This window comes from Aedes aegypti, chromosome 2 (genome assembly GCF_002204515.2).
Source record: "Aedes aegypti strain LVP_AGWG chromosome 2, AaegL5.0 Primary Assembly, whole genome shotgun sequence".
Taxonomy (NCBI): domain Eukaryota; kingdom Metazoa; phylum Arthropoda; class Insecta; order Diptera; family Culicidae; genus Aedes; species Aedes aegypti.
The window spans coordinates 87,537,592-87,802,198 of NC_035108.1; the positions used below are offsets into that span (position 1 = coordinate 87,537,592).

Here is a 264,607-nt window from a genome sequence, read left to right on the forward strand (position 1 = left end):
GTTGCGGCTCTCGCGAACTAGCTCTTAAGATCTTTAAAGCTTGTTCCTAGTTATGGAAAGCCACCAGTACATCTCAAAGCCCCCGACTGGAGGCTTATAACGAAAATAAAATAAAATTTTATCATACTATGATATAATTTTGTTAGGCAACGCTATCCAAGGAAAATATTAAAACAAAGTATAACATAATGTGTTTCATTTCTCTTGAATATATATTTTTATTCACTTTTAACAACTTTTCAGCAAAGTTAAATACAAACTTATGCATTTCAATGATAAAAAATATTTAAAAGTAACAATTATTACAAACCAAAATAAAAAGTAATATTCGCCGACGTAATTTTTGGCTGTGTATTAATGAATGAACGTAATTGAATTCAATCACATCCATTTTACAACAATATTCCGGTCAAAACGTAATCAGCTTCGATCGACGGACATGCTTAGAAACTCATTTTGAGTGCCAACCCTAAACTTGTAGCAAATTGAGCCTATTTCTCTCACCAGGGTCAGATGACCAAGAGGTTTTAGACGCGGCTCTCACTCGCCAGACCAGGGTTCGAGTCCCATGTCTTTTTGCTATACCCCGATTTTTAGCACTTGTCGGTGATTTTATACGTTTAAATGATGTGATTGTACATCATATTTGCGACTAGAATGATGTGCAGTTAAATGTCGTGATATTACAATTAATTTTTTGCCGTGTAGGTATTATGAGTATTACTGAGTTTTCATCAAGTTAATTTTAATCAACATGAGCTTCTGGTTTCTAAAGTGTCCTTGATGTTGGGACGGGCCTGGTGTAGTGGTTCGATCAAATGCCTCTCATGCCGAAGAAAGAGATCGAATTCCATCCCCGAGATACAAAGCAAAAAAATAAATTGTAATATCACGTGATTTTAGCTGCACATTAGTCCCGTCGCAAATATGGTATTCAATCACATAACTAAAACGTATGAAAGGGCTTCAAAACCAACTTGTACCAGTTTTATTCTGATAAGAAACAGCATTAAATTCTAAGCGAGGCTGTTCACTATTTGTTGCTTATCTTTAAGCTATGACATAAAACATTGCAAATACCGTTTTATCTCAAATGCCGAACAGATTCACATTCCAAGAACTCAATGACGTAAGAAATTCTTGAAATATTTCACTGAAATAAGTCAAATTTCTATTAGATGAAGGCCAGTTGCAACTATCGTCTTGAAAGCTATTTTAGATATATATTTACCATATTTTTTATTTGAATGCTAAGTAATGACCGTTCTGATTCAATTTTCAGACAGCTTCAAATTGCGAACACTCCACTTTTTATGGGAGTTTCCACATTAAACATTAAAAGTCCACCAATTCTAATTATTTCAAATTATTTATATTGCGGAAATAAAATCATTACTCACTCTCTAGAAGTTAAGTGTTTATAAAAGTCGATTATGATGAAGAATAATACTTAATTACTTAACATCACTGAGGTCTTATACTTCACAGAGACGTGAACTGTCAGTAATATGAATAAAAACGGTGTTAATGCTGTTCTGGAATTGAATTTAACTAAGTATGAGACAAAATTAGCATGTTCAACATTTGAAGCAAAATCCGCTCCGCTTCAAATTTTGAAAAGACACTCGAGTTTTATTTGGAGGTATCGTTGAGACATTTAGTTGAGGATTGTCATTTAATTTCCAAAAAAGGACAGTCATTTTCATCTCAAGCTTAATGTCTTGAACGATAATTTAGGCATCCGGAATTGTACCGATTACGTAGCTCTAGCTCGTGACAATTAGTTCAGATGAAAATATATGCGTTTGTATATATTTAAATTGTTATTATTCACGATGTACGGAATTCGCATCACGGTGTTCGAAATTTAAGACAGAATCAGCCAAATGTTCGGCATTTGAAGCGAAACGGTAATTCATATTTTTCGGGAAAAATAACAGCAAAACAATAGTTCACAGTTTGATATTGAAAAGAGATACTGATTTGTTTCAAATTCCGAAGATGACTCATATTCCAAATACTCGACTTTTCGAAACGATGTCAATTCTTCTTCGCTTTTAGTTTCTACATACCTTTAAAATTTGCGAAAATATCAATTATTACCCTTGAAATTATCACTGTTTGAAACATGAGTTGCATTCGGAATTTGAGAAAAAAAAACCGTATAAATTTTCACTTTTTCCGGCTTCATGGATATATATTCGCTGTTAACCTTAAGTGTTCGGAAAATGAATCAAACCGGTATCGGTTTGTCTCAAATACCGAATATGAGTCATATCCCGAACAGTGGTGATTTCAAAGGTAAGAATTGATATTTTTGCAGCTTCGAAATAAATGAGGAATTGATTTGTAGAGGAAACTGCTAATCCAGCGATGAGCTTTGGGTAGCTTTCCTGAAAAAATCTTAAGAAAATTAGATTGAACACAATCATAATTTCTGGATAATATTGGATTGTTCATTTGAGAGAAAACGATACATTCAATAGTGTAGAGTTTAGCTTTTCTTATAAGTACCTATCATCCGTTTCGTGCCTATCATATGTGTCTAATCCTTGAGAGTTAGAAATATGAGTTCAAACGGTATTTTAATTTTAAATTTCACATTGTAAGAAAAATAGGGGTGATGGTGTTTTAATTTATTTTAATCGTCTTACATGAACATTAGTGTGGGACAAAATTTAGATTCTCGCTCCAGTCCACTTTTAGGATTGCGTTTAGATGTACAATGGGCAACCTCTGGCATTTTTTTTTACAAAAGTAAGTTTTTCTATAGTGAATTCCATACAAACATTGAACGGCTGGCGCTACAATATAGTTTCACCGATCGAGCTGAAATTTTTCACAGTTATTGTGGGCCCTAAAAGCAATGCAAAAAGAGGACTGCAGCGAGAATCTAAATTTTTCATATTACCGTGTCTCAGGCTAATGAACATACAATGTTATAAAATTCTAGTTACTAAAGAGAGAGCTATTTTAACAATATTAGTTTAAGTTCAAAACTTTGCAATGTTATTATAAGTTTGCATGAGACCTAATGTAATTTACAGCATTGCTTGAAGATACTTACTAAATTCAAATTTCTAAGAGTTAGGCTACAGTTGAAGCTTAAACACAACAATAATTGACCAAATAAAATCCATTTCACCATACGAACTCAAAACGCATTGCAGCACGAACTACAGCCATATCGATGCAATGTTCCCATAATTTCGCGAACACTGCAAAGGAATTTGCTTCTAAATCCAGAATCTTACACTCTGCAGTTATTTGAATGGCGAGCAATCGGGGCCACACGGTGTAGCTACGCGCGATGCAGACAAAGGCGCGCGCGAACAAATCCTCGAAAATCCTCACGCCAAAATCCTACTAGAAACTGCGGGTACTTGGAGTTCTTCGTTGCATCGCTCCAGCACGATTGCATACATTCGTGATAATAGTCGTCAAGTAATACACCATAATGCTAGAGCTATCCCATGCTTTTCCGCGCCACCATTGGCGGCAACTGCAAGTACAGCGAAGTTAAATCCCGAACGATTTACATTATTGTGCGATCTCTTCTTGGCATGTCTTTCTCGAACGGGGTAAATGGACGCCTTCTCGCGATTGCTGGCCACATCGACGACGGCAACGGTCGGTCGTCGCGAATCCTTTTTCCATTGTTTGGTAGCGAAAGAAGAAGTGGGTTTTGCGCAAATAAATTGCATACCATGCACAAAGCGCTTTACCTAGGTGTGGGAGGGTCTGGAGGAGGAATAGTACAATTACATCGGTTCGATTGCAATTGGAATATACTGGCAAAGTTATGCACAGAGTTTCAATAAATCAAAATCATGAACCTAATTCAATACTAAATGTTAGTTGGCAACTTTACCACACACGGCGCTGTATAATTGAAATTTCTAAAAAGACGATCTTCAAACATGGTATCATTGAAAATGTTGTCGATAATTGAAATACAGATAACTTTGTCTACGACACCTTCAAAAGACGGACATATTCTATGGAAGACTTAATCGATATCGGTTCCGAGAATCCTACAGCTGAGATCTTGGTAAATGTTCACCCAATCTCTGTATCGTTTGTCGAGATCTCGGTAACATATCGGTAAAATATGTACCGAGATTCGGTATTGAAAGTTACTGAAATGTTAGCTATTGGATTCTGGGCGTATCGACCTAGTCTGTAAAATATTTCAATTCTGCAAAAATAGTATTTGTCGAAAATTTAAAAAAAAAAACAAAAATAAGTTTCGGGTACAGCTACTTTAGAGTTCCGATTGGCCAAAAATGACACTAATTCACAAGGAAGTTTAAGGAAAGATATTTCTGAAATTTCAATATAACAGCACCGCAAATTGAAACTCTGTGCTGATGGCTAGACCATTGGAGAAATATTTCAGTTCGGATTCTGAATTCAGACATAGCGACCTGTTCGGTAAGCCCCAGCAATGCAACATCAATATCAATTTGGGTGTTCAAATTTGCGTGCACCATGTATGCATGTTTGATCTTTTTCGATTTGACTAAATTCGATGTGTATGATTTATTTGCTTGACTGCTGCTGACGCTGACGTTCTGTTTAGCTCTCGATGGGTTCGCATTTCTAGATTACCAATTATGAGTGATATTTCAGCAATGCTTTGTTTTGGTGCGCCGCCTGCATGGGACATTTGAATGACGAATGGAGATGGAATATGATTGCAATGTAGCAGCAACCATGGTTTTGCAATATTGAATGATTGAGTGGTTTCGTTCGGTTCAATATGAGAAGCTTCAGTACGGCACGGATGAAATCAATGTCATACGGTGGTATTAGAATTTTTGAAACTTGTTGCAATAGAGTGATTCCAAGCAACAGCACCAAAATTTGGTAAATTTTTTAATTCATTTTTTTCTATTGAGCTGAAACTTTGCACAGTTTTCCAGTTCCATCTAAATCGTCATTTTCCGATATCAAATCTTCAAGTTGAGTCACGACTAACTTTTCAAAAGGGTGTATGTGAAAATGGTTCAAAAATATTCAAAAAGCTGCACAGCAAAAACGGTTCGTTCGATTGTTAAACAACTAAAGAAACAAAGTTAGACAACTAAATAAAGATTCCAAAAAAAAATACACACAGTAAAAAAAATTTTTTTTTGCATTAAAAAACATAATTTTTGACACATAAACTCAAATATCTCAAAACCCTATCGGAATACCAACGTATTTTTTTGAGGGAAAACGGTCCATTATATTGGCTATCTACCATTAAAAGTGATGGTAAACCAATAAACAAAAAAGTTATGACATTTCAAACATGTCACAATTTTCACATTTTGTAGAAAAAAAATTTTTTTTTCGGTGTAAATTATTACGGGAACCGCAGTTTGTTGCTGATTTTATTGTTAAGGGCCTTGCGTGAATTAAACAAGTCGTTTTCATGTATTCATTAGTATTATGTATATTATATGTATAAATATTATGTATATGTATAAATATTATATGTATATGTATATATGTATAAATTAAAATGAATTAACAGATTACACGAAAATAATTTTTTTTTTACCAGGATATTTTTTTTAGAGTATGATCGATGAGTTTCTAAATGTTATATATAAACTTTAAAAGTTTTGGATTTGGGTATGCGTTATGAGATCATGAAAACATTTTATTAATACTTATTTATTTATTTAATGTTATTCAATTTTTTTTACAATATCGAACACTTTTGCATCATTATGAGTACAGTTCGAGTATAGTTTTGCTTTAATTTTATTTTCTGACAATGGAATGAAACAGTGAAATTTTTGGGTTCCTTGGATCGTTTTCGCGTTATTATATTGCTCGCTGAGCTCTGATGCCGTTAATTCGTACTCTTCAGTAGTAGTAAAACAAAATGATAATTCTTCTTTTTTGCGATTCGCCCAATCAAATAGTTCTTTTGTAGTTTTAATTGGATGCTCACGTTCTTTGGCTAAACTTGCTCTTGTGGCCATGCGCTTTATGGTTCCTCCAATAGCATCACAAGGACCTTTGCAATGTGACGTAGCAAAGAAATGCCATTCTGCATCAATTCCGTACTTTGATTTAAATTGACATAGGCTCGAAAAATGCTTACGGTTTTTGTACTGCGATGCTGCTCCACCAGACATGAAATATATCTTTCTGATTTCGTTATCCTTATCAACGCGTAAAAAGTTAATCATTTTGGCAATGAACAAATTTACAGATACTGAGTCGTGTCTTAAATCTTCGGAAATTACAATAAAACTAAAATGTTCAATTTGCGTACTTCCATTGAAATAAATAACGAATGGATGAATTGTAGCTTGTTGTACGTTCCAGTGATGGGACTGCACTTCATCTTGCAATACAAAGCTATAGTTTTCAGAAAAATCACAAATGACTAAAAATTCACCATCTTGTAATGTATTTTTCGTATTTTTTAAAAAGCGGGATTGCTCTGTTTTAATAAAGTCGTGAGGAATTAAACTTTCTAGTTTCAAGCAAAAAAATGACACAAACTCATCTACAGGTTTTACAATAGTTTCTAGGTCACACCTATCCGTGGTCACCCATTGCTCAAATGATAACTGATCAATATAATTTTCTTCAAACTCAGCGAATAAAGTATTTTCCAATGATGAAGAATCTGGACAATCCGAACAAGATCGTAGATAGCAATTTGATGTTGTATTTTCACACAAAAGACTACCAGTTAACATTTTAATATCCTTTGATAAATTGATTCTTTTCAAACTATGTAAGATTAGGTTAATATTTTCGTGTGTTGTGCACACACAAACATTATGTGTTCCTGAATTGGATAGAAGCTTGCATTGCCTTGGACGAAGGCTTGCAAATGAGGAAAAACCTACCTTAATATTTTCGTTAATTTCCTTGAAGCGTGTATACGCTTCTTTCAAAGTAGTCATCATTAATCGTTTTTGGATTGCTTGACGCTTTCCATCTTTTTTTACAGATACATAATCTTTTTGGCCAGGCATAGCTCCACTTATTTCATCGTCTTCAAAATATTGAATTATTTTTTCTTTTGTCTCATCTGTTAATGAAGTACTCGACCTAGCATTTTTGGTTGCAAGACAGTTATTTTTGAATTGTTTTGCCTCTTTTGCTGTATTTCTATTGGTTTTGAACTCATCAATGGCGTCTTGAATAGACCACGAGCTTGGCAGCATCGACAAAATCAATAATTTTTCTTTCCTTGTCGTGGCTAGATTCGAGAATCTTTCCTTCATATTCATAATTACCTCGTAGTCTGTATTTTCCACATCCTCAGGTCCTAATTTGAAGAGGTTTCTTCGTACAGCTTCGTTGATTTCATGGTATTTTTTCTCGGGATAATTGACGTAACCCATCTTCGTCCATTTAATCGGAGTCACTTTTATTCCAGCTATCCCTTCGTTGAAGCGTTCGATGTTGACCTTCTGGATGCACTCATCTTCTGATTGATTTATTGAAACAGATGTCGCTGATGGTACCGTGGCAAGACTATCTGCACTTGGTACTTCTGGTAACTCCTCAGTTGTTGTCGGTGCATCTAGTAATTCCTCAGTTGTTGTTGTTTTCGAACTTCCTGCAACCTGATCCACCGATGATGTACAGATTGCCCGTTTGTGAACGTTTAAACAGCAGGACGTACAAATGCGTAAATTTGTATTCAATGTAGACATTGGAGCATAACCAGCCGCTTTCAGTTTATCTATGGTGCTTTCGGTGAGATTTCGTAGCTCTTTCGAACACTTTTTTTCTTCAAACGGCCTGCAACAGTTGAGAAAGCGACTACTCATGTTGCTCGTTAGATTTTAATAAACAAAATCACTTTTAAGTTTTTACTGACTAGTTTGGTGTCGTTTGCTTGACTGAAGAAAAATTTTACAATTAAATCTTTTATAACCATAGTGGTAGTATATTTTTAGCTTTTTCGTGAGTATGTTCATGGTATGTACCTATCATGTTTTTGATGTTGTTGAAGTTACTCGCTTTCTCCCAAATATGATTAACAAAGTCTATTCTCTACCAAGGCGGGTCTATACCCAGATGTAATCAGATTTTAACTTTGTGGCGAAAACCAGCGCCGAGAAAACCGACCTGCTTTACGTATACTAGATCACCTGGGTATAGACCCGCCTTGTTCTCTACGAGATAAACTTTTTGCAGGTAAACTAGTCATATACCTGTATAGAAAGCTTTTTTGTAGCTTTTGTCTTCAATATTAGATTTCTTATAGGTTTCTTTTATCAAAAGGTTTCAACGCTATTGAGAGAATTTTTCTTCAGTTACGTACAATAAAAAATATGACACTATCAAGACTTTAGATCACAACACTGGATCGCGTCTAACTTTCTAATAGATGCTATAATAGTTAATAGTTAAATAATTAAATAAAATATCATGAAAACAACTTTTTAACCTCATGTGGTACCCTTAACAAAAAATTCAGCAACAAACTGCGGTCCTAAAAAAAATTAACAATGAAAAAAAAAAAAAATTTGCACTAAGTGTCAAATTTGTGAAATATTTGAAATGTCATAACTTTTTTGTTTATTGGCTTACCATCACCAAATTTTTATGGTAGATAGCTAATATAATGGACCGTTTTTCCTCAAAAAATTACGTTGGTATTCCGATAGGGTTTTGAGATATTTGAGTTTTGTGACAAAAATGATGTTTTTTAATGCAAAAAAAAATTTTTTTTACTGTGTGTATTTTTTTTGGAATCTTTATTTAGTTGTCTAACTTTGTTTCTTTAGTTGTCTAACAATCGAACGAACCGTTTTTGCTGTGCAGCTTTTTGAATATTTTTGAACCATTTTCACATACACCCTTTTGAAAAGTTAGTCGTGACTCAACTTGAAGATTTGATATCGGAAAATGACGATTTAGATGGAACTGAAAAACTGTGCAAAGTTTCAGATATTTTTGAAATGGTCGATCAGAATCGACTTGCATGCCTCCGTGGAATCCCTCAATATGAACAGCTCTTTCGGTTGAAAGCAAGCATCTTAGCAAGAGAGTTATGATTTAGATGATGATGATGAAACGGGGACTTTGATAAAACATGGAATTCTTTTTCGAGAGCATTACGAGATGCTGTTTTATTTTTATACTAGTTGGCAAAGAACATATTTTCTGATATAATAATTGAAATCAAGATATCCCAGTAGGCCAGAATCCAGAAAATTACTGTTGAGAGGAGGAGAGGAGAGAAGGAGACTTCTGAGAGGATTCTGATGAGAGTCATGAGGGAATTTTGATAAAGATCCAATGAGGATTTTGAAAAGATTCTTTTGGTGATATTTTGTTGGATTGTGATGAGAATTATATGAGGATTTTGAACAGAACCCTCCCAAGAATCTAATATGAATTCAGAAGATTCAAACGAGAGTCCTTAGAGGATTTTGATGAGAATCCTGAGAGGACTCTGATTTGAATCCTGAATATATTCTGCTGATAATCATGAGAAAGTTATGATGAGAATCCAGAAAGTGTTCTGATGAGAATCTTGAGAGGATTCTGATGAGAATCATGTGAAATCTGATGAGAGAAATCTTAGAATCCTGAGAGTATTCTGACGAGTGTATTGAATGGATTGTGATAAGATTCCTGATAAATCCTTCAAAAATTATGTTTAGAGACTCATTAGGGAAATCATGTATGATCTGTGGACGCATTTTGAAAGTTGAAGCATTATTTCAAGCATAAGCTTGCGGTCATCGAAATCATAAAATTCCAGGAATGTTCATGCCGTTGCATTTTGTCATCTCGCATAGTCAACGTGCCTCGTTCCAAAACCAGATATGTCAATTTACAAATATACCTTAACAGTAAACTATTCCGAGAACCAATAAACCAATTGCGCTATCGGTTTTTAACATACCGCACATTCGGCTTCCCCAAATGTGTTGCGTCCGAAATGTTCTCCTTTAGCCAGTCCATTTTTGGAACAAATGTTATCGCCAAAGTCGATAATTGCTATTTCGCGCCATGTGCTCAGCCAGCACAGTCTACCTCGCATCGTTTCAGCCGGCAATCCCAGTCATTGGGACGCAACGTCCGAGACTTCAGCACGGCATTTTCTAGTAGAATCGCACTTTTCCGCTTGGCCGGCATCAAACACTGGGCTGGTAATTGAATGAGTTTTTAACACTTTACCGAACACAATCATAATTTTCGGATAATATTAGACTGGTCTTGAAAATTGTGGGGCTCAAACTGTCTAACAATACATTGATATTATGATCAACCAACTTTTCGAAACTAAACCGGTGGGATTCGAACACATGCCCCTCAGTTTGACCTTGCAGGAAAACCCGGCGTTTTTCGCTATGACCTCACAAACATTAAGTAATTGTGTCCGAGTAACCGTAGACGTAGCCAATTCCATTAGGCCAAAAATTTTAATGATTTAAAGAATCGTCATCATTCGATGTTTTTATGTTTAAGTACAAAAAAAGTTATCGCTGAAGAATCTTTTGACCACAGTCGCAATTTTGGGACCAAATAGGGCGCCAAGAAATCCTCCAGGAGTCCCTCTAGGAAAACCTTCAGAAATTCGTCCAAGATTGCCTCCCGCAAGCATACCTGGAATCACGATATAATCAAACTTGATTAGACCTAAAATTTCCCTTCGCAGGGTTTTAGTTTATTGTCTTACCTTTCGGAAAAGCTTTGACTCAAAGTATTCTATCGGTGAAGAATTGAAATATTCGATTTTGAACATTTTATATGAAAAAGCCCTAGGGTTATGAGGATAACTTTCACGACTCGTAAGCTTGAAATTTCTTTAACAATCTGAAAGAATGTAAATAAGATTTGAAGATAAAAAGAGCAGTCGTTTAGGTGAAGATGCATCACAGTCAAACCTAGGTTTTTTTTTTTAGAGCACAAATCTAGAGAACCTGACAACCGATTGCACTGAAAATTTTGCTCGACTGGTCGCCACCAGCGAGTGGTCTGAAAGTAGAATATTCAGCACAAATGGTTGTCTATTGAAAATTGAAGGTTTGGCTATGAGGAATCTTTGCCTTAACAACGTGATTGATACTTTTATAGCCTACCATAGCTGCATTACCTAGACGAAGTCTCAACTAACGTCACGGTTTCTTCAATACCTGTTCTAAAGAATGTAAAAACTCCCGTAAGCATCCTTCATATTATTATTGTTGCCAGCAAATCAAAATACGTTACCTGTAGGGTTAATTAATTTCAAATTCAAGTTTAATTGAAAATAACTATGAAAGAACTGATTTTATCAAACTTAATACAGGCATACATGCATTTTATCTGTTCTTTAGTTTTGCGACAATGTATGCAACAACACATCCTTATATTGTTTCTGATGAGTTTCGGTATAGTGCTTTGAATTAAAGAGAAAGAGATCCACCTAAGGTTTTGTTACTAAAAGTAATATCAAATATTATGTTAAGATACCATCATGTTTTTCAAATTGTGAAGATGATGTTCATAATTTCATCACATACTGTCAAGAGCTTCGATATCACGAAGTTTGGAACTGCCTAGGAAAGAGAATTAACGGTTCCAATTTGACAGTCTTGAGGCAATATTGAACAATTATTTGATTCTTCAATTTGTAGATTCCACTTATCAAATATTTAAGTCCTTTTAACTTGATAATAGGTTTTGTTTAACAGTGAACATTCGTACATCGCTATTTTTTATTGTGATGCTTTCCATGACAAGCCCATGTTGATATCAAAAAGCAGGTCCATTCCAATTTTTTGTCATACAAAAAGTCGAATGCAATTGAATTTACTTCAGTAAGGTACAGTGGGGGAAGTGTATCAGTGGGGCAAGTGGATCATTTGTCAATATAAAGCATAAATACTTGACTATGTTGAATGTTTTCGCACCATTGCTTCGTTTTAGGTTATATTCTTACGCCTATACTGATACTATTGCAAAACTGGTACTACACGTACACTAACACAAGCAAACTTGTTAGCTGCAAAAAGTAAGTAATTTGAAAATTGTTTTCCATCAATCAAAAATCCATTGTATCTCTGTCTAAAATTGAACTCTATTATTTTTTTTTCGACACTTGGTGAGCATTTCAGTTCTAATTGAATGAATCACAATGAAAAATATGTCATTTTTAAAAATAAATACAAATATATTGGACATGGTACACTTACCCCTACTTTTTAATGGAGTGGGGTAAGTGGATCAGGAATAATTATCATTTATTGGCAGCCTGCTCACGAGAATTTTAATAAGCTTCTATATCCGCAAATGTTGTTTTCCTTTCCCAGCATGAATTTGTCAAATTGACCATAGAAAATTTGAATAAATCCACCTAAATGTTTTTTTTAACCTTTCTGGTATAAAAAATATAAAAAAGAATAATAATTTCAAAATTCACACGAAACTTTTCGTGGTTTTTCTATGCTGAGTTGTAAAAGAGCAAAATATTCTAATTTTCCAATCGAAAGCATAGTATCGTACCTTTTTTGGCCATATAAATTGTTCTAGACAGATGATACACATATATTCATAAATAAAATAGAAGGATTTCAGTTTGTTATTCAAAAGTAAATGTAACTAATATTTTTAAACCATGAGTGTTTTTCGAAAATATCGTTAGGAATAATCCTATAATCCTTCTGCATGACTTATGCGTATAAATGGATGAATTTTCTCCAATTTTTTCTAGTTACAATGTTTGTTTTTTATGTTAAAATTAGTATAATCTAATATAAAGATACTTTTTATTATATTTTGATTAAAGAAAAATACTTTTCAATTTTAAAGTATTAAAATGTAACATAACAAGCACTAATAACAAGAACGAAGGTAATATCATTCTTATTAAACATAATCACACTTCATTTCTTTCGAGCACAGATTTTTCTCAATGGTGATCCACTTACCCCACCATGGTGGGGCAAGTGGATCATTTGGCGCAAATTTTTAAGTCTCTCATACTAAATACATAACAATCAGAAAAATCGAAATAAATGACGATTGGAAGAATAACAGTTCCTCATTTGTTATCCACAGAAAAAAGTTTCAATTATATTATTCACGTTAGCTGTATATAACAATGAAGTTAACTATTGATTTTTCTGTATCCACTTACCCCACGGTACCTTATCACTTTGATATAACATATGCTTTGCAATAAACGAATAGTGTCCATTATTTGTAATATAAATATGTTACAATAAAAACCTGAAAGTTAGAGTTTTTTATATTATGTTCTATTCCTTTATTTATATAATTTCAAACATTACATACATTTCTCATATCTAGGTGTTTCGTGTTAGACAACACAAACATCCTAATTAAGGTATTGTTACAGTTAGCAATTATGTTCACACATGATACAAACACTTTTGTTAGAAAATAAAATTAATAGCTATAGCTGAATATAGCTGAAAGGCATAAGCATAAAAAACTGAGCTTTTTTTCTAGCAGACTGATCCAATAGACAGTTAAGTGGCAAAGACTTAGATAGGAATAATTTCGGCTCCGCAATGCTATATGCTACATGAGCCCCCAGTTTAATATAATAGAATGTTCGATTTAAGACTTCTACAAATATTTTCTATGGAACTTCGAAGATTTGTCCATTGATTTATCAGAAATACCTACAAAAGCATTTCTACAGCGATTTCTCTGGGAATTTCTCTAGAGATTTTACTAGAGATTCCTTCAGGAAGAACTTTTTATCGCTACCAGATTTTTTAACCGGCTCCGATAGCACTGCGGAACACGTTTTTCTCTCAAGCTCCAAAATACCGCTATTTACACAATTAAGGGTTGCTGAATTGCCGCTTTCAGAAATATCATAGCACGTTTAGTTTTTGAGATATTGGCAGTTGAAAATGCAAAATTTGAGTATTTCAGCCAACTTGCATGCAAGTTTGCCATCTTGCATGGCAACATATTTGCATAATTTGCCACAAAAATGAAACTTCATGTGTATAACAATATTTATTAACAAAGTTTATGATCGATGGTTTAGAAAAGTATTGTATTTTGTCATATAAGAGAAACGAAGAACTCAGTATGGAGACTGAAAGCATGTTGAAAAAACCGGTTTAATCTGAATTCAATCATGAATTTTCACCCAAATCTGAAATGAAAGTTTAAGTCATAATTTGCATGCTTGGCGGATTAGATCACAAAAAAAATTTGATAAATCATACTCAAGCATGGGAAACACTCACTCAATTTTTGCGTTTCCCTCACTCGCTTCCACGCACAGTCAGGAGCGAGAAAGCCGTTTCTGTAACCAATCCGATCGTTTCAATTTCCAGTGCCCTTTCTGCTTCTTCGACGAGCGCCAAGCGAAACAAAAAACGGCAACTGATTGAGTCGCTACCGATTCTGAAAGCCGAAGCCAACCGAATGCATACCGAATGATTGTTTACATTCCTGATTCCGTTGGAGTGGCATTCGGGTTTGAGTTCTGATGAGCGTTCACTGAATGGCAATCCACACCACGGAATGACTCAGTGAGTGGGAATCCGCTCAGTCTGTTCAATGCATTCGGCGAATGGATGCTAAATGCGTTCACTCGTGCCTCACAGATATAAGTGTATTTGTGAACACTCTTCGTGTTCCTTCCGATTCTCGCTTTTACACAATCGGTTTCGACGCTTTCATGTTACACTCCACCCAGTACGGTTCAGCTATCACTTTTTTGCTATTTTTCATCGGCGACGTTTGGGTGAGTGAGTGAATTTTCCCATGCTTGATCATACTTAAAATCCATGTAAACATCAATGAAAACCGTGTTTCATACAATTTTGACGACCTGTAGCTGAAAATTGTGACGTGCTGGAATATTTCTGTGAACTGCACTGATGCTGAATCTGAATTCAGCAACCCCAAATCTACTCGAGACACATAATTTGATCCTTGAGACACGCAAAAGTGTCATTTTTGTTACGCTGTGTGGGGCTTCAGAAATACCTCCTGCCAAGAATTCCTACAGGGTTTCTATAAGGGGTTTCTTCAAGAGATTTCTGCAGGGATATTGCTTCAAGGATCCTTCTAGAGACTTTGCAAAGAGTTCCTGCAGGATTGTCTCCAGAGATTCCTTCAGTCAAATTTTTACTGACATTCTTCCACGAACATCTTAAAAGATTTCACCAGAATCTATCGGGTATTTTTTACTGGGATTGTTTCAGGGATTCCTTCAGATTGCTGCAAGGATTCTTTATGCGATTTCCTTTGAAGATTCCTTAAGAATTTATTCCTCCAAGAAAATCTCAACAGAAATTCTTACACAGATCCGTTTTCATTTTTCAGGGGTTATACTAAGACAACGACTCTCCATTGTGAACAACATTCGGTACCGATGCCCTCCACGGTACAACCTGGAACGACTCAAGCTACCCGAAGTCGCAACTGATTACGCGCAAAGCCTTGAAGCCGCGTTGCCGGAAGAGGGAGAGCTCACCGAAGCCCCTCTTGAGGACTGCTGGAGTGGTCTCAAAGCAGCCATTAACAACGCAGCGGAAGGTGCCGTTGGGTTCGTGGAAGGAAATCGACGGAACGGTTGGTTCAACGAGGAGTGTCGGACGGTTTTGGACGAGAAGAATTCAGCGCGGGCGATGATGCTGCAGCAAGGCACCCGTCAAAACGTGGAATGATACAAACAGAAGAGAAGACAGCAAACCCATCTATTCCGGGATAAAAAGCGCCGCCTGGAAGAGTTGGTGTGCGAAGAGATGGAGCAGCTGTATCGTTCTCAAGACACGCGTAAGTTCTACAAGAAACTCAATGCATCCTGCAAAGGCTTTGTGCCGGGATAAGGATGGGGGTATCTTGACGGACGAACGTGAGGTGATTGAAAGGTGGAAGCAGCACTACGATGAACACCTAAACGGCGCAGAGGAGGAAGATCAAGATAGCAGGAGGAATGGCTTCATCAGTACGGCAGATGAAGGAGACGTGCCAACTCCCACAATAGGTGAAGTTAAGGATGCTATTAAACAGCTCAAGAACAACAAAGCAGCTGGAAAGGATGGTATTGGAGCGGAACATATTAAAATGGGCCCGGACAGGTTGGCCACTTGTCTGCACCGATTGATAGCCAGGATCTGGGATACAGAACAGCTACCGGAGGGAATAATAAACCCAATATACAGAAAGGGTGACAAGTTAGAATGTGAGAACTATCGAGCGATCACCATTCTTAACGCAGCCTATAAAGTGCTTTCCCAGATCATCTTCCGCCGTCTATCGCCACTGACAAGCAGATTTGTGGGAAGTTATCATGCCGGTTTTGTGGACGGGCGATCAACGACAGACCAAATTTTTATGTTACAGCAGATCCTCCAAAAGTGTCGCGAATATCAAGTCCCTACGCACCACCTATTCATCGATTTCAAAGCGGCCTATGATACCATCGACCGCGAAGAACTATGCAAGATTATGGACGAGAATGGTTTTCCCGGGAAACTGACTAGACTGATCAAAGCAACGATGGATGGAGTATACAGTACTGTGTGAAAATATCGGGTGCATTATCGGACCCGTTTGAAACACGCAAAGGACATCGACAAGGCGATGGTCTTTCCTGCCTCCTGTTCAATATTGCGCTAGAAGGTGTTATGAAACGAGCGGGCATGTTGAAGCAGGGCACGATCATCAAAAAAACCAGCCAGTTCATTTGTTTCGCTGACGACGTGGACATTGTCGGAAGAACGTTCCAGGTGGTTGCTGAACAGTACACCAAGCTGAAACGTGAAGCAGATCGGGTTGGATTGAAGGTAAATACGTCGAAGACGAAATATCTACTGGCTGGAGGAACCGAGCGCGATAGAGCTCGCATTGGCAGATGCGTGATGATCGACGGGGATGAGTTCGAGGTGGTGGACGAATTCGTCTACCTCTACCTGCCGGAAGTCGTGCTTACTACGGACTCCACAAGACCTTGCGGTCTGGTAAACTTCACTTCCGTACTAAGTGTACCATATACAAGACGCTGATAAGACCGGCAGTCCTCTACGAGCATGAGACGTGGACAATACTCGAAGAAGACCTGCAAGCGCTAGGAGTTTTTAAACGACGTGTGCTTAGGACGATCTTCGGCGGAGTATGTGAGAACGGCGTATGGAGGAGAAGAATGAACCACGAGCTTGCGTACGGTGAACCCAGTATCCAGAAGGTCGCCAAAGCTGGAAGGGTACGATGGGCGGGACACGTTGTGAGAATGCCGGACAACAATCCCGCAAAAATGGTGTTCACCTCAAATCCGGCCGGTACTAGACGGAGGGGAGCGCAACGAGCTAGGTGGTTTGACCAAGTGGAGCAGGATCTTGGAAGTGTGGGGCGATTGAGGAATTGGAGTTAGCAGCCATGGACCGAGTTAATTGGCGTAACATTGTGGCGCAGGTCATGTCTTGAAAGACGTAGAGGCAGCAAAAGTAAAAAAGTAAAGTAACTACTAAGACAATCTTTTCAAGAATTACTGCAGAAATTATTCCAGAAACTCTCCATGGAATTTACCAAAGTATACATGCAACGACATCCCCAGTTAGTACCTCACGAGATTCTCTACGAAATATTCCAGAGATTTATTCAGGGATCGATCGAAGGATCGTTCGAGAGATCGCTACAGTGATTCTCTAGGGATTCTACCAGAAATCATTTCACAAGCCCCTCAATGGATTTTTCAAGAGCTCTCCTAGGTAAACCTCCAAGAAAATTGCTACATGAATTACTCCAGGGATTATTCAGGCCATACATCTAATGTGATTCCCCCATGAATTACTTTCGGTTTTTTTAGAAACTACCATAATCTCTACATGGATTTCTCCAGGAAAATCTCTTCATAAATTCCTCTAAGGATTTCTCCATAAATCTCTCTATCGATTCCTCCAGAGATTCCAGGAATTGGAATTCCTCCTGGATTACTCCAAGAAAATCTCCACAGAGATTTCTCCTTGGGTTTATTTCCTTAAATCCCTTCAGCAATAGCTCCACAGTGATACTTCCAGCCATTTCTCCAAGGATTACTTCAGTTATTTCTCCTGGGATCCCTCCAGATATCCCAGGTAGTCTTTCAGAGACATCTTCAGCAAATTACCCAGATAATCCTTCATCAAATCCTTCCGCATTCTACATAAAGAATTCTTAATATATTCCTGCGGGATTTGCTCCAAATACACCTCAACGAAAATCTTCACAGGGATTCCTCCAGAAATTTCTTCTGGAATCTCGCAGAGAATTACTTCCAAAATGTCTCTTCAGATATTCTTGGGATTTTTTCACTACTTCCTCCACAGTTTTCCTCGGGTATTCCGCCAGAGGTTCCAACATTTTCTCAGTGATTCTTCAGGGGTTTTACAACGGATTCTCCCATGGATTCTCCATGCACTCCTGCAGGGATTTCTCAATCCTCTAGGGACTGCTTAAAGAATTCATATATGAATATTTCCAAAAAAATGGAGAAATTCTCGGAGGAATCTTCAGGTAATTTCTAACAAAGTCCCTGGAGAAATCATGGGAGAATCTCTATAGGAATTTCTGGAGAACCGTAACTAGCTTTAACTAAACTCTAACTAATACTTGAAAAAATCATTAGAGTAGTTCATGTAGCGATTCCCCTAAAGATAATCCTGGGAGAATCCGTAAAGGAAACCTTTGAAAAATGCCTTGAAGAAATCGTAAAGTGATTGCTTGGAGAATCCCTGGAGAAATTCCTGGTGGAACCCCTGAAGAAATTTCTAATAGAATTCTTGGAGCGATCGCTGAAGAAATATCTGAAGAAATCCCCTGAAAATTTTCTGGAGGAATCACGAGAGGACTACCAGGTGACATCCCAGCAAGTATCCATGGAGGAATTTCTGGACAAATCACTGTAGTTATCCTTGAAGAGCTTATTCTTGTGTAACCTCTAGAGGAATTCCTGAGGTAATTCTTGTATACGTCTATCAAACAATCCCTGGAGAGGTTCTCTTTCAGGCAACCTCAGAGGAATCTCTGAAAGAATATCAGGAGTATCCTTGGATGAATCTCTGAGAGAATCCATTGAACAATTTATGGGAATGTATTCGGAAGAATCACAATGAAGATTTACTGGATTAATCTATAGAGGAATCACTGGAGGCATTCTTGCATTCTCATTAAGACAAATTCTACACAAAATCTCTAAAAGACGCCCTGTTTAGATTTTCCTGTCGGAATCCCTCGAACCATCCTGTTCCTGGTGGATTCCCTGGAGAAATTGAGGAGCCAGACAGCCGTAGCGGTAAATGCGCAACTTTTGAACTAGGCCAAGCTGAGGGGCATGGATATGAATCTCACCGGTCGGGGATTCGGATTGTAAATATTCTCGACCTCCCAGAGCATAGAGTATCTTCGTGCCTTGCATACGATAAACATAGCATAACATAGACTGACTGTACATGGTTGCTACTCCGTGATTGATAACTACACTACGATCAAAATGAATAAAGAATGGGGGTTTCCGCTTACTCTCGAAGTGCACATATCTGTAGCTCTCATATTATTGATCAATAACTGCCCTGGCCAAGTCCTGACAGTCAGTTGGGATGGGATGGGGAAGGAATGTTAGGGTGTAATGATTGTTGCTTCTAGAGACTAAGAATACCTCTGAATCTTCACAATCATCACGGGAAAGGTGTTTATTAATGAGGGGGGTAAAGATCTGGGAGTCACCTTTGGTCGGTGATGTGATCCATGGATAAGGAGGAAAAATACGAAGCAACATCGACTCTGACCACTATCTGGTGATGGTTAAACTGCGCCCAAAACTCTTCGTCGTTACCAACGTACGGTACCGACGGCCGTCCCGGTATGACCCAGAGCGGCTTAAGCAACCAGATGTCGCAACTAAATTCGCGCCGCACCCCAAGGTTGCATCAGGGCGGTGATGCTGCAGCGAGGGACCAGGCAGAACGTGGAACGATATAGGAAACGGCAACAGCAGACCCGCCTCTTTCGGGAGAAAAAACGCCGCCTGGAGGAGACGGAGTGCGAGGAGATGAAACAGCTGTGCCGGTCTCAAGAAACACGTAAGTTCTATCAGAAGTTCAACACATCTCGCAACAACTTCGTGCCGCGAGCCGAGATGTGCAAGCATAAGGATGGGAGCATCTTGACGGAAGAGCGTGAGGTGATCGAAAGGTGGAAGCAGCATTTCGCCGAACAACTGATGGGCGCTGAGAGCACAGGCAATGAAGGTCGGAGCAACGGAGAAAATGCCTTTGTCAGTACTGTGAACGATGGAAACCATGGCAGGTTCAGCTCCTCCTAAGGTGATACATTATGCTCACTTTGGGCTGGCCGTTTTGTTTACAAACATCTGAGACAGGTAGTCGGATAATTGACGTCTGATTGGTTGGAGAAACAGTGTTATCATGAATTATAAGAATAATTATTCTAATACGGTCGCACCTGTTCCATGTGTGCTCTATACTTCTTTCTCTCTTTTCTACAATTTTATCTACATTTATGGCAGCACGGTTAGTTTTAGTTTCAGCATCTTGCGGGCCAGGCAGTAATGACTTCTGATTGGTTGGAGAAAAATGGTGTCAGAAATCATTCTAATGCAGTCGCATCTGCGCGTAGCATACTCTACTTTTATCACTCTTTTAAGATATTTCGTTCGCACTATGGGCAGCACGGTTAGTTTCAGTTTGAGCGTTATCAAGGCCAGGCAGTACTGTTTGTAAATAAAACGGCCAGCAAATAAAAGATGGCCTCCAAGCCACTTTCGCCAATTCAGATAACCTTACTCTGGCTACAGAGTACAATGAACCAGCCTTGATGGAAACCAATCAATCCACACATTGAGGGAGGATTAGGATGCCATTTACCATCTCAAGAACAATAAAGCTGCTAGTATGGATGGTATCGGAGCTGAACTCATTAATATGGGCCTAGAGAGGCTGGCCGTTCATCTGCACCGGCTGATAGGCACAATCTGGGAAACAAAACAGTTACCGGAAGGGTGGAAGGAAGGAGTACTATGCTCCATCTACAAGAAGGACGACAAGTTAGATTGTGAAAACTTTCGAGCGATCATCATTCTAAATGCGGCCTACAAGTATTATCCCAGAACATCTTCCGTCGTCTGTCACCTGTAGTGAACGAGTTTGTGGGAAATTATCAAGCCGACTTCGTTGACGACCGATCGACAACGGACCAGATCTTTACTGTACGGCAAATCCTCCAAACATCGTCGTGAATACCAGGTCCCAACGCATAACCTTTTCATCGATTTCAAGGCGGCATACGATAGTATCGACCGCGTAGAGCTATGGGAAAAACATGGACGAGAACTGCGTATTTTTTGTGGTTATACGGAGGCGCATCATCAGTGTAAGTCGGGTCTATTATGGCCTCCACAAGAAGCTGCGGTCAAAAAAGATGCACACCCGTATCAAATGTACCATGTACAAAACGCTCATAAGACCTGTAGTCCTGAAACCTAGACGTTTCTCGTGAAGGACCAGCAAACACTTGGAGTCTTCGAATGCCAGGTGCTTAGAACGATCTATAGTGGTGTGCAGTAAAACGGTGTGTGGTGGCGAAGGATGAACCACGAGCTCGCTCAACTCTACGGCTAACCCAGAATCAGGAAGATTGCCAAAATCGAAAGGATACGATGGACAGAAACAGCAACCCTGCAAAGATGGTGTTCGCTTTAGTTCCTGTTGGCGTGGAGCGCAGCGGGCTGAATGGGCGGATCTAGTGCGCATCAATTTGCCGAGCATGGGGCAGAACCGAGGATAGAGAGATGTGGTCGTTCCTGAGTTATTTCGGTGGTTAAGAAGAGCCAAAGTGGTCATTCATCTATAATTGAGCTAGAAGAACCACAGGATTTCAGGAAGGGTTTCCGAAACTAGACATATGTGCCCTTTTATTTAAGACCAACAGAACTGAAATCTATCTTCACACTGATTTTCGCGAACTGATTGAATTTTCGGGTCGAAAACGACTCTAAGTCACAATTTGTAACTTTTTTCATGGAAGCCCCCTGGGGGTCATTCAAAACCTTTATTTCCGCAAAAACAAAATTTCCCGAAAACAATAAATAATTGTCAGAAAATTTCAAATTACTAGGTTATTTCTATCAAAAGTTACATTGTTTTAAATTTTGAAATGGGTCGAAAAAGATCCAAGTTCCTTACTATGGATAAAACAGTCATGCTCACGACTTCTGATTCGCTGGATAGGCGCGTTACCAACTACGCCACGAGAGGGCCAATCAACGCAGCTTCTGGTTACCTTCTGCATTCATGAATTCATGTCTAGATTTTCTATAATAACTACAGCTGACTCTCCGTAACTCAATATTTAAGGGATATATCGAAACAAAAAATCCTTCAATCAAGGGATCAATTTCCGGCATTTTAAATACTTTTATGATCACTTTTGTAAGGAAACAATATATGCTTTTGCATTTTGATAAAAAAAACTGTATTCGACACCTTTTTCCGAAATGCTCAAAAAATCACTTTTTTTTTACTTTATATAAATATTTTTATTTTCATGCTTTTAGCTTTCATTACAACTTGCTAGTCTTCAATCACTTCCAAACCAAATATGGTCCATTTTTCCTATATGAAAAGGATTTTTGGACAGATATCGAGTTTACCTCACACGTGACATCAAATAGTGTAGACATCGAGTTAAAGAAATAACGACTTATGGAGAACATGATGTATGGGAATACTGAGTACCCAACCCAGTTTAACTAACTGTTGAGAGCTTAGACAGCAGCACAATCAATAAGAAAAAATAGGAAGACTAGCCAACCCATGTCCTTATGCACCAGTCTAGCGTGCGCCCAATATTAGCAGCAAGGTATCTCGTGCTATCGGATACAGCTAGCTGTGTACATGCAACCACGCTCTGGGGACACAGCGACAGCTTGAAAGTGCAATTACTCGCACAATCGAGCGTGAACAAGCCACACCAGGCCGCCATTCAGGCAGAAATAATAAATAGTCGCCTCACCTGACGATAATGATCGCGTCGGATGGAAGCTGGAATAACTCATCTGAAAAGCGGAGCTTTTCGAAGGTTAAAGTGCCAAACTCCACCGCCGCCGCCGCCAGTGTTGCTCATCGATGGGAAATGTTCAATATTATTTTAATGGTGATAATTGATGATAATTTAAATTTCGCGAGTTGTGCCCCGCTGGAGCACCGGTGCAGGGCTGATACCGAGAACAGAGTCGACAAAAAGAGCTCCCGGGGTTCAGCGATAGGTGAGCCGAGATTTTGGGAAGAACCGAATTTTCGACGACGAAATTAAAGTCAAAACTCATTGAGCCGTGCTGCAACGAATGAGAAATAAACAAAAATCATAGGAAATTTCCAATTTGATGATCTGGAAAAGGGAGCTGATGGATGCTCTCTCTCTGTTCGGTCCGTTACATGTTTCAGTGATACTGTTTTTGGTCCAGGGAAACGATAGGGTATTAAATCCAGCAGCCGTGTGCTATATTTCACACGTCGGAAATTATTAGTTCAGCAAATACGAAAGGAAACAAGCAATAATTTAAAAATATCAACATCTTGGGGTTCGACTTATATGCGTGGAAATCAGATATGGCCGAATGTTGGCTGATCGGTGCCATGATGGTTGCTGTCTGGAAACCTAAGTCGGTTTCTGTTGATGATGTCTCAATTTAGAATGGTTCAAGGTCGATTATTTGAGATTGATGAGTGATATCTGTGGAATCTTATGTCACGGCTCATACAAATTTTCAAATTTTGTATGGACAAAAGACCACGAGGGGGAAGAAGTCTGAAAATCTACATAAGTGACCATTTGATTGATGGAGAACCCCTAAACAATCCCAGAGTTTCTCATGCCAGTAAATTAAACATCTACGCCCAATGGTTAATAACACTGCGTAAAACGAAAAATTAAGGGTTGCTGAATCCATTGCCGCTTGCTAAAATATCATAGCATGTCTAGTTTTTCAGATATTGACTGTTGAAAATGAAAAATTTGACTATTTCAGCCAACTTTCATGAAAGTTTGCCAGCTTGTATGGCAATTTATTAGCTTAATTTGCCACAGAATTGCTTCTTTATGTATATAACAGTTATTATCCACAAAGGTCATGATACTTTCGATGTTCAAAAGTTTTTTTTTATGGTTTCGAAAAGTATTGCATTTTGCCATATAAGAGAAACGAAGAATTTTGTATGGAGACTGCAAGCATGTTGGAAAATCGATTCAATCTAAATTTAAACGTGCAACTTCTACCAAATCTGAAATGAAAGCTAAAGTAATATTTTGCATGCTTGGTGGATTAGACCTGCTGTTGTATGGCAGCTAAGCAATCAGTTTGATATTTTAGGACAGTCAACATATGAATGTAATAGAAGACTTATTTACGACATATTCAAATGCTTATTGGTTACCTGGGTATTTGAAATTACGGGAAGTGCGCAAGGATATCTGTTCAAGGTTTTTGGACGACTTTGGACACACTCTAACAGCAAGACTTCAATTGCTTAATGAATCCTAAGAATCCTGAAAAATTGGTTTCGATTACCCACCCTAATGACAATGATCATCATAATGATCATGATCATCATCATTTGTCTAGAATAAAAAAAAACATATCCGTTTCCGTTCAGAAAACATCGTGAATATCACAGCAACTTCACGTACACAAAACTTTCTAAACCGTTCGTTTTCATATCTCGTAAAACTCTCAATCCACCCCCGAAACAGGTAATCCACTTTGGCACACCGTTCTCCACCTTTCCTCTATCCAGATGTATACCCACTTGGCGTCCTCCAGATACAACGGATCCATTCTGAGCCTCTTGAAACAGCTTGTCTATAGCATTTTTCCTGCGCTTGATTGGCAGCATAAGAGAGATTGTTTCACCGTCGTTGACATTGGCAACATCCAGCTTGTCGGTACCATTGAAGCCGTACTCGGAGAAAACCTCTTCGGTAGGTATGTGAGGGACTATGGGGCGTAGAGTTTCAATCCCCATAGCCCATGGCAACGCAAGAGCTAAACAAGACAATGGCGCATCACCGCGTCCTTGCACAGGTTCAGGTGGAGAGCTGGGGAATGGATTTGACAACTTCCCGGTTTCCCAAAGCTCCACAGAATATAAATTTTTCAGAAAATTAATTTCTACTCTCATTTTTATCCACATCTTCTCCCGCAAAACAAAGGGAAAAAACGGCAAAAAAACACATTCCAATAATGGCGATGAGACAATAAAGTGAGATTTCAAGCATGAGCAAGCAAATTGCTTTCTTAGGTGGGCGGTAGCACACAAGTGCTACTACCATACATACTTGCACTGCTGTAGCTAAAACAAACACAACAAAAATGATTTCACTGGTTCAACTCAACAATTTTCAGATTTCAAAATTCTGCCTCTATGGGTGGTGTTAAAACGAAAGGTTTTGACTGCTGTTAACTTTGATAGCGAATGCAACACATAAAATTTGAATTAAATTCAAGCCAAGAATTCATTTTTTAATTTAAAAAATACTTGAGTTTTTCTTTTTTTTTTCGGAAAACTTTCATCGTGTTGTTGTCACAATATAATTAAGACTAGAATAAGATTTTGCAGACATTCGAGTAAAATTATGATTTTGAATAACTCTTTAAAAAAATTTGTTTTTTCAAACCATACTGTGAAATTCAGAAACGAAAAATAATTAACTGTATGCAAATGATTTCTTAGCTTATCCTTAGCCGAGTGGGTAGAGCCCGCGGCTACAAAACAAAGCCATGCTAAAGGTGTCTGGGTTCGATTTCCGATCGCTCCAGGATCTTTTCGAAATAGAATTTCCTTGACTTCCCTGGGCAAAGAATATCATTGTACTTGCCACACGATATACGAATGCAAAAATGGCAATTTTGGCAAAGAAAGCTCTCAGTTAATAACTGTGGAAGTGCTCATACGTACCGAACACTAAGCTGAGAAGCAGGCTCTGTGCCAGTGGGGACGTTAATGCCAAGAAGATGCAAATGAATATGTTATTGAATAATAATATTGTTTTGAAAATTGTGTACAAAAGAAACATGGAAAAAAATACAGACATTTTTTATTGTTATTTGGAGGGCATTCGAGCAATCACCTCAAATCCAGGCTTGCGATTCTGTCTAAAAATTTAAAAAAAAACACTCTCTTCTGGGAAATGGGATATCCAAGAAATGTCTTTCTGGGAAATGCTAGAGTACTCATTTTATTTACTTATGTATGGCAAACTTTGTACTGGTAGATTTTGCAAAAATCACCAAACAAAACGTCCAAATTGTATTGATCTTTCATTCAACTTTTCCAATGAATTTCTAAAAAATATAAACCCCACGAACACGTCGCAGCTTTTGGACAATTCAACAGTAAAAGAATCACTCGATCCGTTCTCAGGGCATTTCGTGATATTATTTATTTATATATTGTATACAGGGTGATTACTATATCCTGTCAGTGAAATGAGTAATCATAGAAAAAAGATGGTTGTATGAATTTTAATTACCAGTGCATATCCAGTTTTGGACATCTATAACATTTGTCTTTGCTATACATAGATAACATATTAATTTTTTTTACCTCAATTTCCAGTCACAAGTGTTGTTTCAGAAGCATTACAGTTAACACGCACGTTATTCAGAAGCATCCATTTTAACCAAAAAAGACATATTTTTTTCGCTAAAATTTGCCATAATCTGTCATATGCTATTCCCTAGTAAGTCTAAAAGATTGTAGTAACATGCTGTTTCAATCAGGCAATTTTTTCAGCGGAGTTTAGTCAAAAATACATATCTGTGGAAAACGTGCGTGCCAAGTGCAATGCCTTTAAAACAACACATATGACTAAAAACTAAGGTAAATGAAAAATGATTTAATCTTTATTTTGTCAAAACAAACTTTATAGATTTGCAAAACAGGATGTACATCGGATATTAAAATTCATACATACATTTTTTATCCACGATCATTTATTTTATTAACAGGAATTAGTAATCACCCTGTAATCAGGTTTTATCCATGTGTACATAGATTTCTGTCCATTTGTCATATTAATAGATCTGGATACTGTTGGGGGTTATCACTTTTTTATCAATATTTTAAGCCTTGGGCTAATTTACATTTCCTAACACTACTTTTGTCTCTTTAAAAGTTTTCCATTAAAGCTTTACAACTGCTTATAAGATATTGATAAGAGTTTTCTCTTCATTCAAATTGGTGTAATTCTTTTCGGTTATGTGCTATATAATATTGTGTTTTCAGACAGGGGCGTATAATTAAAATTTGTCAAGGCTTTCTCATCGGTAATGCTACTTTTCCCCGCATATCGGTTTCCCAAATATGGGTTGCCCCCAACGCCAGTTCTCCGAATGTCACATTTCCGACTACCCCGTTTTCCCGAATAGCTCATTTTTCTGAAAAGTTTTTGATACTTTGGTACTCTAATAATTTGCTAGTTATCATGGGCCAAGATAGCCGTAGCGGTAAACGCGCAGCTATTCAGCAAGACCAAGCTTAGGGTCGTGGGTTCAATTCCCGCTGGTCGAGGTTCTTTTTGTATAGGAAGTCTTCTCGACTTCTTAGTACTTCGTACCTGTCACACGTTGTACACATGCAAAAATAGTCTATTGGCATAAAAAGCTCCCGGACAATAATTGTGGGAGTGCTCATAGGAACACTAAGCTGAGAAGCAGTTGGGACGTAACGACAAAAAGAATAAAAAGAAAAAAAAAAATGGGTTGTTAAAACTTTATACATTTCAAAGTGGTGAACGACTCAGTCATCTGCGCCCTTTTTGTTTTACTGGTGATTCTTTCTTATATTTACCTTCTCAACATTTTTGAAGATATGTATTTAGGCGAGAATAATCCACTGTCTCCTTTTTTTTGATGGATTACCGTTAGTTCTAGTTCATAACCCTGTCAGTGAACTCATCTTTTTTTTAACTGCATCTCTTTTCGGGGAATAGGGTTATTCGAAAAAATGGCGGTTGGGGAAATGATATTCGGTGAAACAACTTTCGGTTAAAAACATCTCAATCTTCAAATCAGCAGAAAATAGCAAGCGAATTTTATTGGCATTTTCAAGAGAGCTATAATACCTCGACCAATATTTGAGATGCTATACTATATATACTAATAAAAATGAAGGGCTGTTTGATCCATTGATCACGACACTTGGAGTAGTGTGTGATCTTTTGATTCTGTGGTATACTCCTGTGGGGCGAGCGATGCACAGTGGTACCAGCTTCATAGGAGGGGAAATAAAAAATACTAAAATTGATAAAATAGTCATAAATTCATGCAATTTGATATGTATTCGTGTTCTACATGCAAAGCAATTTTTCCGATGAAAGGGGGAGATATTAAGGTTTACATCCCTCCACCCTCCTTAAGAGTCGTACACAGACATAGCGTGAAAAGCCTTACAAAATGTGTATGGGACACATACAAAAAGTGTGACAAGTCGAAATTTAGCGAAATTGTTTTGCTTGGTGGGATTTTTTCCTTCTTTGAGAAAAGGTATTCGACCTTTTGTTCTTTTATGTTCTTCGACCTTTTGTCCTTTCGACCTTTTATCATTGATGCCTTATATTAACTTGAGTTACTTTAAAAATATATCAAATTTATTCACATACATTAAAAAGAGTGAACGAAACCGCAGAAGCTGTACAATTAAGGCTTTCGATGTGTATTATTGAGTAAACTGTTAAGATTATATACCGTCAAGCTACCATTCACCGTGCATTTAAGAAAAATTTGCACTTCAAAAAATTATATAACTTTTCCAAATAATTTGAAGGGTACTAGAACACCACTACGTAGCGTGCAATTATATAGTGATTCAGGGAAAATTCCAAAACTATTGATGCATAACAAAAAACTACTCAAAAATTATATTTGAAAATGTCATGTTAAGGTCGCCTTGTACCGTTCTATGTCACCATTTACCGTGCACACTAGTGCACCATTCACCGTGCGTATAGTTTTCGTTATGATTTTTTTTTATTTTGAAGAAACGTTGTTGACGGATAAACTATGTTGCTAGTAGTGTGTGCACTCATGTTTAAGAGTATTCAAATCTTTATTTACAATAAAACCCATAAAAATCCAAAAATGGCTAAATAACTATTTTTTTATTTAAATCCTTATAGGAAGTTTGACTGTATTGTCCAAACCATTCCATATTCACTCAAAAACTAAATATGAAGTAGTTTAATGACGACATAACAATAAATCTAATATTACCGAATAATTTCATGCCTTTCACACTGATGCACGGTAATAGGAACCATATATTAAAAAGGATCCATTCACCGTGCATTTGGGTTTCGACTGAGACACAATAAAAACTCTTATTTGCATAAAATCTCATTGCTCATACGATGAAATACATCTTACTAATAGTATCCACAGTGAAAACTTGTTGAAATTTTGATAAATCCCATACTCTATCGTTAAAATGAAAAATGTGAATTTTTGGCGTTTCTACTAAGCGTGTTAAAAAATCTCATTATCAAACAGAATTCACATGATTTTGACTACATAAACTAGGTTTTTCAAAATGCTTTGTGACAAAAACTACTTCATTTCATCAGTTTTATCTTATTTTATTGACAAAAGGATAATTTGTGAAAATTGTATGAATATTCTGTGGGAATTTGTATATGTGCACGGTGACTGGTGACTTAACGGTATTAAAAATCAAAACGAGACAACTTTGCAGCCTTCATTTGTCATGAATCATGCTATGTTTTAGTTAACTGGACATAAGACACTTAGGCGGATACCTCTAATCTGGTCGCAAACGGCCACAATTACGTTTATATGCAAAATGTAATGTAACATCATAGGGAAGTTTTGTGGAAGAGGGGCATGGAGGAATTTGGAGGAGAAACAACGCTGTCCGTAACGAAACGAAACAAATAATTGAAATATTCCGTAAGAATCGAAACGGAATTCTCACGAAATATTTCGAAGCGAAACGATTTTTTTCCCCGTGGTTTGTAGGGTGACTTCTTATATTTTTGACAGCTTCATTCACACTTTTTTTTTTAAATTCTGAATCGTGGTTTACGGCTAACCAGCCGAGTGGAAGTTCATGAGTCCTCTCATGGCGTAGGGGTAACGAGCCCTAACTAGAGATCAGGGAGTCGTGAGTTCGATTCTCACTGAAAAGACGTGTAACATTTTCGCAAAACTTCACATCAATTTGTCCATTAATCCAGTTGCAAAATATATGTAATGTTTAGCTCTTCAGTAGTTGTTAAGCTTCATTCAATTTGTCAGGAGGGGTGGGAGGACTTTTCTATGATAAATTGGGCTTGAAATATTTATAAATTGAGCATAAGCATGATTGACCGCCCGCAGTTGCTACTCCGTTATTGCAAGAACAGCTGAACTTACACAGGGAACCAACAAATGCTACTCAGGATCACTAGCATCTTCAATGTGTAAGTACTGGTGCTCTCATTATTATAACAAACAATACCGGCGCCGGCTGCTTCCGAATGAAGATCAATTTGGGAATTGAAGGGAAATGTTGACGTGTTACTTGCTTTATGGAAGCCGAGGAGTCCTCTGCACTTCCACTAGGAAACACTGGGAGTTTGGATATGGGAAAGGATTCGTTTTGGTACACGATAAAGATATAATTTGATATGATTACGTGAACATATACACGGACGATCGATACCGATAGTGCGGTTACTATGCGAACCGGACACGATCCGGATTCCGTCGCTAGCCCTCAGAGGAGCATGCAACAGATTCAACGGATCAAACAAAATTTCAAATTTAAATGTTATAGCATATTCAGTATGACAGAACAAACACAAATGGGTGAATAACTTGGTGTGGAGCGAAAGCAGCTCATGTATCAATTACTACAAAAATAAATCTTCAAAAAATATAAAACAAAGGCAGCAACTTATTCAGAGATCAAATGGTCGACGTTAAGTCAGAGTGGACCAAGTCACATTTTTCATTTTTTGAGAAAAATGGGCTTGAAATCTAACACTTTGTAATTTTTCAACTCGTTTAAATTTCGGCTCAATATTTCTACACATCTTTGAGTTACTTTCAAACCATGTAATGTGAAGTTACAATCTTGCAAAAACATAATACAAACCTCTAATAGAACGATTTTTTGATGGACTATGTACACTTGGTCCACTCTGACTGAACTAAAGACCACCGTTCAGTGATTTGGTTCACTCTGACTGAACAATTTCTTGGAAAATAGCAATCATGTAATGCTTGAACTGGGTGCATATCTCTAAGATAAACAGATTATCAACATCCTTCGACATCAGTATAATAAATTATTCAATAATCCATATTATCAATCCCAAAATCAGTGGTCTGAAAAGCGCCTTCAGGTATTATTTATTAATTGATTTTCCATTACTTTCTCTACTGTCCATAAAAGAACGTTTTACCCTTGTTTCCAGCTCCACTATGCTATTCTTTGCAATAATATATAACACATTGTTAACTTGCACCAAATCACTACAATATAAATTAGTTGAAAATCTCTCGTTTTTGCAAGTGTTGTAAAATACTAAGCTAACAAGCAGTAGAGCAGGCCTGCCCAACCTTTTTGAATCGCGGGCCAAATCGCCGAATCATTTTTGTGTGGCGGGCCATTTTCTTCAAATGCCCATATATTCGCATGGAATTTGACAAAAGTCAGTAAATGAAGCAAATTGGTTTTTGAAATCAAAAAACAGATAAATGATGCTTAGCTTTCTGAGGGATAATTGGAGAGTCTCTTTCAAAATTATGCAATAATCTTACACATGATATTTGGTAGAAAATTCAGAAATTTTGCACCTTGTGAAATTGGCAGAATTCTGCCACAATACCACCTAGTATCATTCGAAATCCTACATAAGCAGGATCTTGTGAGATTCGTGACCCTGAATGCTGCAAAAGTTGCGAAAATCTTGGTCAGAATTAAGTGAGAATTATGTCCAGGATTTTACAAGAACAGAATTCCTTCAGAATCGCGTCGCATATTCATTTCGAAATCATGAAATCTGAAGAAATGCTGTCCAGGAATTCATTTCAATATTGGCCAGGATTAGAAAAACAACGTATTGAAATCGATGAAAATCCTGTACAATCCTGTGGAATCCTATTGGACATTTTGTTAGAATCTTGGCCATGTTATCCGTGGAAATTGTGTCTACAATTCATAGCAAATCCTGTCCAATATTTTGTGAAAGGTTGTTTATTTGTTTATAATTCTGCCAAGGATACTGCGTTTTTGCTCCCAGGAGTTGATAAAATTAGTTTATCCAGAATTCTGGGAGAATACAACTCTTTGAATCTGTAAAATTATGTTAGCCTTTCAGCAATAACTTTTGTTTAGGCTTTATTCATCGAATATGGATAGGAGTCCGAACAAGATTAATCTTGTAAATTTGATTTTTTCTCATAATGCACTTCAAATTGATCTCCAGCACAATTTTACCCGTTATTAAAACACCAATCGGAAAGTGTCTGAAATTTAGCTGCAAAATATCCAAGACAAGACGAAGATTTTAAATGATTCCTTAAATCATATATTTGAGAAGATTCAAAAATATTATTTAAATAATCCTACCAAGTTGAAATATTAGTTCCAAGCTAAACAGAGAATTCAAATAGTTAGCCTTAATATTCATATTCAAATTTCAAGTTAATGGAGTTAACGGGCCAAATACTGAAAGAATCTTCAACCCTCCGCGGGCCGCACAAAATGAGCTCGCGGGCCGTACGTGCCTGCAGTAGAGTTTTCAATCCTGGGAACATTTCCCGGGAATTGAGATTTCCCGGGATTCCTGTTTCCCGGGAAATGATTTTCTGTTTCCCGGGATTCCCGTATTTCCCGGGATTTCTGTAGTTCCCGGGAAGCTCTATTTAAATACAGAATGGACCATGTATATTCAGATAAAAACTATCGCAAAATTTACTTTTCATATCATACCAAACAATGTCCTCACTAGAAGAGATACGATGTGTTTGTGAGTTAAAATATTGGTGAAAACCAACCGAAAAAAGGGAAGAAAACGGGATGTATTTCACTGACATTTTATAGGTGATTTCTACATGGCTTACTTCACTGCCTACTGGTTGGCAATATAACGTTTACCGGGACAACTAGTTGGCAATACAATATTAAGAAATTTTCGAATAATCTATTTCATGATTTGAGTAGAATTATAAAGTTTTCAAGGTTTCTACCGTTTTGATTCATATTACGGACACTTAAGGCCTCAGTGAAGTATAAATCATCAGAAAGCATATCAAATAAATCATTCTGCATGATTCCTCAGCGTTATCAAGCCTTCAAACCAATAAACTTTCGAATGGTGGGTGAAGATTTTCATTCCGCTACATAAATAATTTCAAATAAATAGAATGTGGACTTTTGTCTCATAATCCGGACACTTTGATTCGAATTCCGGACAGCTCATGAAAGTCATAAATATAAAAGTCAAATCATCAATTGAAATGGGCAAACCACTCAAGAGGCGTCTAAGGCAGTTAAGAATTATAAATTTTCATAGATATCTATGGATAATATTAACTAAAACGAGCCTCGAAAGTGAGAACTTTCGAGTGGCAAAAATTGAAAAATTTCGTGTGAAATGTTTCCCATACAAAGTAGAGTGTCCGGAATAAGAAGCTGTCCGTAATATGAATCAAAACGGTACGTGTTTGTTTTTTATTTTAGTTTTGTATAGATTTATTAAATGTTGGTAAATATTATTTGAACTTCATACGATACCTCCACATATAATTTTGCTGAATTTTATAAACTTTTTTGTTAAAAAGCCTAGCAAAAAACGAAGCAAATATTTTTGGAGGAACATAAATAAATAACTCATAAAAAGAGAGAACCAATCTGCAAAAGCAATGGGTCAAAATAAAACATACATAAAATAAGACATTATTTCAAAAAACTCCATCAACTTAGCATAACTTTTACGTTTTAGAATTTCCCGGGATCCCGGGAATTCCCGGGAAATTATAATTTTATTTCCCGTTTCCCGGGAAGTCAATTTCCGGGAAAATTGAAAACTCTAACAAGCAGACTTTGATCCGGTTGGGACGTAACGCTTGAAAGAAGTGAATAGATATGAGATGATGTTTATTCACTTATTTGTGAAATATCATGAAATTTAATCAGTCATATGACAAAAGCAAATTAGGTTCCGGAATTGGCCATACTGAGCCTTAGTCCAGGAGAAAAATCCAGAATTTATATATTTTTGTTTCTGTGGACGAAATTTTGGGACCCCTACCGGAATGATGATGTCCCTCAAATGACCACAATCCTCTACAAACTGAAATAGGTGATGAATTCTATGAAATAGATCAATGTTCCATTGATTTTTTAATGTCCATAGTGTGGTTTCTTGCATTTTTCTCATATTTCCCATTTTGAAATACCCTAGGTATCCCAACAAAGTTGGAACTAAATCCAGAATCATCATCAACATTATCAATGCATGCATCAAAAATATAACTCATTTGTGATTTTTCATTGTGATTTGTGAGGATTTTGAAACTTTGATGTCGGTACTCAGTACTGTAAAAGTAGTAAGAACATTGCCTTGAAGTATTTGGCATCCGATACTTGTGATAATAAGGTAGCGTCCTTTTACTACGTAACGCTCAATAGACAATTTTCTACCACCTTCTTCCCTCCGCAACGTTTCTTGTATAAAAAAAAGTTGTATAAGTCGAAACGCTTGAGCCTACTCCCTTTTCCCCCTGGAGCGATACAGTACTGGACAGAATAAAGTACGCATTGGACGTTTTTCCATACAAAATGGTCAAGTTTGGAGGTCTCAATCTCGACTTGTAGTGGTCCGATTGATCTAAAATTTTCACCACAGCTGAAATATAACATAGATTTTACTTACCTGAAATATCACAGTATTTGAAACACAATCTTATGAATTATTAAATATTTATCAATTTACGAAAAATGGCATAATTTTATTTTGGAAATATTTTGAACACAATCAATTTTATCGAAAAATGATATTTTGCAAAATTGTGTGTCTTATCAAATTGCATATTTTTGCAGAAGAGCATATTGGTCTAAAATTTCCATTTAAAAATTATTTGTATTTCAAAATTTTGTCATTTCTATCAAAATTTCAGATTTGCGATAACTCAAAAGTTTGTTAATGAAAAACTATGATTTCATAGACTAGCAAATTTGAAGTTACTTTTAAGCTGCGGTGATAATTTCAGGTCAATCGGACATCTAGAAACCGAGATTGAGGCCTCCAAACTTGACCATTTTGTATGAAAAAACGGCCAATGCGTACTTAATTCTGTCCAGTACTGTACGTAATTTTTGGACGTCGCCTATTTGATCAATATTAAACCATCCAAAAATATGCGTTTTTAATTAGGTGTCGTGCACAAATTATGTCACGCTACAAGCGAGATTAGAGAGGAGTAGGTGGTCAGGCACAGCATCAATATACTAAGATTTGGATTTAGACAATGTGCCCTTATACTTTCAAGAGCATACATCTTAAGAATCAGACAGCGCGTTGCAAGCTGAATACTTGATCGATTGGCCAGCGAGTGAACAATCGAACAAGTTTTCTGCTTGAATGAACGGCTGGTTCCCTGTTGCTATTAAAGATTTGAGGTGTGGCTTTTATTCACTTTCATCTTAACCTCAAAGTGTCCCGATACCACCCCACATACCTTTACAGTCTATAACTAATAATCAATGAAAATGGCCTTATTTAATATTTAAATTATATTATAATAATAATATAATTCGAAAATGGCTATTTCTAGAGAAATTATTTATCTAATCATCATGGCTTAAAATCATTTCAAGATGCTTACTGTATCATCAGAACGTATTTATTTTGACAAAAAATCAAAATTTTGAAAATCGACTGAAAGTTGTTCTTAGAAAAACTTTTTTATTAACAATTTTTCCATCATGAATTTTTGTCCCAAACATCTGTTTACTATCAAGATTCTATGGTGAAAATTTAAAAAATATTAAAAATATAGTTTTTGTGTAATTTAAAATTTAAGTTTTATTTTTGATTTTTTTTATGAAAATAAATAAAATATTTTTTCAGTGTATATTTTTTTCTTATAGTCCAAACAGTTTACTACAACTTCTTCATGGAACATTTTTCTCTAAAATCAACAGTTTCAGAGTTAGAATATTTCAAATAAGTTGCATTCCAAAATTAATAGGCTATTTTCAAAAGTTACACTTGAGTCAAAATGATCAATTTTTCTATTATTATTATTATTTATTAAGGACTCTTTACCACTTTAGTGGCATTCGTGTAATTTTTCTATGGAAAACAGTTATTCTACCATACCAAAAACATGTGCAAAATTTAATCCAAATCAAAGACTATCGAGCAAGATTTTTATTTTTTTTTTTCGACTCATTCTAGATGGAATTCGTCAGCAGTGTTAGCAGTTGTAATTCGCATCTTGAAAGATGCGGACTTTATAATCTGGTATAAGCCACTTCAGCAGCTGAACATCTCAGAAACCAATCAGTGTGAACAGTTTTTGGCCAGACAATAGTCATCTACGTTCTGACAACCATTATCTATTAAAACAACGTTGTTATGGTACACATGCAGTTATTGTAATTTAATCATCTTCGATGTGTTTAGTGGAATACCTGTAAGTAAATTAAATAACCGAATCCAGCACTACTTTCGACTCTACAACTCGATTTCTTTACTTGTGTAGTTAATTTCTCCGATCCTTCAGTTATGTAAATATTTTCTCGACATTTTTTATGTATCGACAATGTCTCTCCTTTTCTCGAAATCTCCTTATTTCGATGCGTGCTTATTGATTTCCATTTACCATTTTCACTCCGTATGCTGATATGCACAATAATGACAGATACAAGACCGATTGTAATTATCTTATGCTCGGGTTGAGTTATTGGGCCATGCTGAAGGGGTCAAGGCAAAATTGATCATTTGGAACAGGAAGCTCTTGGTGAATTACTGTATAAGGCATACATGTAATGGACACCCCCTTATTCTGTGAGAATACGCATATTTCATCAGGGACCTTCCATAACCAGGAAGTTAGAGTCCACGTATACAAAGCAAAGCCATGCTGAAGTATCTGGGTTCGATTCTTAGTCGATTCGTAATGGACATTTTCTCGACTTCCCTGGGCATAGAGTATCAGAGTACCTGCCACACGATATACGAATGCGAAAATGGCAACTTTGACAAAGAAAGTTCTCAGTTAATAACTGTGGAAGTGCTCATTGAACACTGAGCTGAGAAGCAGACCCCGTCCAAGTGAAAATGCAATCCCAAAAAGAAGAAGAAAAAGAAGAAGTTATTTCATCAAAATGTTATGCAGTGTTTGAAAAATATCAGAGTTTATGTTTTTCTTCAATTGTCCTTTTATTTATTTAATAATTCCTTAAATTGATTTCAAGAGCGTAAGTAGCTCGATAAAACTCGAACGAACAAGAATCTTTATATTATAAGACATTATTATTAACACAGCTTGATTTGAGAGCATCCTTAAAACTAATCGCTACGAAATTGCAATTCTCATGATCTCTACCTACCCACCCATCCTCCTGAGTGCATCAAAAATCGCACCTATCCAATTCCACATGTGCTACAGTATCCTCAAATCCCTCCAAATGCTTCACAAAGCACCGCGCAATAAACCATAAAATCTCTTCGACGGGACTTTTATTGCGTGCCCTTATCCTTACGAATAAACGGAATCGATTGCGTCTACCGGGTGGTAAAGGGTGCTCTTTGACGTTCCGCCTTGTAGCTGGCAGCATTCGAAAAGCACCCAACCCAATGCGCACCTGAGCATTCCACCGACACACGTCAAGATCAGCCGTCGTTTCGTTTTTTTTTCGGGATTTTCATCATCGTTTTGATCCTTGCGCCTCGTAGTTGGAAATCTCACCCTATGCATTTTTTGTAAGTTCATTTTGCATCAACTTTTCTAGAGTAGTATTTCCAGCTTAAAACTCAAATAAATATAGTCGAACCCCCGCCAAATAGTAGTTTACGGAACAAGTTGCAAAATGATGATTTTTACAGTACGAGTCGTAAATTTATCCTACGAGTTCTGAAACGAGTTACGTACAACATGTTTTGCAATTTCGTAGAAGATCACTTGAGGATATCAGAAATTATATCGAAATGCATTCACCATTATTATATAAATTCTGAAAAATTGTTGTGTTATGATTCATTACGCAACTCAAAACAGTTGCGTAATGAATCATTACAGCACTGGTTTCAGTTGCGTAATGACTATTCCCGCACTGAATACTTCAGTTCAGGAAAGAAGGCCGTTTCATGACAGATTGGCGTGATGAAAAACAGCCTATTACGATGAGAAATAGCGAAAAATAGTATTACCAAACTTTTTTGCCAATATCCAATATACATTCGAGAAGAGTGCATTTGATTAAAAAGATGTCCTCGAAGAAGTTTCAGTACAGGGTGATTGGAAATACTAATTCAGCAAAGTAAACGATCATAAAAGAAGATATATGTAAGTATATATTTTAGTTTGTGTACAGTGTACATGCTGCTTCGTACATCTACAACGTTTGTCTTAATAAAATAGGGATTGAATTTTTCCTCATTGACTTCATTTTTTTCACACTCGTTGTTCCAAATGTGTTACAGTTGACACGCACATTTTCCACAAATTTGTGTTTTTAACCAAAAGCCGCTCAACAAATTTTATAGATTGAAATAACATGTTACCACAATCTGCTCAGTTTTTCAGCATGAAGTTTTATAATATATATATTTTTAATTATTATATTCGATGTCATTCTTTGTTTTGGTTTTAAAGTTTTGTTATTGTTCTAATTTTTAGTAACTAAAAATTGTTTAGTGCTTCATGTACGAGAACTATAATAATATGAAAATTAAGCATTCATCTTGTTGCGAGCTCGTTTTGATATCAAACCAAAAGATGTATATCACAATCGATGATAGCGGAAACAACTTTCAAATAATTTATTTTATTCATTTTCAATTTTTTGAAAAATTACGAGGGAGTTGACAAATGAAAATTTTCATACGTGTTCAATCTTTTTTAAAAACGTTGTTTAGTAAATATTAAAAAATTTTATTCAATACGAAAGATTCTAAAGTCTAAACGATTTTTATTTTGCGCTGGAAATGCTCAGTATTGAAACGGAATCCAAACCTAAGGAATGTGGAAAGAAGTTTATCCAAATGGTTACAATTCGGTTTCAAGTTGACACGAGTCATCCCAGGAATAAAAATGGCAGCAATCATAATAATTTAGATAGAAGTATTTCAATAAAAAAAGTCGCCAAATCAAGAGCACGTGCCATGGGAATGTAATCAAAAACGGATCTCCCGTGCTCGGGTTTAATTGTGCACCTTTCCTGCTCCTGCTTTGCGTACGCACCGCACACTTTTTCATCGTTCCATTCTGCTGGCTTTGGTGCGTAGGCTCTAGGGTGCCCCATGAAACTGCAAAACATTCAAGCTACTTGAACGATGTAGCTCAGTAGGGAAGAAGCACCGGTTTTGGCCATACGCCAGATATAGCCATAGTGGATTATACACCGTTTTACATAGATAATCAGCATGAAACCTTTTGTGTTCAGTGGATCACATTCACATGGTAGAGCTACATTCATTTACTCATCCGAATCGATTTAAAACATGAGAAAAACAATTGACGTTCCTTATAATTTTAACTCCCATATACCCAATTTCGCCAAGGTGCTCCTGATTGTGATCGAATAATGTGATTCGATCGATGTGATTTACAAATTTAGGAACCAAAGTTAAGTCTCTGGCCGAAACTGGTTATGGTGGCCTATACTGACCAACGTGATTTTCAAAGCGAAACGTTGGTTTAAGTTCAGTTTCAATATTTTACACACATAATATGGATTGAAAGCTTGCGTTTGATATAATTGTAACATAAATACGGTTTCCCATATAATTTTTATTGTACATTTTTTCTTAGGCTGGCCAAAACCGGTGCTTTTTCCTAGCTTAGTTCATTTAATCCTCCAGAACCTATTGTGAAAGATTGAATGGACTCTAAGGGGTGGTCAAATGAGCTTGAACTTTGTATGAAGTAAGTTGATCACCATGGGAGTTTCAGTTTCCCTAAGTATAACTTTTTGGTTTCTTAAGTAAATTACTTCTGGCTTGTTCTTTATTGATAGAAGAATCTTCAAAGTCAAGACGAAAAATTTTTGTTGACTACCACGTACGCGATCAAAAATGAAGTTGCAACAGAATCAACAGGTTGATAGCTTAATGAAGTTATCCAGTACCATACCAGCCAGTAAATTTAATTTGTACTAAAACGTTTTAGTACAGGCAGATATCCAGTACCATACCAGCCAGTGAGTAAACACGGCATGGATAATCAAGTTCCAAAGTTTTCCAGACGTGAAAAACCAATTTTCATATCAATATGTTAAAATCACGTGGCCATTGCACCATCTAGCATGCTTTAACGCGACAATTTTCTATTTTATAAGAATTCTGCGTATTTTATCTCACTGGATGAGAGTTCTATCCGATCCACTGAACTGAAATTTTCACAGCCGCTTTTATGATAGTAGATTACCAGTTTTCCATGGAAAAATTGCATGGCTAACTGTATTCCTATGATGCCGAGATGAAACTTGTAGTTTTCATGAAGAAATATTAATTTATTAGAAATCCACGTACTTAATCTCACTGGATGGGAGTTCTATCCAGTCCAGTGAACTGAAATTTTCACAGTCGCTTTTTCAATAGTGAATTAACAGTTTTCCATGGAAATATTTCATGGCTAACTGTTTTCCTATGATGCCGAGACGAAATTTGTAGTTTTTCTGAAGAAATATTAATTTATTAGAAATCCACGTACATAATCTCACTGGATGAGAGTTCTATCCAGTCCAGTGAACTGAAATTTTTATAGCCGCTTTTCCGATAGTAGTTTAACACTTTTCCATGGAAATATTTCATGGCTAACTGTTTTCCTATAATGCCGAGACGAAACTTGTAATTTTTCTGATGAAATATTAATTTATTAGAAATCCACGTACATAATCTCACTAGATGGGAGTTCACTCCGATCCAGAGAACTGAAATTTTCACAGCCGCTTTTCCGATAGTAGTTTAACAGTTTTCCATGGAAATATTTCATGGCTAACTGTTTTCCTATGATGCCGAGACGAAACTTGTAGTTTTCCTGAAGAAATATTAATTTATTAGAAATCCACGTACATAATCTCACTGGATGAGAGTTCTATCCAGTCCAGTGCACTGAAATTTTTACAGCCGCTTTTCCGATAGTAGTTTAACACTTTTCCATGGAAATATCTCATGGCTAACTGTTTTCCTATGATGCCGAGACGAAACTTGTAATTTTTCTGATGAAATATTAATTTATTAGAAATCCACGTACTTAATCTCACTGGATGGGAGTTCTATCCAGTCCAGTGAACTGAAATTTTCACAGCCGCTTTTCCAATAGTGAATTAACAGTTTTCCATGGAAATATTTCATGGCTAACTGTTTTCCTATGATGCCGAGACGAAACTTGAAAGTTTCCTGAATAAATATTAATTTATTAGATATCCACGTACATAATCTCACTGGATTAGAGTTCTATCCGATCCAGTGAACTGAAATTTTCACAGCCGCTTTTCCGATAGTAGTTTAACAGTTTTCCATGGAAATATTTCATGGCTAACTGTTTTCCTATGATGCCGAGACGAAACTTGTAGTTTTCCTGAAGAAATATTAATTTATTAGAAATCCTCGTACATAATCTCACTGGATGGGAGTTCTATCCAGTCCAGTGAACTGAAATTTTCACAGCCGCTTTTCCAATAGTGAATTAACAGTTTTCCATGGAAATATTTCATGGCTAACTGTTTTCCTATGATGCCGAGACGAAATTTGTAGTTTTGTAAATTAATATTTATTCATGAAACTTTCAAGTTTCGTCTCGGCATCATAGGAAAACAGTTAGCCATGAAATATTTCCATGGAAAACTGTTGATCCACTATTGGAAAAGCGTCTGTGAAAATTTCAGTTCACTGGATCGGATAGAACTCCCATCCAGTGAGATTATGTACGTGGATTTCTGGTAAATTAATATTTATTCAGGAAACTTTCAAGTTTCGTCTCGGCATCATAGGAAAACAGTTAGCCATAAAATATTTCCATGGAAAACTGTTAATCCACTATCGGAAAAGCGGCTGTGAAAATTTCAGCTCACTGGACTGGATAGAATTCCCATCCAGTGAGATTATGTACGTGGATTTGTAATAAATTAATATTTCTTCAGGAAAACTACAAGTTTCGTCTCGGCATCATAGGAAAACAGTTAGCCATGAAATATTTCCATGGAAAACTGTTGATCTACTATTGGAAAAGCGTCTGTGAAAATTTCAGTTCACTGGACTGTGAGATAAAATACGCAGAATTCGTATAAAATAGAAAATTGTCGCGTTAAAGCATGCTAGATGGTGCAATGGCCACGTGATTTAAACATATTGATATGAAAATTGTCTCGGCATCATAGGAAAACAGTTAGCCATAAAATATTTCCATGGAAAACTGTTAATCCACTATCGGAAAAGCGGCTGTGAAAATTTCAGCTCACTGGACTGGATAGAATTCCCATCCAGTGAGATTATGTACGTGGATTTGTAATAAATTAATATTTCTTCAGGAAAACTACAAGTTTCGTCTCGGCATCATAGGAAAACAGTTAGCCATGAAATATTTCCATGGAAAACTGTTGATCTACTATTGGAAAAGCGTCTGTGAAAATTTCAGTTCACTGGACTGTGAGATAAAATACGCAGAATTCGTATAAAATAGAAAATTGTCGCGTTAAAGCATGCTAGATGGTGCAATGGCCACGTGATTTAAACATATTGATATGAAAATTGGTTTTTCACGTCTGGAAAACTTTGGAACTTGATTATCCATGCCGTGTATACTCACTGGCTGGTATGGTACTGGATATCTGCCTGTACTAAAACGTTTTAGTACAAATCAAATTTACTGGCTGGTATGGTACTGGATAACTTCATTAAGCTCAGGTTGATGATCTCGTTTAGTCCTTCCTTAGAGTTGACGGATTCTGCTTAAACTTTTGCAGTAGTCTGTGGAGGTCCAAACGAAAAAAAAAATGGAAACATAACTTAAAATTTATACGGTTTGGTTTTCTCATATAAAAATGGGCCACCCTAGTACGTACCGTACTTGTGGAATACGATGCTTAATCCGAACGCATACCTTTCGGACAGAGTTCCCACGAACCAGCTCTATACCTATCACAGTAATTTCACCTTTCATCAACGGATGGTGGAACGTTTGCTACGCCGGTTGGTATGCTGAAAACATGGACGGGGCATAACATGGATTTCAACATCAAAGCTACCAAACCAAGCTTGAGCCAGCCATTCGGCTTCAGAGAAGAATATTCTGATGGGGTCTGTGGAAAATGAAAATACCATCCGCCTTTTTGGAATGCCTTTTTCGAAATATTATGAGGTGGGTTCCGTGAATAACAGACGATGTATCAGGAGGATTAAAATGTATGTACATTGTATCGTTTTGTCAAACGTTTTGTGCAGTGTATATTTTATAATTGTTATACGTAAGTAATGAAGAATAGCTTTTACTATAATCAAAGGATATTGGTTTCCAAATTCAATTATATCCCTCTCCACACTTCCCTATTCTATATCTTGATTTAAAGGCTCCTACCCCATAAGCCTGAATACCATTAATCGTGTAGCATCCCAAGTAACAACTCCACAGCAATTTGGCATTCGTGTGGATTTATTAATGTTTTATGACAGTAAAGTAAATGCTATGATAGATAGCGGTGACATTAAACGTTGCTAGAAGATGATATTTTGTAAGTCAGCTCTTAGTTGTTTTCTAAACCTTTCAGAGACAAATTATAAACTTCAAATTTTGTGGCTTCAAAACCAGCTTTTTTGCAGCATTTAGTACCTAATTTAAACTGCTAGTGGTGGCTTATTTGTGACGGCTAAGATGAAAGATTGATATAATACATCTTGTTGTCATAAAAGCTGCTTTTAAACTGATTGATTTGCACTTTAATCTTGATAACTTACCTTATATATACATTATATATACAATCAGTATTTGGACTCTGCAAAATCATTGCGAACACTTATTCATGCCGGAAAACGACAAACTTATGTCCGTTTTCATTGTTTTGCATTTATTCTTCATAATAACATACCCAAACTGCAAGCTGTGTTGAATGCTGCTTGGTTACCATAAAAAGCAAAAAAAAAGCTGAATCATCTTCAATCAGCATTTTTAAGGCAATTTTACATCCACAAATGCCGAATCATAGCAGTGTGCCCTTATGTGTGTCGATGGCAATCTATCAAATATGGTTCCGCCATGTAAATTTCACTCCGGTCGCCACAATATTATTTTCATGAATTCGCTCATAAGATGCTATGGTGTGATGATCAAACTGACTGAATATAATTTGAAGCACAATAGGGTTCTTAAGCCCTGTCCCAATGTCAGTGCCAAAACGCTTAAGTTTAGGACAAAAACACATAATTACTCAATTTTTTGATGTTTTTCGTTTGTTGAGGTACAACAACTTTTTTATATATATATATATATATATATATTTTTTTTATTTTGTCACACCCCTTGGCCTAAACTAAAATTTTGGGTGTACTTTGTTTTCCGTGTCCCTTCAGAAATGTCAGATGGGAACAACCCAAGTGTTAAAAATAAAATCCCTGTGGTGTTTTTGTCGTGCAAGCGAACGTCAAACATGATCTCAAGTTTCAAGGTTCATTTACGGATCCAATTTTTAAATTCATGTTAAAATATAATATAGCCATTATTTGAGCGGGAAAAATTGCTAAAGAAGTTTCAGTAACATGCTCTTTCGTGTTATCAAATGAAAACAAGATTTCATTAAACATTTTAGGACACTATTACTGCCCAATCAAATCAATAAATGTTGTATATGTTTTATTCTTTACCTGGAGGCAGTGTTGACCAGACTCATTTCCCCGAAATTAGAATTGTGAAGCCATGAACTGTTATAACTGTGCGTTGTATTCCTGAGATGGAGGGGGAGGTGGTTGGGCTTGAGAGTTGCACATGGGATCCGACAGTTTCGATCTCGGTGGGCCGCAATTCAAGTTTCGGTGAAATGATTCGCACTCACTCACTCACTCATTTCATTTCACCGAAACTTGAATTGTGGCTCTCTAGGATCAAAATTGATCGATTGTGTGTGCAGTACTCAAGCTTAACCATCTGCTTTTCTATCTTAGGAGGATAGAGCATGGTTGTAGTAGTTCGTGGCTTCGTAGTTCGGAAAATGTAATTTTTGGGGAAATGAGTCTGAACAACACTACCTGGAGGTTTATTTTAGCAAATGCTATATAACTATAAATATACCACTATCAGAGGGGGCACCAGAAATTTTACCTCCACAGTAAATCTCTCTCGTCACTAAAGATTTGAGTACTATCTTCTATCTTCTATCTTCTATATAAATAAAAATGGAGTGGTGTTTGTATGTCACGAAATAACTTGAGAACGGATCAACGGATTGAGATAAGTTTTTCACTGTTGCACTCGACAAGGGATGCGACGTGTTCGTGCAAGAAAAAAAGTTTGGGAAAGTCTACGGAACAATCGGGAAAACTGGAGAAGACTCAGGTGTCATTTTGTATGTGGGATTACATGACGTTTTACAACAGCCTACTTGATGGCAAGACGAAGTTTGCCGGGACCACTAGTATTCAAATAATTCACTTCAAATGAAAAACACTACGAAATATATTATCAAAGACGTGTTTTCAATATTATTTGTTTTGTTTACGATGGAATAAATCTGGTAAGATCGCTGTCATGATAAAATCATTTTCAAGATGAAGCGACATTAATCAAGAACAGATGGCCTCAAAATAGCAACCATTAATGCTATAGGCCTCTGCACTGTTTTGATTTTGTATAGGATTTTGACTTTTACTGGCCTTGTTGTTTACAACTTTCATGAAAGAGTGAAAAAGAGAGATACATTTTTGCGCAGAACCCTATTGTGCTTTATTCGTGTGACATAAATATACACTTCATAGCCTCTTCTAGAGTGGGCCAAATAATCACGTTCTATTCTACAAGAGGTTTTGGGGAATGCGAAGAAGGCAACAGTGCCATGACCGTGGTTTTGTGGACGTTTATTTATAGCACCCTGGAAGTAATTCGTAAAACTAAACTTGTTACGTGGGATGATCCCGAGTTTCATTTCTCCAAATGCTGTTACCTCTAATGTACAATTACCTCGCGTGACATTAGACTTAATGGACTTCGTGGTAACATAATTCGGGTTAATTTTAATCAAAGTTGGTCCCGGACAACGGAGAAGTTCCGGATTTTCCGAAGTCATGTCAAAATCTCTTTTTTTTTCTTTCTTTTAATTTGTATAGAGAGTCTCAAGTTTTATAAGTGATCTTTCTGGAAGCAGTATTGAAATCACCGTGTACCATGACCACTGTATAATAGGTTCCAAGTGCCTTCTCCGGTTATTTCGGAAAAAAGTCCGGACTCATAAAAATATGGGTACAAATCTTCAAGATTTTTGAAGGTAATTCATTCGTAAGCATTGGCCACTTCCACCGGGGCTCTCGGAACCAACTAAATGGTCTTGGCAGTCGGTGGTTCTAAAAATGCTTCCAGAAGCTTTATTTTCCAAAATCGATTTCCATATTGATATGATTCCAAATTGGCCACTTTCCCCAGGGCACCTGGAACCTACTATAGTGTGACCAATGCATTCAATGGTTCTGCATATGCTCCCGGAAGCAACTTTTTAAAGTTTGATGGCCATTTGAATATAGTTTCGGATATACATGCATTATTGTAAACGAAAAAATAACAATATTTTCTGGAACCAGTTTTACAGAAATGGCCCAATTACGGAAGATTTCCAATAAATCTTAATGGGTTTACCGGCAATCAAGTTTTAATCGGTTCTTGTTTCTAGGAAAAATGTGAACATCTGTATAACTTCATACCGAACGAAATTACAAGCGAAAGCGATAAAAAAAATGTTATTTGGACCTGACCTCAGAAAATCCGGAACATTCCTGGTGTCCGGTGAACAATACACATGGCCAACCAAATTATTGGAACTAGATCAAATTTGCCGTCAGTTGCTTTCGGATGCATCCAATTTTATCCATTTTTCATAAAGTCAAGAAGAAAAAAACTTTATTAAGGGACTGTGAAAGTTCTTATAGAACACTAAGCTAAGAAGCAAACGAAAATCTGAGAATCTAAAATTCTGAAATCAATTCACATAAGTTTAAAGTTATAAAACATGACGTTCAGTGAAGTCTTTATAACTTTGTTGTCTTCTGGAGCTCTAAGCACCATTCTCTTCAAAATAAAATTTACGAAAAGTTTGTAGAACACCAAATTTGGCTAAAATCAAAACAAGTCTAAGCTGCCGTATAGAGAGAGTGTACAGGTACTATGTACCAGCATTCGCCACCCCGTTCTACGACACATATGGTTGGCAATCGTTTTGTGTTAATTTGCTTTGAAATTATACGGAGACATTATCAGAAATCTCAAAACTTGCTAAAAAGCAATGGAGAAATCATGTTTCTTAAAATATTTTCTCTTTTGCACCTTATTTCGCCATGATGTTCCTAACTCGCCATCCTCCATAAGAAATCAACGTAGATGGCGAAATCAAGAATACCATATTTTAAAACCTAAAAATCTTCACTAAAGGACATATTTCATAACTTTAAAATATCAAGTCGCTTTCGCTACCTTCAAATCCTAATATTGTTGACTCATACTTTAAGATTTCTGGTGGGTTTCATTCAAATGAGCACACGAATTTTTAGTTTTGAGATTTTTCAAAAAAATAGTCGCGTTCTAATGCAGGCTCTGTCCCAGTGGGGACGTAACGCCAATAAAAAAGAATACAAAGCATTCGTATGAACGTGGAACATGGAAAGTAAAATTTCGATTAGATGAAATGCGGCATACTGCAGTGGGCTGGTCATTCATTATGGGTGTACATAGAAATGATGCAAAATTTTGAACGTTCGATACTTCCTTTATATTAAGACATGTTCAATTGGTCTTCTAGTCGTTCAAGAGGGGCCCAAATAGCCGTAGCGGTAATTGCGCAGCTATTCAGCAAGACCAAGCTGAGGGTCGTGGGTTCGAATCCCACCGGTCGAGGATCTTTTCGGGTTGAAAATTTTCTCGACTTCCCAGGGCATAGAGTATCTTCGTACCTGCCATACGATATACGCATGCAAAAATGGTCATTGGCATAGTAAGCTCTCAGTTAATAACTGTGGAAGTGCTCATAAGCTGAGAAGGAGGCTCTGTCCCAGTGGGGACGTAACGCCAGAAGAGAAGAAAGAAGAAGTCGTTCATATTGGCTCTATTCCATTTGGCATAATGCCATCTGGTGAAATTCCGTTTGGCATAACGTAATTAGGCATAAAGGTTATTTGGCATAATTGCCATTTGATATAACTTCCATTTGGAATAATTTTAAGAACACATTTCCACATGTTATATTGCTTATCTTTGGACTCATTAACGATCTGCTTTGGGCATTCCTTAGTCTAGTGGTAACGTCCACGGCTTCAAAGCATAGCCCTGCTAGAGATGTGCGGGCTTGATTCCTGGTCGATCTAGGATCTTGTCGTAATGGAAATTTTTTTGACTTCCCTGAGCATAGAGTATCATCGTACCTGCCATACGATATACGAATGCGAAAATGGCATTTTTGGCAAATAATACTCAAAGTTAATAACTGTGTGCCAATAAAAACACCGAGGAGCTCACAAGCAGGCTCTGTCCCAGTAAAGTAGTGTACAGTAGAATTGAATCATTTCCGAGGACCGACGGTTTTCAAGTCACGCTTACAGCTGCGAGTTCTCATTCGTATCGTTTGATTAGAAAGAATCATTTGAGAGTTATGAAACTTTACGCCTGCTTATCCTTCGTTCTTGAAGAAGCAAAATATACGTATGAAGAACAACTAATTTTCGGAAGAGGGAAAATTTCAATATAGATGTTTTGCCCAAAATGCTACAAAACTAAGGTGGCACAAGTTTTATAACACTGTAAGAGAGATTTTAACTTCTTTTAAACATAAGCTGTTCTTTTGAGTTTGCAGTGAAACATTGGCACGTTACAATCGATGTTCATCGGAGTTTTGATATAAAAGTTATGATTTGATAAACTGTCATCTCAAAAGAACAGCTCAGGTGAAAAACTGGTAAAATTTATCAATCTGAATTAATTACTGTGCACCAAAATTTTCCAGATGGTGTACAAAGATAGGGGACTTACTTCTACCATTACATCTTCTTCTATGAATACTTAACGCATAAGTTATATACGTCCTTGGGGACACTAATTAAGTACTAAGCTCAACGGAGCACATGTGATTTAAGTTTATTCTTCCTTTAAGTCAAATTGTGCGCATTGACTTGGTCTTGTTTTGGGTTTTACAATACTTAAACTGAAAGCTTGCCTTTGATGCCGATATCCATCCACGTGGTATCAATAGCATTAGCATTAGCATTAAGCAATTCGCACAAACTCGTAAGTGTAACAGTCCTAGACCGTTGTATGAGGGTTGCCTCCTTCCCGTCCGTTACTAAAGTCCAGTGTTGTGAAAAACTCAATTTCTCGCAACTCACACTAGAGATTTTTCATTCGTGAGTTGTCAATCATGCAACTCAGCAGTCCAAAAATCATGGATGAGTTGGCTCACCTTTTTGACTCATTGTCTCGTATTTCCACAGTTTACTCACACACGGCAATAATTTCTTGTTAGTCTGGTAAAATTATGTTACTCCTTTCTAACGTAAACAACAACATTCGGATTTCACGAGTTTTTGCCGGATTTTGCGACTGAATCATTTTTTACGGTTTGAGTTGATTGAGTTGATTTTGAATCAAAATCTCAAGCGTGAGATTTGCGAAGCAGATCTCTAATGAGTTTGCTCTCACGGGAGAGCGTATTGATTGAGATTTTGAGTGTGAGTCTATCAACACTGCTAAAGTCAAATTTAATGCTTGAATCTTAGACAAGATTGACGCATCCTCCAACAGTTTAAAGTTGTCCTGGCCACGTCCTTGCGAATGCTGAGGAATGGGAAGGAAACCTACTTAAGAAAGATGCAGAGAAGTCTACGACCAATCATAGGTGTTACGGGATGTTGTGGAATGTTAATGGGATGGGAAAGACCATGGGATACGTTTCATAGACGCTCTGGCATTTATACATAATATTTGGGCATTGATTCATATTGGAACAAAATATTGGAACAAACTCACCGAATTTTGTATTTGAAACCTCTCTGCAATACACCGTTCAATCGACCGTCCAAATAAAAAATGTCTGCACACAGAGTTGTGTAAATGATCCTGATAGCATGAATCGCATTCGCAAAACACTGGACAGCAAATACGGAAACCGAGAAAAAAAAATCAATTCGACGGCGCACATACCGAAGTCGCTTCTTCGGGCTACCAAAAGCACATTGCCATCAACGCGATACCAATAGGGTCCTAAAATAGACAGAGCGTGTTTGTTCTTACTATATCATATCCAAATTTTAATTTTAAATTTGACTCTTCTAATCTCGTTTGATTCAAAGTTCCCGTTCACTTAGTGGACCAGAACGTTCATTTTTAAAACTGACATTGCACTATGTTTTGTTTTGTCGATTTCATGTGCTTTTTGAATAAAATCTTTTGACAAAAATCGTTGATTTTAGCGATATATTTTTTTCGGAGAAGTTTCTTGGTATGTTTAAGCGCGTATTATCGGCAAAGTTGTAGAATTGGTCATTTTAAACAACTTTGTCGAAGACACGAGTTTTCTATCTCTAATACTTTTTGAGATACAGTCGACTCTCCACATCTCGGCGTTCTATATCTCGATATCTCTCCCTATGTCGATAATTTCTTCGGTCCCTTCATTCATGGTAACGGAGTGGTTTTCAATCTAGTGTATTCGTTAAAAATGTGTTCTTTGCCTCGATCTCTCCCTATCTCGATATTCCCTTCATTATCGAGATGTGGAGAGTCAACTGTATATGCCATTGTATGTGAATGGCCCCTTAGAATCATATTTTTTATCATAACTTTTTCCCAAGATTTTTAACATTTTTTTTTTGTTTTCGATAAAGTTGTCAGTCATAGAAAAACCCGTGTTTTTGCTGAACATATCATCACGCTATCTTTTGAAGTAACAAAGTTATTTATGAATTACTCTTTTCTCAAGGGGTAAGTCAGGCCCCTATAACTGGCTTCAGCGCAAAATGGCGCATACAACTCTTACAAATTGTGTAATATCTCCCTTTTTGGTAGTTGATAAATACTTTTGTCTATAAGCGTCTTTTCATGGGTTTTTATTATCAAACAAATAAGCCTTATTAAAACGAATTCGACCGGTAATTCCTTTACTTTAAGAGATATATAGGAGTGAACTTAAGCAAAAACACGCGTTTCAAGATATCTAACAACTTTGTAGAAGACATGAAACATTCTTGATTTGACAAAAAAAAATGTCGTTGTACTTTTGACCATACTGTGTTATACGTCACACGTCACGGATTGAAATAAAATTGCTGCACTGATCAGTTATTTTTACCAGATTGAAGTAGACTTAATAGATTTTATAGTCAGATTCGGTAGATTATACAACAAAATTTGCATGCGTGTATTATTGTTCTTATCTGATATTTCGGAAGAGACACGGTAGACAAAATATACCAAAAATTTGGGTGTAAACGTAAAGATGTGACAAAATCCCCAGAACCGGAAATAGTTATTTATGCAACAAGTTGCAAAATGATGATTTTTTCAGCACGAGTTGTACATTTATCCAACGAGGCTCGTCGAGTTGGATAAATACAACGAGTGCTGAAAAAATCGAGTTTTGCAACGAGTTGCATACAACATTTTTTGCTATTTCGAAAAATGCCGTTTCAACTCGATGAACTCTAAAAGCACAAACAAACATTGCAAGAGAACCCACATGGGCCATGCGTAGTTTCAATTCGGTATTTTTCAATCACGTAGGCTGTGACACAGTAGTACCCATGAATGTCACAATTCTTCTCATTCCCATCGGTATCATGTAGATCTATATTCCCTATTAGATGAATGAACAGGTAAGAAATTACAGTGATTACAAATGCTGGACCATCCGACCCCACATCAGTATCGCTAACCTGTGCGGAGCCTGATCGCACAACGGATGTACCGTTTTGATTCAAATTCCGGACAGCTTCTAATTCCGGACACTCTACTTTGTATGGGAAAGGTTTCAATTGAAATGTTTCAAAATTTCCTGTTTGAAAGTTCCCAACTTTCAGGCGCGTTTTAATATGAATTTCAAATAGCAATCCATGAAAATTTATAATGCGCAACTTGTTTTGACGTTGCTTTTACGAATGCGGGAATTTAGTTATAATTTACCTATTGAAGTTTTTCTTTTCGTGTGTTGTCCGCAATTTGAAACAAGGTGTCCGTAAAATGAAGCAAAAGTGAGGTTGCGTCCGGAATAAGAATCATGGAAAGATCATTAATTTCTATTTATTTTAGGTAATTCAAGCTTTGGAATCCGAATCTTCACCCACCGTTCGAAAGTTGAGTGTTTCAAAAGTCTGATAACGCACAGGTATCATGCGATATGTTTCAATTTATATGCTTTTCAATCGGTTAAACTTCACAGGGGTCTTAAGTGTCCGTAATATGAATCAAAACGGTAGACTCTAGTGAAGTGACTCGCCGTGTAAACCAAATGGAAAGTCACTTCGCTCGAGTCGAGAATTGTCACCTCGTTATACGACACTGACAATTCTCACCTCACGCCAGCAGGGATTGAATCCTGAGAAAATTGAGAAAATCTCTCACGTATCGCTCTCTGTAACTATCATAACATGCTGCACATTATGAGAGACTGTTTATCGTATACTGCTACAACTTTGATCAGATTGGGGGATAGTAGTGCATGATAAAAACCCCTCTGAACATGCTCCAAGTCTGGGGGACACTATTGCTATCGGAAGTTCGTGGATAGTTTATCGTGCCAGTAAAGAAAAACACCTACCCCCAACGGTAAACAAGCGAGAAAAATGCATTTTATCATCGCTCTCTCTTTGGGGCTCTCGCTCGCTGCTTCCATTTATCAGACTTGTTACACCTTGCGAAACAATGACGATCGTGGACCGCAACAGATGGGATGTTTTTCTTTGCTTGCTTTTATCATGCTTCATACTCAAATGAGAGCAAATTCTGCAATGCCTGCACGCCAGACATAGAACAAACTCAAGGATCAGATGCAATTGTGCTTTTTTTGTGCGGCATATAAGGCAAGACGATCGAGTCGATGAGGTGTCGACTCGCTTCCATTTAATTAACATTAGTCGCATCACGTCACCCGAAGTGAAAACGACTCGTCTCGACTCACACGCCGCGCACAATAAGCATGGCATGAAGAGACTAGGACACTGGGTTGTTCGGTTGACGCCTACCAAAACAGTACTGAAAAGTGCTACTTTTCAGCACCGAAAAGAGTGCTGAAAAGTAGCACTTTTCAGCACTGTTTTATTTGGTAGGAAAAGTAGGCCGTTATGTTGATCAACTTCTCAATGAAAAGTTGATTGATTTCCAACGGAATAGCAAAAAATATTTTTTCGACCTAAATCAACGAAAAACATTCAAAAATTGAGTAAACATCAGGGCAACAGGACCTTATAATCCACCCACATGAAGATATAACTATATAAACAGCATTGTAAATACTCGAAAGACTCCGATACCAAGTTTTCAGCTATATTCTCAAACTCACCCATATTATACAAAACAAGCAAGGGGCTGTCCATTAATTACGTAAGATAATTTTTGGGGTTTTACTTCCCAATTTCTATAGCAAGCCGTTATATTTCATCAACATTAGTGTAAATTTTTTATTCACCTGTGCTGTGTTTTTTATTCACTTTACACATATAAATAACGCAAAAGGTGATTTCGATATATGTAGATTCTGGTTATCTGAATAACGTTGATAGCACCATCACCGATAGGTTAATTTGCACCTTCAAATGCCACCCACCAGGACTGGCCTTGAAAACTGGAGTCATGCTCAAAACCGCCGTCGTCTGTCCAATTAGTATATTCATGTGTACTATTTCTTTGTCTACCATTGAACCGATTGAGGACAAATTGTATCAACCACCAAAACCGAAAGCGAAACGGGATCAAACACGACCAAAACTCTGATAATGAATGGCTAACAATATAAAAATGTTACGCCTACTAGCAGACGGCGAAACGCACTGCCTCACCATCATGGTATCCACCATACGTTAAGGTTAAACTTTTCCACCACCTCCTACCCATAGCATATGTTTTCAATACGGGTGGAAAAATCGCCGAGTTTTCCTTTGCTCAGAGTGTATCAACAGCCGCTAAACGGCAGCTTACCTGCTGGTCGAAAACGACAGCCAAATTAACATGCATTTAATGAAGGGGAAAACTATGTGTAAAAGTACCAATACAATCATTGAACATAAGCAAAAACATGAACTTTTTTAGCAATAAAAGGCACTTAAAAATGTATCTGTTAATCAATTAAAACAAGTAGGGTAGGTGTACCAGTTATGGCCATAGTGGTTCCCTATTTCGCCATACGGGATAATTTGAATGTATCAACATTTTGAAAAGTTTTTTTGTGTTTTAGCAGTAAGATAGAGGATATATCTTGATGTTGAAACATTCAAAAAGATTAAAAATGTGAAAACTATCCGAATTCCGCATATGGCCAAATAGGGAACCACTATGTCCACTATGGCCCAGATAGCCGTAGCGGTAAACGCGCAGCTATTCAGCATGACCATGCTGAGGGTCGTGGGTTCGAATCCCACTGGTCGAGGATCTTTTCGTAAAGGAAATTTTCTCGATTCCCAGGGCATAGAGTATCATCGTACCTGCCACACGATATACACATGCAAAAAATGGTCAATCGGCAAAGAAAGCTCTCAGTTAATAACTGTGGAAGTGCTCATAAGAATACTAATCTGAGAAGCAGGCTCTGTCCCAGTTGGGACGTAACGCCAGAAATAAGAAGAAGAATGTCCATAACTGGTACACTTTCCCTTATGGTAAATTGGAAACAAGCAAGCTGTAAAAAAATATTAAAGCAGTAAAAAAGAATAAAAAAAAATAGATGGTATTTGAATTAAAAATGTACTAAAAATATAATATCTGTTCAAAAACATTTAAATAAGCACGAAATAGTCTAAAAAATTCCAGTAAAAAGACACAGAAAAATAATAATTAGGGAATGCTGATTTTCGATTTTTCATTGCTATTTATATATGCGATTATTCCGGCAAAAAAATTATTCTACAATGGAATGTATTCTATTATGGAATTTTTAATCCCTTATCTATACCTTATTTTTAGTTGTGAATTATTTTATTAGCTATTTTTAGATAAACTAGTGAATATCGTTTTCCGGGGCAAAATAGATTTTTTCCCACTGGGAAACAGGAAAATGGGAGGAAAGTATCAAAAGCCGGGCGTTGAAAAATTGCCGCACAGTGAAAAGAGGAAAAACTCGTAAAGCAAATGTGAGAATGACAACACAAAAGATATTTTGCATCATCACTCACGCCAGTATAGAGCTGGTGGTGGGCATAGTGCACACGGAAGATGGTTGGGTTGAGGTGTCGGGCAAATGTTGCTGGTAGCTTTTCAGAGCATGGCCGTTTGGGGATTCAGCAGAAGGCTTGGCTCGTTGGCGGCCAGTCTGCAGGATCCTAGTGGCTTAACGGTGAAAGTGAGAAAGGAATTCACACAGTAGTGACGGAAGGCTTTCTATGGAAGTTTGACCAGTTTGGACGACTTGGAGAACAAATTGGAGGACAACAAAACTGTTGCCTCACGACTGGCATCACTCGACTTTTGGACATGAAGAGATGCTTGATGATACCAGTCTACTGAGAATTCGATATTACTTACAGTTTATATATACAGAAACGCTTTTTATAAGAAAACTTTTGAGCCGCTAGCCGTAGCGGCAGACGCGCAGCTATTCAGCCAAACCAAGCTGAGGGTCGTGGGTTCGAATCCCACCGGTCAAGAATCTTTCCGAGTAGGAAATTTTCTTCGACTTATCATCGTACACGATATACAAATCCAAAGAGGGTACCATTGCGAATAGCTCATCAGCCAATTCATTTCTAGCGATGGGAAAATGGCCCATACAAGGATTACGGAGTTGACTGAATTCAGTTCCTCAATTTGAGGTCGACACGCGATAACAAGCTTCGACCTTGAGTTCGCCGAAGCAAAATCTTTTATAGCAGCCTGACTATTTGAACAGAAGTATATGACTTTACCCATCACGCGCTGTTGAAGTGCTGATTGCACTCCACACTTAAGAGCAACGATTTCCGCCTGCAGTGTCTACCAAGTGAGTAAAACTGATTCAGCCTGATTCACGAGAATATACACTAGCTCCAGCTCTACCTTCAAGAAAATAGCCATCAGTGTAACATACTATATTGTTTGACATACTTGTTACTAAATAGCTACTAAAAGTAAGGAAAGTGACAAGCAATTGTGAGATCACTTGGAGCAAGGACAATTTTGGTCTAATTTACCAAAAGTGGAAACAACGAAGTGTGTGTGTAGATTTACGATTCACTGAATTGTAGATCGTGGATCCAATACCCATACACGGTAAGACCAGAAGATTCTCCAATTAATAGAAAAAAAAATACTGCAAAATATCAGAAGGCTTTTCGTTCAGAAACAATAAAGCAACATTGGCAAAGAAAGCTCTCAGTTAATAACTGTGGAAGTGCTCATTGAACACTAAGCTGATAAGCAGGATTTGTCCCAGTGAGAACGTAATGCCAAGAAGAAGTGTATAAAAATAACCAAATCTACCAAATCACATACAAAATATATAGAAATTATTTGGCCGACAAAATATTTTTATACTTTCCCATTACGAAGTTTCAATAAAAACGTTAAATGCTTTCGAAAAATATATGCGAGGTACATGAAAGTTCGATAATAATCCAGATTTTGGCACCGTGTGAAACCAAAAAAATATTTATCAATGGGCCAGGAAAAAAGGTCATTTGAAGATAGAAAAAAAAGGTTTTTAATAAAATTTCTGATATTTATTTCAAAAATTCAATAACAATTCTCTTCGCCTTAATAAAAGTAAGGCTTTCATACTTGCACAATTTTCGGCACACTCCAACAAAGCAAAAAAAAAGTTCAGCATTTCATCTACGTCGCCTATACATCCTTGCCGAATGCCACGTCCTTTGGTAAGCTACACGAGAACACGCGGAAAAATGCCCATTTTTCTGCGGGCTCTCCAACCGCTTCGCCTCACATTTCCAAAAGTCTGCAACAGTTTTAAATCAACCAACACGGGGAAAAAAATCTCATCCTACATCCCCCACAAGAAAAACTACTCTTCCTAAGCCCTTCCAGTGTGAACTCATCCCTCCGATTGCTCACAAGTGCATCCAACGGAATTTCTAAAGAAATTTCAAAAGGATAACGCGCAGGCCCTGGAAATAAGTGCACAGAAGGCAATTCAGCCGAGATTGATGACGAACGACGACGACAAAGGCACGACAACGACGAGGAGATGGGTGAAGCCACGCCCACCACGGGCAGCAGCTCGCTTTCCATACCTTCCATCGTCGTTCACCTCTCCACACAGCAGAATCAGCTGCGGAGCGATGGAAGCGCGTTCCTCCGCTAGCATGGATGCTTTGATTGCATACTTCAGATGCCATATTTTGAAGCGATTGTCCGTTTGTTGATTGTTTTCAAACGATTTTAGAATGAATGAAAAAAAAACTATCAGATGGAATGATGGCAAATACCTACTTCTAATTCATATGTTTTCAGCCTTGTTGTTGTGGGATGAGGAAATGCTTTATTAATATCACGTGCTCCTAGCACTAAGCATCGATCAGTGTTGCCAGCGTTCCTGATCTAGACAACTCTTTTTAAAAAGTTATACAAAATCGGGCTCTTCTGGACCAGCACATCTGAGTATAATTTTCACAAAAGCTCAAAAATCGATTTTGTACTGATTTGTACCTAAATTTTACAAATTTCGTGCCACATAGGGATGCTTCATATTGCGAAGTATCTTCAGAAAGTGAACAACACACATGATGTGTTGCTCCAGAAGAGCTCGATTTGGTGCGATTCTTACTAGGGTTTCAATGCTAGTAATGGACCCCTTAGTAGCTGAAATTCATTCTAGACGCTTTTCCGCAATGCACTATGGTCCAGGAATCAGTTTTACGCGGAAAGATGCATTTTGAGCTTTAGAATGAAACATTAGACAAAAACGGTCTTCTACAAAGTTGTTTGTATTAGTTAAGCCCTTTGTTTGGTTTTATTGAAAATTAGGGTGGACCACATTTTCATTGAAATTGTGTAACTAACTTTCTTATTTGTAAAAATTATATTATATATCCTTCAGCAAAGTTGTAGACCATTCAATTTCAAGCAACTTTTCCATAAAAAGTTTTTTTGTATCTCTTAAATTGACCGATTTAGAGCTTTTTTCCTACGGTGACATAGGGTGGTCCGAACATAACTGGTTTTCTGGCTCTAGAGTTTTCAATTCAAATTTCTCATCAAAGTAGTCTATGAAACACTTTTAGAGCTTTAAAAAATGCGTAATTTGGTGAGTGAAGAAACTCGCTATCTCCTTCCGTTTAGGAGTTATTGTTGTTTTTCTCTCCAAAACATGCCTACTTTGATTGTGAATATCTCTGATTGGGGCAAATATAAAAAATATCTTTTGACGGCGTTCAAAAGACAAAACATAATTGTACATTATATCAAAAAATTACAGATGTGTTATTTTTGTAACTCTAATAAAACGTCTTGAAAGTCAAATATTTTTTATCACAAAAACTTAAATAACTTTTGAACTAAAATAGATATCAACAATCTTTTTGCATGAAAATTTGCGTTTTGTTAAGTTCTAAAAGTCGTTCATAGACGACATTGACGAGAAAATAATATTTAAAAAACTAGAGTTGAAAAACTTTTTTTTGTTGGACCACCCTGTGATGATTAGGAAAAAATGCTCTAGATTGGTCAAATTTTGAGCTACATAAAAACTTTTTTTGGCAAAGTTGATCAAAATTTCAAGTTCTACCGCTTTGCCAAAGAGCATATACCAGTATTTTTGCAAATAAAAAAGTTGATTATATGATATGTGTGATATTGTGGACCACCCTAGTTTCAATTGACACAGTATGAAAGCTTACATTTTGAGTAACAATTTTGTAGAAGATCATTTTTGTCTAAAATTACATTTTCATTGCCAAAATGCAAAACAATAAAGAAATACATACTATGAAAATCTTCAAAACAGTTTTAGAGCCCTATCTTTCTTATTTCAGATTTCTCGTCAAAGCGGTCTATGAGCGACTTTTAGAACTTAACAAAACGCAAATTTTCATGCAAAAATATTGATGATATCTATTTTAGTTCAAAAGTTATTAAAGTTTTTCTGCTTAAAATCCTTTGTTTTTCAAGGCATTTTATTAGAGTTACAAAAATAACACATCTGTAATTTTTGGACATAATATACAATTTTATATTGTCTTTTGAATTCCGTCAAAAGATGTTTTTTATGTTCGCCCCAATCAGAGATATTCACAATCAAAGTAGGCATGTTTTTAAGAGAAAAACAACAATAACTCCTAAACGGAAGGAGATAGCGAGTTTCTTCACTCACCAGATTACGCATTTTTCAAAGCTCTAAAAGTGTTTCATAGACTACTTTGATGAGAAATTTGAATTGAAAACTCTAGAGCCAGAAAACCAGTTTTGTTCGGACCACCCTATGTCACCGTAGGAAAAAAGCTCTAAATCGGTCAATTTAAGAGATACAAAAAAACTTTTTTTGGAAAAGTTGCTTGAAATTGAATGGTCTATAACTTTGCTGAAGCATGTATAATATAATTTCTACAAATAAGAAAGTAAGTTACACAATTTCTATGAAAATGTGGTCCACCCTAATTTTCAATAACACCAAACAAAGGGCTTAACTAATACAAACAACTTTGTAGAAGACCGTTTTTGTCTAATGTTTCATTCTAAAGCTCAAAATGCATCTTTCCGCGTAAAACTGATTCCTGGACCACTGTGCAATGATATCTTAGACGCATATACGTTTTGTGGAGTCTAACAACAAATTAAATGTCTTTACTTCATAGTACGTCTATGAAACATACATAATCATTCGATTTTTCCAGTGAAATATGCATTTGAAATACTGTTGTCCGAATGCCTATTATGGACCCTCCCGGGGTCCATAATAGGATTGTTTACAAATTTGACGTTGCGTATTATGGACCCTCCATTTGATTCCCATGTAATCCGGCTCGCTGCCGACGAGCCTATTATGGACCCACCTGGAAATGCGTATTATGGACCCTCTTGTGTGGTTTCATTTACAGAACTGTTCAAATATCTGTATTTATGCGTCTCAAACCAAATATTTTGCCTGAAACTGCTGACTATCAATGTAATCGAAGTTCCCCCGGTGGATTTTCATAGGAATAAAGTTGCTTTGAGTGTTAATTTTATGTTTTTCTGTAGGGGGTCCATAATACGCAAAGGGTCCATAACCGGCATCGACTCCCTATATTGCTATGAGCCTATGCATGCTATAAAACGTTTGACTTTTACTGTGCGCTCTGTTTTGAAGTTGCCCGTGAGAGAGAGTGAGACAGCACCAACACACGGCGCACAGTAAAAGTCATAAGAACAAAAGAATTTATGGCACGTACAGAGGCTCATATTGTTGAACATTGAAAATCCCTAGACAACCAAGAGTCTTATTTTCAGGGGGCTATCCATAATTCAAAAAAATCAGGGGCCATCCATAAACCATGGATAAATAACTCACAATAATCTATCCGTACTATACTTTGGTTCTTCTTCTTCTTTCTGGCGTTACGACTCCAACTGGGACAAAGCCTGCTTCCACAGTTATTAACTGAGAGCTTTCTTTACCGATTGACCATTTTTGCATGTGTATATCGTGTGGCAGGTACGAAGATACTCTTGCCCTGGGAATCGAGAAAATTTCCTTTACGAAAAGATCTACGACCAGCGGGATTCGAACCCACGAGCCTCAGCTTGGTCATGCTGAATAGCTGCGCGTTTACCGGTACAGCTATCTGGTAGGGGCCCAGATAGCCGTAGCAGTAAATGCGCAGATATTCAACAAGACCAAGCTTAGGGTCGTGGGTTCAAATCCCACTGGTCGAGGATCTTTTCGGGTTGGAAATTTTCTCGATTTCCCAGGGCATAGTGTACCTTCGTACCTGCCACACGATATACACATGCAAAAATGGTCATTGGCATAGTAAGCTCTCAGTTAATAACTGTAGAGGTGCTCATAAGAACACTAAGCTGAAAAGTAGGCTCTGTCCCAGTGGGGACGCAACGCCAGTAAGAAGAAGAAGAAGAACTATGGTATCATACCATAATTAGGTACTGTTTAGTTGTCAACACCACATTCTGGTAGTATAATGGTATTAGAAAAAACATGTTTAAAACAATTTCAAATACTTCATTTTGGTATTCGATAGCTATTGAGGACTGCTGGAGGTATTGAACAAATATTGAAAAATTTCACTTTTATATGAAAATCCATTATGCATTATTAATGTATTACAATACCTGATCTAATTATCAATACCTGATCTAGTTATCATATTATTTGAGGTATTTTACCTCTTATGCAGGGCTCATTCATACCTCATTCAAGTATTAAATATTGGTAATTATCTGGTATGGAATACCTTAGTTTGGTATTCAGAAGCACTTTTCATCTGCTCGGGTATGGGGGCTACGAACAAATAGTGGTACACATGTAACCTCCTTAAGGAAGGCTTCAACCACGAACCGAAACTTTTTTTTTTAATTCTTGCAGGAACTTTTGGGAATTTTATAAAAAAAATCATTTTAAAATTTCTGGAAAAAATCTCTGAAAAAAAAGACTAGAGTAAAGACCCAAATGCAATGATAGCGGAACGGCAACGGAAATGGAATGGAACCAGTTTGGTAACACTAGCCGTCTTCCCTTCCATTCGTAGACAGTTCAGTCGAAATGGTGTGGTTCGCGCTGGCAAACCAGTTCCATTTCCGTTGTCGTTTCGCTGTCGTTGCGTTCGGGCCTTAATACCTGGATTAATCTTTTTCGAAAGGTTCTGAAATATCCCAGGACAAATACTTAAAAAAATCTTTTTTTTTATTTTTCAATGACATTCTGTGAAAATTATAGCAGAAAACATAGGCAGTATTTCTCCAAGAATATCTTCTTCGTCTCGTCACGACATTATTCAAGCAATTCTTTAAAATTAAGGCTCCTCATGGAAATTTAGCATTGGGGAAAGCGGACAAAATGATCGCGTGATAAAAAAAGACGTCACCGCTTGATGGTCCTCACAAGAGGCTGCAGCGTGTAGCCGACACTGCCCGATCTAGGGAAAGATCATGCGGCTTTAGCGCCACTCCGCGAAGGGACCGCACAAAAAGTTTAATTTTACCCGGTCTAGACTCGTCAGGGCGAGTCCATTTGAAATTCCCGAATAAGTTGCGGATCGAGCCAGCATGCCTACAACCTACACGAGAACTGGGATATCTACCTTACGCAACAACACTGTCGCACTCCAAAATCATTTCTCTAAAACACGCAGTAAGACGACACCCATACCTAAAGATAATGCAACATGCACAGTTGTCGAACACTACTGACGCGACCAGTGTAGAAGGGGACGCGCAAGACGGCAGCCGCCTCACAAACAACATTCAACTCACACGGAGTAACGCGACAACATTTCTCTACTCTAAAAAGTCAGTCTCAGGGCTACTTAATAACTACAAATAAAGAGTATTCATTAACGAAAATAAGTAAATATATTAACGGAAGAACTGAAACAATATTTTATTAAACAAACATGCTGATTTTAATGAACGAGTAGGTTCATTTACAAGTGTTCCATTTCTACTCTACGGTCCTACTCTTGTGCGTTCTGTCCTATCTCTCCCTTCTCTCCGTGCTATACATGTGCTCTACCCGTGTTGTATCATCTTCATTCACGGTTTCCCTCGGTGTGTGCATTTTACAGAATTGGACCCGCCTTGGTTTGCACCCGGGTTCGAAGTTAAAAGAAATCCTAGCATGAAATCCTAGGTGAGTTCATGAAGTAATCCTTGAATAAATTTTTGAAAATATTTAGATATTTTTCAGAAGAATCTTTGGATGAATTTCGTAGAAGAACTCATCCATTAGGAAAATAACGTAAGAATCTTGGAAGGAATTTCTTGAAATATTAAAGTCATTGATTAAGAAATTCCATCAAAGATTATTATGAAATTTTGAATAAAAAACCACCTTAGGTCTTTATTTGTGAAATTTGTTAGAAGCCATGGAAGGATAAACTGTGAACGGGTGTTCATTGAAAATTAGAATGATTTCAATACCTTTCTGTAGTAAGCTTAAAAGATTTTTTTTTCTGGACTCCCTAAAAATTCTCTCGGGTTTTGTAATTTCAACCGATGCACGGTGTGCTGAAACACACATATTATCGAACTTGAACGAACCTCCGATCTTTTTTCACTAAAAGTTAGCCTTGGTCAATGTTGCTGAACAACGATCGGAAACGCGAGGCACGATGAATTTTCGTAGGCATCAAAACAGAATTTGCGAATAAACACAAACAACCGTTCGGGCGTTTCATTCGTTCGTGTTTCATTTTCGGATCGCTGTTTCTCCCGACGCTATCATCGGGTGATTTTCCATCGCTCGGTAATGTGAACGGTACGATCCACGCTGCCTGCTCTTCGCGAAGAACAGGAAAATATTCATTTCGATCATCTTCATGCGGGCTTGCAACAATAACGCTAAACTTGCTCCAATCAAAAATGAGTGCAGAGCGCACAAAATTGGCCTCTTTTCGTGCAGCACAGATTCTGTGCAAAACAGTGTACACAGTTTTGTGCAAACGGTGGTAAACAAAACTGAAATGCGCACAGAGGAGGAACGCTTGGAATGCGGAATCCGTTTCCATTTGTGTTTTGCTTCTAAAAACATAAAAAAACATTCAAATTTTAAAGTTTTTCTGAGATTTTTTCAATTGAATAGCCGAAGCGGAAGCAAATGGGGGAAAAACCATCTTCCGGCTTTTCGCTAGAAAACTCCCCATCTTACCAACGGCGAACTGTTTGCTGCCGCGCGGGATATCATTGACAGTTCCGTTTCCATCGATCCCGGACAGCCGAAGGCCAAAACGTCGACAAAAACAGAATGAGTGCGACCTACTCAGAATTTCCACTCTGTCGGCCAGTTCTGCATTGGTTGCCTCATTCTGTGTAGTTTTAACACATGCGCTGCATGGAGCTGGCTTAGCGTGGAGTGTTTGCTTGACTTTACGAGAAGAAGCAAACTTGCAATGAATCACGAGAATGAACAGCGCGTGGATAATGAATCCTACGAGTGGAAAGGCTTCGCGAACCACTTATCGGTGTGTTCATTTTGCTTCTTCGGCGTTGCATCCGTTCGCTTTTTTCGATGCTCTTCGTGACGCAAAAATGAAAAATGAATTGTGGCGAATGTTGGATCGCGAAGATGCGTCGATCATTGTTCACGAAGAAGATCCATCGCAACACTGGCCTTGGTAGTCAAAAAAAAGTTTGTGGCATATTAAAAAATCTTTCATCGGCAAAAATTTGAAAAAAAAATCGATATTTGTACTTTTGGGTTCATAGGAGAACTTTAGAGTTACACTAATGTTGATGAATTTTTAACGGTTAAAGACCATTCTGACATATCTTGAACACAAATGAATTATCACATGTTTCAAATTGAGCATCATTTCTACCTGCACACACGCAATATGACCAGCCCATGGTAGTATGCCGTTTTATAACGACTTTACTTATTGACATAGCCTTATAAATTTAAAGTAAACACACTACAACTCATCAATCAATCCAATCCAGGCCTGCCTAACCTTTTTGGTTCATTTGAGACATAAATGGTTGATGCGTTCGCAATAATAGTCCGACCAGAGAAATTACTACCTTTATTGAAAGCTTGGTGTTCGTGCACGGGCAGGACCCCTACCATACATGCATCGCTAGAGTTTATTTAAAATTTATATAATCAGATGTAATACGATCATGTCGAAAAAGAATCGAAAAGGTTGGGCAAAAAAACTATTAATTGAACTCTCACACTTCTCTTCACTTTTGTTAAAGAAAAAAGAAAATACTAAAAATTACTAGTAAGGCGTGTAAATACCTTTGAACTCTATTATGTTTCTTATCTTGACAAATAGGGCTATTTCGTCTGCGACTTACAGACTTTTTCAGTGTCGAGTGCTCGACTTTGAGTAAGCCTGATCTAATCCATTTTCTCAATTCTGAGCATGAGCATGAGCATATATGACCGTACAATTCGTAGTTGCTACTCCGTGATTGACTAGAGCAATCGAAGTTGCACAGGGAATTAATGAATGGGGCTTGGGATTAGCTTACCATTCTTCAATGTGCACAAATCGAGAGCTCAAATTTTAAAAGTCAATAACGGCGCCGGCCACGTCCTTACGGTCATCGGGGAAGGGAAGGAATGTTAGCTAGACAACCGTTGTTACTAGAGACCGAAGAATCTTCTGCATCTCCACAGTTGTCATGGAAAGGATATTGAGTTAGTGGGATAAGGTAAAGATCTGGGAGTCACCAGCGGTTGGTGATGCGATCCATGATACAATCACGCCTAACCCGTTTAACGCCTATAAAGTGTTCATCGCTCACTCTCGCAAAAGCAAGCGATATGATCTACAGATCAAACACTACTGACCCTATCCGCGAATCACGCCACTATTTATACATGCCACGCGAGCGACGCGCAACATGATTGATCCTGCTCACATCACCCGCCCCCACAGGAGCAAGTAACACGAGCAAAGGATCAAACACTACTGACCCTATCCGCGAATCACGCCACTATTTATACATGCCACGCGAGCGACGCGCAACACGATTGATCCTGCTCACATCACCCGCCCCCACAGGAGCAAGTAACGCGAGCAAAGGATCAAACACTACTGACCCTATCCGCGAATCACGCCACTATTTATACATGCCACGCGAGCGACGCGCAACATGATTGATCCTGCTCACATCACCCGCCCCCACAGGAGCAAGTAACGCGAGCAAAGGATCAAACACTACTCTCTAATCCATTTTCTCAATTCTACTGAATTATTGGAATCATTGGAAAAAAATATTGAACATGAAGCTTTCTTAAGATAGTATCCGCTCGTATCCTTAGTTTCATTCACGTATCTAAAACTAAATACTTAAATGTAAGTCTCATGTCACACTCAATTATCCAAACCTCGATATTAAAAGGGTCATCGATTAAGGGAGATATCGAGTTACAGAACACACCCAGTGCAAAATACAATCCAAGGGACCATCGTGGTAGCCATAAAATCTAACTTTCAGTATGGTTCTCAAACTCGATATCGTAATACGAAATATCAAGTAAGGAAGAGTGGACTTTAATAGTTATTTAATTTTTTATGTCTGTTTTGCAAACTATCCCCTCCATGAGTTCGAAGTCGTAAATAAAAGTGCGGGATTACGTTGGATGGATTTGCTACGTGTATCCATGCATCGGATTTCCTATTTTAATTGGAAAACTGTACTGATTTGATTCAGTTATTATGATCAACTTCTTAGGTATGGAAACAATGTAGGCACCTGATAGAAAAAACTTGCATAAGCTCACAGTCTCTGTCCAAGTTGGAATGTTTTTCCAGAATGAAGAATACATAGCGTTCGCATGAATAGCTAGCTATCCAGGGAAGCATAGTGATTTTTATTATATAAAATGCGGCATACCACCATGGGCTGGTCATATTGTATGAGTGTACGTGAGAAATGATGCTCAATTTAAAACATCTGATAATTCATTCGTGTTCAATGTATGTCAAGTTGGTCATTAACCGTTAAAAATTGATTAAAATTAGTGTAACTCTAATGTTCTCCCATAAACCCTTATATGGGGAAAAAGCCAAAATGCAAAAATCGATTTTTTTCAATTTTTTGCCGATGAAAGATATTTCAATATGCCGCAAGCTTTTTTTGACTACCAAGGCTAACTGTTAGTGAAAAAAGATCGGAGGTTCATGCAAGTTCGATAATATGTGTGTTTCAGCACACCGTGCGAAGATGGCGTCGGAACAGCAAGCACTCCGCGAGCGTGTTGTACGAGTTTACGGTTTTACCGTAAGGCCAAAAGAAAGGAACCCGACTAACTTGCTCCAGTGTCGCCCATTGAGGATTTTTTCGGCTCCTTCAGTGCCCTAGTGTACAAAAACAAATGGCACGCCAAGGATACGAAGCAGTTGACAACGAGGATCCGGAAGATACTAGATGGACGTCAGTGCCGTCCAGCTTTCTTGTGAGAGCATCGTGGCTAAGTTGCGTCGTACGGCTGATCAAAGCCCCTTCTCCAATATTATTCTTTTTTTTTTCTTTTTTTTTAAGAATAAACATTACGTTATGAATACAAAATACACGGAGGAAAATCTTGAAAGATTGACAGAACTTTTCAGATAGTTACTTTAACAATCCTAGATACAATCGTTACAAGTACTGAATCCGTTGAAAATGTTTTTTACTAGGTATACTGCCGTGAATCGCAAGTCAGTCCCATCTGTAAAAAGTAGGCATTGAGAAAATGGGATGTGAAGTTTCCAAACTCGTTTTCCATACGAATATTCAAAAAATTCTAGAGGATTGGAACATGATTTAATCTTAATGAAACTTTCACAATTTGCTTTCCACTACAATATCTTTTCGAGAAAAATATAAAGAAGATCGAAACACGATTCATTTTTGTGTTACACGGTGCAAAAATCTATAGTGGGACAGATATGCGGTTACTTTTCATTATGGGACAATTTGACATGCTGTTTTTTTCCTAATTTTTCCTAACAAATTATATTATTTTATTAGTTCAGCTGAAAGAGCATTCAAAGATATGCTGAAAACTGAACTCAACTCAATTTTGACGAAAATGCAGATGGGACTGACTTGCGATTCACGGCAGTATATGACTGAAAACAAATCTCATTTTTTATTGAACACTCTTCACATCTGTGGGAAAAGTTATTTGAACTGTATCTCAAAAATATAAATAAGCACATTTAAACTTCGATACCCATAAAACTGGCACCGCTTCTCGAATCCGTTTCAAAGCCATCGGTGGCGCGATGCCACGCCTCCTCCGCCTATCGGAAAGAGACATCCTGTGTGCGCGCTCTGGACTGGAATGGCAATGAATAAGTGATGAACCGTGGAAGCGTGAGCGAAATGGAACGAATCTCCACCGCAACCGGGTCTCGTCTTTGTGAGTTGACAGCAAGGCAAGCAACCAAAGCGCGGACGGAGATCATCACTGCTCGGTTATCTGGTTGATCCATCCGGATGGCTGTATTGTGTCTGTAGGTAAGCCGTTCTCCTGATACGCCGTCGTCGTCTGTGGGACCGGTTTTTTTTTTGTGTGAAGTTTATTGTTGGTCACCGCTGCTGGAATATACGGTCGACTGTTGCGCGCGTTGTTGCTGGATGCTGCCAGATCAGTTATGCAGCGAATTCCGTCCGGAGTGCGTTCGTTATACATTCTCTTCCTGTGTAGTGCGCACTAGTCTCTCGCGGGTGGAGTAGTTTTTCCACATTTGAACAAACATCCCAACGGAGCTAGGGGAATCCTCCGCAGTCGGCGGAATCATTTCCGGGGTTTCACCACCCCTTCAGGGATCGATGTTGGCTGGGACCAGAACCAGGCGCCGAGTAACTCCAAATCCCATCAGACCAACCAGCAGAGGCCAACAACACTCCGGGGCCTATCATTGCATGCTGAATCGCTCAAGCCGTCGGTCGGGCGGTCCTTCGCCACCTGCCGGAGTTTTGATAGATAATTTCCCCCGTTGACTTCGGTTCGGCGCACGCCGCCTCGTAATGAATTAAATTTGTTTGTTACTCATTCAATTAATATAGGCTAATTAATAAGCGTGAGAAGTGTGCTTCCTGCCCAGTTTTTTTCTGTATTTCTTCGTATTGCCGGAGAAGGTGAACGTGAGCTCGATGCAACGCAAACAGGGTGAAGAAACACAAACACATTTCGTCTGGAAGAAACCGAGGGAAGACACGTGAGCTTTGCAGAATAAGTGAAGTCCGCTTGGCTCGGGGTGTGCTTTTGAATGTGGATGTGGTCCTAATTGGACTAATGCAGGTCAACGACGCTTTTGTCGTCTACACTGTCCTAACAAGATCGTCGTCATTCAAGTGAGGCATGATTAAACACAGTGATTGGAGTCAAACGAAAATGGATATGCGTGATTGAAAGTGTGGTTCGACTTTTGATACCTATGGGTGCTTGTTGAAATCGATGAATTCGTGAAGAATGGAACTATCAATTATGTAGTGAAAGTGTATCAATACTCGGTTTTGTGAAAATGATGTTATAGACAGAACATGAATTTGTCAAAGTTAAAGAAGTTTAAGTAAAAAATAGATTGTGAAAATCGATCAGATTAGGAAGAAATTTGAGTGCTAAAAATAACTAGAGCTTCAAACTGTCGGCTCTGTCCATAAGGAACTTCTCAGCAAACATGCTGAACAATCTCAGTGCTGCTGGATTGGGAGGTGAGTCTATAATGTTCCGATTTGTTTTATAATGTATATGTTAATTGAGGTAATTCTAATAACAACATATTTTAAAACACTATCACTCATGTTTTTTACATTGTACGTACATAGATAAATAATAAAAAGCCAAATTATCCTCATTTGGTTTACCTGAACTGACAACGTGAACATCTACAGTATGGCCCATAAAAAAATGCGAAAATTGTTTGAACGTAAATGTAGGATCCACAAGCGTTATTTTTATTGTTTTTGATAGTGAATGTAATTTCTGGATAATGTAGTATATTCTGACATAACTTCGCTATCCAGGACAATTTTTGTCATATTTTTCTTACTCTCCTAAATAATGTTATAAAGCAAATAAGTTCAAAGGTTTTGTCCGCCCAAAGCTAGAAACGGCGTCTGATTGACTTATACTCTGGTGATAAACTTTCCACCTTCAAAAATCACACTTTATTGTTGAAAATTTTAGTTTGTTTGGCATCAGAGAATGGAGGAGTTCTTAGAGAACGTGTTTTTCGTGATCACAATAAAATATTTTGCCAGGGTCATAATTCTGAGGGCATTTGCGTCTTTTAGGTTTGACATGCCTTTATTTTTTGTTAAGGTTGAATAAAAAATAAATACGGAGCCCTATAACAGATTTTTACGGATAATTTTTTTTTTCATTTTTTTTTCAGAGACAACTTAAATCAATACTAGCTTATAGGTTTTGAACAAAACGGAGCCGCTTATCACGCTTATATGAAGGTTCTTTCAAAGCTCTGAAAAATGAGCCGTTTTTTCGAAAATATGTTTAAGCCTCCAATTACCAAGGTATAATCCAATTCTGTCATTTAATATGGGCGTATGCTGGAGACAAGTCCTGTGAAGAATCTGATGCCATCGTTGATGTTTTAGAAGCTTTCATCACACAGATATTGAACTCGACGTCCACATGATAAAATTTGAAGGTATGATTCCAATTCCTCTCTGGTAAGGTGAAAGTTACAGATAAAATCATATCAAAAGCGAAATACTGAGTCTAAATGGATTAAACAATACAAGTAATGAATAATATTTATGTTTCATTCACATTTTCTATGTAAAAACTACCATAAAACATGATATGACCATTTTCGCATTTTTTTCATGGGCCATACTGTACATTATCTTTAGGTGTAAACAGCTGGAAATCCAATATTGCACCAAAACTTTAAAGTCAGAAATATCACAAAGAAAGCAACACACAGCAGTACCGCTTCTTTTTTGTGCAATAGGAAGACCATAATGGATTATTACTGTTTTCGAATTTAGTGCCTTTAAAAACAAAAATAGGGGCTCAAGTTGGCCATTGTGACAGTCATCTTTGGATTCTGAGATTATTTTTACATCAATTATCTTGATAAACAATATTTCGTCAAATCATGACCGCCTTACTTACTTATTTGGCTTTACATCAATTATCTTGATAAAGCCTCGCCAACAATATTTCGCCAATTCCCTCGGTTCATGGCCGCTTCTCTCCATCCTCGACTGAGACCCACGCTCTCCAGGTCCTGGTGTACCTGGTCCATCCACCTAGCTCGCTGCGCCCCACGCCTTCTTGTTCCGACCGGATTCGTGGCGAACACCATCTTTACAGGGTTGTTGTCCGGCATTCCTGCAACATGACCTGCCCAGCGTATCCTTCCAGCTTTAGCTACCTTCACGATACTGGGTTCGCCGTAGAGTTGAGCGAGCTCGTGGTTCATCCTTCGTCGCCACACGCCGTTCTCCTGCACGCCGCCGAAGATCGTTCTTAGCACTCGGCGTTTGAAAACCCCAAGAGCTTGCAAGTCCTCCTCGAGCATAGTCCACGCCTCATGCCCATAGAGGACTACCGGTCTTATGAGCGTTTTGTACATCGTGCATTTGGTGCGGGGGTGAATCTTTCTTGACCGCAGTTTCTTCTGGAGCCCATAGTAGGCACGACTTCCGCTGATGATGCGCCTTCGTATTTCCCGACTAACATTGTTGTCAGCCGTCAACAAGGATCCGAGGTAGACGAACTCGTCCACCACCTCGAAGGTATCCCCGTCTATCGTAAAACTGCTTCCTAGGCGGGCCCTGTCGCGCTCAGTTCCACCAACCAGCATGTACTTTGTTTTCGACGCATTCACCATTAGCCCGACTCTTGTTGCTTCGCGTTTCAGGCGGGTGAACAAATCTGCCACCGTTTCAAATTTTCTCCCAATAATATCCATGTCGTCCGCGAAGCAAACAAATTGTCCGGATCTCGTGAAAATCGTGCCTCGACTGTTAAGTCCGGCTCTCCGCATGACACCTTCAAGCGCAATATTGAACAACAGGCACGAAAGTCCGTCGCCCTGTCGTAGTCCCCGCCGAGACTCGAACGAACTGGAGTGTTCGCCCGAGATCTTCACGCAGTTTTGCACACCGTCCATCGTTGCTCTGATCAATCTTGTGAGCTTCCCGGGAAAGCTGTTCTCGTCCATGATTTTCCATAGCTCTATGCGGTCGATACTATCGTATGCTGCCTTGAAATCGATGAACAAATAGTGCGTAGGGACCTGGTACTCACGGCATTTCTGGAGGATTTGCCGCACGGAAAAGATCTGGTCCGTTGTCGAGCGGCCGTCGATGACCGCCTACGCTCTCCAAATCCTGGTGCACATGGCCAATCATGGCACGCTGCGCCTCATGCATTCTTGTTCCGACCGGATTCAAAGCGAACACCGTTTTTACAGGGTTGTTGTCCAGTAGTCTACAACAAGCCCAGCCCAGCGTATCCTTCCAGCTTAAGCCACCTTCAGGACAACGGATCGCCGTAGAACTGGGCGAGCTCGTGATTCATCCTTCACCGCAACACACCGATCTTCTGCACACTACCATAGACCGTCCAAAAGCATTCGGCGTTTGAAAACCTCAAGAGCTTGTAAGCTCTCCTCGAGAATAGGCCATGTCAATATCTGTAGTTTCTTCTGGAACTCATAGCATTCATCAAGAGTCCAAGGTAGACAAACTCACCCACCACCTCGAAAGTTACCCCGTCTGCTTCTAAAGGCGATCAATGTTACGCTAGTTCTGCCTATTAAGTTAGACTTTCATTGGTTCGCGTTCCAGGTAGTTGAACAAATCTGACACCGTTTCAAATTTTCTCTCAATATCATGTCGTTCGCGAAGCAGGCAAACTGACCGGATCTCGTGAAAATCGTACCTCGACGGTTTGGAGACAAAATGTCGAAAGAAAAAAACGTTGAATCGATTGTGCTCACATTCCCGTTTGTCGCTTTTTATAGATAGGGCCAGGGAATGTATCACAAAATTTCTCCATAGTAATTTCCATATAAACCTACATTGTCATTGGGCCACCTTTAAATCACCACCTAGAAAGCTGAAAATTTCACAGAACTCTATTTTATGGTAAGGATGGTAAGGAACATATTGGAGATTGAATTCTTAAAGATTTTTAAACTTTGAACTGCCCTAATGGGTCATGCACGATTTAACTATCATCAGGTTTGGAGGGGTTGTTAGATCTTTGGGCATTTTTTGTAATTTATTTCCTAAAGCAACATAAAAGCTGTTAATGGTTAATGATTTCATAGATTTATTATGTTTGTTTCCCGTTGACTAGGGCCTGGAAAAATAATGCCAATGTGTGTTTCTTATAGCTTACATTTTCAGAAAACCGTGATTTCTGGGTACTGTGGAGAACAAATCTCGATCAAACGATGTTTAAGCTTATTTTAATCTTATTGGCGTGTTCGACAAACTTTAACAGAATAGAATTAGCTTTCAATAGGTGGTAATAGCATGTGATTTTGATTTATGAGTATTGAGTTATGATTTTTTAAACCTTAAAATATACCTAAAAACACATTTTCAACTTGAAGCATAGTGAAATCTTTATCAAATGAGCTGAAAATTTGACCCAATGTCTGGTCTTAGCATGCGAGTTCAGAATACACCCGATTCTGTTTTTGCCCGAATTTTTTTTACACGGCCGTGCAAAAAAAGTTTCCATACATTTTTTTTTTCGCCAAAACCTTATTTTTGCATGAAACGTCGAGAAATGTTATTACTTTTTTTGCACGGTTTTTGAAATTTTGAACTGAAAACTTTTTTTGCACGGTACGCATCCCCCGTGCAAAAACAGAATCGGGTGTACTGCTTGACCGGAAGATTTCCAGACTTTTTTTTTCAAATATGAACAGGTCTACTCTAGATCTATCAATCACATCGCGTCCAATTCGTGATACGTAGCCTTTGCGGGATGCATTAAGCTTCTAGTAAAGCTTCCGTGTTTCTGGAACCAGTAAGAACCAATTTATTTGAATTTTATGGCGTAAAACTCGACAATTGTTTAAAATATGACTAAATCTCATAGAAATGGAATCCATTACAAGGAATTGTAAAATTCGTGAACATTTTATGGCGAAACACAATCACAGAAATCAAATAAAAAATACCAGCTTGTTGCCCTAGAATAGAGCGGTGGTGAAGTCCTGTTTTCTCCTGATCTTACGTCTTCGTTTGCGGTTTTCGTTTTGTTTATAAGGAACATTAGGGCGATTCGAAATATAAAGATGTTTGAAAATTCAGTCTCTCATAGTTCACTTACCATCATTACTATAATCATTACTGTGAAAATTTCAGCTTTTTCGGCGGTGATTTACATAAAGGTGGACAAAGTAGGTTTATATGGAAATTACTATGGAGAAGTTTTAGAAAATGTTCCAAACCCGCTAGTACTGTTATGTAAGTACGAGCTTATCATCGTGAAAACTTTTTCTTTTAGCCATCAGAAAGTTGCTAAAGGAAGACATTCTTTTTGAACTGATTTTGTTTGAAATTATGCATAAGTATGCAGGGCTATAATTCCATATGGAGCTAAATAATAGAAAATAAGTTCATGAATATTTTCTCCTATCTGTAGGAATGAATTACTCTCTTCAACAACTTTCTTTATTAAGGTTTGAAAAATCAGTTATCACTATGAGATGATGTAGTTACATTATAGTACTGAATTGTTTGGAACATATTTTAATATTTTTCCATAATAATTTCAAAATAAACCTACTTTGCCTTTGGGCCTCCTTCAAATCAACACAGAAAAAGCTGAAAATTTCCTAATGGAACATGATCCCTCAACAACCGATAGCAGTAAGTTTGAAGCATGCTCAAAAGAATTTTGTCAAGTAATATTACCCCCAAAATGATCATAGCTGTAAAGGGCTTTCGTGATATACTTCCGATCATGACTACACTAAAACCTCAAGACTTAGGTCTTTTTTTACGTTAATTGAATTTACGTTACTTTTTTTACGAAGCTCGTAAATCAAGTTGAGATGATTAGAATGAAAAGGTTCACGGAAATAATCTAATTTGTTTTCAACTTATGAGTTGTGGTTTAGTTCAGAGGTGTTCCTTCCATAAACTTCAGAATACTCTGGAATATTGTCTCCAGATCTACAAGCGTTGTCTATGAACCCACCAAATCATCGCACATGCAAAGAAATTCAGAGCAATATGTTACTGGAATTTTATTGTTGTGTTGTTGTTGCATTTGAAGGATATTCTTTTGCATTTAAGGACTTCTTGATATATAGGTCTTAAAATCTACATACGTTCTAGGCAACATAGTAGACGGTTACACAGCGCAACAAAAATGACATTTTTGCGTGTCTCAAGAATCAAATTATGTGTCTCTAGTAGATTTGGGGTTGCTGAATCTGATGCCGTTTTCAGAAATTTTCCAGCACGTCACAAATTTTGCTACAGGTCGTCAAAGTTGTATAAAACATTGGTTTCGTTGATGTTTACCTAAAATTTGAAGTATATTTTATCAAACTTTTTTGTGATCTTATCCACCAAGCATGTAAAATAGGACGTAAACTTTCGTTTTAGATATATTTTGGTTGAAATTTCACGATTAAATTTAGATTAAACCGATTTTTTCAACATGCTTGCAGTCTCCATACGAAATTCTTCGTTACTCTTATATGGCAAAATACAATACTTTTCTGAACCATCAAAAAATAACTTTTCCGCATGAAAAGTATTATGATTTTTGATGATAAGTATTGTTATACACATAAAGTTTGAATTCTGTGGCAAATTAAGCAAATAAATTTCCTTACAAGCTGGCAAACTTGCATGCAAGTTGGCTGAAATAGTCATTTTATGCATTTTCAACACCTAATATCTCAAAAACTAGACGTGCTATGATAATTATGTAAACGGCAATGGATTCAGCAACCCTTAAATGAGTAAATAGAGGTATTTTGATGCTGGAGACAAAAACGTGTTCCGCAGTGTTATTAATGCAATTTGTGTTTTTAGTAATTCAATCATGTTTGTTTCATGAAAGCTAAACAGAGTTTCTTCAAAAAATGTGCGTGACCAATCACGGTCATTTAAGAACTTCCTGAAATATAGTTCTTCAAATCACCGAACATAGTTTTCAAATCTTTTAGAATTTTGGGTTTGAAACATGCTCAGAAATGTATGAGGAATTTGACTGCGAATCTCGATGAATACAACTGAAGTTCTAAGTAATCCAAGAACTTCTGAAAGGACAGTCCATAAGGTCTGCAAAATATACCAGCCTAATGATTAGTTATTTGATAAGCGGTACATATTCATTACACTCATGTTCTTCGTCTTCTTCTTCTTCATCTTGGCAAAACGTTCTCACTGGGACAGTCTGCTTTTCAGCTAAGGGTTCAATGAGCACTTCCACAGTTATCAATCCTTAAAAGACCGGGACAAACCTTGAATATATAAATTGAAATAAATGTTGAAGTTAATGTGGTTAGTTGATCTTAAAATCCTTAGGTCAATCATTCACCTATTCTTTGGCAAAGTTGTTCAGAAGACCAAGGGTTACCTGGCGTTGTAAAATCTGATTGAGAATCCATCCACTAGGTGGCGCTAGTAATAAATGTTATTCAATCATCTGTTTCTCAAGATTTCTATCAGCTTGAAGGTCAGCGGCAAAGTTTTTCAACAGATCAAGGGCTATCTGGCATTGAAGAGTCTGATTGAGTATTTATCCGCTAGGTGACGCTGATAAAAACAAATTTTAAATCTTCTTTATAGCCAGGTCCTTATCAGCTAGAAGGTTGGTGTCTTCGGTAAATAATTGAGGGCGGTGAAAAGTCTGATTGACAATTTATCCGCTAGGTGGCGGTAGTTACGCGTTTTCTTTAATTGTCTTTATCGAAAGATCCTTATCAGCGCGAAGGTTGATGTCTTCGTTAAAAATATTCAACAGATTGAGAGTTATCTGGAAGTGAAAAATCTGATCAAAAATTTTTTTTGTTTGCCGGAGCTAGATACATGTTTTTTATTGCCTGCATCTCAAGATCCTTATCAGCTAGAAAGCTGGTGTCTTCGGCCTAGCAGTTCAACAGATTACGAGCTATCTTATGATGAAAAATCCGATTGATATACATCTTCTAGGTGACGCTAGTAACAATTTTTCTTAAATTGTCTGTATTTCAAGATCCTTGTCAGCCGATCTGGCCTTGAAGAATCAGATTTTGGAAAATAGTAAACAAATATCTGATATCTTCAATATCTCGATGTGCTGGAAAAATAAAGGTTCGTGTCTAACGGTGGCACCCAATTGAGGGACAATCCGATGGATGGTGTTACAGTCATCTCTCCATAACTTTATATTCAGAATCTTTATATTGGCTATAGCTCACCATTTTAAAAGTTGGTTTTCATGGGTACGTTACTAGTCCCTTCAAGCACAGTTGCATTTGTTTTGTGATACATATATTTCGACATTTCAGTTATTTAGTTTATTCTGAATTGAGTAATGGGTAGTTGACTGTAATTTGACGGTTATTAAAAATTCTGTTTAAAAGCAATCTAGATGGAGTCTCAACAACTTTTAGTTCAGATAAACAATATCTATCTGATCATGGATGAATTAAATCTTTTTCTAGATGTAGCTAGTTCATTTCAAGATCCGGGTGTCATGTCAGTGCGATAAATGTCGTCAGACACTAAAACAGATCGTGTCAAGGTTCAATTTCCGCTTCAGCCTTTGAAACTATTGGTTTTATAAATGTTTGGTATTTCTTCGGTGATATGTCTCATATTTCCCTTGGAACAAATAGCAAACTTTGTGGCATTGTATAGACTAGAGGAAGGATATAGGTTTCATCTGAGACTTTGACGGCCAATTTAAATTACCGTCCTTATTGGAACAGAGCCTGCTTTTCAGCTTAATTCGTTATAAAAATAGATAATTAAATAGTAATTTTCTTTTATAATGCATACTCGGTACCAAAATGATTCTTCAGCATATATTCAAATTCAGCATTCATTGTTTCATTTATTTGATCCAAAACCATTGATTGAAATGAACAATCAATTGTACAGCTGAGATAAAATAAGGTTGATTGTTTTTTCAATGGATGCAATGGAATTCAACATGATGAGCGGTTAAAAGATTAAGATAGTTAAAAAACATTCAACCACTTTAAACCGAGATAGCGTCGAATTCCAAGGTGGCTGGAAAGATGAAAAAAAAACTGAAAGGAACTAGAGAGTGGTTTCAGCATATACTAGCGATCAGTGACATAAAATTGGAATTCTAACGATGGATGCCGATGGCGGCCTGGTATCAGCGAGAATTGCTCACATTCTTTTTTAATAAAACGCGGACACATTTTTCTCATAAAATTTGCTAAAAATTTGTTGCTGAGATCATTTTAAATGTTTATAACCTGTGAAAATCCAGTTACAGCTTCAGTATTAACATTCAACTGAAAAAAATTTGGAAAATTTAATTTGTTTCGATCAAAAATACTTGGGCAGTTTTTGTTAAATAACTTGATCGAAACATTTTTTCATTATGTGAGATGTGTACGAAGTTTGAAGCAACTAAATTAACAGCAAAATCATGCCAAAAGATTTAGAATCGGTTGAGTATTCATGAAGTTACGATAAAAAAAGATGTTTTTTCTTGTAAAATGAGGAAAAATAATGAAAAAAGCTGCTTATAACTTAGTCTTGTTTTGATATTAGATAATTTTGATGTTCAACAAACTGTTCATTAATTTGATTTAATGATGCCAAAAAGCTTAAGCTTCAAAATTGATTAGAACATAACAAAGTCCAGAAGGTCAGGTTTCATAACTTGAAAATTCACCTCCAAGTCGCTTGCGACACCTCTGAATATTTACATTTTAAGCTAAACTCTGAGGTTTCTCTTTTTATGTGATTTGAATTCAGCATAACATACAAATTTTTATTTTTAAGAGATTTCGAATAATAAGCCGCACCCTAATCTACAATTAAATCTAATTTTGTGGCGAAAATCTCATCAAAACTTCTATAAAGTCACAGTATATTAAACAACGTCAAAATGACAAAAGATCGAAAAACAAAAGGTCGAAAGACAAAAGGTGCAAGAACAAAAAAACAAATGACAAAAGGTTGAAAACCTTGTCTGTATACACCGTGGTCAATATATTCTCATACACTTTTTCTTTCCTTTGGTATAATTTTATTGAATGTAGGATAATCCTATGTTTTAGTATTTCATTGTAATCTGGTACTATCAGACTGACTCGATTTTGTCAGCCCCCGATTTTGTCTTCCCTGATTTTGCCTACCCCCGATTTTGTCAGCTTTTTGACTCGATTTTGTCAGTATATTTTAAATATTAACCTTCGGGCTGTCGCGTTGTTGTACTTTGTACAACAGTTGTAATTTATATGCTATCATTTTGCAACAAAGATGTCTATCGACACCAAACCAAAATGTATTCCTCAAAAATCTTCTTAAGAACAATACTCGACAGTTTTTATTTACAGTGTGGCCCTTTATAATACGGTAAAATCAACAAATGTACATGGAAGTCGCATAATAATGAACGCACTATGTACGGTTCGAGGAAACCACAGTTTGAAATCGTCATATCTTAAAATCCAGATAATATAGAAACTTGGGGTCTTTATAAAAGTCATTCTGGAGGTGAAGCGCTATCTGATGGTACCTCATTTAATTCTGAATTTGACCGCTAGGTGGCACTAGTGGGCATGGAAGTTTTACTTTTGTTTTGCAGATATTTCAGGATCCTGACTATTTAGATGGATGTCGTATTCGGCAAAGTTGTTTGGTAAGTTAAGTACTATCATTTTTCGAGCTAGTTGATTCAAAATTTTGCCACTAGGCGGCGCTAGTGAGCATGAAACTTTTGTTTGCAGATATCTCAGGAGCCTGACCACTTAGAAAGATAGTGTCTTCGGCAAAGTAGTTCATTAGCTCAAGGGCTATCATTATTTGAGCTAAGAAAAAGGGTATTTTGCTACCAGGCGGCGCTAGTGCGCATGAAATTTTGTTTTGCGGATACTGCAGGATCTCGACTTTTTAGACAGGCGCCTTCGGCAAAGTTGTTCAGAAGCTCCGGGATTATCATTATTTTGCAAAATCTCAAACTTTAAAGATTAAACAAAGAAAGAATTTGAGCTACTGAACAACTCTGCCGAAGACACCATCTTTCTAAGTGATCAGGCTGCTGAGATATTTGCGAAACAAATGTTTTATGCTCACTAGCGCCGCCTAGTGGCACAATTTTGAATCAACTAGCTCATACAATGTTAGTCCTTGAGTTACCGAACAACTTTGCCGAAGACGTCATCTTTCTAAGTCGTCAGGATCATGAGATCTGAGAAACAAAAGTTTCATGCTCACTAGCGCCGCCTAGTGGCAAAATCCCGAATTTCTTGGCTATAATAAAAATAGCCCTTAAGCTACTGAACAATTTTGCCGAAGGCGTCATCTTTCTAAGTGGTCAGACTCCTGGGATATTCGCTAGACCAAGGGTGTTGTACAAAGTACAACGCGCGACTACTCGCGTTACAAAAATTCTCTGCGCTCTCTGTTAAATTCGTCCAGAAACTACACCCAGAATTCCTTTAGAGTATTTTTTAATCTTTAAGGAATGACTTTAATTACTTTGATCACTTGTTACATTCATTCGGGGCTTTTTCAGTAATATTTTAAAACGTTCCTTCAAAATTTGCTCCTTTATTGGGATTCTGCCATGAATAACTCCATAAGCTCTTGAAAGGATCCATTCAAAATTATATTATGTTTAAATTTTCTTAAAATATTCTTTATTGAGTTTGACTCATAAAAAAATCTTTCGATAATTTCAAAATTCGTCTCAAAACTGTCTTTGAGATTCCTTCAGAAATCACTCTTCTTAAATTTTTGCAAAATTGCTAAGATTATTGAAGGATTTTTCCAGGAATCATCTTACGAGATTTTCCATAATTCGACTAGGAATTTCACTAAGATCATTTTTAAGCATTTAATCATCCTATAGAAATTGGAATAATTTTAGATATTTATTCACGACTTCATCAAATCTCATTTATGAATACCTCTAGTAACACAAAAAAATACGGAAACTAAAGAAAGTTTCTAAAAATATTACCTGTTGGTTTTCACACTGTGATAGTTTTTTTACAACAATTCCAGGTCAAATTCTTCATGAAAATGCCTGTCAAGTTTCTGAAATAATTCTATAAAAATGTTCAAAACACTTCGGGATGAATTTCAAAACATTTTGTAGAAGTTTTTTTTCCCGGTTGAAGCATTATATAAATTATACATAAAGGAATTCCAAGAAGAGCGTCGAGTTAATTACTGATGTGATTTTGAAGGAAATTCTCAAGCAAATCTTAAAGGAATTTTCATATGATTTTTTTTTTGGAATTTCGGAGTCCTAAGAGAAATTTTAAGAAAATTCAACAATTATGTACAACTAGGATTCAAGTTGATACCGGTTGTCTTACTGGCCAGAGAAAAATTACCATGTTTTTCCAATGAGTAATTCTCCAAGACGTTAAATGGACTTGTTACTCAAGACGCATTCAGGACCTTTCTATGCTTACTGTGATAAGTAAGGTGAATATCCCGCATAGTTTTATGGTTCATGCAAAAAAGGTGCACAGGCAGTGTATCAAGATCGTTTCGCTGAGAATGAAATTGTGAGGGCCAGTCTTTTCCCCCTGATATTCAAAACACCTGGCTCAAGTCCCTCGCCCCTTAAAAGTCTATGTCGGTTGTAAACGCAATTCATTTACACGTCAAAATTTGAAAAACAGAAATAAAAAAATTGACCCGATTTTGCCAGGTTCCCCATTTTGTCAGCCTAAAATTTATCGAGGGGCTGACAAAATAGGGTCCTTACTATATACACTACCCGCCATAAGTATGGAATCGCATCATCTAGTATTGCAACACCTCAATTGAATATTGCAGCACCCCAAAAAGTTTAGCATCACCCGTAAGCTATTACACTAATGACGCAATATCTTGGAAACCTTACTTTCTAGAAAGCTGCGGTCTTCAGCAAAGTTGTTCAGAAGCCTTACGGCGTTCATCAGCTGACATTTTTAATGCGCCATTTTGCCGCTACGTGGCGCTAGTGTGCATGTAAATTGGTCATATTTTAGAAGGCTCTAGCTCATGAACCTGACAACTTAGAATGTTCGTGTTTTCAGCAAAGTTGGTCAGAAGCTTAAAAGCGATGTGAGGCAGCACTGATTGGTTAGCAATTTTGCCGCTACGTGGCGCTAGTGTGCATGTAAATTGGTCATATTTTAGACGGCTCTAGCTCATGAATCTGGCCACTTACCTGACTCAGAAGCTTAAAAGCAATGTGAAACAGCACTGATTGGTTAGCAACTTTGCCGCAACGTGGCGCTAATGTGCATGTAAATTGGTCATATTTTAGACGGCTCTAGCTCATGAACCTGACCACTTAGAATGTTCGTGTCTTCAGCAGAATATTATCATTAGAGTAATTGGACTCCTCGTATTTCCCACAGGAATTCCACTCGAGATATCATTCATAATCCTCCAGATATCTCTCCAACGTGTTTCTCCAATTATTTCTGAAATTATTCTATATATCGTTCCTGGCTGTACCTCGAATTTCTCCAGAGATTCCTCAACAAAATTTAAAGGTGTTTTCTAGAAGTGATTCTAAAAATTCTTCCATAAAAACTCAATTTAATATGCCAAATATTAAACGAGTTATGTACAACGATATCAAGTATCATAAAACTGTGTTTCGTTACTTAGCAACTTGGCAACTCGCTAGTTAAATCATTCTTAAAACTTGGCAACTCGCTAGTTAAATCATTCTTAAAATTAAAAAAAACGGGATTCATACAGCCGAGTTTATGACAAAAAAACATGTGTGTAGGTTCATTCATGAATTCCTCCGAGAATTTCTCTCAATACTATTTCAAAAATTAATCTATGGATTCCTGTTGAAACTTTTCTTTCAAAAATTTCTAAACAATAATTTCATAAATTGTTCCAGAAACATACTGGGTACACCGAAAGGGTTTTGCGTCTAAATTAAAATTGATTTTTGCTTGAACTTGAACTCGACCACAAACTTCACTCAAAATTCGTATAGAATATTTTTATTTTTCAAGTAATTACTTCAATAATTATCTTCTTTTAGTCCTTGTTGAATTCATTCCATTTTTATCTTCAGTATGTCTCGAGATAAACTTCAAAATTTGCTTACGAGATTTTCAGGAACTTGAGCATTAAATCATCCCTTAGGTATAGGAATAATGTATGAGATTTATTCACAACTTCATGTGATGTAATTTATGAATACTTCTGCGCTAAAAACCCAGCAAAAAAAATCCATAAAAACTAAAGAAAATTTCTTGGTTTTCATACAGTAAGAAATATTTTTACACACATTCCATTTCCAAACATTGAGTTTTAAAACAATGTTTAGGAAAAATTATGTGATAATTCCGTATGGAACTCTTTGAATTATACTAAAATGAATTCCAAGAAGAGCTTCGAGGCAATTATTTATGCTATTTCGAAGGATTTTCTAAATCAAGAGGATTTTTTAATGAACCTCTTTAGGAATTTCTGTGTTCTGTGAGAAATTTTTAGATAATTCATCGATCATGTATAACTAGGAACTCAGGTTGATTCCATTTGTTTTACTGGACAAAGCAAAATTGGCGATCAAAGGGACCACAACGAATCGAATCTTTGGAATTTTTCCAATAGGTAAATCTGCAAGACTTTAAATAGACCCGTCACTCAACATTGAAATAAGACGCGTTTAGGACTTTACTAAGCTTACTATGAAAAAAATACGGTGGGTATCTTATATAGTTTTATGTTTCATGCACAAAGAGTGTAATGTATAATGATCGTTTTGTCGTGAAAATCGTGAATGAAATGTTAAGAATCGATCTTCTCAAGCCCCCCCCCCCCCCTTTGATGAAAAAACCTGGCTACGCCAATGGGCATCGACCCCTTAGGGACCGTTCAAATATTACGTAACGCAACAGGGGAGGGAGGGGGTCTTACATAGTGTTCGAAGAAAAATTTGAAATTTTATATACAAAAGTTATTACGTGGAGGTGAAAGGGGGTCTAAAATTGACAAATTTTGCGTTACGTATTTTTTTAATGAACTTTTAAAAGTCCGTGCAAGTTCTTGACGTGGTTCACAAGCAATCATTAACACGTCGAAATTTGAAAAACAGGAACATGATTAAATGACCCGATTTTGTCAGGCTCCCCATTTTGTCAGCCTAAAATTCATCGAGGGGCTGACAAAATCGGGTCCTCACTGTATTATATTCCACAATGTTTTAGATTTTGTCTAAGTAAACAGGTTCGTAGAAAATGCCTTCTTCTAAATATTTGCTGAAGATACGAACATTCTAGGTGGTCAAGATCATGTGCTACAGCTCGCGAAAATATAACCAAATCTACCTGCACATCTGAGAGAGAGGAGACAGATGGCTCAGATTGCGAGTTCCCAAAAGACAAGGGAACCTGTCATAAACTGACACTGGAAAACCACACATTTGAAGAGCAAAGCGTAAAATACCGTCACAATTTAGGTGCAAGTTCTTGACGTGGTTCACAAGCAATCATTAACACGTCGAAATTTGAAAAACAGGAACATGATAAAATGACCCGATTTTGTCAGGCTCCCCATTTTGTCAGCCTAAAATTCATCGAGGGGCTGACAAAATCGGGTCCTCACTGTATTATATTCCACAATGTTTTAGATTTTGTCTAAGTAAACAGGTTCGTAGAAAATGCCTTCTTCTAAATATTTGCTGAAGATACGAACATTCTAGGTGGTCAAGATCATGTGCTACAGCTCGCGAAAATATAACCAAATCTACCTGCACATCTGAGAGAGAGGAGACAGATGGCTCAGATTGCGAGTTCCCAAAAGACAAGGGAACCTGTCATAAACTGACACTGGAAAACCACACATTTGAAGAGCAAAGCGTAAAATACCGTCAGAATTTAGGTAAAGGTAATTAAACTTTCTAGGTGTTTTTCGATGACTGCACATTTTAAAAAGTTAAATACTAAAATATAGTCGTGTGTTGGCAAACTGCTATTGTTTTTTTTATTCATACCTTTTTCACAGTGAACAACAATGAGTGAATGATTTTGACCAAAATAAGATCATTAGACCGTTGTGCACAACCCAAGAACTAAAGAAAGAAGTCTAAGAAGGCAAGAAACTTGCCAACTGTCAGTGAGCTGTCTCCTCTCTCAGCTGTACGCTAGCACCACATAGCGGCAACATTGCTGACCAATCAGTGCTGCCTCACATTGCTTTTAAGCTTCTGAACAACTTTGCTGAAGACACGAACATTCTAAGTGGTTAGGTTCATGAGCTAGATCCTGCTAGAATATGATCAAATGACATGCACACTAGCGCCACGTAGCGGCAAAATTGCTAACCAATCAGTGCTGCCTCAGATTGCTTTAAGCTTCTGAACAACTTTGCTGAAGACACGAACATTCTAAGTAATCAGGTTCATGAGCTAGAGCCGTCTAAAATATGACCAATTTACATGCACACTAGCGCCACGTAGCGGCAAAATTGCTAACCAATCAGTGCTGCCTCAGACTGCTTTTAAGCTTCTGAACAACTTTGCTGAAGACACGAACATTCTAAGTAATCAGGTTCATGAGCTAGAGCCGTCTAAAATATGACCAAATTACATGCACACTAGCGCCACGTAGCGGCAAAATGGCGCATTAAAAATGTCAGCTGATGAACGCCGTAAGGCTTCTGAACAACTTTGCTGAAGACCGCAGCTTTCTAGAAAGTAAGGTTTCCAAGATATTGCGTCATTAGTGTAATAGCTTACGGGTGATGCTAAACTTTTTGGGGGGTGCTGCAATATTCAATTGAGGTGTTGCAATACTAGATGATGCGATTCCATACTTATGGCGGGTAGTGTAGCTTGTTTGATGAAGTAGAAAAATAAATTGCTTTGATATATGATGAAATGTCCATTGAAGTCGTTGTTCGTACTTAAAATGAATTTTTGATTATATTGGTTTGGTTTATGAAGTTGAAATCAGAGCATTCAAGAAAAAAATCAGAAGCTTTAATGTAATGATATTGCGTTTTGAATAAATAAATATTCATGAAATTTGATGTTTAGATGTGCGACAGTTGCAGATTGAATTTGACTCTGTCTGTTGCAATGGTTCAACCACAAGCAATGCACCGTGTTCCACAGCAGATCAATTTTTAACGCTCCGCTTGAACTAGAAATATTTTTATTTATTAAATTATAATCAATGTAATGCTATTTTCACTTACAATTAACAGTGCTCCTTTACGCCTATTTATCTGGTTTCAAACCTGTATTTATTTCAATAACTAGTGAATTCAATATAGCTTCCTCAACAATTTCTATACAGTCTCTCAATCTGAAGAGCCAAACAACGTCAACTGTCATCTAGGGTAGCCAGCTATGCATTTCACGCCAACACTGCCTATGAGCGTGCCGCTGGAAACATTTTTCCTAAAATGTAATGAGATAAGCAATGAAAATTTCCTTGACTTCCCTGGGCAAAGAGTATCATCGTACCTGCCACACGATATACGAATGCAAAAATGGCAGCTTTGCCAAAGAAAACTCTCAGTTAATAACTGTGGAAGTGCTCATTGAACACTAAGCTGAGAGGCAGGCTCTATCCCAGCGTGGAAGTCATGCCAAGAAAAAAGAAGAAGAAAGTTGTTCACATGTGCCAAATATGAAGTTTTCTGACTGGTTTGGCAGATTTTTTTGCAAAAAGACAATAAAATCACATTTTTTCAATGTACCAACGAAACTTGAGCAGTGCAGTTTATCCGTTTTCCTGTACTATTCACAACAGCAACGCACTCCGACCTCAACTTCCACATAGACAGACTTTCTCGTTTTTCGAACCTGTCTATTCCCAGGGGCGTCTTTCATTTTGAATTATGAAAGCCTACCCACAGCCAGGCGAAAATTTTCCACCACACTGTTCTCGTAGGCGTACGGTGCAAAGTTGCAACGTGACTGTTTCTCCGCACATCACAAACGTAAAAGAGCATCAGCCGAATTCGCACTCGTTGTCGAGATTTTACCTCGACATATTTGTGAAATTGCTACAATAGTTGAATCCACAGAGCTGCGTGCCTTTCTCACTGTCGATCGATATTTTTGTTCCATTGCAATTTGAACGTTAGGGAAGGCTGAATAAATGTGATTCCAACCTAAGGACTGTTAATTTTAAGGTTTTAAAGTAGAACCTTTTTAGGGATATATATTTTTCATTTGATTATGAAATTGTTTTTCAATACATTGTTCAACTACTATTCTTCGATGTTTTAAAGGTATTAGATTCAACAAAATGCGTTTAGTTGAAGCAGTAAATTATACTTCCATGATCCCCTCAGAAAAACTGTTCAACAAAACTGAACATTACTTTTCCCAAAATGATCCTTATTTTTATGAACGGATTATATGTTGGTATCCTTCACTATTCTACTGAACGTAGAGGTTCAAAACTACCATTAATATTCCACCAATCTCTGACATTAGATCCCTCTAGTGTTTTGTCCATTGAGCGGAAATCTGCCTTTATCTTACGACTATCAAGTAAGAAATTTTAGAAGTGTTGACTTTGCATACTGAAAAAGTTAAATTTGTAAAAAAAAGCAGCAAAACCATCACTCTTTTTCAAACGTGTACGCATACTTATCAATTCTTATCTGTGTTCTCCCCAAATTACGATCAGTTTTCCCAAAATGTCATTAAAGGGGAACAAGACGTGTGATATAAATGTGATTGAACTGTATCACTGATGACAAATTGGGAACATTTTCCACTAAGTTTAAAGATTATATTTTTAAAAAACGCATTTTTTATATTTTTTTATTCTTTCTTAGTATCATTCCAAACATTACATTCATTTATTATATCTAGGTGTTCTGTGTTAGACAACACTATCATCCTAATTTTGTAAAACAAATTTAAGAGTGTATTAACATTTTGTATACAACATATTACATTTCATTTGCCGTATCAGTTCAGATTTCTTACAGGTGATTTAATTTCACCTGTTTATAAGTGAAAAAACGCTTTCAATTTACTCAAACTAACTTAACCTATATATATAGCACATTAATCGTGGCAATAGATGATTGAAACGATTTCTGTCTGAAATTTATCATTATTTCATTTGACATTTGTTCCAATGTTTCAACATTGGATATTCTATGTAGCTCATTGGTACTATACCAGAGAGGAAGCTTCAGAATCATTTTCAAAATTTTATTTTGAATCCTCTGCAGAGCTTTCTTTCTGGTATAACATATATAGTTGAGTTTTTGATCATGAGGAGAAATCTTTCATTTTTGCAAGTATGAAGAAAAAATAACCAAACTCTTTTACAATCGACTACAGATGACACGCAGGCTTCGTCCTTTAGCGGGGAGGCCTGTGTCATCCGCAACAATTTTTTACATTTCTGAGGTTAGTCAAGTAAATCAGATGTGAAAATATTGCATTTTTCCTATTGTTCTGTGTTTCTATAATTGTATTGAAATAAATGGATCAAGTCTCCCCTATAGTTGAGCAAACACCACATTTTCTGCACTCGTTCCAACAAGCGACGAATATCGATCGGCAAACGGACTTTTCCAAACAACATGCTTGATATTCGGGCCATCATCAAAGCCATTATAAAGTGTGGATAAATACGTAATGACGATATTTCGATGTCGTGATTTTTTTTTCTGTACAGGCAACCCATTTCACACTCTGGCACGAAAAGGTCGATGGAATAACCCGACGATGCTCGCTTTTTTTCTCCTTGCTCCTCTGTTCTGGTTGCTGGAAGCTGTGAATTCACGCTTTTCGTACGCTGCTGTGGAAAGTTTCAACGATACGCTAAAGCTACAATGCATGGTTGCTACTTCAACTCGCGTTGCGTTGTGTTGTCGCCGCAAAATCAAGAGGACGTCTGCTATTTTTCTCACTTTTCGGATACAGGCGCGAGAAAATATTAAAGGTAACCACCGGTGGACCTTTTGTCCCGAACAAACTCCGCTAGGGTATCCGATGCGATCGATAATAATAAATCATTCATTTTCATTAGCAAACTTTTCGGGTGGGTAATGGAAATCATTGGCTGCCACGGGATGTTGTGTTCGGGTTTAGGTTGGGAAAGGTTCCTTGAAAAAAGGGCTAAGAAGGGAAATAGTAAGATATTTATGCTTGAAAAATCATTTTTATATAGTATTTGAGAAACAGAACTATACAACGATTTGGGGTCAAGATGGGCCTTCCTGAGCCTAGTGGTAACGTCCACAGCTACAAAGCAAAGCCTGAATTTAATTGTCAACCGTTTCAGGATCATTTCATAATGAAAGTTTCTTTGAATTCCATGGACATAGAGTATTATCGTACCTGCCACTTTGGCAAATTAAGCCATCGTGTGTTAAGTTAAGTTAAGTAAATTGAACAAGTGTTTTTTTTTTCTCTTATAAGCAGGGGAAATCAACTCATCTGTAAAAAAAATCCGAACTGCTACGGCAAATGAAATGTAATATGCTGTTAACAGAATGTTAATAAAATCTGCAATTTGTTTTACCAAATTAGGATGATAGTGTTGTCTAATAACACAGAACACCTAGATATAAGAAATGAATGTAATGTTTGGAATGATACTAAAAAAGAAAAAAAAAGCCCATCATGTGAATGTGTTACGTAGAGATTCCATTAGAATAAAGTGTGAAAGTTTGAGTTGGACAAAAGTTTCTTCTTGAGTTCAAATCAAATCTTGCGTTCAGAATCATAAGGGCTGGTCAGGGATTGAATGCTGAGAAAATTGAGAGATTCTCTCTCTTATCGCTCTCTGTAACAGTCATGATTTGCAGCACATCATGAGTGAGTGTTTATCATTTACTCCTACAGCTCTGATTAGATCGATGGAATAGCAGTGCATGATAAAACCATGTCGCATGTCATTCTCACCTGTAAAAAGAAGCAATTGATACAATGGTATCTTTAGTAGATTTGGGGCTGCTGAATCTGGTGCCGTTCTCAGAAATGTTCCAGCACGTCACAATTTTTTGCTACAGGTCTCTAAGGTTGTGTAAAACACTGGTTTCATTGATCTTTACATAAAATTTAAACAATGATTTATCAAATAAAAATTGTGATCTAGTGACGGCTGACAATAACGTTAGCCGTGAAATACGGAGGCGCATCATCAGTGGAAGTCGGGCCTACTATGGCCTCCAGAAGAAGCTGCGGTCAAAAAAGATTCACGCCTGCACCTGATGCATGAAACGTGGACGATGCTCGAGGAGGACCTGCAAGCACTTGGAGTCTTCGAACGTCGGGTGCTTAGGACGATCTTCGGCGGTGTGCAGGAGAACGGTGTGTGGCGGCGAGGGATGAACCACGAGCTCGCCCAACTCTACGGCGAACCCAGTATCCAGAAGGTGGCCAAAGCTGGAAGGATACGATGGGCAGGGCATGTTGCAAGAATGCCGGACAGCAACCCTGCAAAGATGGTATTCGTTTCGGATCCGGTTGGTACAAGAAGGCGTGGAGCGCAGCGAGCTAGGTGGGCGGATCAAGTGCGTATCGATTTGGCGAGCGTGGGGCAGAACCGAGGATGGAGAGATGCGGCCACGAACCGAGTATTGTGGCGTGAAATTGTTGATTCAGTGTTATCTGTGTAGATGTTAACTAAATAAATGAATGAATGATCTAGTCCACCAAACGTGCAAAATAGGACTTTAACTTTCATTCCAGATATAATTTGGTTAAAACTGCACGATTAAATTTAGATTAAATCGAGTTTTGACGTAGGACTACGTCTTTGTTTTCTATATTGGGGTGCACTTTAAAAGTACGGAAAATGAGACATGTAACGAAATTAGGGGAGATTTTGAACGTTAATAACTCAGTTGTTTATGAACCAATTATTACGATTTTAGTATCATTCGATCAGAAATGTATCTACGCATCGTTAGTAATATATCCGATAAGTGAATTTTGTTGTTTAACTATTGAAAATTTGATAAATGTTGACCCCTTTCTTATCCAACCAATCACGTTCAAGCACTTTTCGACGGTGTCGCTTCCCACTATAAAAGCAAATGGTCCCTGCTTCTTCCCTCAGTCTTCTTTTTGCAGTCGGACTGTGAACACGGTCGGGCGAGTCATTCTCGCTTTGCTTTTGCACCCGCGTCACAGTCCAATTTGTGTCGTCGGAAGAGGAAGACGCAAGATTGATTTGCGGCGGCGATGACGATGGCTTGGGCGCTTCTCCGAGCGGCAAACTACTGCTGCTCGGAGAAGCGTCCAAGCCATCGTCTTTGGCGCCGCAAATTTATCCGCGCTCCCAGATTTCGACCCGTGATAAATTCAGCATCGGCGGTCAAGAAGCAAGCCCGATAGGAACCAGATACCAGAAGCCCCCAGAATTGCTGATCCGAGGAGCTGCTGCTAATCGAGCGTCGGAAGCGCTCGAGTTTCCAGATTTCGACACGTGCCCGTGGATCCACTACCCGTTGCTGTTTGCGTTGAGGATTTCCCGTTTGACCATGGCGATCAAGTGATAACTTCCCGCAGTGCTATTCATCTGCCATCGGACCTTGTCAGGACCATCAAATTTGTGGTAAAGAGTTGAAGGAATAATATTTCCAACCTGATTACATCTTATATTCCTCAATCAATCTCGCAGTTTCGTACAAAATTTAATTTGTTATGAATAATTGATGGCACGTCAATTTGAGACTATTCGTGGACGCTGCTGCAGTGCCGTCGGGGTGAGTGCTCAAAATTTCATAACGATTGTAAACTAGAGTGGAATTTCCGACAGTGTCTTTGATTTGCCATATTTTATGAGAACACTTCGATTACGAAAATGATCACATGTAACAAAATTGCGACATGTTTAGTATGCTTTTGAAAAGAAATTCTAATTGAACAATATTCATCATTTTGGCACCCATGGATCAGAAATTTACCTTCATATTAAAGAAAACTATTGATTATCAATAGCTATCTATAGAATATTTAGTAAATGTCAACCCTTTCATTCATGTTCGACCAATTTCTCACGCATTATCATTTTTCGCAATTATCAAGTAATTCTAAGTCCAACTCATTATTGGCACATATGCATTTCCCAGATTGGTCGATTAGAAAGAGAAGAGCACGAAGGGGAGGAGCATAATCTGCTAATCTAAGGGTATATAGCATGCTCCCATCGTTGGATTCGGTTTCATTCCGTTTCGACTTCCGAGCTGGCAAGAGCTCCTCCAAACCGGCTCAGCTCCTCGCTACCAGAGGCAAGCTACGAGATGGCTGAAGAACATCGACCAAAGCCGCTTGTTGAAGCGCACATCGTCATCCGCAACGCAAATCTCATCGGGCGAGGAGGATTGCAACAAGTGCGCCGTCAAAATGTGTCCGTGTTACGCAAATTCAACAGTTCAATCGGCCCTTTTCAGAGCCAACAAATGTGTTTCAAAGAGTTGATTGTGTAATATTCCCTAATTTGTTCGAGATGATCGTCATCCGCACCGCAAATCTCATCGGGCGAGGAGGACGCAACAAGTGCGCCGTCAAAATGTGTCCGTGTTACGCAAATTCAACAGTTCAATCGGCCCTTTTCAGAGCCAACAAATGTGTTTTAAAGAGTTATTTGTGTAATATTCCCTAATGTGTTTACCACATACTTGCTATAATTTCTTAATTCATCTCATAGCAGCATACAATAATTGATTTATTGCGAATAATTGACAATACGGCAATTAGAGGATGTTTCCGAGGACGCTGCTGCAGTGCCGTCGGGATGCAATAACAGCATAATGCTAATCTTGTACATCCCTTACCCAGACATCAGTTTCATACAGCCTATTTCCCAGATAAGAAAACGAAGAATTTGAAAGGAGGAGCATCACCTGCTATTCTAAGGGTATAAAGCATCCCTCCTTCGTTGAATTCGGTTTCATTCTGTTTTCGCTTTCGAGCTGGTAAGAGCTCCTCCAAACCGGCTCAGCTCCTCGCTACCAGAGGCAAGCTGTTGATCACCAAGCGGCGGCAAGTTTGTACGAGATGGGTGAAGAAAATCGACCAAAGCCGCTTGTTGAAGCGCACATCGTCATCCGCACCGTAAATCTCATCGTGCGAGGAGGATTGCAACCAGTGCGCCGCCAAAATGTGTCCGTGTTACGCAAATTCAACAATTCAATCGGCGCTTTTCAGAGCCAACAAATGTGTTTTAAAGAGTTATTTGTGTAATATTCCCTAATGTGTTTACCACATACTTGCTATAATTTCTTAATTCATCTCAAAGCATCATACATTAATAGATTTATTACAAATAATTGACAATACGGCAATTTGAGGATGTTTCCGAGGACGCTGCTGCAGTGCCGTCGGGATGCAATAACAGCATAATGCTAATCTTGTACATCCCTTACCCAGACATCAGTTTCATATAGCCTATTTCCCAGATAAGAAAACGAAGAATTTGAAAGGAGGAGCATCACCTGCTATTCTAAGGGTATAAAGCATCCCTCCTTCGTTGAATTCGGTTTCATTCTGTTTTCGTTTTCGAGCTGGTAAGAGCTCCTCCAAACCGGCTCAGCTCCTCGCTACCAGAGGCAAGCTGTTCGTACGAGATGGCTGTAGAAAATCGACCAAAGCCGCTTGTTGAAGCGCACCGCAAATCTCATCGGGCGAGGAGGATATCAACCAGTGCGCCGTCAAAGTGTGTCCGTGTTACGCAAATTCAATCGGCCCTTTTCAGAGCCAACAAAGGTGTTTTAAAGAGTTGATTGTGTAATATTCCCTAATTTGTTCGAGATGGCTGAAGAAAATCGACCAAAGCCGCTTGTTGCACCGCACATCGTCATCAGCACCGCAAATCTCAACGGGCGAGGAGGACGCAACCAGTGCGCCGTCAAAATGTGTCCGTGTTACGCAAATTCAACAATTCAATCGGCCCTTTCCAGAGCCAACAAATGTGTCAAAGAGTTAGTTGTGTAATATTCCCTAATGTGTTTACCACATACTTGCTATAATTTCTTAATTCATCTCATAGCAGCATACAATAATTGATTTATTACGAATTATTGACAATACTGCAATTTGAGGATGTTTCCGAGGACGCTGCTGATGTGCCGTTGGGATGCAATATATTTCCTATTGTTACGTGGTCCTACGTCACCAGTTCGTACAACTCCATAGGGATGTACCCTTATAGTTTTTAAACATGCTTACAGTCTCCATTCAAAATTCTTCGTTTCTCTTACATGACAAAGTACAATACTTTTTAACCAACAATAAATATATTTTGAGCATCGGAAGTATCATTAACTTTGTTAAAAAGTATTGCTATACACATGAAGTTTGAGTTCTGAGGGAAATTAAGCAAATAAATTGCCATACAAGCTGGCAAACTTGCATGCAAGTTGGCTGAAATAGTCAAATTTATCATTTTCAACAGTCGATATCTCAAAAACTAGACGTGCTATGATATTTCTGAAATGGCAATGGATTCAGCCATCCTTAATTAAGTAAATAGTGGTATTTTAGTTATTGAGACGAAACCGTGTTCCGCAGTGTTACGGGGCAATTCGACTGGGTGTTTTTTTACTGTAAAGTGTTGTCTATTATTAAATAAAATGTTGACAACAATTATTATTAAATAAAATGATGTCAACTCAATTTTGACCTAAATGCATTAGACTGGCTTGCGATTCAAGTAAAAACAGTGATTATATTAGAAATTTATTTAAAACAGCTTAAAAACTTCAGGCTTATCGACAGTTTTCCATTGAGAGAGATTTGAAGCATTTGATATGTCTTCTATTTTTTCTACTTGTTCATTTATTTGAGATTTAACCACTTTTGGCGCTTTACGGAGCCGTTATTCATTTTTTGTATTATTTACAATTTATTCAATTTTCCGAACCAAAATTAATATGAGATGAAGCCAGGGGCCCAGATAGCCGAAGCGGTAAACGCGCAGCTATTCAGCAAGACCAAGCTGAGGGTCGTGGGTTCGAATCCCACCGGTCGAGAATCTTTTCGGGTTGAAAATTTTCTCGACCTCCCAGGGCATAGAGTATAATCGCACCTGCCACACGATATACACATGCAAAAATGGTCATTGGCATAGTAAGCTCTCAGTTAATAACTGTGGAAGTGCTCATAAGAACACTAAGCTGAGAAGCAGGCTCTGTCCCAGTGAGAACGTAACGCCAGAAAGAAGAAGAAGAAGAAGCTAGGTTACTCATGGCATTTCGAGGTTAATGGTCACAATTTTTGAAAGGAAGAACATGGTAAAGATTGGGCTTAGGGTTCTCTGCAGCTCTTCCTGGAGGTATATCGTGGTAGCTCGATTATCGTGTAATGGCGTTGGTACCAATTTCTTCCGTCTGCCGGATGGCCAGGATCCTCAATCCAACATAAAGGAGACAAAACACAGCAAAAAAAAACTGGAGAACACGATTATATGCCTTCTTGTAAAAGTTTTACCAATAATTCAATATGCGTATACTCATTTCTTAGCATTACTTGAACTTTATCATTATACGTTTTGAGAATTTCAATGGACAACGCTTGTTGAAGTTGCCCTATACATTCAAAATAAAGTCATAAAGTTTTTCTAAAAATTTTCACGTGCCTCATCTTATGCAATGCAAAGAAAATTCAGGTTCGAATAAGGGGCGCATAGAAGGCGATTGGCCAAGAACGTCATAAAACATGCGAGAATTTTTATTACTAAACGAACCTCCTAGTTTGAAATGCTTTTATTGCTAGTGATAAGCCCCGGATTTCCCGGATAATTTATCCACTCTTCGAAATCGAGACCAAGTTTCCGATACATCCCTAATTATCAGCGCCAATAATTTATTTGAGCTAAATATAAAAGTAAAACTCTTGTCTGACTTAACTCTAATGGAAATCGATTGAAAGTTATAGTTGGTTTTAAACAAGAAAACTGTACGTTTGATCTTATTTCTATAACAAGGGCCAAAATCAAACAAGGGCAGTGAATCAATTGTCACCCAACACGCAGTAACAAAGACATTGTCATCTCCTATTCCTGTTGCAACAATTTTATCATAGGGGGCAACGTGTCGTAGTTGGCTACACGTTCGCTTTATAAGCGAATGGTCATGGGTTTGATTCCCAGCCCTCTCAACAAAAAAAAACTTCGTCAGTCCGCTCAAGAACAACACGAGCCCATCCGTGCAGCATCACGGCTGTCTGAAAGCGGACTGACATTTGACCCTTCTCTGAGCGAATGCTCAACTGCACCTGGATACACGGCAATCGACAAAAACCACAAAAACGGCTATGAGCAAATGGACCTCTCTTGGACTGAGAAAGCATCCCTGCGTGCTCTTCGATCTACCTGCGAAAAGTAGAGAGCGCAAAGAGACAACGCAGTATCAGATCTAAAAATAGAAGTAGGTAATAAAATAGTGTGAATAGTGTGGGAATTGTGCTCTACTACAACATTTCAATCGATCCTCGCTATAGTGATGCCCAATGGCGAAATGAGCTTCCAATTAGAATATAAGTGAATTGAGAATAAAAAAAACTGTTATAGTTAAAAAAAAAATGGGTTATCATCACATCAGAATATGACAAAGATCGATCACCACGTGAGGCTTCGCATTGCAATTTTCAAGAACTTTCTTCATGTTGGTTGACACACTATCGAACAGCATCCATAAAAGAAATTTGGTTTTGTGTTTAAAATAACTGATTAATCGCGAGTTGAAAAGGTTGCAACAATGTTGCGCCTTGTGATTGTCATGACACGGCCGTTGTGGTCGCCTATTGATCCTACATGATTATTCGAGTGAGTCGACATTACGAAAGGTTTTAGGTTTTAGTAGTACGACATAGGATATATCTTAATATTGAAAGTTCAAAAAGATTATATATGTGAAAATTATATAAATTCTACATATGGTCAAATAGGTGACCACTATGTCCATAACTGCTACATTTTCCCATTGAAGTATATTCGACTTTATTTGTAAAGGGGCAGTTTTTTCTTGTTGGGAGGGAAAGGGGCAGTTTGATCAATAGTTAAGTTTTTTTGTTTTTGCATAAATATTTGGAAATCACTCGAAAAGTTTTTCCTTTTTTTACGCACAGCTCGAACGCGAGTACGACAGATGCCCAAACCATGATGTCAAAACCATCATATAGGAGATCTAAACGCTCAGGTTGGCCAGGAGGAGGAGTTCAGACCGACTATTGGAAAGTTTAGCGCCCACTTGCTGATGAACGAAAACGGCTTACGACTAATTGATTTCGCCGCCTCCAAGAATATCGCCATTCGTAGCATCTACTTCCAGCACTGTCTTCCATGCCGATACATCTGGAGATCACCACAGCATACAGAATCACAAATCGACCACGTTCTGATCGATGGACGGCACTTTTCCAACATTATCGACATCAAGACCTATCGTGGCGCTGACATCGACTCTGACCACTATCTGGTGATGGTTACACTACATCTAAAACTCTCCGTCGTTAACAATATACAGTACCGACGGCCACCTCGGTATGACCTAGAGCGGTTTGAGCGACCATATATCGCAACTGCATACGCGCAGAACATCGAGGCTGCTTTGCCGGAAGAGGGTGAGCTGAATGAATCCTTTTGAAGACTGCTGGAGAACAGTGAAAGCAGCCATCAACGATGCAGCTTAGAGCCACGTCGGAAACATGGGATGGAGTCGACGGAACGATTGATTCAACGAGGAATATAGGCAGATTCTGCAGCAAGAGACCCGGCAGAACGTGGAGCGTTATACACGGAAACGGCAACAGCAGAAAAACAAACGGGAGAAGGAACAGCTGTGTCGGTCTCAAGAAACACGTGAGTTCTATCAGAAGCTACGCATCCCACAACGGCTTCTGGGAGCCGAGATGATAAGGTACAAGAATGGCAGCATCTTGACAGACGAACATGAGGTGATTGAAAGGTGGAAGCAGCACTTCGACGAAACACCTTAATTGCGCTGAGAGTACAGGCAATGAAGGTCGAGGCAACAAAGAAAATGTCTTCTTCAGTACTGCGGACGGTGAAAACCAACCAGCCATTCACCGGCTCAAGAACAATAAAGCTGCTGGTAAAGACGGTATCGGAGCTGAACTCATAGAGATGGGCCCGGAGAGGCTGTCCATTTGTCTGCACCGGCTGATAGGCACAATCTGGGAAACGGAACAGCTACCGGAGGAATGGAAGGAAGGGGTGATATGCCCCATCTACAACAAGGACAACAAGTTAGATTGTGAGAACTTTCGAGCGATCATCATTCGCTGGCGGTAAAATGCGTGGGCTATTGCTTCCCAGCTTGCGCTGTTGAACGCATTCTTCACAACCAGAGTAACAACCGCGCAAAACAATTCCATCTCGTTGTTGTGATTTTACTACTTTCGACGTTTTGTCCTTTCGACGTTTTGTCCCGTTCGACATTTTGTCCCAAAACCCAGGACGGTCTAAAGTACATTTTACGAAACGGCAACACTGATGATATTGCTGTTACTTTCACACGTTACGACACCGCCTCCTGTCAAAATTTAATTTATAATATAAGCGATCAGCTGTTCAAAAACGTCTCGTTACATGGACTATGAGCCTCTGTACGTGCCATAAATTCTTTTGTTCCATGACTTTTACTGTGCGCCGTGTGTTGGTGCTGTCTCGCTCTCTCTCGCGGGCAACTTGAAAACAGGGCGCACAGTAAAAGTCAAACGTTTTATAGCATGCATAGGCTCATGGGGCCCTGCACTGTTTTGATTTTGTATGGAATTTTGACGTTTACTGGGCATGTTGTTTACTATTTTCATGGCGAAGTGAAAGAGATGGCATGATTTTTGTGCATAGCCCCATTCTTTCTAAGAGTAAATCAGCCACTACCATCGCTCTATTGACGACTTTACGGGTCAGCAAGGCTAGGCAACCGGAACGGGTGTCGCCATGGAAGTCGACGGAGGGCATAACGGATGAAGCGACGTTGCTATGACTCTATCTTCTCCACGCCGTTACGGTAATACAGCTGCCAAACTGTGGAGCAGTACGCGAGTGTGGTCCGAACTAACGAGTAATACAAGTATTTCAGGCAATTTGGATCCGCGGTATCCTTGGCTATAGGGGAGATGAAACCCAATGTCCTGGAGGCTTTCTCGATGCTGTAGAACAGATGGTGTTTGATTGTCAACTGAGCATCCAGAATAACGCCAAGATCTTCTACATCTTGCAGTCATTGAAGCACCTTTCCATTGAACTGGTTACAGAACAAGATGGGCTGCAGTTTGCGTGAGAATGAAATTATAACAGTTTTTGATCGCCTGTATAAGATAATCGAGGCCCTCCTATTACTGTGTTGACATTGTTGAAATATAGCAAAAAATCAAGGGATTTCAATTGGCCTCCTTCAGGTACTTTGGAAGTTTCCGAGAAAGATTCGGAAGAGAATCCTTCCAACCCTACAGTCATACGACGATCACTGAGATGAACCAGCGCAACATTACCCGAGCAGAAGAAAATAACTACTGAATACCAAATTGAGGTATTCCATACCAGATAATTTCCAATACTACATACCTGAATGAGGTATGAATAAGCCCTGCATAAGAGGTAAAATACCTCAAATAATATCTCAAGCATATTCTACGAACACCAAACTGATAACTAGATCAGGTATTGTAATACCTCAATAATACTTTATGGATTTTCATATAAAAATGAAATTTTTCAATTGTAGTTCAATACCTCCAGCAGACCTCAATAGCTGTTTAATACCTCAATGAGGTATTTTTAATTGTTTTAAAGATTTTTTTTCAAAACCATTATAATACCAAATTGAGGTATTGACAACTGAACAATACCTAATTTTGGTATGATACCAAAAAATGGTATGCATAAGTTATTGGGGAGTTATTTGTTCCTCCTCGGGTAGGCTTCCGATACCTACCCGAGGAGGAAAGAATAACTTGTCAATAACTTATGCATACCATATTTTGGTATCATACCACAATTAGGTATTGTTCAGTTATCAATACCTCATTTTGGTATTATAATGGTATTTGAAAAAAACGTTTAAAACAATTAAAAATACTTCATTTTGGTATTCGACAGCTATTGAGGACTGCTGGAGGTATTGAACTAGTATTGAAAAATTTCACTTTTATATTAAAATCCATCAAGTATTATTTAGGTATTACAATACCTGATCTAATTATCAGCGTGGTATTTGTAGAATATGCAGAAGGTATTATATGAGGTATTTTACCTCTTATGCAGGGCTCATTCATACCTCATTCAGGTTGTAAGTATTGGAAATTATCTGGTATGGAATACCTCAATTTGGTATTCAGTAGTTATTTTCTTCTGCTCGGGTAGTCTTTCCAACTAAGCGACAGTTATTGCGTGGTTTATTCTGTCGAACGCAGCAATTTGTTGATGAAGAGTCTTCAGCAAAACATATGAAATTTCATCGTTACCGGGGTTCAACGATGATTTCAACCGTGTAGCTGCCTCGATGATCATACTATCGTCGACGGTGATCAAACTGAACGTTTCTCCGAACAAAGATACGTTAATTGCAACACTCGCAACATGTTCGTCGAATAACTCCTCTTCGCAGAAAAGACTGGAAAATGTTTTGGCTAAAAAGGCGTAAATATCATTCCAATCGGAATCTACCTATGGATAGAAATATGGACAGAACACTATTGTATGTTTTTGAGGGGGTTAACCCAAACTTTTGCTAGGGAGTGCATATAAATAAACAACAGAAGCAATCTGGTCTTTTCTCCGTTATGAAGTTAGTTTCTTTATGATGGTTTGGAGAATGAGTTTTTACTATGAGATAATAAGTTTGTACATACATTACAGTACTAGCGTGTTTGGAACATATCTCAAAATGTTCTCCATAGTAATTTCCATATAAATCTACATTGTCACATTTAAATCACCACCTAGAAAGCTGAAAAGTTTACAATTTTTCAGGTAAGGATGGTGAGAAACATATGGGAGGTTGGATTTTCGAACATTTTTAAATTTCAAACCGATGTGCACCTATCTATCGTCCTTGATTTTATACTGTTAAATTTAGAAGCTGGGTTCGTATGACAGATCCTTCCCGAAACGGTTGAAACATCCTAGAGGACAAATCTAGTGGACCAAAAGAATGTTGAGTTTCCTTAACAGAACTCGTAAACTCAGCGTCACGTATTCGAAACGACATCGTGTCTGCCATTCAGCCAGCACGCGATCACTTTCAATTAGAGCTGGCCAATTAAATTATCATAATTTCAATTGTTATCGCTCAATTATAGTATCATTAATTATCATTTTATAAATGCAAATTTACACTGTCGTTCGTTACCACTAACGTGGCGGCCAGTCAGTCCTACTGTCTGGCTGCTGGCGGATGCTAATAGTGTGCAGTTGTAAAAGCATCCCCAGATAGGACGGTTTCTTAACACGCCTGTCCTCGTCGCATTTTTTGTACCCTGAATACTATTCGAGCTTATCACCCCGGCCGTAGGGTAAAGTGGGGCAAAGGGAAAAATTACAAAACCGATTGAGATTTGGGAAAGCTTGGTAGTTCTTTTCGTTATTTCGTGACGTAACAATTGTAATTTTCGATCGAACTAGCAAAGCATAGCTTATTCATATTTTTGTGAAGTTGTAGTTGGACCTTGATGCTACAAGGTACATTAATTTTTGCATAAATATGTTGAAACCATTTTTGGCCCATAGTAGGGCAAAAGCTCGAGCCATATACAAATTATCTTAAAGAAAAACTGACAAATTACCTAAAATGTACTTATAATTTCTAGATTGAGCGAAATAGGCTTAGTCACGTGAAAAAAGTCATATAAATGTCACATTTTTTCTTGGCACAACTGCTTTTATTCCACTAAGGACGAACTTTTGCCCCACCTTACTTTAACGATCATCATCCTCATCCTCGGTCATCGCCGTCCCCGTCATCGATGTAAATTGGACAGCAACTCAGCAATGGCTCAGTCACACTCACTATTTAGCGCTACACATTATGCATGTGCTGTTAATTTATACCAAATTATAATAATACATTTTCTATTGAAGCTTACCGCGCGTTGTCCCGGGCAACCAGTTTCTTTCCACCCTGCAAAAGCTCTCTTCCCATGGATGGAAATAAATTCACAGATGTAATGACACGTTAAGCGTTATCGTTTGGTACCCGAGCAGGTTAAAACTATAACTGGTAATCAGTGATGGAAAGTGGCGAACACTTCTTCTGAACTGGAACAAAAACAAAACCAAACGCTCTCGAGCGTCAGAGCGCTGGTTTACTCGCATCTGTCGGCTCCCGAGTAACTGAAGCTAAAAGTGATTCGCGAACGTGTTCGGAGCTGTTCAGAGTCATATTGTGCTTTTGGGAAAAAAGCTGCTTCCCTTCCGAGATGTATGGTTTTCAAGGGCTTTTGACTACAAACTAGTAGTTTACTGTCGATATGATGGTTATACAATTAATTAGTCTGTCAAAACCATAATAAATCACACCTTGCTCGGTTACTCGCGAGTAAACGCTCCCGAGTTAGTTGCTACTTCTTTTGACATGTTCTCCGAGCAGACGGGTGCGGACTTACTCACACCTAGCCAGTTTCCGAGTCTGTGATGTTTGTTATGCATTGGTATACACTCGTGAGCTGCTTCGTGATGCGAACTTTTCCAGCACTGCTGGTAATATGAAAATAGATAGTTTCGGTGGTGTTTTCGATGCAATTCCCATCGCCAGATTAAGCCTATAGATACAAATCGCGCTTGGTTTACGACGGCAATCTGTTAAAAACCAGCTGCGTTCGGTATTAGCTATATCTCGCATTGAGTATCATAACGGCTTATCTGTGGTGCTCAATTTCTCTCCATAGATATTGTTTTTAAATTTTCACGCGAAATTCAGGCGGTGTCCGTCAGATTTGGCAATATAACGATGGGCGATTAGAACTTCCTACAGAAACAATAATAACAATTAAAAATCGATCAAGAGAAATTGATCACAGTAGATACGCCATCATGATACTAATCGCGAGATATGTGATTCTTATGCAAACATCGCGTAACAACATACAAAACTAAATAATAACGATGCGATAGACACAGCAAGTATCCATGTTTAATTTGGCAACTACAGGTTGTCCAGACGCTAATAGTTCTGCTTTGAACTCGGCCAGTGAAGTTTGTCTTCATTTGCATTTGCAAGTCGACCGCCGCCACATGCGGTGGAATTCCGTTTTGGAAATGGTAAAATTTGTTTGCCACTTTGGCCGCCAAAATATGAGCAAACAGTGATCCGATTGTTAGTTTGCAAAAAAACTGTGGGATAGAATTGAGAGTTTGAAAACAGTTACTTCATTGTTATGATTTACAGTTTTGGTTTACAAATAAACTTCCTTAAAGTTTATTGAAGAACGTTTTTTATTTGTCCCTAAAGTTTAGAATAATAAGAAAAGACAATAAACAATTAGGGCAATATTCAAAAGCATTTGTTTTCATCAAAGTTAAGAAACATTACATGAAAATGTGTGTGAAACTATATTTATTCATAGAATGATTTATAATTCAGAACAGAAAAACTCTCTATGAAGTTTCGATTATAACAATGATTACGAAACCAGAGTCTTGAACGCTAACATGTGATATGATATAACCGAAGATCATATCTGATATCTGTGGGGCCTTCCTTAGCCGAGTCGTTAGAGTCCGCGGCTACAAAGCAAAGCCATGCTGAAGGTGTCTGGGTTCGAATCCCGGTCGGTCCAGGATCTTTTCGTAAAAGGAAATTTTGTTGACTTTCCTGGGCATAAAGTATAATTGTACCTGCCACACGATATACGAATGCGAAAATGGCAAATTTGGCAAGAAAGCTGTCAGTTAATAACTGTGGAAGTCAGGGATGCCAAGTCAATTTTTCAAAAATCTGGAAGATTTTGAAAATTTGTCTGGAAAAGTCTGGATCGCTTATCTCGTATATGGAGAACCCTACAAATTATTTACAAAACCTTACAAATTCGTTTCAAATTTAATCTGGATCTTCCAGATTTTTGTAAAATGGGGCCTCAAAAATCTGGAATATTCCAGACAAATCTGGAAGGTTGGCAACGCTGGTGGAAGTGCTCATAAGAACACTATGCTGAGAAGCAGGGTCTGCCCCAGTGGGGACGTTAATGCCAAGAAGAAGAAAAAGAATCTGATATCTACGTTTGAAAGCTATAATCCAGTCCGTAATAACTGGAAAACATATATAATGCTTTCACGCGTGTAATATAAAGAATCCACAAAATTTGCCTAATAACCTTCTTAACTGATCTGTCTGAATTTTTCTTTAAGAAGCTCTAACTTAAGCTAAACTTTTTCCGAGTATTTATTTAACTGTTGGGGCGCTACGTCCTGAAGTCAAGTCGACGCCAGACACCAAACAATGCATAGCTGAATGATCAATCCAGGTAAAATATTTACCCAATGCATCCAGTATCTAGTGGTAGCTATCGCACATATCATTCCAAAATATTGATACTGAATATCCAAAAAACACACACCTTTCGTGTGACTCTGTGTAAGTACATCTGGGTTACAACCGGTAGCTCGAATGCAGTGCTGCACTTGTCAGATTCCATCAGCTTGTGGCCAACACTCCCTCGCCACACATTTGGCCCTCGAGCTTAATGCTCCATACTTCATTACCGGGTCCGTGTTGTGGTTGATTCATGAAAACATATATATGAAATCTGTTCATTATTTTCAACCTCAACGACCAGAGGCGAGGAGTTTTTCTGCTCACATTAGGGTGTCCCAGAAAAATAAACCGGGTTGCGGAAAGTCTTGATGTTCAACTCTACAATCTAAAATAACAGATAAAAAAAAAATTATAATAATAATAAAAGATTATTTTCAAATACACCCCAATCTCTTTTTACGACCGTTATCGGGGGATCGTAAAAAAATCAGGGTTATAATTATGTTTTTGAAAAATGCAGCGTCTAGATGCGGAAATACTGATTCGAGATATTCGGCAAAGTTGAAGCATGGGTTGAGAACTTTCCAAAATGGCCGTTCATGTTTTCATATTTTGGTAATACATGGCAACACTGCACGATTGTTATCAAAAGAGCCAATTTTATGGGGGTGTGATTGCAAATACAAAAAAAATTAAGGATAACGACACCGATTGTTCACCAAAGTTGAAGGAAGTGTTGCGTGCCATACAGTCGGCCAAAACACAAATGTTCATGTGGCTGGCAACACCGTTAAAGAATAAAAACAGATCAAAACCATAAAACTTGAGTGGAACAGAAAAATAGATTGCTTAGCAGTATAGCAATACTCTTCAACTGTAATTCAGTTTTTCATTAGGGGTTCAAAATGTTGTCGTAGCTGGCAACACTGCTTAAGTGAAATTGTGCCACCAGGCAGTACAAGTGTGCATGCAACGTTTGTTTTGCGGATAGCTCAGGTTCCTGACCACTTAGAAAGATGGGGTCTTCGGCGAAGCTGTTCGGTAGCTCAAGGGCTATCATTATTAAAGCTTTGCAATTCAAAATTTTACCACCAGGCTAGCGCCGCCTGGTATCTCCGATATCTCAGGATCCTGACTACATAGACATGGCGTCTTGGGTTAAGTAAAGCTACTAAACAAATTTACCGAAGACGCCATCTTTCTTAGTGGTCAAGATCCTGAGATAACCGCAAAACAAAAGTTTCATGCTCACCAGCGCCACTTGGTGGAAAAATTTTGAATCTCATGGCTTCTTTAATGATAGCGCTTGAACTACTGGACAACTTTGCCCAAGACGCCATCGTTCTAAGTGGTTAGGATCCTGAGATAACCGCTAAACAAAATTTCTATGCTCACTAGCGCCACCTGGTGACAAAATTTTGAATCTCATAGCTTTTATAATGATCGTCCTTGATCTACTGAGCATCTTTGCCGAAAACACCATCTTTCTAAGTGGTCAGGATCCTAAGCTATCCACAAAACAAAAGTTCTATGCTCACTAACACCGTCTGGTGGCAAAATCTCGAATCTCTTGGCTAGAATAATGATAGTCCTTGCGCTAAAGAGCAACTTTGCCGAAGGCGCCATCATTGTATGTGGCCAGGATCCTGAGATATTCGCAAAACAAAAATTTCATGCTCACTAGCGCCACCTGGTGGCAGAATTTTGAATCTTATAGCTTTTATATTGATATCGCTTGAGCTACTGAACAACTTTCCCGAAGGCGCAAAATGTCAGCCTGGCCAAATTTGTTTGAAATTGTATGCACCTACCGTTACAATAAATAAACGTAAGAAAACAGTGCAAGACAGTTGAATTTGGGATAAACATTTGCTAAATGTATCATTCATTGGAATTTTAATGTAACATTCACTTATATTTAATTCACGTCATGTAAAATTTTGATGAAATCAATTTCATAATAAAAGAAGATACAACAAATATACTCTTAAATTTCTAGTTGATATGAAGAAAAATAAATCGAGCTGCCCAAGTTAAACATAAACTTTCTTTTAGCATGAAATCATATAATCTGGAAGCTTTGTGGAACAAAAGCATTGCTTGAACATGTTTTTTATATGTAAAGTCCGCTATTTTCATACATACACTTAGGTTAATAATGTTATGCAGCGTTTGCAACATCTTAAGCTCAAACATTAGATTCATTTCACGTCAAATTGTATTCCGAGCTGGAAGCACTCTCTCTGATTTCAATGATTTTTTTTCTGAATGATTTCTGAGACTTTACAAAATTTTGCAAAATTAAACCTTTTCGCATTCTTAGTTTTTCCAAAATTTATCTGGACTATCATTTGAAAATGGGCACACTTCTTTTACCGATTTTTTCAAAATAATGTAATCGAAAAATGAGAATTCTTACAGTGTTGTATGGATCACTTGTAGATAATTCTCAAAATTTTTCTATGAAAATAATAATCAATATCATTTGTGATCTGCACTGATTTTTTATTTATTTCAAGTGGTTTGAAAAAATGGACACTCGAATGAAAAAAAAACTTTTCCTTATCTTAAATGAAATGTTTTTAGCATGTCAGTTTCCAGCCAAACTAAACAAGTGTAGGTCACATATTTTTATTGGAAATTGAGACAATTGTCAAGAAGTCATTCATACATAATTTGAAAAAAAATATCGGGTAAAAAGGTTTAGCCCTTTTCAGGTAAAATTTGAAAAAAAACTTAGTATGCAAAATGGCGTGTTTTGTCAAGGTCTACACATCCATATAATTTCATTGAATTCTGAGAGGGTGCTGCCAACATCTGTTCGAGTTGGCTTGAAATGCGTCATTTATCAAAGTTCTTATCTATTGGCCAGTTATTGATGGGAAAATATGATGATCCAAATTTAAGTTTAGGTCACAAAACGTCGAATGATCGAACGTCAAAAGGTCGAAACCTCGAAAGGACAATTCGTCGAAAGGAGAAAATAAGAAGAAAATGCGAATTGCTTGGAAGAATTCACCGTGCGCCAAACGTTACTAAATCACAATGTGAAAAAAAATATCGGGAAAGCAATCAAAAATTGGTGTTGATGTATAAATGCTTTCGACGTTTGGCTAGTCCTGACGAGTTATATATTGTCCCATTCGACATTTTGGGATTCAACATTTTGGCGTTCGACGTTTTGTCTTTTGACATTTCGTACCTAAACCCAAATTTGAAACTAAGTATGTGCATGCAGGGCCTTCCTTTACCGTGTGGTAACTTTCGCGGCTACAAAGCAAAACCACGCTGAAGGTAATCTTCTCGTAATGGAAATTTCTTTGACTTTCCTGGGCATCAAGTATCATCGAACCTGCCACACGATATACGAATTTGAAAAACCTCATTGGTATTTGACTTGCTACCATAACGAATCCTTGACAAAAGGTTGAAAGACAAAAGGCCGAATAGACAGAAAGTCGAAAGACAAAACGTCGAAAGGACAAAAGGCCGAAGAACAAAAACGTAGGGACAAAAGATCAAAAATCTGTTTTCAAAGAAAGTATTTAATTTTGAATGAATTGGTTTTCATTTGCCATGTGTTTCTGATTGGGTATTTCCAGCAATGATCTAAAAATAGATTTTTTATAATGTTTAAAGTTCTACAGACAAGGAAATTGAGGACTTTCAATAACGTATGTTATACAAGTTCCTAAACATACACACGAAAAAATAGGTTTTTAAAATATTTGCACATAACGTCAAAATAGGACAATTTTCATCACAAAAAAACCATTTGCCATCAATTTATTTGAAGGAACATCCAAACCAACATTAGAAACGTTTATGAGCTTTACAAAAATTTATTCAAATAAGCATATCTCTCATTCTAGGGTTGATCACCATTACTTTTCGAACAATGATTTTTTTCTGGGACACCCTAGCTCACATGTCTCTCCGTTGCCTTTATTCCAGCGCTGACCCTCTGGTCGTTTGTGTGTAACTACTCCTCGCAGGTGTTAATTTTAACACATGTATACGATTTTGGCTACCGTTTGTGGTGCACTTTTTTCCTTCTCCCCCAAGACAAGCCAAACAAACGACGTTCAATAAAAACAGAACGACGTCTTCGAGATACACCGAGATGACGACGACGACGACGATGGACAGACGTGATCGTTTAGTTTGAAGCCCTGCCAGACGTGCGGACAGGTTCGTGACAGCAACAGTGACAGCAGCCTCGGTGTGAGTTCTTGAGAAGTCTTACAACCGAGAAGCGATGCGGTCCATGGCTTGGGGATCGTGGAACTGATCGCGCACCAGACTTAGGGGAACATGATCCAAAATGCACTGACAGGGTGACATGGTTCGACTCATTGAATCACTGCTAGAAGGATTTAATTTGTATCTCTTTCCAAACGCTATATGTTTACCTAAGAAATGCCGCTACAAGTTTTGGAGATAAACTCATAGATTTTTCTCTAACTTCCCGGTAAAATTGAATCATTTTACACTGTTTTGCCTAATCCGTAAGCTCTTTTGCTCTTCTTGCATACAACTAAGCGTTCCCATGATACGGAGCAAACTCATTGAGGAGCTTGGTTGTTAACCGTGAAAAAGTTTAAATTCTAGAAATGTTTTCGTAGAGGCAGATGTATCGTTGCTGTTACCACTCCAAATTTTGATCTTAATACCAGAGAATGGCGCAAATCCTTGAAGTGGCATTTTCCACCACTTTACCCTACTGCAAACTTTTCGACCATGGTAGGATTCGAATAAAATGATCATTATAATGAGGTACAACAGGCTATTCCGCGCCAATGGCATGTTTACTTAGTTTTTTATGATTGTACCATTCATGCTTCGGTTGACGTCGGGGGAGGCTGGCTGCCGCAAGTCAAGGAATCATTCAGGTTTTTGACCACCGTCGACCACGGATTTTGAGAAGGAAAACTGAGACGAGACGACCAGTTTGGAAGCTTCTTGAGGTGAACGTTGCGTTGCCGGTCATGCGTGTAAACCACACACCAAGTGAGATTTTTCGGGTTGACTGGGTTTGTTCTTTCTGTAGAATTTGTTCATTTGTCAGGGATCGTTTGGAGAAATATTTCTGTGGTGTCAAGTTTTGAGGTTATTTGGAAACGGAAAGTTTTCAGCAGAGCCGAGGGAATTCTTTTTTATCAGTAATTGGTTCGATTCTGTTTTATTCACTCGCTTAAATTTAATAACTTTCAATACTTTCGTCTTCAGACCTACCTTTTTCCATATGTCGTTGCTCTAAACGCAAGCTACCCGAATGCCAAATTATTCATTCTTTTGATTGCATCTAGTTTCCAAATACTTTTCAGCACCGTTTCTGAAATTGAACGAGAAAGGGAGATTTTTATGAACCCTTACTAGGCATTTTTAGAAGCTTCATCCAATGGCTGATAGAAAATAATTTACTTGCTTCCTACATATAATTTTGTAATGGTAGCTATTGATAATTACAAACAATACTTGATTGAGTTTTTATGTTTTATAAATTCCCAATATTTGCTAAGATAAATTGTCACCCCATCAGCTCAAAGGCATCACATATCTGGAAACGGTTGAAAACGTTTTGCTTCCCGAACAGAAGCAAAATACTGACCATCAAAATGTGAAATTGACTTGACTGACATAAAAAGAAAAACACAAATTGAAATTCAACACTTCACTTCACTCTTTTGCAGAAGAAAAAACAAAATACTAAAAATCACTAGTAAGGCGAGCAAATACCTTTAAACTCTAATATGTTGATTGTCTTGACAGAAAGGCCGTTTTGTCTTCTACTTACAGACTTCTTAAGTGTCGAGTGCTCGACATGTAATCCCTCAAAAATAAGTGTACCTAGTGGCATAAAACAACAAAATATCTAGACATGATATGTTCGGCGTTAAGTCAGAGTGAACCAAGGACAACACTTGGGGAAATTGGATAATTCTTCCATTATATGCGAACTTACTATGCCTCCATATCACTTTAATCAGATTTGATTAATGTTGTGAACTGCGAGATACATGTAAGAAATTTACTTGGGATGATCGATAAAAATCCATAAAAGTATGCAGTCAGAGTGGACCAAGTGCTTATTATCATAACAGCGATAATGATCAGCGTGCTGATAAATGAGAGGAAATAAACGTCATTTCAAGTGATTTGTCAGATTTTTTCACTTCAAATGAATAATTCATCTTCTCATCCATCAATATAAATTTATAAATATTACCTAAGGGACGCTTCAAATATGACGTCCATCGTTTTTCGGGATTTCTAGATCCTCCTTCCCCCCTCTGTCACGCTTTTTCCAATACGTAATACATACACTGTCACACTTTCATAATTCCCCTAATTCTATGCATTTGATTTTGATTTTTGACTATGTGTGGTAAACATTTGGATGGATGGGTAGAAATTGCAACACTTTCTGTGCAGACAGAACGAACCAAGAGTCAAAAAGCAATACACTGATTGATTATTGCATTTTTTGAGTCGAATTCAGAGTAAAGAAGCATAAATTTGGTAGTTCTATTGTGCCTTTATGGAATGTCCTGAATCAGTATATTTTGTCCTGCACTCAAGATTTTCACTTGGTCCACTCTGACTGAACGCTATGGGGATTTTTTTTTCCGTACGGGTTTGGGCCGAAGAGTCTCAGATTTTCATGAAACTTTTTCCACAGGCAGGGCTCATCAATATATGAATAAAAAAAATTGAGAAAACTCAGTTGGAAATTTTTTGTTTTCCCCTGACACTACTTACTTTGAAAAATCATAACTCAAGATCGAAGCATCATAGAAACAAAGTTTTTTTATGGAAATGAAAGCAAATTTTCTCAGGAATAAAAAAATATTAACCGGAAAAAGTTTTCCACAAAATTTTCCACCGTTGAGAAAATTAGTAAAGAAAAGCCGGAAAACCTATGTTCCAATTAGTGGAAAACTTTCAAAAATATATTTTTGAGAAGGTGATTTCATAAGCTTTAATCGCTGAAATTTTTGAAATGTACTTTTTTTTCGTTTTTGAGTTAGGGCCAATTTTGTGGAAAATGACCTAAGCCTTTTCTTTGAAAACCCATATTTCAATCGAAGATCGGAAAAACAAAGATTTTTTATCAAAGCAATTGCAAATTTTCTAAAACATCTGAAAAAAGATATGGGATTGGTTTTAATGAAGTATAAGTCGGAATGGATGATAATTTTCATGAAAAATTACACCGCTAAGAAAAACTGAAAAAAGACTGTTTCTGTCTCAATTTTTCATTACACTGAAAAGGGATTCTTTCTTTTCTATGGAACAAATAAGATTATTATTTTTTTTTTAATTTTATTTATTCAATTATTCAGTATATAACTTACATTTTCATCTTAATACTATCTATTTTTTCAACCGGGAAGATTGTCTTTGGGTTGCAACAACCAGAAGAATTTCGTTTCTTTGTATTATTAAGAACAAAGCATGCTGTATTTTCTTGGTTTTCATGTGCATCTGAGAATTCACTAGCAAAAATGCTTCGTTCGTCTTTTGGTATAAATGAATGGTTTTATTTGTTCCAGGAATTGGAACAAGGTTAGAAAATCTTTCCTGAAGAAATTTTTCAGCCTCTGAATAGTCATTTTCAGTTGCATAGATAAATTCCCAATCTTTTTTAAATTGGTCATTCACCTTTTGTGATACAGTCCAGTCGAAAAATCGTTTGGCGTTATTAATTTCTGCTGACTTTCTAATAATAGCATCTCTAGCCATTCGCCTAATGTCAAATTTCAAAAATGTATGCAACCATGTAAATGATTTTAAAATTAGAACAGAAATGCACTTTTTCCCAACCTCACATGGAAAAGGTCCTTGTGATGGTATCGGTGGCAACATTAAGCATTCCGGCATTTCTTTACGAATTTTCTCATCGGTGGAAAATTTTGTGGAAAACTTTGTTCCAGTTAATATTTTTTTTTATTCCTGAGAAAATTTGCTTTCATTTTCATAAAAAAAAACTTTGTTTCTACGATGCTTCTTTCTTGAGTTATGGTTTTTCAAAGAAAAGGCTCAAAATGGCACATTTGCACATTTTCTTACAAAATTGGCCATAACTCAAAAATGAAAACAGTACATTTCAAAAATTTCAGCGATTAAAGCATATGAAAAAAACTTTGTTCTTCAGTTATGATTTTTTCAAAGTAAGTAGTGGCAGGGGAAAACAAAAAATTTCCAACTGAGTTTTCCGGGAAAATAGGCGACGCCGATTTTTTCTCAATTTTTTTTATTCATATATTGATGAGCCCTGCCTGTGGAAAAAGTTTCATGAAAATCTGAGACCCTTCGGCCCAAACCCGTACGGAAAAAAAAAATCCCCATATTTGAATATTTCCGATCTTCAATGCCCTGACCCGAAGGATGTCGATAATTTATTTATTTTAGAGATATCCACCTAGTTTGACCATGCAAGCATTATGTTTTTTTCATGATTATCACTTCACGTTATATTGTTTGAAAGTAACACAAAGATGTGTAGAAACGTTGAACCAAAATTGTAACGAGTTAAAGAATGACAAAGTTTTAGACTACAAGTTAAAGAATTACAAAGTTTTAAGCCCACTTTTCTCAAAATATTCAAAATGTCACTTGGTCCACTATGACTTAACGCCGACCAATTTATATTCATATTATAAACATTTAATACCTGGAACTTCTGAGCATAATTTTATATTCGAAGCTTCGCTGCTGATGATTAGATCTTATAAAAGCTAAATGTGATATGCATTCTAGGAGTAAATTTGAGTTATCATTTTCAGATTCCTTATCTCTTATAATTATATATATCAAGTTAATATCACTTTCAAGTTTCCATATCAAATTTTACTATTACTGAAATTTTTTTCGCCTGCTCTGGTAGGAATGACTACTTCTTCTATTCTTGCGTTACGTCCCAACTGAGGCAGAACGTGATTCCTAGCTCAGTGTTCTTAGGAGCATTTGGACTGAGATATGTTTTTGCAAATTAAACGGGCGCAATGTGCAACGGGGCGAAAGTTCTAATATGAGAGAAAATGAAAACAAATTTATAAGATGTTGCTGAAGATACTCATTTTAATGGAAGATCTAGAGACCGAGAATACCTCTGCATCTCCACAATCACCACGGGAAGGGTGTTTATTAGTGAGGGAGGAAAAGATCTGGGAGTCACCTCTGGTCGATGATGCGATCCATGGACAAGGGGGAAATATACGACTTATATTTAAAGCTAGTTTTGTATTTTTGTCTCGAGAAGTTTTTGGAAAAAATACGTCAACATCTATAATGTCGAACAATTCAAAAGATGTTTCTATTAATGACGAAAACTGAAAATTATATGTATATATTTTAAATTATATGAAACAGGAATAATGCCGACACTTGTAGTGACGAACTATACATAGTTTGTCTGAAAATTACATATGAGTATTACTGTGCATTTTGCCTCGATATGGTAGAAGTTTTAAAAAATACGTCAACATTCACAATGTCGAACAATTCAAAAAATAATTTTTAATAATGTCAAAAAGAGAAAAATATATGTATATTGAAATTGTATAAGAAAAAAGCATAATGCCGACACTTATAGTGACGAACCATACAAAGTTTGTTTTAATATTACTTTATAGTTACGCTTTCAAGAAAAAAATGTGTTATCACAAGCATGAAACGAACTCACCAGTTGGTAATCCATCATCGACTGAACACAAAACCGACACTGACAGCAAAACTTCTTGGCGTCCCGAAAACAAACCGTCTTGCTTGTGCCTCCCCAAATACTTACCCAGCAAGCGGCTCCAAAACAGAAAAAAAAACCACGCGAAACCGTGAGCAAAACCTATCTGACGACGCAAAATCGAACCGTCTTGCTTGGGCTTCACGAAGCACTGCCCAGCAAGACACTCCAAAACAGGAAAAAAAAAAGAATTCTCCGGCAACGAAAACACGCGCGAAACCGTGAGCCTGAAAACATATTGTTCATTCTTTAAAAAAATATATATATATATTGGAGAAGGGGCCCGGATCAGCCGTTCGACGTAACTTAGTCGCGATGCTCTCATAAGAGCGCTGGACGGTATTGACGTTCGTTTTTATGATACAATTCCGGATCCTCGTGGTCAATTACTTCGCATCATTGGGCCCCCAATTATTTTTGAGGAAGTCGAAAAATCCCTTAATGGGACGTCATTGGGGCAAGTTGGTTTGGTCTCCTTTTTTCCGGCACGTACGGCGTTTCGTTAAAGGCTCCCCCAAATCAAATCGCTGCAAGCACTCTTATATGATACTATTTAGACAAATGCGACGAAAATCGTAGTGAAATCGCGCCTCCGTGGCTTAGGTTCGCTTAGGGCCGCATTTACGGGGGAGGGGGCTGAATAATTAGAATCAATGTAATAGCACATTCTTTCTTGAATCGTATAATATAATTTGAAAGCTTCAATTTATTTACAAAAATCCGCTATAATGGGCGAAATCAATGCAAATAAACTCTAAAAAACAAAATATTAGAACATAAAGAATAAAATTTTGTTGACTTCATGAGAAACAAGATGATTAAGAAAGATTGAAAAACAATTTTGAGAAACAAACAGAGGTTATTCCTTTTGCTTAAATTCCTAACGATTTTTTTAACGTGACATTTCCAACTGTAACAACAAAGTTTAAGACAAAGTTCGAATGCAATTTATAGATCAGCAGATTAAGTAATAGAACTAAATTATTTAATATTAATTTTGAAAATGACTATCGATCACACTGCAATGCTGGTCGTCTTTAAGTGTCTTGAATATAGGAACTTTTAAGACATTTAGCTTGAAGAATTAGGCCAAGAAGGGATCAGACTGGAAACAAAAAGAGACCGAAAATGGATCAAAGAGGAGACCGAAAAACAAAACGTAATCTGATAGGAACTATAAGCTAAGAGTTTGATTAATCATCATAGAATAAGGCCAGAACTTGTTTTTTTTTGTAATTCCTCGTGTCTTTCCGACAGTATTACTGTTTGTATCTTTTCATGATTTTCTCTAGGAATTTCGTGAGAATTCAGTTCTTTTCCGAAAGATTCAGAGCTTAGTCCGAAGATTTCTCCAGATGTTCATTAAGTGATTACTTCTCGTGGAGCATTTTTCTAAGGAAATCCTTTGTTTCGGTACCTCAAGAATATAACCTGTATTTTTCCATGGATAACCATGAAAATTACCTTAGTGATTCCATCAAATATTTCTTTAATGATTCGTTTAGAATTTTTTATGGAAGTCCAAAGTCCCCAAGGAGTTTCCGGTGATTCTTCATCAATTTCCGTAGTATATCCTCCAAGATATAGGTTGAGAACATCTTAAAAAAATATTTGTCATATCTCCTAGAATAACAACTTGAACTCGGTTGAAGGATTAGTGAAAAAATATCTGGAGGAACTCCTAAACTCCTGAGTATAGTCTTTGGAAACGAAACGCGGTTGGGGCCCAGATAGCCGTAGCGGTAAACGCGCAGCTATTCAGCAAGACCAAGCTGAGGGTCGTGGGTTCGAATCCCACCGGTCGAGGATTTTTCGGGTTGGAAATTTTCTCGACTTCCCAGGGCATAGAGTATCTTCGTATCTGCCACACGATATACGCATGCAAAAATGGTCATTGGCATAGTAAGCTCTCAGTTAATAACTGTGGAAGTGCTCATGAGAACACTAAGCTGAGAAGCAGGCTCTGTTCCAATGGGGACGTAACGCCAGAAAGAAGAAGAAGAAGAACGAAACGCGGTAATCCCTGAGCGTTGGAGTGCTCTAAGATTTCCTGGAGAAAATCCTCTAACCAAAGAATTCCAGATGAAATTTCTGGATAAATTACTAGAAGATTTCCTCGAGACATGTAAGACGAATGCCTTGAAAACCCTGTTGAATAGCCAAGTCTTTGAATTTGCCTCTGCAATCTGTAGAATTTTGTATCAGGATTCACTGCAATCCAAATATCAGAAAATAAAACATCGGGGACACATAAAAAAGAGACCAAGTTTCTACACAGCTAAAAATATGTTGTAAATTCCAGTTTATTTTCATGCACATATTTGGAGCATCAATATAAACTGAAATGTCGACGATAAATCGCTTTTTCATTTAAATCAAATGCACCTTAAATTTACACGACCATGTAACATTCAAGCATCTTTGGTTGAAAACTAAATGAAATGCCGTAAAATTAGATGAATTTGGTTTATTTTTACTCTATGTATCAGTTTATACCTACCTTGATACCTTGATGGCTACAGCGTAGCGTCACGCCATTGCCGGGCGTATTGTAAAGCTCCATCTTCGTCGGTCTTGGGCGAAACTTCTCCAGTTGCCCCGAACGTTTAAGGTCGCCAGGTCCTCTTCCACTGCGTACAGCAAGCGTATTCGTGGTCTTCCCCGAAGCCGCCGACCTCTACCTGGTTCCCTGCTGAATATTATTTTCGCAATTCTTTCTTCCGATATTCGCACTAAGTGACCAGCCCACTGAAGTCTGCCGTATTCTACACGATTGATAATATTCGCATCTTTGTACACTTGATACAACTCGTGATTCATGCGTCTGCGCCACACACCATTTTCGAGTTTCCCACCGAGTATTGTCCGCAGCACATTACGCTCAAAACCATCGAGAGCTTTCCAGTCTGACTCTTTCAACGTCCACGCTTCGTGCCCGTAGAGAGCCACCGGAAGAATCAATGTTTTATACAGGACGAATTTTGTTTCCGTTTGTAAGCTGCGGGACCTAAGCTGGTTACGTAGTCCGTAAAAGGCCCTATTCGCAGCCGCAACACGTCTATTCACTTCGCGGGAAACGTCGTACCGGATAAACAAATTCTTTAACAACTTCAAACACATCCCCATCGAACACTACCTCAGCACCTACATCACCATGCCTGACTCTATCTCTACCTGTAACCATGTACTTCGTTTTGGTAGAATTAATAGTTTATCCTCGCTGTCTCCCTCTTCAAAGGCACGAAGGCCTCTTCCACTGACCTGCGATCAATTCCAATTAGGTCTATATCGTCCGCAAAGTCAAGGAGGATGTGCGACCTTGTGATAATAGTGCCATTTCTCTGCACGCCAGATCTCCTAATAGCACCCTCCATTGCAATGTTGAACAGTAAATTCGTAAGTGCGTCTTCCTGCTTCAATCCGTCTAACGTCACGAACGAGGTTGACACCTCGTCTGCGATCCGAACACTTGATTTCGAACGATCCAGCGTAGCACGTATCAGCCTAATAAATTTCGCCGGAAAACCATTTTCAGACATTACCTGCCAAAGCTCATTTCTTTTCACTGAGTCGTACGCCGCCTTGAAATCAATAAACAGATGGTGAGTCTGCAAGTTATTCTCCCGGAATTTGCTGATAGCCTTTTTAACCTCTCCTATGGTCGGTGGGTCCACAGCTTGATCGTCGTCATTTATGTTCATCCTGTTCCTTGCTACATTTCCATTTCCACCGTTCAACAATTGCTGAAAGTGCTCCTTCCACCTGGCAGCCACCGCCGTTTTATCGGTCAGCAAATTCCCTTCTCGATCATTGCACATAGCGGGCACTGGTACGGTATTGTGCCGCGCACCATTGACCGTTGCATAGAATCTCCGCATAACATTCCGGTTCATGCTTTCTTGAGCGTCAGCTACCACACTTTCTTCGTGCTGCGTTTTCTTTCTGCGGTGGATTCGCTTTTCGTCGGCTCTCGCTACCCTGTACCGCTCTCTGTTCTGTCGGGTACCGGCCACAAGCATACGGCTTCTGGCAACATTCTTCATGTCTGTCACTCTCTGGCACTCTTCATCGAACCAGTGGTTTCGTCTTCGTCGTTGACCAGTGCCGATCACTTCCCACGCCGTTGTTTTCACAGCTTCGTGGATAGGGTCCCACAGGCTGTCGACGTCTCCAGCAAAGTTGATTCTTCCCAACTTCTCGTCTAGTTGCTGACGGTATTGCGCAGCTACCCCATCAGTCGACAAGCGTTGTATATTGAAGCGCAGCGTTCTGTTTGTCGTGGAATTCGTGACGCTGGATAACCGCGCCCGAATTTTAGCTACAACGAGATAATGATCCGAGTCGATATTAGGGCCTCGGAAGGTCCTGACATCCATGACATCTGAGAAATGTCGCTCATCAACCAGCACGGTGACTATTTGGGACCAGGTATCGCCACTCGGGTGTCGCCAGGTGTGTTTGCGGATATTCTTTCGTGCGAAGTAGGTACTGCTGATTGCCATCCCTCTAGCAGCAGCGAAGTTACTAGCCGCCGGCCATTATCATTGGTAACGGAATGAAGGCTTTCCGTTCCAATGACGGGTCGGAAGAAATCTTCTTTCCCGATCTGCGCATTTGCGTCGTCGATGACTATCTTGACGTCTTGTTTTGGGCACTCTCCGTAGGCCTTATCTAGGCTCTCATAGAACTCATCCTTCATGTCATCGGGCTCATCGTTCGTTGGCGCATATATGCTGATTAGGCTGTAGTTGAAGAACTTGCCCTTCATTCTCAACACACAGATTCGGTCGCTTACCGGTTTCCACCGAATAATTCGCTTCATCTGCTTCCCAATTTCTATGAAGCCAACTCCATGTTCTGCTCTGTTGCCACCGCTGTAGTAGATGTGGTACTTGAATGAAGTGTTGGCGATGGGGTCCATCGCTCGGAATTCGCGTTCTCCGGTTCTCGGCCAGCGTATTTCCTGGATAGCTGCCACGTTCACGCCGATATTCCGCAGTTCACGAGCCAAGAGCCCAACACGCGCGGGTTCATTCAAAGTTCTCATGTTCCAAGATCCAACTTTCCAATCGTTGTCCTTTATTCGTTGCCGGGTCTGTTGCCGTAAAATCAATCCGTTTGCTCTACTTTTGCCTTTCTTGGTTGGTGAAGAGTCTTCGATAGGCCACCTAACCAGGGTTGCGACACGATACAGCAATGTCCGTTTGTTCTTTACATGATGACCACGGTCATAGCCATCACAACCATCCACCTTTATCAAGGCTTTGGACCTGTAGCTCTGGTTCACAATAGATTCAAGTTCTTTCGGATATGCTACTATGGTGAGCCGTCATGCGCTAGCGGTGTTTCTCAGTTTATACAACATTGGAATTTTATCTGTGTAGTACTTGCTACCAGCCCTACACCAATTTCTTCAACTCAAATCAGTTGAATAAATCTGTATGCTCAACAACTTGAATATTAAAACAGAATTAGAATAAGCATAATTTTAATTAAGGTACCAATAAGAAAAAAATCGTCAAATTAATTTTGTGTTGAAAATTTTTGTTTTCTGTACAAAGTTAAATGAAATATGTTTTTTGGGAAAAGGGCCTCCACATGACAGTGGCCCCCGGGCCCCACATTTGTAAATTTGGCCCTGGGTGCGCTCATAAAACTGTACATGCAGTGAAACATCAGCGAAACCGCGGCGATTGTTTGTCGCTGTCGCCGTAAAAAATTGAGGGAGCTGAAAAGCGTACAACACGCTCGTGGAGTGCTTGCTGTTTCGACGCCATCTTCGATTAAACTGACAGCACCCGAGCGACAAGAAACATGAAACATGATTTTTAGGAGATCCAGAGAACACTTCTCTTGGAGAGAAAAAAATACGCTCTTTACATTAATTACAGAATAGTAGTTTACGGAACATGTTGCAGAATGATAATTTTTACAGCACGAGTCGTAAATTTATAATTACGACGAGTGCTGTAAAAATCAAGTTCTGCAACGAGTTACGTACAACATTTTTTGCAATTTCGTAGAAGACCACTTGAGGGTGTCAGAAATAATATCGGAATGCGTTAATCATCATTTTACAACTTCTGAAAAATGGTTATGTAATGATTCATTACGCAACTCAAAACAGTTACGTGATGAGAAAGCGTTGCGTAATGAATCATTACAGCACTGATTTCAGTTGCGTAATGACTATTCCCGCACTGCATACATCAGTGCAGGAAAGTAGGCCGTTTCATGACAGATTGGCGTGATGAAAATCAGCGTATTACGATGAGAAATTGCAAAAAGGTATTTAAAGCATTCTAATTTTTAACAAACACCCTTAAGACCCTGGATTTGTATGGAAATACACAATAGTATTTGACCATTTTTTCTATATTAAACGATGCGGATGCTTGACATTTTCTGATAATTGATCGAGATTGAAAAGCTCGTTTTGATCTATTTACAAAAATAAACAAAATAAAAATAGCATTATTTATACGTTCGACATATTTTTAAGATAACTGCTTATGAAACGGTACAATAAAGAAGTGTATGTATAGTTGCATTGGTTTAAAATTTATATAGGGTAGCTTACGTATTCTCGGCAGTCTAAGCCGGTGCCGCGCTTATTTTGTAATTTTCTGGGACATCAGCAGACAAATTACGTGTTTGTCTGTTTACACTTATGCGATGCTCAATCCTCTATCGATTCACACCGACAAACTTATTAAAATCTTTTTGGAAACGTTTTTACAACGCATCTCTTGCCTGTATTCGAATTGATTACATCTCTGGCGAAATTGTTTGATCCATCTCAAAAATCTCGTCAGCGGGAAGCTGCCAGAACAAAGAATCATCTGAATATTTCCATTGATGTGTTTTGATGCAAAAATACTGTTTTGATACAAAAATAAAATTTAATAGCCGATAATAGCCGAATGGTGCCGAAGCCGTAAATCGCCCTATCATGGTTTGAAATTTACAAATCAATTTCGTCACAGTCCTTAATATAGGCTAAAAACTATTTGAATTAAAGCATCCCATTTTCAACCAAAAGGTGTCAAAACCTGTACCAATTGTGAACGCCCTTCCAGACACCGAACGCTTTCGAGCATGGAATAATGGCGACAACCCCTCGTCCAAATGGTCCCTTTTTATTCGGCTCTACCTCCAATACCAGATTGGAGCCAGGCCGGCATGGCCAAAGGTTTAAAATGAAACCGTTGAAAGCGGTGATAATGTTTAATTTAATTTTATTAAAACCTATTTTATGCTGCCACGTTTTATGTAGATGAACGTTCTCCGTACGTGACCTGATGCGATGGCCCCGGTGGCAGGAAATGGTTGAAATCCTCCCACCTGTGCTCCGAAAAGCGAATGTTGAGTTTACAGGTGGAATTTTGTGCGGGGGGAGGGAACTGCATTTATCGTAAAGTAAAATTTCGTCGCTTATAGTTGTTGGATTGCAGAGGAAGAAGGTAGAGAACAAGTGTCTGCCAGTGTCACGCGCATTTGGCATAGCTGTAAAGTTGGAAAATTTCAGGAAAATCGAAACGTGTAAAATGCATTCTCGTTTTGTTCACATCCATTGTCAAGAGTCGTCTGTTGGTGATAGCCCATGCACTATGGGCCAGATATTAAAGTTCGAGAACCATAGTAAAAGTTGATTTCCATGGCTAACTCGATTATCCCTAGGATCGTAGTTGCACTGGTTTTGTTTTCTGTAACTCTATACCTCCCTAACTCGATGGTCCCTTCAATTAACATTTAAAAAAAAATCAAAAACAACACACTTATACTGTTGATTTTCCTGAAAGTAATTTCAAACGATCCTAACGTTTTCCCAGTATTCTTTATTGATAGAGTCTGACCTAGCCAATTGATGCTGCATATAATGACTATTATTTTCTTATTGTTGAGCTGAAATCGAATTCAGGTTTACTTCTGCGTCCATCATTCCTCTCGTGGCGTAGGGGTAACGCGCCCTATCTAGAGAACAAAGAGTCGTGAGTTCGATTCTCACCGAGAAGACGTGTAACTTTTTCGAAAATTTCACATCAATTTGTCCATTTAATCCAGTTGCAAAGTATGTGTAATGTTTAGATTTTTGGTAGTTGTTATTATTTTCGTTCAATCTTTTGTGCTATATTTTGCTGATATACAACTGCATGATGGTATAGTGCCTAAACGATTTTAACACAGTTCATTTTTGGCACGAATCCAACGTTTTGTCTTTCGAAGTTTTGTCACCAAACCGATTTATTTTATACTTTATGTATCAGCAAATATTCCTTATTTAACGTAAACCCTCAATGAGTCAATATTGAAGGGGCTATTGACCTAAGGAAAGATCGTTTATACTCGAATAAATGATCCCAAATCATTTAATTTGACACGATTGAGTTTTTTGCTCAAAACTGAACTTCATAAATTTCAATTAAATACTGACATAAATCGAAAAAAATTATCGGTATAAAGCCACACATGTTCTGAATAATGAGAAATTAAAATGAGATAATTCTATATTGTCGTGAAATTTTGATTTCTGGCCCACAGTGCCATATCCGGAATAGCTTGACATTAAAGTAATGAGAATCGAGTGTGCACTCTGATGGTGCCATCTCGATTGGCGTTCGCTCTCTTCAATGGTATATCTACGGAAGATGGATCCGCCCCCTGGCTTTAACTAATTAACGATGTTTGACTATTCATTACCAAACTCGACAATCGAACATAAAAATCAATAAAAGCAATTAGTTTTACCATTTGGCTTTCTGTTCTATGTCATTTTTCTTCCAGGGCCAAAAGAGTGCGACCTGCCAAAGGCGGGCATCACTTCGCTACACGGTGGCAACGGTTTTGGCCCGGTTCCAAACTCGGCCAGTTCGGACAGCAACGGAAATCGATTGCACGTGAACAGCGGAGGGTCGACCGGCGGAGGAAGTGGGGGTGGCCTCTGCGAACCGCACAACATCCTCCAGGATCAGGTAAATGTAGCTTAGCGTCCTGCCGCTGGGTTCCGCCCGGTCCGCTCCATCCAAGTAAATGAATTTTTCTTACTCTCCCCTAGAATATCGACAAAAATGGCAAACAGAAGAGGCATCGAACTCGCTTTACACCGGCTCAGCTGAACGAACTGGAACGGTGCTTCTCCAAGACGCACTATCCGGACATCTTCATGCGGGAGGAAATCGCCATGCGGATCGGGCTGACCGAGTCGCGTGTCCAGGTAGGTGTGGCAATTATTCGGTATAGTTTCGGGGTTTTTACTGATGGCAGGTAAATTCTAAACGTCCATCGTGTTATGTGACGAGGAACAGTGACGCTCAAGCTGATGAGAATAACATTCAATGCGATATAATATTATTTGATATTTTAAGAACATAGGCGAATACAGTGTTGTAAACATTCGACACTTTGCGCGACGTTCGTTTCGTTGCCATGGTCAGCAGTCACAGCACAAACTTTAGACACATTTCATGCACATCTACGCCAAGATATCAAAATTTCAAACTCTGAAATATTTTCAAAGCTATGCAGAACATGAAAGACAATATGTTGAATTGTATAAAAAACATAACTTTGATTGAAAATACCATGAAAAACCTACCTGAAAAGTTTATAAAGTTTATATAATTTATGGTGGTAAATTGCGACATTTAACAACATTTTTCTAAAAGCCCTGTATCATAGTTTATCAAGTGTAATACGACTGTCTTATCCGTCAACTAGAAGGGTATTTGATGACATTGTTATGTGCGGGTTTAATATTTTCAAACGAATTATTGTTTTTTTGAAAACGTATTTTATCGAATAGTCACACTATTATGGTGTCGCGTTACGATAATTGCCTAATTTATGACATTGTAAAATAAATACTTACTATAGAACTTTCGTATTTTGGATTCTCTTCCTTCTTGTCAAGATATGTGTTTCCATAAAAAAAAGATTTAAAATCGGACCATTCTTCTAAAAGTTACACTAGGTGCAAAATTATGGTGTCGCGTTACGTTAATTTTAAACGAAAATTTTCAGAATAAAACTACAAATTTCAAAATGCTCGTTCTCAGCAATGCTACAACCGATTTTCGGAACTTTTGGCTTTTATTAGAAGGAAATAGTTATACTAGTTTTAAGAGTCGCTGCCACCCCGCTGAACCCATCCCCGTTTTTGTTAAGTGTATGTTTTTCTTGTTTTTCACTAAAATCTGATCAAGTAGCTCTGGGTTTTGAATGAACTCGTTGGTAAGTGACCCGAATCTTTTCAGACAGGTGCCGTTTAGTACAGGAATCGTCTCTTACATGTTGTCGAATACTTGGCTTCGATGGTAAACAACGTGGTTCTTCGGTGGATAATCTGGATATTCGTAAAAATGGTCAATTCATGAAAATAATCCAAGACAGCTGCGTTTTTTTTTTTTTTGCAAACTCATCAGAATTCCTTATTATAGAACGCAATAGATTTTTTGAATTGTTCATGGACCTAGGTGGTCACAATAACGGCCTCTGGAAGATCCGGAACATCCGTAAAAATAGTCATTTCGTGAAAAACATCCTAGATCACTGCGATTTTCTTTTTCAAACATATTAGAAATCAATTACTAAACATAATGGATGATTGGAATTGTTCTGGGATATAGGTGACCTATAAAGCTCTTTAGAGAATCTGGAGCAATCGTAAATATGGTGATCTCGTAAAAATCAACTGAGATACACGTATTTTTTTTCATATCTTCCGGATATCTTGTCATTACATTTGTCTATGTTGACATTCATCCTTTACGTTGTATGATCATGAATTTGATTAATTTTGCAATAAATTTCGGTAGTTTTTAATTTCAATTCGAATTATATATGTATTACAAATTTTATATGTTCTATAATTATGATTTTTGACGTGTATGAAAAAAAAAATCGCACAGTGGTCTAGAATGATTTTTACGACCAATTTTGTGGATCTTTTAAATGGAGTTGTAGTGCTCGATGGGCTGTTCCGATAGGATGAAGTTATAAATTGATAACTTTTATAGATATTGCGGATTTTCCAGTAAATTAGGTTGTTTACGATTGAAGACCAGCAGTCCCCAACATGTGTGAGGCTAACTTTTCACTGACCGGAAGCTTTCTGATAATCAGGTAAAATTAACTCACTTGTAAAATTTTGCTACGGCAAATGAAATGTAATATGTTGTTAACAAAATGGTCATCAATGCTTAATTTAATTTTACTTAATATGATAGTGTTTTCTAACACGAAAAGCTAGATTTAAGATAAATGAATGTAATGTTTGTACTACCAATAAAGAATTTGAAAAAAAAAATCATGACCTCCTATCAGCGAACACTTTAACCAAATTCATTCACTGATTCAGAAGGCATGATAACTAACTAGCAGGTCATAGCCGTCCCGGGAAATGTGAATTGAAATATTGATTGCAGCAAAAGTGAAATAAAAATCAGCTGTTTTTTTATGACACCACACCTATAAATACGTTCTTCGGCCACGAAATTTTCCGCACCGCATCGACCCATCTTCCGGTGTCTCTACCATTCGAAGCCCGGTGCTGCTGTTGATCCTTGCGTACATACGATGAATGGCATGTGATGGAAATCACGCGCAGCCCCTAATGGAGCGCAATGATTTTACATAAAATTTACCCCTCGTCTTATGCTGTCTGCTCTTTTTAGGGAAGACGGAGTAATATGCTTCCCCTAAGGAAAAACTCGATTTCAACTGTTAATTTCGTCGGAAGCTTTATTCTACGTGGGTTTACACAAAAGTTGCATAAATAGGCTTGCAATTACTGAAAACAGTTGCTGGATTCAGTCATATATTCTTCTACTTCTTGACATTAGTCCTCACTGGGATAGAGCCTGCTTCTCAGCTTAGTGTTCTTATGAGCACTTCTACAGTTATTAACTGAGAGCTTCCTTTGCCAAACTTGCCATTTTTGCATTTGTATATCGTGTGGTAAGTACGATGCCCAGGCAAGTCAAGGAAATTTCCATTACGAAAAGATCCTGGACCGACCGCGAATCAAACCCAGACAACTTTAACATGGCTTTGCTTTATAGCCGCGGAATCTAACCACTCTGCTGAGGAAGGCCCCTTAGGAAGGATTTAATCATTTCTAAGATATTAAATTCAAAAGAAATGAAACAACAGTCAACGATTTCCGAAACAGCGGGGAATAACGCACGTTCTGTGTCTTGTTTGGGTTAAGGTTTTTGTGGAGCATTTTTCCGCACGTCATTTACTTCTAAGGTTGTCGAAATCATTTATTTTTTTATGTCGAAATTGAGATTATTTTTTTTCCTTGAAAGGCATTAACATTGATACAGTCACCATATGATCGACTGTTACTAAAATATATTTTATTTTGTAGATATGGCTGTAGCGCATTTTACCCCTAGATCCCTTTACAATGCTTTGCGTGGTGGCAAACTGGCGATAAATCACTTTACTACGCTTCCCACCACCACTGCCCGGAATGGGCGAAAAAATCCGATGAGGCAAGGGAAGACCCCGCACGCAATGTTTACAGATGGTGTATCTAATCTAAAAAGGATAATAATGTAACTAATGCTTTTATATTGTCTTGTGATGGTCTCTCTCTCTCTCTCTCTCTTTTCGGGGTTGACTTTTTGATCTTGACAGGGGAGAGTTCTTCCTCTGACACCGAATGTGTATTGGGTTATCGGATTGATTTTCTCGCCCATTTGGTTTCGTTATCTTCGGATGTTCATGACAAAAAGGCTACCGGTTTGAAATCTACGCGGGTATGGATTTCCCGAGTCAAAATATTTGGGACATTTATAATCAAACCATTGAATGATATATTAAAATTTATATGAATAATAAAAAAATATATATAAATAAATAAATAGCAAGATATGAGGATAAGAAAATTGGGAGGTATAATGATAAGAATATGGGAAGATAGGAAGATAGGAAGATAGAAAGATAGAAAGATAGAAAGATAGAAAGATAGAAAGATAGAAAGATAGGAAGATAGGAAGATAGGAAGATAGGAAGATAGGAAGACATGAAGATACGAGGATAGGAAGATAGGAATATACTTACTTTATTTTTGCTGGCTCTACGTCCTTCAAGACATACCTGCGCCACAATGTTACACCAACTAATTCGATCCATGGCTGCTAACCTCCAATTTCTCGATCGCCCCACACTTCCAAGATCCTGCTCCACTTGGTCAAACCACCTAGCTCGTTGCGCTCCCTTTCGTATTGTACCGGCCGGATTTGAGGTGAACACGATTTTTGCGGGATTGTTGTCAGGCATTCTCACAACGTGTCCCGCCCAACGTACCCTTCCAGTTTTGACGACTTTCTGGATACTGGGTTTACCGTAGTGGTTCATTCTTCTCCTCCATACGCCGTTCTCACATACTCCGCCAAAGATCGTCCGAGGCACACGTCGTTCAAAAACGCCTAGCTCTTGCAGGTCCTTTTCGAGCATTGTCCACGTCTCATGCCCGTAGAGGACTACCGGTCTTATCAGCGTCTTGTACATGGTACACTTAGTACTGAAGAGAAGTTTACCAGACCGCAAGGTCTTGTGGAGTCCATAGTAAGCACGACTTCCGGCAATGATACGTCTTCGAATTTCTCTGCTGCAGTTGTTATCCGATCTTATCAATGAACCGAGGTAGACAAATTCGTCCACCACCTCGAACTCATCCCGTCGATCATCACGCGTCTGCCGATGCGAGCTCTATCGCGCTCGGTTCCTCCAGCCAGCAAATATTTCGTCTTCGACATATTTACCTTCAATCCAGCCTGGTATACTATGCAGAAACCACCTGGAACGTTCTTCCGATAATATTGAACAGGAGGCAGGAAAAAACATCGCCTTGTCGAAGTCCTTTGCGTGTTTCAAACGGGTCCGATATTGCGCCCGATATCTTCACACAGCACTGTACACTATCCATCGTTGCCTTGATCAGTCTAGTCAGTTTCTCGGGAAAACCATTCTCGTCCATAATCTTCCATAGCTCTTCGCGGTCGATGGTATCATAGGCCGCTTTGAAATCTATGAAAAGGTGGTGAATAGGGACATGATATTCGCGACACTTTTGAAGGATCTGCCGCCACATAAAGATTTGGTCTGTCGTCGATCGCCCGTCCACAAAACCGGCTTGATAACTTTCCACAAATCTACTTGCCAGTGGCAATAGGCGGCGGAAGATGATCTGGGAGAGCACTTTATAGGCTGCGCTTAGAATGGTGATCACTCGATAGTTGTCACATTCTGACTTTTCACCCTTTTTGTATATTGGGTATATTACTCCCTCCTTCATCTCCTCCGTTAGCTGTTCTGTATCTCAGGGATCCTGGCTAGCAATCGGTGCAGACAAGTGGCCAACCTGTCCGGGCCCATTTTAATAAGTTCTGCTCCAATACCATCCTCATTAGTTTCTATGTTGTTCTTGAGCAGTTTGACAGCATTCTTAATAATAAATCTTCGAGCTGTTTAGTAGAATACCTATAAGTAGATGAAAAAACGAATTTAGTACTATACCATTTAATTCCACTAGAGTTTGTATCCTTTGACAGATACGCGTATTTCGCCTCAACTGAGGTCGAAATACGCGTATCTGTCGAAGGATACAAACTGTAGTGGAATTAAATGGTATAGTACTAAATTCGTTTTTTCATCTACTTAGCATTCTTAACTTCACCTATTGTGGGAGTTGGCACGTCTCCTCCATCCGCCGTACTGATGAAGCCATTCCTCCTGCTGTCTTGATCTTCTTCTTCTTCTGCGCCGTTTAGGTGTTCATCGTAGTGCTGCCTCCACCTTTCAATCACCTCACGTTCGTCCGTCAAGATACCTCCATCCTTATCCCGGCACATTTCGGCTCGCGGCACAAAGCCTTTGCGGGATGCATTTAGTTTCTTGTAGAACTTTCGTGTTTCTTGAGAACGATACAGCTGCTCCATCTCTTCGCACTCCAACTCTTCCAGGCGGCGCTTTTTATCCCGGAATAGATGGGTTTGCTGTCTTCGCTTCTGTTTGTATCGTTCCACGTTTTGACGGGTGCCTTGCTGCAGCATCATCGCCCGCGCTGCATTATTCTCGTCCAAAACCGTCTGACACTCCTCGTCGAACCAACCGTTCCGTCGATTTGCTTCCACGAACCCAATGGCTGCTTTGAGACTACTCCAGCAGTCCTCAAGAGGGGCTTCGGTGAGCTCTCCCTCTTCCGGCAACGCTGCTTCAAGGCTTTACGCGTAATCAGTTGCGACATCGGGTAGCTTGAGTCGTTCCAGATTGTACCGTGGCGGGCGTCGGTACCGAATGTTGTTCACAACGGAGAGTCGTTGGCGCACTTTAACCGTCACTAGGTAGTGGTCCCGTGTTTGCGCCGCGATAGGTTCTGACGTCGATAATGTCCGAGAAGTGTCTTCCATCAATCAAAACATGGTCGATTTGCGATTCAGTCTGTTCGGGTGATCTCCAGGTGTACCGATACGGGAAGCTGTGCTGGAAATAGGTACTACGTATGGCCATGTTTTTGGAGGCGGCGAAATCAATCAGTCTAAGGCCGTTTTCGTTCGTAAGTTGGTGAGCCCGGAACTTTCCTATAATCGGTCTAAATTCCTCCTCCTGGCCAACCTGAGCGTTGAGATCTAGGTTGCTAGGTGAGGGTTGTGCACGTTGATTATGCTGATATTGAAGAAACGGCCTTTGATCCTCAACTTGCACATTCTGTTCTCGATTGGCCACCACACAATCACGCGCCTCTGCATTTCGCCTATCACGGTAAAAGCTGTGCCCAGCTCATGTCTGTTGCCGCAGCTCTGGTGGATAGTATGTCCATCACTATACGTATGTACCGTCGACCCTTTCCAGCAAACCTCCTGCAGCGCTACGATGTCGAGCTTGCGGACCCTCAATAATTCTGAAAGAATGCGGGTACTTCCCAAGAAATTGAAAGACTTACAGTTCCATGATCTGAGTTTCCAATCGTTAGTCCGTTTTCAATGCCTGGGTCTAAGCCGATTGTTCCGGTACGAATTCACATTGTATGCTTCATGTACTAATGATTTTTACGGCTGGCTTTTAGAGCCTGCACCAACCCCCTGTATCGTCGGAGGATCATCGTGCACAGCACTGTTTAGAGTCCCACGCTGGCACTAGGACGATGATCAGCTGCTCCTAACATGGAGAACAGACGCTGTTTTGAGCCACCCCTATCATGGAGAACAGACGCTCTGATAAGCTACACCCTCAGAAGAGAAGAGTCCCCCTTCCTTGTCAGCATACGACCAAGGTCTCACCAGGGTTGGCTACCCGATCTTCTCTTCGGTTACTCGTACCCCAGGTGGCACCACGGGGAGGTAGGAATAGGGGTTACTGGACAAGAGGCTAAGGACTACAAATAGGGTCTATTTTATACCTTCAGGTACGCGGAGTACCAATGGTACGCATTGTCCAGTCATTTACCACCCAGAGAGAAAGATAGGAAGATAGAAAGATATGAAGATAGGAAAATAGTAAGATAGGAAGATAGGAAGATATGAAGAAAGGGAGATAGAAAAATAGGAAGATAGGAAGATAGCTAGAGACGAAGAAGAGAGGAAATATGAAAAAAATGTTCAATAAATTGTTCTCAGTTTTAAATGTTAGAGTCGAAAATAGTAAATGTTCCTAATGTTCGTCGTGCATCATATAATTTTTCAAGGTGAGATAAAATTGCAAGTACATACAAACATTACCCAGACGTCTACAATCGTTTGTGTAGAGCCATCGTGTTTGTGTCCACTTCGACAAAGGTACAGATTCGTAAACGTTGCAAAGATAGCCAACAGAATGGTATACGTACAATGCTTGGGTAGCAAGCACGTATAACTATCGATTTTCCTGACATCTAATGAAATGCTAAAAGCATAGTGTCAAACCAGCTACACGAAACCATCTGTCGAGTCCGATGTCTTTCTCATTTCTACTGTGGCCGCTGAATGGTGGCTTCTATATTTTATTGGATTTTGACTGGGGTTGATAATAGTGGTCAAGACTATACAACTCTCTCACTCGGTGTTAAGTATAAATTTCTCATGCCAAGCAAATCAATTTGTGGCCAAGCCCGCAGTTTCTTGCTCTTCAAGACTGACCATTCTGGACCATAGTCGGACTTTTGTCGTCATCGTCGGTCTGTCACCACCTCATCCCGGAGAACGCAGCACATGTCATTGCGGACTTACGGGTAAGATTTGCTAGACGAAATGGAACAGGTTTCTCACAAGACAGTCATTACAAGAGTCTCGGATGGAAGAGCTAGCCCTTTGTTTAAGGAAAATGATTTGATGCCTTGGGGCAAGGAAAGGATTACAAGAAAACAGTCACATATCATGTTTATGTAAATGAGACTTGGTTATAAATTTGTGGTCCGGGATGCAAAGGAATTATGTCATGTTACTTTAATCTGTCGGTGATTAGTGACGATATTCATTAATTTGACGCAGGAGGATTTTCCCGTCATTGTTCCACAATGGAGAGTTCAAATAGCTAATGAAAAATTACTCCATTAATTACTTCAATTGAGATTTGCTATTTGAAAAAATGCGGCTGTAATCCGAAACTATTTGCACCATCCGCAAACTGGAATTACTGACTCAATTAACTCCTATGTAGCAGTCGATGTGGACAATTAACTGCCAACCAAAACGGCTACTGATCCTGGAAATGACCACCTACGGCTCGGAAAGCAATCAAATCATCAAACAAATCGTTCCAATATAGCCCATCGGAGGGAGCTCAAATGGCCATCCCTAGTCGCCGTCATCTTCTCCCGTCTGACTTTTCTCCCTTCAAATACCGGAGCAATCAACGAGACACCAGAGAAAGAAAGCAAGCTCATAAAAGCATAATGACATCATAAAAATCGAATCACAAAAATCCCCTGCAGTTTGCTTTGTTCCCCCATGAACCATCACCACGTGGTCGGTCGTGTCATATACATATAGACAGGGGGTAGCCAATTTTCGATTTGAGCTCCGGATTTTCCAAAACGATCGATTTGGCTGAAATCATCGGAATTCTAAATGTGGTAGACACCTTGCCCCTATGCGAAGTGAAAGATAACAATCAGCTCAGAAATTGGTGCGAAATTTCCATATCAAGGATAAAGTTTTTCCATAAAAGCCCAATTGTGCCCGGCAGCAAATACGAAAGTTTCCTCCAGGCTACATCCTAATTACACACACGGATACGGTTCATTACACGTAAACTATGATAGTTGGAGCAATCTTTTGAAGCTGATACCGGCTAGTGGTTGCTATCTGCATGCTAAAGCAAAGGAGAGAAGTTCCCTGTGCGATAATTGGGTTGATTGGAAAAGTTCATCTTCTGTGGTTTTTCGGGAGCAATCTTTGACTACTGCAAGAACCGAAGTACAGCAACCCATCTGCATGATCCGGTTAAGACTGGGGAGATAAGCAACCTTGAAATATTGGAAGCAGATTTGCCTGCAGCAACTTTTGGGGCACTATTGATGGAGGAAGATATTTTTGTAAGACTCTTTCAGTGTGGTTCAAGCGTCGTCATCGGAGCAGGATTTTTGTTTTCAGAGACGTGACCCGACTACAGAGCGCACCCAGATGAAGTGGGCTTTCATTGATTGATTTATGTCCCGATAATGTTGCTGGTGTTTGCTCAGGGTTTACCGGAGCAATCTCAGTTGAATGTTGAATAAGACGGCTTGTAAACACTTTAAAAAATATTAAATTTGGCAATACAAATCGTTCGAATTTAAAAATCGTTTTATTCATGCCTATGTGTACTTTATGCAATCTGTGAGGCATTTTTAAGAGTAGTAACCTTTTTGTTATGGAATCGATTGTCATTTATCTTTCCTATGTTGAGCATTGACAGATTTTGTGTTTTGAAACTTTTAAATACCATCTTGAAAAAGAGTTCACCTAAGTACATTTTTAGAAAAAAAAAAAAGCAAATCCTGATTGCAACGTAAAATTTTAATTCTAATTATATCAACATTAACCAATTCACCCTTGGAAGAAAGAGCGCATTCTTTTGTACCATTTTTACCATATTTAGAGACAGTTTTAAATCACGGATTTTTGAATGAAGTTGTGAATTCAGAAATTCACTCTTCCTTTTGTTTGTAGCAGCAACGAAAAAAGAAGCGACCTTCTATAAACGCTTCTTCTCAAGACGAAGTCCGAAAAGGATTACCACCACTAGCTGTCGCTAAAGGGTGCGACGAAAAATCGAACGGGTTCCAACAAGAATCGAAAAGGGATCAATAGTAGACAAATAGTACTGCAAAGTACTGTGTTATTGCCTAAGGTAGTCTTAAAAACTTCCGAGAGCAGAAAGAACGATGCGCACTACAGTTGCAGTTTGATTTTCATTAACACCAATGCACTAACAACATCGAATTCAATCACAATAGAATGCTGATAAAAATCCTATCTGTTGGTCTCATCAACAGGTTGCCAATGAATAATCCAAAGTTTATTTGTTTTCTTATTAAACTCTGGCACGTGCCGCAAGCAGGCGGTCGCACTTCCAGTAGGGTGGGTGGACCGAATAACCTCCGGCACGCTTTGGTGATTTGTCGAACAAGCCGACGAACCCAAATGTAAATCTCGGAAAAAAAACATCCCACATGTGAGTGGATGCCTCGAATAAAAGGGGGAAATGGATGTGAATGGACCGAACGGAAAACTAATAAAGTGAATATGAAGTCGAATTGACTTGTAAACGAAACAAATTGCTGCGATAATCTGCAATTGATGGACGGAATTATGTCACCATGGCGATGTGGGCTGCACGAAAATTGAAAGGGGTTAGTCACGTTCTTCAGTGTTTCAGTTTTGAAAAGAATACTTCATCTTTGAAACATCAGTACCTAAATCAAACAAAGACAAGAAATTCTTCTGCGCAGTCAGTGCTCATATCGAATATCAGTGACCGCAAAGCATCGATTCAATTTTTTCCAGCCAGGCATTCTCCCGTGGGTAAGGTTACCAGGTTTGCTCTAACTGGAAAGAGTACATTTTTTAACTCTATGAAAGAATTCAGCTGAGTGGTTAGATTCCGCGGCTACAAATCAAAGCCATGCTGAAGGTGTCTGAGTTCGATTCCCGGTCGGTCCTGGATTTTTTCGTATTGGAAATTTCCTTAATTTCCCTGGGCATAGTAAAATCGTACTTGCCACAATATATAGAAATGCGAAAAAATGGCCACTTTGGCAAAGAAAGCTCTCAGTTAATAAACTGTGAAAGTTCTCATTAAACACTAAGCTGAGAAGCATGCCTTGTCACAGTGAGGACGTAATAGTATGAAGGAGAAGAGTGTCCGTAGTGGATTTGTTTTATTTTTTTTATAAGCATAGATTTTAGAACTTAAGGTTAGGTTGCTTCCCAAAGTTGTTAGTTTTCTCAATAGTAATAAAAAATAGGATAAAAAATATACTATTTCAGTTTGAATTTAGAATATATTTAAGATTAATCATTCATAATTATATTTACGGATTGGGGTAACCGGTCGGGTGACTTGTTTGTATTGACAAGGAGCTATTGATTAAACCAAACGGAACCAGGACAAGTTTAAGTGTTTGAAATGCCCTGCCGAAATATATGTGTATTTTTTAATTATTCATTTAATTGAACATATTCAATTTTTAAATCATGTTTACTGATACTTACTGCTTCTAATTGAGCTCATTTTCAAACAACAGCTGAATCATAGAAATTATAAGAAAAAAACACTCATTTTCGACCGACAAGAATTCTGCACCAATTTTCGGATTTTCATACAAAGAAGGTCAAAATCGTTTGAATAGGTCGAAAATAAGTGCTCTTCCCCTAGTCGGGTTCAGAATGGGGCTTTGCACTGTTTTGATTATGTATGGGATTTTGACGTTTACTGGCCTTGATATTCACAAATTTGATGGTAGAGGGAAAGAGAGAGGATGATTTTTGTGCAGAGCCCCATAGTACCACTTCAAGTTTGATAGATCGCAGTACACTTTAACGGCATTCTAGATTTTGCTCGGGGGTGACATTGGGTTTAGTGGGTGACATTAGGCCAAAGCATAATCTGAAATATCTCACAAAGTAGTTGGAGTAATGATTCCTTGAAGTTATCTACAGTTACCTTGAAAATATTAAATTTCTGGAGCTAGCAGTTTATTTTGCATAAATCTTCGAAAAAAGCTTGAAAATAAGGGCTTTTTGAATTGTCACTTTTAGGGTTTCATAGAAAATCTCAGTTTTAGATGGATGAATACTATTTTGGAATCTCAAATTCATGTCTATCACATAATTTTTTATTGGAGAGCTCTAGAAAATTTGAACGGAAGATAATTCTCTCGATTTGTTCTTGTTGCGTATCAATTGTAGTTTGCTTGGCCCAATGACACCCCCTCAAAAAGGTGAGATTGCGCCATTTCCCATACGTTTCCTATTCAAAGGGAAACAAACGGATTTCAATTATTTGTTCAGCATTTGCAAATACATTAGCCATGAATATATGAGAATACAGCGGATCATTTCAATTCAAAAGTTGTTTGAAAACTAATCATGACTTACGCATTTTTAGCTAAATCTCATTCCCAACGACGGTACCTTACGTGCCATAAAATGTTGGACAACCGCAAGAAACATGGAAGTATTTTTTTTGTCTTTGGTTAAACTAAACACTTCAAACATTTTCACGTAGTGATAAATTGCTGCACTCTAAAAATTAAATCGAGCTGCATTTTTGTTTGTATAACAAAATATGATAGGTAGCATGACAAAATATTATTGTTGGGTCAACAAACTAGATGTGATGCATTTGAAAAACAAGTTTTATTTATTCAACCTTTTCAAACTTATGTGTGTGCAAACTTTCTTAAATTTTTTTGATAAATAAGCTGATGCCCTTAATAAATAATGAAATGCTTTCGCCCAAATTTCACAAAAGTTCTTCAGATTACAGTCAACATCCAGAAAAGTTGTTTTCTTTTTTAATGAATATTCTTTTTAATACCGCACATTCTCCATTATATTGTTGCACGTGCAAACATCATTCGACTTCTTATTATTATTTTTCCATAATAGTTAGCATGCATGCAACGAATACAGTATAGTTTGTGTAAAAATAAAGAAAATCTAAGATGAGCCAGGAAATGCTCTTGTATCAGAAAAAAAAAGTCAACCAGTTTCTTTGACTAATGGTACACAAAAGATTCTTTGCAAATGTTTAAAATTTGAAAGCCGTTTGAGATAATTTCTGTAATTGAAAAATAAGATTTGATGATTTATTATTTTTTTTCTTCTGATTTCATAGGCAACTTTGAGTGATATTAGATATATAAATATAAGAGTACACTAGAGAGGTCCAAAGCCAAAGGAGTATGAGTGACATTTTAGTCGGTTTCGACTTTAGTATAGGGATAGTTTGGGTAAAACGAACACCCTCCGATTTTTCATATTGTGAACAAATTTTCATACAGTTTTTACCACACTCTACCTTTGCTAGGAAAATGTCAAAAGTATTTAAATGTTGTGAGCCAATATTATCATTAATCGTTATTTCGTAGATGAATCGTGAAGGTAAATATAGTTTTTTGGTTTTAGAAAGCTACTGAAGCTTTTGAAAAAAAAATCCACTCTGAAGTTATATCCACACTTTCATTTTGGGTTAAATCGACACCTACGTATGCTTCATAATTTGATTTCAGTAAATTTACATATCAGAAGATTTCCCCTACAACTTATGTAGATCTTGGTTTTCAAATTCCAATGAAATTCAAGGGTGGCAAACTTATAGAACATGAAAAGACGATACCATATGGCTTGCCACAAACTCAAAAGTAAGACAAAAAAGTCATGCTTTTAAAGATAATTTTAAAAACATGTCTTTTTTGTTCTACTTTTAAACTTATTGGATTGAAAGCTCTAGTCTGAAAAACATTATCTCATGAGAATGAATTTGAATTCCAAATATAATTTCGTCAATTTTTATTATTGTCATTGTATTGCTTTTACATCACAACTTTATCATCATAAGTTTTCCATGAACACAAGTGAATCGTGTGTTCACCCATGTTTTAAATAGAACATTTGAAATTTTCATATACTCTTTGGTGGATATATTCCCTCTTTTCAATAATTCATGTAATATGTGTGAAAATAGGGGGGGGGGTATTGTATGGGTGCGGTACGCACCGGGCCCCGAGCTTATAGAGGTCCCAACATGGCAGTGTGGATCTCTCATAATATTAAGAGTTCGACATTGCTTGTAAGCGTCTGACAATTTCTAAGATCCCAAAAAAAATGAGCATGGCAAGCATTTTGGAGGAGACTTGGATCAGCAATGTACAGGAGCCCCTTGATTATCCCTTATTTTATAATACTTTAGGGCTAGGTTTAGAGTTAGCCGAAGGGCCCCAGGGAGCGTGGTTTTGGGCTCCCACATTTTCCTTGTTGTTGTTCGAACAACTGCACGCATGAGAGATCCTTCTTATAGCTAGACGTGGACCACATGTAGAGACTTATGTTTGCTTATATATGAGCTTTAGTGGCAAAATACCGAAACTTTTGGCTCAAATTATGTTAGCCCTTGTGATACTGAACAACTTTGACGTCATCTTTCTAACTGGTCAGGCTACGCAAAACACAAATTCCATGCCCACTAGCACCGCCTGGTGGCATAATTCCGTATCAGAATGACCACCGCATCCCGTGACCTACTGAACTACTCTTCCGAAGACACCACGCATACGGGATATTCAACAACATGATTAAATCCCAAAAGTGCGCGTAATAGGTATCAGAAGGCCGGCTCCAAAGGCACGTTCCCCACCAGTTGGGAGATTTGTGCCATCGCCATATTTGAGCCTATTTCATCATCTACCCGATGGGAGAGGAAAGGGAAGGGAAAGATGGGAGGAAATAGGAGTGGGGTCCCTTGAAGAGGGAAGATCGCATAAGCGAAATGAGAGCATGTAGCTCCATACCACAATGGGTTCGAACAGCGCCCTAAAAAGGGCACTGCAAAACGCATGAGCGTAAAGAGAGCCTATAGCTCATTACCACAGCGGGTTAAGAATAACAGAATGTCCTGAAGATTCAGGCTTCTGAATTCAGTTTCACTTAATAAGTGTTTACCAAGTAATTGGAATCGCATTTGCGCAAAAACTGGACAGTTACATATCAGGTGATACGAAGTTCCATAATCGGAGTCACAACTATCACACACAAATGAGTCAGCACGCTGAATATTTGCCATGTGATAGTTGAGTCGGCAGTGGCCTGTCAACGCTCTGACCAAGAGACTGCAATTCTGCTTTGACAGATTTGTTAAATACTTCGCCACCTTTGGAGATGGCTCAGTAATATACAATTTTGTTTGACGACACGACTCCAAACTATTCCAATATTGCTTGTGCTGAGTTGCCGCCCAAGAGTTTATCTGAAGCTTCACCCAGCACTTCGAAATTGGAATAGCCGGCTCAGGGCCAATGAAGTCATGCGATGCTCCATCGCGAGCTAGCTCATCAGCCAATTCATTTCCAGCGATGGAAGAATGGCCAGGTACCCATACAAGGTTTACAGAGTTGACTGAATTCAGTTCCTCAATTTGAGTTCGACATGCGATGACAAGCTTCGACCTTGAGTTGGCCGAAGCGAGAGCTTTTATAGCAGCCTGACTATCTGAACAGAAGTATATGACTTTACCCATTACGCGCTGTTGGAGTGCTGATTGCACTCCACACATAAGAGCAAATATTTCCGCCTGAAAAACGGTGCAGTTTCTACCAAGTGAGTAAAACTGATTCAGCCTTAGCTCACGAGAATATACTCCTGCACCAGCTCTACCTTCAAGAAGGGAGCCATCAGTGTAACATACTATATTGCTTGATATACTTCTTTCCAAATAGCCAGACGTCCACTCTTCCCGTGAAGGGAATTGTGTGGTAAATGTCCTGTAAGGAAAGTTACAAGCAATTGTGAGATCACTTGGAGCAAGGACAATTTTGTCCCAATTCACCAAAAGTGGAAACAACGAAGTGTGTGTAGATCTACGATTCACTGGATTTTTCTCCAGTAGATCCAGTACCCATAAACGGTAAGAGCAAGAAAGTGCTTCTTGTTTAAGATATATGTGTAGTGGCGCAACGTCGAAAAGGGCCTCGAGCGCTGCTGTGGGAGTTGTAGAGAACGCACCAGACATCGCCATCAAGCACATCCTTTGGAGATGGCCCAATTTTGATTGGATTGTTCTCACTTCGCCCTTTTGCCACCACACAAGACATCCATATGCCAATATTGGTCGAACAACTGTTGTGTAAATCCATTTGATATATTTGGGTTTGAGGCCCCAAGTTTTACCAAAGGTTCGCCGGCATTGACCGAAGGCCATGCAAGCTTTTTTGACTCTGAAATCAATGTGAGGTGTCCATGAAAGTTTGGAATCTAGAATGACTCCAACATACTTTACTTGATCAGTCACATTAATCTCAGTGCCAAAAAGACGTAAAGGTCGAATTCCATCGCGGTTTCGTCTTTCCGTAAAAAGAACAATAGATGTTTTATTCGGGTTAACCGAAAGGCCATATTGGCGACACCAACTCTCGACTACCTGAAGAGCACTTTGCATCAGGTCGAATAGGGTGCTTATGCACATACCAACTATCAGAGCTAGATAGTCGTCGGCAAATCCATAGGTTGGAAAACCGCAATTATTGAGTTGCCTCAATAGCGTATCTGCTACGAGATTCCACAAAAGTGGTGATAAGACTCCCCCTTGGGGGCATCCGCAAACACTCAATTTTCGAATCGCTGCTTGACGCAATGTCGAGAAGAGATGTCGGTTTTTGAGCATTTGATGAATCCAATTGGTAATCATTGTAGGTAGCCCATGGTTTCGTGCGGCTTCCAATATGGCATCGAAAGACACGTTATCAAAGGCACCCTCAATATCCAAGAAAACACCCAAGCAGGATTGCTTCTGAGCGAATGCTTTCTCGATATCGTATACAACTTTGTGTAAAAGAGTCACAGTGGACTTTCCAGATTGGTAAGCATGTTGATTCACATGAAGAGGCATGTTTGCCAAATAAACATCACGGATGTGATGATCGATAATGCGTTCCAGACATTTCAGAAGAAAAGAGGTCAGACTGATTGGTCTAAAACTCTTCGCTTCCTCATACGACGCACGTCCTCCTTTTGGGATAAACTTTACAGTAATATCACGCCAGGATTTGGGAATGTACCCGGTAGCAAAACTGCTTACAAGTAGCTTTTTCAAAACATGTTTGATAAACTCAAATCCCTTTTGGAGCAGAACAGGATAAATCCCATCCGCTCCTGGAGATTTAAAAGGAGCAAAACTATTAAGTGCCCATTGAATCGATTCAGTAGTTACGATACTGCGAGCCGAGGCCAGAGACTCGTAACTACATGAAAAGACATTTGGTTCATCCGTAGATGCTATGTCCACACATCCGGGGAAGTGTGTATTGAATAAACATTCTAAAACTTCTTCATCGGAAGAAGTAAAGTCACCATTAGGTAAGCGAATTTCGTTCACTTGGAAATCCTTAGATTTTGCAAGAATTTTGTTCAACCGACTGACTTCACTCAAACTGGAAACATTTGTACAAAGGTTTTTCCAGCCGGATCGTTCAGCAGAACGAAGAGCCTTCTTGTAAGCCTTGCGAGCTGACTTGAACGACTCTGATCCAGCTGAACGGCGTCTGTTCCAACTCCTTCTACATTGTTTCCTGAGTCTAGTCAGATCGGAATTCCCCCATGGGGTCCCTCTTGTAGTCTTTACAGACCGCAGAGGACATGCTTCTTCAAAAGCTTCCATAATGTAGGATGTTGTAGTATCAACGGCATCATCCAGATCACTTGGATTTTCAATGGACGGAGAATATCCATGAAATTTGGTCGCAACCAATTCAATGTAGAGTTCCCAGTTTGTTGACCGGGGATTCCTAAAACGCAAAGTCTGCGCAGTTACATTTGAATGTTCAAAGAAGATGTAGCGATGATCAGATAATGATTCCTCATCTGATACATGCCAATTCGTCAACTCGTGACTGATTCTATTCGAGCAGAGCGTTATGTCTAACACTTCTTCTCTATTAGAAACCATGAAGGTTGGGCGATTGCCTATGTTAAGTAATCCAAGGTCTGTACTACTTAAGTATTCCATCAGACTGGAGCCTCTCAAATTGATATCTGAGCTGCCCCAGATGATGTGATGAGCATTGGCATCACTGCCCACAATCAGCGGAAGGCCTTTTGTTACGCAGTGTACGACAACTCGTTTGAAGTCATCCGTTGGGGATGGTTCATCATGTGGTAAATATACCGAACAATAGACGTATTTCCTGTTGAGGTAACCAACAGAAACATCGATTGTGACAGCACATACATCTCTGGTAGTTAACTCAGAAATGAATGTAGCAACGATTGCTTTATTAACGAGCACGCATGCGCGGGGCATGGAGCGCGAGTTTGCCATTTCAAGTTTGCTAAAAGTAGCAAAAACTGGGTCCACAAGGTTACCTAGATAGAAGTTCCCTCTACGAAAGTAGGGTTCTTGAACTAGCGCCACTTGGGCTGCACCATTTTGCATGAGTCTGCAAAGATTGATCGTTGCTGTTCTTTTATGCTGAAGATTGATCTGAGCTAACCTAACCGTAGCCACTACCCAAACTAGGCAGGATTAAGCTTTTTGCAATCTCAGTACGAAAAAGACCAGCAACGAAAAAACCAGATCGGTATCTATTTAAAGTCGCCAAAGGCGAAAGAGCACAGAATACACTGTGTAAAACGCATAATGCGAATCCATATAGGTGATAATTTAAATTAAATGTCAACATATTCATAATCCCACCCTTATTAAGCCTCAGGATAGAGACTGAAGAAGGGCAGCCGATTATCTCGGAGAAACACAAGGTCACCTGCACCATTGCTCCGGGTAGCACAGGAAGGACTCAATACTGTGGAGGGCGCCCTGGTACCCCACAGGCTCCGTTTGCGGTTAGGTTTTATTTAGACCCCCCTAACCATTCATTCTTAGGCACGGTACGCATCACACCATAAATTAGGGGTCACCTGTGAGGTGGACTTTTACCACCGGAACAGGCAGTCCGTAGTGTTAATTCTTAGCCAGTTGAAACAACCGCTACCGACACTACGCGGCTATCTAGGCTGCTCGGGAAAAGGAGGTTAATATTGATGATTAACTCCTGACGTGCCCAAGCAGCCAACCAATAATAGGAGTAATAGGAGTGCGTGTTATAGGAATGCGTTTAATAGGAGACCCGACTGTATTTTCACTATGGAAAACCTCCGTACTTCTTCACTGAAGGATTTCAATCCAATCACAAGCCGTAAAAGTTCTATAACTTACGAAATTTTATGAAATTTCTTCAACGACCGCGTAAAATTGAGAATGTAAACAAAGTTCAATCAGTCGTACTGATAAAAAAAAATTGTTTGCATCAATGTGTGCGCGATGCTCGGCGTAAAAAAAACTGTTTTCGAATTCCTCGTCAAATCGGTCATCCACAGAACTCAACCATCTTCGATTTGCAGTAATTTTTTGCACATGTTTTTGGTATGATACAATAAGTGTTTTCCATAGAAAAATCGATCGTTTTGACTCGAGAAAAATGTTTTAAATTACACGAAAACCCCATTTTTGATTATCTATAAATTTTCACCATAGAATCTTGATAGTAAACAGATGTTTGGGACAAAGTTTCATGATGGAGAAATTGTTAATAAAAAAAGTTTTTCTAAGAACAGCTTTTGGTCGATTTTCTAAATTTTGTTTTTTATTGTTTTTTTGTCAAAATAAATACGTTCCGATGATACGATAAGAATCTTAAAATTATTCTGAACCATAATGATTATATGGATAATTTCTCTAAAGAAACCATTTTCAAATTATGTCGAGTTTCATGCAAAAAATATTATTTTAATATTAAAATAGGTCATTTTCATTAGTTATATGCGATTCTTCATCAATAAGGTAGCGTCCATTTAATACATAACGCTAAAATTGAAAATTCTTTACCCCCTCCCCCCATCCATAACACTTTTTGTATGATTTTTTTTATATGGGCCGTAATGCTTGAGCCAAAACCCCCCCGCCGTCCCCCCTAGAGCGTTACGTATTTTGTGGACGGCGCCCAATAATACGTTTTTGGGAATAAAGACCTTATTTATTTCCATTTACTTATTTTCCTTGATGGAGGATCGCGAATAACTAATGAAAACGGCCTATTATAATATTAAAATAATATTTTTTGCATTAAACTCGATATAATTCGAAAATGACTACTTCTAGAGAAATTATCCATATAATCATTATGGTTCAGAATAATTTCAAGATTCTTATCGTATCATAAGAACGTATTAATTTTGACGAAAAATTAAAATTTTGAAAATCGGCCGAAAGTTGTTCTTAGAAATACTTTTTTATTGAAAATTTCTCCATCATGAAACTTTGTCCCAAACATTTGTTTACTATCAAGATTCTATGGTGAAAATTTAAAAAATATTTCAATGGGGTTTTTGGGTAATTTAAAATGTAGGCATTATTTTTGAATTTTTCATGAAAAGACATAAAAAAAATGTCCAGTGTGTATTTTTTTCTTATAGTCCAAACGGTTCACTACAACTTCTTCATAGAACATTTTTCTCTAAAATCAGGAGTTAGAATTTTTCAAATAAATTGCATGCAAAAAATTATAGGCTATTTTCAAAAGTTATTCTTTAGTCAAAACGATCAATTTTGTTATGGAAAACACTTATTCCATCATACCAAAATCATATGCAAAATTTAATCCAAATCGAAGACTATCGAGCACGATTTTTATTTTTGTCAACACATTTTGGATGGAATTCGTCAGTTGTTTTCGCTGCACTGTGAGCAAATGTCATGAGTGTTCGGTCAAAAGGAATTGTGTTTATATGTTTGAACTGAATTGTGATGGAGAACAATTATTTTCAAAGGAAATTAATATATTTCATCATGCTGAAGGAATGGATAGAGATGCTCGTAGATTTATATATTCTAGTAAAACATTTTATAATAGGGTTGATATGTTGTATTTAGACCACTTACTATATCACAGTGAGCCGTAAATTGTGAGACGCATCTGAAAACTGATTGCGACAGAAATGAAAATTTGAAATGAGAATACGGCAAGGTGCAATTTCATTGCATTATTTCCAAAAAGACGATCAACATTTATCAAAAACTGTATAATGCGAAAGCCGTTTTGAGAACGAATTTTTTATCATCGGTTTGTATCAGATTCATTCACTGCAATAAGAACTGCAGGTTCTCACTGATCAAAGCTAAATACAATGGATACTAGCACATCACCCTACATGAGTTGAAGGCTGAAGGTGTACTCTATTTCAACGTTTGAGATATTTTCAGCATCATAAATTTTGTAGAAGAAATAAGCCAATGATTTCGATTTTTTTTTTCCTATTCAGGCTGATGCAAATATGAATTTTATTCCATGTCCGAGACCAAACGAGAGGCCCAAGATGGGGAAAAATATTTAGAATACAAACAACGAAAATAAAAAAAAATACAAATTGTTTTTTTTTTTTAACGGCGACAAAAAATATTGTTACGCTCTTCATGTTTTGGAGTCGTTATTCCATGGACTTTGAAAAACTTTGAATTGACCATTCCATTGACTTTGGAAACGTTAATACCCTGTTAGAGTTAAACAGAATAATAACTATTTTTTCTCCTCTTCAAAATTTTAGAATTTTTGAGGTACATGGTGACATGAAAGAAGAATCATATTTGTATCAGCCTTATCATAAAATCAATCTTTCAGAAATAACTACAAATATTTCTCAAGCGTTTCTGAAATAAATACCAATGATTTGTTGCAATTTTTAAGGAACTATTTTTATGTTTCTTCGATGGGTTTCACTGAACAATCCTCAGTGAGGCCTCCATGAGATTTATTGTAAATCAAAATTCCTCCAGGTATTATTTTTTAAATCAAACAAACATACTTACAAAAATTCATTCAATTTTATTCTCGAGTGACCTCAAATAATTTCAGGATAATTCTTTTAAACAATTCTGTTGTGAGTTTATACGAAAAATTCCATTAATTTGAGCAACATTTATTTTATTAACCGTATTTAGAGATTCCACCAAAATTTCACTGAGAAAGAACTTTCAAGAATTCGTTAAGAAACTCTTTCAGGGTTTTACAGAAATTCAAACTGGATTTTTTCGGAATCAATATAAGCCACAAATCCAGGGAACTTTGTCATGTAGAAACTCTACAGAATATTCTGAGCAATGCCACCAGGAATTTTTCTAGGAGATTCTGATAGAATTGCTTCGGGCGTAAATTTACCATAATATACCTAGTAATAATCTACCTGGTGTTCCTATGGAAATTGCCATAGAGATTCCAAAAATTTCTACTCGTTTTTTTTTTTTGAAGGATTTTTAAAAAATTACTACATTTTAGGAATTTAGCAAGTTTTAAACGGATTTCTTGACAAAGAAATTTCGTAGTTTTCCAAAGTATTTACCAATAACTTCCGGGATTCTTCCATGAATTATTTACTTATTTCAAAAATACTCCTTAAGATAATCTGAGAATATTGAGAGAATGTCTCAGATGTTTGGAAGTCCTTCTGGATTCGTCTTTCATTTTTTTTCAGAGATCCCTTCTTGGAGTTTTTCAAGAGATAAAGGCAGCAATTTTCCAAGAAACTCCAGCGATTCTACCATTCTTTTTTCAAGAATTCTTTTAAATATTTTTTTTTTATTTTATTCTTAACAGTTTAAAAAAAAAATGAGAATTTCAAGAATTTCGACAGAGTATTAGAAAAATATTTTTTTTTCAGACGAGTCTCGGTAAGTTTTTTTTCCATGTATCTTTGAAAATTTTTTTCCAAAGGAAACATGTCATAAAAAAACATCAACATTTAAATCAAACCTTTTGATTGTCTCCCATTTAGCAAAAAAAAAAAATAGTTCACCATTTTCAAGGCCAATAAAGAGTACTTGTCTTCATAAAAGAGTACGTCTGGTAACTCTATCCGTAGGGAACATGAAATAAGAACTGGTTCGAACCGCAAACGTTAGATACGCACGGCCTGCGGGTACAAAAGCATAGCCGTGGCTACGTTTTTTTCGGGTTATCATCCTTTCCATTGGACCCGACAGGCAAACGGTGGCATATCAATGTCTCTGATCCAAAAGTCAATCATGCGATTCAACTATGCGGCTCGGTGCGCAGAGCCCTAATCTAAGTCTCGGAAACAGGTTGGGATCTTTGACTATATGAATACAGCTGATGGTGGCGACCTTGACATGGAGGTCATGCTCGTATAATTTTAAAAACTTTACTTTGTTCAAAACCTTTTTACTTATGCTATTTAGTAGCTGAACAAAAGTCTACAGGTTCATGATGTGAAAATATGCTGCCTTTCCCGCAGGATTTAAAGGACACTCATGTGATGTTTGAAATTTATTCATACCAGCGACCCGAGGACTGCTCATGGATTACGGAAGGAATTATTTCCGCATATAAATTGACGTGGCGGGGATTTAGGTCTTCGTTGGCAGTTTGTCCTGTTTTTTTTTCGAAGCCTTTTCCATTGCTAGAACCATCCGACTCAAACTGTATGAGAATTTATGCAGGACTTAAATTACAGAGCATACGATTCCATTGGGCGTCTTTAAATGGAATACTGGAAATTTTATACTTCCCACGTGAGTGGAAATAAATGTTTGAATAATTATTGAAAGAGGTAATTGAAAGTTTATCTATATTATTTGGAGAATCATTCTTCGGAGAGAGTGCTTCGTGAAGCCCAAGCAGGACAGTTCGGTTTTGCGTCGTCCGATTGATTTTGGTGACGGATTCGCGTGTTTTTGTTGCCGGAGAATTTTTTTCCCCCTGTTTTGGAACGTCTTGCTGGGTAGTGCTTCGTGAAGCCCATGCAGGACAGTTCGGTTTTGCGTCGTCCGAATGATTTTGCTGACGGATTCGCGCGTTATCGTTGCCGAAGAATTTTTTTCCCCCTGTTTTGGAGCGTCTTGCTGGGTAGTGCTTCGTGAAGCCCAAGCAGGACAGTTCGGTTTTGCGTCGTCCGATTGATTTTGGTGACGGATTCGCGCGTTTTTGTTGCCGGAGAATTTTTTTCCCCCTGTTTTGGAGCGTCTTGCTGGGTAGTGCTTCGTGAAGCCCAAGCAGGACAGTTCGGTTTTGCGTCGTCCGATTGATTTTGGTGACGGATTCGCGCGTTTTTGTTGCCGGAGAATTTTTTTCCCCCTGTTTTGGAGCGTCTTGCTGGGTAGTGCTTCGTGAAGCCCAAGCAGGACAGTTCGGTTTTGCGTCGTCCGATTGATTTTGGTGACGGATTCGCGCGTTTTTGTTGCCGGAGAATTTTTTTCCCCCTGTTTTGGAGCGTCTTGCTGGGTAGTGCTTCGTGAAGCCCAAGCAGGACAGTTCGGTTTTGCGTCGTCCGATTGATTTTGCTGACGGATTCGCGTGTTTTTGTTGCCGGAGAATTTTTTTTCCCCCTTTTTTGGAGCGTCTTGCTGGGTAGTGCTTCGTGAAGCCCAAGCAGGACAGTTCGGTTTTGCGTCGTCCGATTGATTTTGCTGACGGATTCGCGCGTTATCGTTGCCGGAGAATTTTTTCCCCCTGTTTTGGAGCGTCTTGCTGGGTAGTGCTTCGTGAAGCCCAAGCAGGACAGTTCGGTTTTGCGTCGTCCGATTGATTTTGGTGACGGATTCGCGCGTTTTTGTTGCCGGAGAATTTTTTTCCCCCTGTTTTGGAGCGTCTTGCTGGGTAGTGCTTCGTGAAGCCCAAGCAGGACAGTTCGGTTTTGCGTCGTCCGATTGATTTTGCTGACGGATTCGCGTGTTTTTGTTGCCGGAGAATTTTTTTTCCCCCTTTTTTGGAGCGTCTTGCTGGGTAGTGCTTCGTGAAGCCCAAGCAGGACAGTTCGGTTTTGCGTCGTCCGATTGATTTTGCTGACGGATTCGCGCGTTATCGTTGCCGGAGAATTTTTTGACGTTGGATAACGTCTTACGGCAACATACTGGGGCACAATTTCGAAAAACGAAAAATCGCTCGCGTCACGAAAAGTGGTTAGATTTTGACTGTTAATAACTTACTAACGCCCGGATAGATTTTCAAGATTCTTGCACCAATCGATTGGAAATCTTTCTACGAATCTACTCCAACAATGAAAACTATTGATTTTCATGACTAAACTATTAAAAAATTGGGAAATATCGAGGTATGTCTTATTTTTCATAGAAAAGCAACATTTTTCTTGCTGTTATAAGGTTTTGACGTTCTGAAGTTTACATGTACACGCAACTTTAACATCGATTTGAGCAAAGAGGAGAACTAAGAGTTCGCGGTTCATGGAGAAGTACCGTAAAACGGGGTATCTTTGATAATGCGGGTAACTTTGATAGTGCGTAACCCCACCACACACTAAACGAAATATCATTATTTCTGTTAATCGGTTAAGCAAAACGAATACAACACTGAAGGATATTAGTATGACACTTCATGTAAGAGCTATTTTCATTTGAATCGAGAACATTTGAAGCTTTTTATACGGATTTTCAAAATTGACACAATTTTAGCATTTTCGAAACGTTTACAAACAATCTGTTCTACGGTCACTATTTGATGTAGTTTTGAATAGTTGGCCACTTATCTTTGACAGCCTAGTTATCATAGAACTTGAATACGGTCTCAAATCTCTTAGCGAAAAGCATTTTCACAAACTGGGACCATTTTTGTAATCTAAGTTAGAAATTTCCATATAATGTTAAACGCCTAGAATTATGCAATGCCCTACAAATGTTCGTTATTAATTCGATTTTGTTCGATTCATACTCCATTATCAAAGAAAACCGACTTTCGATTATATTATCACAGAAAACCGACTTTCGATCATATGAAAAATTATATATCCATTCAGAATAAATCTTTTGGCAATCTATCAACTGCAATTGATAGCTAGGATGCCAGTACTTGTTTTAAAAATATAAATTATGATTCTTTGAAACAGCATGCATAAATATTCAAGTTTCCTTCGATAAAACTATCAAAGTGACCCCGTTTTACGGTACCTCAACCTCAAACTGGCTTCGAAACTCACTAAAGCGTTCAACCGGAATCTTTGTTTAGGGGGCAAGAGTAACCGCTCATGCTTCTTCTTCCATCGACCGATTCTATCGGTGTTGAAGTGGTAACCGAACCAACCAAATAATAACACACAATGTCCATAACAGGTCAGAATTGACATGCAACAAATAGTATGAAAGTTGATTGGATTTTTATAAGTAGAAATCTTTCATAAGCTCGTGACGGTGGCAAGCCAGGAAATAGAAGAAGCTAACGTTATCCAACGTCAACTTGGCGGTCGTGTCTCGGAAACAACCTCTAACTTTTTTCCCCCTGTTTTGGAGCGTCTTGCTGGGTAGTGCTTCGTGAAGCCCAAGCAGGACAGTTCGGTTTTGCGTCGTCCGATTGATTTTGCTGACGGATTCGCGTGTTTTTGTTGCCGGAGAATTTTTTTTTCCCCCTTTTTTGGAGCGTCTTGCTGGGTAGTGCTTCGTGAAGCCCAAGCAGGACAGTTCGGTTTTGCGTCGTCCGATTGATTTTGCTGACGGATTCGCGCGTTATCGTTGCCGGAGAATTTTTTCCCCCTGTTTTGGAGCGTCTTGCTGGGTAGTGCTTCGTGAAGCCCAAGCAGGACAGTTCGGTTTTGCGTCGTCCGATTGATTTTGGTGACGGATTCGCGCGTTTTTGTTGCCGGAGAATTTTTTTCCCCCTGTTTTGGAGCGTCTTGCTGGGTAGTGCTTCGTGAAGCCCAAGCAGGACAGTTCGGTTTTGCGTCGTCCGATTGATTTTGGTGACGGATTCGCGCGTTTTTGTTGCCGGAGAATTTTTTTCCCCCTGTTTTGGAGCGTCTTGCTGGGTAGTGCTTCGTGAAGCCCAAGCAGGACAGTTCGGTTTTGCGTCGTCCGATTGATTTTGCTGACGGATTCGCGTGTTTTTGTTGCCGGAGAATTTTTTTTTCCCCCTTTTTTGGAGCGTCTTGCTGGGTAGTGCTTCGTGAAGCCCAAGCAGGACAGTTCGGTTTTGCGTCGTCCGATTGATTTTGCTGACGGATTCGCGCGTTATCGTTGCCGGAGAATTTTTTTCCCCCTGTTTTGGAGCGTCTTGCTGGGTAGTGCTTCGTGAAGCCCAAGCAGGACAGTTCGGTTTTGCGTCGTCCGATTGATTTTGGTGACGGATTCGCGCGTTTTTGTTGCCGGAGAATTTTTTTCCCCCTGTTTTGGAGCGTCTTGCTGGGTAGTGCTTCGTGAAGCCCATGCAGGACAGTTCGGTTTTGCGTCGTCCGAATGATTTTGCTGACGGATTCGCGCGTTATCGTTGCCGGAGAATTTTTTTCCCCCTGTTTTGGAGCGTCTTGCTGGGTAGTGCTTCGTGAAGCCCAAGCAGGACAGTTCGGTTTTGCGTCGTCCGATTGATTTTGCTGACGGATTCGCGTGTTTTTGTTGCCGGAGAATTTTTTTTCCCCCTTTTTTGGAGCGTCTTGCTGGGTAGTGCTTCGTGAAGCCCAAGCAGGACAGTTCGGTTTTGCGTCGTCCGATTGATTTTGCTGACGGATTCGCGCGTTATCGTTGCCGGAGAATTTTTTTCCCCCTGTTTTGGAGCGTCTTGCTGGGTAGTGCTTCGTGAAGCCCAAGCAGGACAGTTCGGTTTTGCGTCGTCCGATTGATTTTGCTGACGGATTCGCGTGTTTTTGTTGCCGGAGAATTTTTTTTCCCCCTTTTTTGGAGCGTCTTGCTGGGTAGTGCTTCGTGAAGCCCAAGCAGGACAGTTCGGTTTTGCGTCGTCCGATTGATTTTGGTGACGGATTCGCGCGTTTTTGTTGCCGGAGAATTTTTTTCCCCCTGTTTTGGAGCGTCTTGCTGGGTAGTGCTTCGTGAAGCCCATGCAGGACAGTTCGGTTTTGCGTCGTCCGAATGATTTTGCTGACGGATTCGCGCGTGTTTTTGTCGCCGGAGATTTTTTTTTCACCTGTTTTGGAGCGTCTTGCGGGGTACGTATTTGGGAAGGCCCAAGCAAGACGGTTTATTTTCGGGACGCCAAGAAGTTTTGCTGTCAGTGTCAGTTTTGTGTTCAGTCGAGAATGGATTACCAACTGGTGAGTTCGTTTCATGCTTATGACAACACATATTTTCTTGAAAGCGTAACTTTTATGTAATATTAAAACAAACTTTGTATGGTTCGTCACTATATGTGTCGGCATTATGCTTTTTTCTTATACAATTTGAATATACATATATTTTTCTCTTTTTGACATTAATAAAAATTATTTATTAAAAAAAATTCTTTTGAATTGTTCGACATTGTGAATGTTGACGTATTTCCCAAAACTTCTACCATATCGAGACAAAATGCACAGTAATACTAATATGTAATTTTCAAACAAACTATGTATGGTTCGTCACTACAAGTGTCGGCATTATTCCTGTTTCATATAAGTTAAAATATATACATGTAATTTTCAGTTTTCGTCATTAATAAAAACGTCTTTTGAATTGTTCGACATTATAGATGTTGACGTATTTTTCCAAAAACTTCTCGAGACAAAAATACAAAACTAGCTTTAAATACAAATCGTATATTTCCCCCTTGTCCATGGATCGCATCATCGACCAGAGGTGACTCCCAGATCTTTTTCTCCCTCACTAATAAACACCCTTCCCGTGGTGATTGTGGAGATGCAGAGGTATTCTCGGTCTCTAGAAACAACAATCATTACACCCTAACATTCCTTCCCCATCCCAACTGACTGTAAGGACTTGGCCGGCGCCGTTATTGATCAATAATATTAGATCTGCTAAAATTGCACTTCGAGAGTAAGCGGAAACTCCCATCCCTTATTCATTTGGATCGTAGTGCAATTCTTACCAGTTCCGATCAATCACGGAGTAGCAACCATTGACATGTACAGTCAGTCTATGCTATGCTATGCTATGCTATGCTATTATTTGGAGAATCATTCTTCGGAGAATATGTAAAGAAAATGTCAAACTATTAAACACACCAATGAAAAATTGAAAATGCATGCAAATATTATTTTCATAGAGTGCGAAGATTATTAATATCTAAACAATGAAAAGCCCGTTACACATCGGTTAAAAGGAATCTTTGGACTAGTGCATATTTTACTTCGGAATTTTGCGGAGAATCTAATCAGGAATCAGACAATTCTTAAGGTGAAGGTAAAACGAAGCCAAACCTCAATTTATCAAGAACACAAGTCTGGAAAACCATATATCCGTTTGAGCTGAACACTTAATCGATTGGTCACTAGCTGGTGGTGACCAATCGATTAAATTTTTAGTTCAAACGGGTGTTTGGTTTTCCAGATTTGTGCGCTTGAAAATTTGAAGTTTGGCTTGTGTGTTAAGAGATGTCCTTGAAAGAGCTTGAGGAAAAATTCGCCAAAGAAATATAAGAGTACTTTTGCCCTAAGAAACAAGCGTAAAAAGCATTTTAATTAATGTATAAGAGTACTTTTCGGCTAAATTCTAGAAGAACTACCAGGAGTATTTTACGCATAGAAATCTCAACAATAATACAGGAATGAATTTCGGGAGTTCTTCAAAGCAATCTAGAATCGATTCTTAAAAAAAAAACTTGGGTCGAGTCCTTGACAAAATCCTTAGGGGTGTAATTCTTAAAGGTTTTCAAGAGAAAATAATTTTAGGAATCTCTTATGAGTTTCCTGGAATATTGAAAGTGTCAGATCACACGTCGTAAAAATTACTTTCCCATCTATCTATGAGCTATTCTAGTAGACAATTTGAATAAGAACACTATTTTCATAAATTTGAAATTTATTATCAACAGATTTTGTTCTCATATCACACATTTGTGCCTTTAACAAGCTCCAAAAAGCTCAATAATGAACGGAGGAGAATCACAAACCATACCACAGTGAGGCGCAATAGCTCCAGTAGGCTAGCTTTTAATCTACTATAATTCTTCGTGGGATTAGAAGTATGAAACTTTGCGGAAAATTGATAATAAATACATGTGCAACCTCACAGTCGCGCAGAATGGTTGATATTTAGTCGACGGCTTGCAGACGACACAATGGCGATGAAGACGCACAAAAGACGATGTTAAACAACCGTTCGGCTCCCGGTGTAGAAGCTGGAACACCTTGCCCCAGTCAACCCGCTCGGTATTGTAGCGTCTTATCGGGCCATCTTGAAAGGTGGAGGTGGCAAGAAGTTTCCATCCACCTTCCTCTTTGTTTGGGTTGGAAAAGCGATTGTGCGTGGTAATGATATTCTGTTCCTACTTTTGCTCTGCTCAAAAGATGGCGCAGGTTGTGGAATATGGCAGGGAACGTTGTTCAAAATGGAACATTTTCACATAAGACATTGTTCATGTAAACTATTTTTTATTTTTTTTAATAAAACTTTTCATTATTACTCACTCAAAAGATTTGCTTATAAACTTGCATGCGAATTGGCTGAAATTGTTGACAGACGTAGGTACTATGATATGTTTAAAAACGGCAATGGATTCAACAACCCTAAATTAAGTAAACAGCGATGAGACAGTGTAATTAGTACTTTTACAAAAAGGTATTGTGTTTAGCCATTTTACTCAACTCTCCCCTTCTACAAGTTGTAGAACGAAACGAGAAAACCCAACAATGAACGCAAATGTTGAGCAAACAGTGAAACTTTGCCTCCGAGATTCGTTCCAGGTACAGTTTAATGAACATCTTCTTAAGACAACGAACGGCATCCTTTAAGATTCGATAAGACCGAAGGAAATACCTAGGGATTACCAATGCGTGCGTTCTCCATCCGCATACATTCATCGACGCTCGGTTCGTTCAGTAAATGTGCTCTGAGGGACTGCGTAAATGAAATGGAAATCCTTGTCAACGCAGAACACAAGGCTTCCCTCAAGAAGATCGTTATGTTAATTTTCAATTTGAATCATCATTTCCCACCAGGCCTGTATAACGACGACACGCCAATGATGATGGATGTGCCTCGATGCTGGACGTGCGTGCACATCAAATACCCCAAAAACTACCGGGAAAACAGTGAAAAGCTTTCCATTTCCAATCCATCCAAAACACATTTCCATACACCGGCGGGCACGATGCGTTGCCCGAATTAGAAAATGGCGCGTACAACATGGAACTCAATTCATTTGCCAATCAAGCACCATAAAAAGCACTGCGAGTGTGTACCGAATTTTGAATTCAATCAATCAATTATTGTCAATTACCGGAGAAAACTCAGCTCCGGGAAGAGATATTGCTTTTGCGAACTTCAAATACCTTTAGAGTAAGGTGGGGCAAAAGTTAGTGGAATACTCAATATTTCCCAACAAACAAACTATATATGATATTTTGAGCGGAAGTATCACCTTATTTGAATAGCATTTCAACCACTATGTCATATATAACATTTGTTTTGAATTTAGCACAGAAAAAAAAACAGTTCTCGTATCCGTGAACAGCAGATATGAACTCGTCAACAAGCAAAAATACACCGTGAACTAGATCATGTTTATATGAATGCGTTGCCTAGTTCCGAGAACGTTCATGTAAAAATGATGGTAGTTCACGGTGTATTTTTGACAGTTCACGTTTTCCAGAACTCTTTTTTGAGCATGAGCTAGCAATTTTAAAAAGAAACTGAATTCTTTCTCGGGTTTTTGCCCCACTTTACTCTACTCCAGTGACGGATTCGATTTGAATCACACTGGCGCTTTGGTGGAAGATCTCACTTTTCTGCGAACATAAAGCCGCAGTCTCATATTGATACACGATATGACTGATAGAAATGGCGAATCTTGATGGTGAGCGACGGGCAATCAATCTAATACGCCGTGATAAGTGACAATATGCACTACACTCTATGTGGGCTGCATTTTCAGGTGTTTCCAGTTGAAAGATTAATGCATTTCGCGGATAGTATGCAAATTTTTTCAAACATGCTCCTCGGATCTTGTGTGAAGTGGGAAAGTATTTATATCTCTTTAGAAATTGTACTATCCTGATTCGATACAATCTCAACCACTTTCATTCGATTTACATGTTATTAATAAATAAACGATAAATTGTACGCTCCAAAAACGCTTTCGTTACAGTTTTGCTAGTAATCCTTTCTAGAAGAAAGGTGCAATCTATTTATTTTATTTTCGTAGGCAAAGCATTTCAGTTGAACCCGTAAACCGTTGTCGACCCTTATCAAATGCGCATGGAGAATAACGGCCACCAGCTGTAAACTCTGCGGGAGATAATTTGAGGGAAAGAATCATGTGTAAGCGTACACCCACGCTATTTAGAATTTGTGGAACATATGGGCTAGAGGTAATGTTTAGTTCGCAAAAACAAGAAACATCAAAAATTGAAATGATTCAAACAAAATTTACTGTACTTTATTAATCTTAAATTCAATACGAATTAGGAAATTTCCCTGAAATCGTGTTTAAATGCTTAATTTTTTATTTCCAATAAAAGTGTCTACCATGCTAGAGACCTTGAGCTTCAAGATGCAAAAACACTGAACTGCTCAAAATGATTTTAGTGTAGAGAGAAATGGACTACGTTATGTCCTCCTTTCAAATATATAAATTTATTTAGGACTATTTACAAAAACTCTATTGCATTTCTTTCAATGTGCCTGCCGAAGGTTTTCCAAGTTTTTAAATTATTCAAAGACGATTCCATGGAAGAGAGTTCTGTTTGATCTTTCAACCTTGACACTTGCTTTTCCCGGGGCAAGCGACGAGGGCAGGATCAAACATGTCGCGCGTCGGTCTCGTAAGTGAAAAAGTGGCGTGATCGGTGAGTTCGGTTGAAGAAAGTGAAAAAGTGCCGCGATCGGTTAGTTCTGTTTGATCTTTCGACCTTGACGCTTGCTTTTGCCGGGGCGAGCGACGAGGGCAGGATCAAACATGTCGCGCGTTGGTCTAGTAAGTGAAAAAGTGGCGTGATCGGTGAGTTCGGTTGGAGTAACAGAAAAAGTGCCGCGATCGGTTAGTTCTGTTTGATTCTTCGACCTTGACGCTTGCTCCTGGGCAGTGCGTCAAGAAAGCCCGAACAGTTTTTTTTATTCTTTTTGGGTCGCGCGCTTATTTTTTTTTCCTGAGTGCTTTTTTATAGCCGAGCAAACGAGTGAAGCCGAAAGTGGATTGTGGCTGCTCAGTCAAGGATAACGGATCAATTGGTGAGCTCGTTTCATGCTACTATTTCTAATCTATAAAATATGTATGACTGCACATTCAATCGTTACAATGGTGGGATGTAAATATGATTTTTCAACAAACTATGGATGGTTCGTCACTGTGAGTGTCGACACAAACTCTGATTCATGATTTATTTATGTTTAACTTTTTTTTTCAGAACACCTCTTATATACCTTTATTTTTGTAATTAAAAAACTTTGAATGGTTCGACACTACAAGTGTAGACTTGCGAAAGGTTCACTTTATTCAACAAACTTTGGATGGTTCGCCACTGTAAGTGTCGGCGCAAGAATAAGAGTGTTCTATGATGTCCCAACCAATCGAGTTTTTTGTTTCTTTTCAAATGAGTAAAATATAATAACACATGCTTTCGTCCTGACAGCTGTAGGAATGTTACATTTAGGTATTTGTTCAACAAACTTTGAATGGTTCGTCACCTCAAGTGTCGGCATAATTTTCCTCTATATAGAAATTGTTCATATCAAATGAAAATATTATATTTACGTATAAGCATGTATATATCTCACAAATCATTGTTTATCATGGTCTAATCGCTTATCAAAGTGAATCCTATGACCCAACGATCCTCCCCATTAACAAACATCCCTCCCAGTAACCTTTGTGGAGATGCAGAGGCAAACACGGTCTCCAAAAAGCAAAGGTTACACACTAACATTCCTTCCCCCAATCCCACCTGACTGCAAGGACGTGGCCGGCGCCGTTATTGACCCTGTATAAATAGAGGCATTGAATTATGCACACTGAAGAAGATTATGGCCAATCCCAGCCGAACTTCTAGTTGATTCTTTGTGCATTTTCACTGACTTCGGTCAATCACGGAATAGCAACCATTGATATGTGTAGTCAGTCTAAGCTAAGCTAAGCTAAGCTAAGCTATTCAAAGACGATTCCATGGAAGATACGCAATGCAAGCCTGACCTAAAGGCACTATATTTCTAATGCTTTAGGGTGATTATAGCGGATTTGCGGATTTCTGATGAGATCTTCACATTTTTTTACTTGAAATTTGTTAGTTCCTTGACAATGTATTGTAATGTATTTCTGGTTTGTTGAAATAACGAAATCTGCGTGTCTCAAGAATCAAATTATGTGTCTCTAGCAGGCTTCCGAATTCTCACTCACTATCACGATAATGGATTTATCCCTCACAGCAATTTTCAGCGATAAATTGCCTTGTGATTTTATCCGCCCACAAAACAAAGCGAAAATAGATAATTGCACATTTCCGCAGCTGTGAAAACTTTGTTTTCTCTTTCTCCGATCCATGAAGAACTTTTCCTGTATCCATTGCCACGAGCAGCATTTGTTTTTATACACCAAATTAACCACTTGTTTCGTCAAGTTGATGTGGTTGCATGGTTAGCGTGCACGCATCGCGGTTGTTTTTAGCAATGTTCTAGGTTCGAATCCCGTCGCCGGTACTAGTTTTTGTTTATCCACATAGTGATAATTCTCGGGAGCAGTTGGTGAGCGAAAATATGATGGAGTGAAAAATATATTATCCCCGGAGTGGAGTGATTTTCGGTTATCCTCCAGGGAAAATTAGTGTGAGCGATAAAAGATGTTCACGTGAGAAAGCGAAAAAAGCATTCTCCTTACGTGCGAAAAATCGTAGATTTTGCATCATTGATACGAAAATTCAGAACCCAGGTATCTAGTAGATTTGGGGTTGCTGAATCTGATGCCGTTCTCAGAAATGTTCCAGCACGTCACTTTTTTTAGCTACAGGTCGCAATAGTTGTATAAAACACAGATTTCATTGATGTTCACATAAAATTGAAACAATTATTTATCAAAAAATATTATGGTCTAACCTACCAAGCATGCAGAATAGGACTTTAACTTTCATTTCAGATATAATATGGTTGAAATTGCACGATCAAATTTAGATTAAATCAATTTTTTCAACATGCTTGCAGTCTCCATACGAAATTCTTCGTTTCTCTTTTATGGCAAAATACAATACTTTTCTGAACCAACAAAACATTTTTGAGCATCGGGAATATTATGAACTTTGTTGATAAGTATTGTTATACACATGAAGTTTGCGTTCTGAGGCAATTTAAGCAAATAAATTGCCATACAAGCTGGAAAACATGCATGCAAGTTGGCTGAAATAGTCAAATTGAGCATTTTCAACAGCAAATATCTCAAAAACTAGACATGCTATGATATTTCTGTAAATGACAATGGATTCAGCAATCCCTAATTAAGAAAATAGCGGTATTTTGGTGCTTGAGACAAAATCGTGTTCCGCAGTGTAATTGTTGTTTGGATTTCATTGTAGCTATGACCGGAGTCGAAGACTTGACAACACGTATCTCATTTTGAGGTCAAATCAGGGGATGATCGGTCCACAAAACAGTGTTTCCTCTTATTCACTCCCACACACAATCAAGAGCGAGGTTGCCAAGCTGAGTGTTTCAATTTGCAATGCGCGTTCTACTTCTTCGCCGAGCAACAAGTTAGGTAAAACGAGAACATAATGAATCACTACCGATTCCGTGTGCCGAAGACATCCGATTGGGGATGATTCATGCAATATTGCGTAACGCAAATTTTGCCTAAATATTAAATTATTGTTCATAGAGAATCGAATTCCTCCTGAAATCAATCATCCAAACCAACCAAATCATTCCTATGTGGAGGAGGCTCTTTCTTATTGAAATTGTGATTCAATTATGAGAAATTGAAATTCTTAATGTTCAAAGCAAAGCCATGCTGAAGGTGTCTGGGTTCGATTCCCGATCAGTCCAGGATCTTTTCGTAATGGAAATTTCCTTGACTTCCCTGGGCATAGAGTATAATCGTACCTGCCACACGATATACGAATGCGAAAATGGCAACTTTGGCAAAGAAAGCTCTCAGTTAATAACTGTGGAAGTGCTCGTAAGAACACTAAGCTGAGAAGCAGGCTCTGTCCCAGTGAGGACACCATGAATGCCATGATGAAGAAGAAGAAGATTTAATGCAATATTGATGTTACGAGCTGCATCTACAGTGAAATCCTGTACCATAGGAATTGATTTGAATCATATTCTAAGAAAAAAACATAAATATTTTTAAGGGAATTCTTTAAGAATCCAAAAGCATCTGACATTGTTGTGGAAATCTTGGGATAATTTCTTATATCTCTCTAAGTTTTTCTGAAAACCCCAGTATTCTTGAAGATATTGCTCTGAGATTCTTCCAAACAATTGTATAGGACCCTTCCGGTATTACTTCTGGGATTCTTCTAGAATTCTTCTGGACATATTTGCGAATATCTCATTGGGATTTACTTTAAAATCCTGGGAATTGAATTGAATTGCTTTTTTTTCGGTTAAATTACGAAATTTTCTACCGAAAATCCTGATGCAGTTCTCCCGGATATTTTTCAAAGGATTGTTCCAAAGATGTCCTAGTGCTTTAGTAGAAATTCTTCTGGAATTCCTCTGAATTCTGAGATTCGTCCGAAAATGTTTCTAAGATTATTCCGGTAATACTCCTGGGATTCTTACGAGAATTCCTCTCTTCTGGATTCTAACGGAAATCCTTCCGGAATTTTTCTAAAAGGTCCATGTAATTATTTCGTCAAAAACCTTATAATACTTATGGGACTTTTCCGCAAATCCTATTGGAATTCCGCCGGATATCTTTGGAGGAATCTTTCGGAAAACATTATGGGATTCTTTCGGAAATATTTTTTAAGATGCTTAGAATACTTTCCACTAGATTTTTTTTCCGATGATTCTTTCATAAGTTCTTACAGAATTACTTCTAGAATGCTTCTGGGTATTCCTCCTGGATTTTCTAAGAAATTTCCCCGTGATTTTCAAATATTTCTCCGGATATTTTTTCTGGCATTATTCCTGCTCTTCGGTAAAACCTGAAATTCATCCGGATATACCAGAATCTTATAATACCGGATAATACCGGAAGTTTTCCTGAGATTCTACCGTGAATCGTTCAGGTATTCTTTCGAAAATACCATTGGAATCCTTCAGAAAATAACTCTAAAATTCTCCCGAATATATTTCTGGAAGCCTTCTAAAAATCCTTCTGGAAATTTCTTTCGGATTGTAAGAGGATTTCCTGGATAATCTTGGTATAATTTGCAAACGAATCAGAGATATTTTTGAATGAATTTAGGGGGGGTTTCTGGAATACTTACGTAAGGATTTCCGTAAAAATCTGAAAAACTCCCATGAGGATTTATGAAAGAATTACAAATGTATTTTTAGATGTATTTTAAAGTGATATCCAAAAGAATCCCAGAAGTTGTTTAAGATAAATCCCTGTAAGATTCTGTAGAAATTCCCAGGGATTAAGAAAGAATTTACTAAGCCATTCGTAAGAGTTCTTGAAAATTTTCCGGAATAATTCCAGAGCGATGTCCGGAAGAATACCAGTATACGGAAGAATTTCAAATGATATTCCTAGCACTAGAGTAATTTTTTTTTTTTTTTTGAGTACTAGTGGGCCCGGCAAACTTCGTCTTGCCATCAAGTAGGCAGTTGTAAAACTTCATGTAATCCCCCATACAAAATGGCATGTTAATCGTATCCCAATTTCTCGACCATACCAGAGACTTTACCAAACTTTATCCTCCCACGATCACGTCGCATCCCTTGTCAAGTGCAATAGTGAAAAACTTACGTCAATATGTTGATCCGTTCTACAGCCATTTCGTGACATACAAACACCACTCCATTTTTATTTATATAGAAGATAGAAGATAAATTAGAAAGATTTCTGTAAGAATCTCAGTGGTATTTTTTAAGAGTCCCAGGGCGTTGTCCGGAAGTTTTCTTAAAGGATTTCTATTTGAATTTAAGATGGATTTTCTGAAGGTTCCATAAAAAATTTCCAAGGAAATTAACAAATAAATCACAATAAACAAGAATCACAGAGAGATTGTATCACAATAACAGAATTTCAAACGGATATTCGAAGTTTTCTAGAAAAACCAAAGAAGCATTTCCGTTACAATTGAAGAAGGATTTTTAAAAAAGCCCAGGAAGATTACCAAACAATTTCTGAGAAGTTTTCGAAAGAATTTCTGAGAAAATTCTTGAAAAGTTTCCATAAAAAAGCTTGATGAATAAATCTCCGAGAGATATCTAGAATTTCAACAGAATTTACGGAAGTATTCTATTGGGAATTTGAGCTGAGGAGTCTCACAGTGAAAGGAAAGATTTTTAAATAAAGTTTCAGATGAATTTCTAGGAGAATCCTAGATGAATCAGATTACTCTTGAGATAATCTTAGAGGGACCCAATAACATCCCTGGGAATTCACGTAAGAATTATTAATGGATTTCTGAAAAAATATAATAATTTCTGATGAATTTCCGGAAGAAATCTGAGAGATTTTTGTAAGACACCTCCAAAGATTTCTGGAAAAACCTTCAAAAGATATTCAGAAGAATCCCGGATATTTTTCAAAGAATTCCATCCCTCTCAATAACAATTATAAACAAATTTTCGGCAGAATTCCAGGGAAATTTTACAGAAGAAATGAGCAAGGATTTCCATAATGATCCAAGAGGAATTTCCAGGATATTCCAAGAGAAAGTCCTAGGAATATTTTCGGAAAAATCATAGAGTGATCAGAGATATGACTATAATAATTTCAGAAGGATTTTCTACAGAAACAAAATGAAATTTCGGATAGATTTTTGGAAGAATCTCAGAAGTGTTTTTCGCAAGAATACAACAGGGATTCTTGGAATAATCTCTGAAAGATTTTCTGTTGTATCATAAAGCAATTGCCAGAAGAATCCCATAAGCATTTCCGGACTAATCCAGAAAAGAATTGTTGGACGGAAAATTTGGAGATAGGTTTATGAAAAAACTACAGAGACATTTCCTGATAAATTTCAGAAGGATTTCGTGTAAATGATTCTGTGAGGATTACCGGAAGAACTTCAGAACATTTTTAGGATAATCCCAGAGAAATATACGGAAGAATTGATGAGGGATTCCAGGAAGAATCTCAGTGAGATTTTCCGGAGAATTCCAGAAGGATTCTCGAAGAATCCCAGAGCTGCTGTGGAATTCCTTGAAGAGTCCTAAAGTGATTCAATTTATAATCTTAGATAAACTTCAGGAAGAATCCCAGAAAAAAATACAGAAGAATAGAAAATAGTCGTTAATTCAAAAACTTTTGTTATTCGATGACTTTTTGTTTCTTAGTGTTCAACCACAAATGTTATTATTTCCGTTCACGCGCTCGAACAATCAATGCTTCGCCTGATTCCAGCCCTGTCGTCGTAAAATTTGAGCTTCTTAGTCGTCCCTTTTTAAGGGGGGGCGTTGCTATGACCCAGAGGGCGCTTGTACTCCCAGGTGTTAATGATGTCTTCGCATAAGAAATGTCACAACTATTTCAATACATAGATACATACATACATAATACAAAAATTACAAATATCACAATACTTCAATATACATTCCTAACAAATGAAAACCAATATTCATTTGCACGTATTTAGTTTGTGTGCCATTTATATTAAAATTTGGAATCAAGAGATCAAGTACATGGGCTTAAACATTATTTAGTTGAATAATTTGCTAATAAAAAAGTGATAGTTATTTTGTCCTTGTATCAATTGAATCTACTATAACAATGCCTTTTATACTACTGTATATGCTATGAGACTATTTCCTAGAGTCTAACAACTAAGACTATCACGATGTGCCCTTTAAAAAGAAATCTTAATCCATGAAATAAACTCAGTCTTGTAGAACCTATCACTCAGTGTAAAACGGATCATCTAATGCTAATCCAATTCACCGTTTAATTGTAAACATTTTTGTGTCTGCCTCAAATTTCAAAATTTTTCTAATGTTCGGCATTTCGCTTTTAAAACAATATATGGTTATTGCATTTCGCTTTTCAAACAAAATTGTTAAAAATTTAAGCAAATTGATGCAATATTTTACGAGTAACGACCATTCTGTCCGTAAGCTCAAAGTCAAAAGCATAATTTTGACAATTCAACTGAATTTTATGATTTTTTTATTACTTGATATTGTATTTATTTTTGTTTGATAAATTGACTAAGAACAAAATAGCATTGTACAGAGTAATCGCATTTTATTAGAAAGCCGTTCATTCGGTTAATATTATAGGACAGTTTTGCAGCTGCTTGAACCCAGGGCAGCTTTTTGATTCTGATCTCAGAATTCAAAATGAAGCGCAAACGGTGAAACACGTTTTTCTGAAAAAAAAAAGTTAGAGGTTGTTTCCGAGACACGACCGCCAAGTTGACGTTGGATAACGTTAGCTTCTTCTATTTCCTGGCTTGCCACCGTCACGAGCTTATGAAAGATTTCTACTTATAAAAATCCAATCAACTTTCATACTATTTGTTGCATGTCAATTCTGACCTGTTATGGACATTGTGTGTTATTATTTGGTTGGTTCGGTTACCACTTCAACACCGATAGAATCGGTCGATGGAAGAAGAAGCATGAGCGGTTACTCTTGCCCCCTAAACAAAGATTCCGGTTGAACGCTTTAGTGAGTTTCGAAGCCAGTTTGAGGTTGAGGTACCGTAAAACGGGGTCACTTTGATAGTTTTATCGAAGGAAACTTGAATATTTATGCATGCTGTTTCAAAGAATCATAATTTATATTTTTAAAACAAGTACTGGCATCCTAGCTATCAATTGCAGTTGATAGATTGCCAAAAGATTTATTCTGAATGGATATATAATTTTTCATATGATCGAAAGTCGGTTTTCTGTGATAATATAATCGAAAGTCGGTTTTCTTTGATAATGGAGTATGAATCGAACAAAATCGAATTAATAACGAACATTTGTAGGGCATTGCATAATTCTAGGCGTTTAACATTATATGGAAATTTCTAACTTAGATTACAAAAATGGTCCCAGTTTGTGAAAATGCTTTTCGCTAAGAGATTTGAGACCGTATTCAAGTTCTATGATAACTAGGCTGTCAAAGATAAGTGGCCAACTATTCAAAACTACATCAAATAGTGACCGTAGAACAGATTGTTTGTAAACGTTTCGAAAATGCTAAAATTGTGTCAATTTTGAAAATCCGTATAAAAAGCTTCAAATGTTCTCGATTCAAATGAAAATAGCTCTTACATGAAGTGTCATACTAATATCCTTCAGTGTTGTATTCGTTTTGCTTAACCGATTAACAGAAATAATGATATTTCGTTTAGTGTGTGGTGGGGTTACGCACTATCAAAGTTACCCGCATTATCAAAGATACCCCGTTTTACGGTACTTCTCCATGAACCGCGAACTCTTAGTTCTCCTCTTTGCTCAAATCGATGTTAAAGTTGCGTGTACATGTAAACTTCAGAACGTCAAAACCTTATAACAGCAAGAAAAATGTTGCTTTTCTATGAAAAATAAGACATACCTCGATATTTCCCAATTTTTTAATAGTTTAGTCATGAAAATCAATAGTTTTCATTGTTGGAGTAGATTCGTAGAAAGATTTCCAATCGATTGGTGCAAGAATCTTGAAAATCTATCCGGGCGTTAGTAAGTTATTAACAGTCAAAATCTAACCACTTTTCGTGACGCGAGCGATTTTTCGTTTTTCGAAATTGTGCCCCAGTATGTTGCCGTAAGACGTTATCCAACGTCAAAAAAAAAATCAATATAGAGCCAAATTCAAAATGGTCGCCAACATTATTTTAAATTAGACCATATCTTTCCTCCATGCGATGCCCCTAAGATTGATTTGTGTTTCAGCGAATATATAAGAAGAGAGATACGTGAAGAAATACATAGAATTTATAAAAAACTTTTTGTAAACTGTCAAGCTAGGGTCCAGCAATTTGAGTTTACCAAAACGCTTCTCCTGTAGTTTTATAAAGTTCAAGCGAACTACGATGCAAACTTTAATCATAATAATATATGCCTATGGTAACCGCGTTTCAGCGATAATTACTCAACCATAGATCGAAACATTGTTTTAAAGAAATATTATGCGTAGGCTCAGTCATGTAAGACTAGGAAAATTTGTAGACTTGACTAGAATGCAAAGAAAAGTTTTAAAGTAAGACATAAATAAATTAATACTTAAGACTTGATGTTTCGAATGTTTGATTATGTTTGAACGTTTAGTAATATATGAAGCATACATATAGAAATATATGAAATTTTTCATTAAAAAAAAATCAAATAATTAAGTTAACAAAGATTTTTTTTTGAGTTTTCTAAAAGCAGGAAAACGCCTCTCACACCGAGGACCTGGGGTCAACACATGCATGCACATTTTAACATGCAATTGATGTTTAACAAAGCGTTAATATGATCTACATGAGACAATATCAATTACTATATAGCTTGACAATTTCGTTTGATGCCAAACAGGGCATTAAGATGCACTTGCTCAATGTGAAATACGATCAAATTACTCCAGGGCATTGATACATCTCGGAATTTTCGATTCATGCCCTACTATCGTTAAATTGTACCTAATCTACATAGAATTAGGTCAAATTGCTCCAGAAAGGTAACACAGTTTGGAATATTCCCTGAAGGGCGTAAAAATACACCTGACCTACATAAGATAAGCTTGAATTATTTCAGGGCGTTGAAAAGGCTAGAATTTTCTATTGATGTCCTAGAGGACGTTAAGATTTACCTAATATACGTGAGAAAGGAACAACATAATCCAGGGCGTTGATATATTTTGACAATTTCGATGACATCAATCAGAGCGTTAAGATGCACCTGATCTTCAAAAGATAAATTCAAGTTACTCCCGGGTGTTGATTCTGCTAAGAAATTTCTATTGATTTTCAACAAGGCTTAAATATGCTCCAGATCTCGCAAAGATCAATATGGAATAAACTCAAATTACTTCAGAGCGTTAATCTAGCTTGATCGGTTGTATAAGCGTAGAGATGTTTCTGAATTACGTGACATAAGGCCAGGGCGTTGCTAAAGCTTGGAATTTTTAATTGATGTCCTATTGGGCGTTGAGATGTACCTGATCTACAAGGAATGAGGTCAAATTACTCCAGGGCGTTGATACGGCTTGGAACTTTCAATGGATACAGGGTAATAAGTTGCACCTGATCTACGTAAGACAAGGAATATAGATATCGAAAAGGGCGTTAATATGAAGTTGATTTACATGACACGAGTCCAAATTGATACAGCATGGAATTTTCAAATAATGTCCTACAGGGCGTTAATATGCACCTGATCTAAAATCCACGTGATACAAGGTCAAATTACTCCAAGGCGTCAATACAGATTGGAATATTCAATCAACACAGGGCATTGAGGTGCACCTGATCTACGTAAGACATGGTCAAATTAGTGGAGAGCGTTTATACACCTTGACATTTGTCCTACAGGTCGTTAAAATACAGCTAATTTACATGGAACAAGGTCAAATCACTTCAGGGCAGAATATTCAATTGATGTCCAACACGACGTAAATATGCACTTGGTCTACGTAAAATGAGGTCCCATTACTCCAGGGCGTTGATAAAGCTTATATTTTCAATTGATGTCCTACAGGGCGTTGAGATGTATTTGATCGATATGGTTCAAATTACTCCAGGGCGTTGATAGAGCTTGGAGTTTCTATTGATGTCTTACAGGGCGTCAAGCTGCACTTGGTTTACATGGGATGAGGTCAAATAAATCCAGGCCATTTATATAACTTGAAGTTTTTAAATAATGTCCTACAGGGCGTTGAAATGTAGTTAATCTATTACTCTAAAGCATCGATACAGATTGGAGTTTTTAATCTATACAGAACATTAAGGTGCACCTGATCCACGTAAGACAAATGAGTCAAAGGCGTTTATACATTTTGATTTTGTCCCACAAAGCGTTAAGATGCAGCTGATTTACATGGCACGAGTCCGAACTACTCCAGGGCGTTAATAATGCTTGGAATATTCAAGTGATATAGGGCGTAAAGATGGGCGTCTACATAAAGAAGGTCAAGTTACTCCTAGGCGTTGATAAAGCTTGAATTTTTGATGATGTCATACAGGACGTTAGGGTACTACGGATCTATATGGGAAACAAAAAATCTGAGAAAAGCTTCTTAGTCGTCGACTAAGCGTGACTAAGCAGGACGACAGGGCTGCGCTGATTCGCTTTTGCATCTAACGATTTATTTCTCAAAAATGGGAAATTTTTCTAAAATATATTTGGTACCGGATGTACGTAATAGTTTTTCGATTAATGCTCTCATTTACGAGAAATTTGAAGTTAAATGCCTTTTCCCATTCAAAATTAAACGAGAAAACTTCTGCTGATCAACTGTTGTAACGTTTTACGTTCTTTCTACTTTAGAATAAATAAATAATAAACAAAAAATATAAAACCAAAAATGATTTTAGTTTTTATAGCGTTGAATAAAAATATTTTGTTTGCGTTCGTAAAATGCAGCGATCCATGTAGCGTAAGCGTAAGTGGATTGCGTTTGCCATAACGAATTATGAAAGCTTCGCAAAGCGCCATCCCGGTCAACCAGTCAGTGATTTTCGATAGCGATCGATACCGATTCGTTTTGAATCGTTGGCGATCGCCATCGTTGGACAAAGATCTATAAAGAAATCGGAAAACTGGTTGGTCGGGATGTACACATTTTGGCGGACTACAGGCGTAATTCAGATTTGTCGCCATACCTACCAAGCGTCATGCAAAAGCAGTTGGCGCGATTTTCTATAATAGTTGCTTTTTGTGTGAATAGTTGGACGGTTAGAAGAGGCAGTTTCTTGGCGCAAGAATTTCTTCAACTCGTTCATTTCGCTACGAAGTTGGCTGGAGTACAGAAGTGCGCGAATCAAGTATTCTTTTACTCTCAGTTAAGTGAAGTTTAAGTTGAATTTTAGTTTGAAGTGATTTTCTAAATTCAAGGTAAAAGTTAGTGAGTGAGTTTGTGCAAGAAGTTGTGTTAAACGTTTGGTATTTCTTTCATCTTTTAGAGGACCGAGGTCCGTAAATTACTCGCGTTTCTGATCAAAAGATTTTATTACGTGTCTACACGGAAAAGGTAATTATATTTAATTAATAGCATGAAGACTTAAAACTAATGTGATTTCGCGTTGGACATGCAGCGCTCTGCGCTTTTACCGTACGGCTGGATTTTACGTCGGCATTCGGCATCCGTCACCGCCGAATCGTGAATTTTGATAGTCCGTTCGTCGAGAATTCTGGAAGTCCGTTCATCGTTCAAACCCGTGTGCAGTGCAAAGGCCCGCCTTTAATAGGTAGTTAAACGGAGACGTGAGTGAAGTCGCTAAAGTGCTCTGTAGCGAATTTCCTCCTTCGGACGCCAATTACCGAAGGTAAAGGTCCCATCACGTTACACTTTGTGGACCATTTCATCGAGAGTTCGATTCGTCGAAGCGTGACGTCAATTACACGCCGCGAACCTCGATCCTAACCCAAAGATAGGGCTGCATTACTCCCCTCGGATTAGCGGACAGGTACGCGAAGCCGGGTCGCTGGGTACGTGTATTCCTATTGGCAGGAGCGGATCGTCCCGGGTATTATTTGGCGAGATCGCCGTCCTACTCTCGTTTTCCGAAATCGGAAGCTTCCGTTCCAGCCGCCACTCCCTCCGCAACGATACTTCGGCCATTTTGCACGCGGGTCAATTCATCGCTGCCCGCCAATTTGCAGCACGGACACGCCGGTGGTCGCCATCTCGTTACCGCCATCGCTGAGGTCGATCGTCGCCATCCCATCGAGTCTGCGGAGTCGACATTTCGGTTCCCGTCAACGAGCCTTCATCGAGTCAACGCCAAAATCCTGCGCAGGTACGTCAAGAGCTTAATTTGTACATGGCCATGTTTGCTCTTTTCCATTCCGTACGGTCCTTTGTCCAACCCGAATGAATGGTGAATTCGATTCCTAAAATAAACCATTTTTGAAGAAAGATTAGTCACTTTTTCCGTTACGTTTAACTATGCTTTAAATAAAACTACTCACTAACTTGCATTACGTTTCGTTCCGTTTTATTAGCTCAATTGAGTAAGCATCCTCTTCGGAATTCCCTAAAACTTTAAGGCTGTGGAGGAGTAAAAGTCATTCTTGCGTTTGATTTTCTAGTGTTGTTTACCAAGAACCGTTCAAAACTCTCCCAGAGAAAAAAAGTCTCTAAACGTCGGGCAAATCTGAACACGACTGGTGGTCTCTCATTGAGAGTGGCGCTTAAGCCACCGAGTTTGCTAATAATCTCTAGTATAGTTTTACGAACGGTTACACTGTGAACAAGAGTAAAGCAGGTAATCCATTTGGCCATGGTGCAACAACCGCGCTACATTCGATGAATCCTATGCAACAAAAATTGTCGGCGCTTTCCATTAAATTCACTCATCAAACCCATTTTGGTGAATATAACAATACAGCTTTTGATTCCACTCCAGTGACATTCGTGTTTGAGTGCTGCTGAGCGCTCACTGAATAAAATACACCCGTCGGAATGATTCAGTGAGTGAAAATCCGTTCATCCAGCTAAATGCATTCAGCGATTGAATGCTGAACGCTTTCGATCGTGTCCTTCAGTGAGATGCGGATTTATTCTCACTCCACTCCATAAGTCTTTTAATTTTCGGTTTATCCCAATCGTTTGCGAGTCGTCGGCATTGCACTGACCCCAGTACTGCAGTTATCTGGCAGATTGGCGTAGGCGACATATACATTTTCGGCTTATTTTGCTATTTATCTGCAAAAGTAGTGAAATTGTGGAATTTTTGAAACACAGGGTTGCTTATGCTTATTTAACATTTTTAAGTGTAAATTGTTACAACTACTCCATTTTTTTCGATTGTTAAAAAAGTGTTGAAAATTGAAATATCGCACACGTTAATCTGCCAGATTACGGCAGAGTAGTGTTCGACTACCCTGCAGCAGATACTTTTACTGTTTTTGATCGGGAGCGTATGGATGAGTGAATTTTCCCATGCTTGGTTGCCAAGAATGATTATTGTACGGTAACATCGGCACCTTCTTCTGTCTTTCTCAATATGCAATGCATCAATGCGGTCCAGATTTCTGGCGACACGAAGATCATAGATGAGTTGAATTGATGATGAGATTAGCCAAAAATCGAGAAAAATTTCGTCGTCGATTAGATCTTCTATGTAAGTCAGTATTTCCAATGTATTCCAAGAACCCTGCAAGGAGTTCTTGCATTATCAATCATTGGTTTTGATGTATCAAAGCGTTTGTATACTTTTAATATTATAATACATATAATTGATGAAACAATCCTATTTTAGTCGAACATAGTGGGTTTGGTTCGATGTACAGCTTATAATTACTAGAGAAAACATTATTACTACTCCACGAACCTCTCAATGAATAGCATTGAAGCTTTTCATGTGAATTATCAATTTGTTATAAATGTCATATATTTGCGATTTTATCGAACATGTCTCAAAAAACTTAAGTTTTACCAATGCTTTTATTCCAATAGAATCGCTTCATAAATTTCTTTGAAAAGAAATATGTAGTCCAAGTGGCTACATGTTAAATGATTTTTAAACCTGATATGCGACAAACCAAACTCAATGGTTTCGCAAAACAAGTTTACTAAGGACAAAATGACTTCTGGTGATACTTGTCACCTCCTGGCATATCCACGGGATTTCGTGCCCTCAGGGAAGTGGCCACTTTTTAAATTATACTGAATCATTTCTTGTGACACACCCAATTCCATGATTTTGCAAAACAAATTCACGATTAGTTATAAAACTACCAGATCGATTGTACAAAGCATCATAGTTTTATAAAACAAGTTTATTAGACGACATACAAAATGAATTCCGGTGGTTTTAGCAACCTTCTGGCAGTTTCCGGGAATTAGACACCCTTAGGGAAATGGCCACTTATTAAATAATTTTGAAAAAAAAAATAATGCGACACGTAAAATTTCATGATTATACAAAACAAGTTAATTTTGAGGCATTTCATTAGCTTCCAAATGCATTGCCCACTTCCTCGAAGTTTCTTATGGTGCACTCTATCAAGAGGCTACATTTCAAATGATTATGAAATCTTTCTTAAGATAACACCAAACTTCATTCTTTTATAAAACACTTTTATTGAAAGACATATCGATGTATTTTGGTGACATTGGCAGTGACAAGTAAATAAAACATATCAATATGACTTCTGAATACATTGGCCACCTTTATACGAGATTCCTGATACATCTCAAGACGTGATCAATACTAAAGTCAATGTCTTCAGAATTTATTGAAATGTCTTCCAATGGCCTTGTTTTACAAAACCAAGATGTTTGCAACATCACAAGATAGTTTTTGCATCATTTAGAAAAAAAAAGAGAATCTCTCCAAAGAGCACCATATTTCTTGCAAATCCCAAAAGGTGGCCAATATTACCAGAGAATATTGTCGCAATCAGAAACATTCCATATGTAGCCACTTCCCTGAGGGCAGCAAGTTCTCGAAGAATCTCAGAAAATAGCTTCTGAAAGTCGTTGAAATGTCATCAAATGAACTTGTTTCTCAAAATTATGAAGTTGTTTTTCAGTTAAATACTTTTCTAAATATTTCAATAAACTTTCATACATGGTTCATAATGACTGAGAACTCCTTTCTCCTCCCTCACTACTCTAAACTAAATGCATATGCAGAGGTATTCTCGGGCTCTAGAATCATTGAACTCTAACACTCCTTCCCCATCACATCTGACTGCAAGGACTTGGCCGGCGCCATTTTTGATCTATAATTTGAGATCGGCTAAAATGAGCACTTCGAGATTAAGCGAACATTCCCATCCCTCACTCGTTTGGATCGAAGGGCAATTCTCACCAGTTCTGATCAATCACGGAGTAGTTAGCAAGCATTGACATGTACAGTCAGTCTATGCTATACCATCGAATGACAAGAGGTTGTTAGTCTTCTCATTCCTATCATATGTTTTGAATTTGTTTGAATGTTTGGGCTGACTTTAAATTTCTTTAAATCCTTGTAATCTATTTGCATCTTCTCATGGAAATCATAGATTCGTCAATAACAACTTTAGACATGGATAATGACTGGACTCGAAAAAATGAGTCACACAAAAATGATCACTAAAAATTTATTTTAAATCGAAGAAGTACCTTCAATTTTCAGGGATGACATAACTTATATTAGCTATGTTTTGGCATAATTGATTTATTAAATTTCCTCCTCCAAGCTAAATGCTCGTACATTTCTCTCGTACGTCTCGTACAACACTGCTCATGAAATCATGAGCGAGGCCTCCTTCAGGACTATATTCAATCCCTTCTTTTGTCAATCCATTACAGTCTTTTGTCAATCCATTACAGTCTTGGAATAGTTGATTTTAAGCCTTTTGCCGATTCATCTGTGCGACTGACTAGGATTATCGATAACCGCGCCCAAGATTTGCTGAAGTAGCTCTTCTTGTTTCGAATACATCTTGAAAACTACTTGACAGTTCACGACAGATCGATTTTGCACACATAACACTCTAAACTAGTATTATCCAAAAATTCATTCATTTTCACCCACGCGATAAAAAGTTATACCCAAAACAAAGTGTCGCATTTTTTCCGAGTCCAATCTATATAAATATGTTGAGGTTGGGCCTCTAATAAATTCAGCCCGGATAGAAAATGTGTGCCTAAGAACTAGCAAAATCAACGAATGTCGAAGAAATGTAATTGTTTAATAAAGCACATTGGCTTTCGATGTTTCACCAAACATGCATTTTTCTATTGAACTAATTAAATTTCTACAAGGATCTATAACACTAAAATTAAATCATTTTAAGCAACACTTACCTTTAAAAGCAAGGAACAAATCCTTCGTGAACTATAATAGTTCCAATTCCATAACACGAACCGGTTTATGATTATTCCGCTTTATGCATTCCACCTCCCGTTCAGCTTTCTTTAGTCACTCTGGGCCTCTGTTTGTTCATATTAAAATCCATTTGCGCTGGGAACTGTGAAGTTCCGGAGGTGCTCTACCTGTGTCTACAGAATATTTACACTCGAGAGGGTACTTCGGCCCGTATCACATATCTATGGCATCTGACAGCCCCGAAGAGCATCTGACGGCTGAGTCAAGCGATACCACCTTGAGCAGATTAAAAAGACGGACGACGACAGCTACTGCCACTGCTCTGATGGTCAAGGTGCAGTTTGAACGGCTGTTTGATCTCCTCGGGTTCACTACTGTGGAAGCTCAAGAAGAAACAGGTAGAATCAGCGCAGAGCGTTGCACAGAGGAGTAACTGAAAAACAGTGACAATAAATTGAAACATGGAAACAATATTGATGAATTTTCTAAAATTGATGTACTTTTTCGTTTATAATACAAGAATAACTCTTGCACAAGATTTAAAAAAATGTGTTATTTGTTTGCTTCATGGCGATTTTAATAATATTTCATATAATTATATTTACGGTTCGATACTAACCCTTGCAACGTAAGACTATTTTCAATCAATATTAGAACATGAAAAGACCATTAAGGGCAGATTTAGACATAATTTTAGCCATGATTAATCCAAAATACTCCTGTGTGTGCGCCGTTGCCGACGCCGCGTCGACCCAACGTCCGAGTGATGAATAACGTGAGGAAAACGTCATTAGTACAAAATTTCACACCATCCTGCCAAAATATTTATTAGTCTCAGCTTTATTTACTCATCCACATTTCAGCAGCGAGGTTGAAGCTGGATACATTTGCCTCTGTCTTTGACGGAAGTTTTTAGTTGTTATTGTTCATGGGTTGTTTTAGGAAGGTCAAAAGTTGGAAGGGTAATACTTTCCGTATGTGCCATCTGAGGTAATGGCTTTTGGAGGTTCGCAAGCTCTGAGTGGCTAATTTAAGTTTCTGACGTCTTATGCTTTTATTATTTTTCAAATGCAATATCACTCAGCTTCCACATATCCACTTTTCATAAGAGCTAATTAATGCAGCTGGTTGATGGATGCTAGTAATGCACATTCGCTGTAACATCATAATAGAGTTAATGTAAGTGGTGATCCGAAAATTCTTTGCCGGTTTTCCATCATTATTTAGATTTAACAACGACACCACAACAATAGCCCCTGACCGAATTCCGTACCAATTTCGACGAAATTAGGCGTGAAACTGATGAGTGAAAGTCACCCTCCAGGCTGCACCCCTTCAGAAAGCCTAGAATGCAAGAAGAAAAATCAAAAAGTCATTCCCTTAGCGCACCCAACCGACCTCTCAGAGGGGGTGGGCGAGCCGGAAAGATTTTCCCAACATGATAAATAGTGCGGCCAGTAATGTGCTATTAATCCCAAATAGATTTACTCGGGAAAGATTTATTTTCACACTCCCATCCCCGACACTTTTGCGGCTCCCTGCCGGCCTGTCGGACTTTTCCTCATCCGCATTTGGCAGGAGACACAGATTTTTCATCACTCACACCCCCAGCACAGAAAATGGACCCCCTTCTGGGTGGTGGCGTGTGACGAACAATTGGAATTTTCCCCTGGCTTCTGTCTCATGGTTATTGGACCGCGTGTGCGCGACTGACGCCCGACGCAGCAGGGTTCCCCGGAACGTCTATGCAGAGATACTGGAGAAAGGATAGCTCGACGATATGTGGTGGGATTGTACATTATTTATTAGATGGGATTCCTCCACGGGCGAACTTCTAGCGGCCGACCGACGAGGCGAATAACGGCAGCGTGGCCTAGATGGTTCACGTCATAAACACAGACAAATTTCGGCCTGAGTCATTTCCTGCCGGCAGACGCCCTCGTGGGAGTGATGAGGGAGGATATTCACGCTTGTGACTCGGAGGGAATATCTGGAGGCTGAATGTGTTTTGAATAGTTCTGGATTTCAATTTATAGTGAATAAAGAGCAAACACTAGCACGAATAATAAGCCCCAAATCAGGGTCAGAAATTCATACAGGCAATAACATACAACGTAATAACAACACTTCTACTGTTATCAAATAAAGAGCTGCAGAATAATTTTCAAACATTTATTTTGAAACCTTTGCAGAGTCTCTTCCTTGTATTACAACAGCTAGTAAATTTTGGTACAGCCTGTAAATAAATGATAACAAAACGCTTTCAATTAATTTAACCTAAATATATATATAACGCATTATTCGTGGCAATGAAGGATTGCAACGAATTTTGTGTAAAATTATTTTTAATTTTATTCGGCATTTGTTTTAACATTTCAACATCGGATATTCCCTGCAAAGCTTTCTTTCTGTTATTACTACAGCTGTTTTGGCACAGCATACAACATGGCTGGCATCAAAAATTGTTTGAAGATCAAAAGTATGTTCTTAAGACAAAGTTTCGATATCTTGCTAATAAATGGACACAGACATTTTATATATTTTTACATTTGGCTTGAATGCCATATATGTTGTTTTTCAAAGTTAAAGTTTCATCTAGCATGAGGCCTAGATACTGAACTTCATCAGACCAATCTATTGGAAACTTGAAGGTTTCAAATAAGACCTTTTGGTTTATGTGGAAATATTATAAGTGGAGTTTTGGAAGCATTAGGAAAAATCTTCTATTTTTGCAAGTATGAAGAAAAAATATCTAAACTTTTTTGCAATCTACTACAGATGCCAGGCTTTGCCCTTTGGCGGGGAGCCCTGTGTCATCCGCAAACAAAGATTTTTGACATCCCTGAAGTAATTCAGGTAAGTCAACTTAACTAATCGATTGGTGTCTTGCGGGTGGTGAGCAATCGATTAAGTTTTCAGCTCAAACGGATGTTCGGTTCTCCAGATTTGTGCTCTTGAAAATTTGAATTTTGGCTTCGATTCATCTTCACCTTAAGCGAATGCGTATTTTAGGTCCACGAAAAGGAAATCATTTTCAATTATCCTCGGCTAGTTTTCAAGTTTTATGTAAGTACGACGTGCTGCATTCATTCATGGTGATGATAATCACAACAAATGTCAGAAAAACGAAATAGAAAATTGTGTCGAAATGGTATTGGGGCAACATAAACACCTTCGTGAACTTTAGAGAATACAATATTCTTAACGGTTGACAATTGTTCTAATATAAAAAAGACTCTTCTTTGATCACACTACCAATAAAAAAAACTTTTCTGAGTTTGTTACTTAGCACAAAAATTAGATACTTCCACCGCTCGGGCATATATACACATTTGAAGCTGAGAAAAGTTAAAATCATCTTTTAATGAACAATTGAAGCAAAACATAAATAATTATACCGGCAAAAAGTTAATAAACAATACAGATTTCATACAGTGGAAAAAGTTTTGATGAAATATGCATATCCTCAAAGGATAAAGGCCATCTCGCCCCATGTGTTCACAATGACCCTAATCCTCCTATATTGAAAAAAAGTTAAGAAGTTTCTGGGAGAAATAATAGAATAGTCACTCATGAAGTATTGGTGGAACCCTTTAAAAATACGATTGATAATTAAAGAACGAATTTCTGAGAAATCTTGGTTGAATTTCTTAAAACGATTAGAGTAAGGTGGGGCAAAAGTTCGACCTTAGGGGTATAATCGAAGTTTCCAGGAAAACAAAAGCAGTTAAAACAAAACAAATACCATACAGTGAATCTTCAACATATTGGCTATAATTTTGCTGAACAAACTTGTGTCAAAATATTTACCCATTTTTAATTATAACAGTTTCAAAATCGATTGTCTTATTCGAACTTTTGCCCCACCGGTGGGGCAAGAGTTCGAATCTAGTGTGGGGCAAAAGTTCGCTGGCTAAAACACAAAATATCGATCCTTTTATGACAGGCATACTTTACACCAGCTGTCAACTTAAGTTTGACGAAAAATACACACTAAATATTCATCAAAAAATTGCCCAAAACCGGGTTAACTGTAATATACTCAAAAATAGCAGTTTTTTGCAAAACTAAGGGGAAATGTAAAATTTTGGTGACAGTTTTCACACGATCAGACAAATTCAACTAAATTTGAAAATAATATGTGGGTTTTAGGCAATTTGCAAATTTTTCCGTGATTTTATACATGGGTCGAACTTTTGCCCCGCTGATTCGAACTTTTGCCCCACTATGGGCCAAAAATTGTTTTCAAGCATCTATGCAAAAACTAATACACCTCAAAGCAACCTTATGATAGGTCTAGAAACGCCCTTACATAAAATATTAAAAAGATTTTATCTTCATTGGATCCATGCTACGAAAGTTTGACAAAAAATTACAATATTCACGTCGAAAAACAACAAATAGCCAAAATCTCAATCGATTTTTATGATATATGGATTGAAAGTCTCTTACTTGAATAGCATTCAAACCACCATGATATTTATAAGATTTGTTTTGAATTGAGCTAGAAATCTTAAAAAGAAACTCTTACCCCACTCGAACTTTTGCCCCACTTTACTTCATCTAAGTAGTGGCTGATATTTTATCTGGTGAAAGAATAGTCAAAATACAGAAAGCAATTCCTTCCACTAATAAAGCATGGTGTATAATCTTGATAGTGTTGCATCTTGTATACAAAAAATGGTATAATCAGAAAGCGGAAGGTGTCAAAATTGTCGTTTGAGCCAGAAATTTATCTGTGGTAGTTCAGTATCCGAGTACATCCTTTTTTTGCAATTTTAAATGTATATTTTGCGCTTTCAGGTTTCAAATGCGTATGGTCAATAGTGTGGGACAAAATTTAGATTCTCGCTCCAGTTCACTTTTTGGATTGCCTTTAGGTCCCATAACAACTGTGCAAAATTTCAGCTCGATCGGAGAAACTATATTTTAGCGCCAGCCGTTCAAAGTTTTTATGGGATTTACTATGGGAATACTTACTTTTGCAAAGAAAAATCGCCAGAGGCCGCCCATTGACCTCTATAAAAATTCTGAACACAAATTTCGATAGGCATTTCTACGCTGAACAACATTGCCGAAGACCGCAAAGCAATCCGATGCTTATGAAAAACCGTGTCCCAGGCTAATGGTCAATAGGTGACTCAGAATTTTCTGAGCTCATACTCAGTTTTTACCGCTTTATTTATACAAAGTATCAAGTTTAGAAATTAAATACTCAAGTGCTCAGTTTTTCATATCATCTTGAATAATCTCTCAAGAAAGTTATGTGACATATGTGTTTAAGTAAAAACAAAACTTTTTCTCAGTTTATTCATACGATCTAATCTAAAATATACCAAACCAACAAATCAGCATAGTCTGATTTTTTTCTGAACATCAATTAGAAGGTCAGGGTAAGTCAGGGAAATTTTATTCTCAAAATTAAATCGACACCCAGGAACTGTTCATTGGCAAAAATTGAATTTTCATTGATGTGGACCATCATTCTGTTCAAAAGGTATCTTTGACTTCGGCTTCCTTGTAAAAAATCTTACCGCGTTTGGTGTTCCCGCATTTGATATTTGCATTCCAAACGCACACAGCAATAGCATAGACTGACTGTACATGTCAATAGTTGCTCCTCCGTGATTGATCGGAACTGGTAAGAATTGCCCTTCGATCCAAATTAATAAGGGATGGGAGTTTTCGCTTACTCTGGAAGTGGAATTTTATCAGATCTCATATTATTGATCAATTACGGCGCGGCTAAGTCCTTACAGTGAGTTGGGATGGGAAAGGAATGTTAGGGTGTAATGATTGTTGCTTCTAGAGACCGATAATACCTCTGCATCTCCACAATCATCACGGGAATGGTGTTTATTAGTGAGGAAGCAAATAGATCAAGGAGTCACCTTTGGTCGGTGATGCGATCCATGGATAAGAAGGAAATAAACGGCTTTTACTTGAAACTAATCGTGTATGTTATCTCCCGGTGAAATGATATTTTGAGGTAGAGGATTAAAAAATACGTCAAAAAATAAAATGTCGAATTATTCAAAGGTTATTTTTAGTACTGACAAGAAAAAATATTTAATAAGAATAAAGGTTTATGCCGAGGGGCCCAGATAGCCGTAGCGGTAGCCGTGCAGCTATTCAGCATGACCATGCTGAGGGTCGTGGGTTCGAATCCCGCTGGTCGAGGATCTTTTTGTAAAGGAAATTTTCTCGATTCCCAGGGCATCGAGTATCTTCGTACCTGCCACACGATATACACATGCAAAAATGGTCAATCGGCAAAGAAAGCTCTCAGTTAATAACTGTGGAAGTGCTCATAAGAACACTAATCTGAGAAGCAGGCTTTGTCCCAGTTGGGACGTAACGCCAGATAGAAGAAAGAAGAAGAAGAAAGGTTTATGCCGACACTTTAAATTACTAACCATCCATAGTTTGTTTGTAAAAACAAAATCAATATTGATAAAAGTTGGAAAACACAATTTAATCTTCTGCATAATCGATTATTTCCGCATAATAATTGCCGTTTCGGGTCATTCGGCCGAGCGCCATTTGATCGAATGCCATTTGGCCGATAAATGACAATAATGGAAAACTATACATATCATACCCGAAAAAACTCATATCTCGTCTAGAATTATATGAGCCATTCGTTATGTACGTTGCAAAATTGCAGAATGCCACCTTGAGTCTTCAAAGAGAATGACATCCTTGCCTAAGTAAACATTACTAGTGACCAATTCATGCAGATAAGTTAATAGTGTCTTCAATTATTTTAACATTATCAATTTAAAGAACAACCTATTTAAAAAGGTGGAATATATTATGAAGAGATAAGAATTCATAACGTCAACATTCAATATCATAATTTTACCCATAAGCAATGCTTATGATTAAAAGAAACAAAAAAATCTAACTGAATAAGTGCAATGCCAATTATTTTAAAACCAGCATCTAATAGAAGAAGGGATTATCTATGATAATATTCAAAGCAACTATGACGCGAATAATCTAGGTTTGATAATTATCTTAAAATAACTGCATATGACATCATGTCCCAAGACACTCATAATTATAAGAAGTATGCCGCTCGAAAGGACTGCCCTACGTAGAAAGAAGAGAGTATTTTTGATTTGTTGAGTGGCTCTTCTGAACCCTACACTTCAGTATTATTGATAACTTAATAAATTGTAAGTTTATAATTCGGCCAAACGGCATTCGGCCGTCTTAAATTTTTCACCACATACATGTGGATCTGACTGCAAGAAACAAGAATTAGTAAATGTATGTCTGAAGTGCTCGCGAGGAGCTTGATTCTTGCAAAGGTTGTTCCGTATGTTGGTCCAGATAAGTTGAGATCCATCTATCAGAGACAGAAGGTTAGCTGAAAATTATTCTGCAACAACTAGATCAAATGAGAAACATAGTAAATATCTACTATGTTTTTTGCATGGGTCAACAATAGGGTGGTTTATAGTTATCATAGTACAAAAATGTTAAATTTAAGTTCTGAGCAGCAAAAGAAACACACGATTAAAAATTGAATAAATAATTAAACTTTCCAAACAGTTAGTAAGATGCCTGATTACGACAAAATGATTACATAAATTTCTACAGAAATCGTACTTGAAATTTCCTTCAGCATACCACCATGATTTTTTTCGTGTTCTTTTTCTGGAAATACTACTTGTATTTTTTTTCTATCATTATTAATGAGTTTTTGAGACCTGAACATGTATCTAATTCGAAGTTCTTCAATTTGATAACGAATTGTACTCATAGATTCGAAGACCTATATATCAGAAAGTTCTTGGAGGATCCAGATTATCCTCGAACATTTTAAGCTACAAATTATGACTAACTTTCATGAAATTTACTTACCTGACTTACTATGAGCATGTACTGTAGCAATAAATTACCAACATGTCGCTTATTATGTATGTAGACCTTAAAACCTATATTCCGAGAAGTACTTGGATACACAATACATCAACAAATTTAAAACAACATGTTTCCTTTAACTTCTTTTATTTCCAATGGTCCAAAGATCACACTTGTAGATATGAGGAAATAAGAACAGATCAAAAGTTCAAAGCATATCAGATTATTCAGGCGAAAATTTTCATTCCAATGAATAATTTTCCATAGAATCGTCTCAACTCAATTTACGTACTTCGTTACTAAAAAAAAAGAGTGAATCCTATTAACGTAAAAAATGATTTCGTAAAATGAAATTTAAGTGTAATTCGCTGGTCGGGAATAGCCGTTGGCCTCATCAATTAATCCCGCTCTGAGTCTACTAGACGTGTGATATTTATCATACAATCAGTTATTATTACCTTGTAGATCTTAATGCTTATCCTCCGGGAAGTTTTTAGTTGACTTTAAACATCCGTTCTGATCATCGAACCTACCACAGTCCACAATTTATTTTTACAACTCTATGAAGATATAGGATCTTTCTTCGATGAATTACTAAGTGCATGTACTACATCGATAATCGTGCACTTATTTCGTATGTAGATCTGAAGACCTATATTCCAGGAAGTTCTTGGACGACACAAAACATTTCTTTAATATAACATAATAATACAAGAAAATCAAAGCAACATATTGCTCTGAACTTCATGGCATATGCAAAGATATTCTAAAATTCATTAATCATGTTTGTAGATCTGGAAACAATATTCAATAGGATTCTGAAGTTGAACCAGGTTCATGAATTGAACTCGTGTGAACTGAACTATAAAGAAGAGGTTAAAAATACATCACATTATTTTTGTGAATCCTGTCATTTTAAAACATAATTTCACATTCAATCATTCTAACGTAAAAACTAACGTCAATTGAATATAAGTAAAAAAAAGTCTTCGTAAATTGAGGTTTAGTGTAATGACGCTGAAAAACAATGGAAAGACTTCTTGTAAAAGACTCTTTCGATTAGTATATGAATGAAACTTTGTAAGGATCCCCGGATCAGTTCATAACATAAAACAAAATTTTAAAATAAGATTTTTTATCAATCTATCCCAATAAAAAAAAACCTTTTTCTACATTCGATCACAACAACGATAATTGTGGTAATGATGATGTCAAGCCACTGAAACATAACTCAATAAGTTCAATAACAAGAGACATATTCCAACCGCACAGAGCCATTAATAGGCCAATTTCACCTTAATGTACCGAAAACAAAACACACTCCAACGATTCCATTCATCTTTACCGAGCATCGAAGTCTTTCCCCTGCCATTGTGTGTCCAATCGGGACATCCGAGTGATTAATTGCCTATCTCATTATGTTTCATTTTTCCATGTGGGTCCAATCCATTTGCCCGCCCGGATCGAACAACTTTTTCGATTCGAAATCTTTCCCCGGAAGAAATTTATGGTTTGCCATTCAAGGTCTGAACCAGCTTCGAAGATTCCCTGAAGACGCTTCCATTGTGCCTTAAAGTTACTCGATACATGTGAACTGCGATTCGATCCGGAATATCCTTAGAGGTGGGTATTCCTAAATAATCTTCACCACCAGCAGCAGAACATGTTTCGCCCGGTCCTGTCTGTGCGTGGTCAGAAGCAAGAGCAGGAAAAATGCTTTCCCATTTGCCATTTTCCCCCTTCTGTCCCGACTCAATGTCTATTTCCTTGCAGCGCAACAGCAAAGTTCGCTTCCTACGATGCTCTGCGGTGAAAAATATTGTACACCATAAAATTCCCAACGGAGATGGGAGCTACAAGTAAAACTACTTTAGATCCGACTGAAATATAAATGATGGAAATAAAAATCCATGAAAGAGAGGAGTGAATCGGAAAAGTCGTCAGTTTGATTTTTTACCATCCTGTTTCTGGTTTCTGTGTGGCTCCGTGTCCGTCTCTGGTCTTGGCCCGATGGTTTTTCCGCAAAACCAAACAATAAACCAGTGGAAAGGAGTTACATTACGGTTTTGAAGTCAGTCTGGAGAGCGAGGGGGTGGTGATGATAAAATAAAGCATTCAGTGAGAAGTTTCCTGGGAAAAGAAGAGATTTTTCTCCATTTGTCACTCGTGAAGATGTGCAACCACAGTCGAAGCAGCAGAAGCAGAGATCATTGCAACAATAAGACGAGACAGCATTCCGGAAGGAGTGATAGTTTTGAGAGATTTTAAAATTTCATACCCATCAAAGTGATGCATTTCTTCAGTTTGATTTGATTTCAGGGATTTGGTTTGATGGCAATTGATTGCAGGGGTGGAGAGGGGAAGAACTGTGACAGTGTTCCCATGGGGTGACGACCGACGGGAAACATTAATTGTGCATTACGTTGCGAACACATGGCACTGTGGAATTGTATGTTTTTATAGAAAGAATACGAATGTTGATATTTGTATGTATTGATAAAAGAAAGGAAATTTTTCTCGTTTCAGTCTACTCTAGCTTAGAGTAAAAAACAAATCTTGCTAATAAGTTAAGTCTTACTAGACTGAAGACGGCCTTTCAGTTGAGTTCGAAATACGCGTTTCTGTCAAAGGATACAAACTCTAGAAATAAATGGTGAAGTACTAAATTCGTCTTGGTTGGATTGATCTCCAGAGAGACCTGATTCTACTCTATTTTATTAGAATCTGAAACGGTTTCATTTAACTAATATTATTGTGCAGTTCTTCGTCTATACAGAAGATAATGTCAGAGCTGGAAATGCATCTTATGTTACAATGAATAATGTTTCAGGAGCAGCTTGTTTCAATTAGGTCAAACAATATTTAACAAAGATTTTTTCAATGGATTTTGCAAAAAAATCAATAATTACGTATATCGTTTTAAAATGTCTCAAATATTCACCATTTAATTATCAAACTCACACTCTAATTCAGGCCTAGTACCAGTTTTTGAGCCATATCATTTAAAAATGATCAACGATTTGGAAAGTTTTAAGTTTTCATTTAAATCTACTTTCCTCTCTCAGAAAGATTTTGCTATTTTGTACCCGAGCATGATTAGAAATGTGGGTGCAAATTGCTCCAAATGTTCCGAATTGAACCAACCCTGTTCTTATTCGGACTTCCTATGTTCTAATTCACACCTAAAATTTTATCGTATTTTCATTGATTGTTCTACAATTCACTTTAAATTTGTTTGATTTCACTTAACTGAGCTCCTTTTTTAAGCATAAAAATTTGAATGCGATGGTTGACAATGACCCATTTTTCTTACACAATTTCTGCCAGTTTTTCTTCAAAGCTTCATCGGTTTTGAATGTTTTTTCGCATTTATTCATTATCGCCCAAAACTTTTCGATCGGACGAAGTTCTGGTGTATTTGGCGGGTTCACCTCCTTCGGGACCACATTAACGCCCTTCGCTTCGTACCAATCCATTACAGGCTTGGCGTAATGGCATGAAGCGAGATTCGGCCAGAACATCGTGGGACTACGGTGAGAGCGGAGCAAGGGCAGCAAGTTGTAACGAACGGCTTGCTGTACCGTCTGCACTCGCAGATCGCCTGCCACAGCAGGTACTTCTTCGCGAATCTGTCAATCTTTCTCTTCCGGAACCTCCATGCGGTACGTACCGACAAAAAACTCGAGGCCGAGGGTTTGTTTGGTGTCCGCCTTGATGTATGTCTCGTCGTTCATGACGAGACAGCCTGGCTTGACCAGTCACTCACGGTACAGCTTCCGCGCACGCAATTTGGCCACCGTGTTTTGCATGTCAGTCCTGTTTGGCGCCTTCCTGACCTTAACAACACGTAGCCCAGCCCGCTTCATGGTCTGCTGGACACACCACTTCGACGAATTGACCTTTTTGGCCACGTCTCAGGTGGAAAGGTTCGGGTTATTCTTAAAGTACTGTCTTATCCTCCGCGCCTTCTCTGGGTATTCTGTTTTCGGCCGCTTCCACCGCGCCATTCGCATTTCGAGCCTTTTTCCGATCCATCTGAGCGACTGACCAGGATTATCGATCAACGCACTCAAGATTTGCTCAAATTTGCGATAGATCGATTTTGCACACATAAACATAACACTCTAAACTAGTATTACCCAAAATTTCATTGATTTTTACCCACGCGATAGAAAGTTACACCCAAAACAAAGTGTTGCATTTTTTCCGAGTCCAATCTTTATTCAAGATCGAATTGACAAAATACTTGATCTACAGATTGACTGTGGTATTGATAAAGACGCCTACTGAATATCAGCTGTTTTATTGATACTTTCAGTTTTCGATGGTCTGTTCGGCCTTAAGGGTTTTTAAAGAACTATTTCTCGATCACCACAGAAACAATGGCGTTATAGTGCAACTATTCCACAAATGTGGTTTCCCCGAACACCATTTCCCCGAATGATCCTTTTCTCTGTATGCCATTTCCTCGAAAAATGATGCAGTTAAAGAATGTGCATGAAGCCTACAATGGCATGCTGGAGATCAAGAAAGAACGACAAACAATCTAAAGAAGGATATATTCCATCTTTCTTGAACAAATACAGGCAGCCAGATCCTATTCTAGGTACTTTTATTCGTATTGCAAAGATTCAGACGATTTGATTCTGAACCTTTTGCCAAAGATGTCGAGGACGGTGAAGTTCTAAAGAACCGCCAATCAAATAAGGAAGGGTCATATCATAAGAACGGCTAAATCACACCCTGCAATGTATGATAATTATAAGTGCCAAAAACATTTCGGGAAAATGAGCTTTGGAGAATATTTTGGAGAACTGGCATTCTGGGAACTAGCATTCGGGAAATTCGATACTGAATTCGTTTACATACGGTTGTGGGGACGAAATGTTGAAAGACAAAACGTCGAAAGGGGCAAAACGTCGAGAGGACAGAACGTCCCAATGATTTTTATTTACATTGTTTGGCAGGATCAATGAAATATCGTATGAATAACGATTGGCAAATAATGAATTAATTATTCTTTCAGAAGAGAATCATTTTTTAAATAAATAGCGTTTTTTCAGTATTCTTTTTTTCTACGTTTTGTCTTTTCGATGTTTTGTTCCTCCGACGTTTTGTCCTTTCAACGTTTTGGCATTCGATGTTTTGCGGTTCGACGTTTTGTCACCCAACCAGATAAAACAGTAGAATTTCTCACAGTTGTCATAAATGAACTAGATAAATACTAGAACTATTTTAACAAGTATACGGTATCCCATAAATGGCTAGGAGATCAACTTATAAATTAAAGCGCTCAGATCTCGTCATTAAAAGAATGTAAATAGCTCAGTAAAAATTAGAAGTTCGACAACCGAAGCTTCGGTGAAATTCAACTTTAGGTCACAGTGGACCAAGTGACATTTTTCGAGAAAAATGAGTTGTTTCGGCCAGGATGTCTTCCCTACGTTGTGTCTATCTTTCTTATGGCGTGGACGACGACAAAACAAACGAACAACTTTCACTCTTTAATCGATTTATTTCCACCGAGAGGCAGCGTGCCTACTCGGTGAGGGAAATGAAGCAAACTACAAAACTTACATGCTAATGGGTGCGCCTTATATACAGGCGCACAGTACGGTCATACAATAATTAAACTATTGATTCTTTTACGACGCACGCTGCACTCAATAGTTTGGCGCGCGGTTAGATTGGCGCCAACTGAAGAAACTACACGCTGCCTGGCAGTGGAATATTCCACTGCCAGTGTTGAATGACACAATAGTCGTCCCTTTCTGCACACGCCTGAATTGAGCGCGAACATGAGTTTTAAATTCAACACTTTGTTATTTCCGAAATTTTGAAGTTTTTTAATTAACATTTCTACACATATTTGTGTTATTTTTAAACAATATAATGCATTCCACCGCTGCAGGTTACTAACATCATTCGACATCAGTATCGTAATTTCTTCTAGAATTCATATTTTCCATTCCAAAACCAGTTTCACTACTATAATCTGGAAACTAGAATGTTGTTAATACGTGTTCCATTAGAGTGGACCGAGTAAAAATATTGAGCACCGGCCAAAGTGTATTGATTCAATAAGCGGGTTCTATGATATTTCATTCATTCACCATAACACTAGGGGAAGTGGTGGTAAAATGAACACCGTGCCTTTTAAAGAGAAAAAAAGAATTACAATTCATTTTCATCACGCACGGATGATCAAGATCATAAATCGGAGTGTTTGGGTCGATACGGAGGTCAATTGATGTATATATATTAACGAAAACTAAGATTTCAGAAAACAACGTTTGAAAATTAGAACTGACTAAAATTTGGCTCGGAGGTCTTGAGGTTTTTCAGTGAGGTGAATATCGTTATGATATGATGTCAAATCTGATGCCTTTAAATTTGATTTTGAATGGGTTACAATCATTAATGGATATATTTTCGATAATGCAATCAAAATTTTCAAAAATATTTGATTTGCTCACGTTTTTTGGATGATGTTCATTTTACTCACATAGTGCAGGTAAAATGAACATTTTCATCGTTTTTTGCTATCCTTAAAAATATGTGAAAATGTAGCTATTTCAGTCTGTATTCATGTCGCTGATATAGATAACATCACTGTTTTTGATGATGTGCGACAGAACTATACAAATTCCTCGTATTTCTGTCAGAAACAAGATGATATCCTTAAGGTGTTCATTTTATCACCCCTTCCCCTATCAAAAGCTTTCATCGGAGTATGAACGACTGGAAAAAACGCAATAATCAATCAATCAACTGCTCTTTTTACACTTATTGCACTCTGGCTGCACATGCATTGTTGCAATTCCAGATTATCTTTCCAAATATGGTTAATTCCAAAAACTCGAACGCATCGTATTTTGCCCATTGATGGTTGAGAAGATGAATCATTTATTGATTAAAAATCTTACAAAACACTTGAAATTTATTGCATTTTCTGTCGTTTCCGTTGTTATAATTAAAAGCACTTGGGCAACTCTTACTGCATACTTATATTGATGTGTATAGATCATCCAAAGTAAATTTGCTACATGTCTTTCGTAGCTTACAACAATAATCAAATCTGATCAAAGTTAAATGGAGCTTAGGTAAGTTAGCGACCAATGACAGAATATTTTGTTTTTCCAAGTTGGTCTCCTCTGACCTGGCTTCTGCCTTGCTCTTCATGGCAACGCGAATCTACTCAAATCTGAGTTGTTTCAACGCAAAACCGTAGTTGAGCCAAATAACCCAAATTTGGCTAAATTTCCAAGGCCTTCGTTAGGTATTTTGCCTTTGAAGCCATGAGAAAAGTTTACATAAATTTGGTTTGATTCAATTCAGTTCATTCAACCCAAGCTTGAAATAAGGCATTTACACCCTCTCTATATGTTTGACAACATTGGTGGGGAAGAGAGAGAATTACGAGAGATTTTGGGTTGAGAGAATAATCGATATACTTAATTTTGGGTCAACACCACCTCTTTCAACGATCAACTACAAAGGAGAAGCGATTTTACTCACACACAAACTGAGCGTCCGTACTCTGCGGGTTGAAGAGTTTACACGTTTGAGTTTGCTTATTTTTATTCCCACAGTTGTGAAGAGTTTGTTTTGACAACCTCAGTGCTCCAAAGAGAAAGAGATTGTGTTTCTCCTATCTTAGTTCAGGGGAGAGCATTTTTCCCATTTCTCAGTTCGGGGAAAAGCATTTCCAGACAGCTCTTCGTTGTCTCTTTGCAGCTCTTTGCCCAAAAGGACAAAGAAGACATCGAAATCATGCTCGTGCGTTGACGGAGCAACCAACCTCAGTTCATCCCAAAAGCAATGATGATGTGTTTGCAGAACATCGCAGTATGCAAGAGCTGTCAAATGAAAGATGTGCGTTTGGCTAGCCAACGTTCCTCTCCACTCTCTCAGCCACGGATTATACAATGCACATCGAATGCTGACTCATAATCAGGCTTGATAGAATCTCCTCTGCGATGCAAAGAGGAGGCGATTTTGCCGTTTTTCTGAGGAGAAAAAACTGAACTCAAAATTTTCAACACAGATCCTCACGCGATTCGAGTAAGAGTGCAAACAAATGCGAGGATTTTTTCAAGTACTCCCTCTCCCTTGTTGCAATGCTCACCTTTACTCACACTTCAAAAGAACTCTTGAGTCTGCCGCTCGAGCAAGACAGCTCTCGGGGAGTTGTGAGAGCACCCTTTTTTGATGGAAATTTACTCTGTTGTGTTTTGTGCAGCATCTTCCTCGTTCATTTTTCGTTGCCTCTCTGCTTGGCATTTTTTCGCTCCCTTGCAAAGAGGCAAAGGCAGCACGCTGCTCTAGAGTATGTCACCGAACTCTAATGATGGTGAGGAGAATCATCATGCCTGTTCATAATTATTGGGAGCGTACGAGTTTGCTCCATCTGTCCGATCAAGATGAGCAAAATAGAGCCTGCCTTAACGTCAACCATATGTAGTTATGAACTTTGGTCTAAAGTTCTAGCACAATATAATGTGGACAATGTCAAAACTGAATTAAAAAATGTTACCCAGGCAACTGGAAGTCGCATAAGAACTTACGCAAAAAGTCGTTTACTTTCATGAATTTTAAATTACACCACACCCGCACAAAACGATGTATGAAATCGTGTTATTGACGATTTTCCTCACATAAAACGCTTTGTCTAAGTTCATCAGTGCATTTTTTTTTTGTTCCGTATACACGTACGAAGTCGAATAAATTAGTAGTAGCTTATAACTTTGTTATTATAAAAGAGGTCGCATCAAATAACAGATTAGATCGCAATAAATACTATACACTCCGCTAGTATGGCGTTTTCCATCATATAAAATATGCACGTATATCGCCTCCACTTTTGTACGTATAAAGCCTGTTGACGATATCTTATTCGAAATCGTTTCACATATAAACATCGCATAACGTAAAAGGTAACTTCATTATTTGTAAAATCTGGTCTGATTCACTGGACATGTCATCGTCGATGTCAAATATAATTTAATTCTATCATGGTCGCAGGAAAAAGGAATGATTTTAATTTATCTATCCTTCTGACTTTACAACAGAGCTCTAAATTAAGCCAGGCATTCGTCAGTTTTGAAATATGAAGTTCAATATTTGCACCAAAACTCACTCCCATCATTTGTTTCATGGCTCTCGTGCACATGGTGAGCGTATTTGACTGAGTTCAATCTATTTCCAATTTGTGTTGTTCGATTACGAATAAACTCAAATTGTTTCTCTTCCGTCTAACGCACTATTGTTGGTACTGCCCGCACAAACTCTACAGAAGCCAAAGCTTTCTAGTATTGTGTCATAATAGATCAATTTTCTAGTACTGCATAAATTTCATGCTTTTCCCTAACTATCTGTGTTTACAAACATCCAACGCACGAATTGTCACAATTTCTGCCTCAAGAGATCCTCGATTTCCAAATCCAAATTTGTGCGCAGTTCGTTCGAACAGGGACGACAGTTGTCCGGCAAATATTCGATAGCCGCAATATAGAAATGAATTTTCTGTCACTCGAACGGCCGAACAGAGAATGTGCATAGTTACAGCCCACATTCCGCCGATAATTAACTGAAATATTTCATATCATTTTAATATAACAGCAACGATAGCAACGAACCAGATTTTTCGACGTGTTTCACTGTGACGCTGATCCCAGAAAATTGGCCTGAATTTAATAAAACTGAAACGTGGTGTAGGTAAGCTATAGGCGTAGGCTCACAATTGAAATCATCAATCTTTCATCATCAGGAAGCCTATCGTGTCGTCAAAGTAAATCCACATCGCGAGAATAAAGAAAGAATAGCTCTACGCACATGTAAATGGGTTGGGGAATCTAACGTAAACATATGCGTCAAAGAGCGACGGAAGAAGTGACAAGTAGCTCACTTTTGGCTTAAGGTGCAGTCACAAGGAAACCACAAGCGAAGGGTTGAAAAAATATTTAAATCAAGCATATCATCGTTATTATTTGATGTCCTTTCTAATGCCAAACCAACCACCCCCTAATACATTTGCTTGCACTGTTAAAAGCCTGAAAGGAGGGTGCTGATGATAGTGCGCATTTTATTCACCATTTGACCATCACGGTGATTTCATAAAGTGAGAAAACGCACATGAGAAGGCGCGATTGCATTGACCTTGATCATATATGACCGCAATCTGTAAAGTCGTTGAACACAATCATAAAAAATAAACTCAAAAAAACATTGAAGTCTCTCACCAAGCATGGCTTTTCAGTGAAACAAATTAGGCTGATACAAGCAACACTGCTGGATGGTTGTAAACAAACTCACAGATTGTAGACAAGGTGTAAGTAAGTCGGATTGAAGTAAGGAGATGCATTTCCGAATTTACTGCTAACTGCATTTGAGAATTCTATAAGTAGATATAAAAAAAACAGTTTGTTTGCAGACGACCATATTCAAATTGATCATGGGACAGTGAATGAAGCCTTCGTACCTCTGAAAAGCGATGCAGTGAGAATAGGCTTGACAAACAATTAGGTCAAAATGAAGTACATTGTTTCAGATGGAGATATAGTGAGGCTTAGTAGAGTTGATGTTGAGGAAGTGTTTAATAACGATAGAATTGAAGTTGTCGAGAAATGTCTTTATAACACTTGTTAAACATGTGGCTTGTGACAATGATGGGCACTAAGTCTGAACGCTGATAAAAGCTTATCTAAATTAAAGATTAAGATTATCTATTCTATAGTCCGGCTGGACGAAGCTTTAGCCTATTTTTAACAAATCATTTAGAAAAAAGGCTTTTTATTGAAGCGGATACCATTTCGCCATACCAGCAAACCGCCATTCCGCACACGTTCCCCCCATAGGTCAGCCCTACGTCACAAATCCGCTCCCAAATACCGAATAAAACGAGACACATCCCCAACTAAACGAGAATGGAATGTTGTTTCCATTTCGGTTTTATTTCATTGGGAATTTTTTCCTCTCTCGCGCAATATAGACATATTTACGATCATAGCTTTATTATTATAGAAGAGCAAAGCTGGGCGACCACCATCGCGATTTCCCATATCTTGCCTAAACACGCTCGTGCTCCAATGGAAAAAAGGGAAAGATAAAAAGAAAAATTGCACCCAACCCCCATTTAGCTATGGCTGACTACCGAGGGAGTGGGGAGATTCTCGTTGGGCAGACGGACGAAGGTTCATCGCATCCAACGACACCAGCGAGCGGCTGTGCCATTTCCAAAGGTCGTCATTCACAGACATACGGTGATGGGGCAGAAATCTCCGCTGACTGACTCACCGTACCACCCATCGATCCAGTAGTTGAGGCAGAGGTTCCCAAACATTTTTTTTTTGCGTTTAAGCTTCGGTGAACGCTCTTGATAGCTTGGTGAACTTTTAATATGAAATACCTTGTTTTGCGAAGCATATCAAATCTTGTCCGCCTTGGACGCAATCACACTAGGCAACATTGGTTTACACGAATTAACATTTGAACGAATTGACACTGTTTTTAGCCAAAGGCTGAGCAGAATGTAGATAACTTACATTAGACAACGAACATATGGAACATCCAGTGGACCAGTGTGACGAAATATTTCCTCCGAATGGGGCGAGAATCGAACCCACACTCCGTAATGATTGTGCTACTTTTCCCCGAATGTCGGTTCCCTGAATGACCCGTTTCCCCGAATGCCATTTTCCCGAATAGCCCGTTTTCCCGAAAAGTGGCTGCAGTTAAAATAGGTACTAGAATAATTTTCAGTGGCAGGATGGTGAATTATACAGAACGATAAGCAATGAAAAGAAGGGGATATTTGGTCGTTCTGGACAATATACATGTTGCCAAAAATTCTGAGGACGGTAAAACTCGTAAGAACCGCCAATCAAATAAAGAAGGGTGCATAACAGATGACCAGTACGATCACCATGATATGTATGAAGATGCGACAAATATGAGTGCCAAAATCTTTTCGGGGAAGTGGGATATTCGGAGAGACGGGATATTCGGGGAACCGGCATTCGGGGAACTGGCGTTCGGGGAAACGACATTCGGGGAATCGACATTCGGGGAAAAGTAGCACAACTCTCCGTAATATATTACACCTAAACTAAACGTCGCGAACCGAGCGGCTGCAAAGCCCGCTGTGGATTCAAAAGCTAGCTGAATTCGATATTTTCTTAACATACAGTTTAAAAAATGGGTTTTACAGTGTTCTTATGAGAACATCCAAACAGTGCACCCAAACGTGAAGCCCAAGCAAGCGAGTTCGTTCTTCGTTTCGCTTTAGTTTTGTTTCATTTCCACGCTTGTCGGCGATGAGTAATGTGAGGTCTTTTGATCATGCCGCATGCTCCTGTGCAGCGAGCTTAAGAATCAAAATAATTCGTGTCTGGTTCACGTTGTGCGAGTGCAAAGAGATATTCGTGTTCAGTCGAGGATGGGTACTTGCAACTGGTGAGCTCGTTTCATGCTTATGATAACACATTTTTTTCGTGACAACGAAACGATTATGCAATTTACTAAAAACAACCTTTGAATAATTCAACAATATGAATGTCGACGTATGTTTTAATCTTCTACCAATATATTTTCACTGCGAAACAAAATGCAAAACTAGTTTCAAGTAAGGGTCTTATTTTTCCTCCTTATCCATCATCTAAGGTGATGAGGACCTAAGGTGACTACCAGATTTTTTCCTCCCTCACTAATAAACACTCTACCTTGGTGATTGTGGAGATGCAGAGGTATTCTCAGTCTTCCTTACCCCAACTGACTGTAAGGACTCAGCCGGCGCCTTTATTTATCAATAATATGAGTTCTGCTAAAATGAGCACTTCGACAATGAGCGGAAAGTCCCATCTCTTATTCATTTGGATTGTACCAGAAGTAGCAAAAGCAGAAGTAAGTACAGTCAGTCTATGTGTAGTCATATGTCTACGCTAAGTGTTCTGATAAGAATTTCTAAAGTTATTAAGGTGGTATCAGGTATCAGAAGGCCGGCTCCAGAGGCACGTTCCCCGAATTCCAATATCGTGGGGAAATGTCATCAATATCAAATAGCATGAGTGATGGAGTTAGGGGTAATGGTACATTCGGGGAAATAGCATTTGGGATAATGGGGTAGAATCGTCTATTGTGCTAACACAAAAATACTTATACCACTTGAAAGTCTTTTTTAACGAGTATTTATCCACAAATATGGATTTTACATAAAAATTTATCATTTTTGTTGTAGTTTTATCTTCTGAATTCTGGATACGAACTAAATTGGAAGAACATTGCTAAGCTTAACTTTGCACTCCCAATTCAAACATTAAAATGAGAAATCAGTTTTATTCACAAAATATCATTTTTCAGAAAAAAAAACACAATTTGGTAACTTCAAAACTATCAACATTTGCTTTTCCTTCAAAATCTGTACGTGTTTTTCTTTAAATGAACATCATTTTTCTTGATTACGTTTTTTTTTTTCATTTTTGTTGTGACTTTTTTATTGTAAGTTTTTGATACAACTGACCATTTTCCATGAAATGTTTCTTCTGCAACTTTTTTGTATTTTATTTTAATGACATCGTTAAGCTCAATTTAGGTTGGTAAATGGCTGGGCATGGCGTAACATTGGTACTTCGCGTACCTGAAGGAATAAAATAGACCCCTTTGTGCGGTCCTTAGCCTCTTGCCCAGCAACTCCTATCCCTACCTCCTCGCGGTACTGGCCGGGGTACGAGTAACCTTAGGGAAGATCGGGTAACCAACCCCCGGTGGGAACTTTGGTCGTATGCTGACAGGGAAGGGGGGGTTTGCTTTTGCTTTTGCTTCTGCAAACCTTGAGCGTCTGTACTCCATGTTAGGAGCGGCTCACAACAGCGTCTGTTCCCCATGTCAGGGGCGGCTGATCATCGTCCGAGTGCCAGAGATCTAAGCTAAACTGCACACTATGGCCCTCTGAACATTTAGGGAGAATGGTCCTTCGGAAATCTAGGGGGTTGGTGTCAGGCCCTGCAAGCCAGCCGTAAAAAAATCAAGCAACGAATAATCAACGAGAGAATACGAACCGGGACAATCGGCGAAGACCACAGCGACATAAAGGGACTAGCGATTGGAAGCTCGGTACGTGGAACTGTAAATCTCTCAACTTCATCGGGAGCACACGCATACTCGCCGACGTGCTGAAGGACCGTGGATTCGGCATCGTAGCGTTGCAGGAAGTGTGTTGGAAGGGATCAATGGTGCGAACGTTTAGAGGTAACCATACCATCTACCAGAGCTGCGGCAATACACATGAGCTGGGAACAGCTTTCATAGTGATGGGTGATATGCAGAGGCGCGTGATCGGGTGGTGGCCGATCAATGAGAGAATGTGCAAGTTGAGGATCAAAGTCCGGTTCTTCAACTTCAGCATAATAAACGTGCACAGCCCTCACTCTGGAAGCACTGATGATGATAAAGACGCTTTTTACGCGCAGCTTGAACGCGAGTACGACAGTTGCCCAAGCCATGACGTCAAAATCATCATAGGAGATCTAAACGCTCAGGTTGGCCAGGAGGAGGAATTCAGACCGACGATTGGAAAGTTCAGCGCCCACCGGCTGACGAACGAAAACGGCCTACGACTAATTGATTTTGCCGCCTGGCCATTCGTAGCACCTACTTCCAGCACAGCCTTCCATACCGATACACCTGGAGATCACCACAGCAGACAGAATCGCAAATCGACCACGTTCTGATTGATGGTCGGCACTTCTCCGACATTATCGACGTCAGGACCTATCGTGGCGCTAACATCGACTCTGACCACTATCTGGTGATGGTCAAACTGCGCCCAAACCTCTCCGTCGTTAACAACGTACGGTACCGACGGCCGCCCCGGTATGACCTAGAGCGGCTCAAGCAACCGGATGTCGCAGCGGCATACGCGCAGCAACTCGAGGCTGCATTACCGGAAGAGGGTGAGCTGGACGAAGCCCCTCTTGAGGACTGCTGGAGAACAGTAAAAGCAGCCATCAACGATGCAACTGAGAGCAACGTCGGGTACGTAGGACGGAGTCGACGGAACGATTGGTTCGACGAGGAGTGCCAGGAGGTTTTGAAGGAGAAGAATGCAGCGCGGGCGGTCATGCTGCAGCAAGGGACCCGGCAGAACGTGGAACGCTATAAACGGAAACGGCAACAGCAGACCCGCCTCTTTCGGGAGAAAAAACGCCGCCTGGAGGAGACGGAGTGCGAGGAGATGGAACAGCTGTGCCGGTCTCAGGAAACGCGTAGGTTCTATCAGAAGCTCAACGCATCCCGCAACGGCTTCGTGCCGCGAGCCGAGATGTGCAGGGATAAGGATGGGAGCATTCTGACGGACGAGCGTGAGGTGATCGAAAGGTGGAAGCAGCACTTCGACGAGCACCTGAATGGTGCTGAGAGCACAGGCAATGAAGGACGGGACAACGGAGGAAATGCCTTCGTCAGTACTGCGGAAGATGGAAACCAACCAGCCCCCACTTTGAGGGAGGTTAAGGATGCCATTCACCAGCTCAAGAACAATAAAGCTGCTGGTAAGGATGGTATCGGAGCTGAACTCATAAAGATGGGTCCGGAAAGGCTGGCCATTTGTCTGCACCGGCTGATAGGCACAATCTGGGAAACAGAACAGCTACCGGAGGAGTGGAAGGAAGGGGTAATCTGCCCTATCTACAAGAAAGGCGACAAGTTAGATTGTGAGAACTTTCGAGCGATCACCATTCTAAATGTGGCCTACAAAGTATTATCCCAGATCATCTTCCGTCGTTTGTCACCTGTAGTAAACGAGTTCGTGGGAAGTTATCAAGCCGGCTTCGTTAACGGCCGATCGACAACGGACCAGATCTTTACTGTACGGCAAATCCTCCAAAAATGGTCCCAACGCATCACCTTTTCATCGATTTCAAGGCGGCATACGACAGTATCGACCGCGTAGAGCTATGGAAAATCATGGACGAGAACAGCTTTCCCGGGAAGCTCACGAGACTGATAAGAGCGACGATGGAAGGTGTGCAAAATTGTGTAAAGGTTTCAGGCGAACACTCCAGTTCGTTTGGATCCCACCGGGGACTAAGACATGGTGATGGACTTTCGTGCCTGTTGTTCAATATTGCGCTAGAAGGTGTCATGCGGAGAGCCGGGCTTAACAGCCGGGGTACGATTTTTACGAGATCCAGTCAATTTGTTTGCTTCGCGGATGATATGGACATCGTCGGCCGAACATTTGAAAAGGTGGCAGAACTGTACACCCGCCTGAAACGCGAGGCAGCAAAAGTTGGACTGGTGGTGAATGCGGCCAAGACAAAGTACATGCTAGCTGGTGGGGCCGAGCGCGACAGGGCTCGCCTAGGTAGCAGTGTTACGATAGACGGGGATACGTTCGAGGTGGTCGACGAGTTCGTCTACCTTGGATCCTTGCTGACGGCTGACAATAACGTTAGCCGTGAAATACGGAGGCGCATCATCAGTGGAAGTCGGGCCTACTATGGCCTCCAGAAGAAGCTACGGTCAAAAAAGATTCACGCCCGCACCAAATGTACCATGTACAAAACGCTCATAAGGCCGGTAGTCCTCTACGGGCATGAAACGTGGACGATGCTCGAGGAGGACCTGCAAGCACTTGGAGTCTTCGAACGTCGGGTGCTTAGGACGATCTTCGGCGGTGTGCAGGAGAACGGTGTGTGGCGGCGAAGGATGAACCACGAGCTCGCCCAACTCTACGGCGAACCCAGTATCCAGAAGGTGGCCAAAGCTGGAAGGATACGATGGGCAGGGCATGTTGCCAGAAAGCCGGACAGCAACCCTGCAAAGATGGTATTCGCTTCGGATCCGGTTGGTACAAGAAGGCGTGGAGCGCAGCGAGCTAGGTGGGCGGATCAAGTGCGTATCGATTTGGCGAGCGTGGGGCAGAACCGAGGATGGAGAGATGCGGCCACGAACCGAGTATTGTGGCGTGAAATTGTTGATTCAGTGTTATCTGTGTAGATGTTAACTAAATAAATGAAAGCTCAATTTAGCTCTCAAATTTTATTTCATGCACATTTTTTATTATTTTTTTATTCACAGTTTTTTTCGATTCAATTTTATTTATCCGTTTGAAATTCAAAAAGTGCAATAATATACATATCATTGTTGTGACAGGAAGTAACGCCCATTTACTTAATGAGAAAAATAATTTTATCGCAGTAACCAATGGCATGTCAGTGAACAATAATACCTCCACTATTGATACACTGTTCCTTTAGTTGTGGTATATTTTAAATTTGTGTTCGTATAGTTGTTTTCTTATGGGATTCTCCATTATAGGAAAACTTTACCGCAACTATTGGTACAAGTGAGAAGAGTTTTAGCAGTTTTGGTGGTAGTTCATCAATTTTTAAGTAATTTAAATAATGTTTTCAAATATTTCGTGTATCAACAAGCCAATAGGTCGATTGGCAGTGTCGGTTTTGTGGCTAATTCATTGAAATCAGTATAAATGGCACTATCGCAACTATATGAACACCCATAGCCAATGGATCTCTTACCCTAATTCCTTTTGAGCGGATATTACTATTCTGGTTGGTATCGTTTTTGAATAGACAAAGTTTGACTCATCTTTTTTTTCTTCTTTTTTTTTTGCTCTATTAACGTGAATTTTAACACATATGGCTAGTTCTTCTCTCAGTTTGGCTCATCGTAAAGTTCGCAAAAATCAGTCAATGCTACATTTCGATGTAGAAAACATAAGCTTTCATTGAGGTGAAGATGAATCGAAGCCAAACCTCAAATTTTCAAGAGCACAAATCTGAAGAACCGAACACCCGTTTGTGCTGAAAACTTAATCGATTGGTCACTACCGGCGAATGACCAATCGATTAAGTTTTCAGCTAAAACGGATGTTTGGTTCTCCAGATCCGTGCTCTTGAAAATTTTAGGTTTGGCTTCGATTTATCTTCACCTTAATGTTCTTTATTTAAAATATATTTGTAAGGATCTAATTCGTATCGTTTTAATTTCTGTCGCATTCAGTTTTCAGTTTCGTCTCATACTAACGACACACTGTGACATAGTGACAGCACAATCAAAGAAACCGTTTTCTACTCCGAACATCGCGCACACATTGATGCATACAAGTTTTTTTTTTCTCAGTACGGCGGATTGAACTTTGTTTAAATTCTCAATTATACGCGGTTGTTGAGCAAATTTCAGACCATTCGTGAGTTACACTGTGGAATACGGTTTTGTCTCAAGTACCAAAATATCGTTATTTACTTAATTAAGAGTTGCTGAATTTATTGCCATTTCCAAAAAAATCATAGCACGTCTAGTTTTTCAGATATTGGATGTTGAAAATGCTAAATTTGACTATTAAAGCAAACTTGCATGCAAGTTTTTGCCAGCTTGCATGGTAATTTATTTGCTCAATTTGCCTCAGAACTCAAACTTCATGTGTATTACAATACTTATCAGCAAAGTTCATCATACTTCAGATGCCTTAAAGTTGTTTTTGTTGGTTTAGAAAAGTTTTGCATTTTGCCATATAATTTTTTACAACTTTAGTGACCTGTAGCTTTTCATCCTTAAGACACGCAAAAATGTGATTTTTGTCACGCTGTGTTATAAAAGTTTTACGGCGTCACACGAATGAAATCCTTCAGTGAAGAAGTACGAAGGTCCTATAGTGAAAATAAGTGCCCGGTGTAGTAATTTACACAGGGGTCCGGGAAGAAACTTGTATCGTAAAGTGGTGTAGCTCAGTTGATCTCTAAGCATTTCGGATCGTGTTCGTCCATGCGATTTCGGTGAAAAAGTGCGAAATGGGTAAATGAACTGAATGTATTTATCGAAATACAGTAGTTTTATTGCATTTTTTTGGTGTACAAGTGTACAAATAACAGCTTTCGCAAAATTACACTTGCAAAATGAATCTATGTTGCAGGTAAGTTTGAATATCCGCCGTAGTGGAACATTTTAAGTTTGACCCTACTGAGCTCAATAGCAATTACAACATCGAAGTTGAAATATCTCATGAATATAATAATATAGAGAACTTTCTATTCTAGTTAGGGAAACACTGAAACTAAACCGCTTCAATTCCCGCCACGACGAAGCGCTGAGTACGGTGTAGAGTGGATAAGATGAGAAAACGATTTATTTTATTTTTATTTCCATTTTCGTTTCCAACACAACGCCCACCGCCAACAATGGAGGCCCCAAGCAGCTCCAATCATTCGAAACGAAACACGCTTCGCTTATGATAGTAGGAAGGTCGGTGGGTGGGCACTAGCAGCGTGCTTCTGACCTGGGTGCTGGTGGAAAGCGTCCGAAACCAGCACATTCTAAATCTCCAAGTGCCAGAGAAAATTGGTATCTAGGGTATGCCATGGAAGCTGCCGAGCCGTATTTCGCTACCGGATCAGTAGAGTAAGGTGGGGCAAGAGTTCGACCTTCGTAGAATAATCAAGAATTTCACAAAATCCTTAACAGTTCAGCAGGAATTGATACAACCCAGTGAACCTTCCATATATTGGCTAGAAATTTTCTGAACAAACTTCTTTCATAATATTTACCGAATTTCAGTTGTAACATTTCCAAAATTAAGGGGCCTTCCTTAGCCGAGTGGTTAGAGTCCGCGACTACAAAGCAAAGCCATGCTGAAGGTGTCTGGGTTCGATTCCCGGTTGGTCCAGGATCTTTTCGTAATGGAAATTTCCTTGACTTCCCTGGGCATAGAGTATCATCGTACCTGCCACACGATATACGAATGCAAAAATGGCAACTTTGGCAAAGAAAGCTCTCAGTTAATAACTGTGGAAGTGCTCATAAGAACACTAAGCTGAGAAGCAGGCGCTGTCCTAGTGAGGACGTTAATGCCAAGAAGAAGAAGAAGAATTTCCAAAATCGATTGTCTAAAACGAACTTTTGCCCCACCGGTGGGACAAGAGTTCGTAACTAGTGTGTGGCAGAAGTTCGCCGACTGAAACACAAAATATCGATATTCTTGTGACTTGAATACCTTTTTCTAGCTACAAAATGATGTTTTAATAAAAGTACACACTTGATTTTAATTACAATTTCCCAAAACAAATTAGAATGTACATAAAAATAACAGTTTTTTTATTGCAAAACTAAGGTTATATGGCATGATCAGGCATAACTTGCTGAACTTAAAGGTATCATGTAGAATTTACGTTATTGATTACACTGCGGAACAAGTTTTTGTCTCAAGCATCAAAATACCGCTATGTGATTAAATAAGGGTTGCTTGCTGCATCTATTGCCGTTTTTAGAAATATCACAGCATGTCTGGTTTTTAGATATTGGCTGTTGAAAACGCAAAATTCGACTATTTCAGCCAACTTGCATGCAAGTTTTTCAACTTCATTTCATTGACGTGCAGGGACATTTCTGAAAACGGCATCAGGTTCAGCGACCCCAAATCTACTAGAGACACATAATTTAATCTTTGAGACACGCGAAAATGTCAATTTTGTTACGCTGTGTTATGTTTTCCTCGGGGTAAAGTAAGGTTCGAACTTTTGCCTCGCTGATTCGATCTTTTGGTCCACTATGGGCCAAAAATAGTTTCCAAACATTCACGCGATAATGAATATACCCCAAAGCATCCTTACAATAGGCCTCCACCCTTACATAAATATCGAATATAAAATTAAAAGGTTCACGTCTGAATACAAAAAATAGCTATAATTTTCCAAAAATTCAATCGATTTATATACAATATTTGGAATGAAAGTCTGTTACAAGAATAGCTTTCGAATTGAGTTAAAAATCTTGAAAAGAAAGTTTTGTCCCAATGCAACTTTTGCCCCACCTTACTCTATGGAACATGAATGTGGGTGGATGGAAATAGAACGATAGCTAGGCAGTTGGGGGCAACGTTTTCCATGGCAACTACTGTCGCCAGAGCGCTCAGCTTCCAAGCATGCTGCATACCGAGCGCTGAAACGGTAGCATTCCATTGTGGCTCAGCCCCTTCCTTCCCTGCTTGTTCGGGTGGGGGTTGTTAGCACATTCCAGTGAGGGGGAGTTTTCCGAGAGCACAAACACTAGTGGGCAGTTAGTCCAACTCACCAATACATTGCTGCTAGTCTGGCGCGGCAGGTTGTTGAGCTTGGGCACCGTTTGAATTCGATGTACATATGGTCACATGGGAAGGAATTTGTGTTTCTATTCGATGACGGCTGTGATGATGATGATGATGATGATTTTCGTTGTTAGACGTCGGTGGTTCTGCGAAAGAATTTCGCTATTTCACTAAACTTGAGGGTAGGTCCTATTCAAGCGATTGTTTGATTTGGTTGGTTATGAATATTTTAGAAGCATGCGCATTCAACAGATTGTTTTAATTGGCTGCAAATCAAATGTTTGAAATTTTACAATCAAAAATAGATTAGATTTTTTTTTTTGTTATCTTGACCATCGATGACTCCGGAAAGGCTGATGGAAAAGTATCTTTCCTGGATAATTTCCTGATTTCGCCTTAACCTGTTGCTTTTTTGTTAACCCTACTCCCAGGGGCTCATAGCTTATCCCTGTAGGTGCCTCCAAGGGCGTAGTCGTACCCAGGTTGAAGAAGGGGAAGGGCCGAACGGCCTAAGGTGAAGATAATTCGAAGCCAAACCTCGAATCTACAAGAGCCCAAATCTAGAGAACCAGACAGTAGTGATTTAAACTAAAAACTTGATCGATTGGTCGCAATCTGCGATTGACCAGTTAATAAAGTTTTCAGCTGAATTCATTGTCTGGTTATCTAGATTTGTGCTCTTGAACATTCAAGTTTTGTTTTCAATTTATCTTAACCTTAAAGTTCTCCATTTCTTTCTTTCTTTTTTTCTTTCTTTCTGACTTTCTTTGTTTCTTTCTGGCGTTATGTCCCAACTAGAACAGATTCCATTTCTCGGCTTAATGATCTTATAATCTTTCCTTACTTATTGGCCATTTTTGCGTTTGTATATCATGTGGTGAGCACCAAGATACTCCTATACCCTGGTAAGACGAAAAAAATTTCCTCGACCGGTGGGAATCTTTGGTGACCCATTTCGCCTAAGTACGTTTCGCATAAATCAATTTCATTCAAGAACAGATGATATCAATGGTTCAATCGCCGCGACTGGATGTGCCAGTGAATCATCGATTTGTTTTCGGCGAGAAGTAACGTACAAATAAATTGCCAGATTGTCCGGACGTTTCGGTCGTTTTACTGGCCTACGACCATCTTCTGCGAACTCTTAAATATATTTTTAACATTTAGAACACATTAAAAACATAAAATTAACACCCCACAATCTACTAGCCGTTTGTTTGGACGGCCATAACTTTTACAAACATCATAATACAAACATTTCTACATACAACATACATACCAATATTTTCTGGTCATGTGCTGGTAATAGATTTAAGCTTAGTAATAATAGAGTTGTACGCTCTCCTCAAATCGGCATTCTTTCTGTTTGTTTACAACATGATCATCGCCTCGTATCTTCATGTGAAGAGTTTCTGTTATTAATCTAGTGTAGCTAATCGTAACTTTGTCAAGTATTTTTGTCTTGTTTCGAAAATATGTCCTTTGAGTAGTGTCAGATCTGTTGAATCTGTTGCTTGCTCCTCCGTGAGCGAGCGACGGAGTCCGGATCAATTGTGTCCGGTTCTCGTTGCGCGGAAGAAAAACAAAGTGTGCAGAAGAAAAAACAAAACACGTCAGTAGTGTCAGATCTGTTGAATCTATTGTTTGCTCCTCTGTGGGCGAGCGACGGAATCCGGATAAATTGTGTTCGGTTCTTGTTGCGCGGAAGCGTGCAATGAAATCAGGATCGTGTCCGGTTCGCATAGTAGTCACACTATCGGTATCGGTCAGCCGTGCTTACGTATTCATATCAAATTATATCTTTATCGTTTACCAAAACGAATCCTATCCTATTTCCAAACTCCCAGTGTTTTCTTGTGGATGTGCAGAGGACTCCTCGGCTCCCAGAAAGCAAGTAACACGTCAACATTTCCCTCCCATCCCCAAATTGACCTGCATTCGGACGCATCCGGCGCCGGTATTGTTTGTTATAATAATGAGAGCATCAGTACTTACACATTGAAGATGCTACTGCTCCTGAGTAGCATCTGTTGGTTCCCTGTGTAAGTACAGCTGTTCTTGCAATAACGGAGTAGCAACTGCGGGCGGTCAATCATGCTCATGCTCATGTTTCGAAAATATGTCCTTCTTCTGTAGTGTGTTGTGACAATCCTGTACCAGATATGTTTTTGTTTTTACATTATACTTATGTTGATTTAGACGTTTACACAAAAATTGACTTGTTTCACCAACGTACGATTTTTCACATGCACCACAAGGAATCTCATATACTACATTTTTGTATTTGTCTTTAGTTTTTGTAAATAGTACATCTTTAATTTTGTCAATTGGTTTATAAGCCACCTTAAAATCGTGTTGTCTTAGATATCTAGATAGCTTTTCACTTAGTCCTTCAATATACGGAATCGTTATACAATTGTTCGTAGCGTTTTCCATATCTTGTAGCGTATTGTATATTTTGTGTAGTCTTTCCCTAATAACTTATTCTACAAGGAAACACGGGTAGTTGTTTCCTATGAGAATTTGTTTAACCGTTTTCAACGTGTTTACCCGATACACCCGATTCTGTTTTTGCACGGATTTTTATTACACGGCCGTGCAAAAAAGTTTCCATACATTTTTTTTTTTTTTTTCGCCAAAACCTTATTTTTGCATGAAACGTCGAGAAATGGTGTTACTTTTTTTGCACGGTTTTTGAAATTTTGAACTGAAAACTTTTTTTACACAGTACGCATCCCCCGTGCAAAAACAGAATCGGGTGTACTTAGCATGAGCTAACTTTAAGGCTCTGTCTACTAGTGCTATTATTGAATTATTTTTGTGTATGGAAGGACTAACAGAGGTAAGTAGTTTAGTACTTCAAGGGCTATCATCGTTCGAGAAATTTTTGACGTTGAATAACGTCTTACGGCAACATACTGGGGTACAATTTCGAACAACGAAAATCGCTCGCGTCACGAAAAGTGGTTAGATCTTGACTGTTGATTTGATAACATACTAACGCCTGGATAGATTTTAGAGATTCTTGCAACAATCGATTGGAAATCTTTCTACGAATCGACTTCAATAATGAAAACAATTGATTTTCATGACTAAACTATTGTTAAATGGGTGAATATCGAGGCATGTCTTATTTTCCATAGAAAAGCAATTTTTTCTTGCTTTTATAAGATTTTGTCGTTTTGAAGTTTACATATACCTTAATGTAGGGTAAAATTGATCATTTTTCATGGCTTTTCTTGTCTGTTTTCAATAATGTTGCAAATGACAAACAACTGAATGCAGGAAAACAAGTACCTCGGTCAGCCTCTTTGACCCATGTGCCAAAATTTTCAAACAAATGTTTTTTAGTGCTAAAAATCATCTCTTAAATAAAATATCGGGGAATCCCATTTCGGGGTGGAATTGATCACTTGTCTATGTGAATATTGTTATATTTAAACGACTCTACATAATGAATATGAGCTCCCTGAATCCGAATACGCTCGCAAAGTTCTCAATAATACAATATTTAAAGAAAAAATGAATAGTTAATTTCAAGAATTGCAATGAAAACGCCTAAATGTAGGCAGTTTCCTAAGAAATATCAGGGATTAATAGGATAACAGAAATTTAATTATTTCAACCGAATGAGCTAATTGGTACGAGTTTAGGAGATGAAATCGGGCTCGGGGATATATTTTAAGCATCCTTACAAACTTGCAGGTTGATACCGTGATCAAATCCTTGTTTAGGACTAGGAGTTTATGGATGTTTGTCAATACTACACCGTACATGATTTTTAAATTTTACATTATTTTCATAGAAATAAACATTCCTTAACACAAAAAAAAACTCATAACACGTAATTCGACAATATTTACGACAAACACCGTTGATTCCCTGCAGGTTGCATTAATATTTGCACTTGTTATGATGAATAGCTGGGCTTGTCAGAAGATTATGGTGATATCTGCGCTGCCGAGATCACTATAATGAATTGTCGGGCACTACTGGTAGATGTAGAGGCACATTTCCCCGGATACCACGACGAAGCAGAAGAAGTTCTTTATGGCGTGGAACTTCTACGAGTATCAAAAGGACACCATGCTAATCATCGTGACAGGCAACTTCAACATCGATATGAGCAAACAAAAGAACATAGAGTTCGCGGACTTCATGGAGAAGTACCTCAACCTCAAACTGGCTTCGGACCAATCTTAGTGAATCATTCGTGGACCTAACGTTCAACTGGAATATTTGAGGAAGAGTTTCCGCTCATGCTTCTTCTTGCATCGACCAATTCTATCGGTGTTGAAGTGATAACTGAACCAAGCAAATAATAACACACAATGTCCGACGTCAAGATCGACATGCAACAAATAGTGTGAAAATTGATTAGATTTTTAGCAGTACAAATCTTTCATAATTTCGTGACGGTCTTATACCAGGAAATAAAAGAGTCTAACGTTATCCAACGTCAATTTGGCGGTTGTATCTCGGAAACAACCTCTTACTTTTTTTTGTTAATTACAAAGAAAAATATATGTTTAAGATAAAAAAAATGTTTTCAAGAGTACCGTAAAAACTTATATTTTTATTATTGTTAAAATGCGGTTACCATAAGAGCCACAAATACGAAGCCGAACAAGATATAGACGTTTTTAAAAAGTATTAGAAAAAAATAACAAAATTTATAAATTTGCAGTAAAAATAAATTATTGCTCAAAACGTTATTAGGTCGATTCTAGATAGCCACAAATTACATTAATAGTCAGGTCTTCTATGAAACGCTGCCACTCATTTTCCATAGAGAGATAGACCTATGTCTATTAGCTTAATATCTACAGAATTAGCGGTGAACGTCAAATATGAACTTGGGTATTAGTGAGTTAAATTCATTTACAGGTTCAAACATGAAATCGTGCATCGAATCCCTGAGGATATTGAAGAAATGTTTACAAGATTGATGTTGACATTTCAATAAGTTTCAAAACGAATCATAACTAACAGAAACTCTCAAGGTGAAATTCTGAGACAAATGAGGTGACTAAAGTCGACTCTTTTCCTCTTTTAGAGGGTTTAATTCATTCCCAGATTCATACATTAAATCGTGCAGTTAAAGATATTAGAGGAATTAATACAAGATAAATGACTGTGCTACCTTTCCCCAAATGTCATTTCTCTGAACGCCCCTGTTCCCCTGAAAAGATCTCCTTCTTCTTGGTATTAACGTCCTCACTGGGACAAAGCCTGCTTTTCAGCTTAGTGTTCTTATTAACTGAGAGCTTTCTTTGCCAAATTTGCCTTTTTCGCAATCGTATAATATGTGGCAGGTACGATGATACTATATGCCCAGGGAAGCAAAGGAAATTTCCACTGCGAAAAGATCCTGGACCGACCGGGAATCGAACTCAGACACCTTCAGCATGGCTTTGCTTTGTAGCCGCGGATTCTAACCACTCGGCTAAGGTCATTCTTGACTGAATACACATTTCCATAAATTCCGAGGTCGGTGGAACTCGAAGAAATCGCCAATCAAATATAGAAGGGTGCATATCAAATGACCGATTCATTGACCACCTTAGAATAAATAAAGTAATAATAAAGTTACGACAATCGGGTCTTAAAATGTTTAAGGAAATCTTGTTTTTATTTAATGGCACGAAAGAGCATGTTACTAGAACTATTTTAGCAATTTTCTCCGCTCAAATTACGGCTACATCATATTTGAACTTTAATTTAAAAATTTGGTCCATGAATGAACCTTGTCACTTTTGATCATGTTTGACGTTCACTCAATCGACAAAAACACCACAGGGCTTTTAGTTCTAACACTGGGGTTGTTCCTATCTGACATTTCGGAAGGGACACAGAAAGCAAAATACACCCAAAATTTGAGTTTAAGCTAAGGATTGTGACAAAATCTAAAAAAAAATGTTTTTTTGGACTTAAACAAAAGAAAAACATTAAAAAATTGAGTAAACATATGTTTTTGGCCTAAACTCATGTGTTTGGCATTGGAATTGGAACATGCCTTTAGGACCCTATTATGAGTGTCAACAACTTTTCGGGGCAATGGCTTATTCGTGGAAACAGGATATTCGGGGAACCGACATTCGGGGAAAATTTGCACAACGAGATAAATGTTGACTTTTCAAGAAGTTTCTTAAGAGATCATTGCTAAAAGAAGCTATTAAGGTGAAATTCTGAGTCGAATGAGGTGACAAAAGTCAACGCTTTTCCATTTGTCAATCGCTAGACGACTCAAGCCACTCGTAGTGAAAGTGACTCAACTCAACTCGTCTGACTCACAGAATAAGGCTCAGTATCTGGAGTTATCCCAGCACAAATTTCTTGAGGTATTCCCGAAGCAGCTGAAAAATAAGGTGGGTGGCACCATCTGATTGGAGACCTCTGACAGATTCGTACAAAAAATCGTGCATCGAATCCCTAATAATATTGGAAAAAATACTGCAAGATAAATGTTGATTTTTCAAGAAGTTTTTAAAGGCATCATTGCTAACAGAAACTCTTAACGTGAAATTCTGAGTCAAATAAGGTGAAAAAAGTCGACTCGTTATCATTAATTTAACGATATGCGTATCAAGTCATTTTTTCATTTGCAATTTTCATTTGCAATCTTCAAAGAAGAGAAGAATTAGAAAGAAACTCAAAGAAATGATATTGTCGAAATTTGTGATACAATTCTGGAAATATCAATCATTTGTTTCTCTACTCCTACCATTTTAAGGACGCTTCCGGAAAAAAAATGCAAAGAAAACAGATAAATTTCTGGCATTCTAGTGAAATCCCATATGTTCCTCAATGAATTTTCAACAACATTTCCAAAAGATATTTTGAAAAAGCAAACCTGACAGTAAATCAACATACAGCCAGTATGTTGATTTACTGTTTACACGAGAGTAAACAAACGCAATAGAAATATGACAGACTCACGAACAGGCTTGGTGTGAGTTAGTTCGCACCAGTGGTGCAAAACGGTGAACAGAGTCTGTTCATGCACTACAGAAAAATACTATAGCATCGGTGGTTCCTTTTTTGCGATTGTGTTCTTGCTGTTTTTGCTCACGATCACCCGAACACGGCTTTAGGACATTTCGTCGAATGACATTTGGTCGAATGACGTTTGGTCGAATGACATTTGGTCGAAAGTACATTTGGTCGAAAGGACATTTGGTCGAATGGACATTTGGTCGAATTGCTTTTGAGCATTTATTTTGGTCGAATGCTGTTTAGTTGAACGGAATTTTGGTTGAAAGCTTATTTTATTGAAAGATCATTTGGTAAAAGCTTCTAAGTTTTGCAAAGTTGGTGTGATTATTCTTTTGAATAATTTGAAGCATCAACTGTTGTTGAATAAAAAATGGGACATTTTATGTAGCCTTATTTTAAAGTTTCATACATCTCTTTATTTGTAATTTGAAGTTATGCCAAAATCTAGGATTTCGATGACTATCCAAATGAACATTTTAGAAGATGTTTTTTTTTTTGTACATTTACTGACATATTTAGCTCTAGTGAATTTATTATTCTTTGAAAATTTCATCATTCTTGAAAAATTGCTCATCAATACTCAACGATGTGAACATAATATTTTTATTATTAATTATTCTTTTGAAATGCCATCGTTCTTCGTAATGAACTGCTGATCTTTATCTGATGGAAGCATTTGAAGATAGTACTCGGGATCTTTCTTTGAATTCCGGGTTTTGCAGCTTATGGATGTGGGCAAGAATTTTGAATGCGGAAATCATAATTAAAACGGCAGGAAAAATTTGCTTTAAGGAAAACCTTTATGGTGAAGTGAATATTAGGTGTCGGTAACTCTACTCATGACCAATTGGTTTATTGTGACTCCCAGCTTATTAACATTCCTCGAGCAAATATATGGCTTTGCTGACAGTGTTGATGACCTCGGGTGAATAACAAAATTTGAAGTAGAAGCTTTAAATTTTTTAAAATGAAAATTGTGCTAATTCTATGTATCGGGAAAGGAAAGACGAGTTCCCTGAGGTGACAAAAGTTGGCTTGGTTCAGTGAGATCAGCTTATCTCGAATCACAGAGAATGCCTGAACGAAAAAGCACAATAAAACGTCAAAAATGCAAGAGGAATATCACAATTTTGCTAATCGCATATAGATTCATTTTAATGTATTTTTTTAAATTATTCAATCACTCTTCTATTATCGACAAAATGCTACTCTCGACGGTCAGACTAAACGTAAAACTTATTTCCATACTATTTAAATTCGACCACTATCCTTTCCCGCGGAATGTTGGTTCGAACAAATACCATATACTTTCTGTTGCAACTAAACCTTTTCGACCAAATGTCCATTCGACGAAATGTCCGTTCGACCAAATGTACTTTCGTCCAAACGTCATTCGACTAAATGTCATTCGACCAAATGTCTTTCGACCAAATGTCATAGATTCCCCGAACACAAATACTGTAGAGGGCATCGCATCATTTTATTTTGACATGCACTCACGCATCCGATTCCCTGTGATATTTCTACAATAATACCATATAATGGTCAATTTTCTCAAAGCTATCGTATTTTAGTTTGTAGTCTATCTATTATAATCATAATCATCCCAATTATTTAGGAAAATAGCTATGAACGGAAAAAAAAGAACGGCCGTGAGCAAACTCTGCTCATCCAGCAATCACGCGTTTTTTTACATTTGTTTTGTTCTGGTTCTCCGATGCAAGAATCTGTAATCACATCGGTCGCTGTTGGTACGTGAGCGTGTGAGCGTGGATCCTGCCTAATATTGGTTCATTTTGCGTAAACGGCATGATGCTTTCCACCACTGGTTCGCACCCGCCTGCTCGGGAGAATATACTAAAAGAAATAGCAAAAGTTCACGAACATTTTATTTGCGAGTCACCGAACAAGGTATGATTTATTACGGTTTTGAGAGATAAATTATTTGTATATCAATCAAATCTACAGTAAACTACCAGTTTGTAGTTAAAAACCCTTGAAAACCAGAAATCTCGGAGAGGAAATAGAGTTTTTCCCAAAAGTGCATTTGATTCTACACGTTACCTTCGTTTACTCGTGAGCACGACAGATGCGAGTAAGTAAATCAGCACTCTGATGCTCCCGAACATTTTGTTAGGTTTATAGGTTCGATTCAACAGACATGTTTGCCACCGTATACATTTGAATCCGTGATGAACAACAAGGCAAAAACGTATTGCTTTCGTTTGGTAGTCCGCATATTTGTCTGGGTCGTTTTAAATATGTGATTAATAGAAGAATATTAAGAGACTAGCTTAAACTTGATGTGAGGATAACTAGTTTAACGCTGAATGCAATTGACCTTAATAACTCTATAAACATAAACATCTGTTCTGTTTTCGTTTGAGATGGGACTTTTTCTTAGCATATCTTCCAAGAGCCATTGAACTTCGTTTACTGCTTTAAGTCAACTGACCTGGCACAAATAGAATGTTGCAAGTATAAGTAATATCATTAATTTATTCGGCTATCTCAGTCTTAATGTTCTACACGATTTTATTTAATTTTGCCTGACGTTTCGGCCACGGATTTTGGCCTTTTTCAAGGGTAAAATTGTCTATCGTTTAGTCCTGATTGAAATCGTCGTTTCGTTAAACCAGGACAAAATGATAGACAATTTTACTCTTGAAAAAGGCCAAAATGCGTAACCGAAACGTCGGGCAAAATCAAATAAAATCGTGAAGAACATTAAGACTGAGGTAGCCGAATAAATTAGTAACATAAAGTACCAGTCGACCCTTCCAACTATAAGTAATATCAATGTACAATTAGGCCTATTTATAAAAAGCCATCAAAGTGTATTACTGCAATTGTAATGCATGTAACAAATCCAAATGCCATTTATTCATGCTTTTGGTCATTTGGGTAATCATGGTTCCGGAAGTATAACGTATCGTTACGTATAACTATACTAGAATCTGAAGAATAAATCCCAAATATCTTGTTAGTGTCACATTCGCCTAAATTACGACGAGATGGTAAGGAAAGGTAGATTTTCAATCGAAGGATTTGGGATTGAATCTCGTTCCATTGTTTTTTTGTTGCGTTATGCTAGAAATTGTAGTAGAGTGTCAATAAATGCACTTGTGTCGACCAAATAGTATGATATTGGAATTCTAAAGAATAATCTTACACACTAAGAGAAAAAAAAAATATTACGCATGGCTAGAGGCGCGTCCACAATCTTAACCGTGGGTAGGACAAACCTTGGTCGATTTTGAGTTGAATTAAGTTGAGGAAATTCTACTATTTCCAAGCGTTTTAATAATATTTCCAGGTGATTTTACCGCTTAACAGAAAAAAACCTATTTCTCAGAAGACTGACTTGTTTTTATACTGCCAAACCGAAACGAGGCAGAAAAGAGACCAAACAGGAATCAGGAAAACAAACTTGATTGGAGCCAGATAAGAATTTAACTTTTCATAGAATCAGATCTCTAAAATCTACAATTTCTTTTGAGGATTGCTTGTGACATTACTTTATTCGTATTTGGATATTTGTCCACAATTTCAGATATTACTCCGAAAATTTCTAAAAGAGTTCGCTTAGTGATTATTTTTCAAGGAATTTCTTAACGAATTTTTCTACAGAATTTCGCCAAGCATTTTGTTTGGGATACCTCAATTATTCAACCTCGGTGTTGGAACAGAAATGAAATTTCTCCAAAGATTATTTCAGAAATCATCTGAACTCCTCCAAGATTCTATCCAGTGATACATCCGTCGAGTTTTAAAGTCAACCTTAATGAACAAGGATCTCTGAAATAACTCCTGGACTCTTGAAGAAGTTTTAAAAGATAATCGAAAAAACAATCAAATCTAGGGATAGTATTCCGAAGAAATTTCTAAAGAAATTTCTCAAAAAACATTGGACACAAAATTTTAAAGAAATGTTAGGTTGAACTTCAGAAGTAATACTTGGATAAAATGCTGGAAATCTTCCTAGAAAATAAAAATAGTTTTGTTCGAAGGAGGAAACTTAGATCAATTTTCAAAGAATATTGGATTTCAGGGAGGAAACTTAGATCAATTCTTGAATAAATTCACATGGACAGGCGAAGAAACCCTTGCACGGTTTCTTGAGAAAAAAAAACCTGGGCTATTTTTTTTTTTTTTTTTTTTTCAAACACTCTGGAATAATCCTTTCTGGATTTCCTCGAAATAAATTCTGTAGACATGTTTGGAAAATCTCCTAGAGTAAAAACTAGAAAATTCGGTTGAAGGATTCGTGAAAAAAATAAAGGATAGTTTCGAAAAAAAAACCAAAGTAATACCAGAGGACATTACTGGAGGTAGTAGCTTGAGAGTTTTCAAAGATTTTCTGGAGAAAATTCTAAAGACATTCTTCTAAGCATCCTTTGAAAAATCGTTAAAAGTATTTCTGGGAAAAATGGTAGAGAAATCTCTAGAAAAAAAATCTGCAGAGATCCCTATGGAAAACCCTGAAAGTTTTTTTAAATAAAATCACTATAATAATTCCTGAAACTTATCTTCGGGCAATCAAAGACGAAATTTTTGAAGAGCCTGTTAAATCCGTTATAGTCTCTGAAAGATTCTTCAGAGCCTGTATAATATTGCATCAGAGTTCAATGCAAGGAAAAAAAAACAAGACCATTTTGTTCAAAATAGATATTATTAAGACCTTCCATTAAAAGTAGAGAGTTTTTAGCGACTTGCATAAAAATAGAGACTATGCCTCTAAAAAGAAACCTACTACCTGTCCTGTTTTAGGATCATTCATTGAATTCACTTTTGTTGTCATTCATGATGAAACTAAGAATATCCTTTATATTCATATCCTTTTTAAATCAATTTTATCAAACAAATTTGACAAAAATAGACTAAACTGCTTTCCTTTACAACCCGTGAGGTTGTTCTAATTTCCTTATTAATCTCTAGATAACAAACTGATGAACAGAAAAACTTCTGTGAATTGGTATAGTTTTTTCTTTCTTTGTTTTGCTCCAAACTGACCCGGCTGATCGTAAAACTTTTCAGGACAGAACTGCCGTGAATCGCAAGTTAGTCCCATCTGCATTTTTGACAAAATTGAGTTGAGTTCTGTTTTCAACATATCTTCCAATGCTCTTTTAGCTGCACTAATGAAACAATATGATTTGTTCGGAAAAATTAGGAAAAAACAGCAAATCAAATTGTCCCATTATGAAAAGTAACCGCAGTCCCACTACAGACTTTCGCACTATGGAACACAAAAATGCAACTTGTTTTGATCATCTTTATATTTTTCTCGGTAATGGATAAAAGTGATAAGCACGTTGTGAAACTTTCATTAAGATTGAAACATGTTCCAATCCTCTAGATTATTTTGAATATTCGTATGGAAAACGAGTTTGAAATTTTCTCAATGCCTACTTTTTACAGTTGGGACTGACTTGCGATTCACGGAAGTGAAGATGCTTGAAAAATGTTTCATCGCACAGAAACTCCATAAAGCATGTTGTTGAAATTTGTTTAAACAATTCTGGAAAAGAAGAATTACTACAGAGGATTGCTCCATTTGTTTTTCTCATGGTTAAAGAAGTTCTAGTGGTAATTATTACTGTTAGTTTCCCAGGATTTTCACTATAGACATTCTCAATCGTTGTTCTTGTGAACCAGAACTATGAAAACCCTTATTACGTCTTTCATCCTCCTGATGAAGTGTGTATAGATGATAAGACAGATAACAGATGATAAATGGTTTAATTTATTTTTCAAGCTTCCTGCTGATCCTGTTTTTTTTTTTTTTTTTTGTTGAATCGTGGGTAGGACAATCCTTTGACTGTCCTACCCAGGTGTTTTCGTGCGTAGTACATGTCCTACCTGTCCTACCCACTTCCCGTGCCACTGCATGGCGTCAATTTCATTATTGGCAAAATAATAGATGTAAAAATTGAAATGACTTAAATTCGATCATACATTTTTTTATATTAAAAATACGTCATTCTTGTAAAATTACATCCAGTGCAACAGAAAATTTATATACTCCGAACAATATTCAGTCCAATGCGACGAAAAATTACGTCATTTGTAAATTAAATTTACGTCATGCCACTTGCTTTAAGATGAAACACGTCTTAATAAAAAAATGGCTTACACAATGGCCGGCTTGTGCCCCTAATTACTGCAGAAATAATTAACGTACGAAGCCGATTATTTTATTTCAAACTTTCTGCTAGTGCATGAAACTAAAATAGAAAATACATTGTCGATTGATGCTTCTTTTGTCATATTTTCGCCTTCGAAGTTCTGGGACAATATTGATTTTGCATTCCAAACTGTTTCACCTTAATATGTCGACCTAATATGACGTTAATTTCAATGATTTTCTTAAGTGTGTAATTTTACTTATTTCATTCATACCACGCAATTAACTATGGTTTGTTTTAGTCTGGTTACTGTTATTGAGGTGAGAAGATTATTAACATATAATTCAGTCATACCTCCAAGAGTCGATATTGAAGGGACCAACGACTCATGGAATTTTCGAGTCATGGAACAGATATCCTTTGGAAACCTGTTTGCAATGACCATCATAGTAACCATGATTTTCAGATTTCAGTATGGTTTCATGAGTCGATATCGAGCAATGGAACATCGGCTCATGGAAGTTTGACTTTAAAAGAAGCTCTTATGATTTGTAATAATTCCCACTTAATAAATAAATATTTAAAAGCAACACTAATCAAATGGTACCATTGACTATTTTCTTTTATGTGATGAGAAACTGTCTAATAAGGTTCTTTCTCCCATAACATGTTTGGTGAATAATGTCTTTGAGAATATGTTTTAATTTCAAGTTTTATACTTACAAAATGCTGCAAGCTACGTATACATGACAAAAGCCAAAGCTGAGCAGAAGACTCTCTCGCGATGATCATAATCAAATATTCAAATCCATGAATTTCTAATGATGCATATTCTCCCCTAGCTCGATTAAAACAAAAAAACAACCCTCACTTATTCCCGTTCGCTTCAACATATGCATTGCATATGAATTGTTGATGTGTAAAAAAGAATCTCAGTCATCTTCCGACGCCGCTTAAGGTCACAGCGACGGAATTCTGATTTCCTCTTTGCGGACAATAATGGGAAAAATCACGGGCCCAACATAATCGTAGATCATTACATAAGCACACTCGCTAACCACCCAAGTCACCCATGCTGGCTAGGCGTCCATAGCCAGAGCAATCATATTTCCTGATTGTTTTCTGGTGCCATTTCGTGACACAACGTTGCCCTTCGCCCGAGAATGCCATGCATATGCCGTGAATACCTTTTTCATTCGTTTAAAGTCTCTTCGCAGTGCAATTTCATACCTAATAATCATAACCATAATGATAAACAACGATAAATAATAAATGGCACGTGGAGGATGGCTCTCTTTGGTGGTGAGGCAGTAAATAGGGCGCGAAAGCGACGTCCCTCTGGGAAAAGTGACGTCGGTGTCAGAGGTTCCCAAACTTTTCAGTAGAGCGTCTATAAGTAAATGAAATCCGAATTTAGTACTATACCATTCCATTCCACTTGAGTTTGCATGCTTTGATAGATACGCGTTTTTCGACATCAATTATAAGGCTGTTTTCAGTATCGTGTAAGGACTGTTCATTTTATAAAGTGGACACCTTGTTTATGCTATATCTTTTTTATTTATTGATGAAATCGTAAACGGTTTTCTGTGTATCGTTCAACTATTATTCTACAATGTTATGAAAATACAGAAACTTACAAAATGCTTTCCGTTGAAGAACTAAATAGTTTTTGCAAAAACTCCTAAGAAAAACTGTTCGTCAAGTTTAAGCATTATTTTTCGCATGAAAAAAATCTTAAATTTAATGAACAAATTGTATGTTGGTATCCTTTACTATTCAACTTAAGGTAGAGCTTTTAAAAACATCAATAATATTCCATCAGTTCCTGACGCTGAGTCACTTTAGTGATCTATTCCTTATGGTCAAATTTGCTGATACACCATCTTTTTACTACCAACAAAAAAGTAAAGTAATAAGCGTGTTCAAAACTGGTTTAGATTACTAAAGAAACTATATATGTATAAAAAAAGCAAAATCTTGAGTTTTAACCGCATTCTTGGGTACCAAATTTACTCTTTATGGTCGTTTTATTGAAAAATCCCATACTTTTAAAATTATATACGCATGTTTATCGATCTAGAGCAAACTGTAAGCGTTTTTCTCAAAATATTTTGATAGGTAGTCTCAGAATAACACATTCTGAAAATAATACATGCAAAATAAATTTGATTTAATTCAAGCAGTGTTCCCAATCTTGATGATTGTCATTGTGCTTTGAGTGGTCTTCTGAAAATAAATTTTTTGTTTTTCTATTGTGCTTAAAGTATGACGTGGGGACTAAATCAGCAACTCTATGAAGGCGTAAGTTATTTTTATTATAAATACTATATTATTACTTCCGTCTGGACGTACTTTAATCCTTAAAATTCTACTCATATCAGTTTAAGATATTTTTCTTTAAAAAAAATTGATAAAAAATAATTTTATGATATCTGCAAAATTGCTTCTCCAAAAATAACTTGATATTTTTTAGCAAGCTTTTAATTGATGATGCTTTCTAAGTACAACCATTTTTTGAAAATAAAAAATATAAATTGTCGAATTTTCCTGCCGACTTTTAATAATCCTTGATTTTGATAACCTCCAAAAATCGACCGTTCTAAACGTTGTGCCTTATTAGTGTGAAATCATATTATTTTGGTAACTTTTTTATTACCACAGCATTGTACAATATTAGTCGAACGATGTACAGAAAACCGATTTCGATTTCATTGATAAATTAAAAAGATATTGCATGTCCAAAGTGTCCACTTTATAAAATGAACAGTCCTTACTACACTCGACTCTAGTACCTACACGACACTGAAGACAACCTTACAGCTGATGTAGAAATACGCGTATCTGTCAAAGAATAAAAGCTCTAGTGGAATTAATTGGGGTACTACTAAACTCAGTTTTCATTTGCTTATAGGTGTTCTACTGAACATTTTGAGAATTTATTATCTCAATAATAAATATTCAAATGAGAGCAATTCTTCGAAAAAAAAGACGTTGGTAGATGAGCCTTCGGCTGATTTGTCCCTGTAACGATTGTTTCAAAAATGTATTGCTTAAAAACAATAGTTATTCAAATTAACCATGTTACAATCAAGTTATTCAAAACTTAATGGTTATCGGAAAATTTGTAAAGGTGTTTCATGATTATGAACTGTTTTGCTTGTCAGTTATAAATATTTTTTTCAGCCCACAGCTTGGGAGCTACTGGGTGAGAGTATGGGCCCGTAACACATTTCGTGCAATTCACATCTTCTTTTCTCGAGCAGCTAAAATTAGTTTGCATTACTTTTAACGAAGTTTTGATTTGTAACAGCATCTTTAAAATTTATTCAACTGTCTTTTTATCTTTGTTCCGCAGGTTTGGTTCCAGAACCGTCGGGCCAAGTGGAAGAAACGAAAGAAGACCACCAATGTGTTTCGTACGCCTGGTAAGTACCCATTTGCGAGCCATCGTTATCGTAGGAGATTATCATCGAAAAAAATATGTGGTTTCTTTATCCCTGTAACAGGAGGCCTTCTACCGTCGCATGGTTTACCGCCGTTCGGAGCCAACATTACCAATATTGCTATGAGCGAGAGCTTATGTGGGACGTCGATGTTCGGTGGCGACAGGTGGGGAGTGGGTGTCAACCCAATGACTGCTGGTAAGTACACACTTCTTCGCATAAAACCAAACAGTGCAACCAAACAAGTAATAACAACAGAGTACCAACTAATTGAAACTAACTTTTGTTTTCGTATCTTGATTATGCTTGCTCTACTTTCCCTTGTATTTGATAATGGCTAACAACAACTAATCCTACCCACTAATGCAAACCAACACTAACCGCAATCAGGATTCGGTCAATTGAATCAAACCTCATCCCTCTCCGGCACCCTAAATGGTGGGCTAAACTCGGGGATCAATATCTCCTCCGCCATGGGAGCCGGCGGCTACCACAACTATGGACTGAATGCTTTGGGTAATTCGCACTTTCCTACTGGATTACGTCGTATTCTGAGCCCTTCGGGTGTAGAACTATCGAGTTGAACGCTAATCTTAGATATTGCCTTTCCAGGTGATTCCATGATGTACCAACACTCGGTAGGTGGCGTTGGCTGCACGGGAGGATCGCCTACGTCCACCCCGCCTAATATCAACGCTTGCTCGTCGTCGACTCCACCCTTGTCCAGTGGGCAACAGCAACAACAGCAGCAGCAGCAACAGCAACAACAACAGCAACAGCAGCAGCAACAACAGCAAGGTGCTAGTCAAAACGAACCCAACGCCAACGGGGATATGGTAAGAACAGTACAAACTTGAAGCTATTAATATCGTAATTTGAGCTTGATAAATTATATAATACAATATAAATGATTGTATCAAATATGATGATTTGAAATCAATTGCGAAAATGAACAAATAAAGTTTCTGGTTCCTGGTATATTTCTACACCATGGAAAATGACTGAATTTTGGACAATTTGAATAACACCATCTTTCTTTATTACTGGAATTCCAACAAGTTTGCCAATTAATAAGGGGATGCATATTAATTGAGGATAATATTCAGAAGGAAAAATATCACGGTCGTATATTATACCCCGAACAACACCAAATTTAGCCAATGAATCAGCCTGTATATTCCATGACTGAACGGAAAGTAATTTTGTAAAACATATTCAAATCAGATGGATTGGCACCCCACCATGTAGTACAAATTGATTCGTTTCGAACATATTTTTTGAATTTGTTCAATATGAATGTTCCAATTTAATTTAGAGTCAAACCATATACCAAGGTATTTGAATTCATTAACTTGTTCAATTTCGATACCATTAAGATACAAATTAATGCATATGTTCGAATGTTTTCTTGAAAATATGATATATTTAGTTTTTTGAACAGAAAATGAAAATCCGTTCTTTTAAGCCCATGAATCAATGACTGATGACATCTCTATTTTTGCCACTGATGGAAATAACATTACAATCAGCAAATTGAAGCAAATAACAACCATTAGGAATAATTGATGCCATGTCGGAGGTAAATAAATTATACAATAATTGACTTAAATATGATCCTTTTGGAAGTACAAAATATCTACATCTAAATAATTTTGAATCTCCATGATGAAAAAAATCATCATTTTGAAAGAAAATAAATAACATAAGAGAAATCATATTGGGAATTTTGAAATTATTCATCTTTTGAAACAATATGTCAATTATAGGGTGTCCCATGAGGGTGAATGAAATGATTGAGGGTGTCCCAGAAAGTATAGGCACGACTTTACCATAGTGCCATTCGGAGACTAGTGCAGATAAAAATCTGATATTCTCACATTTTATTTTTGCACTTATCGAGAGCAGATTGTGAATTTTGGTAAATTTTGTCGCTACCTGTTTGTTGATGGTGTTACATTTCTGGAAGCTCCTGAAAACCTATGATTTCGTAAAGTTATCTTATGTGGAGAGAAAAAAAAGACCATTTTGTCAAATGTTTGCTATCAAATTTTAAACAAAAATGCTTGTGGAACATCTTAAAATCAAGAAAATTGGAAACTAAGTCCCACTTTTTATTGAATGAAAGTTAAATTTATGAAGCTAAAAGTGAAACACAATCGCGAGTACTACAACCTCTCATAAATCAAAATTGAGAAAATGGAAATTTTTTATTGTTTTCAGCCCATAACTCAAGACGATGCAAAATCATTCTTTCCAAAAGATTACGCAAACAAGATAATAAACCAATAGGTCTTCTGCTATCAGCTCAAGACGGATCACTACCAGGGTTTAGAAAACTGATAACTTTGTTAAACCGCCATTCATTAGGAATGACATTTTGAGATAGGAAAGCATTATACAGTCGACTCTCCATAACTCGATATTCAAGGGACCATCGACTTATAGAATTATGGAGTTATAGAACATACCGATACCAAAAATTTTTCCATCATTTTGGGAAGGGTGGGGGTCTACGGAAGCGTGACAGTACTTATATAAGGTATTGGAAAAAGCGAGACAGAGGGGGGAGGAGGGGGTCTAGAAATCCTGGAATACGATGGACGTCATATTTGAACCGTCCCTTACCGAAGATGAAGCCAACTGGTTATTTATGCTGATTTTGATTCTGAACATGTCCCTGTTAATTTCAAATATCTCATTAAGCGATTCTCAACCCTATCATTTGCACATTCAATTATTTTCGAGCCGACTGGAATACATATGAAACATATATCGATAGTAATCTTGATGTTAGCATTTCTTTTCAAACAAAACTTAATATTGACAATGTTCTTGTGACACTAACAAATTCCATTGTTTAAGCAAGGGGCATTGTAATACCTAAATGTGAAGTAAAATTCGAATCAGTGTTTATAGACGACGATCTTAAACTCTTAATCCGTCTTAAAACGTGAGGAGAAAGCAATTTCAACGCATTCGCTCCTACTATGAAAATAATATGGCAGGATCTATAAAAAGAAATTAATGAACGGTTTTCTCAATTAAGAAACAAAAAAATTGGAAATTATCTACAAATTTAAAAACAAAACTCAGAAGCCAATTCCGCCATTGAAAGAGGAAAAAAAATATTACTTATTGCGAAAAAGCTCATAAACTTGCTATACAGTTTGAAAGCGTGCATAATTTTAATTTAGGTATCAGAAGGCCGGCTCCAAAGGCACGTTCCCCATCAGTTGGGAGATTTGTGCCATCGCCATATTTGAGCCTATTTCATCATCTACCCGATGGGAGAGGAAAGGGAAGGGAAAGATGGGAGGAAATAGGAGTGGGGTCCCTTGAAGAGGGAAGATCGCATAAGCGAAATGAGAGCATGTAGCTTCATACCACAATGGGTTCGAACAGCGCCCTAAGAAGGGCACTGCAAAACGCATGAGCGTGAAGAGAGCCTATAACTCTTTACCACAGCGGGTTAAGAATAACAGAATGTCCTGAAGATTCAGGCTTCTGAATTCAGTTTCACTTAATAAGTGTTTACCAAGTAATTGGAATCGCATTTGCGCAAAAACTGGACAGTTACATAACAGGTGATACGAAGTTCCATAATCGGAGTCACAACTATCACACACAAATGAGTCAGCACGCTGAATATTTGCCATGTGATAGTTGAGTCGGCAGTGGCCTGTCAACGCTCTGACCAAGAGACTGCAATTCTGCTTTGACAGATTTGTTAAATACTTCGCCACCCTTAGAGATGGCTCAGTAATGTACAATTTTGTTTGACGACATGACTCCAAACTATTCCAATATTGCTTGTGCTGAGTTGCCGCCCAAGAATTTATCTGAAGCTTCACCAGCACTTCGAAATTGGAATAGCCGGCTCAGGGCCAATGAAGTCATGCGATGCTCCATCGCGAGCTAGCTCATCAGCCAATTCATTTCCAGCGATAGAAGAATGGCCAGGTACCCATACAAGGTTTACAGAGTTGACTGAATTCAGTTCCTCAATTTGAGTTCGACATGCGATAACAAGCTTCGACCTTTAGTTGGCCAAAGCGAGAGCTTTTATAGCAGCTTGACTATCTGAACAGAAGTATATGACTTTACCCATTACGCGCTGTTGAAGTGCTGATTGCACTCCACACATAAGGGCAAATATTTCCGCCTGAAAACGGTGCAGTTTCTACCAAGTGAGTAAAACTGATTCAGCCTAAGCTCACGAGAATATACTCCTGCACCAGCTCTACCTTCAAGAAGGGAGCCATCAGTGTAACATTCTATATTGTTTGATATACTTCTTTCTAAATAGCCAGACGTCCACTCTTCCCGTGAAGGGAATTGTGTGATAAATGTCCTGTAAGGAAAGTGACAAGCAATTGTGAGATCCTTTGGAGCAAGGACAATTTTGTCCCAATTCACCAAAAGTGGAAACAACGAAGTGTGTGTAGATCTACGATTCACTGGATTTTTCTCCAGTAGATCCAGTACCCATAAACGGTAAGAGCAAGAAAGTGCTTCTTGTTTAAGATATATGTGTAGTGGCGCAATGTCGAAAAGGGCCTCGAGCGCTGCTGTGGGAGTTGTAGAGAACGCACCAGACATCGCCATCAAGCACATCCTTTGGAGATGGCCCAATTTCGATTGGATTGTTCTCACTTCGCCCTTTTGCCACCACACATATGCCAATATTGGTCGAACAACTGTTGTGTAAATCCATTTGATATATTTGGGTTTGAGGCCCCAAGTTTTACCAAAGGTTCGCCGGCATTGACCGAAGGCCATGCAAGCTTTTTTGACTCTGAAATCAATGTGAGGTGTCCATGAAAGTTTGGAATCTAGAATGTCTCCGACATACTTTACTTGATCAGTCACATTAATCTCGGTGCCAAAAAGACGTAAAGGTCGAATTCCATCGCGGTTTCGTCTTTCCGTAAACAGAACAATAGATGTTTTATTCGGGTTAACCGAAAGGCCATATTGGCGACACCAACTCTCGACTACCTGAAGAGCACTTTGCATCAGGTCGAATAGGGTGCTTATGCACATACCAACTATCAGAGCTAGATAGTCGTCGGCAAATCCATATGTTGGAAAACCGCTATTATTGAGTTGCCTCAATAGCGTATCTGCTACGAGATTCCACAAAAGTGGTGACAAGACTCCCCCTTGAGGGCATCCGCAAACACTCAATTTTCGAATCGCTGCTTGACGCAATGTCGAGAAGAGATGTCGGTTTTTGAGCATTTGATGAATCCAATTGGTAATCATTGTAGGTAGCCCATGGTTTCGTGCGGCTTCCAATATGGCATCGAAAGACACGTTATCAAAGGCACCCTCAATATCCGAGAAATCACCCAAGCAGGATTGCTTCTGAGCGAATGCTTTCTCGATATCGTATACAACTTTGTGTAAAAGAGTCACAGTGGACTTTCCAGATTGGTAAGCATGTTGATTCACATGAAGAGCCATGTTTGCCAAATAAACATCATGGATGTGATGATCGATATTGCGTTCCAGACATTTCAGAAGAAAAGAGGTCAGACTGATTGGTCTAAAACTTTTTGCTTCTTCATACGACGCACGTCCTCCTTTCGGGATAAACTTTACAGTAATATCACGCCAGGATCTGGGAATGTACCCGGTAGCAAAACTGCTTACAAGTAGCTTTTTCAAAACATGTTTGATAAACTCAAATCCCTTTTGGAGCAGAACAGGATAAATCCCATCCGCTCCTGGAGATTTGAAAGGAGCAAAACTATTAAGTCCCCATTGAATCGATTCAGTAGTTACGATACTGCGAGCCGAGGCCAGAGACTCGTAACTACATGAAAAGACATTTGGTTCATCCGTAGATGCTATGTCCACACATCCGGGGAAGTGTGTATTGAATAAATATTCTAAAACTTCTTCATCGGAAGAAGTAAAGTCACCATTAGACAAGCGAATTTTGTTCACTTGGAAATCCTTAGATTTTGCAAGGATTTTGTTCAGCCGACTGACTTCACTCAAACTGGAAACATTTGTACAAAGGTTTTTCCAGCCGGATCGTTCAGCAGAACGAAGAGCCTTCTTGTAAGCCTTGCGAGCCGACTTGAACGACTTTGATCCAGCTGAACGGCGTCTGTTCCAACTCCTTCTACATTGTTTCCTGAGTCTAGTCAGATCGGAATTCCACCATGGGGTCCCTCTTGTAGTCTTTACAGACCGCAGAGGACATGCTTCTTCAAAAGCTTCCATAATGTAGGATGTTGTAGTATCAACGGCATCATCCTGATCACTTGGATTTTCAATGGACGGAGAATATCCATGAAATTTGGTCGCAACCAATTCAATATAGAGTTCCCAGTTTGTTGATCGGGGAATCCTAAAACGCAAAGTCTGCGCAGTTACATTTGAATGTTCAAAGAAGATGTAGCGATGATCAGATAATGATTCCTCATCTGATACATGCCAATTCGTCAACTCGTGACTGATTCTATTCGAACAGAGCGTTATGCCTAACACTTCTTCTCTATTAGAAACCACGAAGGTTGGGCGATTGCCTATGTTAAGTAATCCAAGGTCTGTACTACTTAAGTATTCCATCAGACTGGAGCATGCTACCTTGGTGGACCCCCCAAAGCGTGTCATCGATGTTCGTTGCTGCATGGCTACGCAGCTAACCTGGAGGAAGCGATGTGCAATAGCCCCTCTCCGAAGCAATGCCTTCTTGGTGGTCCCGGAGAGACGAAGGGTTTGGCGGCAATGGAAATGGTTTAGTGGGTCGGGGGTGTAGTCCTGTTTACTGCTTGTATGTAGTAAATGGTCCCCAACCCCACACTCCCGGACCTCGGTCCGGAGTCTGTTGAGCAGATTATCCCCCCATTGCTTAGAAGGAAAAATAAAAAAAAAAAAAAGACTGGAGCCTCTGAAATTGATATCTGAGCTGCCCCAGATGATGTGATGAGCATTGGCATCACTGCCCACAATCAGCGGAAGGCCTTTTGTTACGCAGTGTACGACAACTCGTTTGAAGTCATCCGTTGGGGATGGTTCATCATGTGGTAAATATACCGAACAATAGACGTATTTCCTGTTGAGGTCACCAACAGAAACATCAATTGTGACAGCACATACATCTCTGGTAGTTAACTCAGAAATGAGTGTAGCAACGATTGCTTTATTAACGAGCACGCATGCACGGGGCATGGAGCGCGAGTTTGCCATTTCAAGTTTGCTGAAAGTAGCAAAAACTGGGTCCACAAGGTTACCTAGATAGAAGTTTCCTCTACGAAAGTAGGGTTCTTGAACTAGCGCCACTTGGGCTGCACCATTTTGCATGAGTCTGCAAAGATTGATCGTTGCTGTTCTTTTATGCTGAAGATTGATCTGAGCTAACCTAACCGTAGCCACTACCCAAACTAGGCGAGATTAAGCTTTTTGCAATCTCAGCACGAAAAAGACCAGCAACGAAAAAACCAGATCGGTATCTATTTAAAGTCGCCAAAGGCGAAAGAGCACAGAATACACTGGGTAAAACGCATAATGCGAATCCATATAGGTGATAATTTAAATTAAATGTCAACATATTCATAATCCCACCCTTATTAAGCCTCAGGATAGAGACTGAAGAAGGGCAGCCGATTATCTCGGAGAAACACAAGGTCACCTGAACCATTGCTCCGGGTAGCACAGGAATAACTAAATACTGTGAAGGGCGCCCTGGTACCCCACAGGCTCCATTAGCGGTTAGGTTTTATTTAGGCCCCCCTAACCATTCATTCCTAGGCACGGTACGCATCACACCATAAATTAGGGGTCACCTGTGAGGTGGACTTTTACCACCGGAACAGGCAGTCCGTAGTGTTAATTCTTAGCCAGTTGAAACAACCGCTACCGACACTACGCGGCTATCTAGGCTGCTCGGAAAAAGGAGGTTAATATTGATGATTAACTCCTGACGTGCCCAAGCAGCCGCCAAACTCAGGACTCACTAGTCTAATTAAAAATCGAGTCACTAAAGATTTATAAGGCATCATCCAGTGAGTAGCTTATCATTCTTGGTTGATATATTTAACAAACGTTTTCAGTTGGCATATTTTCCTAAAAAAAGGAAAAATACTAAGGTTTACCAATTTTAAAACCAGACAAAAATCCTGCAGAAGATTCTAGCTATCGTCCAATCACTTTGCTTTCCTCCATCAGTAAACTTTTTGAAAAGGTCATTTTGAACAGAATGATGGTCCACATCAATGAAAATTCAATGTTTGCCAAAGAACAGTTCGGATTCCGACATGGACATTCAACCACTGCAAAAGAGTTTGAATATTTTTTCTTCATACTTGCAAAAAATGGAAGATTTCTCCTAATGATTCCAAAACTCAACTTCCCACATAAACCAAAACTTCTCAATATTCCCACATAAACCAAAAGCCGTTTAGTTGAAACCTCCAAGTAGACATGTTGTTACGATGAGAGGGGTTCCAATAAATTGGTCAGATGAAGTTAAGTATCTAGGGCTCATGCTAGATAAAAAATTAACTTTCAAAAATCACACTGAAGGCATTCAAGCCAAATGTAACAAATATGTAAAATGTCTTTATCCCCTTATTAATGGAAAATCAAAACTTTGTCTTAAGAACAAGCTATTGATCTTCAAACAAATTTTCAGGCCAGCCATGTAGCCTCCTGCCTTGGATATTACTAATGAGTTACATAGAATATCTAATCTTGAAACATTGGAACAAATGTTAAGTAAAATAATTAATAATTTTAGACTAAAATCGTTGAAATCTTCTTTTGCTACGAATAATGCTTTATTTAGTTAGGTTAAGTTAAAGCAGATTGAAAACTTTTTTTTCTCTCATAAGCAGAAATCAGCTCATCTGCTAAAATTCTGAACTGCTACGGCAAATGAAATGTAATATGTGGTTTTTCAAATGTTAATAAAAGCTTAATTTTGTTCTATCAAATAAGGATGATAATGTTGTCTAACACAGAACACCCAGATATAAGAAATCAATTCAATGTTTGAAATGATACTAATAAAGAAATACTCAATTATTTTATTTTTCTATAGTCCAATCCTGGTGCCAATCCACACATCTCCAACTGTCAAGGCCTAAGCTCGGGCGGTCCCGACGGCGAAGAGGATCTCTGGCGCGGTCACAGTATAGCCGCCCTGCGGAGACGAGCCTCGGAGCTCAACCAAACGATGCCATCGTACTTGCATGCGCATAACTACGATCACCACAATTCGGTGTATTGACTGCAGTTATTCAAGTGAACCGTAGAAAATGCGAAGTTGAGCCAAACTTATCTTCGGAGAATGTGTTTGTATAAAATAGAAACCTACTAATGATTGAACCGTTGGAATACGGTCCAGAACGTTCCGCGAGACGATACGTACAGCAAAATGCGACATAGCCGAACTTTGCCATACCAGTATTACACGACCGGATCGTCAAGTTTAGTTGAATTTTATAACTATTGTTTAGTTCCTTTATTATTCTATGTAAAAAAGAACGTTTATGAGTAAGTATGTATACGATAAAACAAGACGGCCCAGTGAAACGAAAAGATGTATACGATTTTTCAAAATAACGTGTAAGACTATGCATAGCTTATTTTCTATTAAAAAAGGGTAATTGTGTTCAGTTTTAAAAGACAAGTTCTTTTCAAATCCAATCCACTTACTATGCATAAACAAAATGAGAAGTTAGGCGAAAGAAATCATGTATACGATTGCGTTTTCAAGCAAGCAAAACAAATAAAGTCTCAAGCAACAAGAAATAAAAAACAATGATAATAAGTGCAGTAAGCAGTAACCCTATACTAATTGTCAGTGAAAATCTATTTAAGGAAACAAAATGTAAAGCAAGCGAAAATATTGAAACAGAAAACCATTTAGATAATGAAGCTATAAGTAAAGCATACGCGAACCGAACGTTTGCGTACTTGTACATAAGAATGGAAATCGCTGCTTCAAATACGGTCTAGAGCAACAAAAGTTACTTTTAGGATGGGACAACAGTGTAATGTCGTTTTTTCTAAATTGTTTTAGTTTTCTATTCGTTACATAGCGATAGCATTATGCAATACCCGAATAATTTATTTTTGTACAAAAAAAAACACAGTGTCAAATGAAATCGGTCTTCTTTCAATGCTCATTTTGTACAGCAGAAGAAAACTTTTACTGCAGAATGGCCACAGATCTATGATTGCAAAAAGGCTGCAGAGCCACCAATATACATTCTAAGGACGGAGATCCTTACCCGAAAAGCTAAACTGGAATAAATTGCAACCAATGTATACGATATGAAGGAACATTTAAAAACCGTAAGATAAGAACTAAGAACAGATGTATGTTAGTAAAATATTTCATTATTGATATCGAATAAAATTGATAAAACTGAATTTTGTTTTTATTTTAGTATTTTTTTATCAAAGTACCATGTTTCTGCCTTTTTATTACCAGTGCTGAGGAAACTGTATAGGACCACACAATAGAAACCTCAGCCAGCGCAGTTGCTGGCTAGTGTAGTGTGCTATTTCAATACCTAAAAAAATAATGCGCTCTCGAGCTAAGCATTGGATATATATAGAAAGCGTTGTGTTTGGATTGGCATCTATTTCTTCCGATAGAGGTGCACTTTGCGAAAAAGGACCACGTGATTATTGAGCTGAAATCGAATTCAGGTTAACTTCTGCGTTCATGAGTCCTCTCATGGCGTAGTGGGTAACGCGCCCTAACTAGAGATCAGAGAGTCGTGAGTTCGATTCTCACTGAGAAGACGTGTAACTTTTTCGCAAAACTTCACATCAATTTGTCCATTTAACCCAATTGCAAACTATATCTAATGTTTAGCTTTTTGGTAATTGGGTTATATTTTCATAATCGGAAGGTTTTAAAACATTCCATCGCGATGCATCGGTGAAATTTTGATTTTTTTTCACTTTTTAGCTATTTTTTCATACACTGACTATGAAAATCAATGAAAATCACGTTTTTCTACACATTTCAGCCCATACAAAATGTATGGGAAAAAATTCACCGATAGAATATTTGGTAACCTTCTGATTATGAAATTATAGACCAAATACTGATATCTAGCTGGTTTAGACATAGCGTGCATCGTAAGTGTGGAAAAGCCAGTAAAATTAGACTGCGTGAAATTCATCAACTAGCAAACTTCAAACAGCTGTATCTCAATGAAATCATGACCGATTTAAGCTCAATAGGCTTTATTTGAAAGCGTAGTCTTAATCCTTTGATTTGGTCTATACAGGTCGGACTCGATTATCTGGGATTCGATTATCCAGAATTTTAGACTCGATTATACGGAATATATTTTTTATATTCATGTTTTTCAGATTTTATGCATGATTTTGATATAATTTAGCATTGCAATATACAATGTGAATGGTTTAGCAGTTTTGGACGTAGGTAAGAAAAGGGGGGGTTCAAAAAAACATTTTTTTGTGTACAGTCACCCCACAGTTATGGATAGCACGCAGATATGGATCAGAGTTAGATTAAAACGGGAATATCTCATCAAATGGAGTTGCATTTACGCAGAACACATTTTACCTAAGTGAAGCATGAATCTGTACAACATCGCAATGAATTATAATGTGCTAATGCACATTTTTTCCGTCCCTAGGAAATAAAATGTAATCCGTATTGCCACAAGCGTTGATCCATAACTGAGGGGCATTGAAAACCATACCACAGTTATGAATCAAAGATAAGACGATTCCGAAACAAACGCCAAAACGTACACGGTTAAAAAAATAAATGCTAAATAGCGTAAAAGTCATACTAAAACCATATTTGGTCTGTTCACCCCTTGCAATGATTTTTCATGAAACATGCCTTGCTAGTATAAACGGGTTTTATATCAGTGCAGGCATATTCCACTATTATTGTTCCAATGCATTTTAAATGGTTATTCTATAAATTGCTTAAAATTACTAGCTGTTGTTGTTTTTGTAAAAATGAGAAATCATCATCATAAATTTATTCAGAGAGGAAATTATATTTGCATAGTAAAAGTAAGTTTCCTGCCTACGATTAGCTGCTTGCGAATGCTAATCGTTTAAGGACGAAGCTTCAACAAAAACTCGCAGCGTGTATGAAAACTGTGGACGCCGCCATAAACACCCAACAGAGAATCTTCACCGTTTCTTGAAAATCTCAGTTCCTATTTCGGCTTTAACGGTTTCCTTGTCCTTGGTGATCAAATGGGTTTCAGCATTATCTCCTTTTGCTGCCTAACGAGCTTCCGGCCCATCTCTGCTCCGGCAGTATTCAGAAACCGATATTCTGTTCTCCCAGCTGTTTGTCGTTGGTTGGATGCTTGTAGTTTAGCTCTGCGGGAATTTTACGGAACTTTTTTCTCCTCTTGGTGTACTTCACCACTCTCTGCAATAGATGGATAGATCAGTTATGCGAAAGAAAACATTGAACAATAATTTCTCTTACTTTAACGGAAAAGCTTGAAACATCTCGCACAGCCCATCGCGCGCTTTGGAATGTCCATTTCGTTTTTTTTTTTCTGCTGATCCGATAGAGCCTGGCAAATCTCCCGTTGTCATACTACTGGAAAATATGAAATATCATAAATCATTGAGTTTGATACAATTTGTTTTTCAAATTACCTCTAAATATAATTCCATCAGTACGATCCTTGTTTTTATTACAACTCAACAAACGTGTCGTGGCTTGCTTGTTGAAAATATCAATTAATTTTAATAAGTCCCATGAATAGCAATCAGTAACGCTTATGCTTATGAGGAAATAAATACTCAATATTCATTTCAATGTATAACACAAAATTATTCGGCGCATATTTGTTATGCATTGCAAATAATTAATATGAAAAATGTCGATGGAATATTAAACACTAAGCTGTTTAGTATTTTCTATTTTTACCGTGTATACTTTTACTAGCACACGATTCGTTTACCTATCAGATAAATTGCTGTTATAGTGTTTTGATCCATAATATGAGTCGATTTGATCCATAATCAGGGATTGAATCCTGAGAAAATTGAGAGAATCTCTCACGTATCGCTCTCTGTAACTATCATAACATGCTGCACATTATGAGAGACTGTTTATCGTATACTGCTACAAGTTTGATCAGATTGGGGGGATAGTAGTGCATGATAAAACCCCTCTTAACATGCTCCAAGCCTGGGGGACACTGTTGTAATTGGAAGTTCGTGGATTGTTTATCGTGCCAGTTAAGAAAAACCCCTATCCCCAACGGTAAACAAGCGAGAAAAATGGATTTTATCATCGCTCTCTCGTTGGGGCTCTCGCTCGCTGCTTCCATTTATCAGACTTGTTACACCTTGCGATACAATGACGATCGTGGACCGCAACAGATGGGATGTTTTTCTTTGCTTGCTTTGATCGTGCTTCATTCTCAAATGAGAGCGAATTCTGCAACGCCTGTCCATAATAAAGACCGTCTTCTCCCACTGATCCACATCTGTGGGGTGGACATCGTTTGGAATTTCTATCGAAATCAGCACTTTTTCGTAAATAATCGGGTATTTTAAGGTGTGAATACAAAAATAGCTATATTCTGCTGTGCCAGGGAAATAATTTTGTTTTGTACAGCAGCGTCACCATGTTTTTTAATCTTATTTTGTTCTGAAAAATAACCCTTAGTTGATCCATAACTGTGGGGTGACTGTATGCCGATTAAAAATTTATTTTTCTCCTTAAGACCCCCCATGTTTTTAGAAATAATTTCTGGCTACGCCACTGCATCATATAAATAAAACAACGAAAAAAGATAATATTTGAGTTCTTTTATCGCAAATTGCTTCTTTTTTTTCAATTCGGCTTGTGAAAATTAGATTTGGCGAATGGTGCTATGCCACGTGCAAATGTTTTGTGGAAACATGGTTTTCAAAATGATAAAAAAAAAATTGGGAGATGATTTGCTTACGTTTGCTCGAAAGTACGCTGTGATGGCTCCAACAATTCTCGATTACTTTTTCAAATCGACGTAAGTAACTTTCATACTAGCTGCTTGGTGCAGCTAGTGGAAGAAGAAGGCGATGCCTTTCCAATCGTTTCTCGAATCGTGAAGGATGAAACGTATATAGACGATGTGCTTGTAGGGAATAAGATATATTGTAAGGAAACTTCTTTTATCAAATTATTGAAATTCGTATGAAAATATACATCAGTGTAAACATCGCATTAGAGAATGAGCAAAAGAAACGCACGGAAATCCAACTCCATCATCTACACGGTAAAAATAGAAAATACTAAACAGCTTAGTGTTTAATATTCCATCGACATTTTTCATATTAATTATTTGCAATGCATAACAAATATGCGCCGAATAATTTTGTGTTATACATTGAAATGAATATTGAGTATTTATTTCCTCATAAGCATAAGCGTTACTGATTGCTATTCATGGGACTTATTAAAATTAATTGATATTTTCAACAAGCAAGCCACGACACGTTTGTTGAGTTGTAATAAAAACAAGGATCGTACTGATGGAATTATATTTAGAGGTAATTTGAAAAACAAATTGTATCAAACTCAATGATTTATGATATTTCATATTTTCCAGTAGTATGACAACGGGAGATTTGCCAGGCTCTATCGGATCAGCAGAAAAAAAAAAAACGAAATGGACATTCCAAAGCGCGCGATGGGCTGTGCGAGATGTTTCAAGCTTTTCCGTTAAAGTAAGAGAAATTATTGTTCAATGTTTTCTTTCGCATAACTGATCTATCCATCTATTGCAGAGAGTGGTGAAGTACACCAAGAGGAGAAAAAAGTTCCGTAAAATTCCCGCAGAGCTAAACTACAAGCATCCAACCAACGACAAACAGCTGGGAGAACAGAATATCGGTTTCTGAATACTGCCGGAGCAGAGATGGGCCGGAAGCTCGTTAGGCAGCAAAAGGAGATAATGCTGAAACCCATTTGATCACCAAGGACAAGGAAACCGTTAAAGCCGAAATAGGAACTGAGATTTTCAAGAAACGGTGAAGATTCTCTGTTGGGTGTTTATGGCGGCGTCCACAGTTTTCATACACGCTGCGAGTTTTTGTTGAAGCTTCGTCCTTAAACGATTAGCATTCGCAAGCAGCTAATCGTAGGCAGGAAACTTACTTTTACTATGCAAATATAATTTCCTCTCTGAATAAATTTATGATGATGATTTCTCATTTTTACAAAAACAACAACAGCTAGTAATTTTAAGCAATTTATAGAATAACCATTTAAAATGCATTGGAACAATAATAGTGGAATATGCCTGCACTGATATAAAACCCGTTTATACTAGCAAGGCATGTTTCATGAAAAATCATTGCAAGGGGTGAACAGACCAAATATGGTTTTAGTATGACTTTTACGCTATTTAGCATTTATTTTTTTAACCGTGTATAACGGATCGATGTAAACCCAATCGAGCCTTCGCAGAGGATGATCGGACGCTTCCCGACGAGAGACGAGAAGAACGGGTAGAATGAAAGAATGAGTGAGGGAGACTAAGTATACCTGAGCTCTATGAATAAGGCTATCCATGAGGACTTTCCGCGATAGGACTGACAGCTAAAAGTGTGAATGCAACCGAAACGAATGAGTAAACAAAGCATGCGAGTGTTGCCGGAGCTTTACATTTTCCTTTGTAACGGTCACTCCGATCGCGAAACGTCAAAAGCTCTTGGTAAACAAAAAAAAACAGCTGATCGCAACTGTCTCATGGATTGCCTTATGGGAACGGAAAATCAGTTTGAAGAATGATGTGTTTGACGATGGTTGTGCTTCAAAAGTGCGTGATCGAAAAAAAAAAGAAAATAAAAAAATGGATTTGAATTAGTTAAGTTAGGGGAACTTACGTATTATCGGCCGATTTGTTCTCTTCGTCATGGGAGGTTTTTATCAACCAAAACTTCTGAAATTCGGCAGTAAGATGCACTTATATGGTGAAAGTATTGGTGCATAATTTGAGCCCAATATGTTTTAGAAAACCACCCATGACGAAGAGAACAAAGCTGCCGAAAATACAACGAGTCACCCTATTATGTTTGTTGTTTAAGATTTGAAAATCCGACAATGGCACAGTCGGTAGTGTTAATGAAGGTAGTGTTGTGAAAACAGAAAGGTTTATTCATATCCGAATGATGAATTCGTGATCTATTTAGTTTAAAATCGATTCACAGCTAGCATCTCACGGATGGCGGCATGCAACAAGGTAAATTTGTTCGTATTAATTCTTTGGCTTGGTGAATGACTACCAGTTGGAGATATTGTGAAAATGAATTAAATTTATGCGAAACGTTAGCTGTATTAATGCGTACGTATTTATTTTACTGGTGAAAAAATACGCTTTTGATGAACAGTTTGCTGCAAATGGTTGGATTCAAGTTACATTTTGTGTAGTTAGTCACAAAAATTGTGATTGACGGCGTACAGGGAGGGGGTGTGATGCAAGAAGGTAAATTTGATTACATAAAGGTAAATAAATTTTGGTGACGCCGTTGGAAAACAAGATATCTTTTCTCAGAGCAAGAAATATGTGCAAAAATATTGGAGCAAGTGAACTTGTTTTGAAAACTTTTTTTTCAATAATTTATAATATCAAAATTAATATATTGAAGCGCAATAAAATTATGTTATGCATAAAACGGTGCTCTTTCGATTAAGTAATGAACAACTGTTCATTTTTCATCATTAATCAACCCAATTGAAGCTCGTGAAAACAAAAAAAAAGCAAAATTTATATTACTGAGAAAGATGTGTAGTTGATTGACAAAATAATCACGGAGAATTCTAATTCAAATTATAATTAACAAAAGTGAAATCGATCTTTGTTCACAATGAAAACACAAATCCGATGCATCTGATACGACTAAATTGAACTCTCAATACCTGAAAATAAAAGCAGTAGCCTTTATGAAATATTTATAGCATAAATGGATAATGAGCCTCTGTACGTGCCATAAATTCTTTTGTTCTCATGACTTTTACTGTGCGCCGTGTGTTGATGCTGTCTAGCTCTCTCTCACGGGCAACTTAAAAACAGAGCGCACAGAACAAGTCAAACATTTTATAGCATGCATAGGCTCATTGTCAGATAACCAACAAACAAAAGCAAAAATCGGCCACGATTGATGAAAAAAAAAATCGTACGAAGATTTTGAAAAGAAACATTTTGTTAAAAGGAAATGGATTCGAATGGATGTAATGAGAGGCAAATCCAACTCTAGAACAGAGTTGGTCAGTGTGTCCAAGCTGAGCACTGGACCCGGTTGGGCCAAGAAATCCAACTTTGAAGCCTTATTTGAAGAAAGTTGGTCGTCGCTTCATTGGACGTAGATCCGGTAGGATCAAGAGGAAAGCATATCCAATTCTAGAACAGAGTTGGTCAGTGTGTCCAAGCTGAGCACTGGACCCGGTTGGGTCAAGAAATCCAACTTTGAAGCCTTATTTGAAGAAAGTTGATCGTCGCTTCATTGGACGTAGATCTAGTTGGATCAAGAGGAAGGCAAATCCAACTCTAGAACAGAGTTGGTCAGTGTGCTCTCCGGTGCAAACTCGGTGGAAGAGGCCATCGAGGCCCAACGACAACTACAGCAACTTCTGGAGCAAGAAGGATTCCCCATCCACAAGTGGTGCTCGAACTCCGAAGAATTTCTAGAGCACATCCCCGCAAAAGATCGCGAGCAGAAGAAGCCATTGGAAGGAGCGAACGAAGCCATCAATGTGCTCGATTTGCTCTGGGACCCGAGTGTTCATCGCCAACCATCCGAAGGCCACAACAGCAGCCGACCAGCAACGCGTGACGAAGATAATGATGTATTCGGAGATCGTCAAATTCTTCGATCCACTGAGCTTGGTGTCGCCGGTCATAGTATTGGCGAAGCTCCTGGCTCAGCGACTGTGACCGCTCAAGATCGACTGGGACGATCCGGTCGACGAAGCAACGGCGCAAGAATTGCAAACATCGTTGTCACATTTGCTCCAATTCCTTATCGCGAGATGCGTAACCTTCGATAAAGTGATTGCGTATGAACTGCACGGGTTCACCGATGCCTCAACCGTAGCGTACGGGGCCTGCGTCTACCAGCGAAGCTTGTTTGCCGACGGTTCAGCGAAACTACGACTCCTCATCAGTAAAACGAAGTTGGCTCCTCTGCATGACCTTTTCATTCCTCGGAAAGAGTTATGTGCCGCTCTCCTACTCACCCGGTTAGTGCAAAAGGTGTTACCAGCCCTGGACATGACGTTCCGGGAAATTGTGCTGTGTTGCGACCAGGGGGGGTATACGCAACGAGATGCGCCTACCGTTCATGTGTTGAGGGTGTATTCGTTTGGCTCACAACGCTGCTAGGCATCCCGCTGTTTGAGTGTTGAAATGCATCAGCATTTGCTGCCTGGCATGGCCCGCGTTCGACCTGTGCTGTTTGGGTCGGCCCGCGTGAGAGATGATGCTGTTTGGGACGGCCCGCCCGAGAGATGATTGTTAGGCGAGCTTTGTTTGTAGTTGACAGCCGTACACCCACCCTGGTTGCGACAGTACAATTGTCCTGGCCTGGATACGGAAGCCAAAAGAATACCGGAGACTACAGATGGGAGTACGTCCAGTCCATGCAAAACCCCGCTGACATCGTTTCCCGAGGCCAACTACCTGAAGCACTGAAGAACAACCAGCTTTGGTGGATTAACCCGAACTTTCTCCAAAGGGCGGAATACGACAACGACTTGCCCCAATTCAGTACTTTCCCAACCATTCAACGTATTATGGGATACGTTCTGCGATTTGTCAACAACTGCCGAAACCCTCGCATTCAGTGCGTATCAAGCCGGTATTTGACCAAGGCCGTCGACCTGGAAGCAGTGTCATTGGACGACGAGACATTGTTCAGCAGCTCCATTCGGATAACGCTATAAATTTCAGAGGAGCCCACTACGAGTTGAACGAGCTCTACCGACCAACAGTCAGTGACGACCATCGAAGACTTCTGCCGCTCCCGTGAGACTGAGTGGTATTTCATCCTGCCGGATGCACCGAAGTTCGGCGACCTCTGGGAGGCCGCAGTAAAATCTGCGAAGACCCATCTCAATCGAATCGTCGTCTCAATCGAAACGTCAAGCTAACGTACGAAAAACTGTCCACCGTCTTGGTTGAGATCAAGGCGGTACTGAACTCTTGAGTCGAATCTCGACCACTGTTCACTATCTCCAACGACCCGGCGGCCCGCTGGTGATTAAACCGGCCCACTATCTTATCGGCCGTCCGCTCACCGCCATGGCCGAGCCTTCCCTAGAGAACGTCAATGCAACCCGCTTGTCTCGATGATAACATCTCCAGCTCATACGAGAAGATTTCTGGTGCGCATGGAGCCGGGAATATCTCAACACGCTACAGCCAAGGAAGAAGAATCTTTGAACTGTGCCCAACATCAGAAAGGGTATTGGTATTCTCATCCACTATCGAAATCAACCACCAATCAACTGGAAGATGGGCCACGTTACCGCAGTCTACCCTGATGACGATGGCTTGGTCCGAGCTGTCGACGTCTACAGCGGTGGTTCCACCTCCCGCCGTCCAATCAACAAGGTGTCGGTTAGGCCGTCCCTTATTTTTCGAAAATGCGAAACGTTATAAGTTCGTCATTGTAAAGTGCTCGTTTTGGTAAGAAAAAATCAGGTAAAAATTTGAAGTCCGTACGTGGACGCTAAGTGGTCCCCCAACGGCCCTGAAGGTATTAGGCGTAGGTAGATGACCCCGTGCGCGAAATCGAGCTCGCTGCTCTAGTGCACGCAGCATGAGTACGAAAAGCCACCAGTAACAAACGGTCCTGCGCGCGTTGATAATCAGCATAGAAGTTTATTTTCTTTGGGATGATTCAAATATTACGTGACGCAAAATTTGCCAATTTTAAACTGGCCCAGCTCAGTATGGGAGAAAAATAAAGTAGTATAATTCCACGGGGCACCCCTCCGGATTATTCCGTAGGGTTAGAAATATACTTCCTGAAAATTTCAGCGCATTTGGTCGTTCCATGAGCTGGCGCAATAGAATTGAAGTTAATATGGGATTTTCAACTCAAACATATGGGAAATAGAACATCACCTCCTGTTCGGGTCAGGAAAATTGTTGACCGCGTTCAATTGAACTCAGAATGTCAGAAACACACGCAGAAAATTAACAGCTATTCAAAACAATAATTGTTTTTGTTATTTCTGATAAACATTTTCAATTTGTTGTAACTAAACGAACTGCGTTGAAGCAGCAATGATTTCCATTAAAACAAAACAGGAATATTTTTGAATTTTCTGACAGCATTTTAAATTAGATTTTTTTTTTGAAACAACGACAAAAAGCTTCATTTTATATTAAGGATTTTTTTTGTTTCAGTTCGTTTTACGATTGATTCTTATATATAAAGACCTGATCTGCCATTTTGTTTTACACTTTTGTGTAAAAGTGAAAATAATCGACGCGGAGAAATTGCAATGCAAAAGTGCAATAAATCGACTAGTTCAATACTTTCGCAACATCGGAATCCATGATAGAAGCCTTCTTTGGTAAGTTATGATCATCATTTTCTAGTTTTGGATCAAATCAATTAATTTTTTTTATTGTTGCAGACACATCGGAACAAACTCAGCGAAAGGAAATTTAGCTGATGAGTTCACTTCGTCGCTTGCGGTGCAAAACAGTTTCATTCAATAATTGAAGATTAGTAGGAAAGCGGCACAGGTACATAAGGCCATTTTTATATTTGCTTATCATTGTAAATGTTAAATAATGAAAACCAAAATAAATGAATTATATTAACTAGTTTAACTAGTCGTTTGTCTTCATGTAAAAAAAAAAACAAAATGGGTGGTGAGAGAAGAGGGCTGGCTTCAATGAATAGGTTTCACTATTTCAAATAAATATATTATAAAATCAAAAAAGAACAAGTCTTTGTTTCAAAAATTAAAATTTTTATTTTAATGCATAAATACAGTTGTTTCGAAAAAAAATAATTATTAAATCAAAAATTAATTTTGTTGAACCGTATTGGATCCAGCTGTCAATATCAACAAAAAAAATGCATCCATATAAGTGATTGTACGGGAGTGCTGATCTTAGCCTAATTTTCAGCAACTGAAAGGTTAATGAAAATGAGCTTAAATCCAGATACAACATTCTGCAACTATGTTCAGTGAACTAGTGAATTCTGGACTCAATTCAACGTGAACAACTAGTATACGGAGCGAAACAGTGACATAGGGTCAATTTTAAATATATTTGAAACGTATATTCCATACAAACTTCGAATTGAATGCGGAAAATCCCGTCCTTCCCCCTGTTGCGTTACGTAATATTTGAACGATCTCTTTGTAGTTCTGAATTTTATGTCAGCGTGAAGTGTTATAAAGATATCCACAGTATAAAATGTTATTTTACTCAAAATTCTATGCTGACCATCAATTTGTTACTAGTGGCTATTCGTACTCATGTTGCGTACACTAGAGCAGCGTGCTCGATTTGGCGCACGGGGTTCATCTACACCTACTTAGCGTCCACGTACGGACTTCAAATTTTTACCTGATTTTTTTCTTACCAAAACGAGCACTTTACAATGACGAACTTATAACATTTCGCATTTTAGAAAAATAAGGGACGACCTAATGTCGGTGCTACCCATCGAGGACAACCAGCTTGGTTCCAACCGTGAGGATTGTTTAGTTGAGGGGGTGTATGTTCAGTCTCCCAACGGAAGCGAGAACCACTGTCTGCAAACCCATCAACACCCGGTCGCCAATCAACAAGCGCCACGCGTTCGCCAGCGTGAACGACACCGAAGACGAGTGTCTTCTACTCTTTCCCACCAATATGCTCAAGCCAAACGCAGTCCTAATGACTTCACCAATCCATTTCACCCGACGCCGAGTACGTATCGTTTACGTAACAACAGTGAAACTTTCAAACTAATGTAGAGAAATAAAAATAGTAGTTCTAGTGTAGCCGTGCGTGTTCGATTCCTTCGCATTCCAAGAAAAGTTGGCTCTTGCCAATCCTCCCGCGTAAGTAATCCTTTCGCTGCGAAGTGCTTTGTTCTGCCGTGTTCCCCCAAAAAATCGTTTTACAGTCCACTGCCTTTCGACCCATCCTGCTGGCCTCGAACAATTAGATTAGATATTTAAATGAAAAATGCAAAATGTTCAAGTAATTTATACTTTTAAGCCCGGGGTGTCTCGTCTCTGTGCATTCAGATCGACTTTTTTGTCGAATTATGTAATTGAAGAAACGGTAATTTATCCTCATCTTGCATATTCTTTCGTTGATGGTCAACGAATCCGATTGTGCTTAACTTTGGAAAAAGGTAGTCACTTTTTAATCACATTCAAAAGGAAGTCACAATTACAGGGACGTAGTTTGTTAAACATAAATTATATTAACATGTCGTCGTTTCTATTTCTGCTCAAATAATTTATAACAGTTCTAACATATACTTGTCAATCAATAAAATCTGCGATACTGATAGATTACATTACAGTCTTCAAACTTTGGCCTTCACTAAAATGCCAATCTGAAAATTGAAGTATTTAAAATATCGTCTTTATTACTACCCTGGTGTCCCATCCCTCCCTCACCGCATCGGTCGACCCAAAATCTCCAACACCGCAAACACCTTGGTTGTGATGTTATCCTTGGGCAGTTCCACCTTCATCACAAACCGTTGCACCAACATCCACGGGGACGCCACTTCGTCCAGGTATTGCAAGTTCATAGCGGTATGAATTTTTACACAAGTTTCCACGGCATCCGGTACCGTTTCCATCCGATAGAATACATGTTCGATGACTATGTAGCTGCTTTCGATATCGGCAATCGAGGGCCCGATGGCAACCACTACCGGATTGATGCGTAGCTTCCAGAGATTCAGAAGCTCTTGGCGTTGTTTGAGCTGGTGGACGGCTTGCTTGAAATCGGTTGCGTATAGGACAAAATTGCGACACACGTCCAAACGGGTGGGGCTCCAATGCTTTTCGTTTCGTACCATTAGTTTGAACAGCAGTGGCAAGAGGATGAGACAGGACGTCAGAATATTTGTTTGATCTGAAAAAAATCGAGAAAAATAAACCTTTCAGTTGAATCAAAATTATAATATAATATTAGACTGACCATTATTAACGTATTTAACGAGGCAGTACCATTTTTGAAACCTTGATGGATTTTCCTATTTTGTAAGCTGAAACAGCTTGGAATCCAAATTCAATAAAAAAAAACATTGAAGACACAAATTTTGCCAAAGAAGCATCCAACGACAGTGCAATTTCAATTAAGGTACCGTGGGGCAAGTGGGTAATGGAATTCGCATAGTTGAGATTCTTCCAATTCTAGAGACTTTAAATTGAAACAAATGAGGTTGTTTATATTTTTTAGCTTGACTCCCACCATATATAAGCAGCATGCTGAAATTGATTTTTATGAAAAATTGAAGAAAAAAATACAATTTTTGAAAAAAATACAGTTTTTGAAAAATGTCTCCTTACTTTTCACTTGCCCCAAAAGTGGGGCAAGTGAAAAGTTTACCCTATTTAACAATAAATTCAAAAACAAACAGTATATTCACGATTTCTATTAGCTTAAATACTTGTTAAGGCTTCCCAATGAACAATAACATAAGTAACATGTAAACAAAGGTTATTGTTATTCTTTTCACTTCAATTTTTTTCTGTTTAGTTATGTTAGTTGAAATGATTCGACAACATTATAACTGCAACATTTCCAATGTTAGTTCTTACATTATAAGACAGCATTTGCATTTCTGCTCTGTAGAATTTCCACCGCTCGTTATTTGTTTTTGAGAAAGTCGGATATGACGTCGGATAACTCTTCGGGAGAAATCAAACGGAATCCTTCAATAACGTATTTCGGGTCTTTTTTATGTGGATAGACCTATATCCCATTTTTATGTTTTGAACTAGCTTTACATAGACATTCCATGAGATTTCCGTTTGTTCTCTAATATTGCAACTTTTCAGTCAACGTCTTCCTTTTAATTGGCTGCCCGAAGTAGACGTATTGATATTGTAATGTTTGCCAACATCTTTTAAAGAATTTCCATGATTTCTAATATGTTATGTTTTTATATAATAATTGCGAACCATGTTTACTTGCAGTTTGAAACTGTCACAAAGGACAACTAAGAAGTGGTACAAAAAAATATTTTCCGCGACTTTTTTCCACTGAAAATATTAAAATAAGATTGTACGCCGCCATCTTGTTACGGAGTAACAGTTGACAGGTTAACAATTTTTCACTCTATTATGCAATAATGGCTGAAAAATCTCAGAAATCTCTTACCTATCGTAATGTTCTCAATGACCTCAAAGGTTTACGCATGAGTTTAAAACGTTAATTCACATATTCAGTAAAATATATCAATTGTTTTCACTTACCCCATTTACCCACTTGCCCCGCGGCACCTTATAGCTTTGTGCACAAGCAATTGGATTCCAGCATGTTTGACCTTAAATAAGGTTCTGCCCCTAGTTTATCAAATAATGGGTATCGTATCATAGATTTTCGATTGATCAAAGTCAAAAGTAAGTCATCCTCTGAAAATCCATGGAAAAACATTGTAATGTAACTACAGACAAAAATTCAAGTTATTTGTAGTTCGTCATTTAAATTTTAGCCGATTCGGACAATCAGGAACTGAGACACAGAGCCCCAAACTGGGGCATCTTGTATGGAAAACAGTATTTGGTTACTAGCTTTTGTCACTGAGTGTATGTAGATACTTTAATGCAACACATTTGGTACACACTAAGCCCCTCCTCAAATGTAAAACTTACAGCTATCTACAGTACATCGTACTGATTAACATTTTCATCCACGTATTCGTCTTTGACCAACGGTTCGACTTGATAGTAATACTCTTCCGGCTGTTCCAAATGGCTCGTATCCATAGGAAGCATTTGGCTGAAGTTTCCGATGCGATCGCTTCGCTTTTTGCGATTTCGCGCCACCGACAAGCGCATTCCTTTCACATCCGCTGCCCGAGCCTTTGCGTTCCGTATGCAGCGATGGAGAAATTTCATGCAATCGTTGTACGTGAACAATGGGTCGGAGTAGACAATAACCCGATAGAACAAGTTTATCACCTTGTCGTACTTGTGGAATGCTATTTTGCTAATCCTCTCACCAGCCTTTTCTTTGTTACGACCACTACCGGTCCACGAACACCGAAGCAAGAATCGCCTGTCGAAAAAGTAGTCCACGGTTTGAAGGCTTACGGTCCATCCATTACCAACGGATCGACCCTGGCCATGTACTATGCCCAACGAGTGTACAACGGACTCTACAAATCGTTCATCTCGGGCTCGCTCTTGTAATGCTTCTAGATCTTCGAGATTCTTGACGGGTACTAACGGAGGGTCAGCTGGCTGATTGCCCTGTGCTATGGTTCTATTGACAGGATGCACTGGTACGACCGGAATCGGAGAAGTTTGAATATTGGTAATTATTGGAGCAGCAGCCACTGGTACGGGAGGCATAGGCGTAGACACTGCTGGAGTGTGATTTGGAACTTGGTGTTCAGGCGCTGAGGGTGCCCTAGCTTGGTGTAACGTAGCAAATTCAGCTCTAACGAGCGCTCTGAAAGCTTCAAATTCCCCTGAGATTCGATTAACTTTAGCTTGGAGTGCATCAACCGTCGACTGGAGTGCTGTCGATGCAAGCGATATTTGAACACTGGCATTTGCTGTTCGAGAGACTAGATTCACTGCTTGTAATACATCCGGTTCTTTCATATCTTTTCTATCGGGAATTTTGAGCTTATCGGGCACGTCGGATCCGTTTTGTAACTCTCGATGAAGATCGTGCTTCTCTAGTGCGTTGTTCATCTCCATCATTTGTTGTTCAAGATATGCCTGGAATGGAACAACAATCCTTTAGGTTCAAAAACTGCCTGCTTGCAATATATCATCGTGATTATATTTATCATATATACCTCTTCGAACGTTCTCAAGTTAGCTTTCATGATTTTGCATCGACAGGCATTCGAGCAGTCTCGAACAACCGATATGCTAGGATCTTCTTTCGCGCGCTCTAGCAAACGATAGCCAGCAGCATTGCTGGGCCAGTAGCAGAGATCTGTTCCTCCAGCGCTTTTCCGTAAGACATCCGGCCCGTCACGGTTCCATCCGTTTTTGTGCACCCATTTGGAGGGCAACGTGTACAAATTGGCTTCAGCACCTTCGATGATTTCCACTATAGTGTAGTTGTCTGCCGGTTTAGATGCTGTAAGATTGCGAATGATGCTTAGCGTTTCCGCGTATATTTGATACTACGAGTTTAAAATAGGAAATTTATAAAAATGCCCCCACATGTGGCCCTACATCAGCGATCTTCACGGATATTGATCAAATCTCGAAAACGTATTCATACAGACTCAAGTGAAAAAGTATACAAACTTGCTTTATCGATCCTATAGGATTTTTCATTCAAAAATCTTATTCTTTGGATCCAATTCCTTAATCTGATCGAAAGAAAGTGTTAGTTACAGCGGAATTGATGATAAATAGAAAATATTTACCCTTTGATGCATTAGAAACGGAGTCAGCCAGCGACAAATCAGCAAACACGTCCATTTCGGAAGCCATATTGAATTTCTGATAGTGAAATGGCTGTACCGAGAAAATTTGCCTCACGTGGTTCTTCACAATGATGAGCAATGGGGTTCATAAGCGTTCTTATGACATTGGCAATTGATTGTTATGAAAAAATTACACTTGTCTTATGAATCTCAATCTCGTCGAATGAAATACGCAAGTGTCTTATGAACCAACAAAAAAATAATAAAAAACGCGTTCATTAGTTTGATCTTATGAAAATCATGCGAGAGTTTTGCCTCAGTGTATGTGTTCCGCAGACGAAATTCTACGCGTAACGCTCTGAACCAACTCGATTTTTCACTTTTGGAACGTTTAATTTCCGGATTTACAAAACGACGAAAGTAAGATTTTCAACTTTCGCAACCTAACCACTACTTTCGCCGGCCCGCTGTATGGAGAGACAAAGTGACTTAACCCCGAATCAAAACAAAACACTACTTTAGTCGATTTTACACTGGTAGAAAAACGTCGCAAGTAACTGAATAAAACGGCTTATAATTTTGTCATAAAATTCTTGTGTGAGATAATAGGAACTCCATAGTTTTTTAACGCGAGCTCATTGTATGCAAAATTTAAGAAATGTACACGTCGAAAAAATGTTAAAAAGGTGATTCAGTTTAAAACAGTTTTAGAAGACAGGTTGTGATTCTTCTGAATTAATTTTCTCAAAACCGTATGGAAGTTACTTACGTCGATTTGAAAAAGTAACCGAGAAATGTAAGCGATTCAATTATGTTTGAGTACAATTATTATATGCAACAGTCCCTATTTTCATGCCGATCGGACCTTTCCTTGATTTTTGGAATAACACCTTGTTATTGAAACTTGACGAAAATACATGGTATAAAAACGATTCTCAGCATTTTCGAAAGAAATCGTTAAAGTATACAATGATGGCAATTAATAAAATTTTCTTTTGCTCATTTATTCACTAAGTCAAGAAATGTTTAACTCGTAAAGATCAAACCCGCTATCTTCAGAAAGATCTTGCTCAATCCTCTCTTTTCCATGGCAGTTCTAGAGCTCTAAAGATTTTTGACGAACTCGAGACAACCCAAATCAGATGGATACTATGCAGTAATAACTAAACTATAACTCACTACTCATTAGATTATTCGAATAGTCAATTAACTGTTTAAATAGTAAAGCTATTGATAAACAATCAACTCTCGCGTTTTGTATCATAACGGCGTATCTGCAGTGATCGATTTCACATCATCAACTTTCACTTTTGCTAATCACTTGGCTAGGCGAATATTTACGACTGTTAGTCTTCATTCAATAGGGTCTCATCGTCCTTCTTCACACTGAATTGTGACAACGAACATAGGCATGACCACCCAGGTAACCAATAAGCATTAAAATAAGCCGCGCAGTAGACTGCTTTTAGCATTTTTACTGCTCCTTGGCCTAATAAAGAAGTTGGATTGCTTAGCTGCCTTTAATGGACAGAAGAAGTGCTTTTTAAAACCTCTCGGCTGCTTCGAAATACTTCTCTACTGCTGTGTTAATGTCATGTAAGAGGAGTACAGATGATATGTTATTGAAAAGACAACATCCTTTGTCTCTCCCCCTCTCTTAAGGCATTACCTAGCCTTCTTAGTTTGTGTGGGCTGCTTTGACAATTTATTGAACCGATGCTATCGAGTGAAGGAGAAAAATGAACGTCATGACGAAATACGCCAGCACAATCAACCATTCTTTAATTGCAATAGGAAGAGGTATAGGATAACAGATATCACAGAGATAAAAATATGCAATAAGCCGATGGTACAGCTACGGGGAAACAAAATTATTCAACACCCGATACGATAAATTACCATTTAGTTTCGATTTCAAATGACTCAAGGGTGTATAAGGAAATTGAGACATAGATAGTTTCCGCATAGGTACACAACCAAAATTATTTCATGTGGATAAAACGTACGTAAAGTAGGCCATAATATCATTGCGCAGCATAAAATCTTATACAGCAGCTCCTGCAGCGTGATACATTGCCATCGGATGTCGATATCTCAACGGGTCATGGTTTCGAATCGCAATTAAAGACAGAGTAGCCAAAAAATACAGTTCAGAAGTATCGGCGTCAGCAACGGTAAGAAGTGTAAGGAGATGTAAACTATTTTTGTTTTGGTTCTTCCTTCTCGGAGGCGTTACACTTTTTTGACAATCGAGTGCAACGTTCCTGAAGGTGGTGCATTAAAACAGCACGTTATTTCGCCAAAACCTGCATTGACAAAGCAGCTATAGGTTTAATTAGCATTTAATGCGTTGCTGTGAGGACACCTATAGTGCTGAATGGATGCTAGTTTAAGTGCTTGTTGGTTACTTGGGCATATTTTTACAAAACTTCTATTTTTCCTTTAAAGTGTGGATCAAACCTTTCGATTGATGTTGAAAAAGGTTCTTAAGGCTAAGTAGCCCGTCATACGTTTTGGCAGCACTTTGCTGCATTCTATTTCAAAGCGATAAAAGTCCCCGCATGGAAAAATACAGTTTGCCTTGTTTTCCAAACAATAAGATTCTTCTAACCGGTAAGGTTAATATATCGGAAACAGTTGCTTCTTTGTTAAACAATATCAGTGGTAGAGCATTAAACCATTTCAAATTATTTGTGTAACGAACAACAAACAGTGACAATATTGGAAAGTGTCCAGAAATTGTAAAACTATACGGGAATGAAAAATTGTGGGAAACAGTAAAAATATAAAATTACCGTTTGTCGAACGGTTCGTGCTTCTACTTGCACAACACACTAATACATATGAGCATTTCACCATATGTTACCTCAGCCTAACACTCCTGAAAACTTCTTTCAACAGCTTTGCAAATCTTTGCAGCGATCAATTTTATATATTATTTTTTTATTTTTATTTTTTTCTGGTTACGCAACTTGACATAAAAAATAATATATATTTGAACGATTTGTGTGAAAACAGGGATCCAAAACATAAAATTATTTTTATATTTATGTGGAACCGAAAAAGTGGCTGTATGTTTTTTAAGCGTGTTTGTTTTTGCAATGTCCATCGAAAAAAAAACAAAAGAATAAATTTCTTTGCTTGTTTTTCTTCAGTTTGAACAGAAAATCGTAAAAAATATCGAGTGCTGGTAAGTAATTAATCCAATCTAAGTATTACAAATGGATTAATTTATTTCATTTCCTTTAAAGATATAGGACAAGATGCAGATACCATCGATGTTGGACAGTGGATCCATTTCAACGGTCGTAGTTACGAGTATGGCCAGACGCTACAGCCGGCTCCTTGAGTTTTCAGCTGCGCAACCGATCAATTATCAGCAATATAACCGGGACTAAGTTGACTTACAAAACCAGAACAGCCAATCCAGCAGGATTATTACCGGTGAGAACATTTTCGGAAGCTGATACTTCCGGAAGTTGCCGAACGTTACAACCTGGGAGAACATTCAATCAACGCCCACAGTGTTTAAAAAAAATGTTAAATAGTTGGTAAGGAAAAGTAGTGAATAATAAAACTGAAAATTGAACCTTTTTTATAATGAGAAATAATGAGACAAAATATGTGCAGTCTCAATTTACTTCAAATTCAAGCAATAACGACTTCTTTTTTATAAGTACAATTTTTTCGACTCGGCAAAGTGCTTGTAAATGTATCAATTGAAGTAAATTGTGTACTATTGTATACATGTTTCATTATTTCTTATTGGATGTCTTCATCATTTCCTAGCTTATTTTTTTTTTCCTCTACGGTATAATCACAAAAGAACAGTACAATATAGGGTGAAAATAAATATAAAGCACCAAAAACTAACAATAACCCATACATTATTCGTTTTTTCTCGAATTTATGGTTTTAATGTTTCTTAACTGTTTCACTTATAATGGATTTGGCAAAAAATGGATAGTATATGTACCTCTTGGCAAATTGGCCACGAAAAATTTTGTTCAAGAAAATCTTCGTTTTGAAATGGTTACATAACTTAACCGCCTATTACCCACATTGTTATTTGTGCATTTACCGTTCCCCAAACAGTCAATATCGTTCGCCGTAAGGTTGGTTTATTGTTATTTTGCATATTACGACAAATTATTCAGATGCGGTTGCAAATGGTTGCAGACACTACGGGAAACAGTACTCGTACGGTTCTAATTTATGCGGGTCAGTCTTGATAGTTTATATTGACTTGGAAAAGTATCACTGGACGCGCTAATATGCATAAAGTATGCTGATACTTTTTCAGCTGTGCCAGTGCAAAACCAACTGATTTTCTTTGATTCGAAAATGGGAGATGAATTAGCGACAATCATCAACGACGGCGTACTTCGCCTTAATTCATCAATTCTCATGCTTGAGACTTTTCACACTTAGTTGTGACTCACGCAACTCAGCAGCCAAAGAATCATTCATGAGTTGGCTCATCCGTTTGACTCATTGGCTTGTATTTCCACAGCACGCAAAGTAAATATTCTTTGTTTTTCTGCTAGAAATATAACAAACCTTTCTAATGTAAACAATGACATTGGGTTTTGACAGATTTTCGATGGGTTTCATGATTGAACCATTTTTGACGGTATGAAGGTGACCGAATGATTTTGCATTAAAATTTCATGCGTAAGTTTTGCGCTGCAGATCTCAAATGAGTTTATTCTCTCGTGAGAACTCAATGATTGAGATTTGAGTGTGAGTGTACCAACACTGAGTAGTGCTACTATAGGAACAATAGGTTTACTACAGGTGTGAAAGAGCTTAAATTTTAAGCAAAACTATTTTTTTCGATCATTTTTTTTTTGACAAAATCGAGCTGTGTATCAATAGTAGTAGTACTTTGATAAATAAGGTTTCAGTGCTCAAGAATTTTCTGCCCGGACAAAATTTAAAATGTATACAGCGGGGATTCGCTGGTTGGAACACGACTGCCTTCCAGCTAGCGAATCCGACTCGTTAGTTGGAACGACTGACAGCCGGTGAAAATGCTCCAGACTCCCGCATTTGGAGAGCAAATCGTCACAAAACGCACATATACATGCTCATTTGTTCTATATATGGAAACTTCAATGCAAAGGTGCTCAGATGCCAAAGTCAGTTTGACATCTACTCTTGACATCCGAGTGCTTTTTAGTTGGAACATTTTCCAACCGTCGAGTCATTCCATGTAGCGGACCACCAATGAGCGAATCCCCACTGTAGCTTGATGCAGAATATATAATGCGTATCAATGAGAAACCATTAGGGGGGTCTGTAGCCTTGAGGTTACGCTTTCGCTTTCATAAGCGGAAGGTCATGGGTTCGATTCCCAGCCCCTCCACAAAAAACCCGTCCAGCCACCAGAAGACGCCTCACGGAGGACCGTGCTTTGGGGAGCACATCCATCCTCCGTCAGTATCAGATGGTGACTGAGACAAACTGACCCTCTTCGCAGGCAGCTAGCCTCACTGACAGCAGAGCTCTCTCCTACCTGCTCGGTGTGAGAGTAAAAGAGTAGGAGAGAGTGCAGATGTAAATATATAGTTAAGTTAAAAATAGATCTGTATCGGTTAAGAAGCTACAGATCAACTGATTTCGGCACAGTAGTGGCCACGAGCACAGAGTGCCTTAAAAAAAATGAGAAACCATTGATAATAAATTGAAAATACCTGAAGGTCGTAGACACAAAAGTCAATTTGAACAAATTGAGATGTAAAATTCTGAAAAATAATAGAATCGTTCTGGTGGGCTTCGATCTCACGACTCAAAATACGCTAGACGCGTTAACCAACTACGTCACAGGACCACGTCAAAAGCCGAACCCATACTAACCATCTCATTGAGCCAACGTTAGTGTCTACAACCTTCAAGTAGTTTCAAAACACCGTCGGCTGGTTTAAGCCGTAATAGGCATGACAACCCTAGTCCAGCATTGATAATTAAAAAATGTTAATCAGGAGACTGACCTTTTGCTCCGCAGGGGTGCACAACTTGCCTCGCAGCATATTTAAACCAACTGAAGAACATCATTTTTATTTAGTTATTTGCTTCAATGAAATTTTTTGAACTTGCTATGTTTATGAATGCTAGAAAACGTGTTACATAATCGATTCCATGTCATTTTGAATGAAAAATAATGATCACATTCAGCAAACATTGGTCTAGCCCAGGGTTTCTCAACCGGTGGTCCGCGGACCCCCAGGGGTCCGTGACGACTTCTCAGGGGGTCCGCGAAGCCATGGACAATAAGTATAGTTTTTTTTTTCTAGATTGATGTATAAATGTCAGAAATCTCTTACCTATCTTTTGGTTTTCAAGTTAGAATTATTACTGGGCTGTAGATGTTTGATAAGGTACCGTGGGGTAAGTGGATACAGCAAAATCAATAGTTAAATTCATTGTTATGTACAGCTAACGTGAATAATGTAACTCAAACTTTTTTCTGTGGATAACAAATAAGGGACTATTATATTTCAAATCGTCATTTATTTCGAATTTTCTGATTGTTATGTATTGAGAATGAGAGACTTAAAAATTTGCGCCAAATAATCCACTTGCACCACCATGGTGGGGTAAGTGGATCACCATTAAAAAAAATCTGTTCTCGAAACAAATGTAGTGTGATTATGTTTAACAAGAATGGTATTACCCTCGTTCAAGTGATTAGTGCTTGTAATGTTACATTTTAATACTTTAAAATTAAAAAGTATCTTTATTTAATCAAAATATAATAAAAAATATGTATATATTAGTTCATACTAATTTGAACAAAAAAAAACATTGTAACTAGAAAAACTTGGAGAAAATTCATCCATTTATACGCATAAGTTATACAGAAGTATTGTAGGATTATTCCTAACGATGTTTTCGAAAAACACTTTTGATTTAAAAATATAAGTTACATTTACTTTTTAATAACAAACTGAAATCCTTCTATTTTATTTATTAATATATGTTTATCATCTGTCTAGAGCAATTTATATGGTCAAATAAGGTACGATACTATGCTTTCGATTGGAAAATTAGTATATTTTGCTCTTTTACAACTCAGCTTAGATAAACCACGAAAAGTTTCGTGTAAATTTTGAAATTATAATTTTTTTATTCCCGAAAGGTTAAAAAAACTTTCAGGTGGATTCATTCAAATTTTCTATGGTCAATTTGACAAATTCAAGCTGGGAATGGAACAAAATAAAGAAAAACAACATTTGCGGATATTAAAGCTTTTTAAAATTCTCGTAAGCAGTCTGCCAATAAATGATAATTATGCTTGATCCACTTACCCCACCCCATTAAAAAGTAGGGGTAAGTGTACCATGTCCAATATATTTGTATTTATTTATAAAAATGACATATATTACATTGTGATTCATTCAATTAGAACTGATATGCTCACCATGTGTCGAAAAAAATAATAGAATTCGATTTTAGACAGAGATACAATGGATTTTGATTGATGGAAAACAATTTTCAAATTAATTACTTTTTGCAGCTAACAAGTTTGTTTGTGTTAGTGTACGTGTAGTACCAGTTTTGCAATAGTATCAGTGTGGGCGTAAGAATATAACCTAGAACGAAGCAATGGTGCGAAAACATTCAACATATTCAAGCATTTATGCTTTATATTGACAAATGATCCACTTACCCCACTGATACACTTCCCCCACTGTACCTTATACCAAATATTTTTAAATTGTAACTCACTTTGTTTATATTAACCATACAAATACTGATAAAATACTTCCAATATAATTTTGTGAATAAGACTTTGAAAGCCAGGTTTATCTAATGCGCGTCCTAAGATGGTTGATGGAGGTAGTCATACATAATTTCTTAAATGTCTGTGGTTTAACCCTTGGCAGATTCAATTATCTTCCTATCGAGATCTAAAAACAATTCTCGGGATCCTGGTGATAATTGACAGGATTAAAAACAAAACGAAATGTTAGCCTGTTTCATCAGGATTTTTTACGAGATTTTCGACTGATAACGACGTAGTGATTTTTGCGAAGATTCTTAACGGATATCCGACTAAATAATCGGATAGTTCCAGATAAAAATTATATACGAACTAGCTTACCCGACGTGGCTAGCCACGTTACAACGAAATTTTAAAGCAAAAGCAGCGTTGCCAACCGTCCAGATTTGTCTGGAATATTGCAGATTTTTGAGGCCGCGCATTTTACAAAAATCTGGAAGATCCAGATATAATCTGAAACGAATTTGTAAGGTTTTGCAAATAATTTGTAAGGTTCTTCATTAACGACATAAGCGATCCAGACTTTTCCAGACAAATTTTCAAAATCTTCCAGATTTTTGAAAAATTGACTTGGCATCCCTGGCAAAAAGCTACGTATAATCTTTCATATCGCATGATACTGATGACCTCAAAATCGCCTAAATTTTTGCTCTGGCCATACTCCATCAAGCACGTAGCCTCAATAATGTTGTAGTGTTCTAATCTGAAATAATTATAGCCTTATATGCTGTTGTAGTGTTTCTTCTGTTCTGAAATATTTCAAAAGTTCCAGAAGGTTCTGTGAATTAGAGAGTAGAATCTTCTAGCAAAGTGCAAAATAGTGTGATTCATTGTCATTTTTCAAAATCACAGTTGTGGTGAAAAGCCCATCGACTCAAGGAAATATCGAGTCATGGAACAGGAATGTTTTGGAAAGCTTTTTTAAGGAATCCTCGATCATAGTATGCATTTTTTTTAGTATGCATCCATGTGTCGATATCGAGTCGATGAATATCGACTCATGGATGTTCTACTGTAAATTAATAAAACTCGAATATTCGGCGCACATTCATCTCATTCATGTTTATCTTGCTTTTAGATATGTCAAACTCGTTTTTGAACCTGAGCTGAAACAGGAGAAACTCGTTTCATATATATAACTCCAACCCGATTCAAGTTCGACCGAATTACAATTTGCTTGAAGTTGATTTGTTCAACGTGTCAATTTGTTACGTCAAAGAATTATCCTAGTGCTCCACAATTTGCAATCGTATTGTTCTTATATTAAAATAGACCGTTGTAGTGCTCTTAAGCTGCTGTTGTAGTGCTCAACGAAACTTTTCGATGAAACATTTCAAAGCGTTACTGACAGACAGACAACTCTGGGATTTTATATATATGATTCCTCACAACGCCGATAATTTACTCTTAAGAAACTTATTATTAAGTGGTTTAAAATATTCAGCAGCTTCCTGAGGTGATTTTTGAAGAATACCTAGCAATATCTGGTATTTTGATTGATAAGATTTTCTTGGATGGTGGAATCTTTGAGAAATACTTTGAGATTATCTTCAATTAACTCCTGAGAATTTGTTTGCCGAATTGCTGGCGGTATTTTTGATAGATTTTTTTCAAGTAGGGAAGCGTATTTTATTCCAGGCACTTTGACTCATTTTGGCAGTATACAGTCAATTATCCCTTAATCGATATCGATTTAGAGAACCAGAGTAAAAGTTGGTTTTCTTGTCTAACTTGATGGTCCCTGCATATGCACTGGTTTTTGTGTTCTAACACTCTACCGATGGTACCTTCAGTATTGAGAAATGGAGGGTTGATTTTAATTTCTTTCGTTCTTCATTGAACAGGAAACTACATGTCTCAATGGTAATAAATCAGTTAGTTCCATTGTTTCTTCGTTATCTGGACATCAACGCCTTCCAAACACCACGTAGGCCTCCTTTCTTAGACGAAACATTAGTGCCGTGACCAGGATTAACGCACCATTCCTTCCTCGCTCAAACATTTTTTTATTATTTTACCTAGAAACAGACCATAGAGCTGCCAAAGTGTCTTTAAGGAAGGTTTTCATCGCAATTCTGGTTCAATTCTCAATGGACTCATCCAAGTGATTACAGTGATTTTTAAACTGTGCATGCATAGGATATCTGTTGAATCGTCGTGTGATCTTCTACAGATTTTCATGAACAATGATTTCTAGATCATTAGGGGTTAGATTTTAGGTAAGATTTTAGGGGTCCGCGAGATGTTTGTAGATCCTCAAAGGGGATCACAGCTTCAAAAAGGTTGGGAACCACTGGTCTAGCCTAAGGGAGCATGCTCATCTTGCCTCGCCCTGTACTACAGGGCACCGGTACCAATCGTTATAATGGTCCAGTAGATTGTGTCTACCCCGTTTGGCATAATAGTCGTTTGGCACAATGATCGTTTGGCATAATTTGAAAAGGAAGATAGTGTAGTAGTACAGTAATATCCAGGACCGTAAGATGCGTCATAAAGTAGGGGAAGAAGAGGTAAGAGCGCCCGCCGGGGTAAGACGGACCACCTTCAGTTTGGCATGAAAATGGCGGTTTTCTTAAAAGTTCACCAAGCACTTTCCATAAACACAGGACATTCCATTACCATGTTGACATTCCGAATCAATCAAGGTGATATTTACATAAAATTTTCCATAACAAATATCAAAAACAAAGTTTCTGATCGTCGATATTGAATTTGAACTAAATTTAACATATGCTCACTTAAGGATTTCGGAAGAAATATTTTTGTGAAAAACATAAGAAACAACCCATTTATGCTTTAACAGAAATGTGAAATATGCTTCAGTGTAATGAAATATGAATTTTAAATATTTAGCTTTGGAATAAGGCCATAGTTGTGAAAATGGCGCAAGCGGGGTAAAACCAACCATTGTTGATGGGGTAAGGCCGCCACCCCTAATTTATACCAAATAAAATGTCTAAATCATTTTAAAAGTTGTAACTACTTTGTTCATTACTATTCAAGTAAAATGAAATTTGTTTTGTTAAAAATACAAGCCAATTCCCCATATTTTTCCAAAATATGGATGTCTTAAGGTGATGATAAGTATTTTTAATTAATTAACCCTAAAAATGATTCAATATCTACATTAATCAATGTACAATTCATGAAACATTATACTTTTTAGAATCAATGGGAACTGATATATTTTGTCGCAAAATTGTGTACGAAAATCACGGTGGTCGCTTTTACCCCGTCGCTAAAAAAATCGTGATAAGACATAACTGTTTCGAGCTTCAAGAAATAAATATTTTTTTACAAATACAACACCTGTGATATTTTATGATCATGCCTAAGGCTTCAAAAAACGACTTGTAGCATCGAGAAATGATTTATTGATTCGTGAATTTGACATATGAATTAAATTCCTTATCATGTTCTTTTTTTTTTCAAATGACATGCCATGACTTTTGGCATGACATTTTTATTAAAAATGCGCTTTAATATCCTGGATATAATGACCCCGGAAACCATGTATGATGCAATTCCGAAAGTGCTTTATTGAATATTGGTTTCCTTGAAAAATGAAGATTAGAAGTATGTCTTATCATTAACTGACAACGAAATGTACGCTAGAGAGCAGTTTATCCACACCCCCTTGCTTAATAGAAGGAATTTGATCTAAACTTTTTTTACAATTATCCCAAACGGCGATTATGCCAAACGATCGCTATGACAAACGACTGTATGCCAAACGGCATTACACCATATGGCATAATGCCAAACAGGGTAGACTCAGTAGATTAAACTATGGAATAAAACTATATTTTTCGATAAAATTGACATGCACTATTTTTGGTGGATCGCTTCTAGTTTGGTCGACATGCCAAATTTCAGCTTTTTATTTTATTGTAAAATCATATAAATAATTAGATTGTCACAAAAATAATGCTTTCTTGCACCAGTAGTTGCCGTAGTGTTCCAGTAGTTGTCTAAAGGCGGGGTTGGGTATTTGAGGTATGTAAATATGTAAAATATCGGTGAAAATAATTTTTATATAAGAAAAATTGTTGCATGCTCAGGATCATTTCCGGTACGTGTAGTAACTGCACTATCGGTATAGTTAACCGTGTATATGCTCACATATTCATTTCAAATATTATCTTTATCGGCGCCACACATTACGTAACGCTCGATGGGGGGAGGGGGTAGGCGTAATGTCTGAGCCACGTACAAAATTTTGAAGATTTCCACACAAAAAGCGTTACGGACAAATCCTTTTCCATATCGAAACTCCCCGTGTGTTCTTATGGAAGTGCAGAGAACTCCTCGGCTTTCATAAAGCAATATATCCCTCCCATTCCTGCTTCATGCTTAAAATTGTTGCTCCAAAAATAACTTGATTGTTCTAGAAGGCTTCTTATTGATGTTTATGAAGAACAAGCCCTTTTCGTCAATAAAAAATATAATCATTGGTTTTAATAACCTCGACCGTTTTAATAAATTTTAATAAATCGACCGTTCTAAACGATGTTCCTTATTCGTGTGAAATTTAATTATTTTGGTGGCTCACAACATCGTACAATATTAGTGTACAGAAAATTGATTGCGATTTCATTGATAACATTCCTTGTGCATTCGGGTCATTTTTGGCCAATCTATTCCTTAGTTTTTTTTTCACAATTTTCTAGACATTCAGAGAATAGCGAAGTTTAGGGCAAATAAATCACAGCTATTTTTCATAACTACGAGCAGTAGGGTGCCGGTACCATTAGTGGACTATCTAAGCTATAAAAAATCATAACAAAATAACGAAAAGCCTTAACAGTGATCTTTTGGCGACAACAGAAAGATTTCAAACTCAACTGTATGGGAAAAAATATAAAAAGAGTGATAAAACTAATTTTTCAACACTAAATCGCCTGAGCCACTATTGGTACACGTGTTCTAGTAGTTGCTCCAGTAGTAGACGTTCGGGAATGATAAAAGGAATTCTAAACAAAATAATAAATTTTTACATACATTTTTCTCTCGGAACAGCAATTAATATCTTTCAAATGAAGCATAAAGGTCATCTCTGGGGCTTTTCTTCATTTTTATACATCCATTTTTAAAACTGCTTCCATCCGTTGATCCACTACTGGAACACGACGGCAACTACTGGTGCAAGGAAGCACATTTTTTGAATAAACTTAATTATTGATATGACTTTTTGATAAAAGAAAAAGCTGGAATATGGTAAATCGACTAAACTAGAGACGATCTATCCACCAAAAATGGCACATGTCGTTTTTGTCGAAAAATGTATGATTTATTCCATAGTCCAATCTACTGGTACATTACAACCATTGGTACCGGCACCCTTTACATTTTTTTCTCTTTTAATTTAAGTCTGAGCATATTACACAAAATGTAATAAGGAAGAGTTAGGAATCTGATGTGTATAATCAAAACCGAAGCAAGCACCTACGAAATGCGGAGGATTATTTTTTTTTGCCTTTCTTCATGTGATTAAATGTGAGCTAGCCAACAAAAGTTTTACAAATTCAAATGAATCAAGCCTAATTTTTCAAATCGGCGTATCTAACACTCGGATGGTTTCGAGAAAAATGCGATGCAACATATTGTAAAGAATTTTAAATCCTGTTTAAAATGTTTTGCATTTTTTCTATTGCTGTGTCTACTAGAAGTTGAAAAAAAGCACATTGTTTCGAACCACTATCAAACAATTCCGATTTGTTTTGAATTACATTGAAAAGCTGGTAAAATTATCGAATAAACCCTTTTGCTTTGTGCTGCTCACATACACCATGGATGGTTCGTCGATACCATACTTTGATTGATATATACACCTTGCTTGATGCGTCGATTTGACAGTTCGTTTTTCACTTGCGTCACGTCATATACACCAGTATTGTTTTGAAGTTGCACATACACCGGTTTGAAAATTCCCATGAAACTTAATAAAGTTAGTCAATTCGTCAGTTTCAACTTTCAACGACAACGAATGTTGGTTTCCGAATGTTTCCAATTTCAACTAGACCAACAGGAGCACCGGACGGAGCCGTGAGTAACAAAAGTAGAAGGAGAACAGTTCTTGTGAGAAATTTTGTGAAAAATATTGACTAAAACCGGATACTGATGATGTTCCACATCAGTTTGCCGATCCGTCAGCTAGCTGCAGCTGTGGAAATCCGAATCTCTCGATTTCCAACATGTTTAGTGATTCGGAAACAGTATGACGTATCTGATGTTTATAATTTTAGGTTTTGATTCTGCATATAGGTCGCTTTGCTATTAGCATATGTACGGTGTATGTGGTAGCATGAAAAATGTTGACAGTTGAGTCGCTGTGCAAACGAAGGGTGTATGTAGCCAAATTAAAAACACTGAGTAAAGTGCACATAGGGCATAATTGAAATTTATTTTTAAAAATCAAAAAAATGATTGTAGGAATACTTTTTTAGACTCAGTACGTAGAATATGCGTTTGTCAAGCCCACGCAAAGCAAATCTCGATTTGTTTATTTTTGCAGATACGTCGGATTGAAGAATTATGCTTGGAATATTTACAGTTCCCTGTGCTTTGAATCGCCAAAATTGTATCTGTATCAGTAAAATGGCAGTGGCGATTTTTTTTTTTCAAAGTTATCATTAGCAACTTCGACTGGGATGTACTAATCACCGTTCTAGAACAGTCCCACTTTCCGCACGGTATCTTATTTGCAGAGTTTGTAACAGCCATATTTGAGTAGAAATAGTGTAACATAATAGATACAGGTAGAAAACAACACCATAAAATACTCACATCCTTCCGTCTCGAACTCGTTAACACCCTTCAGGAAATTATTTTCTTCTATGTACCGGTAGATTGAGGTGGCAAACTCTGGCCAATGTCGCTTGAACGTATCGATGGCATGCGGATGGTCTTGATCAAAGTCATCCAAAAACTAAAATGTAAAACGAATTTGATTAATTCCTTTTCGGTATTCTTATTCGTACTCTCGCATACCAAAGTGTACCCATCGGGCTGCGCCAGGAACGGAAACTGCTCGAACAGCTTGGCCGGTACCACCTTCTTCGAGACCTCCTTCCGCGCTTTGTAGGTTTCGTTCCACAGAGCTCGTGCCTCATCTACCGTTTTAATTTCCCACAACTTCCCAATGGGGGTGTTACTATCCAGAAAATCGTTGTAAGATTTCCCTTGGGCCAAACTGCGCTTCCGCTTCATATACCCGTACCGGTCGAACAGTTTCCCATTAACACGAGCGCATTCACCCTTTCGACGGAAGTAAATCGAAGCATTTTCGTTGGGAAAGATCTGCTCGATCGCTTTAGCGTACAGCTCCAACTCCTGCAGGGGGATGCTGAAATCGGAAATCGTTGAAAGGCACATAAAAATCATTGTACAGACACTTACGGTCCTCCATTTTTGTCCATCAGATAGTTGACGATGTTGGCCGTCAGTATGTTCCTCTGGTTGGGGGTCAGCGTCTTTGAGTGCAACGTGTCACGCATAACGAAACACGATGACACTATTCGTCTGAGTTCTTCTACAATCTGCAACTCTGCCGGATGCAGGAAACTCGGTCCCTTTTCGGATGGATAGCTGTCCTCGTTTGGGTTACTGCTCGATTGAGATGGTCCTTCTTCCGGGTGATTTGCTTGCCGAGAAGTTTCATTCTTTCTCACTCGCATCATATACGAGTATCGTGCCTGCAGTCTGCCCGTGTAGCCTTCCTTGGCGGAGTAGTAATTATCTTTGACCTCATTTGGAAATAGGGCCACGATGGCGTCAGCCCAGTAGTTAAACGTGTCACTTCGAGAACTGAAAATCAAAAAAAAAAATAATGGCAAAAATGTGCTTACTACCTTAGTATAAAGATACCTAATAGAAAGTTAATCAGTGGGGCTCAGGGTAGACATTATGCCAAACTTAGCTTGATGGTATGCCCAACTTACCGGTCATTCTGCCTATTGAAATAAATGTAGTGCACCACGACGTTGGTGAGGTCAATCCGATTGAATTTGTCCAGCTCGCTGAGCCCGAGAAGGTAACGCGCAAAGGGTGATTGTTGCAGCAGTAGACGGAGCTTCTCAACCCCGGGGACCTGCGGATCTTTCATCTTTATATTCATGCTGTAGTTACTTTCCACCATCAGCGACTCTGAATCCTGGGAACTGTCCTCCAATAGAATGGGGTCACCGTAGTCTTCGACTTCTAGTGATTCTAGCTTAATGCGCTTAGCCGAGGGATCATATTCCGCTTCTGAGGTGGATGGTTCTGTGGTAGTCGCAATAGGGTCACTCCCAGAAGGTACTGAGGGGTGTGGCGATAACTGTTCAAGAAAATATTTCTCAAATTGCTAAAAACAGAAAAGTTCATTGTGATATGTGACAGGTTTATGAAGCATACAATTACCTTCGCATTATCTGCTGACGATGTACGAGCTGCTTCTTCGGTAACGGATGGGGAATATCGCACCGTCGGTTGAAGTGCGTTGGATTCGGCCGGCGTTGGCGAAGCACTAGAACGTGCACTCGAACCAGCCTGTACTTCGTTACCTTGCAGAGTTTGCTTGAATTCATTAAATCTAGCGGTAAAGATGGCTCGCCTTCCCAACTTTGGAATAAGTTCTTTTATAATTTCCGGTGTAAGGAATAGAAATGCTTCCTCATTGACTTCCTCGTCTAAAATGATATTGAAAAATTACATTACATCTATTTTTATATTTAATAAAGTTGTAAAATGTTACGGTCATTGTTAAACAATTTAAAAAATCTCCTGAACTTTACTGAATAAACTGATTTGCCAGATGTAAATTTCAACCAACAGGGTAACGTAGTAAATAAAATTAAATGACAAAATAATTACAGAACTAATTGAATATTCGATATTATTTTTCAAATTATCAATGTACAAAATGCAACATTTTACTTTTCGACCTCAACCTCAACACAATTACGCTAGGCATGCATTGCATATACAACGTTGTAGCTTTCTACCATTACCGAGATGTGTAATTTAACGAGCTACATTACGGCAGCCATAATTGCAGTGCTTACTTTCCTGCCCTACCTATGCATTAAATGAAAACACTTCGACTGAGCTATCTTCACAGTACCCAAAAAACAAGGCTTACCTCGAAAGCGATCCACCAAATCCATTAGATTCCACTTCCTCAGGATGCTTTCGACAAATTCGTCCATGTTTGCGAACAGTACATTAAACTTTTCAACAGTAAATCACTGTTTTTCGGTACGTAAATCATACTAGCTTTCTGACATTTTACATCACCATCGACGGAACGAAATTATTTACGGCCTTTCCCGAGCGCCGTGGATGAGAGGATCTCGCACGAGAGCACCGACTCTCACTCTCTGTTTGTTGTCGGGGACACGTTAATAGTATTCTTCTCAGCGATTAATTGGGTCCTAAAATGTTTAATGAAATCTTGTTTTTATTTAATGACACGAAAGAGCATGTTACTGCAACTATTTTAGCAATTTTTCTCGCTCAAATAACGGCTACATCATATATAAACTTTAATTTAAAAATTGGGTACTTAAATGAACCTTGACACTTTTGATCATGTTTGACGTTCGTCTAATCGACAAAAACACCTCAGGGCTTTTACTTTTAGCACTGGGGTTGTTCCTATCTGACATTTTAGAAGGGACACGGAAAGCAAAATACACCCAAAATTTGAGTTTAAGCTAAGGAGTGTGACAAAATCTAAAACATTTTTTTTTTTTGGTCTTAAACAAAAGAAAAACATTAAAAAATTGAGTAAACATGTCTTTTTAGCCTAAACTTAAGCGTTTGGCATTAAAATTGGGACATGCCTTTAGGACCCTATTCAGCAAAATGGTGAATGTGCGAGCAGACTTTTTGTTGATTCATGAAGTGGCATAATGGCAAAATAACGATATTTTAGTACCAGAAAATAAATAGTTGGATTTCAGTTGCTTTAATGCAGAAATCTTTGAAATCAATTGATAATATATCTTAGTTCATGTCAGGCCCAGACTGTTTAATAAAAATGAGTTAAACAAAATTGTATACAAAATAATACAAAATTGTATTATGCTGAACGTTCAGCAATGCGCGAACTCGTTTGCTGATTAACCAGTAATTCTCGATTACTTTTTTTCAAATCGACGTAAGAAACTTTCATACGGTTATGAGAAAATTAATTCAGAAGAATCACAACCTGTCTTCTAAAACTGTTTTAAAATTAATCACCTTTTTAACATATTTTCGACGTGTACATTTCTTAAATTTTGCATACAATGAGCTCGCGTTCAAAAACTATGGAATTCCTATTACCGTGCACCCCCGCTAATTTGAACGGTACCTCATGCAAACCATCGGGGTTCATTTTTAATTTGAACTTCTAGTCACCCTACGAACAACAGATAATCGTACTTCTGGTTACCCTTTTGGCTGTTTTGTTTTGATTCTGCGTTCCGTTCCACAGCGTTCCATTTCACTTTACTCCGTTTCATGAGCTGAATGACGTTTAAACCATTTTTAATCTGAACGATGTGCAAATTAGCGGGGTACAAATTAAAAAGTGTTCAAATTAAATGTGGTCAAACCAACGGGGGTACCCGGTATTTCACACAAGAATTTTATGACAAAATGATAAGCCGTTTTATTCAGTTATTTGCGACGTTTTTCCACCAGTGTAAAATCGACTCAAGTAGTGTTTTGTTTTGATTCGTGGTTAAGTCACTTTGTCTCTCCATACAGCGGGCGGCGAAAGTAGTGGTTAGGTTGCGAAAGTTGAAAATCTTACTTTCGTCGTTTTGTAAATCCGGAAATTTAACGTTCTAAAAGTGAAAAATCGAGTTGGTTCAGAGCGGTACGTGTAGAATTCCGCCTGTGAAACACGTAGGATCGATAAAGTAAGTTTGTATACTTTTTTGACTTGAGTCTGTATGAAAAAGTTTTCGAGAATTGAATTATTTCCAGTAATTTGTGGATTTAGTCAGGAAAATGAAATGTTTTCTGATAACAGCTTATATTAAAAACTTTATTGCGTCACACATTAGAAATATACAATAAAAAATCCATTTTATGACTCGA

At 38.1% G+C, this 264,607-nt stretch overlaps 2 protein-coding genes and 1 long non-coding RNA gene across 8 annotated transcripts; 1 reads left to right on the forward strand and 2 right to left on the reverse strand.

Moving 5' to 3' along the window:
* Positions 1 to 68,609: 68,609 nt before the first annotated feature.
* Positions 68,610 to 229,572, forward strand: LOC5571834 (homeobox protein orthopedia). 4 transcript variants are annotated; one of them, XM_021841466.1, is made up of 8 exons: positions 68,610 to 69,871; positions 123,288 to 123,475; positions 123,559 to 123,717; positions 219,093 to 219,162; positions 219,244 to 219,378; positions 219,571 to 219,696; positions 219,778 to 220,016; positions 228,236 to 229,572. In XM_021841466.1, the coding sequence occupies exons 1-8, from the start codon at positions 69,838 to 69,840 to the stop codon at positions 228,422 to 228,424; spliced, it is 1,140 nt and encodes a 379-aa protein (XP_021697158.1). In that variant the 5' UTR covers positions 68,610 to 69,837; the 3' UTR covers positions 228,425 to 229,572. The 4 variants fall into 4 exon arrangements, with proteins under 4 accessions (XP_021697158.1, XP_021697159.1, XP_001659965.2 ...); XM_021841467.1 differs by having other exon boundaries at positions 68,611 to 69,871; positions 219,793 to 220,016; XM_001659915.2 differs by having other exon boundaries at positions 68,612 to 69,871; positions 123,583 to 123,717.
* A 1,649-nt stretch (positions 229,573 to 231,221) lies between these two features.
* On the reverse strand, positions 231,222 to 231,911 carry LOC110677269. The gene is made up of 3 exons (XR_002501073.1): positions 231,817 to 231,911; positions 231,641 to 231,757; positions 231,222 to 231,580 (listed from the first exon to the last, which is right to left on the reverse strand). It is a non-coding gene; the product is annotated as an uncharacterized LOC110677269 (long non-coding RNA).
* A 9,665-nt stretch (positions 231,912 to 241,576) lies between these two features.
* Positions 241,577 to 262,851, reverse strand: LOC5571835. Of its 3 annotated transcripts, none has more exons than XM_021841470.1 (9): positions 262,659 to 262,851; positions 261,938 to 262,206; positions 261,478 to 261,854; positions 260,936 to 261,343; positions 260,528 to 260,882; positions 260,324 to 260,465; positions 245,167 to 245,456; positions 244,010 to 245,086; positions 241,577 to 242,264 (listed from the first exon to the last, which is right to left on the reverse strand). In XM_021841470.1, exons 1-8 carry the CDS (start codon positions 262,723 to 262,725, stop codon positions 244,016 to 244,018), a joined length of 2,979 nt encoding a protein of 992 aa, XP_021697162.1. In that variant the 5' UTR covers positions 262,726 to 262,851; the 3' UTR covers positions 241,577 to 242,264; positions 244,010 to 244,015. The 3 variants fall into 3 exon arrangements, with proteins under 3 accessions (XP_021697162.1, XP_021697161.1, XP_001659966.1); XM_021841469.1 differs by having other exon boundaries at positions 261,478 to 261,881; positions 262,659 to 262,850; XM_001659916.2 differs by lacking the exons at positions 244,010 to 245,086; positions 245,167 to 245,456 and having other exon boundaries at positions 261,478 to 261,881; positions 262,659 to 262,845.
* Positions 262,852 to 264,607: the final 1,756 nt, after the last annotated feature.

What these genes read in the sequence shown, in the direction of transcription:
- LOC5571835 (XM_021841469.1), bottom strand. Translation starts at nt 262,725, where the DNA reads ATGGACGAATTTGTCGAAAGCATCCTGAGGAAGTGGAATCTAATGGAT. An exon ending in TTTGGTGGATCGCTTTCGAG is followed by an intron (nt 262,207 to 262,658) that starts GTAAGCCTTGTT and finishes ATATCATTTTAG; the next exon opens with ACGAGGAAGTCAATGAGGAA. An exon ending in ATGGACAAAAATGGAGGACC is followed by an intron (nt 260,883 to 260,935) that starts GTAAGTGTCTGT and finishes TTCCGATTTCAG; the next exon opens with CATCCCCCTGCAGGAGTTGG.
- LOC5571834 (XM_021841466.1), top strand. Translation starts at nt 69,838, where the DNA reads ATGCTGAACAATCTCAGTGCTGCTGGATTGGGAG. An exon ending in TGACCGAGTCGCGTGTCCAG is followed by an intron (nt 123,718 to 219,092) that starts GTAGGTGTGGCA and finishes TTTGTTCCGCAG; the next exon opens with GTTTGGTTCCAGAACCGTCG. An exon ending in CTATGGACTGAATGCTTTGG is followed by an intron (nt 219,697 to 219,777) that starts GTAATTCGCACT and finishes CGCTAATCTTAG; the next exon opens with ATATTGCCTTTCCAGGTGAT.